We start from the raw sequence: 279,254 nt of genomic DNA, 5'->3' as shown, positions 1-279,254 counted from the left end.
AACAAGCCGTGCTGGATTTGCTTCAGCAGTGCCAGGTTTGCCCAGGCACTCCAAAGTGTTGCACGAGCCCTGCTCAAGCAGTGCCCGGTTTACGCGAGGAGTTCACAAGTGTCCTGTGAGCTGTGTCCAGAATGCACAAGCAGTTCTCAAGCGTCGCACAAGCCCTGCACGAAACATTGTCTCCTCAATGCATGACATTTGCATGAGACATGCCAATTTTGCATGTGCCCTGGCAAAGTTCACACACGTTGCAGTTCACATGCATTGCATGAGCTGTCCCTAGGCTATGCAAGAGCTGCGCAAGCAGCATCTCATTTGCACAAGTAGGTCACAAGCACTGTGAGCCATGCCTGGGCTGCATGAGCCCTGTACAAGCTGTGCCCAGGCTGCATGCAGTGAGCATGGGCAGCATCTGGTTCACACGAGCAGTTCACAAGCGTTGCACAAGCTTTGCAGAAGCTGTTCTACATGTGCACAAGCAGTTCTCAAGTGTGTGAGCCAATGCAAACAGTTGTAATGTGCACATGAAATACAGCTAAAGTCTCCTGAGCGGGTCTTGTGCCAGATAGGTGCAAAATCCCTGTCATTGCTTGGGATCCCCAGGTGCAAAAATCCCCGTACGAGAGGCCAATCAGCCCCGGCGTTACCGGCGCAGCAGGCTGGTACCAACTTGGTGCGTGCATGTGGGCATGTGGCTCCCACCAGCCCGCATGAATATGAGGTTTCTGACAAGTGCTCACACATGGGGAATTCTTGCAGCGCCCGGTGCATGAGGGCTGTTTTGTTCGCAGAGGCCACGTCCATCCCATGCTGTTTGAGGGGGAAGAGCGCCAGGCTGGGACGGGCAGCTCAGCCGGCCTGACTGCTCCGTGGCGGCCAGCATTAGCAGACCCACCACCGCTCGGGCCTTTGCGCCACCGTGGTTTCGGCAGCCGCACAGACACCGCTCTTTTCCTGGGAAGCATTTCCCAGGATAAAAGTTGGATTTCTCACTTTTCAGAGCTTGCCGCGGGGCTTGTTTTTTCGCTCTGTCAAGAGAGACTGTTCCCGGACGCTGTTGCCTCCACGGCTGCTCCGCCAGGCCCCCTTGGGCGCCCGCCGTCGTGAAGCACCAGCGTGCTGGGCAGCCGCGCGGGGCCGGGCCGGGCCGGGCCGGGCCGGGCCGGGCCGCCAGGGCGTGCGCCCAGGGAGGAGCCTGGCCAGCGGCGGGCCGCGCTGCCAAGCCCAGGTCTTTGGACCGAGCTGTTAATCGATAACCGGGTGCGGGACAGGGAGCTGCGCGGCCTGGCGCCCGGCAGGTTCAGGGCTGGTGGGTGAGTGCCGGGGGCCGTGGCGGGCGCGAGGGCACGGGGCAGCAGGGCGCGGGCACGAGGGGACAGCGGGCGTGAAGGCGCAGGGGCCACGACGGCCTGGGGCACGAGGGCACGAGGGGACGGGGGCCCGGCCGGCCAGTGCGATGGCCCGATGGCACAGAGAGGACGTGGGGGGCACCAGGACGCGGCAGGCAGGGGGCCCGGCGGGGGGAGGCGACGTGAGGAGCCTCGGGGAGGAGGGGGCACGGCTGCACCCCCACGCACACCCCCTTCTTATTGGCTGCCTGCCCGCCCAGCCACACCCCCCCGGGGGAGAGCAGCCAATGAGGCTTCACCAAAACAATGGGCAGCTGAAGGGCTTGGCGGGGGCTCGGCCACACGCGCGCGCCGCTTCCCCCCCCTCCCCCCCCCGCGCCTCGCCGGCTGGGGGGGCGGGGCCAGCGGGGGGCCGGGGCTACCTGAGCTATGGGCGGAGCCTTGGGCTGGCAGGGGGGAGGAGGGAGGTCTGGGGGGCTGGGGGGAGGGGGCTGGGCCTTGGGGGGCACCTTGAGCTCCGGGGTGGGCTGGGGGTGACGCAGAGGTCCCTGAGCCCTAGGAGGGGTCATGGGGGTCCCTGAGCCCGAGGGTGTCCTGGGGGGTCGTAGGGGTTCCCTGAGCCCTGGGGAGGGTCCCTGAGCCCTGGGGTGGCCTGAGGTGTTCCCAGAGCCTGGGTGGGGGGGACTCTGGAGGCAGTCCCTGAGCTCTGGGGTTGATCGGGAGGGGGAGGGTCCCTGAGCCCTTGGGTGGCCGGGGGAGCTCTCTGAGCCTGGGGTCCCTGAGGGGAGGTCCTGAGGGGTCCCTGAGCCCCAGGGTGGGCCAGGGAAGGACCCTGGGGCCATGGAGGAGGGGTGGGGCCCTGCATCGGCACCGAGGGAGCCTGTTCTTGCCAAGACGCAAGGGAGGCCTCAGGCACAGAGAAGGACCTTGGAGCGCACCCCAGGTGTCAGCGTGCTTCCCCTTCAGTGGCTTGCGATAGAGCCTTTTCGTCTGTGGACCTATTCGCTTGTTGAGCGCATCACTGCTTTTGGCCTCCTTGACATCCAGTGGCAATCAATTAAATCACACACTCCCCAAAAGCTCCTTGCTTCCACTCGTTTCATTTGGGGCTGGATCATTCCCTTCAATGGACCCTAATTCTTGCATCGTGAGAAACTATGGATAATCTTGCTTTCTTCACCTTCTCTATGCCATCCTTAAATTGTAAACTCTACAACTCCCTTCAGTCATCTCTCTTCCAAAACAAGGACTCCTCTTCTTTTGCCTCCCTCCTCATACAGAAGTACTTCTGCAGGTCGCTTGCTACCTTCTCTGTGTCTTTTCTGCTCTTCACTTGTCATTTTTCAGGTAGACGAACCCAGAAGGTGTCCAAACAGGATTCTTGCAAGGATTTCTGCAGTGGCAAAAGACTGGTTTTTAGCTTTGCTATCTCATCCTTCCTAGTATGACCCTCCCATTTTGATCACTCCTCATGAAAACCACCATTTATTCTTACCCTCATTCAATGCGAAAGGACCATCTTTCTTATCCTACAGTCACTTAGTTATATTAAGAGCTTCAATGAGGGATATGGTCACATTTATTTTTTGCAAAATCCCACAGGACTTTAGCAAGGGGACCCACACTGAGGCATGTGGTCACTGTTGTTCACTTGAAGGAGTGTTGCTGGCTCTCCGCATTGTATCATATTTATTCCCCTAAGTTTAATGCTCATCTGTAAGCCCTTGGAAGCAAGGAAGAGCAAACACCTTCCCGGAGTCAGAGGAGAGCAAGAAAGCCAGCACACTGGCCCCATGACTTGAGGACCCCAGAAGATAGTCCTTCGATTCGCTGGTGCAAGAACCACTCTGAATCTCTGCTACCAAAGGGATCATCCTCTCGGAGTCCCAAACTCAAAAGTCAGGGTCAGACATTCCTCTCTTCTAGAGCTGATCCCAGCTTTCTCTCCCAGCCAGTGTGTTGACCCTTCGCAGTGCCATCTCTCTAACGCATTGAAGCTGCAGCACACCTAAAGATGGAAGATAACCAGATAACCCTGGTCAACCTTGAGAGGGGCTCAGATAACCCAGCTTTCAGCTCCCAGGTAAGGCTTCCCTTCCTCTCTTGTCTGTGTGCAGGAAGCTGCTTAGGGTACTCCGGCTAATGGTGTTTTTCAGGGGGAAGAGAGGCTCCATAAGGAATCTGATGATCCATGTGGTGAGAGCAAGGAGGAGAGGGGAAGAGAAGGGAAAGGCAGATTCTCCTCTTACTGGAGGTAAAATTTCCCCTGGAGATGCATGCAGCACTTTGCATGTACAATATTTTCAGGGGTCATAGCAAGCTCTTGTACCATCAAACCTGGCTTGCAAGTACCTGATTTGGGAGCAGCGTAGGGTCATGCTGTATAGACAAGGTAGGGTATACATTACCTGACAGCTACATATGGTTTTGTAAGGCAGCAGTGGTGAGGTCTCTGTCCCCATAGCAGCATAGCCACCTGGAGCAAGCATCTGCTCGATGTGCCCTGGGCCCTGGGGCGTACAGGGAGGTCTCCCCTGCCATAACTGGCCAGTCTTTTCCTCTCCTCTCTCCTCTGAGGTAGTATAGCTGCTAGAGGCCGAGGCATACCTACACTGCCATATTGCTGCTGCAAATGCTGTCTAGGAGACAAGATCATGATATGGCTCTGGTAGTTTTGGTCATGGAGCCCAGATCCATCTTCTGGGCCTCTCACATCTCTGCTGTGTGAATCTCCCCAGGAAGGCCCTGCACCCGGCATCCAAGGCAAAGCGTTTCTGTAAGGCTCATGCCAAGGCAATGCAGAAGGTCGTCTTGGGGCTCCTTTGTATAGGTGAGGTCTCCTCAGCACTGAGGCCCCATTTCCATAACCCTTGACTGGCCATGCTCCCATACTCCAAAAGCTGGACACCATCATCTGCCTGGAGGTTGTATCTGTTCTCACCAGCCCCGTTGTCTACGTCTTTCTCACCCCATCACTCCTGTCCTATGAGGGCTAGCAGCACCCTACTATCCTCTTCTTCTTTCTCCTCCTACCCCGAGGGTTTGCTTTTCCTCTTCTACTTGCTCCATGTGCCCCCAGACAGCTGAGATGCCACCACCAATGAGCCCCAGAGCCAGGCTGCTGGGCTGGTGCTCCCTAAAGCCTCCCCAAACACAAATGGGAGCCCTAAGGGAGGCCAGGGAAGGAGGTCTGGAGAGAAACAGACCTCAACGTTGGGCCCAGTTAGTATGATGATCCCATGATCCCATAGTCCTGCCATTGCTGATTCCCAGCGTACCTTCTCCAGCCTACCTGTGCTACTTCGCTGCAGCCTGTTGGCTCAACTTCCAGCGAGCCCTTGCCTTGGTTGTTATGACTGCTCTGGTTGTCTTCTTCATGTGCTGGAGTCTCTTCCGGAAGCACTGTGGGGCAAAGATATTGCAGCTCCTCAGGCCCTGTCGGAAATGCTTCCAAAAGTCCTGGCCGTGGCTGAAATGGTGAGTCAGGAAGAGACAGGGCCACATCCCTCCCAGGGCCTGGATCCGCACTCACATGACTTCCCAGCCAGAGCTGGGCTAGCATGACCAACAGCCATTGGTGTTGGGCACTTGCCTTGTGCTGTGCAGGCACCTTGTGATTGATGAGGCATGGCTCTAAAAGCTGTGGCAAAAATGGCTTACTGCCACCCCTCTACCTCAGTAATGATCTCCATTACGGGAAGTTCAGCCAAAGAGCAAGTGTGATGGCAATTCACACCCCTTATTTATGTCTAAGCTCAGGTTTCATTAGATGTGTGATCTGTATGGTGGCATCTCCTGGACAATTAGCTCCTGAGCTTGTCCTTTGTCTGTTCCCCATGGGGACATCCTCTCTGTGACACAGTCTGGGATTTCCTTTACAGGATGCTCTGTGTGGTCCTCCTGGGTGGTCTGACCACCTGGCTGGTTTTGGACACCTCCAGAAATCCAGAGCAGCTCGTCTCATTTGCTGGTCTCTGCTTTTTGGTTCTGTTCCTGTTTGCCTGCTCAAAGCACCACGGCGCAGTAAGCATTTCAGATGTGGCTTAGCTGTTGCTCCCCTTGCTGGATGTAACCACCGGCACTGAAAGCTGAGGAGGAAGTAGGGAATAAGTGCTTCCTGTCTACTGGCATCCCCTGATCACCCATCGCTGGGGCAAGGGAGAAGGAGCCCATGGGCTCCTCAAAGGAAGCACGGGAGCCAGCAGGGCTCCTGGGCAGAGCTAGGAGCTGGCACAGCCTGGGCACCAGAGACCAGGCTGACTGGCTGGAGTCCCAAAGCCATCGCTCTGCTTTCCTTCTCACGGCTTATCTTGGGGCTCCCTCTTTGTACCTCCATCCTGTTTTGCAGCACATCCTTCATCCCAGGACAGACCCAGCACCACACCCTGTCATGAGCTTCAGGCAGGTGGAGGAGCACTCTGAGTGGCTTGGGCAGAAGCAGTTGAAGTGAAGTCCCATTAACTTCCAACTCAACCTGCTTAAATGTTTTGGGCAATCCCTCCACCCCCTTCCTGCAAAGGGTTAATGAAGAGCAAGTTTGCTCTAGGGAATATGTAATACTAGTCAAACCGCCAGAAGTTCTCCGTGCTCTTCTCCTCCTGGGTAGGTCTGGCAGGTTATGTTCCATCAGCCATTTCCTGAGTCCCACCAACTCATTTTCTCCTTCCTGTATCACCAGCTTGTGGGTTTCTATGACACTTTTTTTAGTAGCATTCCCGTGACCATCACTCAGGGCACAGTGTGATGATGTCTGCCATGTGCAATTGTTGACAGAGGCAGGAGGCTGGAGAAGAAAGTCTTTAGGCTCTGCTAACATCTCAGTTCCCGTTCTGCTCTTGGTCCCAGGTGTCCTGGAGAGCTGTTGTCTGGGGCCTTGGCCTGGAGTTTTTACTTGGACTCTTCATCCTCCGAACAACCCCTGGCATCCAAACATTCCAGTGGCTGGGTGACCAGATCCAGGTACTGTCTGCTCACCCCATCTTGTCCTTGTGTGCTCCAACTAGCTCCCCTGGGATCAGCGAGAAGAGCCAAGGGTGGTGTTGGGTTGAGACGCTCACAAAGGTTTTTGTTTGGGAATGGAGAAATGCCAGCTGTTTTCCGGATTTGTACAGCAGCCCAAGCCTTTTGGTACAGTGTCCCTTGTGGGATGGAACAGTGCCCCATGGCTCAGAGACAGCCCACCAGTATCCCGAGCTTAGGTTTCACAGGGTCACTATCTGTCGGGGCAATTAATTGAGCTGAGCGGCTTCGGTGGGGGGACAGTCCCCTCCTGGGTAGAAGTAAGATGTCAAGGAAAGAGTGAAGGGAGGCATCTGTCCTACCATGTAACATCTCCACTTGCAGTTCTTCCTGAGTTACACCACAGCTGGCTCCAGCTTCGTCTTTGGGAATACGCTCATTGAAGAAATCTTTGCCTTTCAGGTCAGCTTGAGGAATGGGATATAGGGAGGGAGAGGAGAGCCTGGTTTTCTTCCAGTCTGGGTGCCTTGAGAGCGTGGAGCTGAATGCAACTCTGGTTGCTGGACCAGATCTCAAACAGCTCCAGCACAGGTCTCCTTCAGCCTTATATCCACCTGTGGATTTCCTCAGTGCCCTGGGAAATTTGCACTGAGAACTGATCCCCAACCCCCCTGTCAGGCATGCCCGGTGCTGAGGGACCCCGAGCGCATGGGCTGGCCCAGATCCTGTGCTGCTATGCAACACCACAGCATGCCCAGCTCATGGAGCAGGGAGCCCTGGTCCCCAAGTGTAGCTAGATGTGCTGCTCAGCTCCCCTTTAATCCTGTGCCCTGGTGCCTTGTCTGCAGACTCTGCCCATCATTGTTTTCTTCAGTTGTGTGATGTCTGTCCTCTACTACCTTGGTGTCATGCAGTGGCTCATTCTCAAGGTAGGGCCTCACACCAGGCTTTGGGATGGTAAGTGGAGAAGAGAAGGACCTGGTGCTTTCTCTAACTACCCTGCTCAGCTGGGGAATGTCCCAGGAAAATTGTAATGATACCAATCTGGGGTGATTTGTCCTGCTAAAATGATAGACGCAAAATCCTTCTTTCTTGCACATCTTTCTGAGCCCTTGGGTTGATGTTGCTTGTGGTCTGTGGACACTTCCCAAGATCACCTCGGTGCAGCTTGGGGAGGGCAGGCTGGAGAGCTGGATGCTGCCCCACTTTGCAGGGGAGAGCAGCAGGGGTGCCAGGAGCCTTTTTGAAGCTGATGGCCTTGTCTTCCCCCAGATCTCCTGGGTGCTTCAGGTCTCAATGGGCACCACTGCCACTGAAACCCTGAGTGTGGCGGGGAACATTTTTGTGGGACAGGTAAGCAACTTGGGGAGGCGATCCAGCTCCTCAGCCCTTGCAACTGAGCCTGCCGCAGAGGAAGGGTCTTCTCCTCCCGTCTCTGGAGACCTACAGCCCTGTGTGGCCCTGCCTTGAGGACATCAGAGGGTTTTCTCTCTTGCAGACTGAATCCCCACTGCTCATCCGCCCATACCTTGCAGACATGACCAATTCAGAAATCCACGCGGTGATGACTGGTGGCTTTTCCACCATAGCGGGCAGTGTGATGGGAGCCTACATTTCTTTTGGGGTGAGTGCATGAGTAGGTGCATGTCACGTGCTCCCTGCTTAGGAGCTCTGGCACACAAGAACTGCCCAGGACTTGCTGGGGAGACCCCCTGCAGGTACCCAGTGGTCCCTTTCAGTGAGCACGCTAAGGGCAGGGGGCAGTCATGCACAGCCTCACCTTTGCTGGCTTGCCAAAAAATGAATTGCCCTACTGGGTCAAATTGCCAAGGAATTGCCAAGGGACCCTCACTGTGTGTCCTTCTACAGAGAACTGCACAAATCTTATAACTGAATCACAGAATAATTTAGCCTGGAAGGACCCTCTGAGGGCTCATCAATGAGCCTCTGAGGGCTCATTGCAGGGCTGATGGCAAAGCCCAAGCAGGGTGGTCAGGGCCTTGTCCAGTTCGGCAGTGAACATCCCCATGGATGGAGATCCCCTCCAGCACTCTGGTGCATCCCACAGCTGCCCCAGTCATGGAGAACATACTTTCCTTATGTCTAACCGGAATTTCCCCGCTGCAGCCTGTACTGTTGCCTCTCCTCCTTTCACAGGGCACCTCTGAGAAGCAGCTGGCTCTGTCTACCCTACAGCCCACTTTTAGGTAGTTGGAAATGCCAATTAGGACCCCCGTCCCCTCAGCCTTCTCTTCTCCCAGCTAAACAAGCCCAGCTCCCTCAGCATCACCTTGGAGGTCCTGTGCCCTGACCATCTTGGGGATCCTTTGCTGGACTCTCTCTAGTTTATCAGTCTCTCAAAACTGGACACAGTATCCCGATGTGGCCTCATCAGTGCTCCATGATGGGGAACAATCCTTCCCCTCAACCTGCTGGCAGGGATCCTGCTAAGTAAACATTAATTAGGCTCTTTAAAGAGAAAGCTAGGGGTGAAAGATCACAGAAATAAGAAATAACCACTCAGCAGGCAGGGGAGGGGTGAGAAGAGACTGTTACTGTAATACACCATTCTGGCTGGAAGCTTGGCTGTTCATCAACAGGTAAAAGTTCGCAATGTTGCACGACCTATTCCTCTGATACTGATAAAAAGGGACAAGGAAGGGACAGGAATCATCAAGATGAAGTCAAACAGCAAAAGAGACTAATGTCTCCAGGGCCATGATTCTCGTGGCTCCAGCAACACCTCCATCCAAGCAAGTTGCCCTAAGTGCTGCGTGTAGCCAAGATGGGGAAAGAGAGAGACCTTTTCCCACCCTGATCAGCCAGCTGAGCAAACAGAGAGCCCTGAACTGCTCCAAGCATTGCTTGCTGATGCTGGCCATGTGCTAGGGGCACCCCAGGATGGTACGTCTTGTGGTGCAGCCTTGCACAGAGATGCCAGGCCTGAGTGCATGGTCTGCGTGTTACAGATAGATGCAGCATCGCTGATTGCAGCCTCCGTGATGGCTGCACCCTGTGCGCTCGCCATGTCCAAGCTCGTCTACCCCGAAGTGGAAGAGTCCAAGTTCAAGGGCAAAGAAAACATCCGCCTTTCCTGTGGGTGAGTGGGGGCAGAGGGATGAAGGAGTGGTGCTACACTTGTGCTTCCAGACCGGGGAAGCTGTGGAGACAATTTAGGGGGAGGTGCAGATGTCACGAGCAACCCAAGGCTGGGAGAACCTGTGTGACGTGCAGACCACGCAGTATGTCCGGGGACCAAGAGCCGATCTTGCATGGGGGATGCCTGGCCATGCGAGCCCTTCAGGCTCTTTTTCCTCACAGGGAGGAGCGGAACATCCTGGAAGCTGCTAGCAATGGGGCTGCCGCCTCTGTGGGGCTCGTGGCTAACATCGCAGTCAATCTCATTGCCTTCTTGGCAGCTCTAGAGTTTATCAATGCTGCATTGCGCTGGTTCGGGGAGATGGTAGACATCGAGGGGCTCTCCTTCCAGGTATCCACCAGCAACCCTGAAGGCAGCCTCACCCTGCCAGATCCCCCATCCACGGTGTCCCCCCATCCCCACTGCTGCCTGCTGCCTCAGTAGACTGCTGGGACCCCCTTCTTGCTCAGCTTTCACCTTACTGGGGGCTTGGCAAATCCTGGCTACAGGTGCCCAAGCTGGGAGCTATGCAGATGGTCAGCTCTGAGTGAATTCCTTCCCGGGATTCTCTTCTCAGGTGATCTGCTCCTACATCCTCATGCCCGTGGCCTTTCTCATGGGGGCAGACTGGGCAGACTCACCACTGGTGGCTGAGCTCTTGGGGATCAAGATCTTCTTGAATGAGTTTGTGGCATACCAGCAGCTGGCCACGTACAAGAAGAACCGGCTATCAGGCCTGGAGGAGTGGGATGGGAGCCGGAAGCAGTGGATATCTGTGAGAGGCACCTGCCACCCTGTCAGGCACAGGGCAGGGATGGAGCCCGGTGAAATGGGTGCAGGCGGATGATGGTGTTAGGGTAGGAGGGCAGCTCTGGCCAGCTAGTCAGCTATGGGTCAGTGAAACAGCCAGTGAAGCCCTCTCCGTTCTTCCTGCTCTCCAGTGGGGCAGCTCATGGTGTTACAGGGTCCTTCCATACCCACTATGTTCTCAGCCCAGCCTCTCCTGCAGGCAGGCAGCCCACCACCTACCTCCTTGCCCCCAAAAAAGTCTAGAGGAGAAAGGGCAGGGTTGGGGGGGGAACTCATCTCCATCCTGCCCAGCTGGGCTGGAAGCTGCAGCCTGGTGCTCAGCTCTGGGTGCTATGGGCCTGGTGGGGCGGTTGCTGTGCCGAGGTGACCATCCCCTCTCGCTGTGCCCTGCAGGAGCGAGCCGAGAGCATCACCACCTTTGCACTCTGTGGATTCGCCAACTTCAGCTCCATCGGGATCATGTTGGGAGGCCTGAGTGAGTACAACCCATGTCCAGGGTCCCTGAGTGCAACCTGTGTCCAGGGTTCCTGAGCACAGGGCAGTGGGATCCCAGGCCCAGGGAGAGCAGGCTCAGCTGGGATAGAGGCACTTGTTGTCTGTGAGCCTCTGTGTCCAATCTCTGCCAGCATACAGATAAGAAATTGGACTTGCATGAGGTGATAAGGCTGATTTTTTGCACCGCACCCAAGGGCAAGGGCCATGGCACAACCCACCAGCACAGGCGCTACCAAGCCACGGGGGAAAAGGGCAGAGCCATCAGTGCCGACAGCACCAGGGGCTCTGATCAAACACCCATGGGTGCAGGATGCACACAGCACTCTGCCAGCACCCATCGCAACTAGCACTGGCAGACAGCATGCCAGTCCCTGGTGGAAGGATCATGATGTCCCCAAGGCACCACATTAGACAAGCGGTCCCCATGACAGGGCATCACATGGCAGAGGGGACCTGGGGACACGTCCCCTTTTGCAGCTGCTCCCAACCCAGGGCAGAGCAAGGACAAGGGTCCAACTCACCTTGCTTTAATTCCACAGCCTCTATGGTACCCCAACGCAAGGGTGACTTTGCCTCCCTTGTGCTGCGAGCCCTGCTCACTGGCATCTGCGTCTCCATGCTCAATGCTTGCCTAGCAGGTAGGTCTCTGCTCACTGCTGTGCAGCCCCAGGGGGCAGCCGAGAATCGAGGAAGGGTCGGGAAGAGGCAGGCAGAGGAGTGAAACCCCTGTAAATGCATGTGACGGGATGGGGAAGGTTGGCCTGCCCTTCCTATGGCTCTGCTAGAGCCTCTAAAACCCCCTGCTCTCCCCACAGCTCTGCCAGGGCTCCCCAGGCACTCCTTTGCTCTCCTGATAGTTCTGCAGTGGCCCCTCACCCTCATAAGGGCTGTGATCAGGGCATTTCAAGGGTGGGTTTGTGGCACTGCAAGGAGCTCCCTAAGGCCGCAGCTGCAGCTGCTTGTGGGGGTGGGGGGGGTGTAGGGGATGTGCAAGCACAGTCCAAGTATGGGACTTGCAAGCATGGTCAAGGCACAGGATTTGCAAAAATGATCCAAGAGCCCCAACCACAAGGTCCTGTCTCCCAGGCCTCCTTTACGTGCCAACAGAGGTGAGCGACTGTGTGACCTTCCTCAGCACCACCAACTTCAGCTCCACCAGCTATGCCACATACACATGCTGCAAGCAGCTCTTTGCCAGGTGAGTGCGTGGCCAGGCTGTGGGAAACATACACTGTATGGTCTGATCTAAGGATCCGTGTCAGGGTCACAGCCACGGCTGGATGGTAGACCTTGCAGCTTGTACAAGTATCGCATGTCCTTCACCCTCAAACCCCACAACTCTGTGCCACAGCACAGCTGGCACCCAAAGACATGGCTCTCCTGCTGGGATATGGGCAGCCCAGCATAAGGATTCGACTCATCAGCTTTTGGGTGGCGGTTACAGAAGGGGGGCAGCTTGCCCTGACTGTGTCTCTCTCCTCTTCCAGCTCAATGCTTGGGGAGAATGGGACCCTTTCCTTCACGGCTCCCTGGGCAGGTGTGGAGGAGAGCGTGCCATGCCTGATCCAGTGCTGTGGACACTACAACCACACGACCTGCGCAGGGTGATCCTGGACTTGCTGTGGCACCCAAAGGTGCAGGCAGCTGCCAGCTCCTGGATCAAGGGCCTCCAAGCACTGGGGTCTACCCACAAAGGCACAAAAATCCCCAACACAGACCCATGCATCTGTATTTCTCCCCTCTGCCCCACTGGTGCCAGGTAGCAGATACCTGCAGACAGGGGGGACAGCTCCCTAATAAACCATGGAAATCTCCCTGCACTTGCCCTGAGCCCTATGTGCTGCTCTCTGGCACCCAATCATGCTGTGGGAGAGGGTGCAGGGTGCTTTGCTTGGGCTGTACTCTGTAACTGGAGCTCCCTGTAGCTGACATTTGCTGCAAACCCTGCAAGCTGAGCCTCTGCCAGGTGTTACAGCCTCAGGAACTTGTCCCAGCCACCCTCTTCTCCCCAAGGGGTGAAGATGGGGTAGAGCCATTACGCGAAGCCCCATCCTTCCCTGAACATGAGCTGTACCACCCCTCCCCCCTTGGGTGCCTTACAGGTCGCCCCAGACCCCCAGCAGGGAGCTGCAGCATCTTTTCCGCAGTGACCACAGCATAGGGAAACAGCCCAGTCCTTCTCACTTTATTGCACTCGAGCACAGCCATTTGCCAACGCGGCTACGTATGTACATCGTTATTTTACAATGACCTGACGGCGAGCACCAGGGCCCTGGAGCATGCTGTGCTCCTGGCCTGACCCATCTCCTCCTCTGCTGGGCTGCAGTAAGCCACATTTGGGATGGGACACCAATGCCCTCGTGACTCTTACGGGGTGGTAACACATGCCCAACCCCATCCTCCAGAGCCCTAGTGAAGGTTAGGCTCTGCAGTGAGACAGGAGCAGGTAGAGCTGGGACAAGAGCTCTTAGCAAGCAGCACTGTAGCAAACACTGCCCGTCAACACGCTCTGCTGGCTACTGCGCAACCTTGAAGAGCTGATGGGTTTGAGGGAGGCTTGATGCAACTCAGGGCACTTCACTTTCCAGTCCAAGCACCACTGCCCATCCATCGCTGCCTCGTGCCACAGCTAGAAGCTGTAAGTCCCAGAGCTGGACAGTCCACCCAGCGCTATCCTTCACAGGCGCACAAGGCAGGCAGGCCGGCAGCAGGGCTGCCGCTTCCGCTGGGGTATGACATGGTACTTTACGGGGGGTGGTGCTAAGCAAGGGTGACTGGGTGGGTGTTACGTGGCTGGACAGGGTTTGCATACGGCAGACAGGCAAGGGATGGCAAGACCCAATGAGCTGAGCAGCCCTCGGCATACAGGAGAGGCTTCCCCCAGCTCCTGGGTACCCTGTGTGAGGTAGAGCAGTCTTACCATGGCATGGCTGGCACCCATAGGCAGCACCACCGGCCTCAGCATCCACCCGGCAAGGGGGTAGGAGGCCCCAGGGACCTTATGATGCTTGCCCAAGGGTGCAGAAGGAGGCTGGGAGCACAGAGGGAGGCAAGCGTGCAAACTCCCATCGCCATGCAGTCACCAGCACCAGTACCAACACCAGTGCCATCCCATGTGACTGGCCCATGTGACAGGTTCTCCAAAGAATAGCAGCAAAGAAGCATGAGAGGTGCACCACTGCTAAAACCATCTGCAGTGAAAGTCTTGCCTTTTTCAGCGCTTCGTCAGGGCAAATGGGAGGAGTCGGGCCCTGTTCAGGTTCACATCCTTGACACGGAACACTAGCAGGATTTGACACGGTGTCTTCAGGGAGGATGCTAAGAGATCCCTCTTAGCACGTGCTGTGGCATGTGTTGGGGGAGCACGAAGGTGCTGGGAGGCAGGAGAACAACCCAGCCTGCCAGTCACCTTGGCAAGCGTTGGGGACACTGCTGGGAAAGGGGCCTTGTAGATCAACATGGCACAGGCCAAGCCCAAGGGAGCAGGGCTGACGGCCCCTGCCTTGAGCGCACCAGGGCCAGGCACCAGCGCCAAGCTTAAGAAAGCTAAACGAACAGAGTCAAGAGAGGAAAGCAAGCCCTACAGCACAGGACTGTGCCGCCCCACAGACTCCACCATTGGCGGTAGCTTATGTTAAAGAGGTAATAAAGATGGCAGCCATGGGCCAGCGCCACAACACCCACAGCTCTGCAGGTCCTGCTGTGAATCCAGCCAGGTCACTCCTCCACTAGCACACCACACACAACACAAACGCTACGAGCCGGGGCAGGAGCTGAAGGAAGGAGACTCGCGGCAGCAGCTGCTGCTGGGGTCTCCCCCTTCCCAACGGGGTGTGCAGGCACACGCACACTCCTGGCTGCTTGGGCTCGGGGCCAGAGTGGAGAGTCCCAGCCAAGGCGGCTCTGGCTACTGTGGGTGGCCGAACTTGCCGCTCTCTCCAGATCTGAGTTTGGAGGCTGCCTGGGCCTCTCCTGATTCTCCTGCTTTCCGGGAGCTCTTTGGGCTCACAGCAGCCTTGCGGGTGCCCTGGGGACTTGCCAGGCCCTTCTTTGGAAGCTGGGGGCTGGACTGGGCAGACTTCCTGCCCGTGGAGGGGCTCTTGGGGCCCTTGGGCTTGGCTGGCTCCAGAGTCTTCAGGCCCAGGATGTTGCAGTAAAGGTTACACTGGTGAGTAGCTGCGAATTGCTCCAGCAGGGATGGGAAGCAGCTTTCCTTCAGCCCCTGGTACCTGTCAATACAGCCACACTCAGCCCCGGCTCATGCAAGGAGACCTCCCGCTCGCCTTGTTCCCCAGTGCCAGTAGCTCTTCCTCCCAGCCCACTGGCTAGGAGAGAGTCGAGGCACTGGGCCTGGCCTTGAAGAGCTCCTGCCCACTGGCTGGTGAAGATGGAGCCCGGCTGTGCTCACCACTGCACTGTTTCTTTGGTCACACAAGCAGCGGAACTGGAGACAGCCTGAGCTGCCCTGAGCTAGCAGCTGGAGGGTCACTCACCCTTTCAGGCTGGTAGCTATCCTCACGTTGGTCATCTTCCATCCCACCCCTGCAATGAAGGAGAGAACAACCAGTGCCAAAGGCAGGCTCATTGCCCCTGGAGCAGGGATGCCCTGCTCAATGTACAGAGACCTAAGCTGGGGCTTTTCTTCCTCCTTTCATAGGTCAGGATGCGGGGAGGAGCCACAGGAATCAGGCAGGAGGTCCCATTACCTTCCATGTCGGTCACAAGGATGTTTCCATTCGTCCACTGGTAGACCCAGTGCTGGAAGGTGCAGCACTTCAGCACAATCTCCGAGGTGCCCCTTGCCACCAGGCTGCCATCTCTCTCAGTGACACAGTACTGCTCGCAGGGGCCCCCAAGGTCTTCCTCCACCGTGGCATAAGGGATGTTGTTAGCCGGTCGGTAAATCAGGTACAGAGGAATTATCCTGCACAGCACCACACAGTTGGGGTCGGCACCAGCTGACAAGCTCTCCCGCCTCAGCAAATGGAAACTCACACCCTCCATCTGCAAACACAGCCTTCTCCTCCACCTCTGCCCCTCTGCTCCCAAAGCCAAATTCCAGAACATCTGCCAGAGTTAGAAATCAGCTTGCCAGTCCCTGGCACAGTTCCCCCCCCTTCACCCCCCCACGCCCAAAATCTCCCTAGGTTCAACTTCTTTAACATGCTTGGGCATTGGGTTCTTCCCTTGGGCTTGATGCCCTGAAGGTGGGAGAACAGCACATGGGGAACCCTCCCCACCGTCCAGCTGCTTTGCCCCTCTGTTAAGCCAACAGAGAGTCACAGTATGCTACTTACTCAGGCACTGCTCCAAAATCGGGGACGGCTCGTGCCTCAGCAGCAAAGATCTTGCAGTACTCTCGGCTGGAATTCTGGATTTTACATTCCTGGAGATTCAAGCAGAAGAGTCAGGGACTTTTCCTGCTTCACGCCAACCAGGCAGCCAGTGCTCAGGCCTCCCCAGGACTCCCCACCTCACAAAGCATCCCTTGCTACCACTGTCAGTCTGTTCCCTGTCCTGGCAGTCAAAGAGAGTGACAGGAATCCTACAAGCAGCTGTGTGGTGCTCAGAGAGAAGGGCTGAAGCCAGGAACAACAAGCACAATGCCAGCCCCGCTGGGACACGGCTCAGCCCCTCCAGAGAATTTGAAAAGTTGAAGGAAATAAAGAAAATGGGAACAGAATTGAGGACTGTGGCTCATTCAGACAGGGAAGCAGTGCAGAAGGCAACTAGAGGGCACCCAGAGCCCCAGGCTGCCCCACAAGGGTGCCAGCCTGCAGTGCCCACCTGGATGGTGATATCGTAGTTCTTCTCGACGAGGCTGTTCTCGTTCTTGGTCCCAAAGACAATGAAATTGTGCACTTTGATGACGCAGGTCCGGCCGGACTCAAAGACAGGCTCTAGGCCGTAGATGGCCCTAGCACGGCAGGCTTTGCGCAGGAAGCCGGCACCCGCTTCCATGTCCTCGCTCACAACACGCCCGAAGAACTTGTCCCCCCAGTAGCCTGAGTCAGCCAAGCCTTTCGCAAACACCATGGGCGTCATCTCGATCTCCTCACCAACTGGTGGAGGGAAGAACTGGTGAGCAGGGACACAGCGGGCATGTCCTACCCCTGCTGCTGAGCTATCTGCATCCACGCAGCAAGAGGCGGTGGCTGGGGCAGCGCTCGCAGCTTGTCAGCGGATCGCCCTTACCTTCAATCTCTTCCCTCAAGATAAATCCTGACAGCACTGGAGGAGATACAAGCAGGAGACCAGTTAGGGCCCTGTCAGAATCCCACCCTGCCCCAAGGCCAATGTACTTTCATTTGAAGGGATCACAAGGAAAACATCCTGAATCACTCATACATTAGTATGGACAAGCCTGTCTCAGCAAGCATCTTCTGCTCTACTAGAGGTCTGGGCTTGCTGCCTCAATGGGACCCCGAAAAGCGAGCACTTCTGAGTCAGAATTAACTGATGGGCAGTTTGCAGAGAACAGCACTGTGGCCCAACTGGACGTCACTCCCTCCTCTGCAGAGCCCAGGCCCTGCACACCCTTGCAGTGCTCTTGCCCAGGCTCAGAGCGTACCCCACAGTCGTTTGGATTGCTCTCTCCCTGATGGCCAGGCTCCCCCAGTCCAAATCTGTGCCCTCTCCCACCTCGCTTGCCCCCACACTGTCCCAAAGACACGTGATCTCAGGGTGGGATTCGCTACTAGGAGGTGGAGGTAGACATGCACCTTGGAGAGGCGGTGTTACGGGGTTCACAGAGCTTCCTCTCCACAACCCAGGACCAAGCCCTTTCCTTGGCTCTCTATGCCACCCCGCTGCACGCCCAGGTAGCCAGGAGAGCCGCCCAGGCTAAGGGCTCCTCACCTTCTGGGCTGAGCAGAAAGTCAGTGGAGTCAGTGCCGTACTCATTGTTTATCACACACTGGTAGACCCCGCAGTCCTTCTGGGATGCCTGCACAATAGCCAAGGCTGCCTGGCCCTCGTCACCAGCACTGCAGAAAATCAAAGCATTATTTCAACCCCGTCACAGGCTACTACACTGCTGTGGGCACTACACAGCCTCTGGAGAATTGGAAAAGGGCTAGAAAGGATGCAAACCCTGCTGAGAAAAGGGATTTCATTTCCCAGTTAGCTCAAGGGCATGCAGGAAGGTAGCAGTGTCCCAGCTGTTCCCCCAGAACGTCATGGCATCAGGAGGTCTGCCCTGCAGTCCGTACTCACGGAGATGCACATCTTTCCAGGAAACCCTGTAACCCCTGGCTGGAGCTGGGCTGCAATCCCACACTGATAGCCAGCAAAGGGACTGGCCTTTGAGCATGGCTGGGATCAGGGCTGTACTCGGACTACTAAACCCCAGTCTGGATAGGACAGAGGTGTCAAGCTTTCTGCTACATTTCAGCCAATTCACAAGCAAGGGCAGATACTACTCTCCATCCTGCAGCCCCTCCCTCTCCAAAGAATTTGTAGAGCATCAGCTCTGTATTAGCAGACTGCTGGTCTTCTCCAGTCTGTAGCACCAAGCTTTGGACTGGCAATTCCCCTTAGCCAAGGTGGCGGCACACCGGGTGGACATATCTCCACAAAAATCAAAGGCCTATTTCTGCCTCACATGGCCAGCATGATCAATAAGGGAATGATGGATCATACAGGGAAGAGATGGGACCCCCAACTTGAGACTCACTGGCTGAGCTGACTGCACTGCCTGTTCAGTCAGAGGGAAACGGCTGCTCCTAGTCCATCTGCCCCAGTTCAAATATCTGCCGTAGGAGATATTTGGGGTTTGTGCCCCAACTGCACCTCTTTCTACTTGCTCACTATAAAGGGAGCTCAGGTGACTTTCAGATACTTTAGGTAAATCCCATCCAATGTGGATGATGCTCCCACACAAGTTATTGCTTGCATACGCTTGAGAATAGAGAGTTTTCCCTATTGCATGCAAAGGAATATCCAGAATACAGTAAGCCACCCAAGCAGTCTGAAAATACTCTCCAAGCACAAGGGCCATGCCAAGGGCAGAGATGGCATGGCCAGAGCTTGCTTTTCTCCATTTACACTTACCAGGGTTGCTTGTATGGATGTGCCTATTTGGGTGCAGTGAGCTGACCCTCCCAGCACTGCCACCACCATCACGTATATCACTAGGGGTCCCAGTTTTGCAGCTCACACCTAGCTCTCAAACTCTGAGCTGGGCACAGTACCTTCCCTGCCCTCCCCAAGGCTCGGGTTCAACCTCTACCCTCTTCAAGGCTCTGCTATTCAAAGCATCAGCCCCCAAATCACAGCCAGACTCTGGATGGAGTACAAACAGGACAAGCAGGGCAGCCACTTCCTGTCCTCGCAATCCCTCCCTCCCAGGGCACTGCAGTCACAGAGTTCACAACGTACCATGCCATGCAGTGAGCTTCCCATGCAGTCTTAATAGAAGGGGCACCTTCACCCCAGTAAATGCGGGGGCCAGAGCTGGATTTAACACATGAACCCAGGGCTATGCACAAAGGCTAAAACAAAGTGGAGCTGGCAGGTTACCTCCTTCGGGCTTCTGCTACAGGGATATCGTCCTTGTACCACACCAGCTTAGAATCGCTCAAAATATTGAAGAACTGGCACCAAAGTTTCAGGTTTCCTGATGCATCAGAGAATTGTTCTGCCCTGATCTTACGAATCACCTGTGGAGCTAAGGACAGGGTGCAAAGAGACCAATGGTGAGATACACAACACTAGTTGCAGCTCTGGGGATAAGCCAGCCAACCCCAGCACTGCTTCTTAGCACTTAGGTGTTAGGTACCAGGCGTACATCGGCACACCCTGGTACAACATTGCCTTCACAAGGAAAGTGTCAGAGCTCTATTTGGATAAATATAATGGGATAAAACTGCTTCATTCAGCAGTGCAGCACAGTACTACCTAGTTGGACTAAGCAAGAGACAATGTAGAAGAAAACTAGGGAATGTAGAAACATTTACTCACTGACGTAGGGAACTTTCGGCTTTCCAACATCCAAAGGCTGATGCTGAAAACCCTGCAAATGCACAAAACACACAGCCCCAGCTGGCTGTCATGGAGGGCTCTGCCCAGAAGACCATGTCGGTTGGCCAGGCTCCCTTTGTAGGCAACAGGGAAACATGCTTCTACAGCACAGTTCATGTGGCTACTTCGGGGTCCAGAGATGGGAATTATCTCTTTTCTTACCTTTAAATGGGTTATTTTCTTTCTTGGACTCTGCCAGTTGTACTTCCGGCTTAGCATCTTCATGAGCTTCATGGTCACTACTGCTGTCACCTGTGGGCTCCTCATACAGCTTAGGGACCTCCAATGTGGCCATCTTTTTCATGAGGGTTGGTGAGCGCTGCTCTGCAGGCGGGGATGGAGCCAGGACAGGGGTTTGCAATAGGGCTGCATTCTTCCTGGATTGCCGTGGTGAAACAGTAGGACTTTTCATATGCCCTTGGCTCTCTGGGGTTGCATCCTCTTCCTCCCCCACCTGCTTGTTTTTTGGCAGGTATATTTTGCGTCGCGCCCCAGAAGCAAGCTCCTCTGGGGTGGCACAAGGCAGCACTGCAAGAGGGTCACCAGGGCTCTCTTTCTCACGGCTTGCTGGATGCAAATCAGAAATATTATTAGGAGGCTGCCCTGCTCCTGCTGCTGGCATGCTGCCCACCACGATAGAGGGCACAGAGAGTTGGGGTGGTCCCTCCACCTCAGGAGCTACCCTGGTACGTCTCTTTGGTGGCACAGGCCTGCAAGCCAGCATCTCCTTGCTGGTAACAAATTCCTCATTGATCATACCCGTAATCCGCCTGGATGTCCTGGGAGTCAGAAGCAAGTTTTCTGCCGTCTGGAAGAGCTGATTGTTTTGTACCTTTTCCAAAACTCTCCTTGAGGTTCGGGGGCTCAGACCTGCAATGCCAATTTCTGGGAGCGCTGTTTCCTCCACAGCATGCTGCTCCTCTTCATTGGCGTCAGTGTCGTCTTTCATGACATCCTTACTGCTATCTGACATTTTTAAAAGCAGCAGTAGATAGTTCTTCAAGGAAGACACAAGGTTCTTGTGCTGTATCTTCTCCTCCAAAGGCATCTCCTGAGGTCTCTCGGGACTCGGCAGAACCAGTGGTACTTGTGGCTGGACCTCAGTGCTTCCTTCAGAAGTGCCTGAAGGTGCTGCTGGCTCCTGGCTTGGAGCTGCAGCTTTTTGCTCTCCTCCTTCCTTTCTTTGAGATCCCACAGGCACCAGTTTGGCACTCTCCTCCCCTGAAGACCTCACTGGAAACTCCTCCTGCAAGGCAGACTCATCTGCCTTTTTGATTTCTATTTCTTTGATCACATCTGGTAGCAGCTGGGCTCCAGATGGGATCCCCCCTGCTGCAGCCTCTTTCCCTACAGTGCTGTGAGCTGCAGTTGGTGCTTCCTGAAGCACCGACGTCCCTGCTGCAGGAGCAGGAAGCGGCTCTTCCTTGGAAGCTCGGACTGAAACAGGAGCTGGCATTTCAGTCTCCTGAAGCACTAAAGGTATCCCTCCAGCCTCCCCGTCTGCAGCCCTGGGAGACGGCTCTGCTGCACAGATCCTTTCTGCCTCTGCATGGGGCTGGCTCCCAGGCAGCTTTGCTCCTGCCTCTTTGCTCTCCCTATGCTTTATTGCTGTCAGATGGGCACTTTGCTCAAGAGGAGTATTATCTCCAGGCTCTGGAGGACTTGATTTGTTTAGCAATGGCTCTTTTTCAACTTGGCTCTTGTTCTCTTCATTTGACAGTCCTTGTTGGGTCTCTCTGCCTTTGAGAGTCTGGGAATGTCCTTCTGCCTGTTTCCAAGAGGGAGGATGCTCCTTGCTGGGCTGTGTGTGGTCAGGAGTAGGTGCTGGCAGCTTCGGTGGTTCCTGAGGCCTAAGCCTAGGGTTTGTCCTTTTTCCAGACCCCCTGGTCTCCTGGCAGTTGGGCATCTCTTTCCTGAACTCTTCGAATTTGTTGGCTTGCTGACCAGTGTCTACCGTTGGAGCAGACACTGGATGTTTTAAGTCACTAGCAGACTGTTCCACTGTTACTGCAACCTAGTAAAAAAATAAAGTAAAAATGGAAAATGAACACTGTTTTACTACTTGTGTCCACTCTGTGGTGCTTATGGTTCCTCTAGAGTACATCACAGTGCTTGACCTCTGTTTGAATCTTAAACCTTAATTATTCTAACCCAGTACCTCCTACATTCACCTAACATTGAGGCCCTCATGGCTTCACCAGCGTCCATGGTAGCGAGTCCCACAGCCTGCTGTCATGTGGCATAAAACAGTTTTTCATTTAATCAGCTCCAATTCTGTTGCCTTTCAACATCTTGGTTGTGCACAACGGGGCAGGCTCATCTACCTCCCTAAAACATTTAACGGCTTTCAATTCTATCCCCTCCAACACAGCTCCTTCCCAAGCTGCAAAACTCCCTGTTTTCACCAGCCACTGCCGAGGCCTTGAATAATTTTCTTGCTCTTTTTTTAAGACTTGGTCTTCCCCTTAGAATGTATCTGCAATCTTCATCTTGAGACGGTGTGATCAGCATGTCACACGGTATCTGGATGAGGCTGCCCAAATGATTTATAGTGAAATTGTGCACTGTAACATTATCTGTGCTATTCAACCATCCTGTTTCTTTGACATTCTGGAAGCTCAAATGTTTCCGACTACAGCTGCACACCAGTAGACATTTCAATGAGCTGTCCACTGTGACGGCTGGGCTTTATCCCGAGGAGATCTGATGAAATCTTCCAGCCAAGGGGCATTATCTATTTTTGTAGGGTAAGGCTCATGGGAGGTAGTAATACTGCTCACACATGCTGTACTCGATGGATGCTCAGCTAGCAACATCGGGACAACTGCACCAGGAGTGGTGCATGCACAGAAAAGGTTCCCTTTCCCCTAAGCAAGAGGGGCTGCAGGCGAACATCCCAGAGGATCTACTGCTAAAGTTTTTCCCCAAAGAATCTCTATCTTAATCTTTAAGCCTCCAAAACAGGGTCCATGGGATAGGCACTTAGTCCTTCTACTTTTCTGGCACATAAGCTTAGCTCGAGTGCTTGGAAAAAACAGGAAAGATTACACTTGGACTCTCAGCAAGCCCTTCCCCAAATATCTGTTATGAGGACAATGTGAATATTAAGGATGGGGGTGGGGAGGATTAGTATTAGGGGGGGCATTCCTACACATAAAATTCAAGTGTGACTCCTTGGCAGACTCCAAGGGATTCCAAAGGCCAAGCAGCTTCTCCACACGCAGGACAAGCACAATAGGGTTCCAGTTCATACGGTTGGATGGGCAGCCCACATCTCCCCATTGCTACTCCCCTGGAGTCACACACCCCATCCTGCCTCGAAGGGCTCAGCGCCACAGCACAGAGTGTCCCAGTGCCCAAGTTTCAAAGGTTTTCTTTAGTGAAGGGATGAGGCAGAAAGATGGGCTTCATGCAGTGAAACCTCCCTGGATTTTATTACAGTATTTGGTCCTCAGTGGCACAGAGAGGGAGGGGAGTGGACACAACCTAACTGCACCTCCAGGCCTCGGCCCCTCTGGCCAGAGAAGAGCAGCATAGCACCAGAGCACCCAAAGAAAGAGGAGATGGAAAAGGCTGGTGGTTCACAGGAATGGTTCAATGCACAGAGCCATCTCTACATGACAGTGCTGCTCAATTAGACTATCTCTTTAGCTGAAGAGGATTTAGGGCTGAAGGCAAATTTGCTTAGCATGGATGCAGGAACTAAAGCTTATTCAGAAAAGGTTGCTGGGGCACAGCCTCTGTCCTAAAGTAACTGTGAAACAGCCAGATCTAGGGGCATACAGAAGAAATAGACTAAAAATATCAATTTCAAAATTGTGCAAGAACTACTGCAAGAGTGATGTTCATCCAAACCCAGTTTCAGCTCTGCCTTTGTAGGTGAGGAAGTTCAGACCTTGGCATTTTGCAGAGACCTTCTGCAATGGATAAACCCAGATCAAAAGAGAAGTCCTGAACACAAGGCCCAACTTGGTACCAAGGCCAGGAAAACACCTACACTATGACCCTTTCTGGTTTAGGAAAAAGACTAAAGAAGAAAAAGCCAAGCAGCCTTTGTACTGAGGGGTGTAAATAGTCTCAAATGCATGTCGAGCCAGCTTGAAAAACCTTTAAAAATTGCTTATTTGGTGATACATAAGCCTGAGTACTTTCCCCAGCATCACCTACAAGCTAAAGCACTCAAATAGGACTGCTTTTGTCTACAACAAGGTATGCTAACTGACAAGTTCACATTTCCCACTGTGAGTGGGTTTTCTAAGAGGAAAATACCTTCACATATGTTCCAGGCTTAGCAATGGCAGCCCTAGCCTGGCTGCTACTATTTACCCTCCTTAAGAGCAAGGGGCATGAAAATGCACGAGAAGGAGAAAAAAAGAATTGCTTCTCCATGGGCTTGCACGCCCAGTAATAATTTACGCAGCAATGCATGATGCTGATGGGTCACGTTAAAGATGGATTCAGAGTGCTACACTGCGATGAGTCCAGGATCTAGACACACTTGGTTCATTGTAAAACACAGAAGATTTCTTAGCAGTAACGGGTGCACCTAGCTATGGCTGTGCACCTACTAAGAAATGTAGAAGGGAAAGAGGAAATTCTTTCACTGGAGTACCCGTTCGTCCCACCTCTCATACAGTAGATGTTTCCGCATCCTCAACTATTGCGTCACCTGCCAAGAGAGCGATCCACAAAAGAGATGTGCTGCGTCCCGAGCGCTCCTCTAATAGCTTTGGTCTTTACTGAAAGTGTGCACCTACCGTTGTTCAAATGCTAAATCCTGACAGCACCTGCAAATCGGACTCGGAGAATCCTTTATCACAGCAGGGGCCATTAATAAAAAGAAAAAGGAAAAAGAAGGGGCAGGAGGAGCGGAAAGACTGATAGCTTCCAGTTTAATATTTTCATGGAAAATGCTTCAGGTTAAGTGACAAAAATAGACATTGATGAAAAGATGCAGTGAGGGTCAGGAACAGGTGCAGTGCTCTGGCTCTGCATCCGCACAATGAGTCTTGCAGCAGCCTGTTTCCAACAGTTGAAGAGCCAAAAAAAAAAAAAAAAAAAGAACCAAGCCCAGATCTACTGTATACATGTTGCACTGTAAACAAAATTCAAAGCCTTGCCTAGCAGTGCTCACGTGGCATATCTGGCATGCTGCGCTCATTTGCATGGGGGGGCTCATTAAATGCATCAGGCTGAAGCTCAGGCTCAAATGCTAAACTGAACAGATATCATCAGTCTCGCTGCGTGTCATATGCATAAGGCATCCACCCCCAGCTATAAATAGCCATTCAGTGCTCCCTGCTTAACTGATTTGGAAACATTTTGCATGAGGTCAGCCTGTCGATTAAACGGGAGAGCTTACAGCACCCCCCAGGCTGCTCAGAGACCAGCTGTTCAGCTGAAGAGCCCTGACGTACATCTCCCCTCACCACCTCGTTTGACATTTATTCAGAGATGGGGTGTTCAGTTGGAAGCTCTGCTGTTCAGACACACACAGCCCAGCAAGCATTTTTATTTGGGGTGCTTTTGCCGGAGAAGACCTCCAAAGTCTCAGCAGCAGCTCCCTTGAAGAGCACATAGCCTCCCAGGGCTGGCAGCACAACGCAAACACGTGGCACAAATATTTTCCTGTAGCAACCCTCTTGTTGGCTACTATCTGTTCTAGTTACCTGTGGATCAGCAGCTTTGTCTCCCTCTGGCTTCAGCTCTTTATGCTGGCCTTTCTGTCCCTCGGAGGAAGCATGTCCTGCCTTTGACACTTTTGAGGGTGATGAAGCGCTCTCTGCCTGTCTGCTGGTGCCCATGGGCTGCAGCGCAACCTCATTTACAGCTTCTTCCGTGGCTCCTGCCTCCTCCTTCCCCACTGCAGATTTCATTTGGTTATTGAAATACATCTCTTTCAAAGAGAAGTGCATGTCACCCTTGGAAGGTGGCAAGCCCTGTTGATATGCATTAGTTTTAGTGTCCTGATTCATAGGTTTTCCAGACTCTTTGATTTTTGGAATATTTTCCAACTCTTGATCATTTGCTACCTTCAAACGTGCGTTCCTGCGCAAAGGGACAGGAGGGGCAAACCTTGGATTTGATGAGCGGTTCACCCTCTCTCTTCCACTTTCTTCTTTCTTTGAAACTTCCTGTTTTGCTGCTGGAGGTTCTACCACCTTCTTTTTCTTTTTAGCAGAGTCTTTGGACGTGGGCTTGGCTTTTAGGTCTTCCACCGTCTCATAGATGTATGCAAGAAAGCTGTTCCCATTCTCCTCCCCACTTTCCAGAGAGATATCTCCATTGGCAGTCACCTCTGCTTTCAAAGGTGTTATCAATTTGTTTGAAAAGCCAGTCATCGCATTCAGAGATGGTTCCTTTGGCGCAGCAATATCCTCATGTAATCTGGACTGAGAATCAGCAACATGTACTTTTGCTGCATCCTCCTTCTCCCATGAGGAGGTTCCTGACCGGAAATTCAGATCCCTAGTCAGCCTCCGCTTTCTCTGGAGCCGATCGGGGCTCATCCTCTGCAACTTTTCCACCTCCACGTTCTCTTTCCCTCGTTTCTTGCCCTGTTCTATCTCTCGCAGTTTTTCCTCAGCCTTTCTCTTAATTTTGGCAAACCACTTCTGATGGATTTTGAACTCCGTCATGGTTCCCACTTCCAGCACACCAGAGCAGGATACAATGCCTTTGTTATTTCTAGCTGAGGCCTGGTAAATGCCAGCATCTTCCTCTCTGCACCTGGAAACCAAAAACTCTGCATGAGACCTACCTTTCCTCCCCAAGGCACTACAGCTGAGCACACACACATGCATGCTCTACCCCTCTTGACTGAGAGGGGCCAGAAGATGAAGGTATTACCCTGAGGTGCCTGCAGTAGATCTGGAGACCTGCGGCTGGGACTGGCCCCCCTCGCAGGCCTCTGCTTGTTCTCAGCACTAATAGATAAGCAAGATGGACGTAAATCAGTGCTCAGTTTCCCCCGGGGCTGTAACATTCACAGCAGAGGGCTGTGATGAAAGAGGAACAGCTAGCACCAGGCTTTCTGACTGTTGTCAGCCACATCCCTCTGCAAGATCTTCTCCTCTCAGCTTTCCACTGCCTAAGTTAGATTCTTACATTTGTGTTTTTACTCCATCCTGCTGCCTTGCCAAAGCCACACAAGCCACACAAGCACATGCACACCACTTCCACCTTCACCCCTTCCAGGACTCCTGGCCCAAGGAGCTCCCTGCTCCTGCAACAGGTCAGCTAGCCACTCACAGAAACCTGCACCATGCCTGGGGTGGCAAAGCCCAAGCTAGAATCGCAAGGATCACAGGACCATCAGCAACATCAATATCATGCACTTTCAGGTAGCGTCATCTCTCTCTGACATCCAAAATCCAGGACGCAAACTGCAACAGGTCTCTGCTTGCTGGGGACACGGTGTGCTTGGTTCCCCAGAAATGCAGCCTTCATTCAAAGTTAAAAGAAGCTGACAGTTTTATCTGAATAATGGAGGCCTTTGATTCTGCCAGTGGAGCACTGAAGCAGCACTTTCCCTCCCCGACCTTATGGTGAAAGCTAGGAAAGGTGCACCTGGGGCGTGGGACAGGTCTGCACCCCTTTCCCCTCTTTCCAATGCTCACAACACTGCTACAGGCTGTTTCTGTCCTTATCTTGCTTGATCTCCTGGATCATTGTCCTGGGTGCAGTCACTGCTTTCCCTTCTCTTGCTCTCACTCAGACCCAGCACTCTCCTCCTGTCTCATCACTGATGACACACGCTGCTACCACCCTTTGGAAGACTGCAGACAGAGGAATTTCTCCTGACCTTCTTCTTGCTTCCAGCATGGTGGCTATCCTTGGATGCAATAACAGATCTCATACTGATGTGATCTGGGAGTCACTGAACCTTGCTGACAGCCAACTTCTCCGAGTGAGGAAAACATGCTCAAAGCTCCCATCGGCAGTCTAACTCTTCAGCTTTTTTACTCACTTATAGAGCTGCAAGGTGTGGCGATTTCCATGACGGAAAATCTCATACTTAGGTAAACCACAGTAGCGGTCCATCTCTTCATCATCCTTATACCAGGTCACTTCTGGCTGCGGGTATCCTGGAGAGGAAATGGTATGTCAGTGCATGGAATACTACAACCAACAGCACAGCACAGGGATAAGGAATCCATAGTCTCACAGGGATAAGGAATCCATAGTACAACGAAACACTCCAGCAGAATAGGATATATGCTATTCTGGGCTCATTCCATTCTTTAAATCACACAGCAAAAAGGTACTGTGAGTAGAAACAAGATGCGCTTATCCAAATCTTCTATCACTACTAGGAATAGGGCTATTTTTGAGGAAAAAATCTCAGCACTTCATTCCTGAACAGAGGACAGTGGATCACACGATCGTCTCCTGTAACACTGGCTGGAAGCAGAAGGTGAGCATGCTGTCACTTTTATATGAAGAGGCATGTTTTGATGAGATTAAGCCTAAGGTTAGAAAACAGGCTTTCACCCCTCCATGGAGCTAACAGCATTTCACTAAGTGTCTCTCTGTAAACTGATCCAAAAGTTTCCATTGAACAGAAACAACCTTGATTGCATCACAGCCAGCTTGGTGTCCTACAAATGTCACTTGACAACAGATGTCACCTGCCTTTTCAGTAGAATGACATCATGACGTGTGTGACTGATTGGCCAGCAAGCCAGGCACACAGCCACATCGCCCCCCCTCCATGGTAGGCAGTGGTGGATCACCGGGATGCCCCACAACTGACCAGAGCTAGCCACAGTCCTCACCTCTCATTGACAGCAGCTCTATCTTGGAATAAACTTGCCTGTTTTTCAGTTGGAAACTGCTTGAGCAAGCAGCCCACTGCTCATTCCTGTATTTCAGATAGGGCTCCCGGCATAGATAAGCTGACCCTAAGGGCATGGGATACAAGTTTCAACGATCATGTCATCCCCCAGCTTAAATAAAAGTGTTCAGCAGTTGCTCAAAGCCCATGGTAGGAACCTGAAGCTTATTTCCTGCACATGTCCCTACTGATTTTATGTGCTGTTGAATAAAGGAGGCTGGCACCTCCAGCATTCAAAGTCTCCCTGCTAGCCCCAGCATTCCTGAAGACAGTGAGAATGGTGGCTGGATCTCATGGGCTGTGCTGGAAATGATCCAGTAATGGCTATCCAGGAGTATCCAAAATGTCCAGACTCAATGGCTCAGAAGTTCAGAGAGGGCAGGGACAGGACACTAACTAATCTGGGTATTTCCTAGTTGCCCATCCACAGATTTCAAGGTTGGCTGGGACCCTTTTAATTTCCATAGCAAAGAGTCTCCTACTTGCACCAGGAGGAGACACTGACAACCTGCAGCAATGCCCAAGTCCAGCTTACAGCTATTCCCATGAAGAAGGCCTTGTAGTAGCAGGAGTGAGAGGACAGGGAGCAAAGACTCATCAGTAAGAATTAGCCCTGATTCAAAATGCCTTTGACCAGAAAGAGCAAAAGCACCACATACCAAACCCCCTCCTCATGTGTCATCTGCTTTTCCCTCCTGTCTGCTCTTCTGGTCCCTGCCTCCTTACGTGCTTGCACTTATCCTGCCGTTAACCAGACAGGGCTGGGGACATAGGCTCAGATAACTCTTCCTATCCTGCTCTTCTCTCAGGCATGGAGGATAGTCATCCCCATAGGCCAGACAAGGTTCTAGATTTGGCTCTACCTTTCCTCACCGAGGTCCCTTACTCTGCATTGCCTCTGACATACACCTTCTCCACCCTTGGACCTCTCATTCACTTCTTCACTGCTGCCATCGGCAGCTCTGGTCTAGATAGCAGTGAGGCTGCTCCACAAACAGCGCTGGTCTTCCTTGTAGTTTTAGAACAAGTGCAAAACCCCCAGACGCTTGTGGCTGAAGCGAATGAGTCCTAAATTGCTAACTGGAGAAAGCCATGAGAGTATCCCAGAGAAAGGATCACTGTGGATTGATCCTGTTGCTTATGTTTTCCTTACACATTACCTACTGACTATACTTGGCAGCACGACTCTAGGCTGAATGAGCCTCTGGCTCTTTTTTTCTGTTCTAGGGACTAGGAACAAAACAATTTCCATGCGCACCTCGCGTTTTCATCCAGAGCAATCCTGCCCTTCCCAAGCGCTGCTCTGCGCACGTGACCTTTAGGAGGCCTCCATGGTCATTAACACAGCTAACTGGTAGGCAGATTTACCTAATATCCTCTGAACAGCCATCACTGCAATTCATTCTAGGAACTGCAAGCGTATCATTTCCAAGAAGCCCTGTGATGTCCCCCCATGGCCTCTGCAGCTGATTGCCATTCCTAGCTGACATCTGCCAGAGAGAACTGTAATTTCTGTAACTGTGCAGTGCCTCGATGAAAGGCTTTTCCTGCTGTTAAGCTTAAACTCTCTATTGCTTGTTGCACTTGTGCCCATGAGGCTACCTGCCTCCTACCATGGGCTAATGCTGCACCAGCTCAGGAACTAGCCCCTGCTGCAAGTTCCAGCTTGCAGCAAAAGGCAGCTCTAGGCAAGCACCAGCTGGAAACCTGCACAAAGAGGGACAGGGAAAGGCTTTCCCCCTCCCGGCGCACAGCCTGGTCAGAGTTTAGAAACAGCAGTTGCCCGGCAGCGTTCCTGTCCCTTCCAACGCCAGCTGCCCCTCCCCAGGCGCTGTAACTGGAGCCAAGCAGGGGCCGGAGAGATGCCTCTGCACAGACGAGACTTGTCGCTGCGCTCCCTGGCATGCCCTGCACCCCAGCGGGGAGGGGAGCCGCTGCTCGCATTGCAGGGTCAGGCATCCATCTGCAGGCCGCCTCGCTAATAAATTCCTCCAGTTTGGGGGCAGACTTAAACCCCTGGATCTACACAGCGCCGCCAGGCCCAGCTAGCAGCTGGAACATCCCCAGCTTAACGGCTGACGTGATCGGCCGCTTTCAAGTAAGTCAGTGGGACCAGGCAGCTGAGCTTAGGGCACAGTCTCCAGGCACTGCCCTGCTACAAGACGCTGGACGCCTGGATGTAACAGAAGCACGTTACAAGCACAGCGGCCATTCATAAATTGGGCGCTCGCCCTTCTGAAATCTGTCACTCCCGCAGACCCCCTGTGCAGCTGGTGCAGAAGGGGATTTGCCGGCAGCTGGTCTACATTCACCAGCAAGTGCCCCACGTTTACAGACAGAGCGGTGCCTTGCATTCCTAGGGAGGAGGGCAGGCTCCGGCCACGTTCCCTATGTGTCTTCAGGTCCAGCAAAAGCTTTTGGGAAGTATGTCTTCCAGAGACATTACTCCAGCCTGAGAGCCAGGCACTGTCCTCTGCTGCACTGCAGGGCCGGGGAGATTTTTCTGAGCAGGGATTTTTTCCTGGAGAAATTGCTGAGTTTAGATCAAATATCTTTCTCCTCAAGCTGTTAAAGTTTGAGAAGCCTTCAAAGTTTTTGCGACCTTAGGGAAAATAAATCTTGCAAAAGCCACCCAAAATCGCCCACAGAAACTGTTTAAAGCAACTTTTTTGATTTTATCAGGCAGGAGGTAGGAGTTGAGCTTTTGAAACTTAGGAAAATGGAAGAAGTTTAGAAACAATCACACAGATTTCCTTGGTTTTCCGTTTCTGCTCTACATAAGCCATGTGGAGCAGAGGCTGAAGGCAGGTTGAGGAGAAAGAGTCACAGTAAGATCTGTTCCTTTTTGGCTTCCAGGATTGAAGTCCCCATTGCCCCTACCACAGACAAGGAAACTTCCAGTAACATGGACGGGAGGACTAGGATTCACCAAGAACAGTCTAATTCTCCATGCCCCGGGCCTGCGGGTGATACTCACTCCCCTTCCTCTCACTCACCCTAAGCCCAGGCACCCTAGGCTCCCACCAGCCAGCTCTCTCCTCTTGAACTCCCCCTTCCCCATTTCCAACCCCCACATTGGCCCATCACATGCATTTTTTCAGACATTCAAGCTTTCACCTGCTTTCACAGGCTACTCGCTTTACCCCCAGCCCTCCTCCTCCAGGCTGAAGGAATTTGTCCAAAAGAAGAAGTGCCATAAGTGATGCAGGATTTGACCAGAAATATTCAAATCAGACGTAGCAGAGACCCCAGTAGCAAGCAGAGAGTGCTGGAGACCTAGACAACAGGAGGAAAGGAGGGCTTCTGTGACCACCCCAAGAGCTTAGGGAGTCTGCCTCACAGACATTTTTTGTCTGCAGTACCCAGCACACATTCTGGAGGCTGGCTCTTCAAACCTTTGCATCTTGCTGCCTTCCTAGGAGGCAACCAGCAAGGTACTAATTCAGAGGTGGGACTGCATGTAACTGTCATTATCGATCAAGAAGCAGAACACATTAAAATGTTCTTGTAGGTCATGTATGTGTATTTGGGGCTTGGGAGTCACAACTGCAGCAGCTGATAGTCTACCCTTTGCCTCCTGTAAGTCTATGAACCAAAGCGTCCTTGGACCCAAGCCACAACACTGAGACACATGCTGGTTCCCCACTGGTCACTGCCTAGGGATGTACTTCCTTCCTCCCTGTAATATCTCCCAGTTGAATGTAAAAATCATGGCAGAGGGGGATAGCTGAACTACCAATTAGATTTTGCAGCTGGAGCAAACTTTCCACCTCATGACCCTCTCTCCCAAAGAAATCCCAAGCTCCTAGGAGAGTCCACAAGACCACATGCAAGAGATTCTCAAACTGATCACAGGGCACAGGTTTTAAGGATATTTCCATCAGAATTCCAGTTCTGTGGGTCTATTTAAAGCACATAAGAACTTCCTCTAGTTCAGTTTACTAGCATAAAATATTGCAACAGGCTGAAAACATTCATCTGACTTTTTCCTTCACCTTAAAAGGTGAGACCAGTATCAGGTCAAGTTTTGCGCTTGATAGAGTAAGAAATCACAGTGTGCCCACTCAGCACCAGCAGATCACACAAAGCTGCAAAAGAACCTCCTGCCTGCCAAGAGCAAGGGGTGGACTGCAGGAAAGGCAACAGACCAGACAAGGACCATATCCATCTCTGAAGCATCAACTCCTAATTTGGTACAAGCAGAGGTGGTTATTCCTTGGCAGCATGTCTCCTGTACAACGTACAGTGAAGAGCTTATCCATCTTTTCCAGGGAGAGGTACTGGTGAGGACACATAAATGGCTTTTACTTCCTACTACCAAGAATGCCTTGTATTTGATACCGAAGTATCTCTCCCATCTCATCTTAAGAGCAAACACAGCATTTTAGAGTTGACTGTGCAAGGCACTTCCTTCCTCATCAGCCACCTTTCAGTCTAACAGTGAACTAGAGCTCATCTGCACGCATGGGCCTCTTGCGCTGACACAGCCCACACAGACCTGATGGTATCATTTGGACTTTGAAAGAGATGGCGTTTGTTAGAACAAACTGTCAACCCCAAGGGGCAGTTCGCAAAGACTTAGGCCAGTGTGAGAAACCAGGACCAGGTGCTTTAAAAGGGGCAATAAATCCTGGAATAGAGAGCAGTGCCATCACATGGCTTTGAGGGAAGCTCTGGGTTTGTGCCACTTCTACACTTTCAGGCAAGGGGAGACAGAACTGTGCCTGCTATTGCCCAGGATTTTCTAACATATTTAAACATCAGTCTTTTTTTGACCTCCGAGACTCTTGGCTTGCATAATACACAGTGCTCGTGAGTTCCATGCTACCGTGTAGCATGTAAAATGCTTTTCCATTTAAATAACTTTAATTGACTGAGCCCTTTTAATGAACAACATGGCTTGGCAGCATCTCCCTAGCCGTTCCCTTTCGCTCTAGGAATCAGGAAGCGGTCTGTTGAAGTTAAGCAGTCAGTGAACTCAAAACACCAGTGGCACCCCTACAAGATCAGAAAGGCAGACCTCTGACAAGTGAGCCTATATGGGAAGAGCCAAGAATTCAAACTTGGCAGCTCCCGCAGAAGGGCTTCAGTCTGATGTTGTTAGTGCGTAACTCATTTACGGCATATTTCCAATGGCATACTAGATTTCCCGAATCATAGGAAAGGCTTTGTACTTGTGGTAAAGAATTTCACTGGAGCTGTCATCCTCCTTCCAAAACTTACCTAACATCTCTCACATAGTAGCCTGCTGGAACAGATATCCTGTGCAACATCAGGAAGGACCCACAGTGTCTTAAACGGATAGATACTACAAAAAAGAGGCTTTAGAGTCTTTATACTTAAAAAAATAAAAGCTCATGGGCAAAGGAGTTGCTTGCCTTCACATCAACGCTGCCATGCCACATCATTACTATGGCTTAGTACGAACCCCCTTCTTCAGCCTCCCCCTTCCCCCTCTTGTCGGCCAGACCTCTTCCTGCTCAAGGTTAGATTTTAGCACACTGGGCGGAAACTGGCTTTTATTTCAGATGTTCAAATATTCGGATCTATCACTGATGCAACCCCAGCTGCACTCTAGCCACTAACAGTCAATGAGAGCCAAAGATGGCTCCAATATGATAGCTTTAGTCTTTGAAACTGCACATTCCCAAGTTTTGGAGTCCATGATTAGAGAAGGAGAGGAGATTAGAGGAGGACAATAAATTGTTACAAGCCCAAGTAGTGATTAGCATTTTCCTTTTTTTTTTTTTTTTTTTTTTGGAGATATTAGGTTATACCTCTGCTTCCTTACTTGCAGGTGTTTCTCCCCCCTCCTTTAAATTAAAGATGAGATCATCATGCAATTGCTGAACCTTTGCTTGGCAGTCTGCCAACAGTGGAATTGTGTGTTGTCTTGTTATCCCTTGCTCTAGAGTTTTATTAGTGCAAGTCCAGCAAGTGAGGCAGGACCAGGTTATTCACTGAAGACAGTTACCTGTCACTATGCACGTGAATTTAGCATCAGAATCCTCGGACACAGAACGGGATTGGATAGTGGTTTCAAATAGTGGCTGGGTTTCCTCCGTCAGCTGAGAAATGATTGCGCAGAAGGTGCTCCTGGAAGATTCAAGAAGTATTTCTTAGAGATGAAGGAACTAGAAAGAAATCAAAGGGTCCCCTTCCTTTCTATCTGGTCTCAGAGACCTGTCTGGGCTGCTCCCCATGGTCAAGCATTCTTGTTTTAAATGCCCTTCTTCCCTCCCACCATCCCAATCTTAGGTTGTTCACAAGTCTGGTGTAGTGTTATGGTACTCAACTGCTTTTTCACTCCTAAAATGACACTGTCAATTTAAAGCATCACATGGGAGACATCCCCTTTGTCTATAATGCTATCAGAAATAACTGTCAAGAGCAATTTAATTCCAGATTACACTTGAGCATTTCTTTAATCAATTTGCAGTCTTAAATCAAGGCACTAACAAAGTCAGATTCGCTTTCACATTCCTAGTACTGCACTTCAAGTGTTGTTCTGTTCACTGGGATTTTATTTGTGAAAAATTTGTATTAGGATTTCAGGCCAAGTGTGAACGAAATATGGCTCCTTAACACATAGCCTTCTTTACAAGCTTTGAATTCAAAATGTCCCCTCCTTTGGGGACAGCTCACTGAAGGATGCTTGGAGCCCGGCTTACACCTTTCTGAGCTCAGGAACTACACGTGAAGCTGACAGCAGTTCACTGCTTACTGTTGCATGGAGGTATTATAGGCCACATGCACCCCAAGTTCATGCACTGACCCTGAAGTTCAGGCCAGGACATCAGCCAGAACTATTCAAGTAGCCAGTACCGTCTAGGAAGTTCATAAAATGGATCTTAGATTTCCCAGTCATTTAAGTACTATTCAAGGATAGCACTAAATCACTGTATCATGCAGCACTGCCAACCCTGATAAACAGAAAAGTGTCACCAAGAGAGGCCCTAGAAGACCATGACTTTATTTGAGAAAGAAAAAAGGATTTCTCTCTCAGTTGGGTCTTTATTTGGATAGTGCTCTGGAGCCCTTGGAAGTGAATCCCTTGGGTTTCTCTCTGCAATTAAAAAGCTACATGTTTATACTAGGACATGAACCCAAGGTCTCAAGTGCTAGGACCTTCAAAGACATAGCAAGAATTGCCAGAGAACTAGTAGCTGGCAGCTCTACTTACACCATTATCAGCAGTGAAAGACATATTCCTTGAACAAATGATCAGCTCCTAGAGACATGCAAGAGATGGAACAAGCCCCCAAACCACTCCTGACACAGCTCCACTACAAGCAAAAGGGCTCCTAGCACAAAGTGAGGGCTCTACAAGGAGGACCCCAGCCTCAAAGCAGTCCCCAACTCACAGGCAGGATGCTGGCACTGCTGCTACTCATGCTGTACCTGCTCAGAAAGCAGACTAGTTGGGGGAGGTGGGGGGAGGGGCAAACAAACCAAAAAAAAAGACAATTCTCGGCATGAATCCAGCCAGGTCAGGTGTCCTGAGAGGCACTGCAGCAGGGACTGAACTGCACACCAGGCTGAAAGGCACCAGGATCGCTCCAGGCACAGCAGCTACTTGTTTCAACCCACCCAGAAGACTTACCTGAAGGATGCAGTGCTATGATTTTCACTCTGGCTTCCTGTTAGCATCAGTTTGCAAGAGATCCAGGGAGATGAATTCCCTGGGTGACAAACAACTAGGACACAGCGTGAGCCTCGCCCAGTTCCTCAGCGCTGTTTTTGTTAGGTAACGATAAGGAAAGGGGATAGCAGCTAGGGCTGTTGCAAACTCGCCTCATCTACTGAGCAAGGGTTATAAACACTATCTAATCCAAACACGCACATGGGACAGAAGGTAAAAAGCAGATGGCACAGCTTAGACATCCTTCTGTGGAAGTCAACAGTCCCCAGGAGGCTGGTCCTGCCAAGCAATTCCCCACACAACCACAGGGCCAGCAGAGGGCTGTGGGAGCCAATAGCTGTTTCTAACCAAAGAAATCTTTCCCTACTCCAAACCTAGGAGGAAAAAAACCTCTCACTTCCAAAGAGCAAGGCATACAATCCGCTGCCAAGGCAGTTACTGGTGAGGTTTTGATGGCCCAGTCGATACAGATTCCCAGCCCCAGACCAGTAAATGCCTTTTAGACCCACATAGTGAAGTTAGAACTTCCCAAGCTTCAGTTAACATTTCATATCCCAGCAAGAGAGTAGCATGATCAGCATCTTATCCAAAAAAACAGTGATGCACACACATAGTTACACTCAGAACTAAGTTTAACCGCAGTACCATGCCACTGATACCAGGAATAAGTCTAGTCTATGCAGTGCAAATCCCAGAGTTGGGTGAAATACAGCAAAGGCTACTGAATGCCTCTGGAAAGCAACGTCACCAAAAGCTGGGGACTCTGCAGGCACAGCAGATGAATCAGGCAAGGCTTGCCCAATATACTCCGTGCACTTGGCAGAAAACCTCGCAAGGTCAATTTAATCTTTCAAAGAAACCATTGTATTAATCACAGGCAGGTTTTAGAGACTGCAGCACTGCATGGTTCCCAGCTGAGTTATTCCAGCAGCAACAAGACTTGTCCAATTCAAATTGCTTTCCATATCAGTAATTCAGAGCATTCAGGAAATCTAATACAAGGTGGCAGCTACTGTTCCTCTGAGCCTTCCTGAAACTGCATCTTTGTTGCAGAAAAAGCCCTCCAGCCTAGGAGGAGGAGGCTGGCAATTCAGTAGCCTTTGTACATTAAAGAGGGATTTCCATACAAAAGTAGTCTTCAGGAGAAGGAGACTTGAGAAGTGTCAGCTTCATCACCATTTTCTCTCCCTTACCTTTTGGTTAACAATTCCAGAACTATAGGAGCATTCTGCAGAGGTCTTTCCCTCCACAGTCAATCCTCTAACCACTATTGCAGCCAATAGTAATGCCAACTGACTTCCAAATATGCTATTTTGCCAGAGGCAAAGTACAACTGCGTAAGTGTGGTTCAATGCAGAGTCCAAATGAAGGAAAACTTCCATGATAAAGCACAGGATGGTGGGGAAAGAAGAAAATTTCTTCTTTGAAAGCATCTTAGCGCAGTCACGTGTTCTAATTTTTAACAAGTCTCTGTATGGAAGTCTCACTTTAATATCAAGAAATAGCTGAACAAACTGTACACCCATCCTTTGGCTAAGAAAGATGAATATTTCTTGCACCTTGACACAGGATTTATGACAAACACACTTCGCTGTCTGCAGTTCAAGCAAGTGTTAGAGACCCAATCATGCAGAATAAGGCTACCTCAGTTCAGTGCTCTCTTTAATTAGTACCAAAGCATTAATCACGTGCAGTCAGATTCAGCACAGTGCTTGCTCAGAGAAGTTTAATGCATTGTAGTTTTACCTTCCTAAACTGGAGAGAGATAATCTGCTGCTTGATAAGCTAAGCAAAAAACAGCATACAAAACCATTAGACAGAAAAGCATGGAAAGGAGCTGAAATAAACAAACCATTATAGAGATGCATTAATGATGAGTCGTTTTGCACAGGTCAGAGTTCCTATTAAAAGAAGGTACAGCTGCCTTACTCAGGCTGACTGCCAGGATGAGCAAGCCGCATTGTAAATGGTAATCAAAGGCTGTAAAAATGAAATGGTCATTAACCACAGAGAATAAATGTAAGGACATTTATACAAGTAGGTTTCCAAGAAGCAGCACCTGAGCCTTCCATGCACCATCCGCAGCTTTGGGCACAAAGCAGGCAACTTCACCCAGGAAACGTTCAGTTAAATGGCACTCGGGAGCGCAGACCGCCGCAAACTCATTTCTCCGCTGGTAAGCAGGCGGCCTGAGCTGGTTGCACTCTGTACTTCAAGTTCAGAGGTATCAGCTTTTTGGAGACGCTGAAAACTCCCCAGTCTTTATACACCGCTCTCCAGCTTGCCAACCAAATAACTAACACCTGGCTTTAAAAAAGTAGGGTTTACAGGAATCTATAGTTTTTGTTCTCTTCGCAGGAGCATGTTACAACATTAACCAATTCAGAGAATAAAAGGAAGTGCCAAGACTTACAGAGACACCCATCAGATGAGCTACTTACCAGTGGCAGCTAATTCTCCCAGAGAACCATCTCCAGGGATGGTTCATGCCCATAGCTAAACAGCCACATTGCCATTTTGTGGCAGCAGCCCTTGGCAGTTTGTAGGAAATAACCTCTCAGCATAGACCTGCAGCAGGCAGGAGCAGTTCGTTAGACTGTGCCTGAGCTCACCTAGAGGGCAATCGGAAGCATAAAGCTAACCAGGTACTAGCTAGCCAGCAGTACCCAAGTTAATGGTTTAATCACGCTGAGATAAACATTAGTTATGTCTACACTGCAGCATGTAGCCTCAGAAGTGGCCACAGCGTAGACATAGCCTTGGGGAATTCTGTGTAAGAAATCAAACGCCTATGTTGGTACGGGCAGATGGATCAAGCCTTCTCAGCCTTGGTCACTTTAGGCCACTATGGAACAACCAAACTTCTTTAGTGGTTTATGACAATACTATAGGAGACAGCATGAAGAAGCAAGAAACGTTCATGTCTTCAGGTCTTCCATCCAAAAGACCAGAACTGTGTGACTGGGACTTGCATAGAGCCCAGAAGTCAGCAGGACTCAAAGTCTTGTCCTAAAAATGACCACAGTCAGTTTCTGAAAACTGATCCTGCCAAATATGCAACACTTCCACTTGTGGAGGCAGTCTCCATGTGACCATAAGAACTAAAAAAGATTAGAAAAAAGTACCAGGCCTTTAAGCTGATTTAAAAAATAATAATAACATACACAGAGACTTTTACCAAAAAAAAACCCCAAAACCTCTGAAGAGCTCTAACTCCTCTCCTTCAGATCAGGGGATGGAAGACAGTTTAGAGAGAGGAATACAGAAGGCTTAGCTGCTCAGAAGTTGCTTTAATCCAACAAATACGAGTGGCACTTGCCCTTTTGGCAGCAGCTTCTCCCTCTCCACCCCCAGGTGCACATTCTTGATCACTCCCCAGTGCCAACACTGGTGTTCACACAGACAGAGGATGAGCAGATCAGGAGCTATCTGGCTGGAAAATAAAACACTAACCTTAACAGACTGACAATCAGCTCCCTGATCCGACTCAGCATGCAATGTACTGGCCCACAGCAGAAGTCAGATTAACATGACAGAGGACCTGCAGCCTTCAACTTTTGAGTTGAGCCCCAATAAATGGGGCATGCCTTTGAGCACCAATAAATGGGGCATGCCTTTGAGCACCAAGCCCCCTCCAGCATTACAAGGCTTTCCTTGCAGTACCTGCCTTACTGATCAGTACGCCACCTTGTCCTCGTTGCTCCCAGCCACCCTAACAGCTTAGGAGAGCTCAAATTGCACTTTCAGCTGCTCTTCTCCCTGCTGTGACCTCTTTCCAAGGGATCTGAGCTTCCCATTCCCCATAATTCTCCCAAGTACAGCCTTCCCAGGTAGCCCTAGGAGATGGTAGCACTGCTGCACCTCGTCCTTCTGAAGTGCCCCTGCATTCCGGACTGCCCCAGGGCAGCTCTAGCTGGCTGCGAACCATGCAGAGATGCGGTGAGTCACATCTCCCAGTTTTTCCAACAAGAAAAGGACTCAAACATTTTGTGTGCCACGGCAAGGGAAACAGCGTGCTTTTGACCTTCAGGAGTACTAAGGACATGGACATCACTCGAGGAGCTAAGAAGGAAGATCCTAAAATGCTTGCTGGAGAATGCTAAAGTAGGCAGACTTTTTTTTTCTCCCCCCCCCCCCCCCACACATATGATGCTTACTTGCATAAGATAAATGGGAAGGAGTCTTTTCTTGGTAGTAAAGTAAATTGCTCAAAAGACAAGAGCCAGAATAAAGGGTGCCTGTATCACAACTCCCTTGTGCCTGTGTATGTGATCATGTAATTAAACACTGTTCAGTGATCATGTAATTAAACACTGTTCAGTACTTTTTCAATTCTCAGTGCTGAGCAGACAACCCAGGCTTTATTCACTGCACATCCTGAAACACAATGCTGAATATTGGACTGATCGTCTCTTGAGGGGCCTTGATATTATCACGCACACAAAAACAGAAACAAAGAGCCCAAGTACTAACTCAAATTTAACCTCAATATTCTAAGGAAACAAGCAGAATTTTTACGGATTACAGATTTACACCCAAAGAGAGGAAGATCAAATTCTAAAAGCTTCAAATAAAACAGGCCTGCCTGCAAGCAGCTGGCGTTTCACCTTGTTTTAATTACGTTTACAGTATCCCCATGTAGGGCTGCACCGACATATCCACATTGTGCTCTGAACCAATATATTAACTTGGATACCTGGGACTTCCAAGCAAGGCATGCCAGATGCCCCAGCAATGGGACAGTTTGGGATACTGACAGTCTAAGCCCAAAGTTCTCCACAGAGATTTAATACTGTACAGAGTGCAGGATTCAGCTAATTAAGTGCAGCATCTGCAGAGGATTTGTCTCCTCTGAGCAAGCTTGGGGCCTGTTATAATAAAAGGATCAAGGTAGCAACTCATCTCATTCTCAGGGTTACAACTAAAGTAGGTAAATCAAGGTCTGAAGGTGCTAGTTTCTTTCCACTGGAGAAAGGGAGCTCTGGCTGGTTAGCTCAGAGAGGTCTGCTCTGAGCATGTCTAAAATCAGCAGTAGGAAACCCACCTTGGCTAGCTAGGCATCTAGGAAGCAAAGCATAGCTTGTTAAGAGCTAGCCATAAAAATACTGATCTGGTTATTAACTGCCGTTTCACTGGACCACAAGAATTATACCCCTTTACTATTTTTCTGGATAGTTCCTACCTCCCCTAATTCTTCTTTAAATTCTGTTTCATCAGACGCTTTCAAACTTCTTCAGACATTCACCATCCTCTTACAGCTTTTATCACTTCAAATCTTCATAATTTTCTTTGGAAATGAGGACAATCTTTCCCCTATTTTTCCATGCAACTGCCAAATTTCAGTCTTGCTGCAAGGGTAGGAGGCAGAACTGTCATGCACACTCACTTTTTAATCACTAAAAATATTGCTCAAGTTGATGGCCTGCACTGGTACATCACCTCACTTATGCTGAAGAGTTAATTGCTTTAAAAAGTATAATTTTAAATCCTGTAGCTTTTCTAAGCCCTCTCATGCAGTCACTGCACGAAATTCTATGTCCTTGTTTCTTTTCCCCTTCAGATAAGTAAATCATTCTCCTTGCAGTTCATGTCCTCACATGGAAGTCAATAGGAGCTTAGAAGACATTAAAACACATTTCATGACGGCTCCCTACTCACATGTGCAAGTACATGCGCTTGACCCGCTTGAGCTGCAGAGACATTAATACATTTCAGAGCTCTTAACGGCATACAAATTTGACTGAGTCACACTAACTGCCAAGTGCAGCAAGTAAATCAGGGAAATGTGTCAATGATGGCAAGACTGAGAACCTCAAATTATGTTTTTATGGAAGCATTGTTGGCCAAAAGCTCCTTAGATGAAGAACCCACCGAGAACAGAGCAGCACTTCCATCTGAAGAGCGGGACAGAGGGCTCACCCGGACAACCCTTTGCAGACTCTCCCTGTTACTGGCATTCTGACCCATGATATTATTGGGCATGCTTTACACATGCAGACTTCTAGGGATAAGATTTCACATGAACTTCTCTGCCTCCAAGGTTAACACTGCTTGAGACAAACACAAGCCACTCCGAATGTTTTCTCAGCTGTCAGTAGCTAACCATTTTCGAATTTAAAAGCCAACAATGAAGCTTTCAGGTACGTGTGGTTATGCCTTAGGCTTCTTTACTGCCATGTGTCCCGCTTCTTATCAAGCACTTCATGCACACACAGAGCAAGTGTGTTTGTATTTCATATACTGTGGCAATAATTATCAGCAATCTTGTGACAGTAGCTATGAGTGCTATGGAGTTGTACAAGACACATTGGTATTCTACAGAGTGGAAAAGGGATGTATTGAGTCTTTACTTGTCAAGGTCACAGAATGAATTGATGTTACAGCTGGAGAAATACGGCATTTTTCTGCAGGTAATTCACTTAGAGCCAAGATGAACATTGACTTGCATATAAACAATTTAGAGCTAGATTTCATTAACAGAGAGGACAGAAGACAATAAATAGATTAGATTATATGTTCCTGTATCAACCTCCAGCACTCTGAAGATGATGCAGATCTGTGCACCTGAACTCTAAGGTATTACTGGTTCTGTGGTCCAAATTTGCCTGGTAGCTAGCTGAAAGAAATCAAGGAATTAGAAAGTATAAAAGGAAGCAAAGGAAACGTTGTTCAATGAGCTGCTCAAATGAACTGACATCTTTCCAGTATCTCACTGAACTCATTGTGCTTAGTGGGTGTGGGTTGGAAAATAAGCAAGGTGAAAAATCTAGTTGTCCCTGTAACAGCTCTTCTGCTTTGCACTTCTTGGATTGGCCTATAAAACGTAAGATAGTCAGTGAGAGGGAACAGCACCCTCATTCATCTAAGACCTCCCTTCTCTAGCTGAGATAGAGCGAGGATAAGAACAGATTTGAATCCTGTCTCCTGGAAATCGCCACTGCTGTGGCACAAGAGATGCCTATTGCACATGAGACCATGCCACTCCCTTCCAAGCAATACGATGAGATCTCAGGCTCTGGAAAACATCTCTATTTATAATGCTTCCAGAGAAGAACAAAATTCACACCTGCAGTATATTTTTACATTTTAAAAGTGCTCACAAAGGGCACTGTTCATCCAATTCCACACCTTGATCTACCAGTCTAACTCAGATCGGTTTGACTTCTTCTAGCAGATACAGTCAGGATGCTTCAGAAAGGGAGCTGATAATGCAGCTCGGGATTGTTATGCACGACATAAAACTGCCAAGGAGTCCCATTCAAACAGGACACCACTCTGCAGGTAGCTATACCAATAGCAAAAAGACAGCTCTACCCTAGAGAGCCTACAGACTAGAGACTGACCCGTTAATACCTTTACTTCTGTCATTTGAGTGAGTACCAGGCATGCCTCCCTTCTTTCAGGGTTTGAGACACTTCAGTTAGACAAGACAGAAATGCTGAATTCCCTCAGATGCCTCAGTTGCTTTCTTATCAGAGACGTATACCTCTTATTGCCAAAAGCAAGGTCCCATATGAAGTTACAGATCTCAAACTGCCAAAGAGGGAACTCCCCTGAATGAGAAGCTAAGAGTGCTTTTCAGGAACTAAGCACTCTTGTGTTTTCAGCTCACTTGATTATAACAACAGATCTTTCACCTTCATTTGATATTAGGAGCAATACAAGAGATACAAGATTAGGAATGGTTCCTAGTCAGAAACTTAGGGAGAAAAAAAAAAACACACATACACACACACTGCAAGGCACTCTCCTGGGCTGAACTGCCACCACAAGTGAAGACAGTTGTCCAAGAATGTCACTATACCCTATAAATATCCTCATAGATGAAGCTACGACAGTAGAATGATATTCAAGCAGGGAGGCAACGGTTTAACAAGACCTCAGGGCAGACATCTGCATTAGATGAGAAGTGCAAATTGTTTCATACCAACAACAATTTGCCTAGGACTCAGATGAAGCTTCTGTCACAAGTCTACATAAAATTGCGTCTCTGAACTAGATGCTCTCTCAACTCAGTTCTTACAGAAAGGATACCAAAAGAGATATCTTGAAATTGTGGGCCGCAAAGGATACCAAAAGAGATCTTGAAATTGTGGGCCGCAAACGCAGCTAACACTGACTCTGAACAGGACTGGCAGCTTTTGCTCTCACATTGAAGTAACTATAGCCGAGTGCTTTGAGACAGAAGAATTAAAAAAAAAGCAAAAACAAAACAACTGCCAACTGCCATGGCAGAGAGCAAGTCACCAAGTCCAGTACCTACCACTCACATTGTCCATTATGAGGTACATTAGAAGACAGAAGAAAGCCAGGAATTTACTGTCATTGAACTATCTGTTTCAAGGCAAAGGTTCTTCTTAAAGAGTCGCTCCCAAGGGCCCAAAAAGTAAACCTCTGAATAGCCTATGTAAGAGGGAATCTTTTGGTCTCCACCGTACCATGGCCAATTTCCACAAGTTAACCAGAACAAAAGCATGCACTGGTTTTCAAGTTAGTATCCTTTCAATTTACACAATACCCTTTTCTTCCTACAGAATTAAGCAGAGTAAGACCATCCAGGCTACTCTTTCTACACAGTTCATTAATGCAACTGTATAGACGAAACTTTCCCATGAGGCTCCTCAGAAATAAGGATCTCTAATCTCAGTTTCTACTCACAAAGGCATTTCCATGCCTTTAAGCACCTCTGCCATGTCACTACTCACTTTCTAGTGCTTTGTTCTGAGACAGAGTGAAGAGAGTAGATATAAAGACTTCAGTTAAACATACTCTATAAATATATATGACAGCAATAGAGAAGCCTGAAAAACACTTTCTTCAGATCAGAATATCTATTTTGCTTTCTAACCACTGCAGCAGCCTCCAATTTCAATTCTGCATCTGCACTTTTGTGTATTCCGCTTCCATTAGCTTCAAACCCGCCAAATCCAAATACATTCTGCATTAAAGAAAACTGCTGAATGCTATCTGTATTTCACTCATCTTGCTTTTCAAATGCTCCCAGGGAAGCTCTCCAGATGTTTCTGCATTTCATTAAACTCAAATGCTTTCTCAAAGTCTTGCTACACAATTCCACTCATTTGCTTTTCAGCGTTGTTAGGATGCATTATTTAATTATATAAAAGCCCCATTTCATTCGATCCCTTACCCTGCATCACTGACAACAATAGTTTACTGTGAGTTTCTGCGGCTCTGCAATTTCTGTGAGTTTCTGGCTCAAGTCTTCAGCACTTGTAGATACACCCAGGGCCATGCAGGAAATAAGACCTTTCTATATTACTCCTACCTTTTTTGTCAGGGAAACCGGAAGCTATGTTATGAATAGAGGAAAAACATCAGTTTTGCTATTTAGAGAATGCCGTTCACTGCTTCTTACAACAGAAAGGGCCAGCCACTGACGTTATCAGGCAAAATGAAATTGCTTTGCCATAGACTTTGATGACCAAGTACATAAACAAGTTGAAAAAGGGATTGGCCAAACTTGTGGAAAACGAATCCACCGCGAATTAAACATGGCAATACACCTGGCAACACACCTTTACTTTGTCTTCAAAAGCATAAGGCTCCCATACTTGGAAATAGGTGTGTACCCACCATACAGTACTAGCACGACAAATTCAAGATATTCAGGACCCAGAGTCTTGCAGACCCAGACTGGATTTATTGCACTTGAGCTGCAGAGTCAACACATCTGGAACAGGTCAGACTCACTGCATGTGAGCTCCACACTGCTCGGCGTTTTCCTCTCACTGCATGTGAGCTCCACACTGCTCGGCGTTTTCCTCAGGGGCCATGAACAAAGTTTCCAGGATTGGAAATTTTCCAGTTTGGAGCACTGGAAATGGTACCTGAAAGAGCGATGAACCCTCCTTTATGAATAAACTGATTAAATCTGCAAGGCAAACCTACTCAGGGTGGGAGGGGAGGTGGGGAAGACAAGCTTGAAGCAACCAAAAGGCCTCAACAGCTTAACAGCTTACTTAAGGACTTTTTGATCTGTAGAAGGAAGGTATTGTGCTCAATTACAGATTTCCTTTTGGCATTAAGTATAGTCTGAGGTCACAGACTGGTTGTGGATACAATATGAGTATTAGCTGGTGCAGAAGATGCCATTGTATGTAACTAGATTGCACAATAGGATACAAGCACAAAGGCTCTGAATTAAGCAACTTAACTTTGGCATCACCACAGCTTGAACATCTGACTTCAGTCAGCACTTTTTGGTGGGGGGGGGGTTCCCTACTTATTTGTTTTCACATATCTCAGACTCTTTGAGGCATAAAGCCTTGACATGCTAGAAACCAGTCACCCATAAAATTTCATTAAGGAAAAGGCACACTCATTTTAAGAGCATTTAAGTTGAGGAATAGCGAATTCTAAGTAGTTTGTAGGCTTTATTTTGGGTGACTAATCAATTAGCAGTGCCTTTGTCTTCACTGGCATGTTTCTTTCTATGTGGTAACCTCAGCCTAAGTTGTCAACCTATTTGTCACACCTTCTCCCATGAGAGAAGAGCCTTATTCCTACCATAGACCTTCTGCCTAAGGCCATTTCTAACCCAGGAATGTAGTTCTCATCACTACTTAGTCCATATCTACATTGTAGAAATACCTTTCTGGCAATAAGATAAGGCACACACACACCAGGCCTCTTGCTTAGAGGCTGGTGTAGATAACACACAAGCAGCTTCACTACAATGAAGCCAGGAAAGTTAGCACAGTGCCCCATACGCAAGTTTAACTTGAGTATACCAAAGTGAGAAGAGACACAGAAGCTAGTGTCCATCAGGGTTTTACAGCAAGATAGTCAACTTTACATACCTGCCCTGTTATAGAAAGATGCACAACAGTGACAATCTCTGCCCCAGCAACAAAAACAAAAATACATCCCCTTTCTTGGAAGCGACAAGCTAGTCCCCCTCTTCCAGGCTACAACAAACAAGCACTAAATTGTTTGTGAAAACCAAGCGCATAACATCAGTATACCCCCCCACTTCTGCTTTTTTAATCTTGGAAAGAGTCTCCAGTGGATTGCAGACACGTCATTTCTAGTCCTATGCGCTGGGACGATTTGCCTTCAGAAAGAAAAGAGGCCTGGATTGTGATACAATTTCAAGTTCAATCACTGTATCAGTTTGTTTTAAACTGCAGTATTGCCTCACAGTTTGGAAAACAAAAAAAAAAAAAAGAAAGAAAGAAAAGAAATCACTGATCACACCAGCTTGCTCTCCTCCCACAGTACAATCAAAAAACATAGCCAATGTTTTCCCACTGCAGTATGAACATGCCTTCAGATTTCAAAGCTTTGGTAGCAGCTCTTCCATTTCACCTTTAAATCATTTTAGAACAGCTCGACTTTATTTCCTATCCCTTATGTCTTTCTTTTTTAACTATTCAAGGCGTTTGGGCTCTCTCCCTTCCTATGAGATTTTGTTCTCAGTCAGTAACTCCTTCCCACAGCCCGAAGCAAGCAAATACCAACGCGGGCACCAGCGCAGCAGCCTCGACCCACGCTCCGCCGCCTCCGCTACCCCCCAGCCACCCCCCACGCTCTCCCAGCTCTCTAGCTGTAGTCTTGTGACTCGAGACTAACAGCTCCCAAGACTGAACGCCGGGGAGGTGAGGGAGTTATTTCTCCCTGCGAGCAATGGGAGGTGTTGTGTCTTTTGCGGGGCGAGAGGGGAGCCCTCCAGAGCCTTCGGCCGCACAGGCAGAGACGAGCCGGCGAGTGCCGTCAGGCTGCGGGGATCGGCCTGCGAGCCCCCGGAGCCCGGACGGCGCGGACCGGACCGCGGCAGAGCGGCGGCCCGGCTCCCACTTCAGGCGCTTCAAGGCCCAGGCGCGGCACAGCCGGCCCCTCCTGTCAGCCGGGCCGGAGCGGGGCTGCCGCCGCCCGCCCCCCGGCAGGGCCCCCGCGGCCGCCCTCACCTGTTCTCGGGCCGGATGCTGAGCAGGTAGCTGCGCCGGTCGGGCCGCGAGGCCCAGGCCGCGCTCTCGGCCTCCTCGGCGTCCTCGACGCTGCCCGGGCGGCCCGGCGAGAGCGGCCCGTTGCCCGCGTAGGACTGGCCGAGGGCCCGGCGCAGCGAGCCCATGGCCGCGGCCGGGCTGCCTCTGCCCCGCTGCCGCCGCCGCCGCCGCCGGCCTGTCAATCACTGCCCGGCATTTATAGCCGCGCCGCACATGCCGCTGTCACTCGGCGGCCGCGGGGCGGGGGCCGTGACGCGCTGGCCCCGGCCCCCCCGGCCCCTGCGGCCGGAGGGGCCCCGCGCTCCCGCGGGCGCTTCCCGCGGCGCCGTGCACCCTGGCACCGCGGCTGGCGGCACCCGGAGGGCCTCTCCTAGGTGGATGCCGGGGGCCAGAGTGGCGCCGTCAGCTACGGCACCACACGCCCCCCTCGCACAGTTCATGGCACCCACAGGGCTCCCCTAGATGAAGGCCATGGCACCGCACTCCCCCTCGCACAGTTCATGGCACCCACAGGGCTCTCCTAGAGGAAGGCCATGGTGCCACACGCCTCCCTCACACAGTTCATGGCACCCACAGGGCTCTCCTAGAGGAAGGCCATGGTGCCACACGCCTCCCTCACACAGTTCATGGCACCCACAGGGCTCTCCTAGAGGAAGGCCATGGCACCGCACTCCCCCTCGCACAGTTCATGGCACCCACAGGGCTCTCCTAGGGGAGGCCAGGGCACCACACACCTCCCTCACACAGCTCACAGCATGGATGGGGCCTATCCGAGACAAAGGGCCACAGTTTGGAGTGGCAACATGGGCCACGGCACCACACACCTCACCTCCTTTGCATGGCTCGCAGCACGGAGACAGTTTCTCCCAAAGGACTGAGCCAACCAGCTGAACAGGAGTTCAACAGAACAAGGGGTGTCTGAAGCTCTAGTCCTTGTGCTGGACCCTTCTGTGTCTCTCCTCCATGTCTCCCAAGACTTTATCAAGCATATATCCAGGCCACGATAACTGCTATTTCTTCCCTTGCTCTTTGGAGTTGAGTTTCTTCCTCCTTCCTAAGGACGTCTCTTAATTTAAATCCTATTTTACTGTTTAAGGCCTGGATTTCCTCTAGCTTTTCTGCAGATCACAGCCTTTTTGACATTTGCAGTATTTTTTTTAATTTTATCTCATAAAAATAGCCACTGTCCATGAATCATTTCAAATTCATCTTTTCCAGCTCAAGTGCATTTTGCAGGGAGAGACCATATAATTTGGCATTCAGAGTGGCTTCTCACCGTTATCTCCCCCGACATACACATTGGTCAGCTTTGGGGTTCTGGTACCTCAAAGATGTCTTGGGATCGGTTATAAAATTCCCCATTATGTTGACGGTGCAATATTTCTGCCTTCACAGGCAGTATTATCCAACATAATCATTGTAGTCACGTCCTCTTGGTAGTCTCAGGAACATTTTATGTCTTGTCTGCCTGCTTTTTTCTCCTGGGCACCCAATGAGAAGTTCTGTGCCGATATTTTTTCTATCTCCCTGAAGAGGACAGCACAAAAGAGGGCTGTAAAAGGTGGCTACATGTCACAGAAGATTCCTGAGACTGATTTAATACCAAATGAAAACACAATCCGTAACAGAATTGAAGTTGCTTTTGCTCCACTTTCATCTTGCTTGTCAAGTTGTTGTATTGTATGCCAAAGGCACATAAGTGTTAAAACCAGATGTCTCCATCACAGCAGTGACTGATAGTGCAAGTCTGGTCCAGGTCAGTCGTCTGCCATGACTGCCCAGCTGAATGTTTCTGTTGAACTAATCAGAGTGATGTGGTATTTATGCTCTCTGGTGTAATGGGTGTCCTGTGCCAGTACATTTTCCCTCTCCTATAGCATCGTGGGGCACCAGCTCCACTGAAGTGTAGGGTGCTTGTGGCTGCCTTGCTTAGGGAAGAGAGCTCATGTTCCCGACATCAGCCTCAGCTTAGGAGATAGAAAGCTCCCTGTCTCCTTTGCACCTTACCACCACCAGAGCATCACGCTACTTCCCCCTCTGCTTCTACAAGGCCCTTTGCAGTACACGTTGTGCTACGACATTCAGGCAGCTTGCTAAGAGTTTTCCAGCAGAAGCTGGCAACAGAAATTAATGCAAATTTCATTTGCCCCAGGAGTACCATTTCCTTTCTACATATTCTAAGGAAGAGTGGGTGCATGTGACAGGTACTACAGAGCTGACCATATTCCTAGAGCTTTCCTGGTACTAAAGAAGCTCAGAGTTGAGGCTAAAGAACTGCCAGCTCCTATTTGGTATACCCTTGAGTAGGAAGAACATAAGAGTGGTAGCAACAAATGTTGCTGTAAATGTGAAAATATCATGGTAGAGAGAGGACTCCACAATGAGAAAACAACCTGTTTTGAACTTATGACTCACTTGGTAAGACACACAAACACATGAAACAGCAAGCGATAGGGGGGAAGATGGTCATGCCGGTCATGCGGAAGTGGGACATCCCTCATTCCTGTTGTCCCCAGCAAACACTGTGATTTGGAAGGTGACCTCTGCTAGAGTTCTAGGACCCAGAGGCCACTTGTCATGTTCCACCAGTACCTCTGCGAGGGACGTCAGTGGACTCGAGGGCCCAGGAAGCGCCTGTTCTGGCCTGGCCCTGGCAGCAGGGGTGGCTGCTGCAGTTTCTGGGTCCCGCAGCAGAGGGCAGAGCGCTGTGCCCATAGGGGCACTCATAGATGGACAGTGTGTGCATGCATGGACACATGGCTGGGACACGGACATGCGTGGACACACATGCAGCACACACGCTGCCCATACATCCCACAGTAAGATTTGTACAATCCTAAAATGCCCCTCCCTGCATCCCCTAATGTGTCCCATATGCCTAGGCAGTAACCCCCCTTGATCTGCGAGGTGCTCCGGAGAGGGGCTCCTGTGACTCGCTGCAACGGGTGTCCCCTCGGCCCATGGGGCCAGTGGCTCTCCTCGGTCAGCTCTGGGGGGCCAGGGCAGGGTCTCCATTTCTCTGCCTGGGTTTTGGGGTTCTCCCACCTGCCGTTTTGCCTCTGGGCTCCTTTATGTGTGTGGAGATGAGCCTTTTATCACATAACCTAACAACTGCCCTTTTGGAGGTACTCAGGCTGTATTTCCAGGTGCTAGTGGAGGTATGGCATTTAATAACAACTGCCACTCAGACGAGTTGCTTTGTTTCACTGAGATGTCCCCATTCCTGCCTCATCTCCCTGTCTCCCCTAGGTTCTGCAGCAACAGAAAAAAGTACTCTTCTGTTGTCCCATGCCACAATTACCATGGACAGCTTATTGCTGTGGAGGCTTGTGATGGAAACACAACACTGATGTGCATGGAGTGTGAAAGTGAGAAGACAACAGGCTGAGACCAGCCATGAAACCCTGGAAAAGAGCATAGAAAAGAGCAAAGGATGGGCACGTGCTGTGACACCAGGCCACAACAGAGATGTGGAGCAACAGCAGTTTGAGATAACTCAGCCGGAACCTAAGCTACCTTTGTCACAGATATATCAGATATATGGTCCAAGTGGAGAGGAAGATTACAATTCAAGCCTGGTCTGAGCGTGGAGCTCATGCCCACGAAGGGAACTGCCAAGTCTAGCAGATGCCCAAACCTATGCATATAGGAGGGCAGTGACATCTTTGGACCAGGGGTTTGGAGAGAAAGGAGTGGAGAGAGATTGTGAACTGGCTATGGGGGATTCAGCAATGCAACCTAGTAGAGCAGAACGTGCAGACAGCATCGGATCCATTGCCAAGCCCTCCAAGTGAATTTTACTCTCAGGTAAAGTTTCTTGGATCCTATTGACCTGTCAGAGTCAGTTTATACTAGGTTAACCATTTGTTTTTTTGTGATTGCAGCAGTTTTGATCTGGTCTTAAGCAAACTAAATCTGGATTTATCCAATCACCTGACTGTGGCCTGACCCAACATGTTCCTGTCTTTTATAAAGACAGCCAGAATTCACTTAACATGCTCAGCAATGTTATTCCCTTTTCACTTGACAAAGTAGCCAATATTTGAGCCTTTCTTGTGCTAGGCGCTCACTCATCCATCAGGATCAAACTTCAAGCTCCCAAATACAGGAAAGACACTGACATCCTGGAGTGAGTCCAGTGAAGGCCACTCAGCGGATTAAGGGAGCTCAGGCACATGACATGTGAGGAGAGGCTGAGAGAGCTGGGTTAGTTAAGTCTTCAGAAGAGAAGGCTAAAGGGAGATCTTAGTGCTGTCTTCAGCTACGTCATGGGAGGGTGTAGACGAGATGGAGCCAGACTCTTCTCTGAAGTGCAGAGTGATCAAATGAGAGGCAACAAACACAAGTTGCAACATGGGAAATTCTGATTCAATGTTAGGGAAAAAATTATTCCTAGGAGGGGGATCAAACAGTACAACAGGAGCCCAGAGAAGTGTGTGATCTCCATCTTAAGAAATAGTCAACTCTGGACTGGACAAGGTGCTGAGCAACTGATCTAAGATGGCCCTGCTTCTGGTGGGGGCCTGGACCAGAGACGTCCAGAGGTCCCTTCCCACCTCAGTTATAGTGTGATTCTGTGATTCACCCTATTAGCTAAGGGAAGCCTGGATGGTGAGCACAGGCTCAAGTTAGCTGAGATGAATCCTGTTCTAGGGATTGATCCCTCATCCAGACACATGGGGATTTTTTTCCTACCCTTTCGAACTCTGAATGATTCTTGTGCCAGTCACACTGCTGAGACAGAGCTTTCTATTACAACATCTGGTCTCTAGTCATTTTGTTTGCAGAGAGTGAGACTGCCCTCTGCTCTGATTTGAAACTCACTTTCTCAACATTTAATGTTTGCAGTATAAAGCAGCCAGTCACAAGGCTTCTGTCCTGCATTTTTGTTAGCAAAGCTTTTGTCCTCTGCCTGCAAATCCAGCACTGATTCACTGTGCTGAGAGACACAGATGTTTTCACATTCCTCTCAGACAATGTATTCCTCCCTTTCCTATCCAGCACAGATGCACATACGTTCCTCCCTTTCTAAAATCACAGACTTGTTCTTGCTCTCCAACAAGCTCTGTCACCACCAGCACACAGACAAAACCATAGAGGGGAGTCTGCCTGTTGTCCTAACTCTGTCTGTAGATAAAGATCATGCTGTATGGCACAGCAATAATGAATCCTTACAGTCACTGCCATCTAGTTTCTCCAAGTACAACCTGCACACAAGTGTAATTCATTTCATTAAGTTGTAACTCCAGAAGGGCTTGAAGGATCTCTCGTTCTGTTATAAAAGACTATTTGAGATAAAAATTAGACAGGCACAAGTGTTCTGTTCCCAGAGGCCTCCTTAAAAATTAACTCCTAAATCGATTGGCTGGTTATTAATGAATCCTCAAACTCATTTCAGTAGCCAAAGAGGGAGACTTCGGGAACCAGGAGAGAGATTTCATACTTTTCCTTTGTACCAAGAAGGTTAAATATGGGCTTTAAGTTAAATCAATATGGGCTTTAAGTACAGAATCAAAGCAATGACACAGGTAGAGCCAGTTTACAAGACAGGCTCTAGAAGTCATAACTTTGGCCTGGAGAGGCTGGGCTTCAGGAAGAGAACAAGCCCCTGGCTCTGATCTGTCCCCTTTCTGCCCACTCCCAGAGGGACTTGTGAACCTCTGGGCTGGCTGGCTCAGCTTCGCTTCCCTTGACGCCCTCGTGGTGCCCCGGCAGGGCTGGCTGGGGATTCTTCGGAGGAAGTGGTCCGGCAGATTTTCACCAGCGCAGGCTGGATCCCTGCTCACGTTCTCTCAAGCTGAGGGAGCAGGCGGCTGCAGCTGGGCTTCAGCATGATGAGCCTTTGGGTGGACATGGGTGAGGGTGGCTGTGAGCACAACAGGGTGGCCATGGGGACAGGGGTGTGGGTGGCGCTGGGAACAATGGTGAGGGTGGCCATGGCGATGAGGGTGAGCGTGGCCGTGGGGATGGTGGTGAGGGTGGCCATAGGGTTGAGGATGAGAATGAGGGGGGGTGTGGAGACAGGGACAAGGGCAGCTGTGGGAACAAGGGTAAGGGTGACTGTGGGGCTGCAGGTGGCTGTGGGGATAGGGTGAGGGTGGCCGTGGGATGGGGGCAAAGGGGACCTGGGGACAGGGGTGAAGGTGGCAGTGGGTGGCGGTGGAGACAGATGGGGATGAGGTCGGCGGTGGGGCAAGGGTGAGGATGAGGGCGAGAGTGGCTGTAGGGACAGTGGTGACGGTGGCCATAGAGATGAGGATGAGGTTGGTTGCGGGGCTGGGGGTGGCTGCGGGGCCGGGGTGAGGGCGTTTGGCGGGGTGGGGACGAAGGCGGCACGGGGAGGGGGATGGGGTTGGCTGTGAGGATGCGGGGGCGGGGGAAGGGGGTGGTCCCGTCGCGGGGGCGGGAGGGAGGGCGGCCGCGGGCCCGGGCCCGGGCCCCGGCGCGGGCGAGGCAGCCCCCGCCGGCAGGCCGTGGCGGGGCGGGGGCAGCCCCGGGCGGTGCCGCCCCGAGGCGGGCCGGGCCGGGCCGGGCCGGGCGGCGCGGCGGCGGTTTCGTTTTCGGGGCGGGGCGGGCCCGGCCCGGCGGCGCGGAAGTGCCGCGCTCTGCGCCGGCAGCGCCTTCCCAGGCGGCGGGGCCGGCGGCAGGTGAGTCCGGGGCTGCTGCCCCCGCTCCGCTGGCAGCAGCGGGGCCGCCTCCCCCGCGGGGAAGGGGGGGCGCGGCCCCTCGAGCGAGCGGGCGCCGCGGCCTGGCCGCGCGGGCCGGCCCGGGCGCTGCCTCTGGCCGCGTCAGCGGCGCGGCCCGAAGGACTCGCTTCCTCAACGCCGCGTGCGCTGGCCCGCTGGGCAGAGGCTGCCGAGCAGCGTGGCCCGCGAGAGCCGCTGAGTCCCTCTGCCCCTCCGGCAGGGCCCATGGAGCGCCCGGCCTAGCGAGGCAGCGCCGGCAGCCCGACCCCGGCGCCGAGACGGGGAGCCTGGCTCTTCCCAGGAGGAGGGGACATCCGCGGCGACCATGGCGGCCCGCAGCCTCGCCCGCGCCGTTCCGCCAGGTGAGAGCCAGGGCGGCCGGGGCGGCGGGTCCCCGGCTCGCCCGGGAGGGAGCCCGGCTGCCGAGCCGGGCGAGGTGCGCGGCGGCTGCCCGCTCTGCAGCTCCGGCTGGCAGGACAGCGGGAACAGCGCACCCAGAGTTGGATGCAGCCCTTCCAGCTCTGCCCCGAGGAGCGCAGAGAGCCTAGGCTGTCCGTTCAAGGCCCAGGAGGTTGAGAGGGGAGTGTGAAGGATGACGTGAATGGCATACAGCCTCCTCTGTTCCTTCTCTGCTTTTTTTTTTTTTTTCCCCCCCTTCCTGGCAGCCAGCTGTGGGAGTGGAGGATGGAGAGAGGGAGTCCTGGGTGGCTGATGTGCCCCATGGGGAACTTGAAGCTGCCTTACCATCTCTGCTCTTTCCTTCCCTTGCCTAGGCAGGTGCTGCTTTTTAGCTGGGAGAAGAGCCAAGTGTGAGACCGACGGCTGTTGAGGCCAGCTGCATGCATGCAGGCTTGGAGGACAAGCTGCTGTTAAAGCAATGCAGAAAGGTGAGCAGCTGCCTGGCCGTGTTCAGGCGTGGAGTCAGCTGGGGAGTTGCAGCTGGTGTCCTGGAGTAGGTGCTGCTAGGCATTGTAAGTTGTCAGTTAAGCAAACTGAGTAGTCCAGATAGGCGATCCACATCAAAGAAATGCCTGTGTTGCGTTTCATCTGGGACAGCACAAAGCATATGCCTTAAAGTGCTGTGGCCTGTTTATTTAAGCTATCAAGAAGACTTTAAAAGCATGGTGGCATCCCTGTGCATCCCCTGGAGGTAGGGCTTCCTAATTTTCCAAAATCCCCTTCCTTCATGGGATAGGCCCCATGTGCTGAGCCCTGAGGGATCCGAGGGGTTTACTGCCTTGCAGAAGAAAGTGCCCAACAGGTCTGGCAGCACTTCCGTGCCCAGCCCCTTTCTGAGAAAGCATCAAACAGAAGTGAGCAGCCTTGGTCTAACCAAAGCAGAGCCTGGGTTGTGCTGGATCGTTCCTCCTCTGAAGGAGGAAGAGTAACTTGTGTGAGTGAGGATCCTGCACACCTGCCCTCTTGTTTCCATCTCCTTGGTTGTGTTACAAACCTGCATCTGTTTCTCTGTAGCCATTGTGATCACCGAGCAGCCGGTCTCTGTCTCTGTCCCTGTTGGATACTCCTTCACTCTGCGATGCAGAGCTGAGGCCTGCACATCTCTGCAGTACCAATGGTTTTGTCAGCACCAGGTAATGCTTTTACATGGAGATAGCCCTGGATCTTGCGGTCACAGGCTGGTGGAGTGGTGCAGCATAATACAGATGTCTCTCTATGGACAAATCTGGTGCTAACCAGGAGGGTAGAAGGGAGCAAAGAACAGTAGGAAATAGGGTATGTCTGTATAATTGTGCTTGCCTAGGGCTTCAGTGAATGCTATGCGGAGCACTAGGCTCCTTCTCTCTGCATCCCTCTGGCTGGAGGAGGAGACAGAACCAGGGACTTTCCACTCTTCCTGCTCTTAGCAAGGTCCTCCTAGTGCCTTCTGCTACCGGTGATGAAAATAGGATATGCTGCTGACTGGCTGTGTTTTCTTTTTAGTCTGCCTGTTGCCAGATTCCTGGTGCAACTGAGCAAGACTTGCTCATCACTGCACAGCAAACCCAACTGTACACCTGCAGAATCAATGACCTCCATAAAAATGCTGTCTTCTCTAACTGGGTGAAAGTGGAGGTACATCAGTGTGTTGCTAGAGGTAAGAGCATGTCTTCTAGCTTTTCTCTATTTTGTGCTTTGCACAGCCATTGCCCACTGATGAAATGTTGCAGCCCCTTGCAACAGTGACCCTTTGCAGTTTCAGGGTCAGTGTGCCCTTCTCGCTTTAAAATCATCATACAGGAGGATCGTTCCAGTGAAATGGGCGTGCAGGTCCAAGCCGGACAGCTGTGTCCCTGCTCTGGATATGTCAGATCCTGTCATGATCCCAGTAACCCAGACTGTTTTTACCTGTTCCTCCTGCTGATAACTCTCCAGAGATTTCCCAAATAGATGTTTTGCTGGGTGTTTGCTAATTTGCGTTTGGCATATGAACTTGAAGAAGCAGTCTGGCTATTTCAAAACTGAGCAAAATAACTCTGGGTGTGTCTGACCTCAGCATGCTAACTGCACCCTTGGCAGGAGATGATGAGCCTCTTCAGGCATCCGGGCACCTTTGGAACGGGAAAGCAAAAGGTTTTGCTTTGGCTTATCAGTGGGTGGTCTTACTATTGTAGATGTTGCTCTAGAGGACTCCCTGTTCCAAGAGCAGAAAGACAGAGGCAAGGCTGGAACAGCAGCCTTAGTGTGCGGTGGTATCTCTGTGTGCAGGTGGAAACAATTCACTTTTCTGGCAGTCTGCACAGACCCCTTTACAGGGAAAAAATTGCCTTTGTTTTCTGTCCTGGCAAAGAGAGGACCAACTCTGTTGCTTCACAGGGCTGCTCCCTCAGCTTTGGCGAGGAGAACCAGTCATCATCCTCAACCCCGCCGAGCAGAAGGTAGAAGTAGGGAAGCCACTACAACTGCGGTGTGCTGCCATGGGGGTCCCAGCCCCAAACTACCAGTGGTACCGTAATGGGAATGTGCTGGAACACCAGAAGAGAAAAAAACTCTGGGTAATGTTGCCCCTGGATGGTTCATAAACTGTGGGTGATGAGAGAAGCTCATTGCTGGGTCACGAGCATGGGGAACCTCAGAAGGCTTGGAAAGACTGCTAAATATTTTACTGTCACCCTGGATATGGCAGGTCACAGTTGTTATGCCTGGCCCTTATCGCATTTAAAGGCGCAGGCATGCTTTGATCTGTGTGAACGGAGATCTAAAAAATGAGGAAAAGTGGGCAACCTGATTATAGTCATGCACTGTCCTCCCAGCGAGGGGGCTTCCAGAGACAGGATATGGCTGTGAAACAGTGCTTCAGGGCTGTTGGAGAAAGAAGGGAGGGCTTTTGGCAGAGGATCCTTGTGCTCTAGAAGCTGAGATCTGCAACAGACAGTGTGTGAACTTACTGAGTTTCTTATGGAAAGAAAAATCATGGAAAAGCTTGTTAGACTGAGCTTTCTCAGGCAAGGAACAGGGTCTTAGCAATCAGCAGCAAAAGAGACGTTGAGTTCCAGGAACAGGGTTGCATTTGGCAGAAACTGTCGGGGCGACGCAAGCATTCACCGTAACTAACGTGATTTAACTTTCAATCTGTCTAGATCAACCATGCAAAGGTCAGCGACTCCGGCACATACCTTTGCTGCGCCTCCAATAGCCATGGAGAGCATTGGACCAACGCGGTGGATATTCACGTGGGTGAGCAGAGCCAACCAACACCTGGTTTGTTCCAAATAATCTTTTAGCGTGAAAAGTGATTATAGGGCAGGAAAGATTTTAGTAATCTTGCCTGGAAAGGCCAGGCTGGTGAACAAGGAGCCCAGTGTAACGATGTTATCCTGGGGCTTACTCTGTGCAAGGGAAGTTGGGCTATGGGCTGTGGGATTAGTTGGACACGTGGCTCTGTGCTTACACCTTTCCCCCATCTCGTACACTGTTAGTAACAAAAAAAAGGCCACTGGTTTTAGATACCGCTTCTCAGCAGAGCCCAGCACAGCACAAAATGCTTCTGAGTGCCTTTTCTTTAGGATGTCGTTAAAAAAAAAATAGCCATATTAGACAATGGCTTATTTACTTTTTGCCTCAGTTCCTGTCTGGAAAAACACATGTGTGTTTATGTGAATGCTACATGCCAGGCCCTGAGCAATAATGTGTTGAGCACTGGAAGGTGAGGGAGGCACTAGGCAGAGGTGGTGTGTAGGGGGCCTTGGATATTGGAGAGGCTCGCTGCTGCTCAACCTAGAAACCCTTTGTAGCCATAGCAACTTGTGAAGAGGCAACGTCGGGCTCTGCAGAGAAATTAGAGAGTCCTGGCACTCCTGTGGCAGCTGTCACTGAAACAGTCTGCAAAGCACAATTTCACACCTTGGATATATTTGAAGCGATGATCTTGGTGGAGCTACACAAGTGAGGACGTGGGTGTCTGTTAGTCCCTGCTGACAGGCCAGAGCAGTGATAAATGGAATTGCTTGATAACAGAGTTCAAAATTAGCGAGGGAAGTGGGGTCTGTAAAAGAAAAAACTCAGTGATCTTCCTGCGTGTCTGTACAGCTGCTTGGCCATGGGGATGCCACTGTATCCTTTGGCATGACTGAAGTTGAAAAGGCTTTTGCATTTTGTGAAGTGTCTTGTGGGACATGGAGCTGCACATGGGATTCAGATAGCGTCTTTCTGATGTCTGGGAGTAGAGAGGAGAATCGGTGACCTGTGTCGGAGCTGTCAGGCTGCCAGGCAGGCAGATTAGCATACACGCAGCTAGACATAGCTGAATCTTGGGTACTTGGCTTCTTGCTCGCCGTCTGCTTCAGTTTTTGGTTGTGTGCATTTGAACACAGCTTTTAAAGAAAACCTGCCGCATTAGACTGCTCTCTGATGCTCACTCAGGTATTCTTGCCCTGCTGAGGTGCTGATTTAATTTGAGGTGACAGCTATTGTAGTGGAGTCCTTTGCTGAAACTAATTTACTGTCTTACTGAGAGAAAGTACTATGTGGTCAGATTCACAGAGCTGGGAAGGACAGTGTTTATTTCAGTAAGGTTAAGGCTGCTCCAGCTAGTAGGCCGGACCTGATTCTGTGCTTGCTGTATGACCTGAGGGATTCTGGGGAGAAGATGGCTCTCCAGGGTCTCGTACATACTCCACCTTCAGTATGACGGCTGCTTTGGCCCTGTGCCTTTGCTAGGCCATGAGACAGGAATGGCACAGGATGACATTACTGGCTCTTTACTCCATCTAGAGATTTTTCTATGCTATAAGTTTCTTACCTGGCCATTTAGGCTGGCTGTAAAATCTCTCTAAAGTGCAAATTGGTCCTGTATGACTAGAAAGCTTTTTCCATTCTTCTTCACTCCTTGCAGCTGGCAAAACAGCATCCAGGATGGACAGGTAGTGGGAAAGGAGTATCAGAGTATATTGGGTTGAAAATGCGTAGTTTTGACATGCAACAGGCCGCTCTGTCAGAAGCGGAAAAGGACAAATGGGCTTGTTCTGATGGCTTTCCAGGCATCCCTGGAGCGTTAGAGGTGCTGTCAGCACTGAGTATTAAGGTCCTAGAAGTCTTCTGAACCCATGAAATTTGTGCAATTAAAAATTGTCCCTTACTCCCTTCATTTAGAGCCTTTAGGATTTCAGGGCTTTCTCCTGGGCTGGATTGGATTTTTTTTTTTTTTTTTTTTTTTTAAATAAAGCTGGAGCTGTCAGGGTAATGATAACTTTAAGAGGCTGCGTGCTGGGAGAGCTCAGGGGATGGGATTCCTGCAATGATGCCTGCTGGGTGTGCTGGCACCAATGAAGTACCATACTGCACTTGTATGCAGGCAGGGAAGCTTATGGAGCTTGTGAAAATGACTCGTGTGGGGTGGCATTTCTGAGCCGGAACTGCTAAAAGGCAGGGAAAGGCAAACCAAGGTGTTGAAATGTGCTGGAAATATTATCAGAATCTAAAGCAAACAGTCTGCTTCCTAAGTGCTGACCGTTCATGGGGAAGTGTTCTTTGTTTTGAAGCTTATGCTAACCAAGTTTCTTCCTTGAGTTCTTCTGATTCCTTTGCTTTCCCTGCAATGAAGGAGTAGACAGGTGATCTTGGGAAGGGCAGCAGCCCAGGCAGAGCTGATATAAGCAGTACAGACTTTCTGACGGGCAGCGCTGTTTCTTCCACACCAGCCCTCCTTCCCCCAGCCTGCCCCTTCTGTGAGCTTTGCTTCATTGGCCTTCCCAGCTGCTCACACACAGGCGCCTTCCTCTTGAACGTGCCCTGGTCTTCATCCTTGACTATTCACTGTTCCCCCTTTGCTGTCCACACGTGAGTTCAGGTACCTCCGGAGGGCTGGTACAGGCAGGCTTCTGAAATCATCAGACTAGTATCTTTAAGGTGAGTAAGTGGGTTGTGAAAAACTTTTCTGAGGAACAGCCTGTGTCACTCGCTCAGCGGCCCTGCTGCATTGTTTGATCTGGCTTTGCATAGCCAGGAGCCATGGGGATAGGTTTGAGACCTGTGGTGAGAGTTGGCATTGGAAAGCCAGGTGCTGGGCACGGGCTTATCGTTTCCCTCTTTCTTTTCCAGGTACATGTCGTTCTGAAAAGTTTTTTGGTGAGTACTGTGAGTACTTTTCCTGAGCGATTATTCCCCTATTCAGAGGTCAAGCTCTAGGGTGGATGTGCGGACAGCACACAGTGTTTTTCCTGCAGAGACCATTTTGAGCCTTTATGCCCACATTGTCATGGGCTCTGCTGGCTCTATTCTTTTGGGATCTAAGTTGCAAGGCATAGAATGAATCCCATCCCCTGCCAAGAACCAGTCGGTCTCAGGAAGTGGAGTGAGAATATTCCTAATGAGTAACCCAATCTCACTCTGTCTGCCAAATGATTTTACAAAGTCTTGTTCGCAGGACACCTTTTTGCCACCTTTGAAAGAGCTCCTTGGACCAAATTGAAGCACTTTTTTCCCATGGCTGCTGAATGCCATATATCTGACTTTCCCACGGTGGAAGCTGTGGGCTAAAATGAAACAAGAACCTGGGACTTCTGTCCTTCATGCCTATGGGAGAAAGGACCTCTTATGTCTGGCTCAATGCTTCTCCTTCCAAGGCACTGCTGGCATGCAAGACTCGGACACAGTAGGGTAGGTGCTGGATAACTCCAGTACAGCAGATCCTCCTGCACTGCTGGGTTTTTGCTTTCCAAGTAAATTTCTCAGGTTTTGCTTTCAATATGATGGTTTGTGTGAGACTATGTTTTGTCAAAATGTTAAAAGACCCAAAATGCCTGAGAATGAAATGAAAATGTTTTCTCCCTTTTGGTTTGTCTGCTGACAGCCCTCCCGCCCCTCAAATCCTTGCTCTGTTTCCAAGCAGACTGGCATAACGTGGAGCTGGTCTATGAGCTGCTAGCTCTCTGGACAACAAGTCAAACAGAGCTTAAACCAGGTTAAAAACTAGATTTGTTCACTGAAATACTGTATCCTGGGACAGACACTCCAGGCTTGTGACAGTGTAGGGAATATATATCTCGACTAAATGTAAGAAAAGATTTAACGTATCCTCAGTCTAACTGAGTGAAGTGATACCTTGATCCCTGCTGAGCACTTACAGCTTTGTCATTTGGTGTTTCTGTTAGCTACAGACAAGATAGCACTTTTAGTGGGCAACAACCATTACCAGCATCATCCAAACCTGATGGCTCCTGTCACAGATGTGTTTGAACTGAGTCTTCTTCTAAAGCAACTGGGGTTCCAAGTTGTCTCTCTTCTGGACCTGAACAAGGCTGAGATGATGACAGCGGTCAGTCGGTTTCTGCAGCTCTTGGGGAAAGGGGTCTACGGTAAGGCAAAGCCAGCCCAGGCATCCACTTACACTAAGGAGGCAATAGCCAATGCAAGCTTAACAGTGGTTGATGCAAGGGAGGAGCAGGGATTCGGAAATAAATTTTCATAACAGTTCTTACATTAAGAGAAAGAAGTTTACCTTCCCCTTTGTGGGAAAGGGGAGCATCAGGCTTGGCAGGAGGCCCCAGGTAAACGCTGCTCAGTTTTGACCAAATTACAGGCAGTCATAGTGGGTGTTTCTCTATTACATGGCTAGCTTTTAACTCGAATAGCATGGTCTTGTGCTGCAGTTTCCAGACTTTGGGGAGCCAGCGCATGGGAGAAGGTATTTTAATTTTTTTTCTTAAAAGACAAAATCTAGGAAATTGTTTTTAAAGTCAATGGTGGTGACCCCACAGAGTTCCTTCATGAGGGTAGGAACTCATTTTGAGTGTTGCAGCAGGCCACAGTTTCCTTGCCTCTCTTTCCTGGTGGTCTAATTTGAGGTACTAGCAGCCTTTTTGTAGAAGTGCAGAGCCACTTCCAGCTGTAGATGGCTTAGGTTGGAGCTGCTGGGCTTTGAGCTTATCACACGCTGTCTTCAGTGGAAAGCATTCCTTAGAAACAAAGTTAAAGAACAGATTTTGTGGATCTTAAAGCAGGCGTTTAGAGTCGTTGGTGGACTTTGGGGACTGTGAGGTCCTCTGAACGTGACAAATACCCTAGCAATGTCTGGCAGATGATTTCTTCTTCCAAACCTGAGTGTGAGGCGCAGCTTGCTTTGTATGATGCTTTTCTTCCCAGCCCTCTGGGCTGAGTGACATACTAAGATATTCAGATAGAAGGCATAAGTGCAGACCAATTCCAGCATGGTGATCAGTGTGAGGTTTGGATGTTGCGCAAAGGATATGGACAAGGCCACAAATGAAATTATAATATGAAGAAATACAGCAAAGCTACCTCCTTCCAGGAGTCTCTGACTCACTCTAGGAGGTTCAACTGGTGTGGAAAGGGAGCACACGATTGTCACTGCTTGGACTGAGTGCATCATCTGATGACAACTTTTTCCTATGATTTCACTTACAAACTTCCTTTTGTGGTTGCTCTCTGAAATCCCCTTCAACCTCAGGCGTTACCTCCTCTCTCCCTCACCAGAGTCCTCTGCTTCTCCTGGGCTCCCCCTGGGGAGGTGTTGTGCTTCTTCTATGGGTCTAGCAGGCTATAAGGAGCTGCAGATCCTGTCCAGCAAGTCTGTATCCATAGCACATGGTGACCAAGCAACTTTTTTTTTTTACACTGAGATTGCCTTATTTTCATAAGCATTGGAGAGAAAAAAGACTTTAAATGACAAACCTTTCATGCTGTCATGCCTTTTTTAAACTTCCAGTGCTTTTCTACATTCTTGGCCATTGATTCTTCATGGCAAAATTGATTTTGTGCACTGGCAAGGAAAATAATAGCAGCTGAGGTACTGAACCTTAATAAGCCCTGAGCATTTGTCAGGCATAGCTTGCTTTGAATAGTGGCTTTTCTTTACAGCTTTCTAAGCTGAGTGGCCTGCTGATGTATTGAGACAGCAAACATCAGGCGAGGCTCAGGACAGTGATCAAGTTGAAGACTCTTGTCAGAATTGGGTGGCATCCAGACTTACAGTGGGGACTTGGGTCAGTCTGTCTGCTGATTGTCCCAGGGTTTCTGGATCAGAACTGCAGTGCTTCTCGCTGTGATGCATCTTCACAGTGTTTCTTCAGATGTTTATCTTGCATAAAATTAAAATAAACTGGTGAGAAGCAAGTCACTGAAATTAGTTTGTGGTGTTGATAGACGTGCGTGTTTAGAAAAGGTCAACAATTCCTTCTAAACTCTGCATATCAGCTTTTCAAGGCACCAGCTCCAGAATAAAGGCCTAGAACCACTTGACAGATTGAGAATTTGGATAGCTCAGATGCAGAGGAAGGTAATGGTGACACAGCAGCTCCAGTGACAATCTAGGTCACCCATTAAAACTATGAAGCTCATGTGCACAGAGGAATGCTTATCCTGTACATCCACGTAAGTGTCTTGGACATCCACCTGCATAAAACAGAGCCATCCCAGTGCCTGCACCTGTTTTTTATTGCTTGGGGAACCCTGCAGTGCCATCACCCGTGTTGCAACCATCAAAGCTGAAGTCACGAGAACTTTGTGTAGTCACATGGAGCTGAGCAGAGAGCTAGGAGGAAGGGGCTAACTCGTGAAAGACTTTCACAAGGCTGAAGTGGGAGATCCTGGTGTAAGACGGACACACCTATCTGCATGCCCTGGGGGCGATGCTGACTGTCTTTTGAAGTTTAACAGCAACAGCAGAAATGTTAGTGCATTCATGCATCTTTCTCCCCGGTACAGATCAGAAGAGAAAATGTAGCTACTTGGGTTAATGTTGAAGCAGGATACTTGTTACTGCTTCAAGGGTTTTTATTTAGCTTCAGGATGTTGCTAATAGCTGAAAAAGAAGTACCTGACCGCCCTACGCCCCTTCTAATGCAGGGGCTGTCTGGTTGGCCAGGCCTCCCTTGTATGTACGTACTGAGCTGTGTGTCTTATGTGGAGGGGGAGAGGGGAAGGAACCTTTGCAGTCCAAATCCCACTCACAGCAGGAAGCAGGACTATCATCAACACAAGATCAGGTTGGTTGTGGCTGTCTTTATCAGGTCTTGAGGACATCCAAGCATGAAGCCCCTCATTTCTCTGCTTGCCTGTCCCAGGGCTGCACCACCCTGCAGGGATAAGCCCTGCCTCCTGTCCAACCTGATCCTCCCAAGGTGTAATCTGTGCCCGTTGCCCCATGTTATATTGCCACTGCTGAGAGGGGTTGAGCTTTGTTGTCTCTGTAACAGCCCCTGCGGGAGTTGTGAAGCCAGGGTCTAACAGAAGCCTACCTTTGCTTTACCAGGCTAACCCTGGGCCCCACTGTTTCAGTAGCCTTTGCTGGCCTTTTTCTAGTTTCTCCATCACCCTCTTGAATTGATGGCCCTAAGACAACGCAGGATCCAAGCGGGGCCTCTCCAGGGCCAAGGAGATGGTGCAACAGCTTCCTTCGCCCTGCTGATCCTGCATCTCCTACTGGAGCCTGTGTGTGTTTTGCCTTAACCCTATTAGAGCCCCAGTGCTGACTCACCTTCAGCGTGGTGGCAGCCATGATCCCGGGTGCTTGTCTCCAGGGCTGCTGCTCAAGCAGTAGCTCCCCAGCCAAAATGATGCCTGGGGTTATCTGCCCGATGCAGGACTTCGCACATTTTATTATTGAACCTCATCTGAGATTTTTCAGGACCTGAGCCAACCCAGGCTTCCTTTTCAGGAATGAAACAAACCAGGGGTGTTGTATGACTGCACGTTCGAAGTGATCTAGCTAGCTAAAGGCTTTTTTAATTCACCTTCCAGAGATGGTGGCTTACCTGTCACCCTACTTTCCCTCCGGATCTCCTCTTAGAAGAGCTGCAGTGGACTTTGAAGGCCCCAAACGCCCCCGAATATGTAACCCTCAGGCAAGCAGGGACTCTCCCTAGATGTTATTTCAACCATCCTAAAAAGTCCCAAGTCAAAAAATAATATCGGAAATGCAATAGAGAAAAAGTTGCAAGAGAAATACTAGGAATATACCGTCATATGTTATTTAAACTGTATGCTGACATTTCCTGTGTTATAACCAGTGCCTGGAACTTCCCCTTTATATTTTGGTACTTGGAAGCTACTCTTGGGTCAGCAGTTTTAACTCACAAAATGTGGGAAGACAGTGAAATTTAACTGAGAATTAAAAAAAAAAAAATCTTCCACTCAAAATGTTGAGGTGCCTGTTTAAAGTGAGAGATTATGTTTAGAACAGGTTTCCAGCAAAGCTGCTCAACCCACGTGAATCCTGGTGTTTCCTGTCTTTTGAACGGAACTAGAGTCGTTTTTGTCTTGTGTTTTATATAGTGCAGGGAGCACTCAGTGGTGTACTCAGGTTGCAAAACGGGCTCCCAGAAGTCAGAAAGTGCTATATTGAGCTGTTTGTGCCGTCTTAACCTGAGCCCTTCTGTAGCTCTGTGTTTAGATGCTGTCTGTTGCAAATACAATTTGCATTGTATTTTTGTAGGCAAGGACCATGCTGCACTCAGGGCAGGTGGCATTTGGCCACTCACTGTGTTATTTTATTATTTAATATTTCTTTCTTTTATATGTTATTTTATTCTTCTCATGTAGAGATGATCCCCGCATGTGATTGACTTTCATCATGGAAACCCTGCAATGACTAGTGATTTAGCCATTCTTTCTGGGCTTTTCTGTAATGTTTTAGTTCTTTCCAAGGGTCAGTGATGCTATCTTAACAGTGCCTTGGTCCAGTAAAGGATCTCATCGTCTTCATTTTACGTACAGAAAACAGCCAGAGAGATGAGAGCCAGAAGTGCTTTACTGCTTCAGAGGCCAAATCTGAAATGCTTGCATCTGATTTTTTCAGAATGCTTCCCATTTGATATTCTTTTATCAAAGCAGGGTTTTGTGGCTTTGATTTGCAAGTTATGAAAGTTTAGAACTTCTGCAAGTCAGAGCCCACTGTTTCTGGCTGGGGATCCACAAGAAGAGGAACCCAAACCTTTCAGGCACCTGTGAAAACAGCTGTTTGAGTGACTTTCACCCCCTGAGAATAGAAACCAAAGATGATTTTAGGTTGTCTCTACTGTGAGGTCATGCTTTCAGTCCTTCAGTTTCTGCTTCATTCGCTACATCTCTTCCAGCATGAGAGATCAAAATGGGTGCCCTGAAAACTACAGGGGCAGGAACAGTGCGGGGAAAAATAGAGGAGGCAGTTATTCAATGAAGCAAGGGCTGTGGCAGCAGATCTGACTTAAGAAGTTCCCCTGCTTTTGCCTCTTAGTTGCTTGTTCCCATTTCTGAACTCTAGTTCTCCACTGTCCCATAATTGCAGCAACGCAACTGTTTGCGTCATCTTATAGAGCAGTTTTCAGCCCCTTTCAGTTCCCTGAGCTGTCTTTGGGCAAAGTCCCACTAACAGTTGTATCAGTGCTGGGAAGGGCTAGAAAGTCACTGTGCAGCTTCCTTTTGGAAGGCTACAGCTCACATGAGGATCCCTACATGTAAGGAAAGCCCTTCTGCAAATGCATATGCAGGGAGCTAAATGGGAGTCGGAGAGAAGCATTACCTTTGGCCTCCTCGATGCTGGGCTTTCCAAGCTGGAGGTTCCCGTATTGCCTTCTCTTGTGAAGGCAGAAACTTTTGTTATGGTTTTCCGTGCTTAAGAGTAAAATTCCAAACCAAAATCCTTGCTGAATGTTGGACTCCAGAGGTCCCTTCCCACCAACACCTCTAAGAGTCTGACCCCTCTCCCACCTTACAGGGCTGGTAGCTGGTTTGAGATCGCTGAAACATGTGGTGCATGTGTTCAGGTCTCTATCTATCTCTTTTTTCACTAGTTCTTAAATATATAAATATAGGCAGATTTTTGAAAGCTGAAGGGTGTTTTCCATCACCTGATGCATTGCCAGTCTCTGCCCCAAAACCAAGAAGCTGTGGAGCTTTGCATTTAAAATATTGTTAATATATTTTTGATCAGGGTAAAATACTTTTTTGTCTGTTATCTCCTTCTTGCTAAGAGCCAAGCTTTTTTTTTTAACCGAAACTTTGTACAAAAATGGAACTCAGCCTTTCAGATACAGAGCCTGGATGTTGCAGCACAGGTGGTTACTGTTCAGCAAATATCTAAACCCAGTGACACTGGGATCTCCTGAAGAACAGTGCTGGAAAGCACAAGTACAGTAGAGCTTCTCAGGGCATCTCTCAAGTCTGCTGAAAGGAGCAGATTCAAAGAAAGTCAAAACTGTGAGGTCAATTCAGTTCCAGTTTCCTGCCTAAAGGTGCTACTGATCTGGGTCTATCCTGTGCCAGTGTCACTTCAAAGTGGGATATGGCACATGGTCATGGGGAGCTAGTTACAGGCCTGCAGGTTTGCATTGTGACTCACCTTCTCCTCTTCACGTTCCCAGCTATATTTTACTATGCCGGGCATGGTTACGAGCATTTGGGAAGGAACTACATGGTCCCCATTGATGCCCCACAGCCTTATGCCCCTGAGAACTGCATCAGCGTGCAGAGGATCCTCCAGAAGATGCAGCAGCGGCAGACAGCCCTGAATCTCATTCTTCTGGACACCTGCAGGAAATGGTAGGGTGCTTTTCCCCTTTCCTCTCCCAGGAAGGGCAGAACGTGGCATTTGGAGGGGTCAGGAAAGCAGCTGCCAGCCTCAGCCCCTGTTAAGCAATGTTACCTACCGTTCAGAGATGTTGCTGTGGATTGCCGGGGGCATGTCCTCTGTCCCTCTGCTGAGCCGAGGCCTTTCTCGCAGGTTATTAGACTGTGTCATAAAATCTCCAAGACTGTTGGATTTTGCAGGTTCTCCTGGGCAGCCCTGTCAGTCACACATTAGATTCAGCCTTGTAAGCATCAGATCGTGCCTGAGATCTGCTGGAGAGAAGGGGCTGGAGGCCTTTCCTTGATTTTCCGTGATGAGGAAGCCTGACAGGCTTAAGGCTATTAGACCAAGTCCTGATGGTCGTCTCAAGTCTGTGCAAGGCTAGCTCTGCCCTAGCATGAAGTGTTTACTGAAACTAAGTGCAAAGACAGTACAGATTTGTCTTTTTATGTAGGAGTCCCATCACAGTGGCCCCATTCTCTGCTTCATCTCCAAGTGATTCCCCCTGCACCCAGCCTGGCAGGCTGTAACAACATCCCTTCACGCCGTTTGGCCCTGCTACTGCAGGAAGGCCACTGAGGCCTGCCGTGCAAGTCCAGCCCTTTCCTGCTCCTCTGCAGGTCTTGTATGGTTGACGTGCCAGCTGGCCTGCTGTGCTTACTTGCTCACTGACCTTGTGCTTTCACTCTACGTGTTGCCTTGCATGCTTAGGCCAGACTGCTTAGCTCATCTCTTTTCTCTTGGCTGTGTTTTTGTTAATGTCTCAGTGAAAAGAGCAACACAGGAAACGTTGGGGAACGTGATGGGGAAAATATTTTAAACTGTGCTACTGGTTTTACTGGCCATTTCCTTTAAGACGTCCAAAGTCTTTATGCCTTGAAGTGGGACTGAAGCTGATGCTGAGGTCGGAGAACAGCTTTTTCCCTCTCTCTGTGGAAAACGCATCTTGCCTTGGCTGATTTTTGGGCTGCAGAAAATTACTATTTGCCCATTTTCAGTAGAGTTAGACTTACCGAGTAAAAGCTATCATCGTTTCATTTATTTGGGGCTCCTGCGGCAGACTTACAGGACAGAAAAGACCTGGAGGGCAAAGGTAGTAAAGTCTCCCTTTTCTTCCTGTGGTCCTGGACTGCGAGCTGGGAAGTCATTGGATAACGGAGATGTTGATACTGCAGGCATCTTAGTTTTCTGCCCTGAAAGAGCCACCAGCCCCTGGAAAGATGTTAAATCTTTGTTGCCTTTTTAGATGCAGTAACAGAGCTTGGAATAGTTGTTTCAGGTAGGTTTACAAGCCGGCACTTATCCTGCCTTTCACAGCTCTAAGTTGCCAATTTTGCTGGAAGTTTCTGTCCCTTGGTACTTTCCCTGAATGCCCCGCAGTGAAGCATCTCCAGTTTTCTGGTCCTCCCTCTTGTTCCCCTCTGCCCTTAGCACACTGCATGCCCCACAGAGAGAGCAGAGCATGTTACATCTCTGCACCGCTGAGTACCTATCTGCCGTCCCGGCACATGTGGCAGCACCTAGCTGCTCTTCCCAGTGTGATGCCAGGCAGGGGACTGCTTGCAGATAAGCAGGAGCACGTGGCTCTAGAGGACACACCAGTAGGGATACACTAGCGTTCCCCTGGTCCACAGATGAAGCAGACTTCCTGCTTGGAAGAATCACATGGGATAGGGTCCTAGAAAGAAGAGGGGTCCAAGAAAGCTGGTTGATATTCAAGGATCACCTCCTCTAAGCTCAAGGACAGTCCATCCCAGTGAGCAAGCAGTTGAGCAAAGGGAGCAGGAGACCTGCACGGTTGAACGAGGTGCTCCTGGCAAAACTCAAACAGAAGAAGGAAGTATACAGAAGGTGAAAGCAGGGACCGATAACCTGGGAGGAATATAGGGACTTTATCCGAGTGTGCAGGGATGAGGCTAGGAAGGCCAGGACCCATCTAGAATTGAATCTGGTGAGGGTTGTCAAGGGCAACAAGAAGAGCTTTCATAAATATGTCGGTAACGAAAGAGTAGGGGAAACGCGAGCCCACTGCTGAATGGGGCAGGGGTCCTGGTGACAAAGGATACAAAAGACAGAGGTAATGAATGCTTTCTTTGCCTCAGTCTTTACTGGTAAGATCAGCTTTCAGGAATTCCCAAGGAGAAGGTCTGGAGAAAAGAAGACTTTCCTTTGGTGGAGGAGGATCAGGTTAGGGGTCACTTAAGCAAACTGGACATACATGAGTCCATGGGGCCTGATGGGATACACCCACGAGTGCTGAGGGAGCTGATTGATGTCATTGCAAAGCCACTCTCAGTCATCTTAGAAAGATCATGGCGATCAGGAGAGGTGACTGAGGACCAGAAGAAAGCCAGTGTCACTCCAGTCTTCAAAAAGGGCAAGAAGGAGGACCCAGGGAACTACAGGCCAGTCAGGCTCACCTCGGTCCCTGGAAAGGTGATGGAGCAACTAATGCTGGACACCATTTCCAAGCACAGGAAGGACAAGAGGGTGATTGGGTGTAGTCAGCATGGATTCACCGAAGGGAAATCATACTTAACCAACCTGATAGCCTTCTATGATAGAATTGACTGGCTGGGTAGATGAGGGCAGAGCAGTAGACGTTGTCTACCTGGACTACCAGGCTTTTGACACTGTCTCCCGTAACATCCTCACAGGCAAGCTCAGGAAGTACAGGCTAGGTGAGCACACCCTTAGGTGGATTGAGAACTGGCTGAACGGGAGAGCTCGTTTATGATCATTGGCGCAAGGTCTAGCTGGAGGCAAGTCTAGCTGGCGGCCAATAACAAGCAGTGTACCCCATGGGTCAATTCTGGGTCCAATCCTGTTCAGCTTATTCATCGATGACATGGATAATGGGACAGAGTTTGCTGATGATACAAAAGTGGGAGGTGTGGCTGACACACCAGAAGACTGTGCTGCCATTCAGAGGGACCTGGACAGGCTCGAGAGATGGGCAGAGAGGAATCTCATGAAGTTCAATAAAGGAGGGAGGAGGAATAACCCCATGCACCAGGACAAGCTGGGGACTGGGGGTTGACCTGCTGGAAAGCAGCTCTGCAGAGAAGGACCTGGGAGTGCTGGTGGACAAGGTAAGCATGAGCCAGCAATGTGCCCTTGTGGCCAAGAAGGCCAATGGTGTATCCTGGGCTGCATGAGAAAGAGCATTGCCAGCTGGTGGAGGGAGGTGATCCTGCCCCTCTCCTCAGCCCTGGTGAGGCCTCACCTGGAGGACTGTGTCCAATTCTGGGCTCCCCAATACAAGAGAGATATGGAGATACTGGGGTGATCCCAGCAAAGGGCCACTAAGATGATTAAGGGACCGGAGCATCTCTCCTCTGAGGAAAGGCTGAGAAAGCAGGGACTGTTCAGCCTGGAGAAGAGAAGACTGAAGGGGGATCTTATCAATGCATACAAATGTCTGAAGGGAAAATGTAAAGAGGATGGGGCCAGAGTCTTTTCGGTTGTGCCCAGCGGTAGGATGAGAAGCAACAGCCACGAACTGAAACACAGGAAGTTCTGTTTGAACATAAGAGAAACTTTTTTACCGTGAGGGTGGCTGGAGCACTGGCACAGGTTGCCCAGAGAGGTTGTTGCATCTCCATCCTTTGAGATATTCAAAAGCTATCTGGAAAGGGTCCTGGGCGACATGCTCTGGGTGACCCTGCAAGAGCAGGGGGGTTGAACTAGATGATCTCTAAAGGTTCCTTCCAACCTCAACCATTCTATAATTCTGTGATTCTGTAATTCTGAGATAGCCTTTGCTGAACGGAGCTGCTGGATCAGCACTGCAGCCCGTGCCAGATCTGGGGGCAGAGGTTAGGCCAGGAATTCACCCAGATGTCAAATGCACTGCCTAAATTTAGCACAGCAACGTGTAGCTTTGCTGTGTGAAGGCTGCAGTGGGATTTCTAACACAAATGACAACGATATATGAAATAGCTTTTGGATTGGTGTTTCCTTTCTTGGCATCGCTAGTAGTTTATGTGCTCAGTGAATTCTTTAGGCACTTTGGGAGAAGGATGTGATGTGAGATCTGCTCTGACATTTCGATGTGGTTACGTGGCTGTTTTTCTCTTTTCCTCACCAATCTGACGCTTCTTTCCTACCCTTTCTCACAGCAAGCACAGCACTTCAGTGCAGTAAGTGTTATCCCTGGGCTCACGATGGATTGCTGTAGAAGGCTCTCTCCTGGGTTTATTTTTCTTGAGCAACAGAAGTCAGTGTTTCAGCTCAGCAAAGCATCTGAATTTCATAGTTGTGCCAGAAACAGCCAGCGCTCATTTTCCCAATGCTCTTTTGATGAGACTGATGTTGAGAATTGCAGACAGTTGCAGTCTTTGACTGTTTGCTCAGCCCCACTTGAATTAGGAGGAGCTGCATGTGTGCTGACAAAGAAGGATCTAACTTGGAGTATCTCTTCACCCCAAGTGTCGCCATCAGAAATGACAAGAAATACATCCTCCTCAGCCAAATGGTAACAGATGTTCAGTGTCAGTGCAGGAGGAACCAGGAACGTGAAGTCTGTGTGTAACCTAGTACATTTACGTGTAGACCAATGCTAATTTTGGGTGGATGCAATTGCCTCTTCCAGGAATCTCAGCACACTGTCTGCCCAGGCACTGATTTATGAGGGTTTCTAGTACATGCCACTTAGGAAGGAAGGAAGACACCATCTCCTATCCGGAATGCAGCTCAGGATTGCATTCACTACAACTCGGTTGCAAGAAATGTGCTGTATAAATGAGACTTTAACGGGGGCTGGTGCAGGAGTGAGCAGTTGTCAGGCCTCTCACTTGCTCGGTCACGGTCTGAAAATGCCACTGCTGAACATATGCAGCCATAGCAATGTGTGCTTGTTGGTACAGTCGTGAAAGGCTTGCACTAACTTGCGTCCGTGCAACCTTGGATGAGAAGCACCCACCATGGGGGCAGCAAGGACCTCTGCTTATTTGGGGATCTGATGTCTTGTCTCTTCAGGCCTGGAATCCTAGCTACCCCCGTTTGTTTAGGAGAAGCTGGGGGTAGATAAATCTCCCCGTTCAATGTTCATATTTAGAAGCATCTCTTTTCCCACATTTCTCTTCTGAGCCTCTTCAGAAAATTTATACAAGCCAGATGAATATTACCATTCAACAGCAACTCCAGACTTCACCACTAGCAGTAGGTGACTTGCTGGCTGCTGACTATATAACAGTCCCTTCTGTTCTCCTCAGCTTTGCCAACTTCAACCCTGGCAAACTACCCTGGGACTGAATAACACCGCCTCTGTTCTCAGCTCTTGTCCCTGTGTGTTTGGGAGCAGCTCCAAACCACTGATGTAAACCTCCAACCCTGGAACAAACCGGTCCCTGTGCTGTCCAATCTGACTCCAGTCAGACAAGCTCCTGGGCAAGGCTTACCCTTGAGTGCTAGCATGACAACTTTTTTGGTGGAAACCAGTCACCCCAGACAGATCTAACTGCTCTTGGAAATAGGTGAACCTGTACATGCTCCGTACTGTGCTGCTGTCTGAATCTGTGGAAAAACTAACCCTGGGAAGATGCAGTTGTACCTGCAGCTCTAGGCCTGCTTGCAGGACAGGGCACAGGCTTGCAGTTCACCAGCACAGATAGGCCAGAGTTGGCCCTATTCACTCGTTGTCCTGTGGTTTGGGTTCTTCATAGGACTCCTAGCTGCTGCTGTCTCTGCTGCTGTCCAAATAAAAGGAGTGGTTACACTTGACGTGAGGGGTGATCCTGCTGCTACCCGTAGGAGGCAGATTTTGTCGAGCACTCTGGCTCTGTCCCCTTCAGGCACAGGGCCGTGCACGCACTGATCGATGGCCTCAGCACTAACTCGAACCTTCATCTCCTCTTCCAGGTACAACCCAGAGTGTCCCCTGTCACAGGTGCAGCCACTGGAGCCTTGGGGCAATACTGTTTATGGCTATGCCACGTAAGTATGCTTTGCCATGCCCGCGCCATGACAAAGGACTCCAGCACAGCCCAAAGCAGGTACCTGCCTATGGTGGCAGGAGCTGGCATAGCTCTGTCCCCTAACATCCCTTCATCCTTGATGGCTTTGGAGGCTTGAGAGGGCCTTTTCAGCTGGAGTTGACCCACCGTTCAGTCTGACCCCTTTTCCAGGGTGTTGTGAATGGAGTCTTTCCCCATAACACAGTATATGCCTCTCCTGAACTGTGGGACTGTAAAGCCAGGCACGCAGCTCATCAGTCCGAAGTTATATGTGAAGGTGGTATCAGCTCCTGTCATCTGTCCTTCTAGGCCTGAGCCTGATTCCCAAAGCACGTGTGCCACGAGTAGGTTAGCTGAAGCTTCCCAAGAGGGGGAGGAGCGTTGCTTACTGCTCTAATGCTAGTTTCACAAGCTTTTGAGCTGCTGTCACCCACCAGGGCTGGCAAAAGAGGTTGTGCTCTCCTCTCTCATCTGTTCCCTTCTGCTTGTTCCCCCCCCAAGCCCCTCCCACCCCCTCTGAGGCTAGTTTCAAGCACTTGTGCAGTTACATGAGGAGCTAACCAAAGCTAGACTTGGCCAACATAGACTGGATGTCAGCAAGCCCTGACGTACCCCAGGGCTTCATGCCAGTCGCAGAAAGGTGAGGACAAGTCATTACCTTTGCAGAAGTGAAGATGCAGAAGCCTATGAGTTGCAGGACGGAGAATTCAGCTCTGGGATCTTCATGAAATATCTGAAGAAACATATTCTGCAGGAGAAAAAAGTTACACACATGTTGGAGGATGTGCTAGAAGGTAAAGGAGTGCTTTTAAGCTAGAAACCACTTATTTCAGTACTGGTGGAGAGAGGAGATACCAGCAGAAAGTGTGATGAGTGCTCAGCATCTCTGCATCCCAGCGAGGGTGAGAATGAAGATCAGCACCCACGCTCCCCAGTCCTAAAAAATAGAAAATGCACGTGTTTGTGATCTGGAAGGCAGGGGGGCTTGGTAGTCAAAGAGGGAGAGCAGAAGTCACAGAGCAGATGCAGTAAGATTGTTAAAGTAGAGGAAGGCCTTTGTCTAAATCATTATTAAGGTTATCCGTTCCTTAGGCACTCTGCATCGTAGGTGAGCCTGGCTCATTCAGCACAAGCAAGGAGAGTCCAGCCAGGCCAGAAGCTCATAGAAGCACGGCAGGACATGCCTTGTGAGAGCTTTTAGTAGCAACACTGCCAGGATGTTCATATAAGGTCTGAAAGTCAGGAAGAGAAAATTAGGGACCTGGATGCCTCTGGGTGCTGCAGTGCCCTTAGTGCCTCTAAAATTTCTCTCTCAGATATTGGCCGGGATCCTTTGGTCACTGGGAAACAGGTGATGGAGATCAAGCACACTCTGAAGGAAGCCCGGGCCCTGACAGACCCTGTCTGCCCCTCAGGAGCAGCTGCAGCGCGCTGGGGACGCAGCTATGGTAAGCATGCAGGTAATGGGGAGAGCTGACAGGCAAGGAAGGAGGAGCACAGAGGGACAAATTCAAAAGTGACATACCAAAAGAGCACAGTGGGGCTGGGAGGACCAGGGACCCTCTGTGTCCCCCAGTGCTGAGGATGAGGAGGGAGTACCGAGGCTGGGGAGGGGGAAAGGTGAGAAGGTACCAAGTGTGAGACTGCCTCACGGTGCTGGCTGCTGGATGAGCGCTCTGTGATGTGTAGGGAAAAACCCCGTTCTCTTCCTTGCTTTGCCTCTGGTTGAGGGTCCCAGCACAGCCAGGCGAGGCAGTGGTACGGCAGTAACGTGAGGGCAGCAGAGGAGTGCTTTGCTTCGAGATGGAGGCCAGGTGCCACGGCAGCTGGGCTGCTGCACACACGCAGCCTCCCTGAGCGCTGGCAGGTGGGAGAGGTCTCACAGCTATTTGGGAAGAGGTTGCACAACATTGGCCTGTGAGGAGCAGCCGGGGCTGATGGTGAGAGGCCTCGAGCAGCTCAGCACTGCATTTGGCGCTCATCCTGCTTGACTTTCTCTTCCAGAGCTGCTTAGCGAAATAGTGACGTTCCCGTGCGGGGCACGGGTAGAGCTCCGCTTCCACCAGGTGTTCTCCAATGTGATATATGTGTGCGCCAAGCTGCAGGCACTGCCGGCCCACATCGCTGATGTCCGCCTCCTGCTGTGCTGGCCAACCGTGAGTCCTTCGCAGGGAGGAGCTGGTCCCCTTTCCCTCATTTTCTCTTTGACTCCTTTCCCTGGGGCAGACGAGGCAGAGGGTTTATGGCCAGTCCAACAGGGAGGTGGGGTGTGTGCTGCAGGGTGAGTCTGGAGGAGGATGTATCCTGGAGAAGGGAAGAAAAGGCCAATGGGTGTAGAATGGGAGATGTGGCATGCATTACATAGGCAGAGGAGCCCTGAGAACTGGGAAAGGCTGAACCCATGTGGAAAGGCAGGCGCTGAGCTAAAAGAGGAACTCGTACACTTATTTATCACTTGCTAGGCTCATTGCTGGTGTGTCTGGCCTAGCTCTCCTCTTCAAAAGTGAGAGTTCTACCAGGCCGGGTTGCTCCTTCCTCAATGAGAGGATCCCAACAGGAGCTGTGGCACCAGCCCTGTGCAATGTCTGGAGGAAAAGAAAAGGGAAGCGATGTCCCGTTGTGTGACAGTCCTCATGCACACTCATGTGCCTGCTCTACCTGCACTAGAGATCACTGTGCTCTTGCTCCCTCCAGCCCAGTACCAGATCTGGACTCCTCTTTCCTCCACACTTCAGACAGAGTGCCTATAGGGGTTGATGGCATGAAGAAAGACATCCCCATTAATCTGAGCTCTCCCTTCAACAACTGCAGGCTCTATGAGCACTTGTGTTCAGTCTTGGCCTCCTCCTCCCAAGACTTCAGTACAACAAGTTCATTTTTGTATCCTGTGCCATAGCTCAGGGTGCTTTTGTCCTCACTTTGACTCTTGACAGAAATATTTCATTTTTATTCTTTCTTGGGATTTCCTGGCATCCCTAGAAATAATATGATGTGCCAAAGAGTATGGCTGCCCTCCCTGGTTTGCCCAGCAGTATCACTTGTGTTCCCAGCTCTATCCCAGGTTGCATCCCCGGGAGCATTGCTGGTTTCTGTCTTTGAGTGTAGCCAGCAGTCTTATCACAGTGTTCCTTATTTTGCTACGATCTACCCAGTAATCCTTATATCTCCTGTAGGCAACAGACCCATCCTTGCTATTTTATTTTTTTTATTTATTTTTATTTTTAGCTTGGGAGACTCCAGCGCCCCAGGGAAGCACAGTACAGGAGGCAATGGCGTCTCTTGCACTTTTGTATGTGCTTTGCTATGTGCACTGATAAAAATAGCTCTGCTAAATAGCAGCAAGTTAATAATGCAGCAGCGCTTTACAGGCTGCAGTCTCAAGCAGAGAAAGACAGTCACGAGGCTAGATGAGAAATAACTAATTCCCTCTTGTAGTAGGAAATTCCTTTTCCCTTTCTTGCTGCCCTCTCTTCTGAGGGCATCTCAGAAAGAGGCAGATGCGGAAGTCTTCAGAGGTTCTTGATGCTTTGCCAGCTGCAGTTCAGTCCCAAAACACAATGTGCTCTTGGCCAGTTTGGTTAATTCACATCTTTGGTGCAGTCCCTTTTTTGGATGTTCTCGACAGATCATCTTGTCTCACACGTGAGACCAGCACACACGTGTCTGCAGGCAGCCTTACATGCAGAAAGTGGTGCCTCACGTTATGGTTATCATGGTACCATGAGGTCAGGGCTCTAGGGGGACTGTCTGAAGGATGGGAGTAATTCCATAAAAGCTCTTCCATTCAAAGCAGCAGAGTTAGCAGCAGGCCTGATGAAGCTCTGTGTTTCCTGAAGGAAGAGATCTACACTGTGATCTCTTGTGATTTTTGTCTGTGCCACCAAAGAAAAAGTTCTGGGTCAAGAACCAAGACCCCAAGGTGCAGCCCCTGCCATAAGTGAACACAGAAAAAAGGAGGTCACTGAAACAAAAGTCTTGCTGGGTCACAAAGCAAACCAGAGTACAATAACCCTACACAGGGGAACATGGAGTTCCCTGGAAGTCAGGGCTGTGAGATGGAGTGGGATCACATGCTTTTGTGCCCCAGTGCCACGTATCATATTTTGAGCATGAGAGGGACATGGACTCTCTAGGCTTGGGGGGTGGATCAGATCTCTCGGAAAGCTCTGGTCACTGTGGTTTAACTTCTTTGCTACCAACAGGAGTGGATCCATTTTGCTTCAAACCTGGAGTCCATTTAACCCAGCAGAGCACAGCCAAAATGACCCAGTCTTGAAAACCCTCTTCCACAGAGGTCAGAGATGAGTTGCCATGTGATTTCCTTTGGTATCTCAGGAGATGAGAACTTAAAGGCCTTTGCCAGCCTAGCCGTGGCCTGGCTGCAGTTGGTCCAGCATGGGAGGAGGCATCTCACCATCTTTTCCTGCTGCTCAAGATTTCGTGTGTCTCTATCACATGCCGCTCACCTTGCTCTTTTCCAGGCTGTAGCGTCTCAGCCTACTTGGTCATACCTCGTTCAAAATCTCTTGCAGAACTTTGATCATCCTAGTCACCTTTCTCTGCACCTTTTCCAGGTCTCTTGTATCCTTGGGACAGGGGGGACCAGAAGAACCCTCAAGTGTGGGTAGCCATGGATTTACACAGAGGTGTAATGGCACTCTCAAGTTTATTCTCTATCCCTTTCCTAGCAATTCTTAACAGAAATTACCGTTTCTGGGTTTTCACGTAACTTGCTATAATAGTCCCTGGTTCAGCGTGAAGATTCCCTTCTCTATTGATGCAAATAATCCATTTGGCCTTTCTGGAAAGGCCTTGTGCTCTTTGAGCGCTCCTTGCATGCATCAGTGTCCCACAGACTGCCTGCCGCATTCCTTGCTCCTAATGCATTGGAAAAAGGATTGAATGCTAGGTTTGATGCCTTTAGCTAGTTACTCCTCAGACTGATTTTTAGTTTGCCTGATTAAATCTTTGCATTTAATCTGCTGGAGTTGATCCTTTCTATGTTCTTTGCTTGGAAACAGTCCTGGCTTTTTGAACAATGCTTTCTTAATATGCTGTGCTAATGTATCTTAACGTAACAATATATCCTAATGTGCTTCACTGTTCAGCCATACCAACTGCCTTGTACACTTTCTCATGCCTCTTGTAACAGGAAGGCACCATGCTCTCAGCAGGGTCTTTTCCAGTGGTCTTCATGCCACCGCTAAGAATTTAATTCTGTTTGCTGCTCCTTTTTGCTAACAACGTTCCTCATTTTCTGTAGCTGCCTTGCTGAGTTGTAGCGTGACTGTGGTGGATTTTTCGGCCCTTGTTGGTCCTGGAAGGATGCTGACCCTAAGTATCTTGTAGTCACTGATGCAGAGCAGTGCATCCAGCAGGAGGTTTGGATCCTGATCCTGCCCGTTACTCAGTACCAAGCCGGAGCATCATTTCCTTTGTGAGCTCCCTAACTATGCATGAAAATTGTTTGTGTGTGTCTATGTCTGTGTGCATGTGTTTGTGTGCATCTGCCCCACATTAGCACTTGTGGGGAAAAGAGGGACTAGCTACTTGCTCCTTCTTCCAGAGCTGGTGCAAGAGGGACTGAGGAGACCAAAAAGGGACCCCAGTACAGCCAGGGCCCTAGGATCCCCCGTCCGGCTCCGTGGCAGAGCTAGCACATACTGACCTCCAGCGGTATTTGCTGACATGACAGCAGATCTTGGCACTAGCGTGCAATTCATCTGCCTCACATTAGACATCTGCAGTGAGGCCACCCACACTGGTGTTTGGGACCAAGCACCCTTGACCACCCACAGAGAGATGCAAGGATGTCTGCAGGAGGGTACCTGGCTGCTTTTGGGATCTGGGCAAGTGGGCTGTGTCCTCGCTGTGCCCACCCTCCTCAGGGATGCTGAGGGGAGCCTGGACGAATGTCTGAGCTGCCCTTGCATTGCTAAGACCTCAGAGCTGGAAGCTGAAGCCAGAAAAACATAGGCATGATGCAAGGTGTGTGGGTTAGTCCCTGGGGAATTAAGTCAGAGACCCATTTGGCCAAGGAAATAGTAGTTTTTCCACAATTTGCCATATTTTACCTATCAAAGTGACCTGAGCAGAGAGTCTGGGCTCACTATAGGATTGCCAGAGATAATTACAATGATTTTTTGTAGCACGGATCGATTTTCTTTCATTATCCGGTGGCAGCATTCTCTCCCATCTCGTGCCTTGCCCGCTTTGCGTTTTTACTGGACAAGGACTGTCTTCAGAGAGAGAGACTATTTTAGGAAATACGCAGAAAAGAATGATGCTGAGAGTTAGACTGTTCCATTTTTGCTATGTGCTATTTAAATGCCCCCCTTTTTTTTTTTTTTAAACTTTTGCCCCTGAAACCCCTTGTTTTCAAGTGAAGTCACTTGATCTGGAGCTGTTTGACCTAATGGCGTCTCCAGTCACCTTTTCCCCAGTTCGTTCACAATACCTGAAACTCTGGGCCAGCCAAAACTCTGGTCTTGCCAATTCCTGAACATCATCTTCATTAAAAAAATACTAAAATCCCCACCATGGGGATTTTACCATAGAAACATCTATTATGAATGGAGTAGAAAAATTAATTTAGATAATCCTTTTCTCCATTTCCTGACTCCTACACAGCGAGAAATGATGAAGGAAATACTAATAGAAGGAAATACTTGCCTGTATCCACTGTAATCAGATTGTGGTAGTCAATGGAACAGGAGACTATTGAGGCTGGGAATTTAGCAGAGTGCATGTACTTGCGAGATTAAAAACCCCTTGGCTGATAGCAGTTTGCTGTTCACACATTTCAGGGCTTTAATTGCTCCCTTGGGATTAGGGATTGACATAAGGACTTGGTGATTTTTTTTTTTTATTTTCCAGTTGACCCAAAATTGACAATAATTGGTGACTCTTTGCTGTGGGTGATAGCAGATGGAGGGACCTGCTGTTGACTGGAGGAGACATCTCAAGAGGTGCTGTCCCCAGGAGCCCAAATGACACCTAAGGGCTGCCAAAGTTTGTTCTGCCAACCAACCAGGATCCCATGCTGAACTCGTGGAAGGCCTAATGGGGCCCCATGGAGCTGTTTATGGAAAGGGGTTACAAGGTCATGGGAATGGGAGTGCAAGGCAGAAAGGACCTGGGTTGGGCAGGAGGAGATGCCTCTCTGCACAGTGAGGTCCTTTTGATTCAGGAAGTGGTGGGAAGAAGATAGAGTATATTTGCAAAGTGGCTTGCTAGATTACTGGGGAAGACTTCAAGCTAGGATCAAGGTGGACAAATGTCAAAACCCTGCAGCATGTAGAAGCAGTGGTGCCATGGGCAGGGGCCTAAAATGAGGGGAATGAGGATATTTACATTAAAGTAGAAAGAGACTGGTGAGCTGGTCTAGTAAGCATCTCAGACATCTGAATGCTAGTGGAAGAAGGATTAAAAATGGCCAGGAGGACCTCCAAGACTAATACACAAGCAAGACTGTGACTGAAGGAGTATGACAGGACCTTGGTGGGAAGTTCAGAAGATGGCAATATTATTATAAAAATATGTTGGTTTCTTTCCTGAAAGACCAGGGCTTGTGATACTGTTTTGTATTTTCATAAATGACCTCAGTAATGCGCTATAGCATTCTCTTATTAAACGTGCAGATGCTGGAACACTTGGCAGCACAAGGTGCTAAAAGACAGGATTAGGTTTCAGAAAGATTTTGATAAACTGGAGATGTAGGGTGCGAGCAAAACTGTTATTCAGCATGGATAGATGCAAGGTGCTACCTGTGGATAGGGGTAAGCGCTAGTGTACACACAGAATGGGGAATGACTGGGGTAACAGTTCTGTCTCGGGTCCATACTGATTGGAGAAATGAAAGCAGGGCAGAAAACTGTGCTGAGGATATAAACAAGAGCTCCAAGATTTGGGTGAAATCCTCTCTGGCTCCCCTTGCTCTTGCTGAGGCTGGAGCACTGGGTCCAGTTTTGGACCCATGTTTCATGAGAAAAGTGTACCAACTAAAACACGTCCAAAGTAATAAAAGGAAAGATTGAAAGAACTGTGATTTAGGCAAGAGAAGCAAAGACTGGCGGAGGGAGGACCCTCAAATATATAAAAGGTTGTTGTGATGATGGAAGAAAGTAATGGTTTAAATTGCACTGAGGAAGATCCAGGTTGGCCACGACTTTTTCATGGTAAAGAGTGTGAAGGTCTGGGAGAGGTTTTGCCTAAAGGTGTCGCAGAGTCACCATCCATGTAAATCTCTGGAAATGCGTCTGTCGGACATGCTGTGTGTCACTGGATCTGCCTCGTAGCAGGATCTGGGCCACGTGATGCCTTTGGTCCCTTCTATCTTAGGGTCCGTATCCCAGTGGTGAGGGCTCTCACCTCTGGAACAAGACGCAGGCTCAACCCCTTGTGTAGAAGCAGACCAGCATTGTGTGGCTGGCTGTTGAATCCAAAATCATTTAATCATGCAGTCGTCTAACCTGTTAATCACCCAGTCCTTGTCAGAGTGGGATCTACTGGATGGCAGATCCTCCCTACATGGATGCTGAAGGGACTTTGGGCTTTTCAGCACAGTGCTGAGCATTTACTGCTTCCAGGAACAGGTGCTCTAGGAATTGTGCCAGGACTGTGGCAGAGAAACAGCGTGTCCAATTTGGGCGTTCAACACTTGGGGCTTGCTTCATCCAGGCGCTGAGAGACGCAGGGTGGTTCACCCCGTCCAAATGTCCTGGTGCTGCCTAACTTTTCATAAGCAGTGTTTTCAGTTGCAATGGAATATTGTATTCACGCTAGTCATGTTTCTAGTATGCTGGGTATTTTTTTAGATAGGTTAAAGAAAAGGGGTGGCCCAGCTGCAATGGGCTTGAAATTGTAGAGCAATAAATAGGCGTTAGGGAGAAGAATTCATTGTAATAGCACAGATATGAGCGCTCCTGCCTTGCTTCTAAAAACTGCACTGTGATGTTAATCATTGAAGATTCATGGTGTCTGCAAGGGTGGTAAAACCACTGCAAATCCAGACACTTAGAAATTATCTAATCCAGACCTCGTACATGCCTGCAAGGATTAAAAAGGGAATATGGCCCAACCCCAGATCCTACAGGCTGATGAATCCCCAGAGGGGAGACAATTAGAGAGGTTGCAAATATGGGGATGTAGCGGGAGAAGGCAGGATTGCAAAAGTCCAAAGAACAACGCTCATGGAAAGAGCAATGGGGAGGCTAAGGAGAAAGTCAGAGGAGGGGCCTCAGCTCTGGCGTGTGTTATGGCGTCAGAGAGCAGATGTGGGCAGGGAGGGGACCAGTGGCAGGGTGACCATGCAGATGACTTCCGACCATGAACTGGATAGATTGTTTTCCTCCTAGCAAGCAGGACATTGTGGTGTTACAAGTCTAGTAAGGTTCAAAATGAAATGGAACAAGTTCATAAGAGTCCAAAGGCTGCTGAAAGCGCTGACACCACCTCTGGCTCTGTAAGTCACCACTTTTCCCATTGCGGGAGAGTGGCAGCATGGGCTCACCCTGGGTGAGGGCATGCTTGTCTTCTCCTGTTCTTCCCTAAGCACGTGCTGCAGTGCAATGTCAGTGATGCTGGGTGAGATGGAGCCGGCTGGACCCAGTACCGCCACCCGCTCCTTAATGCGGTATTCCTGCTGAAGCCCAGTGCGGTATTGGTGGTGTCCAGGCTGATCCGCCCTGTGCCTGGAGAGCATCTCTGTTTGAAATCCAGGTTTAGTTTAACCCAGGCTGCTGGGCTTGGAGGCACTGTGACCATATCAGAGGAGCATATAGGAGATCAGAGCAGATGATCTGCTGCAAAGAGTGGAGGAGAGCCTGGAGAAGGGCCTGCGGAGAGGCTGGCTGAGGTGGGAAGGAGAGAGCAGCAGAGGGCAGTGTGTGTTTGCAGCAAGTGCTCTGCATTGCAATCTGTCTCCTCCCATTTCACAGTTCAGGCCTGCCAACGAAACCAGGATGAGGCCACCCTAAGCAACACAGCAGGAGGATGACTCTATCCCCCTAGGAGCTGTGTCCTCACCTTGCTGGCACAGCTAGTTCCCTTTCTATCAAGTCCATTCACTGCCCAGATCTTTCCTAAAACTCCCTGTGGTTTCTCATTATCTTTCTGGTAACAGGTTGCTGAGTGCAGAGAAGGGATCTGGTTTTGCTTTGTACAGAGATAATGCTATTTCTGCCGCCTGCCTCCAGTGGACCTCCCAAATCAGCAATAGAGGGATAATGTAGTGTTTACTCTTGTTCTACCAGCCTTGCAGGCAGGAGTGACCCCAACACCTGCAGATCCCAGCCAGCATTGGGTCAACCATTTGAGTGTCTACCCCCAACCTTCTCCCTTGTGTCCCAGCCTGGAACAAATTGCTTTGTCCACTTGCACGCAGCAATCGGGAGGTGTGTAAAAGCTAGCGTGAACATCCCCATCATGGACCGCTGTTTACAGCCCCCTTGTGCTGTGAGGGCCCTCAGGGCTTCTATAACCTCTGCATCCCTACAAGGTCCCAGACAGCCTCCTGTGTCAGTGTGCTCAGTGAAGCATCTTGCACCAATGGTGAGAAAGCTTTGCAAGGGTCGGCCCCTCCTTGCACTCTACCAGCTTTACGCAGGACTGCAACGAGCCTGCCTGGGCTGCTCAGCTCCCACAGCCAAAGACAGGCCACTTCATCCTTACGCTGGCCAAGCCAGGCTGGCAGGAGCGGGCTGTAGTAGCTACCGGAGCCGGCTGGCAGAGCCACAATTGTATACGAGGGACTGGTGGAAAATGCTTCCCAGGTTGTCGCCTATCCAAGAGGGCTCAAATCCGAAACAAGGTGCTATTTTGGAAGGCCTCTATTTCCCTCATCCCTGTTTGTCCAAGACATGGTTATTAGTGAAGAGGTTCTCATAGAGACAGAGCTGCTTTGGATAAGATTGAGTATCTGAGCAAGAATTAACAGTTCTCTAGGTGGCGGGGGGATACCTCAGTACCCAGTGCAACTCGGAGCTCCCTCCAGCTATCTCCCTTGGGAAACTCCTTGCTCCCTCCTCGACACACCTCTTGCACTGGAGGTAGTTGTGATGCAGGCTCTTACTCCTATGTACACTGCTGGCGACTCCCATTACACCATGAGTTTCCTAGCTTCAGAGGCTGTCTAGCTAGTCTTTCCCACTGAAATGCACGTGATCAGTGTGTAATATCTCTGTATTTCTGGTTTTGGCTTCTGCTCTGTAGTACCTGTGTTAAGGTATGCAGCATTTCTACCAGCCAGAGAGTCAAAGGCAGAGGCCAACCCCAGACACTGCTGTGCCAAGAAGCAGCCTGTTTGCTGGGCAGTTATGCTTGCCTAGGCTGATGCTGAAAACTTGATGTGTTTCCCCATGTTTTCCTAACCCAGGAGAGGCAAGGTGCGGACATCTTGAAGGACAGCTGCCCAAACCAAGTGGAATCTCTGCTTGCCTCTGTTTGCAAGCAGGAGGAGCAGGACTGTGTGTTCCAGCTCAACGGACTGCAGAAAATTCAGGTAAGAAGCGGCTGCATGGGAATCTCTGCAGTTCTCCCACATCCTCGTATAACTGGTCCTGTCTGTCCCTGCCTGCTCGAGCCTCGTGTGTCCCTCTGTATCCCTGGACTGCATGCAGCAGTTGACCAGTATCTGGGCTGAGACTCTTCTGTATTGCGGGGTAATGCCTAGGCGGATGCTCCAGCAGCCCAGGGATCTCTGAGGCACAAAAGCCTGCCTCTTTCTGCTAGTTCACCCTTCCCTTCCACACTGTCTGGCCAGAGAGGCTGTCCTTTGCCCCTGTGCCTTTTTCAGGCTGGTGCTTTGGTCCTGGCAGAGATCAGAGTAACCCAAACGTTTCAGGTGAAGAAGGATGTCTAACTAGGCTGTGTGCTCCTCGGGGAGCTGGGCTTACGGCCTGGCCAGGGACTCGAGAAGCAGGAGGAATTAGCCCTTGCCTTCAGAGTGTTACTACCAAGCCCTCCTTGCTTGAACCAAGAGGACTTCAAAAGACGCTCGGACTATATTTAAAGACAACAGAAGAGGCAGAACTGCTAGTCCCGTGGCTTGCCTCTTCCAAAGGATCATCTCTCCCCAAGCAGCATTGTGTACCTTGCTTCTCATTTCATTTTTTTTTTTTTTCTGTCTTACGTGGATCTTGCCAGGTGCTTATCTGCACAGGTAAAGCCTCTGCTCCATATGGTCTTGCACTGAATGCAATCAAGTTGCTGTCTGCCTGAAACAAGCTCATTTTGCTGAGTACCTTAAGTACCTCAGTGCGTGGCAGTTCTTCCAGTCCTTGATTGTTCCTGGAGCTCTTTTCTGAACCCTTTCCAGGCATTCAGCATTGCTTTTTAAGTGCAGACTTGAGATCTGGGCCCTGCATTGCCTGCCAGATACAAAGGGAAAATCTCCCTCCTGCTCCATTATCCATCTCCCTGCTTTGCACAGCCAGGTGTCTTCGGCACAGCCCTGTGCTAGGGGTTCACATTCAGGAATTTGGCTGCCATTAATATGTTACTTTCTAATTTCTTCACCGTCTTTATAAAAAGACCTAAAATAGTGCTAGGCTGAGAATGGATCCCTGCAGAGCACTGCTGTTTTAAACTGCCAGCTTTTACCTTGTGATGCATGTTTTATTTAAGTGGTTCATATCCCTCCCCTTGCTTGCCTCTCTCTCGTGTGGTTTGGCCAGGATGGACATCACGGCGCTCCTTGCATGGGCGCATTTTTCCTGGGTACAGTCCTCTCCGCTCCTGCTCTCCTGCAGCAGTATACTGGGGAGGCGATGCTCTCAGTGACAGTGTCCTGACCAGGCACCTTGAGAGTCATGAAATCCAGAAATTGTGTCTCAGACCCACAACCGTCATGAACATATATAAGAGCTCATTTACTCTGGCAGCAGCATTGCTCCAGCACACCACAGTATGGGGCTGTGAGCCTGCAGAACAGCCAGACAAGCCTGTAATTTCTTGACAGTGGTTGTAGAAAAAGCAAAAAAATTCTACTTTAAGTCTTGGGCTCTGATTCACTTTGTGTTCTTTGCTCTCCTCCTCCAGATGGATGTGCTCCTGCAGTTGGATTTGCATTACACTCAGCTAAGCACAAAGCAAAGGACTTGTGAAAGCCTGCAGAAAATCCTCCAGAAATCTCTGGTAGCGCAGTTGTTCAGCCACAGAAATTCTGCCCAGCCAAACTACCAGCAAACTCCAGTATCTGCAGGCAGCCTGTGCCTCAGGAACATGTCCACGCTAAGTGCAGGCCCAAAGGCACAGGCATCTCTGAGGATGGGCTCGGGACATAGTTTGCCGAGCAGCAACCCCTCCAACTCATGCAGTGAGCCAGAAGAGAACGATGAGAGCAACTTGAGTGAGCTCTGCTCAGCACTGCTCCGGGCTGGCCCAGGGCAGGACTGTCCCTGACACCTGCAGACTGTTGTGACCAGCCTGGGAACTACATTTTTGAAAAGGCAACAGTTATTCCAGTGATAAATATGACAGGAATCTTCGGCTGCCTTCAGCCTCAGCAATTGCTCTGGCCAAATCAGGCCGTGTGTGGCTGAGGCTGCTTTTGGAAAGGCCTTTCCCATCCTTGCCCTGCAACATGCAGGGCCTGAAGCCTGCTGGAAATAACCTCTGTCCCACAGAAAATTCAGCGCTGTTTGAGAACACCAAGGAGTAATTGTCATGTCTAGTGGAAGACAGGGCCACCCTACAAGCCATAACATTTCCAGGCAAAACCCAACATTGCTTATGGTCAAGGGCACTGGCTGATGTTTTCTGAGAATCAGGCTCTGCTAAGCAAGTGCCTGAAAGCAAGCATTACAGCAGTAACCATGGTGAGGTAGGACACCCATAAACACTACAGGCCTGTGCTACAGCAGGAACACAGTCTAAAAACCCAAATAAAACTGCTGACTCTCATCACGCTTGTGCAAGTGATGCAAGGAATTGATGAGCGACCCAGATAAAACTGTAGGAAAGTATAAGCTTCCCCCCAGGGTTGCAGCGTGATTTTTTTTCCTTGTAAGTCCTGCCAATGTACTAGCAGATGTTAAATTATGTGTTTATGTATTTCTAAAGAATGCATTTATATTTTATATTGCTAGGAAAAGGAGGTTGAGATGTCCTGTCAAATGCATGTTTACAACAGAGGATGGTTTTCCAACAGTAGTAGCCACAGGTTCATGCTTCCACCTGCCCCTTCTATCATGTTACACCCAAGACACAAAAGGGTGTTAAATCCTGTGTGGTCCTGAGTTCCTCTCAGATGCAGAACCTCTGAAGTGTGGGAGAGGGAGCGGACAGGATGGAGGAGAGAGAACCTCAAATAATTTGTTATTAGTACAAATTTTTTCAAAGTATCTGTCTCTCTCTGTGTTCCTTCACCCTGGGCAACCTCCTTCTACAGTGGGGACTATCTGCTGCAGCATGGAAAAATATGAAATGCTACTTCTAGATAAACCATCCTACAAGTTCTGGAAGGAGAGGCCCCATCTGAGTGAAGGGGCTAGAAAGTCACCTAGGAAAAAGTGCAAAGCTTCCTCCACCCCCACCTTCCAAAATGTAGCTTAAATAAGATGGACTGATAGAGAAAGTAAAGCAGAGGAAAACAATCTAATTGAGGGAAAAACCAAAGGTCAAATCAGCACTGGTAGAAACTTAAGGATAGATCAGTGGGAATTGCTGTGCAGGCAGCTGGGAGGTGCTGGTAGTCCTATTGTTCACTGCTTCTGAGAACTGCATTCAAAAGGAAGGATTATATACACCTCTCTATAGCTGTTGGGGCAAATGCATCTCTGCCTCACATAATCATGGCAAATAGCATCTCATGTGAATGCTGAGCTTACTCAAAGCAAAGCTGTTATTTTTTCTGAATAAAACACTATTGGTGTTTTTGAATGCATAGGGCTTCATGTGGATCTGAGTTAAAGGTCTTTATTTTTGCCTCTGATTGCTAGTGTGCAACTTAATATTGACCTACTACTGTTTTATGCTTTAGACTTTAGCTTCTAAACTCTTCTCTGTGGGGATTACCTCATTTTTTAGGTAACTGTATTTTGAAATTTGGGTTTAGGAGATGGATAAAATGACGTTAGATAAGAGGTACATAAAATAATGTCAGACTTTATTGTGAATTATCCATCTCCTTGGTAAGGTATTGCCATAACGTGGTCGGGCCAGGCTCCGGAGGTCTGTTGACCTGGGAGACTTGGTGCCAGCCACAGGACTTGTCCTTGTCATCGACTCTCCTGCTCCCTCTAGGAGACCCTGCAGCCGAGTCCAGCCCTACCACCACATTTCTGCTCACTTCTGTCACAGCATGTTACAACTGAAAACAAGCACTTGCAAAGCTGAATTGCGAAAGTGGAGGTCAGTCACATCCTGGACCTCTGGCTGTGAGTGACAGTGTGCTGCCCTGCCACCAGCTCCTTCAGATATCAGCCTCTGCAGTCTGGTGGTCCTTCTGATCTGCCCATTTTTGTCTTTACTGTGAGCTGACCCTCTTTGGCCAGTTCATCCCTCTGTCCGGCACTCCAGTGTGCTCACCCTTGAAGTCCTACAACATCTGCTTCACCCTGAGACCAGTGATACGCCTATCCAGTTTGACGGTGACTCACACTTGGGCCTGGATTCATTTTAGGAGTGGGTGAAGCTGTTCCTATGTTCATTCCCCTACCTTAGATGTGAAATCCAAACTCTCCCATGGTGGGTTAGATGTTCAGGCCCAGTAAATTTTCTTTTGAATACCAGCTCTTTCTGTTTCCATCATCCAGCATGGAGGAGGGGCAACTCCTCCGATATTTCTGTACTTTGGCTCTTGCGACCCTAACCAGCAGGTCCGTGTCCTTCCTGATTTACAGCAACAGTCTTTGGACTCTGTCAGCTCCCTGTGGTCACCCTGAAGCGTAGGAAAGAAGAGGTGCCCATCTCTGTGTAGTGTGGTAGCATTTCATATTCTGGTCTCAGCAAGGCAAGTGGCCAAGTAGTCCCGATAGTCTCTTTCCACTCAACCCTTAATTTCTCATGTCATTACTACTATTGTAATCCTCCTTGGCTTTTTATAAATGATAGTGAATGCCGGTGCTCCTGGGACTGTCCTCTGCCTAACCTGATTCTGGCCCAGAGCCCAGGGATGGGGACAACATAGACAGGCTGCTGAGCAGCTTGCTGTCCTCTCCTCCCCACCTCAGCACTGCAGTGACTGATCTCCAAATCAGCCACTTCATCCAACACGATATCCCTCTCCTCCCTGATCTGATTGCCTCTCTCCATAATGTGCAGTAGAGAGGTCGGTTGCCTGGACAAAGCTGTTTTTTTTCCCCTTCTCTCTGAGTCTTTACCGCACCTCTTGTTACCCTATCTCTCTGGCTTGCCCTCCTCTGCCATGGCACTGACCCCATAGTTCGCGCAGCAGACATCCATTCTTCTTATCTGCTTCCCTTTCTCACCTGGCAGCATATATCCCACCCATCTTTCCATGTCTTTTCTAGTTTTCTCTCCATTCCCAACAATTCTGAGTAGATTTCCATGTCTTTTAGTGCATTTTCTGGAGTAAGGGGTGGTATCTCCAGACTTAAAAAGCTGCAAGTTTGGTGTTATCCTATTGCATTTCTTTACAGGGTCATATCCTGGACAGATCCTGTGGCCGGGCAGTACAGGTACACTCACATGTCTGTAGTCTTCTAGCTAGCCTTAGGAAGAAACCAGTCTGTTAGTTTGATTCTCCAAGAAGGAATAGAAGACCCACTGAAGGCTGGGACTCCTTCATCAGATGCACAACCTCAGGCTAGGTGAGACCAAAAAAAAAATCGGCTCCAATTTACATTCCCTCTCTACCTCCATGGCTTCATTGCCATCCTCTTCCCACTCCCTTGGGCCAGTCTGCAGAGAGACTACAACCAGCTAGTGGAGCATTTTGAACCATCTTTTAGGTAATACAGTTGCTTTCCCTTTGCTCGAGGTTGCTGTTTGCTTTGACAGTGATCCTGGGAAATATGCTCTAGAGGTCGCTGCTTGAGCAGGGAGGTTGGACTAGATGATCTCCAGAGGTCCCTTCCAACCTAAACGATTCTGTGATTCTGTGAAAGTAACTGAAACTTTTAAAACATTCATTAATCTCTGATAAAAATAGCCACATCTAAATCTTCAATAATTTTTTTTTTAGAAAGAGCCCCTTGTTTGGTTGGTTGGTTTTTTTCTCTTTGCCAATGCAGATATGTTGAAGGGAAGGACCTTGGTCAACAACCTGGTTGTGCTTTTCTTGTCCTCAGCACAGAGTTTGTTTGGGATGTAGTGCTCAGCATTTTTGCAGATGCTTGGCAGTTCCCAGCAAAACAAGGCAAATGTTTCCAAAAGGAGTGAGAAAAAGGGTCAGCAAAAATCAGGGAATTGCCATTTCTGTCTCTTATTTAGATCCTGGAAAATCACTGGCACAGGCTAGAAGTCTGTTACATATGGCGTACGTACCCGAACCTGGCATGTTCGGGTATGTACCGAATACCATATTCGGTACTTATGTTGGCAGCAGATTCCTGAAGGTTTGTTCTCAGCTAGCTTTTTTGTAGCTGAGGCAATGTAAGAGTAGATATGTCCTGGATCAGCCATGCTACAAACTCAGAGACAGAAAGGTATAAATGGAAGGCAGTCCTTCTGCACCTGAAAAATTGGTAACATGAGTAAACCAGTGAGTTAAGAATGAGCAGGAGCAGCAGGTTCATGTCACAGGGCTAGGCTGGGACACAGCTATGGAGGCAGATGACACTAGCTGGTCTTGCCTGGTGGCACTGGCTGTTGCTACCATGGGTTCACCTCCTGGAGCTGTTGCTGAGAGATATGTAGCTTCACCACCGATCACCAGCTCTCTTCATCCAGATGTACATAGCACGTGCAGTGACTTTGGGCCTTTCATAGTGCCCGCTCTACAAGTGTCCACGTGTCCAGAAGATCGTTCTGGCACGTTTGGGTAGCCGAGACATCACCAAGTCACTGTGGGTGTTTCAGACACCGCTGGGGCATTGCTGCCATGCGCTGCTCCCATGTATCCATGCAGCAGCATGAAAGCAGGGCAGAATATGGGATTTTCTTGGTTCACACAGCCCCTCACCATCCCTGCTGGTTCTGTGCAAGAGCTCTCTCCTGTAAGACTCATAAGAGCTCCAGGTACAGAAGAACTGGGACCTGTTGATGGGTGCCTATGAACATGTCCATCCTCTGTAGTGCATAAACATATTTTCTTCCTTCCCAATCTAGGGTATGCAACAAAGGGACAAAAATGCCTCCACCAGCTCCTGGGTCATCTCTCATCGTAGCCATATTAGTAAGTCCAGAAACAACACAGTTACATCCTAGCCATGTTAGCGCGCCATCTGAGTTCTGCAGGCCAGAACAATGAACAGTGATCTTTAGGTGGCTGGAGACATTGGTTGACCTGCTGGAAAGCAGCTCTGCAGAGAAGGACCTGGGAGTGCTGGTGGACAAGTTAAGCATGAGCCAGCAACGTGGGCTTGTGGCCAAGAAGGCCAATGGGATCCTGGGGTGCATGAGGCAGAGTGTTGCCAGCAGGTGGAGGGAGGCGCTCCTCCCCCTCTCCTCAGCCCTGGGGAGGCCTCACCTGGAGCACTGTGTCCAGTTCTGGGCTCCCCAGTACAAGAGAGGCATGGCCCTACTGGAGAGAGTCCAGCGGAGGGCTACCAAGATGATGAGGGGACTGGAGCATCTCTCCTCTGAAGAAAGGCTGCGAGAGCTGGGCCTGTTCAGCCTGGAGAAGAGAAGACTGAGAGGGGAATCTCATCAATGTGTACAAGTATCTGAAGGGAGGGTGTCAAGAGGATGGGGGTCAGACTCTTCTCCGTGGTGCCCAGTGACAGGACAAGAGGTAACGGGTGCCAAGTGAAACACAGGAAAGTCCATCTGAACATGAGGAAAAAACTACTTTCCTGTGAGGGTGACTGAGCACTGGCACAGGTTGCCCAGAGAGGTAGTGGAGTCTCCTTCGCTGGAGATATTCAAAACCCGGCTGGATGCAATCCTGGGCAATCTGCTCTAGAGGACCCTGCTTGAGCAGGGAGGTTGGACTAGATGATCTCCAGAGGTCCCTGCCAACCTTGGTCATTCTGTGATTCTGTGATTCTGTGACATGCTTATAACTGGCTTAGCCCAGCTGACCCAGATGATCTGCACACTGTGCTATAATTTGGCTAGGATACAGAAAAATAGATGGTACGTATGCTATCAGATAAGAAAGTAAAGATAATAAAGATACCTTATGTAGTTGTATTTGTAAGTGTTGTGCAGATAAGATCATCGAACTGCTGCATCGTTTTACTGAAGTGGCCTCAACATAGTAGAAAATGTTTCCTCCATGCAAAGCAGCTGCTCTTCGTTTGCTTTCTCAGGGTTACACTGCCTGTCAGGTACGTCTGGGTGCTGTCGGGGCACTGAAGGAACAGCACAGAGGTGTTCACAGAATCACAGAATCACAGAGTCGTTTAGGTTGGATGGGACCTCTGGAGATCATCTAGTCCAACCTCCCTGCTCAAGCAGGGTCCTCTAGAGCAGATTGCCCAGGATCACATCCAGCCGGGTTTTGAATATCTCCAGCGAAGGAGACTCCACCACCTCTCTGGGCAACCTGTTCCAATGCTCTGTCACCCTCACAGGGAAGAAGTTTTTTCTCAGGTTCAGATGGAACTTCCTGTGGTTCAGTTTCTGCCCGTTGCCTCTTGTCCTGTTGCTGGGCACCACGGAGAAGAGGCTGGCCTCATCCTCTTGACACTCCCCCTGCAGATACTTGTACACGTTGATGAGATCCCCTCTCAATCTTCTCTTCTCCAGGCTGAACAGGCCCAGCTCTTGCAGTCTTTCTTCAGAGGAGAGATGCTCCAGCCCTCTAATCATCTTGGTAGCCCTCCGCTGGACTCTCTCCAGGAGTGCCGTGTCTCTCTTGTACTGGGGAGCCCAGAACTGGACACAGTACTCCAGGTGAGGCCTCAGCAGGGCTGAGGAGAGGGGCAGGATCACCTGCCTCCACCTGCTGGCAACACTCTGCCTCATGCACCCCAGGAGACCATTGACCTTCTTGGCCACAAGGGCACACTGCTGCCTCATGCTTAACTTGTTGTCCACCAGCACTCCCAGGTCCTTCTCTGCAGAGCTACTTTCCAACAGGTCAACTCCCAGCCTGTCCTGGTGCATGGGATTATTCCTGCCTAGGTGCAGGACCTTGCACTTGCCTTTGCTGAACTTCAGGAGGTTCCTCTCCGCCCACCTCTCCAGCCTGCCCAGGTCCCTCGGAATGGCAGCACAGTCTTCTGGTGTGTTAGCCTCTCCCCCCAGTTTAGTATCATCAGCAAACTTGCTGAGGGTGCGCTCTGTCCCTTCCTCCAGGTCATTGAGGAATATATTGAACAAGACTGGACCCAGGACTGACCCCTGGGGGACACCACTAGCCACAGGCCTCCAACTTGACTCTGCGCCATTCACCACAACCCTCTGAGCTCGGCCATCCAGCCAGTTCTCAAGCCACCTCACCGTCCACTCGTCTAGCCCACACTTCCTGAGCTTACCTAGGAGGATGTGATGGGAGACAGTGTCAAAAGCCTTGCTGAAGTCCAGGAAGGCAACATCCACTGCTCTGCCCTCATCTACCCAGCCAGTCATTCCGTCATAGAAGGCTATCAGATTGGTCAAGCATGATTTCCCTTTGGGGAATCCATGCTGACTACTCCTGATCACCTTCTTGTCCTCCACATGCTTAGTGAGGACCTCCAGGAGGAGCTGTTCCATCCCCTTTCCAGGGATGGAGGGGAGGCTGACAGGCCTGTAGTTTCCTGGCTCCTCCTTCTTGCCCTTTTGGAAGACTGGCGTGACATTGGCTTTCTTCCAGTCCTCAGGCACCTCTCCTGTTCTCCACGACCTCTCCAAGATGATGGAGAGTGGCCTAGCCATAACATCCGCCAGCTCCCTCAGCACTCGTGGGTGCATCCCATCGGGGCCCATGGATTTATGGATGTCAAGTTTGGACAAAAGATCTCTGACCTGATCCTCCTCCACCAAGGGAGAGACTTCCTTTCTCCAGCCTTCCTCTCTTGCCTCCAAGGTCTGGAATTCCTCAGGACTGGCCTTAGCAGTGAAGACTGAAGCAAAGAAGGCATTCAATAACTCTGCCTTCTCTGTATCCTTTGTCACCAGGGCACCTGCCCCATTCAGCAGCGGGCCCACGTTTTCCCTAGTCTTCCTTTTGCTATTGATGTATTTGAAGAAGGCCTTCTTGTTGTCCTTGACATCCCTTGCCAGATTTAATTCCAACTGGGCCTTAGCCCTCCTTGTTCCTTTTCCTTGAGGTAGCTTACAGAGAGGCCCAGGCTGTGTCACCAAATATCCGTGATGCAGCAGTGTGTCAGCACATCTGGAGCACAGAGTAAAACATAATGCGATCTAAAGAGCTGTTTCTAAGAAGGATGTCTAGATGGAGGAATATAGAGCAGTTTCACTTGCCAGATCAGTTATCTGTTTTCAGCTTTTTGGAAAAAATCCTTTTTTATGCAAGAATGAATTTGAATTTACGCTTTTAGAAACTGGTAGGTTCTCTTTATTTTCCACTTGCTAGAGATTTTACTTAACAGTTACCACAGAGCCTGCCAGAACATTTCCTACTTCACATTACAGGGCAGAGTGGTGGTGCTGCCTTCTAGATATGTTTGCTTGCCACCTCCCACTGTAGACAGTATTTGCAGTTGCTTATAACTGTCGAACTGTAAGAGTCTGAACTGAATTTTTCCATGCCATGGGCCAATCTCATGCTGTTTCCTGGCTTTTCCTACCATATGAGCACTTGAATTGCAATCTTGTGAATTTCCTTTCTTTTATTCCAGAGCAGCAGCCTCCTGATACGTGCACAACTTAATCATTTTGGGCCTGGATGTCTCCTTACAGAAGGATGCATGCAGTATAGTGGAATATATGTAGGAGAGAGGAACTGCAAGACTCAGGAATACCTTTTTGGTCCTCTTTCCCTAGTTTTTGGAAGTAGCTTAACATATAGTCAGGAAAGGTCCTGAAGGCATCAACTGGCCATTCCTTCTCAGGGGAGAAAGGAACTTCCCAGTAGGCAGGTTACAATGTTCTGAGCCATCTTTCCTATAGACAAGGATTGAACAAGATGGTCTCTTGAGCTGAGCTAACAGAGGAATTCCTCTTTTTCTAAAATGTAGTCATTAGCTGAGGATCACTTCTGAATATACTGAAATATCATGTAGTGGCAGTCTACTTCCTACAGGCATAATAGGAGCGTGCACAAGATAGTAATCAAAGATACTGGACTCAGGACTAGCAAGGCGCTCTTGGATCATTAAATCCAGGCCATGCTATCAAAAGCTGTGTGTTACAGATAGCCTTCATCCAAAATGCTTTGCACATGCTACACCCATGGATATGCTCTCCTCTCTCCTAGTGCTGGCAATCGTCCTGCTTTGAGGTTGGACTAGGTCCCTTCTAACTGACACTTCCGTGATTCTGCTACCAGATTATATGCCCAAAAAACTACATATTCTGAATGATTCTGAACAGCAAGCAGACAGGGAGATGTAAGACTGTGTTTTCAGTGAAATATTCCTGTTCCCTATCCAAAAAGCAAAGACATTGGTTCAGCTCCACTGGTTCTGAAACTTTTAAAAACAAAAACTTATGGCAGGTCTAGAAAATAAGGGAAAGGTGGTGAAACAGCCCATCTGAAAATGTAAGACAGTTCAGATTCAGTTCTTCCAGGCTTCCCCAACAAGCAGATTGTTCAGTGATGAAGCCAGGAGGATAGCTGTAAATAAAAAGTCATCCACTGTGAAGGCAAAAAACACAAGATTGCTCAAATTAAAAGCGGATGAACCCTGTTGATCTACATTCAGGCCTACTACCTCTCTGCAGCTTGCCGGCTGCCTCTTCACAAAGCAAAGACAGAAGCAGGTTTTGTGTCATGGTGAAGCCTGCAGGCTAATACTGCATTCACGATGAGAAATTATTGATAGTACAGCCTCTCCGTACGGTCCCAGAATTCTACTCGTCTATCAAAGGTTATTTTGATAACTGTTTTGCCATTGTTACTAATCACTTGAAATTAGGTCCATGACATCATGTGGTGGCAAAGAGAAAAGCACATCACCAAACAAATGAGACTTCTTGAAGGGCTTGAAGTTGCGCCTTATCTTCACAGTTTGGATAACCTTTTGCATAATAATCAACAATTTCAAATATATTGGTCATATCACCTCCTCAAAGAGATGAAGACACTCTTTGAAATTACAGACTAGACTTCATAAACATAAGAAGCACTGATGTGGTGTCACACAGTAACGAAGAGCTAATATCTCTTTGATAAAGCTGTCTGCTGAGTTGGATTTTTCTTGCCATGATGTCAGGAATAGCTGATGAGACAGACATGTTATTAAGTGGTAAAAATAAACAGATGGAAGAGGCAAGTGAGAGATTTCAGCTATGACTTTCCAGAATATTTCACAAAGAGTAACCTCCTAATTTCCATTCCCTACTGAAGATGAAAAATATGAAATACTTACCCAGTGTTGCACCCAGTTGTTGTGCACTAGTGGGGCCACATTGCACCCACTGCAGCCCCTCTGCTCCTAGGACAACACTGAGTGAGGGAGACCCTACTGGGTGAGACCCAGATCCAGCTAGCCAACCCCTTGTCACAGGGCCCATGCAATGGGGCAGTTCATGCTCCTATAAAAGGGATGCTCGCCCTGACCCACTGCTACTCTGGGTGCAAAGCCATTGTCGTGAAGAGTGCTGATGAATGTTCACGTGTCTGTTGGCTGCCCAGATTCCCGCTGGGTGTCGCAGTACACTTCTGAGCCCCCAACCCCTATGCCCTTCCCCTTTTCTTACTCACCCTCCCCCATCCTCAACTGTCTCTTCCCTTCAGCCTTCCTTTTCGTCTAGTCCTTCCCATCACAGAAGGACATGGCAGTTCAGTCAGGGCTGTGTTGGCACCCTGCCTGACAAGGGAAAGACAGATGATCACCGGTAGGCTGAGGATGAGTTTCAGCCCCTGGGATTGCGACAGCTCAAGTGTCTGCTCCTGCAGAGATGAGATGCTGAAATAGCTGTTGAGTGGCAATGTTTGTGAGCATGAAGGAACCTGCCTTTGCATCCAGGGTGCTACCACGGTGGGGCCTGAGAGAAAGTCCTTTTCCCTGTAGAGCCCACAGAGAAGGGCTGTTGCACCCAGAGCTGGCTCCTGCCCAGGCCCCTGTATGATATATCATTGGGAAAGTAGAGGACAGCTCCTGCCATGTCACCACAGGGCTGCAACCATCTCCAGACTGCCTGCCTTATTCGTCTGTGTTGCTTAATATCAATTATAAAATATTAAATCAGATAAATACCTTTGGCCTTTCTGGATGATAGAAAAATACATTTTTCTGCCTCCTAAAATGCTGTTGTTTTCACTGGAAATGCTAATGGGATTATATAAAGGTTATTTCAGCCTCCTCTCAAGTCTGGAGACGTGGCAAAACAATTGCAATGCCCTTTGTTCATGCCTTTTTAATGACTATTTTATCACCAGGTATCTGAGGCCTCCGCATCTTCTCAGGTACTCACTTGCAAGGTCCCAGGGCTGTTTACTGGGGAATCCTGCCTGGGAAAGATAGATACATCTGCGCTGTCACATTAGAGAGCTGGAGGAGAGCTGGTGTGGTGGAGAGCCCTGGAACTCTGGCAAGGATTTGACATGCATGTCTAGATACATATGGGTATGCGCCCCTCTGTGTTTTGCAGTGTGAACATATCTGGGAGGGTGCAGATGTGTCCGGCCTGCTCCTGTGGCATGTCTGCACACCAGTGGCTGTGTGTGCACCCCTGAGGCTCACTTTTCTGGTTTCCCTTCTTCAAGGCATCTGTCTGTGAGCCTGTCCCAGGATGCACGCATGAGCGCATGCAGGTCTTGGAATGAACAAGTTGCATGGTGCCGTCCCTGTTTGCAACCTCCAGTCTAGACTGGCCTTCACCGCCCCATGCAGAAGCGACAGGCTGAGTAAGACACATAGTTCACAAGCCAGAGACAGCTACAGAAATAACTGTGGAGCCCCACTTGCCCTGTTCTCTGAAAAGATGCTTCCAAATGCATGTTTTCTTCCAATGGCTGTAGTTCTTCTGCTCAGGTCCCCTGCAGTCAGAGAACTTTAATTTTTACCAAGTTTTTCCTTAGCATCACAAAACAGCCCGAGGCACCCAGTGTGGTGCAGGGGATTGTGACAGCCTGAAAACCTTGTTGCTTTTCAGAGAAAAGCACAAGACCAAGAAACAAGACCATTTCTAACAACAGAAATGTCAGGAAAGAATTGATTTTCACAGCAGGACCCCCACATCCCTGCCTCTGCATGGACTGATAGATTTCTTTAAACTGGCACTGCCACAAGGGTTAGGGTCACAAACATCCTGGCCATCAGGCTCTGAGCAAGTTGAGCTAGCATTGTGAGCAGCCTTGCTTTGAGGAGGTGGTTGGACAAGGGACCTCCGGAGGATCCTTCCACCCTAAGTCCTTCTAGAAGTCTATAAAAATAGCTGTGACTTTTTGTTTAGCGACAATCTCATGCCTTGTTATGCTCTCCTGGGAGTTTATTTCTCTTGAGAAAGAGCTAAAACCAGAAATGCGGCAAACACAAGCACTCTCCTCCCTGCTCACACCAGCTGAAGCTTCACTTTGCTCTGGGTCATTCAAACCATAGGCAGCAGGTATGTTGGAGGCTGCCCAGAGCAGTAGGGAGGGGATTCATGTCTTTCCCCCCAAATTTCTTGTATTAGCTCAACTGGCATAACCGGGGGTGGGGGTTGGTACCGTGGGAACGATTGCACTAAATGTAGCTTGATTGTGTTAATAAATTTAATAAATTGAGAGGAACAAGAGGTGGTTTCTGGAGAGCAGAGGGCCATATCATCTAGGACAGTTGGGATTATGTCTTTAACATCTAACGGACAAAGAGAAATGGAGAAAGTGGTTATTACTGCCTGTTGAACACTAAATGCAAAGAGCATGGGCAGAGAAAGCTGGCACATCTCTGGTGTTCAGTGGAGGTACGAATTGCAATTCCTCTTGCTAAAGGTTGTAATTCCATCTTTTGGAGTTATTTTGTAGGTCTCCCTGGAGGTTCACACCTGAGAAGTCAGAGATGGCAGCTGATGAGCAGCTGTTTTATGAAGCCAGTCCTCTCATGGCTGACCAAGGCTTTTTGTTGCGCATTGGCTATGCAGATTCATTTAGTAGGTTTGGTTTCCTCACCTAGTATCAGTGAGACTGTTTGAAGCCCAGGCTAGAGGATTTCCCGGTGTGGGATGCATGCAGCGGAGTTTGATCGCGCGGTGATGGGCAGCGATCTCTGCTGTGTCTGCAGAGATGCATGGGCAGGATTTGCCTGCGGTGCTCTGGCTTGGCATGCTTCTATGCAACTGCTGCTCCCTAGGAGTTTGTTTTGGACAATCAGTTTGTGGCATTAGAAGAGAAGCAAGGGAAAAGACTTTGGAGACCAGTTCTTTTTCCAATATTTGTGGTATTTGTTTAATGTTTTTCTGGAGAGGTCCCAGTCCCAGTGGTATCGGACAAGCAGCACAGGTTCAACAGGGGAGCTTGTCTCTGCCCTTCCCCAAAAGTATCAGCCGGTCTAATGAAATACATGAGCTCTCTCTACAGCCCTTGCCAAGTTAAATCCTTAGGCCACCACCACTACTATTAAATTCAGATCATCATTCATTATGCTGTTCCCCAAAGTCCTACCGCTGCTGAGTTACTCTGATGCTTTCACTTTCTATATATCTTTCAAAAGAGTTTCCCTGACATCTATGTTAATTAGAGAAAGTCTGAAATTTAATTACTAAAATAATGTGTTCAGTTTTGAGATCACCTTCTCTGGTACACTGCTGGAATAACAGAGCCACTGAATTCACTCACAGTACTGCTGAGACCCACTGCGGTCTCTTGTCGCAGATGAGTGAGGAGTAATGCACTTCACTGGTAAGAGAGAAGCAGCAATATGTTTTATTGAGGTAAGATAGTGATTTAACAAAAGTTCAATCATAAATAAGAGAGTGATTTAACAAGGGTCGATGGCAAGGTTCACTTGGTTATCTACTGCATGGAGGGCAGGGTCAGATGACAGTGTCAAGGAGACCCTCCTGTTGAGTCATGAGGTTCAGAATGGACCCCCCCCTTGCTTTCCAAACTCCTTCTCAGAGGAGTCTGGGTGCGGCTGGATCCAATCTTAGTCCCAGACTTGGTCAGTGGTTTAGGTCTAAAGGATTACGTGCATAATCAATCAGAGAGGTAACTTAGCAAAGTCTACAAAGTTTTAGCATGCTATTAGTCACTTAGCGAGGATCTGTCGCAGGTAAGGAATCGCTCGACCTCGAGGAGTAACCTTGAGAGGCATCCCTACCGAAGGGGAGATTCTGCCGTGCAGCCCACTACCATGCAGGAGAGCTCAACAGGCTCTGGGGGGCTGTCTCCTATTTATGGGGTAAGATGGTGGACTCGTAGTCATATTTGCATACCAGCTGTATTTGGGTGGGAGCATGCTTAATTAGCCCCTGGCTATGTGCCATTTACGGAGAGGTCAGGTTGTGGGGGGGAAGAACAGCAAACTGAAGAGGGAAAGAGCGCACCATCACACTCCACCCCATGACTATAGTCAATCCCTCTTATCCTTCACAGAGTGGTGGTACGGTCACCTCTTGCCTCTGAGCCATAAATAATATGTTGATAATTGATGCGCTTACAGGTCCACAGCAAGTAAACAGTTTTAGTATGAAGTAGTGCTATTAATTATGTACTAACTTACATGTTTGGGGTGGTTGAATATGGGTTATATGTTTCATCATGTACCAGACCTTTATATACAAAACGATTATAAGTGATGGACATAATAGTATTAGAGTTAGTAAAATCACAAGTGGATGAAGCATGAGATTAAAAATTCCCGTTGCTGTTGGTGACCATCCAAGAAGAGTTTACTACCAGTGATGTTCTCCATCTTTTTTTAACCCTTTCCAGAACATGCTGTATCTCTTCTGTATCATGATGAATGGTGATTAGGGGTCTTTGCCCATTGTTTCGGATGCGTTTCAGCAGTTGACACAGGTCATCATGTTGTAGCAGTTTTTCCACCAGTGTAAGCTTCATTCCAGCAGAGGTAGGCAATAAATCTTGATTTAATGTATAATTAGATCGTAACAATTGATGAGACGTAACAGGAGCTGAATAATTAAAGTCACATCCCATAATTTCAGTAAAGTTGCAAACACAAATATTTGAGTGATTGCTTGTATCTACAGTAACATTATCTATAAAATCACGGAGGATTCTCATACAAACACATTCTTTTCCAAGATATACAAGTACAGTTTTAGGGTTTTTATCAGGATGTATTTCAAAATGACAAACATTTTGTTCAGTATCTAGACAAATGTCTTGGGCTTTGATGGTATTGCTCTCACAAATAAATCCTTGCTGTTCCCTTACAACACATGCGTTAACATCAATGGTTTGCCGTTTGTTTCCATTTCGTTGGGCCCACGCTCTATGTTCTAACGGATAGAGTATGGTTCCATCGTGATTTAATCCCCGCACAATGATTGGGTATATAGTGCATACCAAAGCATTACGTATTGTTAAGACAAAAGCTGTGGCCTTATCGTGGATGGGGTCATAAATAAAATTGACTAAATATCACCACTATTGGAATTCCTTTTCAAATTTAGTTGCGTTATCCCAAACTACCTTTCCAATTTCACTGGGTAAGGTGCCCTCTTCACCTTCTCTTACAATTGCTGCTACCATAGATTGCATCCACAGTTGAGCTTGGATACAACTAAGAGCTAGAGAAACATTATCTTGGGCTACACCAAGTGCATCCACAATTAACTGGTGGTCTCTTTCAATAATTCTTTCCCTTTGAGGCAATATATCAGATAAGAGCCATTGGTTACTTCCCAATGCTAATAGAGAAGACTGCAATGAATGTTCTAATTTGTGCGAATCATTTGTTGTTCTGCTTAGTTTATTTACAAGCACTTCAGCATCTATACTTTTTAAGACTCTCAGTCCTGTTCCTATGACACCGGTCACATCTTTCCTTGTTCGTTTTGGAGAGGTGAGGGTTCACCCATGCACCCATGCTGACCATCCTGCATAGGATGTACTCTAGGAAAGGTGAACAGGTTAGTTTGATTGTGGAGATATTAATTTGCATGAATAGTTCTACTCATTTAAGAGACCATGATGGATTAAATAATACTTGTTGTTGGCATGCATATTTGATCGCATACAGTCCAGTGTCAGAAATCCGTGGGGACAGGGTTTTCCCGTCTTTTATAATAGCAGAGACATGGATGTACATGCCCCCAGTGAGCGTCGTACGATTGAACTTCCACGCACATTGTATTCGTTTCTTTGTATTTCTCTTTAACATAACATCCATCGAACAACTACTAGCTTTTTTACAATCTTGCCTCTTTTCATAAAGGTTATTTTGATGACTGAGTAAGGACATAATCTCTTTATGGTTTGGGGGCTGTATTTCACATATTATATTTATACTCCCTTCTGTCAGATTTAGGTGAGGATTTTGAAATCCTGACTGTGCAAAATTATTGCTCTTGGCAGTAATTGTTATTGTAATATATTTAGGCCTGAACTCAGCATCCTTTTTTAAACTCCTCAGTACAACTGGGGGAGTAAGCACAGTAGGTACAAATGTTGTCAATGACGTCTTCAACAGCAGCAAAATAACACATCCTTTCATCTTGTTGGGTGCTGCAAAACAAAAGGGTAGAATAGACCCATCTCGGTGGGGTTGTCCAGACAGGTTACCCCATTAACAAGAAGGAAAAATCCATCATGCACTAATTTGTGTTTTGCGCCACTGCTCTCAGCAGCTTCCCAGGCAAGTGGCCCACGAGGTTTAGTTAGAGTCATAGGCACAATGTCTTTTTGGTCCATTGGGGCCATTTTGGAACAGGTTACAGTAAGCAGCATGCTCGGCGAAACCCTATTTGGCTATAATAGGGTCATGGGTGTGTACAGGTCGTAATGACTGATACGTTTTTAATTCTTCAGTTAGAGTTTTGACTGCCTCGTTGTGTTCTCATTTCCACTCCCAGGGTTTGCCTTTCCATAAGAGTGAACATAATGGACGAGCAATAATAGAAAATCCAGGTACATGCTTCCTCCAATATCCTAAAGTTCTCATTAACTGTTGTAATGCCTTCCTTGATTGGGACATTTGCAGCTCTTAAAGTGTCTGGAGGAATCATTGCACTGCCTGCTATCCACTACATAAATAACAATTTTACTTCTTTACTTGGTCCCTGACATTTTTCAGGTGGAACCTCAACTTCTGCTTTATGTAGTGCTTGCCATACTGCTGCTGCCACTTCTCCCACCTTCATAGGGGAAGTTCTTCCAATCAGAAGATCATCCATATATTGGTACAGTTTCACATCTTGAGGGAGTGAGACTGTAAAAGTGCAGCATGAGCAATCATGAGTGAATGTTTATACCCCTGTGGAAGTCTGTTAAAGGTATATTGTATTCACAGAATGACCAAGGTTGGCAGGGACCTCTGGAGATCATCTAGTCCAACCTCCCTGCTCAAGCAGGGTCCTCTAGAGCAGATTGCCCAGGATTGCATCCAGCCGGGTTTTGAATATCTCCAGCGAAGGAGACGCCACTACCTCTCTGGGCAACCTGTGCCAGTGCTCAGTCACCCTCACAGGAAAGTAGTTTTTTCCTCATGTTCAGATGGACTTTCCTGTGTTTCACTTGGCACCCGTTACCTCTTGTCCTGTTGCTGGGCACCACGGAGAAGAGTCTGACCCCCATCCTCTTGACACCCTCCCTTCAGATACTTGTACACATTGATGAGAGTCCCCTCTCAGTCTTCTCTTCTCCAGGCTGAACAGGCCCAGCTCTCGCAGCCTTTCTTCAGAGGAGAGATGCTCCAGTCCCCTCATCATCTTGGTAGCCCTCCGCTGGACTCTCTCCAGTAGGGCCATGCCTCTCTTGTACTGGGGAGCCCAGAACTGGACACAGTGCTCCAGGTGAGGCCTCCCCAGGGCTGAGGAGAGGGGGAGGAGCGCCTCCCTCCACCTGCTGGCAACACTCTGCCTCATGCACCCCAGGATCCCATTGGCCTTCTTGGCCACAAGCCCACGTTGCTGCCTCATGTTTAACTTGTTGTCCACCAGCACTCCCAGGTCCTTCTCTGCAGAGCTGCTTTCCAGCAGGTCAACCCCCAGCCTGCACTGGTGCCTGGGGTTATTCCTCCCCAGGTGCAGGACCCTCCACTTGCCGTTGCTGAACTTCAGGAGGTACCTCTCCGCCCACCTCTCCAGTCTGTCCAGGTCCCTCTGAATGAATATTCCCTCCCAAGTGAAAGCAAACTTCTCTTTATCCTCCTCCTTCAAGGGAACCCTAAAGAACATATCTTTACATCTAGCACCGCCATGCAGGGGTGTGCAGCTGCTTGCAAAGTAGCTATTAAGTTTGCAGTGTTTGGTACAGCAGCTGTTAGTGGGGCTGTATGAGCATTCAGGCACCGATAATCAACTGTCAAATGCCACCCTCCCATTTGGTTTCCGAACTGGCCAGACAGGTGAGTTAAATGGGGAATGGGTTCTGGAACTAATTGGTCATTTCTCCGAATCAGCTATGGCACCAGAAATTCCATTTCATGCCACAGTAGAAATCGGCTATTGCGGTACATCATTAGTAATTTTTGAATCAGGGAGTGTAGGGGCTGCGCCAAGTACATGCATTGTAACCTCCCTATTTCTCCTGGAGTTTGGATCGATATTTGAGCTGAAGGACCACACACTGCCATTCGACAGGCGCCAGGTTCGTCTGTTTAAAACATCGAAACCTAAAATATTTTCATTGTGATCTTTAACTGCAAAGCAAGTAGTCAACATGCACCTCTTGCCCGGGAGCCATAAATTAACCTTGGCAATTTGGCACACACTTGCTCCATTCACTTCGGTAATTTTAACTCTTTGCTGCCCAGATCGCAAACCCAGCTTCTTGGCATTGTGTTGTGTTAGTATAGAAATTTGTGCTCCCGTATCTATTAAAAACTTCACCAGTTCTCATTGAGGACCAACTGGAATCAAAATATATGGGCCATCATCACTTATCCACTCATAAGCTTCCACTTGCCAGACAGGCAGACCCAATTGCCTTCTGGGCATTACTCGTTTTTTGGCTTCATGCCCTGCAATTCCCCCCTAAGCGGGAGGAAGGGGTTGTCTCCCTCTCTGGGAACTGGCACCGGAGGAGTGGAAATACACTCCCTCCCTTCACCATTATCTTGTTTCTGGAATGCTTCAGACTCAAGATAATGCCAGTGGACTGGCCTTGAATTGCAGCTCTCAAAATGCCTAGGCTAATGCTTTCCTCCATAATTCATTTCTCTGTTCTCAGGATTCTGTTTGCAGGTTTTTAGATTTATTTCCCTTTGATTTAGTTTCTGTTCCCTGTTTCACAGGTCTCACCTTATGATCAGGCTTGGTCATTCAGCTGGTCATTCAGCTGGTGCATCGTCCCAACACGTTTCACAGCTGTAGTTAACAATGCTGTGCATTAATTCTGCCCATGTAGGGAGTTGCCTGCGAGAGTTATTACCTTGTCTTTCATTATATTCTTTGCCTCTTTTGATCTCACCCCGTTTTGCAACTAGATAGGGTTTAAGAATAAAAAATCTAAAAAGTCTGACCTGGGAGAAAAAACAGAAGGAACTGGGTTGTTCAGCCAGAAGAGAAGGTTCTTGAAAGGCATGATGAGATTGATCCCTCAAAGTGGTCTGCATGCTTTGTCTGTCAGGCTCTGAAATACCTCAAGTGATGGGTACTTATCACTTGGTGAGGCAATGCAAGAGCCTGTTTATTACTCTTCCCTTTGACTCAGTCCAGTTAAGCTACCTCATCTCCTTCATCTGGAAATTAGCAAAAGCATCACAAACCTTCAGCATGTCTGCAAACTATGGAGGTTTCCTTAAGGTAGTTTAGATCGCTGGATCAAAAGGTCTATCTCAGCTATGCAAGGTCCCTGTGCAGTCAGCAGACAGAGCGCAGCAGGCGTTCCTGAAGTATCTGTGGGATGTGCATCCCTCTTTGCCAGCCCTGACTCTGCAAGGCCTGGCTCCAAAATCAGGGTCTTAGCCTGGCTGTAGAGCAATGCCTTGCTCCTGCCCCCTGCCCTTGGAAAGGCTGGTGCCTGCTGAAGAGAAACACAGCTAGATCTGAAGAGAGACAACCATCCACTCCAGACCCACAACACTGTTCTCTGAGTACAAGCGTATTTCTGACATGATGCAAGGGAATAGCAGCCTCCTAGCCTGTTCTGCTCCCAGCACAGTACCCCACTCATTCGAGGACCCACTCAAGACTCAGAAGTCCTTGGTGGGACCCCCCCCCCCCACAGTAGAGCTCTACCCTGGGTCCTTGAGCAGGAGGAACTCTCCTTTGGCCCTCTGGTTCTTCCTTGCCTGGTGGCCCAGCTGAGAAAGAAGCTGTTCATCAATACTGGCTAAAAAGCACCTCTAATATTGCCACCAGAGTGCTGGTCATAAACGTGGACTCTATTTGAGCAAACCCTTTGTCTGAGAAGGGCCTTAAAGTTGGGGTATTGTAGGTAGCAATGGTGATAGCAGTGGTGTTAAGACCAATTGTGCTGGTGCTCAGACAGGGCTGCCCAGCTTGGGAGGTGTTGCCCTGAGGAAAAGGGATACAAGAATGGAAGAGATGTTCACCAGAAACCCCCTATAGCCCAAGACCTTACTTCTAGCAATGCGACATGGCAAGCTGCTTCAGAAGAAGACTTCAGAAACCTGCCACCTCCCAAACAAGCAACTTCCTTTATTGCTTGTTTCGCTCCTACCCCAAAACTGCAGGTTCATAATTTTACCCTGTTTAATTGCAACGCCTTGGCTTCCACAATGCTTTAACTAGCTCTGCTCAGTCCTTTCGTTGGAAGAGGGTTTTTAAACCAGCAGTCATTCATTCCTGGCTCCTCTCCACAATTTCCTCTTGCGGGAAACGCTTGTGCTTGCAGGTAGGCTGCAATGTGCTTAGCTCTGCCGTGCTGGCGTGAGTCAATAGGAGTTCAACCTTTGGAAAACTGTTTCTTGAAGGCCAGAGACATTTGTTTGTCCTATACTTAAATGTCTTTCACTGACATGTCAGAGCAACCACAGCCCATCGCTTGGCATCCTGAGTGACAGCACAGTATAACTGATGGCCCAATGAATGTCTAACAGGATAAAAAAGAACATGAAAATACTCTAATGTCCACAGTTAATAGGGTCAAAGGAGACCTATGGTGGAAAACTTCATTTTCGGAAGGCTTTTGACTGTGCTCGTACAGAGCTTTCTTATCATCACAGTCCCTAGTGTTTTTAAGGGATTAAAAATAATTTTCTCCATAACAAATCCTACAATTTTTTTGTCTTCTCTCAAAAACCTGCTAGTCACCACCCCTTATAATTTCCTGCCTTTCTTCATTTTACTCCCAAAACTTGTTCTGAACAAAAAAAACTACTGTCTCATGCTCCTTTTATGAGATGCTGTGTCCCGACTGTCTATGCTATTATTTCTCTTCTCCACGCTCCAATCATCTTTATCAACTAGAAATCGAACAAGATAGTGTCTACCGTTAAACAAAACAAAAAGGAAGCTAATGCCTTTTGGTGGCAGAACCCGCCTATATTTTGCTGACTTCTAGCCCAAGTTTGCCTGAGGTGCAAGCCGGAGAAACCTCTGCTTCCCAGCCCCTTCCCAACATGCCAAAGTTTGGGAGTCAGACAGACACATGCACTGCTGAATGAACTGCAGTTCCTGTGTTAGCACACAGGCTGCAATTGCTTGTTCAGATCCTGACTGTGTGTTCAGACTCTAGCTCTTTTTCTCAGGGAAATATGAGTGCCAAGACAACTTGTTATCGAAGGCAGAGTGGAGAGCAATTCTGCCCAGTCTATCTATTAATGCAGCCAAAGCCTCAGGGAAACATACCACCAGTTGCCTCAGCTAAAGCCAGGTTTGAATTTAAGGATAAAGCAAGGTGAGAGAGAAAGGCAAGATATGGAGTATAAATTCCCAAGGTTCCTCTCTCTCTCTCTCTCTCTCTCTCTCTCTCTCTCTCTCTCTTTCTCTCTCTCTCTCTCTCTCTCTCTCTCTCTCTGTCTCTAGGGATAACAAACCAAAAGGTCTGGAGAAGAACAGAGAGAAATTTATTGGCAAGCAAAGATCAACTTTTAGGAAATAGATGTTTCATCCAAAACTGCTTCTCAGGAGCTGTGGCAATGAGAGGTGTTGCTGAAGGCTGTGACCTCTCCACAGGCATAATTATTGCTGCTTAGTACCTGTTTTCTCCTCCAGCGTTTTCTCAAAAGGCCTGTGAAGTGGCATTGAATTGATGTGCTCCGCGACACAGGTATGGGCTGCCCCGTGCTGAAACGGCTCTGCTGATCCCACAGCTGGGGGCACACAATGCCAAAGGCAATGCAGAAGCCAGAGGAAGGCAGTGTGCCAGGAAGCATAAGCAGAGGTGTGAGGAGGAAGGCAAGAGATGCTGCAGCTGCAGCAACTTGTCTCCGCTTACCCGCCGCTGAATAAATATGGGGTAAATGAGCAGATACGGGGGGGACTCTGCCCTTGCACAGGAAATAATGCGAGACATGCAGATGAAGGCAAGACATTGTTATCTAAATCCAAAATAGATCCGAATATCTACCCGATTTTTCTGAGACATAGATCTTTCCTTAGATTAACAGCCCAGTGGAAGTGAGATACAGCAGAGCTCCTTGAAGCATACCTTCAGGGAGCGCTGACACGGGAGCCAGGAGACACGCATCGGGTCATCACGTAGTCGAAAACCAGCTCGTAATGTAAATGCACAAGTCAAACTGCATTCTGCAATTCCAGGGGACTTTGCAGCCGTTCTGGTGTTGTGAAAGGGTGACACGGAGCTGGCCCATTTCCCAGAAAGCACAGTCAAGCACCAAGTTTTGGCTGCATTACCCTGAGAGTCAGCGTGACTTAGCGGTAAAGTTGTGGGCTTTCCTGGGAGAGCTTAAGTGAGTTAGTTCAGTTGCATGGTGATTTGATGCCTCAAAGCATGACGAAAATTATGGCAATCTAATACTTCATAGTAGAATGAAAATTTGGTCAAGAACACGCTGGCAAAGCAAACAGTCCACTTCGATATGACTGTGAACTTCCATAATGGCACAATAACAAATACTTGGAGACTGACGCTGTGACAAGCAGAATTCATATCTACACTTTTCCAATGTAAAGGTTTAGCTGTGTTTTCCTACTATTATCCTGAAAGAGAAAATAGTAACATACAATTTTAAAAACAAAAATCCACTGAATTTTTAAAACTCAAATGAGTGAAAAGATTTTGCTAATATTTTCCAGGGGAAAAAAAAAAAGGTGAGGGTGAAGACCTATCACAGGGCAGAGAGCAAGCATGGAAGATTTCTGCCTCAGCAGTGGGATTCTTAGGAAATGGCCATGCTTGAAAAGTAAGAAGCAGCTGTGAGTGTTACACAGCACAGTTAAAAATCCTCCTGCTTGGTTTTGTCCCTAGCTATAAAGAAAAGCCTTTGCCCCACAGTGGCTGCAATTTAAAACCCAGTTGTGTTACTCAGCGCAGCCTCAACGTGGGCTGCTCTGCCAAGGGCTGGAACCGCCTAGAGCGCAGTGAAATGGCAGATCAAATCGCTCAGGTGCTGAGTGGTCCCCCAGTGACCTTTCCATGGTGCCCCAGGGAGCATAGACCTCATGAGCATAGGCTCATTTCAACACAAATAAGCATGGGACGTGCGCCCGAGTACATACAGGCAAGGACAGAAATGGCAATTTAAGTGAGGCTGTGCACCTGAACCCCTCATTTCCAAGCTAAACAAACCTAGAATACCAGTTGCTTGCCCCTTATGGATATCGTTTTGTTTTAAAAGAATGTGCCCGCAGGGCCAGAGTGTAGCTGGTTTGGTTTTAGTGCTAGGAGTAGCCTGACTTGAGAAGATTTTTATTCTTGCTGTAACTCTGCAATTAGGTTCTGTACATGATTTTAGTTTTAGCATCTAAATAGGAATACCCTCCAGTTGCTGGATGATGCCAAAAGTGTCAGACTCACAATACTAGGATTATCAACGCATTTGCACAGAAATGAAAAACCCAATGCGTGGTTTGGTGGCTACATTGCACATAATCCTTGTTTGACACCTGGAAACATAAGTCATGCATTCTCCTAAATGCATCTGCTAGGAATGCGAGATAATTTTCATGCAATGTGAGTTTCTTATCTACTCACCTCTTCTTTCTTGCCTGACTTCAAACCCTGCCGTATTCATTGCCCTTTTCATACAAGTGTCCTGTAGGGAAAAAAATTAGAGCTTAGTATAACGGAAGGATATCATAAAATATGGATGCAAGCTGTGCTTCCACAACAGACCCGTTTCTCCAGATATCTCAAGAGGGTAAGGATGGCACGAGAGGGCAAACTACTACAGTTTCTGGGGTATCTCTGTTTGATGTAAATTCTTCACTATCACATTTCATTGGAGAAACTAACTAAAGAAATTTTTTTTTTGCAGCTACCCCAGGCAGGGAGGCAGACCGGGTTGGCCCAGCCTGTCCGCACTGGTCTGCCATGTTGCAGTTTAATGTGTCAGCCAAACTATGGTACTAAATAGTGGCTACTACCAAACAGCTCTTGTTTCTGCTGGCCCACGTACCAGCCAGTCCTGCCTGCAAAACAGACTGACCTTACAGCTACATCACCATCTATTTTTCCATTAACATCCAAAGCAATATCTTGAGATTTCTTGGCAAAGCTTTTCAATGTACTACCGTACGGAAATTGCTGGGATGGTGCAACGGGCAATTTGGGAAAGAGAGCCCTCACAGTGCTAGTCTGCTCACTGTTTTCCCAAGCTTTCTTGGGAACTTCTTGATTAAACTTTCTAGCAACGTTCAGGAAGGTTTCCAGGAGTGACGTGGACTGTGGTTTAGTGACAGGTTGTCGCTTGTATTCCTACCCCAACAGCTCTCCCTCTGGCTGGCTCCCACCTGGGAGCCAGCTACGCTATTCCTTAGTTTTGCCCACACAAGCGCTTGTGGGACCACGTGTGAGCAGATGAGTGAACTGGTGACATTTAATTTCTTCCTCAAGGAGGTTTTTAAAGTCGGGATCAGTTCTCTGGTTCACAGAGCAGTCCCACTGCAGCTGCGCGGTGCAACTGAGGACAAAAAGGCAAGAACAACTTAAGCCAGTATTGTCATCCTGGGAAATGTATGAGGAAACCACAGCGCCCCCAGGCCACCCCAGCCCTGAGGCTGGGCCCCGGGGCTGCAGTCACATGAAATGTTGCTTTAGCAGCAGAACCTGCCTGAGAAGTTCCTCCTGCCGCAGCTGTGAGCCGCAATTCACTCGCCTCCAGCTGTGCCAGAATCCAAAGCATGGAAGTGAGCCCATCTGAAAACAGCTCAACAAGAAAGGGTTCGCTCTTAGCCCTTTTCAGCAGGCCATGGGCAGATGTAGAGCCTCTCAAACAGTTGCATCAGTGCTATTTGGAGGAAATAAAATGTAGCACAGGGCTTTGCACAGCCTTTGCTATTAGTGCAGAGGATTGTGCAATGGATCTTACTTGCCCAGGCCTTAGAGCATGTCCGTACTCCACCAGAGCTGGTACGTTTCTAGCATGCCTGCAATTCTCATGGATGAAAACTGTCTGTCTGGAAGTTATTTCCTCAGTTTTCTAGTCAAGTAGTAAAACGAGTTTGCTATTGCACGAGCAAAAGCTGATGGGGTTGCCATTCTGGTACCCTTTGGTTACAACTTCCCCATCAGACATCAGCCTAATTCATCACGTTCTTGACTCCGATAAACAGGAATCATACGTACAGCAGAGCAAGAAACAGTTCTTCTCTAACAAAGTATTTGCCAAATTAGGGATCTTATTCCTATTCCCACACTGCCAGCTTTGGTCTGTTTGATTGGATGTGGGAATTTAAGGTCAGATCTCCCTCGTCACAAACCCCCAGCTATTAGCTACTTTGGACTTGGATGTGGAATAAGGGCAGTTTTTTCTGTGTTTGTGGTGGATCAATGGTTGTACAGAGGGCTGTTCAGTGAACAGATGGGTCAGTCTAGCCACATATTTGTCAAGAAGCAAAGGGCGAAAAAATCAGCTGGGGGAAATGCAGAGGGCACGCCCTCAGAGTCAGGGAAAACTTCTTGTTTCTAAAACCCAAGTGAAAGGTGTAAATGGTTTTCAATGTATACAGATGACATCTGCATAATTAATTGCACTGATTTAAGTTACACCGATTTTTTTGTGTAGGTAATGCCAAAGGCTATGCTGTTATCTTAGAGGAATGTTTGTGTCTGGAGATTCATTCTCACCCTGCCAATAATAAACCTTCCCTGGAGTTTCTAAAACATTAATTATGATTTTGTAACGCAAAAGTTTTGCAACCAGCTCAAGGTAATTCTCTGTAACACCTCGTTGTGACAGAAACAAATTAATCACAGATTGGAAAACTGACAGTTGCCTAGGCATGAGTGCTCAGGACTTTATTACGTTTGTTATGTATAAATAAAATAAGGCTCACCGTACTTGCCAGCCAGCCTGCCTACATACACATTCACACACACACACTCTCCGATGTAAAAGAATCAATTTCCCCCAGCTAACAAGCAATCGCAAACAACATCAAGCAGGAGGAAAAACTAAAAGTGAAAAATCTCAGACACAACTGGGCATCACTTACTACTGTATTACACATTCAAAAAACTGTGACAGAAGGCTGCTGGACTCGTAGGCCCATCCCAGCCAAGCGGATGTACTGGAAAGCAGTAAAAAACCCAGCCCTAGTTAAGCCCAGCGAGTTGCTTTGTAATCACACCCTCTTTAGAGCCATTCACGACATACCAGGTTAAGTGGTTTATTTTCAATCATGAAACGAGCCTCAGGTGACAAATTTAAATCTCCCAAAGAAAGCATGAAGATTTTTTGTTTCCAAATTTGAACAGTTACCACATAGGACTAAAAATTAAAAAAAAAATGCAATTTTTAGATCATACATAAGAATAAAGATTCCCCTTAGTCCTTGTTGCGTCTCCGCTACCTCCTGGAGGAGAATTCTGCTTCCCAACCTGCCACTCTAGGGCTGCCTTTCCTCCTTGGCCATCTGGGACGGAGCTTCCCTGAATTCACATTTGCATTCTGTTTCTTAAATTCACATTTGCATTCTGTTTCTTGCACATTCCTTCAAATTACGGTGGCTTTCTTGCAAGCCATCACACATTTAGGACTGTGGCAGTTCTTTATAAATTGTGTAAGAAATGTCAGCTCTCTTATTAGATTCAACACCCAACTCAGAAATAGCTTTTCAAGAGACATGCTAAAAAGGTACATAACAGTCATGATATTCAAAGTATTTTCTCTGCGTGACTTCCTTGGCCATTTGTTAGTCTTGAGGGACCAGGTATCATCTCCAAAAGGAGAAAGGCAAAAACAGCAATTCAGCACTGAAGGAAATGAAGCTAAGAGTGTCAAAAAAAAAAAAAAAAAAAGTGCCCACAGGGCTGAGGATAAGGAAAAGGCATTACTTAACTAGATCAGAAACAAATGCCGTACGAACAGTGCTGTAAGTCCACTGCCATGTATAAACGGTAAAACTGTCATGTCACAGGAAAGAAAACTCAGTAAGCAATTCTGTCTTTTATTACCATGGAAGGAGGATGACATATTCATACCTTAACATAAAACGCTTCCCAATCTATTAGTACCTAGGAAAGATATTAAACATAAGCCATTACCGTTAACACCTTTTTAAAAACTGCAGCACTTGATAACATATACCCAGCAGTTTTATCAGCTAAGGAAGCCAGTGAACAATTAACATTGATAGTCAATAAATCCTAACAGCCTCTGCAAGTTCCGTAAGACTGAAAAAAAAATCTAAAGCCGTACTCGCGTTTTAAAAAAGAAAGTGGGAGGACAATTAAGTCCTGGTCAATTAGTCTAATAAAAAGAGTCATAAATAAAATTACATACATGTTGATATGGGACACAATAAGGAAAGAAGTAAAAGACAGTTAATTAGTAAGAATGAATTACCAGACCTGACACCAGCCAGCACGCCTTGCTAGAAATTAGGTCTTGGCAAGCAAAAGTTAAAAACAGATAAATGAGGCATCTCGAAGAGTCCAGAACCACCCAAATGGGATGCATCAAGCAACGTCTCACGAGGATCTATTCTTGACCCGGTGCTGTAGGATTTTTTATCATTTTTAAAAAGAGCCACAGGCTAACGTGTGCTTGAAAAGTACTGCCCAAGGGGCAAATAATGTGGGGCAGGTGTTTTCCAATGCCCAAACTAATTTACTTGCTAAAACAAACTTATGGAGCAAGGGAATTACTCCAGACCAGCTCACGGCCGCACACCCAGCAGGAGAAAGTAAGCCCACGCTCCAAACCCAGGAGCGGCGTTGTAGGATCTGACAGCCAAAACCAATTCAGAGCAACAGCGCGCGCCTGACTCCAGTAATAAACCCAATACTCTGTCCTTAATCGTGCAAAATCACCAAAAAACTGGACAGGATTCAGAAAATGACTCCAAGAAGGCTTCCAAGCGTAGAAAAAGGCACAGCAAGAGACAGAGCCCCGTGGCACAGATGCGGCTGTCGGTCCGGGCTGCGCTTCACGGCAAAACAGGCTCCCGGCCCCCAGGAAAGCTGTCGCTGTCCCCGTCCGGGCCCAGAGCTAGCGCAGAGGGGACGTCGGGGCCGGCAGACGCGGGGCCGCGGAGGGAAGGCGCGAGAGGCCGCTGCCTCAAGCGGCAGCCGTGAGGGAGGCCGGCACAGGCCGCCTGCCCAGGGCGGAGGAGCTGGCCGCCCGCCGAGGCCCGCGAAGCTCCAGCTTCGGCCACCCGGGGCGTGACCTGCCGGGCGAGGGCCGAGCCCTGGCGGGCTTCGCCCTTGGTGCGCGTTCTGCGGTCGGCGGCCCTCCCAGTCCGGCTGCCTTGCAAACCGGGTCTGTTCGCGGATCTTACAAAATCACCCAGGCCGCGCTCGGCGATTAGGTAACTCCGCCGGCGGCCGACCTCGGAGGCGCAGCGCTAGCCCGGCGAGGGCAGCGTGCAAAGGGCGGCCTCCCCGGCGGCCTCCCCGCAAGGCCAGCAGGGGCCCGGCGGGGCCTCGCCCAGACGGCGCGGGGAGGCCGCGCGAGGCCGCGCGAGCGGCGCAGCTACCTGCCGCCGCCGCCATTGCCCCCGCCGAGGCCCGGCCCGACCTCGACGCCTCGGCCCCGCGCTGAGGCGGCTCGCCGCACCGCGGCCCCGCGAAGGGGCGGCCCCGCCGGGGGGCGGCAGCGGGGGCGGCCCCGCGGCCGCCGGGCCCCGGAGCGGCGGGGGAGGCGGGCCGCCGTGCCCCGGCCCGGCCCGGCCCCGCCCCCGGCCCCGCCCGCCGCCGCCGCCGCCATGTTGCGGCCGTTGCTGCCCGGTGCGGGGTGAGGCCTGCGCGGGGCCCTGGCGGCGGCGGGGCCCGCAGAGGAGCCGCCTGCGTGGGTGAGTGCCGCTCAGCCGGGCCCGGATCCGCCCCTCCTGCTCGCCCTCCCTCCCGCCTTCCGCCGTCCCTCCCGGCCGGGCGGCTGCTGCCGCCCCGCGGGCAGGGCGGGCGGCCCCGCCGCCGCCGCCGCCGCCGGCAGCCGGAGCCCTGCGCGCCCGCCCGTGGGCACTGGCTCTTCCGGCCCCGCGGCTCCTGCCGCCGGGGCGCCCGCCACCGCCCTACGCTCCCCGGTCCAGCCCTGCCCGCCTCGCCGGGCCGGCGGCTCCCGCGGCGGCGGGCGAGCCTCGCGGCTGCCGCCGGCCCCGCGCCCCGGGGCGGGCGCGGGGCGGCCCGGCCTAGCGGCGCCGCGCTGCCGCCGCTCCGCCCGCCCGGGACAAACTAACTTCTGCGGGGCTCGCCCACGTGCGGCCGCGGGGAGCGGCCCCGCGCCGTGCCGCGCCGGGCGGGGGGGCCGCGCCGCCGGGCTGACAGCGCGGGGCCGCCGGCGGGAGCCGCGCCCGGGAGCGGCGGCCCCGGTGCGGCGCGGCCCCCCGCGGTCAGGTGCCGTGCCCGGGGGCGGCGGGAGGTGGCCGGGGGAGCCGTGGCCTCGCCATTGTCTCGAGTGGGCTTTCAGGGCGGACGGCACAGTCCTGGGAGGCCCGCACCCATTTGCTGGAGGGAGGGGCAAGGGGGGGGGAAGAAAAATTACGGCGCCTGAGCGGGCCGAGGGGTGGATCAGTTAGGTGCTTGCCCCCTCCTTCCTCCTCGGCCTTTTCGTTCGTGCGTCGCGGGGGGCTGCGGAGCAGGGGCCGCTTTGCAGGCGGGGGGGCTGGGGCAGAGCTGTGCCCCGACACGGCACCTCGGGGGCTCCGGCTTGGTCTTCGGGAGCCGGGCCGCCTCCTCGGCCCCTCGCTCGCACCCTTCGTGTAGCTGCTCTGGAATGTGCTACATTCCTCTACGGCGCTTCTAAAACTTCAACGCGTGTTAAAACATTAGATACAGCCTGCAGTCTAACTTGCATTCGTGAAGCCTCTGATTTGATCCTCCCCCAGTTGGCCAAGTTTTCTGTTCCTTTAACCTCCCCAAACTCTCCCTCCTGACAGTGCCTGGACTGCTGCTTTCCTCAACCAACTCACTTTCTTCTCCCACTGCCAGTTGGCATATGTTCCCTGCGTTTCCTCAGTCAATGCTCCTGCCATCCCAGCCTTCCCAAAGTATTCCACTGGCAAACAGTCCCTGGCTGCCTCCCTCCCACACCCCCTCCAGAAAAAGTCTGACTTCTCTGCACCCAGAAGTCGCACGGAGAGCTGCCATTGGCACATGTTTTTCCATTGTTCCTCACTGTTGTTTTGTGGATTTAGAAATTCTTATTTTTTTAGGATGCCTACCTTGGTATAATTGCATTTTCGCGCTTTAATATGAGGCAGCAGTCTTGAACTTCTTCCTTGAACAGCATGTCACGCGGTGGTTTAAAATCTGCAGAGGAGCTATTGCAGATCTCGGAAAGTCCGCCGGAATAACACTGCCAATAAAAGGTTTGTCTAATGCGCATATGGGAAGCTGGTCTTGTCCTACCTCTGGCTGAACGCACAGTCTTGAAACTTGGCCAGCGCAGAAGGCCCTGAGGCTTATCATACTACCTAGAATGAATTCACAGTTTCTTTGAAAGGGCTGGAGAGTTCTAGGTTCCTTGCCTCCTCTAGAAACATGCCATTTTTGTGTACTTAAATGTATGCATCTTACTCTGTAAGTCCTTGTTCTTTGCTTGTTTTATTGACCTGCCTTTCACCTATTGCTTTGCAAATCTCAACCGCCGTATTTTCGTATGCAAGTAAAGAAAATTGCCTTCATAACTTTGTTTTTAACTAGCTCTAGTGCTAAGGACTTGTGTTATGTAAGGATGGGCACTCTGCTTTCCTCGCAAGCTAGTTAGTAGAAAGTTTTGATAGCATTTCTTTTATATACTTAATTATAACTCTCTCTGTTTGCTGCCTAAGAACAGAAAGAAATGTTTGGTGTTTAGGCAAAATTTTAAATTTACATCACTCGAAAATCTCTTCCATCGACAAGATATTTACTTGGTCTTTTCCAGAACCTGAGGCCAATTTGCTTTAGTTTGAGAAATTGTAGCTTCGTGTACGACAAGTTTAAGAAGTGATTTTATCAAGAAATACTTAAGTAGAGACTTGTGTTCTCTCTTGTAATAGCAAAAAGCATAAACTAGTCTTTTATAGGACTCAGACATACGCGAAACCTTCTGAAGATGTGGGATTTCTTCCAAGAAAAGCTTATTTTGTAATGCTCCAGATACCTCATATATCTTCTGTCTTACATTTTAAAAATACTATAGCACCCAAAGATGTGAATAGGTGTTTGGGGGTGAGAAGGGAAAGGTCAAAAGCTTTTTATAAGTGATTGACAAGCCTATTTTTCTGTATGTAGCACTTGGGCATTCCAAGTTATGGAATGAAATGTCTTCCTTGCCTAAGGATTTGTGTGCCAGAAATTTCAGGAGCTGAATGTGCCAGTTGGGAGCGAGAACTAGGCATCAAGTTTTCCCACCCAAAGGAAAGGGAAGTTTCAGGTCCATACTCTTTGCCAACTGCTATAATCTGGAGCGTTTCTGAACTCGTTATCAATGGCTGGTGATTTGGAGCATATGGATAATCTTCTGAGCTTCCAGGGACTTAACTAAATCTAAAGTTGCCCTGCCTTGCTGAGGGATCTCATTGCAAATTATTGCAGAGCCCTTTGTGGACATTCATATTTGTGGTTTAATGCAAGAACAAGTTGAAGCTACACCACAGTGAGCCACTCTTAAGCCAAGTAAATCTCCAACAAGCGTTTTGCAGGAGATTAACCAAAGCAGCACCTTCAGGGCTTGTCTGTAGGCAAAACTGAACTAAAGCTCAAAGAGCAGCATGTTCTCTTGTTTGGTGCTGAAGTGATTTCTCCAGGCCTAGCTTTGGAAATTGTTCCCTTTACCAGCAATCTGGCAGGAAGGGGTTTGTTTTGTTTTAATGTGATACTTAACAAACTTTTTTTTTTAATTCCCCCCCCACCATCACAAATAATGAAAGCAGTCTTATGTCAGTGGCCCCTGGCTTTTTTGGATGCTGTCAAATAGCTTCTTTCTCCCTGCTCCTCCTTATCCCAAGGTCTTCCTCTCTCCCCTCCACCTGCACTTCTCTTCCCAGTTCCTCTTTCTTTTGGGTACTTGCCACCCCTGCTGTCTCCCTGGCTTGCTGCTGAAGCCAGCAGCACTGATGCAGACCTAGTCAGTAAGCGAGGCAGAATTTATCTTGCCTGTGGGTGCTTCTTGCCAAGTAGGAGCTCTGGTGCTCTGCTTAGTTCAGTCTTTGGGGTTTTTTTTTTCCCCTTTCTCCTTGTGTACCGCAGTTCACATAAATTTGGGGTTTCAATGAAATGTCTTAGGAGTAGCTTATTAAATATAGTATATAACACCAACTTTAAAGTATTTCAATTAAATGGCGGGAGGGGGAACAGAATCCCTTACAGTCGTGAATACAAATGTTCCAGCAATCCTGCGCTGTCAAAGTTTTCATCGTGCATCTCATCAAAGCTTGATTATTGCCTTAGTAGGACTCTGTAGCTAGTGTCTAGGTCTCCACTTCCCTTCTGGAGGGCTTATAAAGAGAACTAACTAGGAATGTCATTTTTGTTATGATTCAGATGCAATCCACCATTCTGTATTTGGGCAGTTTTGCCTGGCGATATCACTAGCTAACTAAGGGTTACAGGACTGACCCTCTGTTTAAAATAAACCCCACTTGGTTTACAGCGCTTTGAGCTGCTGTACTAAAATATTTAGTGAAGACTTCTATTATTTAAAATGCTTTGGGTAGGGAGTCGTCTCACTTTTCAGTGCTTTTTCTCTTGGGCCACCTGTTTAATTCTGGGATTTTTTTGCTTGAAGTAGGACTGAATTCTTCAGATATGACAATCTGTTGAGAAATCAGCTGTGATTGTCACTTAGCTCTTTTTTTTTTTTTTTTTAAAGTGTAGTAATGGACTTCTGAGGCTGTTGAGGCTAATACATCACTGCTCCAAAAGCAGATACTGTAATCTGACAGGTTGGAAACATGCCCCCCCACACATGACACTTAAAAGGCTGTGTTTGAACCAGCCCTGTTGTCAGGGGCACTAGAAGAAGGGGATGCTGTCTCCCACTGCTTCGCTTGCAGCGCCAGAAGCAGCCCTGCTGTGAGCTGAGACCACTGCCGACAACTTAGAGGTGGCAGGTTGTGTTGCTGGACAGGAGGTAAACAGCTCCTTTCACTTGTCACTTGCCCCTAGCAGCCCGGGCAGGATGCGAATCAAGATTTCACTGAGCCTACTGGTGCCTTTAGGGCAGGGAGAGGTTCTTTCCCTGTGCTGTCCTGCAAAACAGCACAGTAGAAGGCGGAGAAGAAAACATGCGAGTTGAGAACCAAAACTCACGAGAGACTGCCGCTCTCAGCCTCAGGTCAGGTGAAAATAGCCTGACAGTGGTTCAGACTGATAGCAGACAAAGTGGGCCTGGAGGAAGGAGTGTGGGGTTCCCCTCCTCTGGAGAGCTTGCTTTGGCCCTGAGACTTTTCTGCCAAGCAGGTGGTGTTGAAAAAGCTGGGCCCTGCAGAGCTAGTATCTCTGTATATGGACAGTCAGTCTCAGAATAGTTAAAAATGGAAGCTGAAGTGACTGTAAGCAGATGTTTCTAGCTTTGATACCCCATTGTATTAGCATTTTGGGTAGTTCTGTTTTTTGTCACATAAGATGTTTATGCAAATGAGTCTTTCAAAAAGCTTGTCTTTGGGGGTAATATACCTGATGAAGTATTTTGCTTTCAATTGTAGCTTTCATCATGGGGGACATGAAAACCCCAGACTTTGATGACCTCTTGGCTGCTTTTGACATCCCTGATCCGACTAGCCTTGATGCCAAGGAGACCATCCCGTCAGCTGGGGAGGAGAATGAGAATCACCTGAAGTCATCAGGAATCTGCATAGATGAGAATGTGTCCTTATCCCACTCTTTGCCTCCCTCTGATGCTCCTGTTGTGAGTGTTATTGTGAAGAACACAAGTCGTCAGGAGTCCTTTGAAGCAGAAAAGGAAGGGAATCATCTCGGGGCTGGTCTGTTACACAATGGATTTCGTGGATCTGATCTGCCATCAGAGGCTCACGCTTTAGTGCATAATTATGGGAAGTTTGAGTCAACTTTTATTAATGGTGATAGCTCAAGAAGTTACTCTGAAAAACTGGACCAGTCCAAGTCAGAGCCTTTACCAACATTTAGTCAGTTTAGCCCTATTTCCAGCCCTGAACCAGAGGATGCATTCAAAGAGAACAGTATTGGTGATAAACCAAAACATGCCCAAACTCCATATTTTCCACCACCGTCAATGTATGCTCCAACAGGAGCTTCAGTACTAGATCATCTTAGGAAGGTACCAGAGCCAGAATTAAGCATGTTTGATCAGTATTGTAAAAAGGAACAAAAGATGGAAATCCACTGCCAGCCAGAAAGTAGGCTGGAAATGAGCAGAAGAGAACAAGACAAAGCGACAGAGAGATTTGTGGAATCAAGCAAGGACTTGGTAGATACCAATAGTTTTCTTGGAGAAGGCTTGGTGTTTGGAGACCTCCCTAACAGTAATTTAGGAGAAAGTAAAGGATCTGTGCCTGAGCTGAACATATACTCATCGGTACCGCCTCGCCAGAGGTTAAAGCCAACTCATTCAAAGTTGTCATCCTGCGTGGCTGCGTTAGTAGCTCTTCAGGCCAAAAAAGTTGCATGTATTCCAAAAGGTGATCAGCTGAGTCTTACAAAAGAACCTTCTGGTCCTTTTAAAGATGGAACAAAGGGAAGTCCGAAAATGCCGAAGTCACCAAAGAGTCCGCGAAGCCCCTTAGAGGTGGTAAGGAAGGCCAGCAAGCAGCCTGAGAGTCCTCGAAGTGTGTGCAGTGATAGCAGTGGGAAAGGCTCTCCTTCCATGGCAGCAGGCTCTCCTCCAGCTATTCCCAAAGTTAGGATAAAGACTATCAAGACATCCTCTGGTGAAATTAAAAGAACTGTAACTAGAATTTTGCCAGAAAATGATGAGTTGGGCAAATCTTCAGAAGAATCACCTGTGGAAACCTCATCTGCTGAAGAGTTTCTCAAGTCTTTACCTTCCCCTGACACTAGCGCAGTAATGGAAAACGAGGCTAGCAAGAATTCAACCAAAAATGGGGCTGCTGTGGCTATCCAGCTGTCAAATGTAGTGAGTCCTTACGCAGATGGTATGAAAACAGATATTACTGCAAATAATGCATCTGCTGTGTCTCTGTCTCCACTGCCAAACTGCAGCAGTGGTGCCATAAAAGTAGGTATTGTGGGTCAGCAGCTGAACAAGCGGCAGCAGCAGGGCATCGTGGTGCAACCATCTAATGCGACCAACTCCAGTCTTCTTCCTAAAGCTGTGCACTTGGCAAATCTCAACTTAGTTCCACATAGTGTTGCTGCTTCCGTTACAGCAAAGTCATCCGCTCAGAGGCGAAGTCAACCTCAGTTGACACAAATGTCTGTGCCACTGGTACATCAAGTAAAGAAAGCTGCTCCTGTAATTGTGGAGGCATTTAATAAAGTACTACACAGTGCCAATCCGGTGCCAATATATACTCCAAACCTTAGCCCTCCACCTGACACCAGTATTAATTTACCTGCTTCTGGGTATTGTTGCCTGGAATGTGGGGATTCGTTTGCCTTAGAGAAAAGCCTAACTCAACACTATAGTAGACGAAGCGTTCATATTGAAGTCATGTGCACTCAGTGTTCAACTATGCTACTTTTTTTTAATAAGTGTAGCTTGCTTAAACATGCGAGAGATCATAAGAGCAAAGGATTTATCATGCAGTGTTCCCAGCTGCTAATGAAACCAATTTCCTTAGACCAAATGTTTTCACCTTCTCCTACGAGCTCTTCGGTGTCTTTGGCTCCTCAGACTTTGCACTTCCCTTCTCCTTCACGTAAACCCAATGCTACTTCAGGAAGTGGCGTAGGAATTTCTTCTAACACTCAACCAGCCTTGCCTCTGTATACGGACCCTTTGAGACTAACTCGTCATGGACTTAAGTGTCTTGAATGTAACAAGCAGGCGCAAGATTACATTGCTTTAGCAGCACATTACCAGAGAACCTCAGAAGATAATGAGAGACTGGTAAGTCGTCATTTTAGTATTACTAGTTAAATCTCTTTGAGTATGGTTTTTAAGAGCTTTGTCCTCTAGGAACAAAGCAAGCATCACAGTAGCTAAGGAGTAACTTTGTCTAGAGGGCTATTTGTGGGGAAGATGTGGGGATACGTGTGCTGAGGCCAGTGAGCCCAAGCATAGTGGTCTCTGCGTGTATCTGAGGAGACCACACTGAATGCTAATCTTCTATTTTGGGCATGCTGGTATTGCTTTCTTACCTTCTTCCTACACTTTGAAAATAAAACGGGGTTGGTGTCTTTAGTTATGGGGATGACAGGTAATGGACAGTAAGAACTACAGAGATGCTCAAGCATCAAAGGAATTTGGTGTTGGAGATCAAGAATCACTTGGATGAGGTGTGCAAGAACACTGTAGAGGAAGAGCAGCAGAGTGGTACCTTAATCAAACAGGTTTTTGTACTCTAGACTTGGTTAGAGAAAATCTGACGTAATGGAATTTCACCTCCTGTAGAACTCGTGCCAAAATCTGCTGTGTAACAGTGGACTTTGGGAGCTACTTTTTCTTTCAGCCTGGTAAAGGAGTGGAATGGGACTGACTGAGAGGCTAGCAGTGTGATATATGTGGTGGTGGTGGTATTCTGACGACAGCACAGACTCCGTAGACCATAGACTTTGGGGGCTTTCTGTTTGACCATACCCTCTTAAAAAAAAAAAAAAAAACCCTTCTAAGTATAAAAGAATCTAAAGCTGAACAGGAGGAGGAATCCTTTCTGCTTATCTCTTCAGAAGAAGTGAAAGCTTTCCACATCCCTCTGGCTGCCAGTAGAGCTGGCAGACTCCTAGTACGATCTCCTCTGTGAGCTCCATGAATAAGGACGTCACGACAATATGAAATGTCCTGGGGACTTGACTGCCAGTCTCTGCAACTACGGAGATGACCAGGGCACACTCCAGAGCATCCCTTTTCTAGTTGAATGGATAACAGGAATGTTGAGGTTACTAACATGGGCACACTTGTGGTCCCATTTAGGTGCTTTGTTATCTTTCTCTTAAAGTCGTCATCAGCAAAAAACTGATTATGCCTGGATGATTTTTATCTGGTGAAAAATGGTAAGGCTAGAAAGGATTGTCATGGCCACATAATCAGGTTTCTTGTGCAAGACAGACATGCAAGCACTGGGCTCTGTCAGCCCCATTACTTGGTTTTGCGCTATGGTGCATTTTTAAGAAAGGTCAGCAGTCTTGAATTAAAACTTTCAGGTGAAAAAAATACAGTGGGTGCTCCTAAGTGAGCTAAAATGCTAATCGGTCACATCAAAAATGTATTTCCTATTTTGGTTGTGCAATTATCAATTCGAGAACTACTTACAGAGAGAACAAATATCTGATAGTATTTTTAGACTGTAATCAAATCATTTATTCTGTAACTTAACTGAAAAAAGAGTTTAAGCCTCTTGCTTTAAATTATATTCTCTAAGTGTCAGATTATTTTTGTGAACATTAAGTGTTGAAGAAGCTGGAAAAGAGTGGACATGAGAGCTCAGAAGACCGTCTCCTCCCTACTTGGTCTTACCATGTATATATGCAAAGGGATGTATTCGTCCTCTTGCTACAGCATTGCACTGGAAGTCCTTTTTCAGTGTGTCTGCTGTCCTCCAGACTGCCTTGTGGTGCTCCATACCATTCCCAGAATATCTGTTTCAACAAAACTGGTAAATTTCCTAAGTATTTGTGCCCATCTGCACTCAGCTGGTGCTTTTCTGTGAAGTAGGCTGCCTTCTCACAGGGGAGCTATAGGTCACTCCTGTTTTTTTACAAAACAAAAGTGCTGTTGTGCTATGATTGTATTGGGATGTGGCACAAGAAGGATGCAGTTAAGACTGTTGGAGTATACATCTTAAGCTCCTGAAATAGGAAGACGTGAACTGGCTGAACTCACTCTGTGACATCACTCTGTGATGCTGTGGACAACCCCGATTCTGCATTAATGAAGACAACTTCTTGGGTTGCTATTTTTATTTAAGTCAGAAAAAGGAATGCTGGTAGGAGCTAGAAATGACTGAGCGTCTAGTTTCACAGACGCTTTCTTAGGTGGCAAAAGCAGTTGAAAATACTCCTCTTCTCCTCTTGCCCTCACCATCTGCTCCTGTCTCCAGAGTTGTGCTAGGTCACTTGTTTTTGGGGCAGTGATATAAATTGTGCTGCTGAGGAAAGCATTCATGTAACAGCTGCATTCAGCAAAACATTTTAGTTTTATCCCCTAGTAGGCGATGTTTTTCTACTGTGTTGAGACCTTGCTTAAGAAGAAAGGCGTTGTGGGGGGGAGGGTAATTATCATCGTTTCCTAAAGCTAGCAAATGACCATCTAGTATTTTGAGTTTTGTATTTTTGAATATTGTGCTCAATCCCAGATTTGAGTCACAAACTCTTCCCCGTGCGTCCGTAAAGTACAGAGCGTCTCGATGTACTTTAAAGTACTCGATGTACTAAAGCTGTGGCTTGCCCTCTACGTTTCGAAGAGCTTCAACAAACAGAAAAAGTCTCTTCAGCTTTGTTTGCAGCAGAGCTGGTCCCCACTGTGTTATGTCCTAAAGCTCATCATCAGTGATTGTTATATCCAGATTACTCTGGTACCAGATTATCCCCCAAAAGTGGGTCCTTGGGAAGGATAGATGGATGTATAGGGAAAGAGTGTCTTTTACTCTTGTTCCCTTATTCAGCCAGAGTAACGTATTTGCAAATGTAACATTAAGTTCTCTGTTGAATGAGAAAACCCTGCGGGGATGAGTACAGCCTGGGAGTTGCATCTCCCGAATTTGTACAGTTCACGTCCTTGGGTGTTCCCACCCCCTCTTCCCTGTTCCAGTGTGTGCAGTTGTGTTCGTTCTCAATTTATCATTATGGCCTTGGCACAGCGCTCGAATGCTCACTGCCAGCTTAATCCAGCTCTACGTTTAGGACTTCCAGGTGGGATCCTGTGGGCTTGCAGGTGGGAGTTGGGCTGTCAGTTGTCTTCTGGTCAGATAATTAGTTTGTTGGTCTGCCTGCTGAATTTTCTTCTTTGCTCTGGGGATCGTGTGTGGTTTGCTATTAGTTGGAGTAAATCCCAGGAAACTGAGGCCTCAGCCTATGTAAAATAAGCTAGAAGTTTTTTGATCTATGCTCTTTGGAGCTCTCCTGTCAAGTGGCACCACATCTGGGTTATTAGCCGTTCCTGCCCTCCTGCAGGAAACATCTAACCTGAAGATAAACTAAGAAACCAAGCAGAGTTTGAAGCTGTGGAGAGTACGGTGCTTTTAGCTCAAAAGAACTTCTTGGCCTTCATGTGGAATGGGAACATCACCTTGTTTAGAAGGGAGGGAAGGCATATTGTCCAACAGAGCTGGTTAAGAATAGAGGTGGAAGGGAGAAGACATTTTTCAACCTGATCATTTCAGTTATCCAGTTCCACATTGCAGTGATGCAACTGAAGGATGAGCGAGCAGCAGTAAGAGGCAGGAATGATTGGACTGGAGAGAGCGCAACAGCTTAAGCTAGCTGTGCTATGCAAGAAAACGTATCCTGTATTGATCCTTAAGAATTCTCACTGTAATTGGGATTTCTTGCCATGACTTTGTGAATTACTTTGGCATCTTCACATTTCCAATACCTGTTTAAAAGGAGAATAAAATGATTGGATTTTCTATTAGTTTGCTCCTTGTGGCAGTTTGGAAAATATTTTGTTTTAACTTTCTGACTAGCCTTAATAAAATTCATGGTAATAGGAATGCTAGAGCTACATGAGTTTCCCAGGTGTGGCCAAAATGAGAATGACAGTGCTGGATCTTGGTTGTTCTGGAGGAAGAAACTAAGATACGGATGTCGTCTGGACAGCAGGGAAAGGAGGAAATTTGGAGAGAGGAGAAGGGAGGGGGATGATGCTGTTAATGAGCAAGTGGAATGGAAAGACCTTTAGAACAATTGTGAGCTTGGCCCTACTATTACATTTTAGATTTGCAGCAGGTATATGACTGCTGATGTTCGAAGTACAGCAGGGAAATCCAACCTGGCTTAGTTTTATACGGTATATGCATAAGATGGAGGCAGATTATTTTGGTTGAATTTAAGATTCCCTTAGGAATGTTTTAAAGATAAACCTTAGTTAATATTCATAGTAAGGACCTTGGCGATGAAAGCATAGATTAAATTTGCTGAGCCAGCAAAGTAAGAGATCATTGTGGAGGGGAAGAATTTGGGGATATTTTTCCGGAGGGCGTAGATGGTCTTGAAGACGGAGTAGGAATGGAATGAAGCAACAGAAAAGCAGGATGTATGTTTGGGCACAAGACTGAATGAGCAAGGTGATATAGTTGTGCAAGGGGTATATGTTAAGCTGCAGTGCACCAACCAGGATCCCATTAATAATTTATATATTTTATAATATGTAATAAACATATTACATAATAATCCCTGTTGCAGCTAGAAAGAACCTGTCTGGAGAAATTTATGTTGTTCTTTTCACCTGAGCTGTACAGAGATGAACTGGAATGAATGAAGAAGGAATGATAAAAGAAATAGAAAGATGGCTTTATGAGGGGAGATTAGAAGACCTTTATTAGTTTAGTTTGGCAAAGACCTGATAAGAGAGGATGGTTCTCCTTTAGTACTCTGCTGGCCAGAATATAAGATGAGGGTTGTGGGTTTTTTCTTTTTTTTCTTCCAGAAATTACATCTGCAAAAATCAAGTGCTTCCTGTATTCTTAGGTTGCACCAAGCTTGGCTCCTTCAAGAGCCCGATTGATGTTTCCCAACTGCCCAACCTGGCTGCCATGGCTACTGGGCTCTGCAAGCTCTTGCAGCAGCTCTCTGAATTGCATGATACTGAGGATGCTAAATGGGGCTGTCAGTCAAGGCTGGAGTACTTCCTGTGCTTTTTCACCCCAGGACTTGCAGGGATCGGACTCCACAGTTAACATCAGGCAACTTTTGTAGACGTTGCAGAACTGGGCTTAAATTACAGGAGAGGAGCAAAAACCATGCAGCTCTCGGTACATTCATTTTTTTTGATTTCTTTCTAAAAGGGCAAAGAGCGTGCAAGGCCACTCTCTGTCCAGCGTGATGTGTATAGAGAAGAGCTTTTTAAGCTTAAGGGCAGCATTAATGCAAGACCAAATTCAAGTAGATCTACCCTGAAAATTAGAAGATGGTATCTAATCATCTGAGGAATGAATTCTGGAAGAGATTTCCAGTAGGAGTAATGAACAAAAGATACAAACTGTTTTTAAGGCAAGCTTATTTGTTCTTTGGCAAGGATGGAATAGTGCAGAATAACATGTGCAAGAATTCAAAGTACTTTCAGACCTTCTTGCGCATAATTGTCCATCCACTGGTAACCAGAGATATTTCATACCGTTTTGTCTCTTTTACTTGACTACGTTCTCTACGTTATTTAAGTCTTAGCTACCTCAGTGGGCTTTGGATAAACTAAGGGCCTCTGAATTTTTTTTTTTCATGTTTGTGCTATTGTTCTTCCCCTTCTTTCTTCTTCTGACTGCTTTTATTTGTCCAATAAGAATTTTTCAAGTAATCATGACATATCCTGTTTATGTACCACCTACATTGGAGTTACTTAAAAGCTATTTTATAGCTGCCTCTTCTTTTTCTTCTTCCTTCCCCCTCTTAAATCAATGCTTTATTATTTATTGGCTAAAACTTGCTGGAAGCTAGGAGGACCACATGCTGCACTGGTAATTTCCCAGCAGCAAAGTAGCAAGCAAGAAAGACAGCAGCCATCTCTCTGCTATTTTTCTCTCTCCCTTTTTTTCTTTTTTTCTTTCCCTCCTATGGGTTCATATTTTACTTTAGAAAGCAAGAGGACTGAAAATCAACAAAAATTCACGTGACCCTGTAAAGTACCACTTTCTCCCTCTCCCAAACCAAGATCACTTAACGCAAGCAAAGACTGATTTTTGTTTTACATAAACTTTTTTCTTCTGAATTTTACAGAAGGAAAGGAGTGGAGGATGTTGTTATGATGAACGTGTTGAGGGAATGAAGCTCAAGGCAGTAACTGCTGGGAGCACAGACAAAAAGAGATGAGTGGCAAGATAGGAGCGTGAGTGGCAAGATAGGAGCGTGAGCCTGCACCCTGAGGCCAAAATAGAGCGTTAGGAGGAGGAGAGGCTGGGGAGGAAGGAGCGTTAGGCTGCAGTTTCATGGTTGGTGTAAATGAGTCTGCAAGCCGCTGCTGCACAATCTCCCCCTCTCCTCCTTCCCCACCTGCACTTGTTCTCTCAACTATAGCTGTCCTGTAGCCCATGGGGGAGTCAGATCTGCTCGGAGGAAGGGGGGAGCAGAGAATGAAGGCAAGCACAAAGAGGTGGCTGAGACATGTGCCTGGGGGCAAGAAGAAAGGGGGGATTGCCCCTTGGGTGGCAGACAGCAGTTAGATCGGTGTAAGCCAGTTGTGAAATCTTGAGGTTGGAGGGGAAACAAGAACCCGCTACTAACGCTGGGGCCTGAGAGAGGCTACTAAGGCTGGGGCCTTCCTCCTGGAAGGGAAAGCGGAGAAGTTTGCCCTATCTCTTCCTTCTAGAGAGAGGAGTGAAATCTTGTAGTCGGGATTAGCGAAGAAGTGATTAGGCAAGTAGAGAGGGAATAGGTGAAAAAGCAGAGTGGGTGAAGATAACAGCAAAAGTGGAATTTGAACTTCTGTGGTTCTGTCTTTGGGATGCAAGGAGCAAGCAAGAAGTGGAAGATGAGAAGAAGCAGAGTTGAGCATCGCCATGATAGATGGGTAGAAAACCATGCTGCAGGGTGGAGGGAAGAGCAGGGGACTTTAATGTTGTCCTCAGAAGAAAGGAGAGGGGACATGTACCGTGTACCCATGACTTCAAAATGGGAGTGTGGAAATTGGGAGGTCTTGACTAAACGTCAGGTCAGGTCAACGGTCATTTTAGCAAGTGGGAGCATTGGTTCAGCTTTCAGTTCCCAATGTGAGAGGCAGAGCAGTGGGTGGTTGGTGGGTGAGAAGAAAGGATGTGGAAACAGAAATTCTTGAAAATGACACCTGGATTCATAAGGAGAGAAGAGCTGCAAACTGAGAAAATTCAGAGTTAAACTTCTTTGATGCAACATTGTCAATATCTGTGATACTAGTGTTTTTCCATTACAATTCCACTTTCAGTTTCCTATAGTTGTCAAGTTTTCAGGTCTACGCTGAAACTTTAACTAGGGATTTTTCTGCATATACAAAAATATATTTTGCAGCTATTGAACAACACTAGCTTTTAGGAAATAAGGTTTCATTTGAATGCCTTATTTCACTGAGGCTTGAACACGTGCCTCAGTGAAACTTGCCTCTCTCTAACACACAATTTAGACATATGTGTGTGGAAGAGTTGGTCTTGGTGAAAGTTTAAGAAGGACATTGGATTTGAGAGCATTGGGCAGTTAACAAGATAAAGAAATACAAGTAGGAGTGAGCTGGGTAAGTGTGAGGAAGCGGAATGCAAAGATAAAGCTGAGGATGAACAGAGGAATGATGGAGAGGAGGAATAAGCTAGTGTTGGCAGGAGAGGAGGTAGCTTGAAGTTTTGGACTGGAGTAGGATTGAAGAGCATCTTCTAATCGTGTCCTATAGACTGAAGCTCAAACGGGCTCCCTCACTGGATCTTAAGACTGACATTTTAAAACATAATCAATGAAATAAAAATCCCTCTGTTGTATTTAGATGTGGCAACGTAAAAATTAGGTGCCTTATAGCAGTTAACTAGGATAAGCTCATCTACATTAGGACCGGGCTTGGCACGTGTTCTGTCATTGAAATTTTGATCAATTAATCAGTCAGTTGGATTCTAGGTTTTCCTTCTTCTAATTAATATTTGGCAGACTTCTCTTGTAGTTCTTTTCACCTATAAATTGAACATACTAATGCAGTGAGACCTATTCATTTAAAGGGAGCCGAGGGGATGCAGTTTGGTTATCGCAAAGGCAGGGGAAGAAATTCTGTGCCTGCCCCTTTTACTTGTGTTGATTAAACTCTTGTGCAGCAATGTTGTAAACTGGATTGTTGCAATAACACAAGTCAAAATAATCCTCCAAGAACGTGGATTATTCGATGATCTTTGGCATGGCCCAGAAAACGGGGGTACCAGCAGGAGATGAAGAAGGCGAGAGGTAGGGAAGGGAAGCTTGGAGGCAGGAGTCGCAGAGCTAATGGCAAGGGCTGGAGCTGCAAACTTCAGGAACCAGCTTTATACTGCTGGAGCCAGCACATGATGTAACTACGCAGTGAAACAACCACTCTGAAGGACGCAGATTTGCTGGCATTTGTCCCAGTGAGGCAGTAAGTGAAAGCTAATGTGAAGTTAAAGGTTAACTTTAAGTAGTAATTCACTGTTAATTTTTTTTTTTTATAGCAGAAACATCCTGCTAATCTCCATCGCGCGTTCCTAACTGCCTGTGATCCCTCGCCTATCAGAAGTATCAACTGCCCCCTGAGCCCTGCCTAAAGTAGAAAAAGAAAAATTTGCAAAAGGCTGGGTTTGGCAAGGACTTGGGGTGGGCAGATTTTTGCTTTGACTATGTAAAGGACAAGTGCTCCTTAAGACATTTGCATTCCAAAAATAATCATGTCTGTTCCCCTCTGTTGTTTCACTCTGAGTCCTTAATATTTTTTTAAGTTGTTAGCCTTATTATGAATTCCTCTTTCATCTTTGTAGCTCAGATCCTATGCTTTAGAGTTAGTATAGCCCTGTGTTTTTGGCTGAAGTTGCATGATAACGTCAAAGGTCCTTGTAGTCTGAGGACATCTCTAAATGGATGTGAACTTCACCGATGCTACTTGCCTCTCTACGTCATTTTTAGACTGGCATTATAGTTATATAAAGTTTCTTTGCTCATACCAAGGCTGATTCCTTTTCTGTCTACATATCAGAAATAAGTGAAAGTGAAGGCTTTTTGTGCCCCAGGTCCTACTTTGAGGTTTCAGTTGCGTGTTAATGAGAATTGTGCCCTAGCCGGTTACGGACTTTATCTGAGCGAGCAAATTAGCCGCAGGAATTTTGTGGTGGTGCCTGTGTGTGAGAAGAAGAGGGGCCTACTCTGACTTTTGGATCCAGAGTGCTTTACACTGCCGGCAGTTGGAAAAAGACACGCTTGTAAATGGATCCTGTTTGCCACCGAGTCACTTAGTCAATTGTTTCAATGAAACAGAAAGGTTAATGGTGCCGTCCTTACTTTTTCAGAGTAGAGCTGTGTGATAACTCTGAAGTGTTTGCAACTCAGGAAATTCAAAGACCACAGGGTTGTGTTTAGTAAAACTAATTTTTTTGGAATGATGTATTTTTTTTTAACATGAACTCTACTTCAGTGATTTTTTTTTCCCTCCCTTCTGAAGACGCTAATAAGTAGAAATGGGAATAAAATTAAGTATTCTGAAATGACTGAGCTTCTGAACGTTTTTTTGTGTGTGCGTGAATGTGACTTCTGGAGGAAAAACTGAAATGAAATGTTACAGGCAAATGGGAAATAATGAAAACTTGTAATAAATAACTCCTGATTAAAGCGTAGGTTAATGGGAGCATATGAAAAAACACAGACATTACACAACTCAATATCCTGGTAACATGCTTTAGAAATAACTGACTAATGAATGTCTCAAATTGCTGCCAGATTTCTTTGAAAAGTCATGGAAAACTTAGAAAAGAGATAAAACTGTGACAGCTGGGAACAAGTTATGATTCCTTACCCAAAGCAGAAGAGTTGCAAAAGAAAAAGCCACTGAGCCTCCACCATGAAGCCTTCTGTATGGGAGGCCAGATGCAGCTGCCCGTTTGCTTCTACAAACACAGGGCAGGAGATCCCACGGACCTCGGAGCTCAAAACGGACCAGTGGGGCCTCTTGCAAGGCCTCTGGGCAATAAGGTGTCAGGATTTCTGGCCCTTGCGTCTTTTGCAGATGTCAGGAAAAAGTTGAGGATGAGCACGAAAACATCAGTCGTCATTTTTCCCTTCCCTGACCCTTTTTCAGCTCCACTACGTGGAGTGGGGGAGGGGACCAGAACTCACAAATCATGGGGATGATGCATAGTAGAGGGATGTTTCCTGTCCTGCCCTGAGCTGAATGGCTTTTGTTTGTTTTTTTTTTTCTTAGTTTTTATTATTCATTCCTGACATCTAATTTAGATTTTTGGATGGCTGCTGAATGTTGTGCTGATGTTTTTTTACTGACCTGTTCTAAGCCCGGTATCTTGCTCCTGAGTGACAGTGGTCAGCCAGAAGACTGTCACTTTACGTGTAAAGTTAGGTTTGCTTTTCCCCATGTGCCTCACTTAAATTTCAATAGATAAGTAGAGCCTGCCAATTTATTGCCCAGTCCCTCAGTCCTCTATAGTCATCTTGCAGTTCTTCATAGCTGGCCCTTATCTGTAATGCCCTGAGTTACCTAAGTATCATCGACCACTTCACTGCTCATTACCTTTCCCAGAGCCATTGTAAAAATTTGGAAGAGCCCAAATCCCAGCAGAACCCCGCTGGGGACCTACCTCCAATCCAAGAAGTGACTGTTTATTCCTCTCGTCTAACTAGTTATCTATCCGTGTAAAAGCCTTCCTCCTTTATGCCATGGCAGCTTAGTTTCCTTAAAAGCCTTTGGTAAAGGGTGTTGTCAAAACCCTTTTGGAAATCCAGGTAGACTGCCTGATCTGTGAGTCAAATCTTCCTTGTGCACATATTTTTTTTGACTCCTTTGGAGAACTCGAATGAGTCTGCGAAGCAGGAATAGAGAATTTGTGTTGATTCTTCCCGAGTACAGGAGTAATACTGATTAAATATGCTAGTTTCCATTATTCTTTACTAATTTACTCTTGTAACTCATTGCTGTTCGTTTTGTCTGTTTGCTCCATGACCTTGTTTCTATGAGACAATCTGAGCTGAGGTTTGGCTTGTTGTTAGCTTTTTTTCTTTTTTCTTTTCTTTTTTTTTTTTTTTTGAACTCTGAGTTTCCCCCCCCAGAGCATGGTGTCGGTATGGGAATCCGTCCAGCTTCTCCCACAGCAGATGCAGACGCAATAAATTCATTTAGCCTTATCCTTGCTAAGCCTGGCTTTTTACTCCCATATCATGTGCATGCACTCTCTGGCAGGCTTCCCACTCGTGTGGAGCCCGAAGAAGATAACTGTTAGTTTTAATGCCTCTTGCTAGTCGTCCTGCAAGCTTCCTTCTGCCCTACCTTAGCGTGTTTTTTAACCCCGCTGAGCCTTTTGCGTAGCTTGGTGGAGCTAGCACAGGTGCGCACGGCAGTGACGATTTGGGTTTTTAGTGTGTGCCAGCTGCCAGAGCACCAAGGGAGCCTTTAGGGGTGTTGGGCACAGTGTGCTAGGGAGGATGAGGTGAGCCCCCAGCCCGTCTATTTTGCTGCCTTAAGACTAAATCAGCTTTGACGAGGCTGTTTTTTGAATCTTCAGAGAAAGCGTTTCTCACTAAGCCGCAAGGGCAGAGGTGCTTTCTGCTTGCGCTTATACCAAGTCTGCTTTAAAAAGTGGGCAAGATCAAAGTGAGAGCAAGTCCTGTCTTAACACAGCAAAAAAAGTAAAAATCCCTGCTGCAGGTTGAAACCCAGTTAGAAAGAAATGTCATAAAAAACAGTAAAACAGCGTAAGACATCCCTGGGCATGAATTTCTTGTAGCTGTTGTTTGGGGGTTTTGAGAGCTTTGGAGAACTGGAGATCCTGCTCGGCAGTGCTCTGCCCCTAAAATCCCTCCTTTCAGAGCAAATCTCTCCTGGCACCACTGGTCCCATTTATATTTAACAGATTCAACCCATGTTTCGGTAGCACTATGGTTTCTCACTGAAATCGGGAGGCTTCTCTAGGATTTGGGGAAGCACTGAAATACTCTTGAGTTTATTTGAAGTGGATTTCTTTGAGGTGTGTGTGTTGGCAGGAGGTGTCATTTGGGTTTCTTCCACCCGTTTATCCCTTTCCTCAAATCTTATTTTGTTTTTAAGCTCCCATTTGTAACGTGTCTCAAGTTGGGTGTCCTTGAGCCTTTGGGCTTGTTTGGCGATTTATTCAGTTTCTTCCTTCTGCGAGTCTTCCTTCCTTCCTTCCTTCCTTCCTTCCTTCCTTCCCATGAATATCTTCAGATTTGTCATGGCTTTGTATTTCAATATAAATGATGCTTTCTACTGCCTGCAGTGTTTTCTGACTGTTCCCTGGTGGGAATTATATAGCGGAGCCTCATAGAGGTGTTACGTGGAGCAGCAACGGTGTAGGAAACTGAACTGGCCCTAGCAGTGTTACATTTTTGTCGGATTTCAGGCCTTCCGGCACAGGTTTCCCCTCCAGTTGCCAGCTGGTGCTTAAGTCTGCCTGATTTAGTTTGGTCTGCCAGGGCTCTGTGGGCGCAGGCTATGTTAAAAGCTTCACTGGGGCTATGCAGACTTACCCTCGGGTACAGTTTCATGCCATCTCTGTAATCAGCCCCGTAGCCTTCTTTAAATGTAGCTGAACAAAGGATTCAGTTAAATTGCCTGATTTGATAATCCATAATGAGCTGTTTGCTGCAGTTCATTCATAACGTAGAGCTAGGAGCAGAGGACTAATTTTGCATGAGTTTATTCATGACGGAAGAGAGTTTCAGCTCCTAGAGGGCTCAAGTCTGGAGGGTAGGTACCTACTGCCACTGGACTGCTGCTTAGGAATTAGGTGACATACATCCCAGAAGCTCACTGACAGCTGCTCCTGGGCTTTGAAGGATTACAGAAGAGTTAAGGTATCTGTGAAAGGGAGCAAAGGTTTGAGAGCCGTTGAAACTGGGACTATGCGTCCACCTAAAAAAACTTTTAGGTATCAAGTAAATGATGCTGCTTCTGCAAAACTGTATTTCCAATAAACGTCGCCCTTCTAATGGCAGGCAAAAAATGGAATTTCGTAGAGGGTGTAGCAACAGAGAAAGAAAGCGTCTTTGCGTTATTTCTAATGTGAGGTTATCAAGAAGTATCTTTAAATGTATTATAGCACATGTGGCATGTAGTCTTCAGAAGTTCATATTCGGTGTGGTCAAAAGAAATTTTTCAGGCGACTCGGATGCATATGTGGTAGGGAAGGCTACCACATCTCAACGCTGCCCTGCACTCAGCGTTAACAGTTTTGAGCTGGGGGGGTAGCTGGGTTTTTCTGGTTTTTTTAGTTGAGCTGCGGGGTGAAGCAACAGCAAGAAAAGTACTTTCCTGCTCAAAGGCTTTACTGCTAAGATGAAAGCAGTGACTAAGCAGAACGTTTTCCCAGCTAAGAGGTGAGGTTTGTTTTCCTTTTTTAGGGGAGAAAAAAAAAAGAATTAAACCGTAGAGGGCACGATTTAAGGATGGATACAGTCATCTGAAATGGCTAGTTATAAAATCTCTTCAGTTTGTTTTGGAAAAAGCTGTCAAGCAGTGTAGCCGCAGAGTTTTGTAGCATTGGGGTGGAAGGTGCTGGGGCTTTCTCTAAACCTTGAAAGCCTTCTAGGACAAATTGTGGGGGGGGAAGCAAGCGCGGAATAACTAACTAACGTGACCTTTCTTTCGTCAGACATGTCAAGTGTGCCAGATGATGCTACCTAACCAGTGCAGTTACTGTGCTCATCAAAGAATCCATGCTCACAAGTCTCCCTACTGCTGCCCGGAGTGCGGAGCAGTGTGCCGGTCCGCCTATTTCCAAACCCACGTCAAGGAAAACTGCCTGCATTACTCCCGCAAAGTTGGATTCAGGTTTGTGCTGCTCCAAAAGGTCTGTGCTGAGAACACAAGGACGAACGGGAAACTAATGTAGATCTTGGGAAGTGTGTGCTCCTTTCGGCAGAAGCTAAAGAGAGGATGCAACGTGGGATGGACATGTTTTTCTGTGTTTGAAACCGGAAAATACTAAATGAGTGTAAGAGGAAATATCTGAGTGCAGAAATGATTTTGAGCTGGCTTTAAGTCAAAAGATGTTTGCCTGTTTGTGTTAACTTCAAGTTGCGGACAATCATCTGAGAGTTGATATTTACAGAAAAAGATTGTAGATCTTAATCCTCTAAATCTCTTTCGGGTTTGAACTTACATTTATGTCAGTCATAATGGACTGAGGGATGTGTGCCTTCACAAATAGGGCATCAATTATTTTCTTGTGTGACCCTAAAAATCTCCAAACACTTGTCAAGATCTGACACGAATGAAAGAAGCCTTCTAAGGTTTTGGACGTGGTGGTGTGTGTGTGCTTGTGTTGTCTTTTCCCCGACTGAATCAATTGTTTTAATATAACACATTATTACATTTTCCTACAAACCTTGCCTGCCTGGTATGTTTAGATCACTACAGGTGCAATACTGCTCTTATTGTAAGGTATAGATGATTTGCCTGGGAGATGAACAGTGGGCTAGGGGACCTTTTAGGAGTCCTTAAAGTCCTGTTATTTTTCTCTGATTAGTATTACCTACTTAACTCTGACATTTAAAGTGAGTAGGGCAATTTCTACTGTTGGACTTGTTCTTGTAGACTGTCTGCAAATTCAAGAAGCCTCCCTTGTGTGGTGTATTCTAAAATCACATTCAAGTTTTCAAGGGCTTTTTCTTTCAACCATGAAGAGGCATATATTCAACTGATTCTGAGTTTAATTATATACAGATTTGGGATTTTTTTATATGGGGTCTGATTGCAGGGGGCATAACCTTCAACAGAATTAAGTCCATTGCAAATTAAATGGCTGTGATACTGATGCTGTTGGAAAATTAATTAATTTGAGAGAAGGAGGAATGCGGAAAAAAGAAAGGTTTTCCCCTAGGTGGAAAAATGGGAATAGGAGTAGCTGTCAAATAACTAAACACAGTGTTGATGCAGGTGTTTGTGCTGCACTGGCACCTCAGAATCCCAATAACAGATGCAGCTTCACTATGCTGAGCGTTGTATAGGTGCCACTTACGCAGCATCCCCATCTCTGAAAACGCCTTAGTTGACATTGTGTCACACTGACCTAAGCTGCATTATACAGGAAGCTCAGTCTTCTAGTGAGATGCAGTATAAGTCCTTTCTCCTGTCTTTCCAGTTGATAGGCTCCCAGTTTACAGCAGAGGTTGGTGCTGATTCTTAAGTGTATGACTTTGCATTTTCTAAAAAGTATTATTAATTCCAGATGTATTACAGTAATATCTTTATGATGGCTTAATCCTTGTCCTCCTTGGTAATGCCAGCTTTGATCCATCTGCAGATGTCATTAGTGCATATCTGCTTTCTGTGCCAAGGTCATTAATGAAGATCTGAAACAACACAGAGCTCAAGAACGATACTTAGGGAATTCTTTAGCTTCTGCTAGCTTCTCCAGGAGTGAAATTCCTTTAACATCGCTCTAATTCTCATCTGTTCAAACTCACCTGTGGAAACTGAATCCACCAGACAGGTGAATGCCTGCATCTGTGCCATCCTTGTTATCCTTCCTGTCTCTGCTGTGAGGTTGGTATCATTGGCAATGTTGAAAACAGATGAAGTATTTCAGTTGTAAAACCGTATCTAGATAATCCATGGCATCTGCTGGGTTGTCACGTAGTGACTTTAGTTCTTTGCTTTTACTTTTGTTATTTGCAGAACTGAAAAGCCTAGGAGTTCTTTTAAATCCTTCCCAGGATCAGCTTGACTTTTCTGCTTCTCACTATATCCCTGTATTTCTTGAATTTCTGAGTTTCGTTTTGTTTTCCTGATTAGTCCATGTTCTGTTTCCTTTTCTGCTAATATCCCAATTCACTCAATTAAATTTGGAGGAGGATTGTTTTAATTTGTTTTAGTCATGGCTAGTGATTACATTGAAGATGAGGAGAAAGGCCTTATTTAGAAATTAAAATGAGCAAGCCTGTTCTAAATGTTCCTTTCCACACAACTCCAAATGTCGACTCCCCACTCTTTTCCGAGCAAGTCCAGCACCTTCCAGCTGTCCCCGCCGACGTGGCGATGCGTGGCATTTGCTTCCCTGCTCGTGCCGTCCAGAGAGTTCACAGGCCAGAATATGACAGTGTAAGAAAGAAATATTTAGAAGGTTAAAACAACATCTTGTAGCTTTATCTTTTCTTGCGGGATTCTTTCCAAGACTTTTACCCTACCCCTCCTTACCCTGAGGCTATCCTAACATCTTCTCATGTGAATTATTCCCCTTTGCTTGGGATATGTTTTCTGGATGATAATCAGAATTTGTTATTTACAGAAATTACATGGCAAGCCTCTAAGATCCTCAATCCGCTTTGCTCCACTAATGAGTTTATTTTATCACAGTTTGTCCTTTTGGCACTGGGGTCCTTGGTTGCGAAGTGGCTTTTGTTTAAACTTCCATTTACTGTAAATTAAATCAAGTTGTGATCATTTGACCCAGAGTTAGGAGGCGTTTCATCACTAATTCTGTAGGAGATCTTTAGTACTTACCAAAGCCAAACATAATGCAGAGCCATCTCTTGTTAAGTCAGTGAGCGTTCGCTGAAGAATCCTATCAGATATTCTTGGATGTAATGGCTGGACCTTATTGTCAGAATCAGTATTTGTTCTTCCATTTATGCTTGGGAATTTAGCCTCCCATAATGACACGGTTCCTGGTGTTACTATAATAAAAATCTCTTTCTGTGGCTCATATGACTGAGGGCCAAGCCTGAAGGCAGAACTATCCAAGCAGAATATTTTCATGCTTTTCTGAAGACAACAGCTGTTGGTGTCACTGATTTTCTTTCTAAATTTAAGAAAATAGCATTTCTGTGTGTATTTAGGGGGAGAGGGCTTGGCTAGCTTGGGCTGACCTCTGCATAACGGTCTTTTGAAGTACAGCTTCAAAGCACAAAGTTGTTTCCTAAACTCTGTCAGAAGGCTCGTTTGGATGGAAGGATAATGTAGTGGCTTGTTTGTTTTTGATACGGGTTTGGAGCTCTTCCAGTTGCTAGATAGCTGGGGTCCCATCTGGGACAGAGCTAGTGGTGTACCGTCTGCCACAGTGCTGCTGAGTGCTCAAACACTAATAGTGCTACTAGTAAAAGGGAAACCTCAGAATTAAGAAAAAATGTATTTTATTTATAAAGCATTTTAACCCCAGGCTGCAGTTTGGCTCACTGGATGAAATTAGTCCTCATTTAGCTCTTGCGTCGTACTAGCGGAAGCACTATCTCCTCACATGGACCAGCCAAGCTCCTTGTGGGAGAGCTCATTCATTGTAACGGTCAATGTGTGCTTCGTTGGCTTAAGCAGAGATGTGTTGTTAGTCGTTTTGATTGAATCTATTAGGAGCAATCACTAAATCTGCTTTGGTCCCCAGGCGGACGAGATGCTCCTGTCTGGCCTGCTCAGGGTGGTAAACTCTTCGGCTGGCATGACCAAAGCCAGGCGAGGCCAGGTGTCTCCGTCCTCATATGCCCTTGTAGTGTTTGCTTGTGGCTTCTTTAATAAGCTAAACAGGTGGATGTTTGGAAGGGATATTGAAGCTAAATATAGTACAGCTGTCACTTGTTGCTGTCTTGGGGAGTATCAGTTGAGGCCTGTCCCAAAAGCGTTTTGAGAGGAGTGGCAGGCTAGGAATGGCTGGATGACCATAGCCGTTCTCCTGGTCCTGAGCCTCTGTTTTTGACTGCAAAGAAGTGTCCTCTGGCTCCATACAAAACCTCTGCAAGCACTTCTTCCTCTCTTTTCTCCAGGAGCACCCCCCCAGCTGCCAGACTAAGCGCTATTCAGGCAAACACATGCATCTTCGTGATTTTAATGAGCTTAATCAATTGTTTGGATGTTTCTGTTGCAGTGTTTAGTACATTTGTTGTTTCTGTCATTATTTCCTGGTGCTTAGCGCAGTACGAGAGGAGCAGTTGTACAGTTTACTGATTGTACAGTTTACTGAAGATTTCCCAGCTGAATATTCTCTGTTGCTCTTTTTGGGTTTGGTTTTGTTTTGTACCGGGCTATAACTGTCATTTGTGCTGCCTATTTACTACCTTGAGAGCTCATCAAGTACTTTTACTTTTTGAGTTCTTCACTTGTACCTGTGACTAAATTGGCTTTCATAGATGCAGGGATTGCGTTTTTGCCAAGGCAGTTTTGCGTTTTGCATCTCCTTTTATTTTTTCCAGGTTGTTTTAAGCTCTGAAGGCTTCTTTTATAGTCCTGTTTGATTGTCGCTAACATTTAGTCGTGAGATATGTCCAGCTTTTGAATTCCTATATCGTATTCCTCCTTGCCTCTTCCACGTTGCTACTGAAGAGACTAAAAGAGGACCCACCGTAACCTGGTGCTTGCCTCCCACTGCGGTGCTTTCCAGTTGTGTGTGTTTGTTGGAAGCAATACTGAATAGGTAATTCAGCTCTTTTTTTCATATGCCTTCCAGGTGCATCCATTGTGGAGTTGTCTTTATGACCCTAGCCATGCTGAAAGTGCACATTCATGAGAAACACTGCGAAGTCTTCCACAAGTGTTCTTTTTGTCCGATGGCCTTCAAGTCAGCTGACAGCACCACTGCTCACATGACTAGCCAGCACCCAAAAGAGCCTCACAAGACTACTCAGTAAGTATTTTGTAATTATCTTATCCTTTGTTGGGTAGCTCCAGAATTCCCCATTTCTGTTCCAATTTTTTTTTTTGTTTTGTTTCTGTCTTTGTGGCAGAGGAGAAGCTACTGCTTTATCTACTGACAGGGGTTCGTTCCTAAGTACAGCCCGTGCTCCTTGATACGAACACAGCCTTTTCAGGGGGAGGAGAGGGGTTCAGGTATGCAAAAGAAGGGGCTTCACCATCGCCTCTTTGTCCAGCAGGAACTAGAGTGGCACCTATTAGTAAACGACTCTAGGGAAACCGTTGCATCTGGCGCTCAAAAGGAAGAGGAGCGTTATGTCATGCGGCATTGCCCCAGAAAATCGCTAGAGAAAACCACCTTTTCTTTCCACTCCATAGCTTTCCCTTCGAAGCCTCGAGCTAGGACTGGAAATGTGCGCCTTAAGGCAGGGACTGTGGAAAGGTCAGACTGAAAGTAATGCGTAGCTAGTGTACTTTGTACTTGGAATCTGCTCCCATCTGTCTGCACTTACCTACACACACGTAGGTAGTTGTGCATATGCATATAAGCAAACTTATTTTTGGAAGGCTGTGGTAGGTGCCTGAGGCATTCTGTTGTTCTTCCCAATGGAGGTAATGGTTCAGTGGTCCATGTGGGTGTGTGTTGACAATACACTGAGAGCGCATAACTTCCTGAAGTTATGTTGCTGAGATAACTTTCCACTGTCGTCTTAAGATAACTAACGAAGAGAGAGTGAGTTTGCTTTTTTTAATTGTTCCAGGGTGATCTACAAATGCTCCTGCGAGACTGTCTTTAACAAGAAGAAACTGCTCCAAGAGCACTTTCAGCAGAATACCAACAAGTTGTTAGTGGGAGTGTTTAAGTGCCCGCAGTGTCAGCTGGTGTATATGCAGAAGCAGCAGTTAATGCAGCACGTTAAGGTAGGTAACTTCCACCAACTTACAGATCTGAGGTCCTGTTTTCTGACTTCTCAGAGAGTTTGCAGCAACTATGTAAGGGAATGGATTGAAGAAGTGGAAAGTTCTAATCAGTGAACGCATTAGTGGAAAAATAGATGACAAAAAACCTCTAGTACTGTGGAAGCATCAGTAGAGAGCATTTTGTATTAGCTGGTAGTAGTACAGGCAGTTACTCTGATCTATATGTAATTTAGCCTAATGAAAAGGGCTAATTTCCGTCAGGTAAATCTTTTTGATTGTTAACTGTTCTATGTTAAACTAAAGGAAGTGATTAAATGTAGGGGGTTGGGGGGAGCTTTATCTTTACTGGATACCAATGCTACCAATGGTCTTACTCAATTTATATAATGAAAGGTTCATTTTCTTAGGGCCCCCTTGTGCCTGCCTCTGAGAGAGGCTGTGCAGCATTTGAAGCCCTGCTTCCCACACTGCTCTGCTTGCCAGCAGAAAGCAGATTGGAAGAGGGGAATGAGAGGAGCGGCAGGAGCAATTGCTGCGGAGGTGCTAGCCTTTGGGAGGCAGGACCTCCTGCCTTGTGCATCCGCACCAGCGCTGGTCCGTGGCAGGCCCAGTGCAGCACAGGGTGCTCCAGACGATGGTTTGAAGAAGAATAGTTATGTGTGGGCCAAAGGACTTGGTGGGACTAGTGGTATGGAAAGCACTCCAGACCTGCCCTTCCTCAATAGTAGCTCATATTCCCAGAAACACTGCAGTAATTTCACTACCATTTGCAGCAACTTTTATACCTAGGAAAAGCTTATTATTTTCCATTTACTGGTGGTTTGTAGTGGGATGCATGTGAGGACTTACAGATTTGATTATACCATGAATGCGTGAGTGCCACGTTTACTCTTGTTTTAGTCAGTATGTTCCCATGTACAATATCCAGCAACACTGCCTTGGAAATCCTCTTGGAAGACTTCCTAGTGGCATTCTGAAGAAAGAACTTGCGAAGTCTTACTTCCCTTTGATTAGAAAGAATAGTGACATAATTTTTTAAATTAGTGATTTTATTTTGTTTATACTTGTGCTTCTATAAGGAAGAGGATCCGTTAGCTCATGCCCAAAGGAGAAAACCATTCAAAACTGCTTCTTTGCTCTCTCACCCCATGCCTTTAACTTGCAAATCTGGAAATGCTTTGCATGCGTTAATGAATTAAAATCTGAAGCCCTCCTGTGAAGCTTGTAATTACTAATCTTCCTGTATTATAGCAGGGAAAATAGAGCTGAGATTAAGGTTAGGACTTTCAAAGAGGAGTTCAAACCCAATGCTAGTAAATGGGTTTGAGATACACAACTTGTTGCAGCTCATCTGCAAATCGCAGCCCCAAAGACTTGCCTACAGCAGTTTGTGCCGAGCACTCTGACATCTAGACTTCTGTCTTTTAACCACGAGGCTGCATTTAGCCAGCATTGGGTCTCTGAGACTGTAATCGAAGAAGGCTTTTTGGTTGTCTCAGGGTAACAGTTGCACTAGCCCATCTCTTTTCCTATCAGATCAGGCTCCTTTATGCAATATAGAGTTCATAATAGGTGCCGTCTGATTTGTGCTCATATAAACGGTAAAGAAACCCTGTGCCTTCATGTCTTATCTGACTTTTGGTTGTTAAAGCGTAAGAGTAGGAGTTAGAAGGTCTGGTTCCCGTTACTGGCTCTGCAGTGAAGTCAGTTCACTTTCCTGTGCTGCTTTTTTTTTTTTTTCCTCCTTCCTGTAGTGTAATAGCAGGAGGAATGGAATAATGGGTATTAATGTATTTTTTGCTCATAAAATACTCTTGGGCTTTGCAGAAGGGGAGAAATGTGAAGTGTTCGTATTACCCTAAATAGCTAGTGATGCTGTGGAACAGCTGTCGTTCCCCTGTGACCGCATGAAACAGCTTCTGCGGACATCGGTTTGATCAGGTGCAACGCACAGTCTTCGCAGATGAGACCTTGTGTTTTGAAGCTTCTGCTTGGTGTCCAACCCAAGGAAAGACTTCCAAAGGCCTGGGGCTTTTGTGTGTTGAAATTTTACCCGTTATTAATTACTGTGCACAATTAAACCTCTAAATTACCCTTGGTGTGGATGAACTGTTGTTGTTCCTAGGAGAGTTTCTTGAGGTTTCATTGGTATGCTGCTATTTTATTTGCTTTTGCTTTCCCACAGCTCTTTGTTTCTGGGTTTTTTTTTTTATGTTCAATTTTCTTTGTTAAAATAACTTTTGGGGGGACTTTGGATTTTGGCCTGTTGCATGACTGAGAAGCCTGAAGACGTATTCCTTATAAGGCTGGTGTCTGGCTTTATACTTGCTTTTATTTGTAAATAACAAAGTTTCTAACTGTGAAAACGTACATAGCAATAGGAGCTGTGGAATTGTAGAAAGCAGGGTTGGAGAAACTGTGAGAGGCTGTCTTTTCTCTTCCCTTGAACAAAGATCAAGCAGCTTTGTAGCCCCCAAGAAAACAGCGAGCATTTCATTTGGAGTTTACCAGAGCAAAGTCTTTTTAGAGTTTAGGCTCTCAAAGTAATGATAATTAACATTTCTCTTTCATTACATCTTCCCTTTTTAACCAGGGTTCTCAGGGCTCATCCAAAATGTTAAACCGACAGCACCAAGGAGCTGCGATTGTCATGCAGGAAACATAAATAAAAGCTTTGTGTTTCTGTGGGAAAATCTCTTGTCAGGCGAAGCTTTATAGCGTGTTTCATGGGGAAATGGGAAGATAATCAGGAGCAAGTCATGAACATGTTGTTGGGGGGGAGGCTTAGATTATTTATTTAAATACTAAATGTTATAATATGCCTCAGTTTGTAAACATATATAAATTACAGGTAAGTGTTATGTTTGATTCAATTATTATTGTTATTATCCAGGGTGTTCATGGAGTCCCCCAAAATCCTGAGGAGCTCTCAAACTTTCGACAGAAGTCTGAGAAAGCATCAAGGAACCAGGTTCACACCTCACCAAAGGAGCTGTCAGCAGCCAATGGGACTTCCCACTCCTCTCTGCCGAGGAAAGACATGAGGGTGGAACACAATCCCGAATCAAAGTCCAGACTGAGAAGAACTGGTTGGACTTGTAAGGAATGTTCACAGTGGATGCCCGATCGGGAAACCTTTGTGTCCCACATGAAGAGAAGTCATGGAAGGGTAAGGACACAAATGAAACACTTCACCTGTGTAACAAGATACTTTTAGTAAAAGAATCTGATTAATCGTTAATATTTTGGGCAAAAAGAAACTGAGAATCTATTTGTCAGCTCAGTGAGGAGTGAGAGGAGGGCCAGAACAAAATAATGAGATAGCATGTTGTAAGCACGCTTTCTGTCCTTGGTAGTATTGTCCAAAAACCTGCGTACCTCATCCTTTTTGCTGTTCCTTCTCCCACTGCATCTAGTGTCAGGCTTCGTCGTCTGCTCATTTGGGTAAGTGGATGGAAAGCTGCGTCTTCTCCAGCTGCTGGTTTAACAGTTGGCAGCACCAAGATTTCTTCTGGGTGTTCTCAAGCTGTATTTACAGTTTTCTTCAGCAGATACTCTTCCCCTAGTGTGGCAGTGTTAGCAATGATACAAACCTACCACGTGAGCCAGTGCAGCATAGCATGGACTGTATTCTGAGTAAAATGTAACTGCAAGTAAGATTGTAGTTATGGTAAAAAAAAAAGGTCTAAACAAACTGAACACAAAATTAAGGAAGGAAATACAATGCCTCTAAACAATGTATTGTTTGCTAAATATCCCAGGACATCTAACTGGGGAAGATTCGTGTAATGGACGCATTAAGTGTGCACAGCTATCATTATAGGAAGTGTAAATCTCAATTTTGTTGGTTTTGTACGGCTCAAGCTTTGTGGCCTTGACCTAGTTCTGTCAAGCTAATCCTTACTCACTGGCAAAACATAGGCCAAGATGTCATTTGCAGCCAGATTTCTTAGTACTTTGGCATCAGGACTTCTCGTTTGATGCACTGAGTCACGCTTGTTTTGAGTCCCATGAGCAGAGGCTGTGGAAATCTGGACCATCATTTGTGATTCCTTCCTTCTAGCTTGAATTGGGGAGCGTGGGATTGTGCACTTGATAAATATCAAGAGGAAAAGATTGGGGCATAGCGAGAGTGCTGGATTTTCCCATTTGACTTCTACAGAAGTAGGAAATTTGCCAAATATTTAAGTTTAATACATACATTCATTCATTACAAAAGTCCAAGAAGTCTTTTGTGGAAGGCATGCAGATTATATGAAGGAGTATAATTTCAGATAGATGTAGGAAAAGGAGGAGGTTAGTTACAGGGCAGAGTTACAAGTGGGACTGTATGATGCTCTTTAACATCCTGCCTTTTTACTGTGCTGGAATATGAGGAAAGCGAAGGGTAAGTGCGCTTGTACTTCACACTGGGGCCCTGCCTTCCTTTGGGGGAGAGGAAGGGACCTTCCACCTGCTCTGAGCAAAGCAGAGATGGTGTCTGATGTTGTCTGCTCCTTTTTCTCTTTTTGGTTCCTGCCAAAAAGACTGGCAGGAACCCAAGGAGCAGAAAGTTTCTCAGAAGATTCTGCGAAAGTTAGGTCTGGAGATAGTTTTGTGGCCGCTGAATTAATTCCGGAGGATCCGATAGTAAAATGAACCCACAGCAGGAGTAACTAATGCAATTCCTATTAAGAAAAAAAAAAAAAAAAAAAAAGAGGCATGTGCTTTAACTTGTCCTGATTTCTAGAAAACCAGTGCTGAGATTAGCCAACTGTTGGGCTGTGTATATGTGAGACCCCAAAATCTTGATGATCACTATCAGTGGAAGAGGGATTTTTTGGCAACTGAGAGGTAAGGTCCAGAGGAACAGCATGGGTATGTTAGAATCCAGTCAGTGTCTTTTATCTCCCTGTTATTAAAACATATTTCTGTTCTTCTGCTAGTCTATGAAGAGATATCCCTGTCGACAGTGTGAACGCTCATTTAATGCCTCTAACAGTCTGCGTAGACACATCCGCAATAATCACGACACAGCAAAGAAAGTTTACACTTGCTGGTAAGTCCTGAATGCTGCTCTTCAAATTTGTTTTCAACAACAGGCTAAACTTTCAAGTTCAGAAGCCCTTTGTAACAGATCGTGTCTGCTCCTATCTACTCCAGGCTATAAATTACTGAGGGAGAGTGAGAAGAATATGTTAAACATGAGAGACTTGCTGGCTAAAATAAGTCCTTGGTTTTGACTGCACAATGCCCTTTGGAATCTTAGGTTAAGATCTGATTTGAGATCTGCAGGTGCAAAATTACAATTGTATTGCACACCCTTGTGAAATGGCCAATAAAATATTGGGCCAGTCTTTCATTGTTTCGTAGTTTGTGTAGTCGTGCATCGCTCTTGTGCCTTGCCCATGAAAAAAATGGTGCAAAAATGGAGCAAAAGGTGCATAAAATGCTAACGAATCAGGGCACTAGATCTTGCCACCAGTGTTTACACAGGCACAGCTGACTGCACAGGCTGCAGTGCAGCATAGTGGAGAATTAAGCCTGCTGGATTTCCTTGGGAAGATGCACCTCAGAGCTGTAAAATGGGTTTGGAGACTTCAAATGAGCCTTGTAAATCAGCAGTGAGCGCAAATCATTGCTGATGAGCTTATTGTAGCTGTGAATGCGGTCTCAGTTCAGGAAAAAGCACGATGCTTAGAAAACTACCTCCACAACTATTGTGTTCTTGTCTATTGTTGTAGAAAAGTCATATACCAAGCAATTACGCAGACCTGATTACTATCTAATTCTGAGAAATCCTCCTGAAAAAGAATTAAAGCACGTTTCTGCTTGGAGGGAAGTTTTTGGTGACATAAGGTGGGGGATTATTTGTTTAACTAAAATTTTGGTTTAATGCAAGTGCTTCTGAGAGCGTATTATCACTTTACGGCACTTAAAATTACTGAAAGCCTATTTTGAAGAGTACATCCCTCATGTACTTTATTTCTCTGGACAGCATAGTGAGCCACAATGGCTTTTGGTAAATGCCGGAAGCACTGGCAACACCATTAGGGCCCGATAGATGTAATTCCCTGTGCGTTTTTGAGCCAGGACTTCTAAGTTTTCCATTTCTTTGTACTGAGTTGTGATTTGAAACCTCTGGAGAAGATGAAACATTGGCTTCCAGTATGTTTTGTTCTGTGTTAAGTTTGTGGGCAATGGTTTATGGAGTTACGTGCACCTGGTTTGTATAAATCTGTTCTCTCTGGATCACTTGTTTTCAAAGTGGAATGTATTGGCATGAACATAATGCCTAGCTGGGAAGAAGGATTTGTACAGAACTGCATAATAACCTGGGACTTGCCAGCCTACCATATGCGTTAGCTTGTACAACATGCAGTTGTGGATGCAAAGCTTCACCCAAGCATCCAAGCTCATACCGTATTCAAAGTAGAGAAGACCCAGTGAAAAGTTCAAGTGAACTGTTGTGGTTGCATTTAATTCTCAAGCTTGTAGTTGCCCCTTCTCAAAATGCGCTGATGAAATCGTACTTGGATAGTGGTTGCGTTCTCTTTAATCATAGCAGTGACGGACTTACTGAGATCAAGGCACCCTTCAGATTAAACCTCTTCCTTGAAAAACTTGTCCCAGCACTTCCAACAGCTTCTTTTTGGGTCTGAGGTCTTCTGTCTGGTCTTCCCTTTGTCAGCTAGTTGACTTTGGTCTGTCTCGATATTCAGCCTCTGTGGTTGTGCTCCTCCCTATTTGCATACCCCAGCTTTGATTGCCCTCAGGGTTGCCTCCAACCATCTTCCTACCTGTGTGAGTTAGAACCGAGGACAGCCTCTACACTGATAGATGGGGATGACTCTTTGTCCACCTGGTCTTTTCCTAAATCCTATTTTCAATCACAGCCCCAGTGTTTCTGAACTGGTTTGATCCCTTTTAGTTTGTCCAGTGTGCTGTTCAAAAAATCACCTTTGTTACTGCCACTCACAGATCCACTCATCTCTCTGATTTTCTCCTCTGGCTCCTTTCCATGCTCTCTAAGGCATTGTATCTCTTTTCTTGGGTTCTGGTATCTGTTTTCCTTCTTCCTGCCAGGCCTTGTATCAGTCTTGCTACTCGCTGTTGTTCCCTTCAGAGTTTTTAGTGCCTTGACTTCATGTCAGCCTCTCTACTCCTGGATTTCCATGTGAAGTATAGAAGTATGAGTAAATTTCTCATTGATCTGAGTATTTCTTGTGACAGCAGCATGCTGTCCTGTAGGCCACGTCCCCCTTGCTTTAACATTTCAAGCTGTGATTTTTTCCCCCCTTCTCCCCCTGCCCTGCTTAGGGCTCTGCCTTCTGTTAACTTTGTAGGGAGAAATTAGTGATGAAGGATTTGCCTGAACACCCTTCTGCCAAGATTGTCACTGAAATAATTAAGTTTAGGAAAGCATCTTGCCCTGCTCCCATGGAACGGATTCCAAATTAGAGCAAATTGCAGAATAACCTGGTGTTTTGTATTTTTTTTTCCATAATTCATTCGGTTATTGTTATCGGAACTTGTTGGTATTTTCCAAGTCTTAAGTACAAACTGTCTAGAACACTTGATTTTAGAAATGTTTATTTTTTATAAATACTACTTAATAGCCTCTCTTACTTATTGCCTCTGTGAGGGAGAAAAATCCCATCATTATTAAATAATTATTAAATTATTAAATATTCAGGTTGATGCGTAGCTGACAGACCCTCCCCACGTCATGCTGGTAGTCAGCAGAAGAGTTTGAAGTCGATCTTTGTTAGAGTCCACTATGTGCTTGACCATGCTGCAGGGATTTTTTTTTATGTGGCTGCAAGACCTGACGCTTATTTCCAGTAAACCTCAGTCGTCACGGAGGGAAGGTTAACAGATGGCACTGCCCATTCACATCTCCTTTTGAAATTTCAGCCATAGTCTTGGGCAGCTGTTGAATCCTACCAAGTGTTAACATGTATGGATACATATGAGCTATGTATTTGCAAATGCTTCTGACTACATTATCGCTAGCAAAGCTGCAAGGTTAGCAGTGTTATAAGAACTTTGCATATTATGACCAACATGGTCTGTGGATGCGATACTGCACCGATGGTTGGGACAGCTGCGTGCAGAACCTGGGTCTCCTGGAAGCCTCCTTCCTCAGTGCTACGCAAGTCGCGAGGTCCTGCTGTGTGTTGATTTCTCAGCTGAGAGTAACTTTTCTCCTGTGCTTTTTCCTTCTTGACTATTTATCTTGTGCTTGTGTAGCATGTATCACAGTGGGCCTGATCTCCGCTAGTCCCTGTATTTATTGGGTAGTGTACTGTAAATAAGTGCCCTACTTTCATTCTCATTCATGCTTACTGTGGTAAACTCTAAACTGTTGTTGATTTCTATCACAGATAATTTTTTAGTATTAAAACAGCAAATTGCTGCCTATCTTGGTAATCTTAATAGTGCATTACTCACCAGCTTCTATCTGCAATGACACTATAGGTTTGACACGTAACAAAGAGCTGTTGGTATGGAAATGCACAGTTGGGCTTCTCTAATATTTTTTCCTCCTTTTGTATTTCCAAGGTACTGCACAGATGAGAACCAGACATTTCCTCAGCCGTTCATGCTGGAGAATCACATCAGCCTCATGCACGGCATCAAAAACCCAGACTTATCGCAGATGGCCAAAGCAAAAGTTCCCGAGAGAGACACAGCAGAAGTAACTGATACATTTTCATTGAAAAATAAATACACCTGGCGAGTAGCTGTTCACTTAGAGTGTTATGTTGAGCTGCAGCCTTGCAGCAGTAAAGCCCTCTCATCCATACGGCAGATTTCCTTCCTCTTCTCTAAACTCCACCCAGTTTGTTTCTTTCTGACAGTGTCATGATCAAAAGTGAAAGTGCAGCTGAGTTGTGGCAGCACCAGGGCAATGTATCTTACGTTTCTCAAGATATTCTTGAACATGTGACCCTTTGTTTTATTGGCCTTTTGTCAGTCTACTCTGTAACCACATCTAATTTAGGTTTGTAGTTACCCTCATTTTCCTCTGCCATTGTATTCTGTTTCCTTGAGGTACATCAGCCTGATGCATTTTTTCCTCTTTTCCCCCTTGTTTTTTTCTGTTACTTTTGTGAAGATTCCTTTTGTGTTTTAAAAGCTTACTAGATCTGCTATATATAAGAACTATGTTTCTCCTAAGTAGGACTGGGTGAATTTATTCAGCAAATGTTACCGTCAACTAATTTTATTTTGGATTGATTTGGGGGAAGAGAGATTGGTTGACTGGATTTCTTTGTTCCATTTACTTTAAAAACAGAAGCAGGTTTCCCATATCATCGCTAGTTATTCACTTGTACTATAGTACTGAGGGATCACAACCGTGACTGACTCCCCACTTTATTTATGCCATATATTTGTACAGTGCTTACAGGCATAGTGACATGGAAACATCTGGGGCAGCTCAAGAATTCCCTTCCAGGAGCTATTAGCTGCTTCCATCCAGCAGAGTTCATGTATTGAGGGCACACCTGGCTAAACTGTGGGCAGACAGTAGCTCCGTGTGTTTCTAAGCGGGTCTGCAAACACAGCCCTAACTGTGCCCTAAACAAAGACGGTAAACCATAGGTAACAAAATCACATGAAATAGCATATGCAAGTGAGCGATCCCCAGGGGAGGAGAAGCACACTGCAGGATTATAAAACAGAGGGAATGAATTAATGGAGACACCACGAGGAAGGAGCCTGGGAGTGGAGGGGGAAATGTCCACAGTTAAATCTAAGCAGCATTGCCTGTGCAAATTACCATCCCAGTGTCCCTCAGCTGTGACCACTCTGTGGGCTTCTGCTTCTGCTCATTACGTTTTTTCTTTTTCTGACTCTCTTTGCCTCCCCCACCAAGTTCAAATTCTCCTTCTTCATCATGTCTCTGTCCAGCCAATCCCTCCCAGGTCTCCCAACTCATGTGTCAGGATAGCAGTTGAGACCTTGCACATTGGGATGAAGATGCAGGTTCTTGGAACAGAGCCCTGAGGTGTTTAGGTACTTGTAGGAAAGGCGATGCAACAGGAGTCCCTAGACGTGGCTTCATTTTAGTTTGTAACAAAATACCTATGTGTATTTCCACTCATATGCCTTTAGATAGATGCATGGAATTTAGCAAGCTAAGGTGCTTACTCTTACATGTGCTAGAACAATAATGTAACTTTTAAATCTTATTTTTAAGGCAAGATCTCCAAAGAGGATGTCAACAGATGAGCTGGGTCAGGCAGAGACCACTGCTGGTTCAGACATGCCGCCAGCCAAAAGACTGAAAGCACATTGGAAATGTGCTAAATGTGGATTTGCAACAGACATCAGTACTGAATTTCAGGAACACATACCTCAGCACAAGACGGACAGCTCTACGTATCAGTGCTTGTTCTGTGGCTTGTGTTACACATCTCATATCTCTCTGAACAGACACCTCTTCATTGTTCATAAAGTAAAAGATGAGGAGGAGGAGGAGGAGGAGGATGAAGAGGAGGAGGAGGAGGATGAAGAGGAGGAGCAAGAGGAGGGGGAAGAAGAGACCGAGAAGTTACAAACAGAGATGAATGAGAATGGACATGAGGGGTATAATGGTGAGATGAACACTACGGTGGAAGAAGAAAATCTGAAATGCAAAGAGTGCAAAACTGACTCAGCTCTTTGTGAACACAGTCAGACGTGTGGTGTGGAGGGTCCTAATAGCACCTCTCAGAACAATCATTCAAAGTCTTTTAAGACTTAAAAAAAAAACCCTTTTAGTTGGTTGGGGTTTTTTGTTTGGGGGAGGGTTTTTACTCAAAATACCAGGTGGGGAATGGGGCAAATCGTTGAAATAGTCTGTTGATTTCTTGGGATGGACGTTGCTTTCCATTAACTTCTGTTTGTAAGGGAAATTTAAAAAAGAAAAAACCCCGCCATTGCATCCTAAGCACTAAATCTCTGCCAGATCAGAGAGGTGAAAAGGGAAAGCAGGGCGAGAATCCTCGCTGGAATTTGTCCATCTCCCGAGGATCAAGGAGCACTTTCTGCAACTGCAGTTTCCTTAAGATGAGCTCTCTTCCTTCGAGTGTGCACTGCCTCAGCCTCTGCCTGGAGCCCCAGCCTTCCCTTCCCTCTCTTGCTTTCTTCCTCCCAGTATTTATGACTAATTTTTCTCTTCCCATCCTGCCTTTGTTTTACTCGTTTTAATTCATAATGCTGTCTCGGCGAAATGTCAGGACTATGCTGGCTGAAACAAGATCTCCTACATTACACAGGACAGGTGCAAGCTGCAAGTTGTACTGAAGCTTCAGACAGTTTTTTCATTGCCCTGGTAACAGTCTTATTTCCCACAAGGTAATTTAATGAAATGTTATGGATTTGAATCCTCCTCAAAGAGAATCTCATAGCTACCGTCCTCTTGTGTGAGCAGAGCTCAAAAGCACGTGTCACAGATTGACAAGGGCCTGGTCCGCCCCAGGGACTTGTCGGTTCTATGTCAATATAGCTGCACTGCTGGAAGCTATATAGAAGGTGGGTATAGCCAGCTGTAGGCTGGGCCTGGCACGCTGTGGCTTATCCCTGCTCGAAGCTCAGGCAGAGCGACGTGGCCGGTGAGTACGGCACCATAAACACTTGTGCCTCTCTGTGCTAGCGAGGAGCACTGGAGATTGAATGTCACGATCCACAGAATAGGAAAACTCTCCCCTCCCCGTCTCGCTATCGGCTGGAATGAAATAGTCCCTGTACTCTTAACTACATCAGCTAGGAGTTCTGCAAGACAGGAGTTCTGCCCCTCATCTGCTTTTATAAAGCTCCTTGCTTAAGAAGCAGATACAAGGATTACAGAGAAGCAAAATCAATCTGGTAACACTCTAGTGTATGGCCTGCTCTGCATGTTATCTAGCTAATCTGGTCTGCAGCAGTCAGCAGCGGCGGCTTTTGGTAGCTGAGGAGGTTCCCTGCATAGTATCAGGCAAGGAGGAGAGTGGTTTCCGGAAAGGGGCTTGTAGGACTGAGAAACCACCATACTGTAATGCTTCAAATACTTTAGCTCCTTTGATAGCTCTTCTCCCAACTTTACTCAGTTTTATGTATTACTTTGGAGACGTTTATTTCCATGTAGTCATATTGACTCTCTGTCCATGCTATTTCCTCACTTGTTCCCCTCAACAAACACATGCTTTGTGTAATATAATTATCTTCTATACCGTTTTTTATGTTGAGCCAGAATCCTGCTCGTTATTGTTTACTATGACAATGTTTAAATAATTTAAGAACTATTTATCTTATTGCATTTGAATTGCTCACTTTCTTGTCTCAATGTGTTTTGATACAAACAGTTTGGACTCTTTGTATTTTTTGATACTGTGTACATTAGCCTAGGGAATGTTTTACAAGGTAGCCTATGTAGAGTAACAATAGCAGGGGGCACTCCCAAGCCATCACATATCTATTTAATCTGCAGTGGCATTTGTGCCTTGCTATAATGTTTACTTCAAAGTATTTCAAATAAAAGCATCCAACAATGCTTGATTGGGCTTGGTTCTTCCTAGGTAATATGGGTAAGCTAGCACAGGAAATAGACCTACTGCCTGCCACCGTTTTCCAAGCATGTCCTGCTACAGTGAAAATGAGGATAATTTTTAAGGACCGCTCATCTGTATTGAGAGTCCTGTGTGGTCTTGATCAGTGCCACGAGCTAGGAAACAGCCCTGGTAATCCAGCAGCTTCAATAAGGCTGTGCACAGCAGTTTTCTGCTTTCCTCCACAGATGGACAGCAGCCTTTCTGCATGTGGCAAACTCCACTTGAAGGTTGTGAAGGATAATTTTCTCCTCTGCTACTTAGGCTATTTAGGACTGAGAGCGGCATGAAGGTGAGGCAGCTGCTGAGAAGGACAACATACACATCCTAGGACTCGAGGCCTCCTGTCATAGGAAAAAGGTGTAGGGTAGCATTGTGGACGCTTCCGCGTTATGGATGCTGTAAAATGTGTTCCCAAAAGGCAAAGCCACCTCTATAAAGCAAAGGACCAGTGTAAGTCCTTATTGGCTTCTGTAGTCTCCTAGTTCAGGTGAAGGGGATGCCATTTATCCACTTATCCCATAGCAGTCCTGAAATAAGGACCTGCAGTTACAGCTACAGTGGATGCAAGTGTGCCATGAATCTGGTTTGCTCTGCTTTTTACTCCTGGTCCAGTTCCTCTGCTTGTCTCTGTTGGTACTTTGCTAGATCTCTCCTGGATCCCTCCCTAAGCAAAAGAATTGCACATTCGGGAGCAGCGGGAGAATTAGACTGCCCCATGAATAGTATGTACAGGCCATGCATGGCTAGCCACGTCCACACTGGTGTGATGCCTTTTCTCTGCAGCACACACAGATCATCCGGCTGCGAAAGCACATATGCACCAGGCTCCTCTAGTCTTCTATGAGGTGCAGTAGAAAGAAACTGAATTTTTTAATCCGTTGTATTTCAGGCCTGAAGGAGGAGCCCTGTGGGCCTAGAGGAGGCCTGAGCCATTGTGGCAGTGTCTAAAGCTAAGCCTGAAGCAGAGGAAGGTTGCAGGAACTACATTGGCAACTGCAAGAATCTCAGGGGCTCCCTAGCGTGCTGGTGGCCAGCGGTATGTGGATATGTCCCTTGTCACCTTCCCTCCCCCTAGAACAGAGGACATCATCCTGCTTTCAAGAATGGCATGGTGCAGAGCAGCAAAACCTCATCCTCTTCATCCAGCCTCAGACTTGACGGGCACAGCCTTACTTTTTACTTTTTCTGCAGGATGCAAGAGCAAAATGGGTGCTGCTTGCTTACTTGCAGAAGGGCAGGCACAGGATCTGGGAATGGGAGCCAGGTGTCAAGGAGCTGGCAGGGTCCACGTTATCGGAGCACCGAAAACCTCTTTCCACCAGAAGGTTAAGAGCACAGAGGCCAGAGGCAGACTGCTGGTGGCTGCAGGCATCTCACGCAGCCCACGCTCTGCTAGTGCACGCAGCGGGCTCGGGCCGTGCTATGCCAGGCTGTTCCGCGATCTGTCTGGGCAGCAGCATGTGGTGAACAAGGTGCGCAGCACCCCTTTTCCTTCCTGGTGTGCAACCCAAAAGGCCTTGTCTGTGCCTGCAAGTGTGGCTCTTAAGATGTCAGGGCTGGGGCTAGGTAAAGGGTCTCCTACTAACCATATTAGCAGGTGGCCAAAGCCATCAATTTGGTGGCCTTTAAATGTTATACAATCTAGGCAATCAGTCCTGTCGAGGCGCAGGTCTGGCTGACCTGAGGGCATGGTCCACCATCATTCTGGTGAGGCCAGGAGCCTCATGGGAACAGGTTTAAGTTGAATGTGCTGTGTAAAAAGACAGCATAACCCTACACAGGTGAGGAATAAGGTGCTGGCCTGGCTCTGTCAGCAAAGGAAATAATTTTTGACACGCTACCATCACATATGTGGCTGGTGTAGCTGATGATGCCATCTATAATTTTCCCTTCCCTGGGCTACAGGGCTTACACGATGACTGGCAAGCCCTTTGCAGTTGATGGCCTGAGTTGGGGAATGGTCTATGAGGATATGAATCCAGTTGGCAGTCCCCACAACAAGCAAATACCCATGTGGCTTCAGATATGTTTTTGACATGGGTGACTCATAATTATATATAGCCTGTGCAGGGACCTCAGAGACCACCACTGTGGCTGTGCCCGCAGAGGACTTACCTATCCCAGTTTGGTTCCCCCCGTCCCAGTCTGGTTACTCCCACGTTGGCATTGGCACGAGGCTGCAGTGACGAGGTTCCTCTGCGCCGGGCGCTCCCTGCAGTCGGCCGTCCTGCCGCAAGGCTGTGCCAGTGCTCGGTGGCAAGTGGCAGCCTTCTGAATGCACTCCTCTCCAGCCCCAGCACACAGCGTGTCATCCACCACCATGGGTAACGCGCCCTCTCTCAGCCCCCAAATCTCTGACTGAGGCAGGGGAGACGGCCACAAGGGACAGGGAGCCAAAGAGATAATGCCGTCTCACTCTTAACATGCCTGTGTCAGCCAGTACCCACTTACGGCATCTCTGTGTTGAAACAGTCTCATCTGAACGGTCTGAAGGACAGTCTGAACAGTTCAACGGTAGAAGGGGGCACAGGCCCTGAAGGCAGCTGGTGCGGGTATGTGTGAGGCCTAAGGATTTTAGGTGGAATAGTGAAAGGTGAAAATCCGATTTAAATGGGATCCCCAGGCTATTGCTAGAATTTGTGTCAGTATGGCATGTCACACAAGGACCTGGCAATTGCACTCATCATTGGTGGGATTAGGAAACGGAAAGTCCAAGCCATGGGTTCAGAGTGGGAGTTGTAGGGAAGACACCCCTTTCCCAGGCAGGAGGAATTCCCGCATCCCTTTGGAGCCCGTGGACAGCCGCGACGTCTGTGAGCACTCAGAGGGCTCACAGATGAAGCACATTCAGGGCAGGAGATAACCCAGCGTGCCGTAGTTTTTGCTCAAGATGACAACCAGCACACTCGGATCCCATCTGTAAATGTCTCTCTCCAACGCTGCAATTTCCCCTCCTACTTTGGCCAATGAGCGGCTTCTGTACTCAACTGGCTGCCATCCACGCCTGGAGGCATGAGGACCGCTAACTGCAAAGAAGGATTTGTCCCCAAGTCTGTGGTATTTTGACCTCTTTGCCTCAAAGAGACTGCAGGCTCTGATCTTGTCCCAGGTGAAACCTGCCCGAGCTCCTGACAGCACCAGGGATTACAGGGCCTGAAGGTAGACAGTGAAGCCCTCCAGCCCTGGACGGCATAAACCGAGAGCCTGCAGCAGTCCCGGTGCAGAAAGGACAGTTGCTTTTCCAGTGTCACCCACTTCATTTGGGAGGCCCATCCTCGCCGCCCTGCCGTTGGTGCCCCCAGTGCTTGGGACTGCTGAGGAATCTCCTGGCTCCTTCTGCAATTTTGGATGGTCACCCATCCTCAGAGCGGTGGGCGACAGGCAGGAACTCGCTGGTGGACGATGTCGGTCACCCTTGCTCCTGAATGCCCCAAGCGCAGCACAGGCCTGTTAACCCCAAGGTGATGAGGGTTATCTTGGCGCACGGGCCTCCCGCTCCGGGGGCAGGGGCCGAGGTGGCCGGGTGCCCCGTGCACCCGCAGGTGCTGCCTTGGCCATGCTGCTGCCCGGGGAGCCACTTTGCAGGGCTCCTCTCACCTCCCTGTCCCCTCCCCACCTCACTGCTCCTGCCACCTCCCTCCCTGCTCCTGTCACCCGTCCTGTCACCTCTCCTGTCAGCACTTCTGCCATCTCCCTGCCACCACTCCTGCCACCTGGCACCTCCACATCACCTCCCTGTTGCCACTGCTGTCACTGCTCCTGTCACCCAGTCTCACCTGTCCTGTCACCATTCCTGCCACCCCTCCTTACCTGTCCTGTCACCACTCCTATCACCTCTGTCACCCGTCACTTCTGCCACCCCTCCTGCCCCCTCCCCGCCCCGCGGCCGGGCGGGGCCGGAAGCGGCGGGAGCGCGGGCGGAAGCGGAAGTGGCCGTCGGGGCCGGGGCCGCCGCCGCCGCCGCCGCCGCGATGCTGTCGCTGGACTTTCTGGACGATGTGCGGCGTATGAACAAGCGGCAGGTGCGCGGGGCCGAGGTGCCGGGGGGGCGGCCCCCCGGGGGCGGCCCGGGCCGGGAAGGCCCCGCCGGCTCCGGGGCGCCGTGCGCGAGGGGCGGCTGCGGCCGCCCCGACCCTCACACCGCCCCTGCCCTTCTTGCAGCTCTACTACCAGGTGCTGAACTTCGGCATGATCGTCTCGTCCGCCCTCATGATCTGGAAGGGGCTCATGGTGGTGACCGGCAGCGAGAGCCCCATCGTGGTGGTGCTGAGGTAAAGCCCTGCTGGCCTCCAGCGCGGCGGGGCCGGCGGGGCCTGGCTGCTCCGTCCCCCCGGCGACAGGGAGCCTCGCCCCCCGCTAAGGACAGGCCCGGCCGGCCGTGCCCGAGCGGTGTTTCAGCAGCCCCGTGCCGAAGGTTGCACCCACCGCCGTCCTGTGCTTTTGGTGTAGGCTCGGTTCTCCCTCTGCGTACAAACCTTTGCTGAGGTGGATCAGAAAATAACGCAGGCAATTTTAAAAAGACCCTCAGGGCGCGCTTAATGATAACATACCGTGGTAAGGGGTATAACCTCCTGGGCCCGTGAATGGGAGAACCTGACTCTCAAAAGTGTGCAGCATGCCAAAAAGTTGAAAAACAGCTGTGAAACACGAACCCTGAGGCGGCGGTGTTCAAGGCTGTTAAGTGCATGTGGAGAACATTTTCTATAGAGATTGGGCAGCAAGGGATTCCTGGCCCTAGTTCTTATTTCCATCTTGTGCTTTACATCCTCAGCTGCCAGGCCCTGACAGGCGAAAGCCTTTCTTTGTGACATAGTATAACACAGAAAAACAGTAAAGGAAGAGAACGTAGGTAGGAAAAATGCGCAGCCTTACATAAAAATAACATCATATTCCTCAGCCGCTGTTAGATGGCTAACTTGTCTGTGATAGAAGGGGAAAGAGAAGAATGGGAAAGACTTGAAAGAAATATGGCAAGTGGAAGAGCTCAGCCCAGGCACTTCTGAATTTTACCAAGTTTCATGGAAAAATGCATGACAGTAGGGGTAAAAGCAGTCATAAAAAATGAGGGCCTTGAAACAGCGGGCCTGGCACAAGAGAGAAATCCATTGCTCGTGTTGGTGGGGGTCATCACTGTAGGAAAGCAATGTTTGTGGTAGAACTGATCTTCTCAAAAGTAGCTAATAGCTCTTCACCATAATAGGACTTTTAGTAGTAGAACATTGAAATGCCCTGTTATCTCCTCTCATGATTGTCTGCCTGTCTTGCTGCTGCTGTGTGAGTAGTTGGAGTGTGCGTTGAATCTTGATTAAAGGAAAAAGAAGTTGAAAACCTTGAGATGGCAGGAAATAAACTCATACAGTCAAGAAGAGATATTTGTAAATGGGAAATGGCTTGCTGAAAGCTCTGTGGAGCATTATTATGTGTTATATTGCATCCTTAAAATGTGTTATTTGCATCTAACTGTTCTTTCATAGTCTCTTGGGTTTCTTCCTGGCCTTCTAGTAAGCTATAGGAATGCACCTATGAATGGTGCCTTTGTGCTCTTGTAGCTCTGCCCTTCTGCACGTGTGACCGAAAATAACGGATATCATTCCACAATTGGATATATTTTCAGATACTGTATGTTGCCTTCACGTAAGTGGAATGCAGTAGGCACCAGAATTGTTGCTTACATCCTCCTATTTATTATGAGAAATTCCTGTTGTTGAAGTTCTCGGGCAGCCATGAAGTGCTGGCACTATCAGACTGTGTGGATATTTCAGAGATCCTGTTTTTTGTAGCTGTGTTGTCCTTCTAGTGTGTTTCCATGTCAGTGTTAATTACTACATACCATTTAAAAAAAACACGTGGAAAATAAAAGCAAGTGGCCTTCCTCTTTCCTCCTGATGGATCCGTGAAGTACAGGTGAGAGATTTCATGCAGCTTCTTCCAGTGAGTAAGAGAGAGGCCATTAGGTCACCGTCCTTCTTTGGTGATGTGATCTTATACTCTGAATAGCAGCTTCTGCAGCGTCTCAAGATAAAACAGGAATATGTGCAGTACTTAAAGTTCATCATTTCCTTTTGTACTGCATTATTTGTTTGAAATTAAGAAGGTTAAGTGTTCTATAACAATTGCCATTTACAAGACAGGAGAAAAATAGTTTGAATAGTGGTGCCTAGAATGAGATAGTTAAGCAAAGCGATGAATCATGATAACAGATTTTTAGCACACCCGCCTGTCTGTTCCAGATGGGAATGCAGGAGCCGTATGCTTTGAGTGCTTTATTCACAAAGATCATCTATCTACCTGTAACAAAGCTTTCAAACACTTTGGAGGAAGAGGACTGCAATATTGCCAGTGTAGCACTATCACTCGAGAGCTCAGGAGAAGAGAAGATACTGCTTGTCATCCGCCTTTCTATTACTAAGAACAGTAGAAACTTTTCCCTATTTGGTACGTGGTTAATGCTAGCTGGTGGCATTTCTCTTTTCATCCGCAAATCTGAACTTGTGCTAGCATAATGGATGAAAATCTGAGTGTAACAGAGGTAAGATACGGGCCCGATCTCCAAATCCATGGGATTTTCTTAGGACCTCTGTACTAAGGTTATTTTCAATTTTTTCTCAAAAGGCTATAAACTTCAAAACCTGATTCTGAGTGTTTAAATGTTGTTCAGTTGCTGCTCTTCCTTTTTTCAGTGGCAGCATGGAGCCTGCATTTCACAGAGGAGATCTCCTGTTCCTAACCAACCGAATTGAAGATCCAATCAGAGTGGGAGAAATCGTGGTCTTTAGGATAGAAGGAAGGGAAATTCCTATAGTTCATCGAGTCCTGAAGATTCATGAGAAGTACGTCTAGAATATGGGGGTGGTATTGCATATGTCTAAATTGTGGTTTTGCTCCTCTCCTTGGGGTAAATGAATGGGTGGGACTTCAGTGACAAAAACCCGGGTGCTGTAGGAAGCGATATAGAAGTTTCAGCCAGATGAAATCTTCCTCTTTTGTTTAGTTATAAAGATCATCTAGCAGGATTCAGGAGCTGGGGAGTCAGCCCCAGTATCCTGATCCCCCAATGTCACCTAATGTTGTCTGTGCCATCATTTCCATCCCAAACTGCTAAGTAATGTTGCTGTGGTGTCTCCCCCAAACAAGACTACATTGGGGTGTGTGAAGTGAATCGTGTCTGTAGCACTAGAACCTTACAGGAAGAAGGTTATTGCGTATACAGCATGCATTATTTTAAAGCTTCTTTTTATGGTCCTTGTTCTTGCTGTCATACAGAGGACAGGGTGTCTCTGTATGAAGTTTTCTCCCCTGCAGGAAGGTTTGAGTTATTGTATTCAGAGTCTCTAGATGTGCTGCACTATATGTTCATTCTCAAAATGTTTAACTGGATGTGTTTCTGAAACTTTGGTCTGCAGGAATGAAATGTGGTCATTCTGGCATGACTGCTGAACAGGGTTTAGCTTTCCAAGTGAGGCTTTCTCCGCAAGCCTTCCTGCTTTCCTAGGAAGATGCAACTGTGACTGCACAAGGCCAGTATGTGGGGATACAGGCCAGCCCTGTGAGGGATTTAAGTGAAAACTAAATCTTGAACTGAATCCATATTTCCTGAAGTCAGCTCTTGAGAAGATGACAGCAGTTGGATGGGGTCCTAGCATCTGTTCCTGCTGAGTAAATGACCTCTCCATTATGAATGAACTGGAGCTATACCAGGACTGAGAGATCAATTCCTAGATTTAGTGACTCACTTGCATCATATGTACAGGTGGCATTTGAGGATTGCTGTAGCCAAATCAGGTTGATAGGATAGAGAGGATCCCTTCCCCCAAGTGTTTGTAGCAGCCACAGCTGTTGAGACATCTAGACCTTTTGCCTGGCCCAACTTCAAGGTCAGCCAGTTTCATGCACGTAAATAGTCCATCTTAAATCCCAGATGTGAGTGACGTATCTTCCAGTAGACAGCCAGATTCTTTGCTGCTCAGATTATTCTATACCAAATTTTTTAACAACCGTTTAGTCAATTTTCAAGGCAAAGCTATTTCTCTTTGATACTGTTAATTTAAAAATAAGGTCAGCATGCGTGGTGAATGTGATATCAGATGGTGCACGTGCACTTTTTGAGATGTCTTGGGAACTGATATAAGTGAATATTACTTTCCTTCTGCCTTATTGCATGCTAATGGCTCAGGTGGCCCCCTCTACTGCTGCTCAGAGCGATTATTGAAGAAGGAAGAAAAGACAGGGTCCTCTCCCTCTGCCTTCAGCCAGTGCAGGGGAAGGAGAGAAGCAGAAGAGTGCACTCTCTGCTGCAGTTTATTTCCAGACGTTCCCCACCCTTCTTTTTTGCTTGGCTCTACCTCAACACTAGGTCTTAAAAAAAAATTAGTTCATTTCTGCAAAGCATAGCAGGAACGTAGTACCAAGCCGAGAATCTGCAAAGTTGGTCCGCTCCCCAATATTTCAGATATCATTAAAAAAAACAAAAGAACTCATCTGTATGATAGTAAAGATAAAGCTGGAAAATTAATGCTGTGAACTGAAGCTGGGTGCTGAAGGCAGGAATGTGAGAGATCAGTCACTCCTTTCACTAGTTAAGGAATATTTATCTGGTGACAATCTGGAATTGAAGAGTGTTGTCTGAATGGCCAGTTGTGCTTTGCAATTTCTTCCTGTAGTTGTGGACTGAAATGAAAACTGTCTGTGAAAAGTCTCTGTGAAAGTTGATGGGAGTGTGAAAATGAAGGAAAGCTGAATGCCGTTTTGTGTGATCATGTGGTAACTGACTCCAACTCACATCAGCATTGTTTCACTGAGAAAATGTTTTCTACCTGCTGGTAGAGTTTCTTCTTTGTTCAGAGCCAAATTGGGTTCATTTTTCGTCACTAAACGTGGAGTCTGCAGTCAAAATTTAGTTAGTGGTTTTAGTGCAGAAGAGCCAGACTGGATTTCATTCACTTTTCAGACAGCAGAGCAACTTGGCTGTGGGCTCCTCATGCTGGCACACAATAGAGCAGTGAAATTGGCTCAATGAGATGTCCAACATCAGTCTTCAGAATTGAAACTACATTATCCGCACCTTTGGGTATCTTCCATCTTTTTCCAAACTACATCTGGAAGCTCCTAGAGCATTTGCAGTTCCAAAACTGTGAGCCAAAGGTGCTTTGAAGAGAGTATGTATTGTGGATTTGTTTTTATTCTCTTCTCCCCCCTGCCAAGCTTTTCATCTTTTCATGTCAAGTAACACACATTGGTATTCAGGCATGATGTAAACAGCACAAGATCTTCTGCATGCCTTCCTGTGTTGTACTCAATCTGTCATTCCATAAGCTGGCAGAACCAAGCAGCAAGAACACTCCTGCTCAGCGTGTGCCTTCAGATGCCATGGGGAGATGACAGCGGCCAGCTGATCCCCAAGTAGTTGCACAAACGGCAGCTTAGAAACAAGCGTTGTTGGGAGTCCCGCAAGCTGAATGGAAATGACTGGGGAAGGCTGAATAATATGGTATATGAAGCTAAGAGCATAACAGCAGCTGTTCCCAGGTCAAAGCAAAGGTTCATCTACTCCAGGATCCTGTTTCTGACTAGCTAACGGTCGCCTAAGGACAAATTAAATGCTAGAGTGTGCAGTGATACTTTTCCCCATCTCCTGCAAGTTATAGTTTTGAGCAAGAAGGGGTAGTTTTGTGTAGCCCCTGCCCAAAAGCTGTGCGTATTTCCCACGGTATCAATATTCTCAATAGTCCTCAAAAGATTTCTTTTTTTCATTTTTACATGGAATATCAGGTCACTTTTTGAACGGGTGGAACTCTTTTGTGTCCAAGGGATCCTGCTGCAGAAGGGCACAGTTGAGTTACGCACCACGTTAGTTAAGCACAGCACCTTCTCTTGCTTGTTTTAACCTGTTACCTCTTAGCTTTTTTTGATGCTCCCTAGGTCTTGTATCAGAAGAGGCAATGAAAAACTGTTTGACTCTTGCTGTGTGTGTCATTTACGACTGTATAGGCTACTGTCATATCTCCCATCAGTTCTGTCTTCCAGGCTGGAAGAGTCCTGGTCTGTTGTTTCTTTTATGGAAGTGGTACCAGCCTTTTGAATGTCTTTGTTATCTGTTTCTGAGCCTTTTCCAGTTCTTCTCTCCATTTCAGAAAAGGATATAGGAGGTTCAGAAGTGCACAAAGCATTCAAGATGTAGGCACATTGTGAGTTCATACACTATCATAATGGGATCCTCTGTTTAGTTCTTTTTGCCTTTCCTAATGATTTCTAAGATTCAGCTTGCTTCAGATCACTACTGAGTAGAGCTATCTGTTTTAACCCAGAAGTCTCTCGGCAGTGCAGAGCACAGCCCAACATTTGTATATAAAGCAAGTGAAACATCAACAGAAGAGAAGTCAAAAGCAAAGAGACATAATAGCTGCACCTTCACTAGATAGGGCTTATCGTGCTGGTTCTGTTCTAAAACTCTGCAGGAAAGCTGCTCTGTGTTGAGCTTGGCTGGGGCCAGAATTCATTCCTTTGTTGGCAGTTTTTTTTCCAAACAATCTGCTTTCCACTGCCTTTAACAGAATGAGTTTCCCTATTTCCTTCTCCTTGAACATCTAGGACATGATTGCTTCTGATGCCTTTGTGTTAGTTTCTATGTGCGTGTTCTAGAACAGCTGTTAAATAAGTCTATTTTCCTCCCCTAACTGGTTCTCATATCTTTGCTAGGCAAAATGGTGACATCAAATTTTTGACAAAGGGAGATAATAACGCTGTTGATGACAGAGGGCTGTACAAACAAGGGCAGCACTGGCTGGAGAAAAAGGATGTAGTAGGAAGAGCAAGAGGGTAAGTGAAGTTGAGAAGGATACAGCTTATTACAGTGCACTCCCCCAACGCTATCTGTTAATGCCCTCTCCTGTTGAACTCTCCCTGCTGGGTTTTATGTGAAATGGGCAAAAGCATTTCAAAAGGTAGTGTGGAGAGTTAAAAAAAAAAAAAAAAGAAAAAAAAAAGTAATTCAGTTCTGAGTTTAGCTTAAGTCTTTGCTTACTAAGCTGTGAGCTGCATTCTGAGATTTTGATACTGAATGAACACCAATGCAAAGGCAGTGCCCACTCAAGACATTAAGGTGTGATCACAATTTTCATCAAAACTCTTTTGCAAATCACAGTCTTTCCAGGCAAGCAAGGTCTGAATATCTAATGTGGAATCCTTTGTGTGCACAATCAGGTGCTGAAATGGTGCATGTTCTCATCAGAGTTAACAAGAACTTAAGAGCCTGCTTGCTAAATAATTCTTTCCTTCCTCTCACAGGAGGAAACTACCACCCATTTTTAATCTCCAAAGCTTGGGCTTTTTTTTTTTTTTTTTAAAGTTGTCCTTTGCCCTGAGGACCTTTCTTCAATTAGATGAAAGAGCTCCACTATCCACGATGCTGACAAAACCCAATCTTCCTAATAATTGCACTAAAAAGTTATAAAAATCTCACCATTAAGCTTTTTTGATACCCCAAATCATGGATAGGCACATAACTTTAATTAAACATCAAGAGCATTTGGATTAAAATAATTGAAAGTAGATAGCTTGACTCTGTTGTGGGGCTGTTTATATTTTGGTCTTTGCTAGAGTGGTTGCTGGGAACCCTACAAGCTAAACTGTTTCTGTGCAGAATCCATCTACCCCAAGGCAGCTCCCCTGTGCTTCTTTTATCTTGAATCAATTCTTTGCAAACCTGACACTGATACCCCTTTCCTCCTCTTCAGATAACAAGCTCGTGCCACACCAATGTTTTATTTTCAACGTTTGCTCCTAGAAACTTGCTGGCACCTGGATGTGGGTTTACCGTGCTAAAAGGAGCTGGGGAAAGTAGGATGAGCAGTCAGTGACAAGCTGCAGGTGGTGACTCTCTAAGCTGGTTGAATTCCTTTGCAGCACACCATATGTAACAAGGAGTAATTTGAATGCCTGTACCTTGTTTGATCCAAAAGAACAGCTTAGGAGAAAGTCCCTTCTCGCCTTTCAGATCTCTGCTCCATTTACAGTGGCCTTAAAGAAAAGCCAGCCTGTTTGAAGATACAAGCAAGGGAGCATTGGGTGAAACGGGTAATGTTTTTCTAGCACTACCTAATTAGGTCTGATTACTCCAAGATGCCATTGAGCCCTTGAGTGCCAAGAATCTAAAAAAGATTGATGCTGACATAGGAAAGAATGGCTAGTTATGTCAATAGAGAGGTAAAGGACTCAAAGCTAGGCAGGGAGGAAAGCAGCCTGCTTCAGAGCCCCTGCCAAAGAAGGCGTAGGTGAAAACACGCACTGGGGATAGGATACCACTCAGCCCCCACTCCCATGTCTTCCCTGCTTGGGAGGGAGAAGTCCTAACCAAGTTGACCATAGTGCTTGGCTAGACAAAGCACGCTTAAATGGCACTTCCTTTGTACAGTCTCAGGGCAGTGCTTGTCCATATTCACCCTTGAATACTGTTTGTTTTAATAAAACTTTTTTCCTTGTAGATTTGTGCCCTATATTGGAATAGTGACTATCTTAATGAATGACTATCCAAAATTTAAGGTAAGAGCTCGTTCATCTTCTTCCTTCGCCCTCCCCAGCTAAAATTACTTTATGAGAACGTTCTGTACGTACCGCCTGAACTGTGTGCCCTGTACGTTTGTTGCTGTTACTGCATCTTTAGATGTGAATGCACACTCTTGACTCTCTTACTTTCTTTTACAGTATGCGGTCCTCTTTTTACTGGGTTTATTTGTGCTGGTCCATCGAGAGTAGCCCATTGCACTGAAGTTGGTAGTGAAGATACCATGTTTTTTGTAGATGAACGTTTGAAGTAGATGATGGTCTGATGTGTGGGGAGGAAGAGGAAAACATACATTTCAAAGCTTCTAACCAGTTTGGGTTTGTTTTGTTTTTTACTGCGTAAGGACGAATGTTATCACAGTATTTCCAATGGTTTGTCACATTTTAGCATTTTTGTACATCAGTGAGTTTTTATATTAAAAGTTTAAGCCAAACTGTTCAGTGTTTGTACTTTGAAGCTGAGCTTCCTCTCAGAGTACCTACAGGACTGTGTCCTCTGAGTCTGTGCCTCCACTGGGCAAGCGTGACCTCTCCCTGTGCCATCTGAACTGTCAAAGGATTATCTGTGGAGGTGGTATTTTTTCCAGTTCAGAACTGGAATAAAGATTTTGCCTTTCGCCCAGTATGAGCCCTGCCACATTCTTCCTTATTCCCCTGCTGAATGCAACTTCTTACTACCCAGCTTCTCTGGGGTGTACGTGGACTTTGCCTTGCGGACTGACTTTTAGAGCCTAGTGAATTAACTTGTCTCCTCTTTACAGAACGGTAGTAGCTACTGCTTTTGCTTCTTGTTGGAGAATAAGCGATCCTTAGCTGTAGTTCAGTTCAATATTTGTATGTTTCTGTAAATCATACCGAAGTAACATGCTTAAGGACCCCAAGGTGTTTTGGGCAGAAGATGGCAAAGGATTACCTTGGGCATTGCTGAAAGAAATGCCGTCCGAGAAAGGCAGTGGCTGCCTTAAGCATTTGGTGCGGCGCTAGGTAACAGAAGAATTTGGATGGGAAATATCCACAGCTTTTGGGCAGAGGATCTTTAGAGAAGTAGGATGTGAAAGTCAAATATTCTTCGGTGTTGGAAATGGGATTTGGGCCCCTAGTGACCCTCACAGTTGGCCATGTCTTACAGCTCACCTGAAAGCTACACTGCCCTGAGATCTGAAAGGAGAAACCCCTTGTCACCACCTGCAACAGCTTTTTTTCTGAGTTTCTCAGTCTGGGAGCAGTCACTGCAGCTTAGTGCCGTTGCTGCCTCCTGCTAAGGCTGCCTGACTCTCTCTCGTGCAGTTGACTCACGCATTTTTTTTTGCCAGGAAGGCTTGCTACTGGCAGCTGGAGCCCATCTCCTCCATGTCTGTTCTTTCCCCAGATTAGCAGTAAGATCAGGTCTTCTTGATCTTGCAGAACCTATGGACAAGTGCAACACTACTGATTGTTACTTTAGATGCAGTTCACTGCATCTTTGTTCCCTGTTCGTGACTGTTCCAAGACTGCACATCAAAAAGGATCGTCAGAGATGTTTAGTGCCGCCATGCATACAGGTTATGTAGGGTAAAAGCAGTCAGGAACAGCAAGGACAAAGCCCAGTGCGGTGTTAATGGTGTACTTACATAGTTTCTTGCCTGTGCATCTTGTGTTTTGCTTCGGGCTTGCTCTGTCTATGGAGGTAGACTGTGCTATTAGTTGTGTCCACAGGGACCACAGCTTGCTCAGCTGACAGCTCTGCTGCTTTATTTAATGCTCAGTGGCTGTGCTGACCACTGGCATCCCAACGTGGATACAGCCAGTTGGTCTAAACCACGTGGTTTGTTCCCTGGGTAGGATGAAGCGAAATTTCATGGTGTGTTTAGGATACTGCAAAGAGCGTGCATGCAGGTCCTGCCTCTAGCACTGAGCCTTGGACCTGTCTCTCTGAGTAATAATAAATCAGTATTAAAAAACAGTAATAAAAATCTCTATCTGCTTCTCCCAATGCTGGATCCCTTGAGAACAGAATTTGGAGACAAAGTTTCTCCAGAATACTTGAGTGATAGATGGGGTGTTTTGTCAAAAGCCAAACCTGAGCAGCAATGAGGGAACACAAAATACCTTCTCGAGGGCTGCTGTGGCCATGGAATCCCTTCTTGAGGACTTTGAGCAACGTTTCTGCGCTTACAGATAGGACTGAGGCTGAGTCTCTGTTCCCCGAGTTTGCACCAACTCTGCTTTGCCTCTAGCTTGAACTGTTTTTGTGCATAAGCAGTTTTATTAACTTGGAATCATATAAAGGACTGAGTTGAGCTCTTCTGAAACCTGCTAATCAACACCTCTCAATGAAAAGTTGCTGAAAGTGCTGCTGTTGCTGTTCTCCGAGTCCTCTCACTTTCACACCTTTTTCAAAAATGTGAGCACAGAGAAGCAGCTGTTAAATTAACTCAGTGACAGTAACACAAAAGCTAAAGTACAAAGGCTTTATGATTGCAGGGGATGCAAGGATTAGCTCTTTAAAGTGCACCTTCTGAACTCCAGCTCTAAGAGAAGAGAAGTGGTCATTTTACATTTTTGGAAATAACGATGCATCTGTCCTGCCGTTGGCATGATCACCCTGCTGGTGTTGCTGGTTGCTGGCAGCAGGTGTCAGCAGTCAAAGTAGCTGAGCACACGCTCAGCACAACTGTGGGTACAAGCCTGTCCCACAGCCACTAATCCCAACATTGCTGGGGGACACGTTCAGGCTAAGTCTTAATCTCTGCTTTCACCACGGTGTGAGCGCCTGCTGGAATAGGACTATGAGCCAGAGGGGTCAAAGCAAAACAGAATGACCAAGTTAACCTGGAAATCTATAAACCTCATCTTCCCAGGAGAACAATGCTGTTTGGGGGGTGGGCAGGGGCATTTGCAGGCAGGTGTAGCTTTCTCAGCTTTGCTCTTCCAGGATTGTATGGGAAGTAGTTGAGCACCGCATTTGGCAAGAAGATTTTTAAAAATGCAGAAGGGTTGGGGTAAAGGATGGGATAAAGCCTGCTACAGCCCAGCCTCGATGTGTTTTGGGGTTTGGTCTTTTGGTTTGGAGACACTTTAAGAACAGAACCGATTGCTCTAAATCAGAGATGTTCAGGGGCCAGGGGCTGTGCGTCAAATCAGGTAGGCCATCTCTATGGCCTGCATCCTGTCTCTTTTCATCTCAGAGTAGTTGAGAACAACGTGGTTCTGTGTTATCTGCAGTTGCAAAATGAAGTGTTGCCTCTAATTAGAGTGAGGATAAATAAGCAGTTAATCCGCTCACAGCTCAAACACCCACTGACTCCTGCACTGCCTCCCCCATCATCTCCTGCATCAATGTAACGCCTTTTCTGCCACAGTAGGAAGGGAGGGTGCAGCCTGCACAAACTGAAAACTCAGAATGTGGGGGCAGGATGACAAAGAGGAGTTGCTGGCTCTGTCCGTGTCTCTACCTTCTGCTTTGCTGAGCAGAAAAGCTATAGAGCATGCAGGATCTCTGGTTCAGCTGGGTGCTAATGCTGAAATGTTTGGCAAGTGCTGCTGCGCTCTTGCAGAGCCAGGGGTTTTGCTGTTAGAACATGTTGTGGTCTTTGGTTTTATTTCATTTTTGGTTTTGGTTTTGTTTTTTTTAAAAAAAAAGGTGAAGACTCTCTGTAAGCTGTCTGGCCATCTCCAGCCAAGCTTCTGAGACTTAAGGTTCACAGGATGGCTTAGGAAAGACAGAGACCTTTGTGTCACAACAGGAACGGGATTTGTTTGTAAAGTATGTAGGTATTAAAAGGTCTGTTTTATAAAGGCAAAGAAAGAAAAAAATCTGTCAGGTTTAAGATTACCTCTGTCTCTGTTGTGGTTACAGCCAAACAGAGCAGGTTTTCTGGTAGGCAATTTCATTGCCTAATTACAGTTCAATCACATCCGCAGTTCAAGGCACAGTTCTGCTAAGCACAGATTCCTTCATGGGAAGGAACTGTTTCAAAAAGCAAGGTAATGTTAGGATATTACTGATCGTTTTTGACTTTTTTTTGCTTTCTGTGGACTTCCTTTTCATATCAAAGATAAATGCATAAACAAAAGCATGATGGATGGGAGGTCAGCTGTGAGGAGTAATGAATAAGCTGTGCCGAAAAATTGAAACTCCTTGAGACAAAGGCTGTCTTCATTTGTGTGTTAATGATGCTTGAATGCACGGTTGTCAGTTAAACAGTAATAAGCACTACATTGTTTCATCCAGATCTGCTGCTGCATATTGCTTAGCAGGGGTTTCTAGGGTTGGAATGTGTAAGATGATCGGTTGCATGCTTTCTTTAATAAGACCGGGTAATTCTCACTCTGCGCTTCCATCGTTTGAATTTCTGAGTCCGTAAACCTCACAAGGGTTTTCCCGCTGTTAAAGTCTGAACAGGTCTGCCATATTTTTTCAAAGGAGAGCCTGTAAGGTGAAATCTTATCCATAGGTGGTTTATACAAAAGTTTGGAAGACCGCTTCCTGCTGGAGAAGTGCATGAATGCAAGTCCTGTGTACGGACCCTGACTGTATAGGAGAAGTGGCTGAGCTGAGATGCCAAGAGAAGGAAAGGAGAGGTAGCTCAGGCAGAGCCTGTCCCTTGGAGATGGCTGTGCTGTAGCAGGGGAAATACAAACCACATCCCTCATGCTTATGGATCACAGGCTGAAGACCCACACAGTGACTCAGTGGCTGAATCAGATAAGGAGTGTCCTGGTTCCAGTCCTCAAACTGCGAGGTACGCTTGGGTAATACCAGAAATGCAAAGCCTTCACAATTCCCATTGATGTCAGCAACTCCTGGCAGTAATGAGGCATAGTAGATGATGGATCAGGCAGTATTAGCTCTGGCAGCTGGGAAAAGAGAAATAGGTGATTCTCAGCACCTCCAATGAGATGTGGTTTGAGCCAGTTTAATAGCTTTCTGCCTCTTTTGCCTTTTCACGGAATGACAGAATCACAGAATAATGGAAGAGACCTCTGCAGATCATCTAGTCTACCCTCCTGCTCAAAGCAGGGTCAGGGGTTGCTCTGGGCAGGTTGCTCAGGGAATTATCCATTTGGGTTGTGAATATCTTCAAAGGTGAAGACTCCACAACTTCTCTGGGCAACCTGTTCCAATGTTTAACCACCCTCACTGTAATAAAGTTTTTCTTACATTTAAGTGGAACTTCTTGTGTGTCAATCTGTGCCTGTTGCCTCTTGTCCTTTCACTGGACAATAAGCTAGAAGAGTCTAGCTCCATTTTTCCTTCCCTTGCAATACTTCCATCCCATAGCAGCCTCTGCACCCAGCCAGCTCAACTTGCTCACCCCTCCAAAAACACCAGGTCTCTGCAGAAATAGTTCACCAAGCAGTCTGATGAGTGCTAAAGTTAATATATGGGAAGGGGTAAGGTGGCTCTCCTGGTGAATATATCTTGTTGAATCTACTTAGCCATAATCAGGAAGTTTCAACACTGGTTGGTGGTCTGCCCATCCATTCATGAGGAGCTGCTCTTCAGAGTAGCACCTTTTCTCCTGCTGTGAGCTTGTCTCTGCTCACCTATCAATTTCAATAACAGACACCAGCCTCCTTCATGCATAGCCCTGCTTCCCTGCAGAGCAGGTCAGGCCTGCATGCTGGGTCCTACTGGTGAGCACATCATGAATGAGATCATGTGTTAAAGGTGGCACCCATTCCTGCTCATGGGGCAATTCATAGAGCTTTTCAATTCTGGTAGGTCCTGTCTTTTGAATGCTTGATCTAGCAACCTCAGCAGTGTTCCCTACACCTCGGGGGAAATCACATATCTCCACAGAGAAGAATAGTCTAATTAAGGGCAGACTAGAAATGCACTCTCTGCAATGGAGGATGGAGCAGACGTGTTCTCTAGGTCTTGCTCTTCGCTCAGCTCTTCATCTCTTGACTCTTCTGTCCATTCAATTTAATAATTCAAAAACACTTGTGGAGCTCTCTCTGCCAAGCATCTAGCTATTGCCTTTCCTTTCCAATCTCTCTCTTCTATAGAAACTAGCCTTGGAGGGTTTAAGGTTCCAGAGAGATAGAAGTAAAAATAATGTGGAGAAAATGAACTTTAATTTAATTTCTCTAGACCTCAATTCCATCAAACTGGGATGTCGGATTTCTGCCCCATAATTCTGGTTGGGAGACTTCCGAGTTAGGCCTGGATTTGCCTGCAAGAAAACAAGATTTTTTTCTCTAAGTCTTCATGCAAAGGAGTTCTCTGTACTATATCCAGTGGGTGTGGAGTAAGTGGGAAACCTCAGGGGAAACCACAACTCATTTACTACTTAAATGAAAATTGAAAAAGAGTTGAAAACATGATGTGCAAGATTTCAAATTTTACTTTATCAACAACAGTTGTTGCCTGTGGAAGAATGACTGTAACAGAGGGATTTAATCTTTGTAAACAAGAGACAAATGCATCAAAACAGACCCTCAGGCATTTGACAAGACTTTAAATTTGACCTGCCTTTGGAGAAGCAGTGAAGAAGAAGCTGAAGCAACTTAACTGCTGCTAAGCGTTTTATTGGCACCAGGAGCTCTGTGAAAGAGAGAAATAGGAGGCTCCAAGGGTTTCACTCTTTGCATCTGTGTTTTATTAGAGCCATCGGTTTTGAACATGCATTTGCCTGCCCAGGTGGATATTTGCAGGGTCTGTGAGCATCTGCAGGGTGTTTCTGGAGTTTTCCAGCTCTGTACGCCTCTGAGGCTAGACTGGCTGCCGCTCTGAAAGGTGCATTAGTCAATGCTAAGGAATTAAAGCATAATTCAATGCCAAAGAGGCAAAATGAACCTTGCTTTAAACCCTATGAACCATGGTGTTTCCAGAGTGGTTAAGCTTGTTTGTTCTTAGCTCGGTGCTAGCAAGGCCTTCTTAGCTGTGCAGTTTTTAGATATATTTATTGTGCACAGTTATGGGAGGGTCTTCTTGCATTCCTTGAAATAATGCTTGGTCTTGACTTACATTTGGAGGATTTGTTAATAGGGCCTTTTTCACAGTTCTCTTGCTCCTCATCTTTCATTAGTACTCTGCAGAGCAGAGTTGCTCTTTGATAAGGAACAGGACTCCCCAGATGTCCTGTGCTGTCATCAGCTCCTGAAAACAATTGGTGGAAGATGCTGCAGAACAAATTGATGATGGAGAGAATAGTAACAGACCCCCGGGCCCGGATGGAGCTACCCACAAGCTGTGAAGGGACTCAAACCTGAAAATGCTGAACTGGTTGGCGTGGTGAGTAACTGTGCTGTTAAAACCACTGTGGCACCAGAGGACAGAAAGGTGGCTAACATGGAGATGCAGGGATCTGTAGGCTATAAACCTGATTTCTGAACTGGAAAGAATGAGGACTTCCTCGAATGAATAGACTTGGAGCTCCTTGAAGGAGTTAGGAAGTGCGTGGGCAAGGTGAGCCTACCAGAATCCTCCACCTGGCTTTCCCAAAGGTATTTGGCAAGGTCCCTCAGCAAAGGCTCCTAAAGAAATGAAGCAGTCCTGAAATAGGAGGGAGGTCCTTACAGGGAGAAATAATTTGCTAAAAGAAAAGGAACAAAAGGTAGGAGGAAACAATCTGTTTCTGTAGCAGAAAATGCCAAGGATCTGTACAAGGACTGTGTTCAGCATATTCAAAAAGGATCTGGAAACGCAGGCAAATACTGAAGTTTGCTGCTGATACAAAGTTACTCAGGGTTGTATGGATGAAGGCCAACTGTGGAAAGAGACAGGGCAATAAAAAGATGAAATTCAAATGCACATAAATATAAAATGGTGCACATGGGAAAAAAAAACAATTTTAACTCTATTTATAAAACAACAGGTTCTGAGTTAAGCGTTACCGGCTGGGCTGGAAAGCTGGGCTTATAACAGCCCATGCCATGAAAATGCCAGTTCAGTGGTCAGTAGCCATCAAGAAAACAGATTGCATGCTAGAATTATCAGGGGAAAAACAGATAGCAAAACAGAGAACATTGCTACTTGTTCTAAGAGAGGAACTGGGAGTATCAAGGGAAACTGGTGCAAGCTAGGGATCCCCAGATCTTTGAGACTCCCTTTGGGGGAGAAGGGACCATTCCCAGAGGGCCTGGATCTGTGCAGGGACTCCAGATAAGTGCCTGAAGGCTGTTCTGGCCCAGCCCTAGAGGGTTACTGTCACCAGGAAAGGGGATATTGAGTTCTGTGCAGATGCGTGCTCTGCCTCACAGACATAACACATCTCTCAGAAGTCCAGCACTTGCTGAGTCACCTTTGTCCTTCCCTAGCTCTGTTGTGAAGTGCCTGCAGGAAGCTGGTGGCTGACGAGTCACTGGCCTCCATCACCTGCAGAAGCCACTGTGGTGACCCTTGCATGCAAAATCCATTTCTAAAATATAATTTGTAATGCCCTTTTAATACACAAGCTAGGAAAATTCCTTTGGTCTCTGGTAACAGCTGGGAAAATGAAGCTATGCTGGGCTGCAGAGAGAGAAAGCAGCGGAGGAGCACTGCAGTGACTATTTCTGCTTGAATGCTGGAGCTCTCAGCAGGCCCATGCCAAAAGCGTCACACGAGCAGACTCCAACCTCCACTGCTATCCTCTGCTGGCTCCCCAGCTACGTTGCAGATGGCATGCTGAGGGGCCCACCTCTGCAGTCCAAAGCTGAAGGAAGGCAGAGGCAAAAAGCGTATCACAGACACTGCCAGGCTGGTGGTCTGGCGCTGAGGTTTGTGTCATTGGCTCTGTAGAGGAGGAGGAGTGGCCCTGCACCCCTCTGAGGCAGGTTCCCTCGTGTATGGATGACAGTTATTTTTCCCAAGTTAGAAGCAACATCACCTCTTTTCAAAGAACATATGGATTAAAAAATCCACAGGAAACTTGGTCTCCGTTTGCAAGCGAAGTCATTTTTGTTGCAGCTACCTTTCAAGCTGGATTTGTTCAGTCACAGGGTGACAGGGCAGGAGGCAACCCTCTTGGCTTCACAGGAATGGAAGAATCTGGCCACAGCATGATCAGCCTGCTCTGGCCTGTACAGCCAAGCTGCAGCTGCCTGTTGTGCTACCTGCAATCCTTATTCCCAGGTGCAGTAAAACATCCTCTGGATGGACCCAGCTTGTCGAGCATCCATGCCTCCCCAGGGACTGTTTAGTACATACACAATATTCATCAGAAAACATACTTGGCTGTGATTACACCACTGAAAAGGGTGAGCTGTGCTGAACCTCCTGCTCAGCATCTGTTGGTTGGGCACCTTTGTGCTGTTGAGGCTAGTTTTTAAACAAGACTACTGTACAGGATGCAATCGATGCTTTTCAAAGGCCTGAGCGGATTATAGCTGCACAGTTACCTTTAGCAACAACCTCATTGCTCAGCAAGCAGTGAACTCAGGTCTCTTTCATGAGTTATTTTCCATAAAACCACACTTGGCTGCCCTGAATCGTGCTCCCACGTCCATCCTCCACTAAGACCCTGAGCAGCTTTTCCACCGCTCTTCTCAGGTTTGAAATCAGGATTATGAGCCCATCTTACTCAACTCTCCCCACATGCCCCATCAGGCCAGATCTTAGTACTCAGCAATTAACTCAGTGTTCCCTCAGTGGGTGGGTATTTGTTACAACACTGGGACAGGGCAGGACTGATTCCCGTCCAGGAACTCCACATTCTTCTTGCCCCAGAGAAGAACCAGTCGTTCCCATGTCTGGCTTGAAATGTTGTGCCTTGCAGTCCCTCATCAGTAGCACTGGGATCAGAAACACTTGCCCCTCCTCTCTCACCCAGACCTGGATAATGCTTGCAGTTTGCAGCTGCCAGCTGAAAAAGAGGAAAGATCTGTGTTGGCTTGGTCACATATCTAGTTAAAATCAGACCAGAATAAAAGCCTTCACCCATCTGAAATCCTGTGTTGGTTCCTGCTGCTTGGAACGTGACAGTCCCTGTCCCCTGGAGCTGCCATCCTCTCTCAGCTAATCTCCAGGAGCATCCTGCTGCACTGAAGGAACAGGATTTAACCCCTGTCATGCTTCGGTAGGTGCGGTAATTGCCCAGGACTCCTTTCTCTGGCCTCTCTGTAATTGGTATCACTTCATCCCTGGCTTCATCCTCTGTAATCCTACAGGTAACCCCTTGTCTTGCTCTTCCCCGCCTTCGGCTCACATGCAGTGACACAGCAAGCATCACAACAGTGAGAGTTTCGACCCTGCCATCAGGGAGCCAGGACGGACAGAGTAAGGAGAGTTTTTTCACCTAACTTCATCTCTTTGATCCCTGTTGTGCAGAGCCTCTCTAGGACTCCCGGTGTGTCAGCTGTCCCTCAGCCAGCCCTGGTCAGCATTTCATCCCAGTGCAGGAAAGGACTGACATAGTGTCAGCCTGCACCCACATTCACAGCCCTGCCTCAGCTCCCTGGGGTAGCAGGGACAGAGGGGGATGCACACTGCAGGTCCACAGGGCTGAGCACAAACTCCCCTCTACCCCCACCCCTGCAGAGACTGCAGCTGCCCAAGTAGAGCCCCGACATTTAGGGGAGGAAAGTAGCTGATAAATCGCCTGTGTGTACAGTAGGAGCCAGCAGCTTCAGAGCACTTACAGAGGAATGTAGCTCGGCTTCCCAGGTATCACCCCTTCCTCAGTGCAAGGAGAAACTAGAACCCATCTCATCTGTTGGTGCCAGTGCAGGGCAGTACCAGGTTCTTCCTGCCCATCCGGCACCCTCTCTAGCCCATTGCACATCCTCTTCCTCCTCCTTCCACACCTATTGCATTGACTACATGCCAAGCTTTCTCCAGATGCCCCAAATTTCCAGCACTTTTGCAACTGTGACTGAATTTAAAACGGTTTTGAAAAAAGGCTTGAAACTGTGTCAGTCTCTTTCAAGGTATGTTTTCGCAGTACATAATGACAGTGCAGTACGATGGAGGAGGGATACAGGCTGCAAGAGGAAATAGATAAAAGAACATGTCTTTGCGTGGCTGGAGCACCAGCTGCAAGCAGCAACTGCCATGCAAATACTCCTGCTGCTCCAGAACATCAGTTTTGGAGCCATATTCCTCAGGAGGTAGTAGCTCGAATGGGGCAATGCAGACAATCTTGCAAGCTCAACCACCTGGAAAAGAGTGAAACAATGCCAGTCAGAGGAGATCTCAGCTCCGTGGCACCTTGTGTGCACTGGCAGGGTGGGATCATGGGTATCATCCCAGGCAGCCTAACTGAACACTGGTGAAACCTTCCAGCAGGACTCATGAGGGGACTGCCAGGTGATACCTGAGCCAAAGTCACAGTCACAGCCACCTAGCACCACCAGGACAGAGGGCTGAGAGCCACAGGGCTTCCTCTCTCGGCTGGCCTGTTGGAGGAAATGAAGCTGTCATGATGTGAGCGAGGGTTGCTGTAAATGCCACATCCACAGCGTGCATTGCATTTATGTATCCCAAAGAGCACACAGGAAGCACCCTAAAGGGCCATCCTCTTGAGAGGTGAGCAGAGGAGCAGCCCCAGCACTGCCCCACTTGGCATTACTCCACCTGAAAGGGAGAGCTGGGAAAGTGCAAAAGAGGGAGTGAGATTCCCCCAAGAGCAAAGCTGGTGCAGCCCAGGGCCTCAAGCACATGGGGGCATGAGGCTAGCGGAGACCTCCCCGGTGGGTGGCAGACCAACTAGTAGGGCATGTCTTGTAGTTGGCCTGCTGGCCCATCAGCATGTCATGCCTCCTGGTCAGACAGAGTACATATGCTGATCGGCTAGCCACCTTCGGGGAAGTCTGCACCTTCTGACTGGCCAGCTGGCTGCCTTTGGGGAAGTCGGCACCATCTGGCTGACCAGCTGGCCACCGAGGGAGAACGTGCACAGTGTGGAAGTATGGACTTGCAAGCGGCAGGAGGGAAAACGTGGCAGGAATACTTTGGTCTGCTTTTAATTTTTTTCCCTCCTTGTAATATTAAGGCTGCTGTTGCAATTAGTAGTCTAACCCCTTGCTGTTAAAAGGCATGAATCTTACCTAGCCCCTTTCTCTTGAAAAGCGGTAAACGCTGAGGACCCTGCTGATAAATCTTCCCCTGTGCTAATTCCCAGGAGAACTGGATCATCTCAGGCATTTCCATGCCCTCCTCGCATAGCCAGCACCCCCCTGCAAAGTCACAGACCTGTAAGTTTGGCAGAAGTTGTCATGGCCCTGAGTGCACTGATAGGCCTTAATGGCCCTGACCAGCCTCACCTGGGACACTCACCCATGCACCCTCTGCTCATGGGCCCAGGAGCTCCATTTAAACTCAGTCCTGGGCCTTTAGTCTCTACCTGAGTTATGTTGTAGGATTATTGGTCTCCAGTTCAGCCATAGCCTTGCCTGGCTATGGACCTCAACCTTCAGTTTACTTGAGCCCTAGACAACCCCGGACATGCACAGTTGCTGTCTGTGCCTCCCACCATCCCTGAGCAGGCATTGCTCTGTCTCTGGGCCTGGCATTTTGGGCATGCATAGCTCCATCCTATTAACAGAAAAGGAAGAGCTGGTTAGGGATGTGATACTCAATGGCAGGTTTGGCTGTAGTGGCCATGAAACATAAGGGGGTGTGAAAAAAGCAAGTAGTGGTATACACACCCTGGGTTTCAGGAGAGCTGGCCAACTTATTCAGGGAGCTGGTAAGTAGAATCCCACGGGAGGCAGCTGTGAAGGGTAAAGGAGCTCAGGGGAGCTGGTGGGTTTTTAAGGACAGCATCCTCCAAGCATGAGAGCAATCCATCTGTTACTCAAGTAAACAAGCAGATGTATCAGGAGGTGAGCTTGGCTAAATAGGAAACTTGGAACTGAGCTCCGACATTCAAAGGCAGTACGCAGGTGGTAGAAGCAGGAACAGGCTACAAAAGAGAAATTTAGAAACATTGCCCAGGCACATAGGAATGATGTTAGGAAAGACAAAGCTCAGCTTGCTGAAATTTGCAAGGGATGTCAGGGTTTCTACTTCTACATTAGTTGAAAAAGGCTGAGCAAGAAAAGATGTGGGACCACTGCTGAACGGGGCAAGGGATTTAGTGATAGAGGTCACATAAAACTGGTACTCCGTGCCTTCTTTGCCTCAGTCCTCACCAGCAAGGTCTCCTGGGTTCTGTACCTAGAGGCAGGATTCAAAGGGAAGAATAACCAGCAGTGGATGAGGATCAAGATAGGTATTACTTGAGAAAACTTGACCCATAAAATTCCATGAGACCAGATAGGCTGCATCCAAGGATGCTGAGACAGCTGAACGTCTGTGTGAGTGGATGTCCTGCAAAGCTATTCTCTATGACTTTTGAAAGTCCCCGTCATTGTGGAGATCGAGGGAGGACCATGATGACGGGAGAAAGACAGATGTCACACCCATCTTCAAAAAAAGCCAGAAGAACAACTTGGGAGCTACTGGCCCGTTGGCCTTACTGTGAATCCTGAGAAAATCATGGAGCGAGTCTTCTTGGACCACGTTTCTGGGCATGTGGAGGAGCAGAAGGTGATGGGGAAGAGTCAGCAAGGGTGGTAAATCCTGCCTGGCCAACCTGACTGCCTTCCACAATAAAATCACTGGAGTTGTGGGTGAGGGAAGAGCAGTGGTGTCATTGACCTCAGCAGTAGCAAGGCTTTTGACACCATCTTCTACAACTTTCTTGCATGGGTATGGTTCTGGGTGGGTGGACAACTAGGTGGATAAAAACGCACTGGATGCTGGGGCTCAGAGGACTGTGGTTAAGAGGTCATGCTCTTGGGTGCAGGGCACAGCTGGGGCACTGCAGGGGTCTATTTTGAGACATTTCCTGTTTAAAATCTTTATCCAGCCCCGGAGGAGGCAAGGGGTGTGCTCTGGTCAGAGCTGCAGGTGGCCCCAAATTGGGGTGAATGCTCGAGGAGCTCACGGGCAGAGCGGCCCTCCGGAGGGACGGGCTGGCAGGAGCCTGAGGACCCCCCCCGGCCCCCCAGGGAAGACGCCCCGGGGAAGGAGGGGGAGCCCTGCTGCCGGGGCAGGGGGCGGTTGGGGGTCGGGCGGAGGGGCGGTGCCGGGCGGCTGTGGCGGCGCGCGGTGCCAAGGGCGGGAAGCCCAACGGCTCGGCTGGGGGCGGGGGCGGGGGTGGGGGGTGGGGGCAGCAGGCGCCGCGCGCCACAGCCCCGCAGCGCGGGCGGGAGCGGCGCGTGCCGCGGCCCCGCCCCCGGCCCCGCCCCCCCGGGCTATAAGTAGGGGCGGCGGCGGCAGGGCGGCGGCAGGCGGGAGCGGGTCCCGCCGAGGCCGGTCATGGCGGCGCTGCCCTGTCTGTTCCTGCTGTTGTGCGGCGCCGCGCTCGGGCCCGCCGTGCACCTCGACTTCGCCGAGCACCGCAGCCAGGCGGCCAAGATCAAGGTCAACCCCCGCGGCAGCCTCTGGGCCACAGGTACCGGCGGGAGCCTGCGGGGGGGGGGGGTGGCTGACCCTGAGACCTGTTGCTTCAGGTGGGGGAGCCTGGCTGGGGGTGAGGGACTGGTGCCCCTTGCTCAGGGAGCCTTGAGACCTGGTGGCAATGCTTCTGCCTGGCTAAGCGCTGCTGAGCTTGCCTCAGAGGTGGGGTGATGGGACAGAATGTGCTAGGGTTGCCTCTGTTGATGGTGGCCCTCCATAGGGCTCCTACTGTGGCTCCCTGGATGATCCCTCTTCTAGGAGAGAGTTGAGGTCATCTTTGCACACACTGTGATCTGAAATGGATGCCAAGGGTTCTGGTCTGGAGGGGTTTCTGGCCACTTGGGGATGTGGCAGGCTGTGGCTAGCCCCCTGCTCCCCCTCCCTGCAAGGTGGAGGGGGGATGCTGGAGGGCTTGCTGAGCCCTGCCCCAGCAGGTTGATGCTGTAGTTGGCAGAGGAAGGTACCCTATCTCCTGTGGTGGCCAGGAGAACCTCAGAGCAGTGATGAGGCAGTCTCAGCTTTATGGAGGAATTCATATCTCATGGTGATGAGTGCAATATTTCTTGATCTCTAGAAATCTTGACAGCAGAAGGAAAGTTCCTGTAAGTCTGATGTGGAACCTGGGATTTCTGAATTATTCCTCGTTAGCTCATGACTTCATTGTTGGCTCTTTCAGGCAGATGTGGGTTTGCTTGGTGCTTCTCATGGAACTGTGTTGCTATGAAGTAGCAGATGATAGCTTAATGTCCTTCTGCTGGAATCCCTGAGTCCCTCTCTAGGTGTTTTCTTGGGTACAGAAATGTGTTGTGTTGCAGGTCACTTCATGGGGAAGAAGAGTGTCTCAGGCTCTCCACACCTGGAGTCACCGGAAGATCCTGCTGTGCCGATGGTTTTTGGTCCCTCTCTTAGAGCCTTGCTGGAGGATATGATGGAACTGCTTACCCGTGAGCTCCTGAAAATCCTCTTGCAAGAAAGACTTTTGGATGAGAACCAAGGGAAATATGATCTCGCTGGCCAGGTGAATATTGACTGATAGGAAGGGAGATGTCCTGAACAGGGAGGTGGTAGAAATGTTAGTCTGCAACAGCCAGCCAGTGAGTCGGGAGATGTGAGCATCTACCCAACTGTTAGGATGTTTTTCCTCTCTCCACCCTCTTCTGCTCCTGCTAATCCTCAAACCACCTCTTAAGAGCAGTCTTAAGGGGACAGAAAAGAGGTATCTCTAGGCTTGTGTCCAGTTGGACAAGTGATTGGGAAGGGCATGAAGATGAGCAGGGAATGTTGCAGTAGAGCTGTGGGAGTGGTGATCTCCAGCCCAGGGACTGTTAACGGGCAGCTGGATGCGGAAGAGAATGGCCACTGAGGCTGTCATGGAAAAATGTCCCCTCACCTTGCCTAACCCATTCACTGCAGGGACCAGGAAATCCTACCTCCCCTCTCTCTAAAGAGAGAAAAAATCAAGAGGGATGCAGCTTCCTACATGCAGAGAAAGGAGCCTGTCTTGCAGAGAGGTCTTGGGCTTCTGATGCCCTCATCCTGGGGTTATGTTGCCTTGGTCAGATCCCTTGTTACTGGGGGGCACTTAATACTGTTAGCTTGGCTTGCAACAGGGAAGTGTGCATTGCTCATGCTGCTGCACAGAGGGGGTCTCAGGGAGCAAGCAGGTGCCCCCTGCAGCAGGAGTGCTCTGGTAGTCCTGCTGCGCATCAGCCTATCCTCAGCTGCCTCTCCTTGGCTCCTAGGTGTAGCTTTTTGCCTTCGTGGTGGAAAATCTCCTACTGGAGACAATGTGCCCACACAGATCCTCACAGGGACGTGGAGGTGAAATTGCTTGATCTGTGTGCCTCAGTCTGACTGCTGCCTCATGCTCCCCTTGCATCTCGCCCTTTCTAGTCACTGCAGGAAATAATTGAGAGCCTAAAAGGGATGAAATCTGCTTAGGTGGGGTCTACACACCCTGTCCTCTGAGCTGCTGTGCTTGAGGAGCTATCCAGTAACACTGCACACAGGTAAAACGGCTTCTGTCATCTGGGGTTTAGGTAGTGCTTGCTGTTTGTCCTTTTGGGAAGGTGTGAGTGGAGCAGAGCTGCACGGATGTAAGCCTGAGTGGCACTGATCTGCTCAAACTAAGTCAGGAAGGTGCTTGAGCAGTCAAGATAAATTGAGGCTCTCCCAGAGAACGGCTCCCATCAAGATGGGAACTCTGTAGTGAAGATACAGCTGGGCATTACTGAAGAAACCAGCCCCCTCTGCTCCCCTTGAGGGAGGTGCTGTGCAGTAGGACCACTGCACTGCTGCAGCTTGTGCTTCTCATATTGAGCTGAAGGGGAGGAGAGGGCTCTGAAGGTCCTAGACCTTCCTCCAGCCTTTCATGGGAGCCTTTGAGGGGAGGGTATTTTGCTGGTACATGAGCTGTCTGGGCTGGTGGGAGGGCTGGTGGATGTGCTGCCTTGCCTTATGCACTAGGATGTTAGTGAGTGTATGATGAGAGTTCAGTTAAAGGGATCCTTGTGGCTCTCCTCTGTGTAGGTAAGTTGCACAGTCACTGCTCTGACTGCAGATGTGCTGGGGTGGAGGCTGTGCTAAGCACTGGTGCTGTGTCTTCGGCAGCCAGCTGGATGTCTATGCCCTGCCAGCCCTATCAGTGCTCATTCCCAGTGCTTGAAGGCAGGTTCTGGCCAGTGTTGAACACCAGCCTTTGGTACATGTGTATGCTGGAGAGTGCTTTGGCTCATAGTCAAGCTGGCACCAGCTGGCTGGTTGCCTTTTTGTCCTGGTGCCTCTGCTGGAGGTGGCATGTCTTGCACCCATGTGGCATTTAAACTTAGGTGCCTGGTGTGCAGCTGGCTCCTGCCTCTTGCCCTTCTCCTCCCAAAGCCCCTCAGCTCTCTAACTTCACCCAGTTTGTGCCCCAGTGTTCTCAGGCTGTTCTCTCTCTGCCTATGTGGAAGTGGAGACTCTGCTCTGTGCAGGGTGTTGCATACAGTTCTGGCCTTTCAGCATCTACAAGCAGCTCACTCAACTCAATTCCTGCCTTCCTGCTCCTTTCTTCACTCCCTCCCTCTCCCCCCACCTTGCAACATTCTTGTCTGAGTTGCTGGTTGATACTACAGAACTGTTTCTCCTTGGTGTCTCTGAGCATTGTCCATGTTATGTTTTCTACTGGGTCCTTGGTATTGCTCTCATGTGAGTGACATGATGCCATTGCCAATTCCTGCCACCTCTTCTGCTTTCTCCATCACTATGGCTGTTGTTGGACACCTGGGGTCAGCAACAAGCCTGAGCTTGAACTGATTTGCCTGCCATCTTCACTGGCTGTCAATCAAGCTGTTCAACATGAGTGAAATTCTCCGTCTCCACTTTGCGCAGGAACTATCACTTTCATCTCTAATTCAGATTAGAAAAGCAAAGATGCTTATACCTTCCCTGGGACCTGCCAGTCTGCAAGGCAGGAATTCTCATGCTCTCTAGATGTTGCTCTGATGCACTCGCCGTTCTATGTGGCAGAGTAAGCATCAGGGGACACGGGCTTTATTTTAAAATAAGATCAAACAAGCTTTTTTCCTTTCTGGGGTTGTCACTGGTGATTGACAAACTGTGGGGCCTCTCTAAGCACCCCAGGACTTAATTTTTTTGCTTGTTCTCCTTTCACATGGGTTAATTCCACTTGCTGCTGTTAGGATTTTGTCTCCTCAAGACATCTCTCCCTTTGCAGAGCAGGAGTCCATGTGCTGCTTTGGGCAGTAGAAGTTGCACAGAGCAAAAGGGGCTTACAAAATTTTCTTAAACTACATGCAGCAGGCAGGTCTTGGCTCTCAACATGTTGGGAAGGAGGGGGTTCACAGTGCCTCCCTATTCTGGGGCATGACAAAGATTTGGCTGGCAGGGGAGGATCATCTCAGTGCTTGGTGGGGGTGGGAAGGGCTGTCATCTCATTGCATATGTGGCAGCATTCCTCCACGAGGCAAACAGCCTGTGTGTATGGGCTGAAATGACTTTAGAGATGTGGGGAAAGCCCTTCTGCATGAGCTGAAATCCTGTTCCACACAGCTCTGGGATTTCTGAGCAGCAAGCAATTCCACAAGATTCCTCTGAGACTTCCCTGCTATGTCTTGTCTTTTGCCTTGCTCCTTGCCGAATCAGAGCCCAAGGCTGCTCTTGATCCTGAAACGTGACCCAGAGGCTGCTGTCTCGTTGCAGCAGGGCTGTATTGCAGTGAAGTTCACCTCTGACATCTTAGAGCTGTTGGAGCAAGGGGTTGGGAGGGGGAATCTGGGCCCCTGGCTCCTTCCTTCCTTGTGTGCTTTCCCTCTGGCCCCTGCTGTCCTGAACTCACCTGTGAAAGCACCTTCTTAGCCCAGCCTGGGGCATCAGTCTGGTCTTCTGACCCTATGCTGTCCAGGCAGGCAGGTGACCTAGGCAGAGGCTGCATGTGAGGCAAGTGGCTCACTGTTGTGCTCTCTCTTGTAGGAGACAGGGCTCTTAACAAAGGTGCTGGAGAAGTATTTTTCAAACTGAAGAAGCGCAGCCACAGAGGATGAGGTCTGCAGGCTTGTCCATGTCCAGCAAATGGAGGAGAGCAACTTCCTTGTGGGTTACTGTAGCAACATCGTTTTTATTTTTTTCTGTAATACTGTTAATAGTGATTGCTTGTATGAAAAGCAGAGCCTCCCTGTACATTTCCTGTATGTCTTCTGCTTCCTTTATGTCTAATGTGCCCCTGTGAATAAAACCACCTCTTTGCACAGACCAGCTCAGCCTTTCCTTTGAGGATAGAAATGAGGGAAGCCCAGAGGTTGTGCTGGGGAGGGTGTAGGGAAGGTGCTGGGATCACCCTCAGCACTGATGTGATTTTGCTCTTTATTGTGAGCAGCTGTGTTTCTCCCTTCTGGGGGCATGTGGTGCTACACAGTAAAGAGCACATCCTGCTCTCAGTGTGTTGTTGCCTCTCACCATACAGTGATGCAACCCTGGGCTTGAGTAAGGCTGTCAGTGCAAGCATGCTGAACTCCAACCTTTTTTTTTTTCCCCCCCCCCTTAGCAGCCGGGAGGGGAGGGGATAGGATTCGTTCCCTGCAGCCTCTGCTCACTGAGGGAGACCTGAACTGCTGTGTAGCAAAACTGCAAGCTTGGATGAGCTGATTGCAGCACTTCCTGCTGGAGCCAAGCCCCTGTGGCATCAGTGCGACCTCCTGGCTGGAGTGATTAGCAGTGGTTTAATGGCCAAACCCTCATGAAAATAAAAGGCACTTTGCTCAGGTTCTGGATGTGGTTTCTGGTCCGAGCGTAGTCTCATGGTCCTAGGCTGCCAGGACCTCAGGGTTTTGTACAAGCATGTGGACCTTGTTCTGCTGTCCTTCATGTGCTGGCTGTGACCACTAGGTGCTTAGCCTGGCTTTGGCCCACTCTGGGATTGTCACCTGGTGCAACCTCACCTCATGCACACAGTTAAATGTTCATGTGTACGGAGGTACAGCTCTCAGATCCCCTGTTGTGCAGGACAGCTGAAAAAGGCAGATATTATTTTAGACCTAATTGAAAATTGCCTCTCCAAAAGAGACTGTACAACCCACAGAAGTGCTCAAGGATGGGAAAGAAGCCTTGCAAAGAGGAATAGAGTGGGATGCTGAACCTGCTCTCCTGTGTCCCAGGTGAGTACCTGCAGCCTGAGCTGGCTCCTGGAGAGCTTTTCAGTGGCCAGGCTCTGGCCTTATTTAAAAGAGGGAAAGGTTGAAGTTTTTTGCAGTTAAGGAAACCCAGTCCCAAGCAGAGATGGGAAGGGAGGGATCTAGAAATTTTCACAGCGTGGAAGAAATGGATCTGGTCCTGCTTGTTGACCTGCTAAAAGGCCTTCTCCATGTTCTTGGTCACGCAGGTGGGGCTGCAGCTGAAGGCCCCAATCTTTTGGGCCTGAGGAGGAGGAACAGGACTTCTGAGAAGCTCTTTGCTACCAGTTAGGGGGAGGGAGTGGGAGTGGGATCACACCATCCTAGAGACTTGTGTGACTGTCACAGGGGTTTGTGGCAGAGCTGTCCCCTTGCTGGGAGGCTTTAACCCAGGAGAAAGATGCACAGGTTGCTTGTCTGTGTGCCTGCCACCAAAGGGCAGATGCTTTTCTGGAGACTTCGTAGAGCTTGCATGGACCTCAGGGTGTACCTCCTGCAGTGAGGTGAAGAAAGGCATGAACAGGGGCCACCCAAAATGGGTAACCAAGCACAGCCCTGTGAACAGGCTCTGATTCAGCACCTTCTAGAGTGCCTCTTGCAGATGAACTGAGAGATCAGTACACGTCAGACGGCCCTGCATGGCCCTGGCACCAAGCCGGCAGCCTCTCCAGCAGGTAGCCCTGGTGTGGGGCTCACCAGCATGGTGGTGCACCTCTGGGGCCCCACACAGTGTGGTGTTGACTCCCATGGCACGGACCAAGACCAGGGATTTTGCTCATCTGCCATGGTGAGACAGGGTCAATTCTGCTTCCTAAGATTAGGTGGGCATTGCCCCACTTTTGCAGCATCCTCCAAGTTGGCCATATCCCTGCTGTTCTCTGCTTGTGGTGCATTGGCCTGTGGTCCTCTATCCTTGGTGCCAAGGGGATGTTTGTGTATGCTGTGGCTGATCTGAGGCAATGGAGGGCTGTCCACATTGCTAATCAAGGAAGCCTACTTGGCCCTCTGTGCCTGTGGCTCACCTTGGCCCTGCAGTTTGCTTCTCTGACATATGGAAAAGCCAGGTGATTCCTTCGGTCAGGAGCTGGGGACCACCGAACCTAGTGCCACTCTGCAAGCTCTTTTGCCTCAAGGAGAGTTTCGCATAAAACACCTCCCTGAACAACTGACAGTGACTCATCTTTCTCAGCTGCCCCCAACATCATTGCAATTTGTCCAGCTACTGCTGTCAGCTCATTTAATCCTGCACATGCAGCACATCTCTCTGCACAGCACTCTCCCTTGGGGTCCTGGGGATATGGGACAGGAGTTGGAAGTCAACCCCCACAGACCACTGCCACCTGGTGCCCTCCAGGGACAGAGCTCCAGCAGATGAGTGGCAATTCATCTCCTGCCTCCACCTAGTCTTTGGCATCTCTATCCAGAGCGCTGATGGGGAAGAAGAAATGGACGGGCTGTCATGCTTCACGATAGAGAGTGTTACTTGCTCTTGGAGGCTAGGGAAAGTTGTAGCAAGAAACCACTCCTGGCCCTGGTTTCATACATGTTAGTATCCATCAGGGAAGGCTGGATACGCATGGCTGGCTACCTACTCTGAGCTTCAGTGTAGTAGTAGGGGACAGCACTAGGGAGGAGGCTCACCCCCAGTCCCCATGGCCACAAATGACACCTGCCTGAAAGAGTCTTGATGGCTTCAGGAACATCTCACCCTGGAGGAGAGAGCTCCCTTCACATGCTTACAGGGGAAAATGCAGGTTACCCACCACGTGGCACTTCACAAACTAATTCAGACAGATAGGAGCTGAGGGTAAGCAAGCTTTAATTTCTCACCCCTTCCCTAGGTGGTCAACACCTTCCTCCCAGCTTTAGTAGGTACCTCCACCACTAGGTGGGCCTGGGTCAGGATCTAGGGTGCAACCTAGCAAATAAACATTTAAATCCCTTGCCTGGGTCCCTGGTTTCCTGGGAAAGCTTATTGCCTCATATAACAACTGTGTGCCCAGCTCTTTGTGCTGGAGATATGGACACTCTGCTTTAGACAGTAGGCTGTTGCAAGGAGCTTTTACTGAGGCTGTGCTCCATCTTCCTGTTTCCCCTTTACACACAGTTTTCCCATTGCTCTGCACCTCACTCTGACTCAGACCCCATCAGAGAATCATAGGCTAATTCAAGCCGGAAAGGACCTCAAGAGGTCTCTAGTCCAACCTCCTGCTCAAAGCAGGGTCAGCTCTGGGATCAGACTGGGTTGCTCAGGGCTTTGTTCAGTCTTGAAAACCTCCAAGGATGGAGACTGCACAGCCTCTCTGGGCAATGTGCTCCACTGCTTGGCCATCCTGATGTAGCTGTTTCCTACGCTGGCAAGCAATCACTCAAGCATGAGCCCCTTCCCCTGCAAGTCTTTCTTCAGTTTAAATCAGAAACTGGGAGGTTGAAGAAAACCACCAGTGACCAGTCTCCTTTGGCTATGCAAGGAGATCAGAGGTGACTAGGTTGTCACGGATTGCCAGGGTGGCCAAAATGCTTGCCTGTTTCCCAGATGGCATCATAGCGTCCCTCACTACCTGCTCACCTGGGAGCTCATCAGGACCCTGCTTCAAGGGCAACAGCAGGAGCTGAGGAGCTGCTTCCTTTGCTTTCCCTTTGCTTTTGGGCTGGGTGTCAGTGGGATGAGGTTTACTGACCTCTCCCTTCTGGGCTGTGAGTGATAAACCGCCAGCCTGCTCAACAGCCAGAAAAGCAGACTCAAAAACGCAGGGTAGGGTGGGAGACTGGGGCCCCAGGGGGTGAAACTATCAGTAAGAGAGTCTCAGACCTGGTTTCACACACACATAGCGTGGCTGGAGCGTGCTTGTGCCCCAACTGCCTTGTCTGAGCCAATCCAGCAGCAACTGCTGCTCTGGGTGCCAGATACACGACTTCCTTGCTTATGCATTAATTCAGGCCTTTTAACATCAGGATCACACCAGACAAGAGGGCTTTACTGCTGAAGGTTTAGTGTGGGCAACAGCCACGCGCCCTCAAGGCCAACCATGTTTGGACTGGACTAATGTTCAAGCGAAGCCTTGTGAGCACCCAGCAGCCTAGGGTGCTGGGGAGGAGAGGGCCAGCCATTTGCCCTGGCTCCGACTCCAGCACATAGCTCTGGAGGTCCAGCGATGCTGCGGGCATAGCTGGGTCCCCTCCTCCACATGTGAGGGCTTGTGACAGAAAACCAGCCTCTGACCTCAAGCCGGGAGTTCAGAGCAGTACCCAGGAGCATTTCTACACCACAGGGGAGCAGGTCAGGAGTATGAAAGGCACCAAGCCATGCAGTCGTCTGCCCTCCAGGAGGATGTGGGTTGGGCTCCACTGGAGAAATGTGCTACAGGTATTCAGCCAGCCTTGCCTTGTTCTTCCTAGTGCTACTGCCTATTTCCCACCCTGTAGAAGTCTCCAGTTGGGACTCAGGGGCTCTGGGCTCGGTTTGAACCTTCATGGGAGTGTGACTAACTCAGAAGGGGGATCAGGGGCTTGGAGCATGGACTCCCACAAGCAATATAGTGGAGGGAGCACTTGTTCCAGCAGGAGGGTACAGGAGGGGAGAAACATCTCATTCTTCGCAGTGATGCTAGGTACCAGCTACACGTGGGTCGGACCCCATCTGACAACTGACAACTGTTGTGGGTTTTAGGCACCACTTTTCAGAATAGACTTATAAACACTTCTTGGGATCAAGGAGCCCCAAAAAGGGCCTGAAGATTATGTGGCTGACGTTTTGCTCTTTTCCACATGTTGACGTGGCAGTGTAATAGCAATAGCTGCATCTTATCAAATATAACCTTAGTACAGCGCCTGATGTCTCCTCCGCTGTTGCTGGGTCAAAGCTATTTTCACTTACCATGCAGCTCTAATGCCAGGGATGCCATGGCAAGGAGAGTGAACAGCTTTCCCTCTTTGCCAGCCTCAGCCTGTCTTGCCCACTTGCTCCCTGTGCTAGTCCTAGGAAGGCCATCTTGTTTGCAGGGTGAGAATAGTTCTGCACACCCAGAAAGGTTCAAAAGCAGTTTCTGAAGTAGCTTCATCCTTTCTGCTACCCTCTCCTTGTGCCACTGACCTTTGATGCAGAGCTGGGTGAGATGGAGCTTGCTGTTGTGGTCCTGCAGCATATAGTGGAAATCCTCTCAAGTCAGCATGTTCTGAGACCCTGAGGCCCGAAGTGTGGGCTCAGCCACTTGCTCCATCTGATCTCTCAACAGGCAGTTGTTAGAAATCTCGATGAAGGACCTGGAGCAAAGAGGGTAGATGGGGGGGTCAGTACGAGACGCTGAACATAGGAAGTGACTGTTCCATGCCACTACTGCACCCTCCTAGCACTTGGCCCAACTCTGCTGTGCCCAACAGGTACCTCTCCCAAGCCGGACACCTTCTGCAGCTACCCCAGTAGCAAAGGGCACATTTGCTTGTTTACCTTCAGTGTCCCAAGATCCCTTTCTCCACCGAGCTATCCATAAATTACCAGCTGGCCTGTGTCTGTCTGCCCATGGCATCTGTGCTGCTGCATAGCCCTCAGATTTATGGGCCCATCACTGACCTGGACCAGACCCTGAACACACTAATGTGACTTTATTGTTAGCTCTGCTCCAAGCAGGAGGTTGGACTGGAGACCTCTGAGATCCCCTCCAGCCTTGAGCCCTGCCCTGCTCCATGATTACTGCTGAAGACCCAAGGCCAATACTGTTGCCTCTGAGGGATCCATAATGTACCTAACTCAGTGCCATCCCCACCCATGTACAAACCCAAGCAAATAAATGTCTGATGACTATTTCCAGGTTCTGGTTCCTCTGTGTCTTTGTCATAGCCTCCTTCAGCAGGTCCTTCTCCCTTATTTCTGATGCTCTGAGTACCAGCCCACTGCCTTCCAAGTAGATGTTCAGCTCTTCAGCAAACACCTTCCACTTTTCCTCACTATTAAAAACCAGCATTTATAGAAGATAGGAATTCCCTAGCCATCCAGGGAGCCTCAGCTCAGCAATCCCTTCATCCCCAGGGGTCGGAAACCTCTGGTATCTCCTGAGGAACCAGTTGCTTTTGAATGCTCTCTTTTGCCTGTTTGCTGGTTACATGGAAGCCCAACCCCTAGTGAGAAAGTACACCCTATGAACAAAGTCACCATATCCCCTTGTCCAGTCCTGGGCCAGGAACTAACAGATCCTGCCATAAATTTCCCTTGCTGTGTTTTCTAAGTGGGTTTCCTTCCTCACCTTCCAATCCTTATACTGCTCCATGAAAATGAATATGAAAGACAAAGCATCCCTGTAACTACCACAACTTAAGGAAATTTAAGGTTTAGAGCGCTAACTGCAGGTGTGCTGCTAGATGCTCACACTGAAGAGCATTGCTGAAGTCCACTCCGCAGTCCCCAGGAACTTAGGATAATATTCACGTTGAGGTAACTTAGCACACTTACAGACTGATCTTCTCCAAGCACCTGGGTGACTTTTGGGGATCACCCATGACTCTTCCATTTCTTGGGTGTTTTGGGAGCACTACCCTAGAAACCTATCCTTAAGCAGCTATTTTAGGACTTTGATAGATATCAGGCCTCCGAGCTTTTGAGAAGCTCCATTTTTCTGTGATCTGCCTGCTCTGCTCTGGGATCTGCCTTTATGACATTTGGCTGCTGCTCCACACCATGCACTGTCTCTCAGCACAAAGCCCCATCACACACTAGGTCATATGCTCTGGGGATCTTCAGGAGCAAATCACAGAATCACAGAATCGTTTAGGTTGGAAGGGACCTCTGGAGATCATCTAGTCCAACCTCCCTGCTCAAGCAGGGTCACCTAGAGCATATTGCCCAGGATCGCATCCAGACGGGTTTTGAATATCTCCAGGGAAGGAGACTCCACTACCTCTGTGGGCCACCTGTTCCAATGCTCTGTCACCCTCACAGCGAAGAAGTTTTTTCTCAGGTTTAGGTGGGATTTCCCGTGGTTCAGTTTCTGCCCGTTGCCTCTTGTCCTGTTGCTGGGCACCACGGAGAAGAGGCTGGCCTCATCCTCTTGACACTCCCCCTTCAGATACTTGTACACGTTGATGAGATCCCCTCTCAATCTTCTCTTCTCCAGGCTGAACAGGCCCAGCTCTTGCAGTCTTTCTTCAGAGGAGAGATGCTCCAGCCCTCTAATCATCTTGGTAGCCCTCCGCTGGACTCTCTCCAGTAGGGCCATGTCTCTCTTGTACTGGGGAGCCCAGAACTGGACACAGTACTCCAGGTGAGGCCTCAGCAGGGCTGAGGAGAGGGGCAGGATCACCTCCCTCCACCTGCTGGCAACACTCTGCCTCATGCACCCCAGGAGACCATTGGCCTTCTTGGCCACAAGGGCACACTGCTGGCTCATACTTAACTTGTTGTCCACCAGCACTCCCAGGTCCTTCTCGGCAGAGCTACTTTCCAGCAGGTCAACCCCCAGCCTGTCCTGGTGCATGGGATTATTCCTGCCTCGGTGCAGGACCTTGCACTTGCCTTTGCTGAACTTCAGGAGGTTCCTCTCCGCCCACCTCTCCAGCCTGTCCAGGTCCCTCTGAATGGCAGCACAGTCTTCTGGTGTGTCAGCCTCTCCCCCCAGTTTAGTATCATCAGCAAACTTGCTGAGGGTGCATTCTGTCCCTTCCTCCAGGTCATTGATGAATATATTGAACAAGACTGGACCCAGGACTGACCCCCTAGCCAGTGGGGCACCACTAGCTACACGCCTCCAACTTGACTCTGCACCATTCACCACAACCCTCCGAGCTCGGCCATCCAGCCAGTTCTCAAGCCACCTCACTGTCCACTCGTCTAGCCCACACTTCCTGAGCTTACCTAGGAGGATGTGATGGGAGACTGTCAAAAGCCTTGCTGAAGTCCAGGGAGACAGCATCCACTGCTCTCCCCTCATCTACCCAGCCGGTCATTCCATCCTAGAAGGCTCTCAGATTGGTCAAGCATGATTTCCCTTTGGTGAATCCATGCTGACTCCTCCTGATCACCTTCTTGTCCTCCACATGCTTAGTGAGGACCTCCAGGAGGAGCTGTTCCATCACCTTTCCCGGGATGGAGGGGAGGCTGACAGGCCTGGAGTTTCCTGGCTCCTCCTTCTTGCCCTTTTGGAAGACTGGCGTGACATTGGCTTTCTTCCAGTCCTCAGGCACCTCTCCTGATCTCCAGGACCTCTCCAAGATGATGGAGAGTGGCCTAGCGATAACATCCGCCAGCTCCCTCAGCACTCGTGGGTGCATCCCATCGGGGCCCATGGATTTATGGATGTCAAGTTTGGACAAAAGATCTCTGACCTGATCCTCCTCCTCCACCGAGGCAGAGTCTTCCTTTCTCCAGCCCTTCCTCTCTTGTCTCCAAGGTCTGGAATTCCTGAGGGCTGGCCTTAGCAGTGAAGACTGAAGCAAAGAAGGCATTCAATAACTCTGCCTTCTCTGTATCCTTCTCTGTATCCAAAGCCTTATTCCTTTTGCTGCTGGGCAGGATCATGTCCACCCACTGCTGGAACTGGAGGTTGATGCTTTGGACCATGGACCGCTTCCTGTCCAGCAATTTGATCTGCATTTTTGACTGGAAGAGCAGCAGAATATGTTGGCTAGGCTCACCAGGGTCCTGCCACTCCAAATCTGTGGAGCAGAGGGAGAGAAGGCAGTGGGACCTCAAGGTCATATTAGATGAAGAAGAGCTTAGAAAAGACATAGTGCTTTCTCCTGTGATAGAGGCTGTTTTACATCCAGGCTAGGGAAACTAGTGAATTGTTCATTTTTTTCCTTCCACACAAAGGAGCTCTGCATTTTTTTCCCATTGCTGCTCTAGACCAAGGCCATCCCTCCATGCCCTGCTTGTACTCCTCCTGCTCTCCAAGCTCAAATGCCTCAATGTTCTCCAGAACCTGCTTGCAGCAGAGCTGGCAGCTTCTGCACAACATGAGCAGGGGTGCACTGAGGTCATTGATTCAATTGAGGATCACTTCCCTGGAGCACACAAGTCATCATGAAGCAGAACTGCAGCAAAAATGCCCAGCAGATGAGAGAGTTCAGAGCATGAATGTCTACAGGGTGATCATAGCATGTCTTCTGGACTTCTTCCACTGCTGTGGCTATGGCATGACTGCAGAGATAGGAGAAAGAAGTGAAACAAGGTAAGAGAAACGGAGACAAACTACCTGCACCACTGACATTTGCTCCTATTTAGTTGTGGGACTGTCTCATGAGGAGGAACTGGCTCAGAGCAATGTGGGTGAAGGTCCACTGCCACCACTTGGTGTCATTGGTGTCCCAGGGTTAGCGACGTGCTCTACGTCATGCTTAGTCACAGGACTGGCTCACATTCTACACCCTCAGCAAACGTCTCTCACCCCATGTTGGCATGCTTCGTCCTCCACAATCTCTTGAGATTTCTCTTCCATGGAAAACCAGTAAACCAGGCAATGAGGAAGCTCATTGTGCCGGAATAGAAAGGGGCAGAAAGGAAATCAGGATGCCATTAGGAAGCAGAACAATCTTAGTCTTGTAGACATCTTTGCCATCCCCATGTTCTTCCAAAGAAAGCCTCTCTCATCCGGATTTGACCCCCAAACCCTGACCTGATCAAGGTAAATACAACTAGTCCTGAGGCAATAGAGGTGGACCATCCCAGCTAGACACCCACAAAGGTTTTTTATAGGCTGTCTTCACAGCGTCTGCTCCTGGTGAACATGAGCTGTCATTCTTCAGTGGATGGAAGTGGTTCTAGAGCAGCAGGGACAAAAATAGCCAGGTTTAGTTACTCTCTGGGGTTTGCAGGTGTGTTCTCAGGCATATGCATTAGCAACCACGGAGCAAGGAGGAGATCTGAGCTTCTGGACTTGCGCAGTCAGGGAGCTCAGAATGACATTTCATTTCAGTTCAACATTTATCCCATTACTCTAATCGTATCTCCAGAAATGTCTAGCATTGTCTTACAGCCTCCTTCAAAAAGTTAATCCTGTTGGAAATAGCCCATGGAGATACTACTTCCTTCATGCTGAGTTCTGCATAATATTCCTGACTTCTGGGCCTCTCCTAAGTGCCACTTCTGAGCATGAGACTGCAGGAGCTGGTGATCCTGGAAGAATAGAGACCATTCCTTGCAGCAAAAGGGAGAAATGTTCTCCAAACCCAAAGCCAAGTGGAGAGACTCTGAGTTTATAACCTTGGCAGGACTCTGGGACAGCCAGGGGTCTTGCAAGCTCAAAACAAGGTTGCACAATCCCTACAAAATCTGTGCTGAGTACAGCTGGATCAAATGATTTGCTGTGCATAAGCTAAGGCAACCCCATCTCTGGTTCCAGGGTGTCATGATTCTATGTATTTTTTAAAAATATTAAACAAGTAGTTTTTTGTACTTTAACTCACACTATTTCTGACCCCACTGTGCAGATGAACCCTGAAGTCCTTCCACTGCTTTTGAGGTAGAAGCATTACGTCACATGCTATTGGCAAGTCTGTCTGGATGGAAGAAACAGATATGCAGATGACCCTCTACCCACAGCCAGAATTCGAGGTGCAGAGGGCTTGTGTATGTTGCAGTCCATGGTGAGGTAGCACTGCTCTGTTTATTAATTTCAAGGCTGGCATGGAAATATCAGATATAGGAGTATCAATGTCGCTTTCATTAGGCCTCTAACAACAACGATTGTGAGAGAAAGTTTGTTCTCTAAATTACAAGCTGGGCTGAAAGTGTTAATTACAGCCCAGTGCATCATTAACAAGCAAAGCTTGGAAGGGCTCAATTTGTTTTTATTTACAGCAGAGTCTCACAGGAGTGGCTGTAAACTGTAATCTGCAGGGACTGGGGCTTCCCCAAGCAGACATGGCAAAATCCCCAACAAGCTGTGTCCCAAAGGCTGATGCACAAGGGCACTGATTTACTGAGTCCCACTCCAAGTTATGGCTGCCTTTGACCCTCAGTGTCCTGCATATTGTGGACTTAGAGCAAGTGCCATGGGGCAGATTGCAGGCTGTTGTAGTTGCTGTAAGGCAGGAGAATGACGGCGGACCAGCTCCTGACCTTTTTCTGTGCGGCACTGAATAGGGAAGGCACTCTGGGCATTCAGGACTTCTGCAACGCTCTTGTCCAGTGGCAGCAGAGTTCTGTCAGATGAGCTGGGTGCTCAGAGATGAGGCTGGACAGATGCTCTGGGAACTGACACCCACACCGTTTTTTAGTAGAGAAGGCAACATCCATACAATATTGCCTGGCTTTATCTAAGCATTCAACTCTGTTAGGACCACTGCCATGAAATGCATCACTCTGGGGAGGATTTTCCAAAATCACAGTGAAATTCCAACTTCTTTTTTCAACCAGTCTGATGTTTCCATCAACACTGGTCAGAAGTGAGGCACGGCTGGTGGGAACCAGGAGCCTGCATGACCCATTCCCTTTCTCTCTCCGTCCTCTCTTCCCTGGGGAAAGTGAGCAGGCAGTGGGCTGCTCCAGGGACCATGACTACCCTCAGACCCAGTGACCCCTCCCATTGCCAACCTGATGCTCGGCTCAGAAGTGGTCTTCTGACATACTTTTAAAGCACCAGGTGTGTTTCACCCTGATAGTATCCAGACATGGTGCCCTCTGGAATTGCAAGCATCTATTTCACCAAGGAAAAGCAAAAGCTGAGGTTCTTGGGACCCCATAAGGCCATCCAGCTGCTCATGTCCTGTGGTGTACCCCAGGAACACACCATGGGCTCCCCAGGTGGATGTGGGGCCCTGTCTTGGCTCTAAAGAGCTCTAGTGGTGGGCAGAGGCCAAACGTGGGAAAGGGGCTGCGCATGCTGAGGGGGCAGAGGATGAAGCCTAGGGTGTTGTGAGTGCTGCGTCCAGAGAGATGGGAAGTGATGGTAGCAGTGGGTGAAGAGGCCTCCAGCTGAGGGAAGAAATCCTGAGGAGTGGAGAGTGAGGGCTCTGCTCTCTACTTGCTGTGCTCTGTGGGTGCACTCACACCAGAGCACCTCATTCCCGGTCTAAACCAGTGGAGGACACTCCCTGTCTCTGCACGCGTCAGAGGAACTGAGAACAAGCCTCCTCTTCTGCCCTGTCCTCCCAGCTGTGCAGGCTCTGGGGTCCCTGAGCGACTACTCAGACCCTCCAGCGCTCCCTCCCGGTACCTCTCTGCTCCAGTAGCTGTTGCAGAGCCACAGCGCTGGGTGCAGGCCAGCCTGGAACCAGAACTTGGGGTCTCTGAAACAGGAGAGAAGGGCTGGACCTGCAGCCTCGTGGCCGGCCAGCTCTGAGGGCTGACCTTGAACTGGGGCCCACCAGGTGCTGCACTGCCCAGGCAAGTGCTGAGCAAACCCAGCAAAGGGCAAGACCCTGGGGAAGGAACAGGGACCGGCCCCAACATGGGTGCCCCTTCCCCAGCGCAGGCACAGCTCTCCCATAGCCCGGCCTGGGAGCACCATGCTTTGCCTAAGAACTTCTGTACTCTGCTAGGTGGAAACTATCCAGAGGGGAACCTCTTTGTCCTTCCTCCTGTCCCTCCCTTCAAGCTGCTCCATCATAGATCATTCAGCCATTTCAAAGGATCCCAGGCACGTAGCTGCATCCCAGCATCTGGTGATATAGTGGGTGATCTTACCCACTGGCACTAGCAGCCTCCTCCTATGTCATCCTCATGGCTCCCTATGGTCTCCAGAAGAGTTATGAGCAAAGGTCAGACAGCCTGACTCCACCAACTTCATGAAGCTTCTGTTTACCCTCACTCCTTTTTCTCTAATGAGTGTTGCCTGGAGTAGAATCAGCCACGCCTTTCCTCCAGCCCACCTCCTCCATGGGAGGAGGCTGCTGCCACTCACTGTCTTCTGGAGTTTGCTAAAAGCTATTGAGCAGTGTGAATGTTTCACAGGAGTTTGCTTAGATGTTGACTCCAGGAAAGGGAAACCTCGGCCAGATTTCTAATCATATGACAAGGAGGGCATGGCAGCTTCCAGCTCCTACTGAACGAGACACCCAGGACCCAGTTGTATTCCTGCGGGAGGGCAGTCCAGAGGGCCAGCGCACTACTAAAATGCTGAGCTGGTGAGCACTGGCTGTGTGGGGCTCCTGCAGTCCTTGGTACATGCCATTGGTGTAGTTTGCTGGCAGGAGATGCAGCAGCCTGGCACTTGGGGCTCCAAAGCAACACATCACACACTAAGCATGCCAAACCCTGCAAGATCTGCACAACTGCTTCCAGTATCCCTGGGGCCAAGCTGCTCCAATCCCTTCCATTACCCAATGCCCCGCAGCGCAACCTGTCCCAGCCCACTTCCCACTGCTCATGCTCAGTGCTCTTTGGTGGGAAGCAATCACGCAGGAAGATCTTGGCACAATGACTGACTTTTGCCAGTGTCAGGTCAGGTACGCAATTTGGTGGCCTGAGAAGCAAAGGTCATGGTAGTTATTGCCTCTTTCATGTTGGCAATATGTGTGCAAGGACACCTCTCTGAGATTTTTAACCTGTCCAGCAGTGTAGCCACGCACAGGAGTGACCACATGTTCCCGTTCCCAGGGTTTTCCACTGGGATGGAGCCTAAAATAGTCCAAACTAACCTGTTTCACGTTTGCCGCTGTGGGCAACCCTGGCTGATGGGTCTGTCTTTGCCAGTAGGGAGGGATCCAAGTTCATCATACTCCTAAATGTCCATGAACATATATGAGTTTAATCACAGAGAAACAGAGCAGTGAAGTAGCCTAGAGCATTTCTCCATTCCTTATGAATGAAGCTACCCAAGCTGCTAGGGCTAGGCTGTAGATGGACCTACCAGGCAGGGGTCAGGAAACAGCATGGTCTTTGCCCAGCACATGGGACTAAAACTATGTTGTTTCCCAAGCCAAGTAGCTCTCATGGCAGCAGCTGACTCCTGAGCCATAGGCTTCAAGTCCATTGGCAATGCACACAGAGCCAGCTGCAGAGCTGCAATCAGATCCTTGGGCTCTGGACTCCACTTATGCCCATGTTCACTGAAAGGTAGCACAAAGACCCTTGTTGCTTTAGTCAATATTTCTTCGCAGGTGGGTGGCCATTCCCCACCTGCTTGCCAACACTCAGCTATGACGTGCTAAGTTAACATACCAGCCATCAAAACCAGATGTTACTCTGAGCACTTGCAACAAGATGACAGATTACCAGCCATGTTGGAGACATGATAGAGGAAGAGGTAGATCTTTGGTCAGACTGGCATGTACCTTCCCATGTCCAGAGGACTGCTCCCCAGAAAGCACTGAACAGATGTGCATACATGAAACATGGGCCTCTATGTGCAACAGGCAACTTGAGGCTGTGCAGAAGGATACATGTTTGAGCTGTGACACAGCAGGAGTGCTCCTAGTCCCCAGGCAGGGGTTGGAGTCTGTGTTGGGATGAAGATGATTCAGACAGAGGCCACGAGTCAAAAGCTGAGACATGCAACAGTCACAGGTATGAGAGCGGACCCAGCCAGTGTGCACCAGCCCGTTCCGCAGTCAGTTGGCCAGTCTTGTTTCACAGGTCTCACATGCTCAAGCTTCTGGTCTTCTCCTCCTGAGGCCAGCTCCTGAAGGGTGTCTGTCATGTTTACCTCTTCCTGACCATACACAGCCTCCTCTGATGCTGGTCGCATGGCTGAGTGCTCCTGCGGGGCCACCCAACACCTGCCAACCTGCTCTGGGGTCACAAACCTCCTTGGACTCTGCTGGCCTCACCAGCTCCACATGGCAGAGCAGGGATGGTGGGGCCAGCCTTCACCACCGTGCACTCTCCCACCCTCCTCCACCACCTCCCACCCTCCACAGCAGTTGTTAGGTGTGTTATGGCCTACCCAGTGAGGCACTCCACAGCAGGGAGCAGTGATCTGCAGGGACACCTCCACAGGCCAGCCAAGATGAGCCTTTCCCTCTGTGCCTGTGGGATGCCATCCAGACCACTGCTCTGGCAGCAATGGGATGCTCAGTGGGTCAGGACCTTAGCCAGCCTTCATCACAGCAGAGACCTCGCCTGACTCTACCTGCTGTCTGAGTCAAGGCACCTTCTGCACAGGACACAGGGAAGACTGAGGGTGACCAGGGAAAGCCATGAAGAGACTCCTGTTGTCTGCCAGCAGGGCAGGATGAACACCACTCATTAACACACTTACCTGGAGCAAAAAGTGGCCTCATGGGACTCCTGTTGAGGCCCAGCATCTCTGAAAGCTATCCTGCTTGCCCAGGCATGTCCCTCTGCCTTCCCCACCTTGGCTCCTGGCTCTTTCATGGTGACTGATCTGACATTGCAATGCTGTTGGTGCAGAAGATGTTCTGTGCTGCTCCCCTCACTTCCCCCCACCCCTCCAGGTGATCCGTATCAAGTGACTCATCTGCAATTGTCCTGTTCATCTCTGGCAACCAAGCAATGCAGAAGCCATTGAATAAAGAGGGCTATCAAAACTGAACGCAGGGAGATTACGGCAGGGAGCAGTGCCCTGAACTTGAGGCTGTGAGCAGCTTGCATCCTCAGCATATGACAGCCAAAGCCAGTCCCAAGACCTGTTCCCCAGAAGGTGCCCAGTGAACTAAAATCCTCTACTGCCTCTAGCTCTTCTGTCCCCAGAAAATAACAGGAGCATCTGCAAAATGACAAAGAGAGAAATAGTAAAAAAAAACAAAAACAAAAACCAAAAAAACCCTAAAACCCAAAACCCAGTTACTAACATAGCTTCAGGCTTCCTGTAGGACCTCTTCATGGATGTAGAGTGCTGGAGAGGGGTAAATCCAGTGATTTTTCCAACACTTGCCTACCCACGAGCACATCAGCTTACACATCTGCACCTGAGGGAAGTTCAGGTTCCCCCACCATCACTGCTGCATTTCTATCAGTGTGTAGGCCTGCAGCAGTACATGGGAGTGGGAAGGTCTGTGTGCAAAGTGGAGAGTCAAGGAAATCCCCTTTGCAGCCGGTGGTGATTTAAGCACCTAACTCTCCTCAGGAGCCTTTCTAAATTTCAGGCTGATTCACCCCTTAGGACCTAATCCCATAACCTTCAGTGTTTTCTGGGCACAGCTAGTGAGAGGAGTGCTGCTATTTTTGGTTTACAGACAGAGGAGTGGGAAACCAGAATAGCCCTGTATGCTGATGCTCTTGCACCCAAATGCACTCACTGTGTTGGTGGACACTTGGTCACCTCCCTTAGAGGAGGAGGGAAACTGGGGTTCCCCTGTGTTTTGTGATGACAGGGCATCTCCCCAAAAGCGACACTTGTGGTGTTGCAAGAGTATGTTCCTCTGAACGGCATGAAATCAGCAACGTCTCAATCTCTTCCTGAGGCAAACCTACCACTTCCCAGGACCCTGCGCTGAGGCAGCCCAGCCAGTTCCTGACTTAGCCTACCTGATTTCTGGAGCAGCCAGCTAAAACCTGGAGCAGTGATGGTGCTGAAGGAAGGCCTGTGAATGATACCTCCGGAGCTCCAGCATCCTGCCACAGAGAGGCACAGCAGAGCCAGGCACCAAGCCTCACCTGCATGGTGAGCACTGCAGCCTTTTTGGAGAAGTGGTGTCTGGTACAACTGAGGAGAGAGACGGGAATGTGTCTGACCCCCCAGCCAGCTCCCTGGCCCTATCAGACCTATCAGCCCAAAGCTGCCACGTGGGTTTGGCTAAGCTGTTGTAAAGTTTGTCCCTTTGCTGCTTCTCCTAGTTCCAGAGAGTGTAATGAGTGATGGTCTAATTCCTAGTGGGAACAGTTCTCACCCCAGACATGCCACCTCAAATGGTTGTATTTTCCCCATCTTAATTAATCTCACCCTGCCAATTACCAGGCATCTCTTCAGTTTTCCCTTCCCCACACTGGGGAGAGAGGTATTTCCACCTTTCCAAGAGGTTCAAAGCCCCACAGACATCCAGCAATCACTTTCCAGGAGCTATACCATTTGCTGTGAACCCCATGTCTCCCTCCGCTTTGTGTTCACAGCTGTTGATGGAACTGATGCTACGACCCTGGCATTGCCTGCATCAGCACACACATCTGCAGCACAGATCTGCACACAGAACGTGTCCCAGCCACGTTGCCCTTTTTTTTTTAAACAGTCCCCAAGGAAGGAGTCAGTGTTCAGACTGGGGAGCATGAATCTGGCACTTAAGGGGAAATGGCAAGGTCTCTGCCCAGAGATGGCTCACTTCGTGATGGGCACGAACATAAGACTTGGATTTTACCTACCTCTAGCTGCTGTTCCAAGGGGTTGGGAAGTACAGCTTTTCATGATGTCCAGATAGCCTATCCGCTGCCATAAAGCATTGGGACTGAGCAAAAAATGCTCATGAGCGTGCTGCATTAGCCCTTCTCAAAGCTCTGACCATTATGAATGGCCCTACCCTGGGGAGGCAGGGAGCTCCCCCTCAGAGATGCTCAGAAAGGAGAGAGCAGTGGCTGTGCCAGCTGTTGAAGGGAACCCCTACATGGAGGTCAGGAGAGGAGATGTTTCTGCCATGCTGGGGCCTCTCTGCATCAATGTAACCTACCTCAACTAACCAAATTGTCAAAAAACAAATGTAAACCTCCAAACCTTGAATTGTTATGTTCTCCATACTTTGGCCATGCTAGTGATCTGAGCTTCCTCTGTGTAACAGGGCTGGGAGCCTCTCTAGGGCTATGCCTAGGGCACCTCTCTGCTGATCCCCTCACCAGCCAGGTATTTTACCCCTTTGATGCCTTCCCCAGCAACCTCTGAGGCTGCCCCTAGCAGGCTCCCAAGGACCTTGGAAGCCCTAATGCCTTTATTCCATAAAAAAATAGTTGTATTTTGTTCTGGTCCACACAAAAATGCAAGGAAAGGGAAAAGCCCCACACACTCCCCAGGCTCATTCATCTCTGCAGCACTGCCAGGGCAAAGTGCCAGCTCCTGCCCATCCTGGGGCTCAGCAGGAGCGCTGGAGGAGGCACGTCAGGTGTGGGTACAGCTGCATGATCCAGGCACCTCTAGAGGCAGACGCTGTAGAAGAAACTGGGAGAAACACAACCTTGGCACACCAAGCTGGCTTCTTGCCCCCGCCCTGGGGAGGTAGCGCAGAGAGGAAGGCAATACTCCTTTCTTCAACGTCCCAGAGCACATTGCACATCTACAGCAGCCAGCCCTCAGGATCGGCAGGTACAGCCGGCAGGGTATCGCTCGTCCAGGCAGACGTGGTGCTCTAAGACACAGCTGCAGACAGAGGTAGGACTGGTATTGGGGGGCGGGGGGGGGGGGGGACACGATTTTTTCTGTAGGTATAGCGCTGCAGCTAGGATGTTCCCCATGCCTGGGGGTGCTGAGCAGGTTTTCCTAGTAGGGCAGTGAATTGGCCAATTGCTATGTCAAAAACATGGCTGCACGCTGGCCTTCCAAGCAACAGCCGTCTGCCTGCCACAGCACAATAGTATCCGCAGCCAGCTCCAAGGAATGAGGGTTGGCAGATAATGACTGGCATCTTGCTGCCTGAGATAGGGTAGTTTCTCGGTCCCCTCTGGATTATTCCCATTTCCTTGGATGGAAAGGAGTTACCTTTTTCTGAGGCTGAGAGAGGAACATCCTGATGGGCTGTTCCTCTCCCCCTGGTTTGTTTGTGCAGTGATTCACTGAGTGCCTTGAGCACATTTGGATATTCAACACCCACAAGAGGAGCCAGGCTTTTTAAACAAAAATCTGGCCTAGAAAAAAGGTCCTGTTCTAAACAGAAGAACAGGGCCTAAGAAGGGGCAGAGAAAGGGAGTGAAAGGCCCAGCGATTTGTATGCGTCTTGCTCTCCCATTTGGGGGCACATCTGAACATTGCAGGCAGGCTCAGTGACTCTGAAACTACTTTGTTCTGGGATGTCTCTCAGGCAGATGAATGGCTTCCTGGTGAGATGCTTGAACATATGCAGACATATGAGATTTGATACTCACAGAGGTGAGTAGGGGGCTCTTCTGGGTGCAAAGACAAAAGAAGGGATTCCTAGAGAGCTAGCTGGTAGGTGAAGCTCACGCCATGCAACCAGATGGGATAGCTGCAGCGCGGAGTGCCCAGCTCCACCCTCAGACCAAGGCATGTTCTGCACTGACGCAGCTTGCTGGGTCCTGCTCTTGGATCTGCCTCAGAGCCAGGCAGTTGGGATGTGCATGCAGCCCCGTCTCCAGGCCTGTCTGGGACTGGCAGTGCTTTGGCAAAAGGATAGAAGACGGCTCTGTGGGGAAGGCTGTGTTGGATGGAAGTGCTGTATAGGAGGAAGCACATGCGGCGAATGCCACCAGCTGTCAGGGAAGTGATTTGTTCCCCTCTCAGCTCTTTCAGTGCTGATTTCCTCCCCTCCTGGCACCAGGATGACTCTGTGGGATGGCTCCTTCCCCTTCTACCCCAACACAAATGCGTGCTTCCCCTTCGACACCTCCCAAGCTGTCATCATCTCTGTCTTCCTCTCTGCGCTGGCCACTTTCATCATTATCCTGCCGGGGATCCGAGGCAGAGGGGTAAGTGGAGGGGCTGGAGGAGCTACGCCTTGTTGTCCATGCCAGCTGCAGCACATGTGCTTCCTCCTTGCCTGCCTGTATAACTGACTTGGGTGGCAAATGTGACCATGGGCCAGGGCTCTGGGAGTTTTCACAATCCCAACCCAGCACGTACCCCATTCTGGGGAGGCCAGACACCACCATCCCCAATGTATAAAGACCAGTGAGCCCAAATCTGGGCTTGGCAAGCTCTTGGTGAGATCAAGTTATGAGCAAGCTGGAATGATTTTACAGGAGAAGAAAAACTGGGTGAGGCACATTGGTCTTGCTCTGCCTTTCTGAATCTCTGAAAAACAAAGGTGTGTGCTGAACATGTCATGACACTATCTGTAAGCTTACGGGGCTCTGTGCCTTCACAGACAGCTCCAGCGCAGTGGCAGGCCAAAAGGGAATGTCTGTTGCTGTCTTGAGACAAACTGATCTGCTCAGCTGTGCCTTGCACAGAGCTCACCACTCACACACAATAAGCCAGCCGGATGCCTGGGTTTACAATGGAGCTGGCGGAGAAACAGCTCCCAGGCTGGGGAACATTACAAACCCTGACAGTTGTTTTTGTCACCAGTTGTGACCAACTATCAACACATTTAAATATGTAAAGCTTGGAAAATCTGCCGAAATCTCAGTTCAGGAATGTTGAAAGGGAGTGTTTCCATCCTTCCAATAGAGAGAATGGTTCAGCTTTCCTATATCTGCTTTTTCAACCCTTTTGCTCTGCCTGGATCCCCCTGTTGCCTCCTGGCAGGTGTAGCTGTGGCTCCTTCCTGCACGCGATTACCCCATGCTCCCTACGCATTGCGGAGAGAATCCCGAGCCATGGGGACTCACCTCCTGCTCTCTTGCAGAGCCTTTTGGATGACTCAGGGGAGGGACAGGCCCATTTTTCACTAGCTGGCATTTCTAAATGCTGTGCTGATTGAGTTCTGCATTGGAAAATCTGACGGAGACCCATGTTCCCTCTGGAAGGTTTTGACTGAGATGAAACTCACTTTTCTGAAGAGTAAACAATATGTTAACTTAGCAGTGCTGGGCTGCAGAGACGTACATTACGCTGCTGATCTGAACTCTTCGCTCCTCCTGTTACGTACCATGTACCTCACTGTGTGAGCAAGGGTCAAGGAGAGAGAGTGGCTGGTCCCAAGCACTGACTCCCTGTTCTCTGCTGACTCCTTACAGCGATTCTTCTGGTTCCTGCGTGGGATAATGGGCCTCTTCGTTGGAGCAGTGGTCCTCAGTGAGTACTGGGGCACCAAGCAGAGGACCTTGAGGAGCTGGGAGGCAGGCAGGGAAGCCCAAAGACACCCAAGATGTGGATGACAAATGAGAGAGGTGGAGGGAGGAACAGCAGCTGAGTCCAGCACTCAGGACTAGCTCACAGAGAAGACCAGTCCTTTTCTTCGCCCAGGACCTGGTCCAGCAGGGTAATCAGCAAGCAGGGGGAAGTGCAGGCACCTGGCCCTAATGTATTTGTGACAAACAGTCAGCAATCTCCTTCCCAAAGGTTGGTCAGATGCAAAGATCACCTCTAGGACACTCGCTGCTATCCTCCAGGTGACCTGAATAAAATAGCTGCTGTTTGGAGCAGGACTAGTGCCTGGGAGGCACCTGCAGGCCACTCTCATTGCCTCTATCACCTGGGGCTGAGCTGGGGAGGAACTGTCCTGACTGCTCTCTCTGGGTCACAGCTCAGGGTTGGTGCTGAGGAGGGACATACAAGAACTGTGGTTTCTGCCATACCTGACAGGTCTTTAGGGCTCACAACCCAGGCCTAGCCCTTGGGATGGGATGGTTGAAGTTCAAGCCATGACAGTCACAGCAGGTGCTTCCAGTACACCTATGTTGTCACTAGATGTCTTGCCACCAGGCCATAACTAACCCTTGCAGTCTTCACAGTGACACAGTTCACCAGGGATTGGGAGAGCGGCTGGGTGACAGCAAACACTTCCTACAAGTCCTTCAGCCGCGCCATGGTGAATGCAGACATTGGGTTGCACATCGGCCTGGCAGGGGTGAACATCACACTTATTGGTGAGTGCATGTTGCAACAGGAGGTGATGAGGGACAAGCTTAGCAGCAGTGTCCCCCAAATCCTCACAGTGGGGGATTTCAGAGCTGCCTCCAAGGCTAAGGGAGGACATCAGTCGTCTTCTTCCGTCAGGAAACCCAGTGAATCAGGTCAATGAGACCATCAACTACAATGAGCACTTTGCCTGGAGCTTCGATGCAGACTATGACCACAGCTACAGTGAAGGCCTGGAGAAGGGGCTGCCCAGCCCCATCCTCTACGTGGCAGAGAAGTTCACCACGCAAAGTCCCTGTGGTGTGCACAACCAGTATCGCATCTCTGGCCACTACGCATCCCTCACACTGTGGTAAGGTAGAGCAAGGAGTCTCTGGCTGCTTGGGGGAGTGAGGTAGAAAAGGTGGAGTAGAGCAGAGAGTGGCTGGGGAAGCCACTGTCTTCCCGGTAAGACCATGCCAAAATCTTGGCCAGTGTTGAGGACCTACCCTTTTGCAGAACTAGGTTTACTGCTCAGCCTGACCTGGCCATCTGCCCTGGAATCATTATCTATGTTCTGCACCCCAATGCATAAAATTGCAGTTGGACAGAAGATTCTTTTTCATTTAAAGGAAAATAGATGCATTGTCTGGGTCTTATGATTCAAGGTCCTCTCCCAAGCCATCTTGCTGAAGGTGCAGAGCCCTGCTAAGACTACCAGGGGGGCTTCGTCTGGCATGTGTGGCACGTAGTGGTGGAGAGCAGGATGGACCATTAAGAGGATGCTCAGAGGCTGCCTTATGGTATAAAGCAGAGTCTCAGAGTATCCCCATGTGTCTGAGAGTTCATGAGAAAGGCACTGCCTGGAAGAATGAATCTTGCGACTGATTCCTCCTATGAGCATAAAGTTCAGTTTCCTGCTAAAATCTCTAGCCATTCCCAGGAAAAATAACTGGCCGTGTGCAACCCTTCCTGTTATGGAGATGGGAGTTTTTCAAAGCAGGAATACTCAGCAGAGTTACGGTAAAATTCATGTAATCATTCTTAGAATTCAGAACCATTCGTTAGACTCACCTCATTAATGAACTAAGCTTAAATTCTACGTACAGGGAAGGGTTGGCAGTTGGGTTCGCTCCAGATACTGAATCAGATGTGAACACAGCTCACTAGGAGGGTCTCCATGGAAAGGTATTCATTGTTGCTGTTCTCCCTTTAAACAGGTGGAACCATGGCCCAGGTGGCAGGTTGTGGAGGGTCGTAGACTCAGAGAAAGATTTAATTTGGAAGGGACTTCTGGAGGTCTCTAGTCCAGTCCCCTACCCAGAGCAGAGCTGACCTCAAAGCCAGATCACAGTGCTCAGGGTCTTGTGCAGTTCAGTGCAAGGGTGGAGATTCCCCCCTCCACCTCTGCAGGCTAAGTCCCAGGACTCCACCAGGCTCATGGGGAAGAATTTTTTTCTAAAGTCCACCTAGAATTTCCCTATTGCAGCTTGCACTGTTGCCTCTTGTCCTTTCACTGTTTGTCTCTGAGAAGAGTCTGACTCCATCTTCTCCACAACACCCCTTCAGGTTTGGGGAGGCTGGATGGGGTATACACATCTCCATTAGGATTTGGAGAGGAGATCTGAGAATAGGCTCTAAGCATGACACTTTCTGCTCAGTATTGGTTTGTTTGTTTGGTTGTTTTTTTGCAGGATGGCCTTTTGTACATGGATCCTTTCCATCTTGCTCTTCTCCATGCCCATCCTGCTCTACGGTGGCTACATGCTCCTGCTCACTGCAGCACTGATGCTCTTCTCATTGCTCTTCCTCTTCACTGCGAGGAACACTCCAAAGTGTCCCATCCAGTTTGGCCCAACTTCCCTGAAAACAGTCTATGGCAGATCCTTTTGGCTGACTTTAGCAACAGGTTAGTGTTCAGCTTGGTCTTGGGTTTTTTTTTTTTTCTCCTTCCTTACAGCAGTGCTGCACAGCTAAGGTGAAGAGTCCCAATAGCACCTCTTCCCCCCTCCACAGTTGGTCACAGAAACTGATGATGTTCAAGGCTTATCCATACTCCTGATGAGAAAAGTCACCCAGTTCACCTAGGAGAATGGCCCTATCCCTTAGCAAAAATCCCTTCCTGGCCCCAGGGTCAGTATATTCCCATAAGGACCAGGAGGTCCCTAGGTTGGAAAAAGGAGCAGTAGTGCCAGTGACTGACAGTGATTAAAGTCAGCTTGGGTAAATAGGGTTTTCTGATCAGACAGAAGATACAGAGTTGCTCAGAAGCAAATAATCCTGCATGTTATTAGCACACGACCAGAAGAGGTAACATGATGGAAATTCAGACCCATGAGTAATGGTGTGCTACCCCATACAGTTGAGTGACTACAAAGCTGAGCATCTTCAGAGGTAGCCAGCTGTGGCAGTTCACCTAGGACTGACAGGAAGAGAGAGATGAGCACTCAGATGGCTATGTTTTGAAACAGCATAAAAGACAGAATTTTCCAGACTGGGGGAAAAGAACTGGTCAGCCAGGAGACTTGAATGGCCAAAGTTATGTGTGTGGAGGCGTGCCAAAAGGAAGGACGTTCAGGGGGTCCCTCATCAAGCCCTTGCCTGGAGCAGGGTAAACTTCAAAGACACATCAGCCTATCTGAGACTGAACATCCCCATGGCTGGAGACCCCCTCTACTTTTCAAGATGTGTCCCATGGCTGCCCCACTCACAGGAGCAATTTTTTCCTTAAAACAAACTGGAATTTCCTGTGTTACAAGTTGTACTGTTGCCTTTCATATTTTCACTGCACTTCTGAGAAGAGACTGGCTCTTTTCTAGTAGCAGAAGGTGGCAATTACCTCCTCCAAAGCCTCCTTTTTTTCCAGGCTAAACAAGCCTGGCTCCTCTCTACACACAACACGCTCCAGCCCTAACCATCTTGGCCCTCTGCCCCAGTTTATTGACTTCTCTTCTGTACTGCAGAGCCCAAAGTAGCCGCAGTGCCCAGATGTGGCCTCACAAGCACGAAGCGGAGGGGAATAACCCCTTCCCTTGACCTCTGTTCTGATGCCACTTGCCTCCTGGCCTCCAGGCTGCAGATCCTGGTCTGGGTGATGCTGGGACACCCCGGGAAGGATGTGCAGAGTGAGGGGCACCCAGTAATGTGCATCTCCACATTGTGTTACAGGGCTGCTGTGCCTCCTGCTGGGGCTGGGTGTCATCGTCCTGAGTTCTGTGCAGCCAGAGAAGCTGAAGCTTTTCTTTAACCTGGATGACAGGGAGGGAAAGGGAGAAGCAGCAGAAGGGTGGGAGAAGTCCTTCCTGCCAGCCATCTCCGGCACCTCTGAGCAGGACATGCTGATGGTCCCTCTAAGCGAACTTTGCGAAGTGACAACCACCAAACTGTAAGGACCTGGGGTGGGAGGGCACTGAAGGGAGGGTGAAGCCCAAGGACTCCCCACTTTTCTTCTACACAGTCAGCCGCAGCACAGGGGCAGGGCAGGGTCCCAGCTTGTCCCTGGCCTGCCCCTGATGCAGCTCAGAGCCAAGTGCCCCCACCACAGAAGGTCCCATTGAGCCACCCAGGGTGGGATCAGTGTTTCTTCCCTCTTGCTTGTGCTCCTTTAGTCACTGGGTGTGTCTGAAAAGCTCTGCAGAACTGGTCCAGAGACTGGGTTTAAAATCAGATGCTCTGCTTGCCCTTGTGGCTTGCTGCTTTCAGGGCTATCTCAAGTGGCTCACGGCCTCACCGGGGCAGGAGACCACCCTGAGCAGCACCCACATGAGCCATGTTGGCACTCTGAGGGCAGCCACCTCCACCAGCCCCTCTGCCTGTGGATGTGGCCTGCCCTGGGCAGATGAGGTGAGCTAGGGTCCTTCCCCCGGCACAGCCTGACGCAAGGCAGGGACAGCTGGGATTGGCAGGAGGCCAATTCAAGCACCAGCCCAAAACCCCCCAAGAGTTCAAATAGAAAGAGACACATGAAGGACTGGGTGATGAGATTTTCCAAGCCTGGAAAGGTCTCGAAAATAACAGTTTGCCCCCATTTTGCTGTTGCTATTCAATTCACCAGCAGCTGGGTGAGCTTTTGCGGTGAGGAATCCTTGTCATGTTCCTGGCTGTCCAGGTACAACCACGGGGCTACTGCTCTTCCCCTCACTCCATCCCCAATGAACACTGAGAGTCCTCCCTAAGATGCAGAGACTAAAACAAAAGAAACTGGAGAAAAGCATAAAAATGTACCAAATGAGCCCCTTGAGAGCACCCCAACCCCAAAGGCCTCTGACTAGCCAGGGGACTGCCCAGAGATCTATTCCCATCAACAGGCAGGACGAGTGAACAGAGCTGGGCCTTTGGCTACGAGGATGCCCCATGTGCAGCGCTTCCTCTTGGTGTGTGGTGAAGGACAGGTTGGCAAGGAAGGCCATGACTTAGTGGAATGTTGAAGGTACCAAATCTTGGAGGAATCTTGGATTTCAGACCATCCTAGAATCCCACAGCTTAGGTTCAACATGGGCGGCAGGTCTGAAGTGCATTGGGCTGTACATTGGGCTGGAAAAAGCACAGTCAAGGAGCTGAGTTTTGGTCTCTGCTTCTTACAATGCTTAAAAACATCCAGAAACCATAGAGACAACCTAGGAGCAGCCTAGGAATGTGCATGGCCAGACCTCAGAGGAGCATCAAACAGTCCACTCACCCTGCAAAGGGCCAGGAGTGGAAGAACAGCCACCTTCCTGCCCTGCTCCCTTCTCAGGGCTCCATGCAAGGCTCCGGATGCAGTTTGACACACCACATATCAAAGACCATCAGCATCAACAGTCACGAACTATGACTAGTGCAAGTCATCAGTGTTCTTGCAACCCTCTGAAAGGAAGACAGAATGTTTCAGCAAGAAGGAACAAGAGTAGGAGGTGCTTGGGTGCCCCAGAGAGTACCTGTAATTAATTAGTAAGAGGTGGACATCATACCGTGTCTGGAAGGCTTGATTTCATCCTGCTTAACTGTGAAAATACACATGTTGTGAGGCACGCAGTGCTGAAATACTGCACATGCAGGTTGGAGGCAGCCACCCACTCCAGGCTGCCAGCTGCTAGGATGCATCTTGGCCATTTATGCGGAGGGAAGGAGGGAACTGAGCATATTTCAGGTTTGCACTCCTTTAACTCTGAGCAGACCTTGCAAAATCTTTTTTCTGTTTTGTAGTTACATATTTTCCCCTCTATCTCAGTGAAATAAATTGGTCCTGGTTTTTCTCTTGTCTGGCAGTGAAGGTGGCCTTCTGAGACCTGCCTGGGACACTTCCTTCCTTTGGTCTGGCAGCATTAGGAAAGGGGGAAAAAAAAAACAAAAATCACTGGCAGAGCCCTTTTGTGGCCAGGCATGGTGCATTTGACTAAGGCAGGGCAATAGGAACAAGACAACACATGGTAAACAGGGTATTGAAGCATTCCCAGGTGAGCAAGCAGGCTGAGCATGGGGGGAATTAGCTCCTTGGGTGACCCTGAGCATGAGGACACTTTGATGGGAGCAGCATCCAGCTCAGCAGGGAGGTTTGCAGGGGGATTATGATATGGCAGGTCCTCTGTGGAGAAGTGCTTAGGCATGGCAGCCTGCTCCATCCCACTCCAGATGGGAGAGCCTTCAAAGATGACCTCGCTCTCACTGACAGTCATTTAAAAACGGATCTGAACAACTTGGATGGATCTGAACAACTTGGGCTTGGGAGACCTCAGCCATGATACTCCCAGCAGTGTGTACCAAGAGAAGCTTCATCCTCAGTCAGCAGATGAATCAGACTCCAGACACTAACAAAACCTTTTTATTTCTCTACTTCTTTTATTTTCAATGTGGAAAACTGAAATTATGCCAATCTAAACATCTCCCTTTCCCAAGCACGTTCCTCCTTGCAGCCCAGCTTGGGGGCAGGGGAGAGGGCAGCTTTGGTGCCTGCTAAATGGCACGGTGGCCACATGCCCCAGGGTGCCAAGTGCCTCCAGGCATGGGGACCATGACCCTCATCAAGCCCCAGTCTGCTCTCTCAGACACTAACAGTGCTTCCTCCGCTTACTGGCACGGGCGCCCTGGTTAGATGCCAGATTCTCTCCAGAAGACATGTCCGATCTGGGCAGTGTGGGGCCAGAAGCAGCCTGGGCTGAGAGCCAGGGCTTTATTGGCTATTATTTTATGTCTTGTTGTCCAAAACAGTTCAGTCCAGCCAGGAAACTGAGCTGGGAATCTGTGATGGATGGAGGAGGTAGGTCCTACAGCAGCACTGCCTAAGGTCCAGATAACCACAACTGTTATAGTGCGTGTTAATAAGCTGCTATAATAACACACAATGAGGTAAAATAATCACCCCTGAGCAAAAAAGAAAGTTGCTCAACTATGTATCCCCCAGGGAAAGTCTCTGGCCCACCAAGCCCCTGTCTCTGCAGCCCCAAACTGCCTGCACAGCAGTTCCCATAAGCACTGTAGGACAAATGGTGGCAGCTGGAGGGGTGCTGAGCTCCTTGGAAAGGCTGCCAAACCTTGCCCCCCCCAGTGCTGGGGGAAAAGTTGGCAGGTAGCCACCATCACTTGCCAGCTTTCCTATCCACCTCAGTGGCCTTCCCTAGCAGCCGACCCCAAGCAGAGACCTGGGGAGATAGGCACGCTCCTGCCAGGTCATGGATAGCAGACTCTGATCTCCCCACACACCTGTGAAGCAAACTGAGCAGGTTCCTAGCCTCATGGCTTTGATGTTCACTGCTGGAGATGGGGTGTTGGGCCCTTCTTAGCAGTCGCCCCCTTCTTCATTGCCAGTGCTTCCCCCACTGTCAGGCTGAGAAAGAAACGTCCACATGCAATGGGCCTCGTGAAAGTACATCCCTCAGCACACGTGGCCACCTTCAAAATGGGTCCTTGAGATGTCTTGGGGTGGTGGCGCTGGATAGTACGGAAGGAGCACAAGTGGCAGGATGGGGAAAGTCTTGGCCTGGAAAAGGAGGTGGCACTGCTCTAGTTAGCACCTCAGCTGGCTGAGCTCTCCCAGAGCAGCTGGAGGCCTCCCACTGCTGCGCTTCAGTTAATTTTTCAGTGCTCTCCCAGGGGAACGAATAAAAATACACAGAGGGATGTGGGCATGTCCCAAATCATACACTCCGAGATGAGCTTGAGGGTGTGGAGAAGGTTAAGCATAGGCGTTGCTGGGAAATGAGGTTGAACAACTGCCATGGTGAAGCTGGGAACCCAGTGCCAAGATCCTGAGAGCGCTGCAGGAGCTGGCAACGCAGCCCAGCCTCTCAGAAACATGCTGTGGCTGCCTGCCCAACCCAGGAGCAAGCCTACAGTGGGGCAGACAGAAACGCACCAGCCAGCAAGGGTGTTAAGATGCTCCAGGTGGCAAGGGAAGAAGTCCTCTGCCCAGATATGCTGTAAATTTCCTCTCTGGGGGCCACTCCCCATAATGTTTCTGCACCCAGGACAGCCAGCCCCCATTATTCTGACCTCGCTGGGCTGTCACTGAAAAAATACATATCTCCATGAGAGATACAATGTGTGAAAGGATCTCTGCATTCCCCCACGGTGTCCTTGCAGCTGTTCACCTGGCCCCATGCATGTCCAGCTGCAGAAATCCCTTCATGTGTTTGTTGGCAAACCAGCCAGGCACGCAGAGAGCTGGCCCTGGTAATAGTGACTCAGTGCTTTAGATCAATCCAATTTTATGTATTTTTTTTGTTTATTTGGATTCATGCCTCTGTATGTCAGGTGTAACAGGCCAAAGCTTTTCTTCCGCTAAGGATGCTATCAGTTCCTGGGGGGGGAAATCATTCCTAATAGCAAGAGATGAGGCTGGAGAGGACTAGAGTGCCAGATGTGGAGGCAGAAAGAATAGGAAATACCCCAGCTTCCTATAATTTCAGGGCATAGGATCTGTCCAATACAAGTTCTAACAGCCTGTATTTGTTGTAGCACCTTCCAGCAAGGCCTCCAGGCCTGACCTGTGATGGCTCAGGGAAGGATCTTCCCTTTCCCAAGGGAGACAACCCACTGCAAGGTCTCTTACTTTAACCTTACAGCTTTTGTCCTGCTCCTTGGACAAGTTTAAGTGCACTTTTGGCACTTCTTTTTTCAGGATCTTCCACATTACTGTGGTGTGCTGCTTCCAATGGCAAAGATCGTTCAAGGGCCTATCTTGATAAATGCCGATAAATCTAGTCCCTTCGTGGGGGCATCTCTGTCAGGGCAGCATCACCCAAGAGAAAGATGCTCCTGCTCAGAGCTCACAAGTGGCAGACAAGCCTCTAGACCTCCATTTGAGGAACTATTCCAGACAAAACTCAAAGTATTTCAGAGATGTGGTTTCGAAAAAATTTATTAAAAATAATTATTCTTGATTATAACAAATCAAACTAATGCAATATAAATATAATGTGAAAGAAATAAGTAGTTCAATTTAACCGCAAGAGTTTTTTCTCAGAAAGAAAATAAAAAATACTGAAATTATGTCCCTGACAATTAATTGGACTAAAGCAGCCCAGGTATCAAACATTCAGCTATGACAACCTCCTTGTACCTGCTGGAGACATCATAGTGTCAGTAAGTCTGGTCCCAGAGCCCATCTTTTATTTGTAATAAAGTGTCTTGATGCACTTCATTTCTTACCTTGGCTGGATCTAACTTTTGGCCTCAGGCTTGCACTTTGTGGTAAGCCCAGCGAGCACAGTTTATTTCAGCTGTGAGGTGTAAGCTCATTCTTCCTTTTTCTACCTTTCCCATGGCATCTTTTTGGCCTATGGTAGGCTACTATTATGCAATAAAGCCTAACTTTGGAAAGCATTTTATGAAAGTCATCGCATCACTGAGGTCCCCTTGGCAACCTTCATCATACATTTACTCAGTCCTTATTTTTGGAGTTTTTTTACTCTACGTAGAGCACACAGTTTAACAGAGTTTGGGTCTGTGAGCCAAACATGTTTGGCTTTCCTAGGTACACCTAAAGATTTACACTAAACATCACTGCTTGAGAAAGAAAGCTTGGGCAGGTTTAATCACTAGCTTTTGGAGTCTCCTGCATGCTCCCCAGGAGAAGTCTCACCAGTGAGCTCGATTTCTAGTATGGGAACCAGCCCCGGGAGACTCCTGCGGCTGCACCAAGTTGTGGCATGGTGAGGAGCAGGAACAGACGTTTATTCTGGGGACAGAGATCCCCAGGCTCAGCTCAAAAGGCTGCAGAGCCATGAGCTGCTCCATCTACAGACTGCTGGCTCTCTACAAAGGCTGCCCTTTCCCAGACAGCATGAACAGGAAGATGCAGCTTTCAGAGATATTTCTCAGCAAGTCCCCATCCCAACAGAATATATGGGCACATTTTGGTGGCAGCTGGATGGGGAGATAGGTCTCTGTGGGGACACAAAGAAGGGTTCATGCTCTGCTCTCCTGGGCCCACTCTCAGGGAAGAAGTGGGAAAAACCTTCTTCTAGATACTCTTAGGGCTGAGTTCGGAGGGCTGAGGAGGAGACAGCGCATTATTCATGAACTGAGGGTTGACGTACACTTCAGCCATCTCTTGGCACTCCTCCACTTCATCCACATGGAGATCAAAGACAGTTTTCAGCAGGTCCAAGTTGAAGAAGTGCAGTGCAACAACAGTGACCCCAACCACAAAACAGAGCAAGCCTGGAAAACAGCGTGCTCTCAGAGAGCATGCCTGTGAACACCAGCACGTTCCCCATCCCATATCCCTCCTCTGATGGGCCCCCCACCAAGGTACAGTACCTTCCCTCATAGAAGATGGCCTTCCACCATATGAGGTGGTTTCAACTGCTGCACTGAGCATCTTAAAACCCACAGGCATGTGTTCCCCACTTGCTTGCATCGTTACACCTTAGGAATACAGGGACTAAAAATCCCTCCACCACCCCTGAGATGTGAAGGTGTTCCACATTCTGGTAGCCCTCTCCACATCTCCACCAGGATCTGCTTTGCCAAGGCACTGGCTGGGGCTCTGATTCCTGCAGAGCACAGAGGGCTGCACTCTCTGAGCTATCTCACCTTCATTTCTGGGAGAGAAAGTGCTGGGACTCTTACACACCCAGAGGGGCACGGTGGCATGCCCTGATGTAGCTTGCTGTGCTTACCAACCGCCAGTGTGAGCCAGAAAGATCCCCCATAGCCTGTGTGAAGGGATGCAGGCCCAAATTGGATCTCACACATCGGGGAGTTCTTCACAGTGGAAAAGGAGAGCAATGAAAAGATCATGAAAGCCCCTGTGACCAGGAGCATGTAGCCTCCATAGACTAGGGCAGGCATGGAGAAGAGCATGTTGGAGATGAGCCAAGTGCAAAAGGCCACCCTGGGGACAAGAGAAGACCAAGGGATGAAGTGCACAAGGGCCATAGACTAGGTTGCTCTAGGTAAGGATTTCCCTGTGGAAGGAGGAATCTGGGGTCCTGGTTGCACTATGTGATGCCTCTACAGGCCTCCAAGGACAGCAACTCCAACTCCCTTCCACGGGCATGGATCCCTGCCACCATCACTACATCATGGCAGGGCTCCGTACCATGTTCCAGTCTCTCCTGTGTCCTACCCAACCCCAGTGGGGTTCACCTGCAGAGAGGACCAAGACCATCCCTCCCATCTGCTCACCCCAAGGAGGTTTGACAGCAAACCTCACAGACGCTCCTCCACTCCTATGGTTTTCCTCCTAGCAGTGTGCAACTACCACCCATCGCTCACTAATTCTGGAGTCTTAGGGACAAGGTAGCAGGGCCCTTCCCACATCCTTGCATCTCCCCTGCCCGCACCAGAAGAGCGAGGCTCACCAGAGAGCGGCTGATGCATAGTGGCCAGAGATGCGATACTGGTTGTGCACACCACAGGGACTTTGCGTGGTGAACTTCTCTGCCACGTAGAGGATGGGGCTGGGCAGCCCCTTCTCTAGGCCTTCACTGTAGCTGTGGTCATAGTCTGCATCGAAGCTCCAGGTAAAGTGCTCATTGTAGTTGATGGTCTCATTGACCTGATTCACTGGGTTTCCTGACGGAGGAGGAAAATTAAGGTCCTGCTGTGTCCCTGTAGTCTGAGTGTTGCCACTGGGGAGCACGGGCACTCAAATGGCAACAGGGAGCCAGGAGCAAGGCCAGTAAGACAAAGGCAGTCCACAAAGTGCATGGAGACCTCCCAAGGCCATGGCCACCCCACAGCCCCAGACAGGGACATCAGACTCACCCACAAGCGTGACATTCACCCCTGCCAGGCCGATGTGCAGCCCGATGTCCGCATTCACCAGGGCATGGCTGAAGGACTTGTAGGAAGTGTTTGCTGTCACCCAGCCGCTCTCCCAGTCCCCTGTGTACTGGACAGCTGCCAGGAAAAGTAAGTTGGGGCTGAAGAGGGGCTGGTCTTAGACCTTGCTCTGCTCTAAGGGCATTTTGGGCAAGTACAGACCGCAGTTTTCCCACTGTGGGACTTCAAGGGAGTGAAAGGAGGGCAGGAGAATTGACTCAGCTGCAAGAACATGTCTCAGCTAGCTCCCCAAGCTCTGGCAGAGCTCATGTCCTCCTCTTGCAGAGCATCTAACCCCTTGTTCCCAGAGAAAGCTCAGATCCCCAGGGATGAGCCCCACAACCAGATTCCTCCTTGGGAATCCTCTTCAGGACTTCCTCGTAGCCTCCACACCACACCTCGCACCATGGGCCCTGGAGGACAGGGCTCAGAAATGAGCCCACTCCTCAGACTTGGAACTAGGGATAAGTTTTGTTGCTGAATATTAAGCTCATTAGTGAGTAATATCTCTGTCAAATGGAGCTTAGTGAGGGGTGGCAAGTGCTATCACAGTTCTGCTGGTTATTCCAGCTAGGCCAAAAAAAAAGAAGAAACATTTCTCATTTATGTTTTCATAACAAAAGTGCCCTTTTCTGAAACACATTCACTTTGCAGGGGACTTAATTTTCCAGCACTGAAATGAGCTGAAAATGAAGGTGATCTCAGGTTGATCTCAGGTTGAAAGAGACCTTTTAGGCCTGCCTGAAAATGAATTCAGCTGTGGAATCAGTTTCCCCCATGCTTGTGAGAGCACTGATCCAGCAGCAGTTCTGGAGGAATACTTTCTACAGAGTCAAGTGGGCCCTGCTGCTGCCAGACAAAAATCTTGATGTTACCTTTAAAACAATTCCTCCTGTGTACCCAAGCAGCACCTGACTGCATCCTTGTAATGAAGGTGGTGCCGGATGGCTTTCCAGGGCTGAGCAAGGGCTGAAGGGGTTGAGGCTGTGGAGCATAGCTGTGACCTCCACCCTTTCATCAGCCGGACCCTGGCACCATGTTCCCCAGCAGCTCTGGTGGCAACCCCCAGCACCTGGACACCCCCAGATGGAGGGTGACCGCTACATGTCAGACTGGGCCCTGTAACCCACATGTCAGTCAGTAGTATCACACATTCGGTCACAGCCTGGCTTTCTACTGTTATTGTCCTGTCAAATTGGGATTTGAGTCGTTTAAGCTGTGCTTCATCGTTCCTCTCTAAATGGTCTTGTCATCTGCCATATCTTTTCTTCAAAGCTATAGAGTTTTGATGACTTCAGGTTAGGGTTGGTTGTTCTCCTTACCCGCTATCTTCCTTCCCCTTGCTCCATCTTTCACTTAGACTCCCTGCAGCCTTGTGCGTCTTTGAAATGCCCAGCCTGGTCCTTGCTGGTTTCCCCATCAGTCCCATTTACTCCAAAACATTTCCTGGTTTCTGGTAAACCAAATCCTCTCCCTCACCATCTCCTCCTGTCTCACTCCCTGGAAAGTCTTTTCCCTCCCTCCAACCTTCCTGTATTTTGCTTAGACCTGCTCTCCTCACATCACTGCAAACTGGCTGCAGTCCGAGCTATTCAGCCGTGCTCCCTCAGCACCAGGCAGCTCAGAAGGAGTTGCACAGCTGAGAGAATACGAGGCTGTGCAGCTTACCTAAGCAGGGGCAGTTTGGCCTCCTTGGAGCAGTTGGTGTGAGCAAAGTGCCCTCTCGAATCAGAGTTGGGCACGGGCACCTCCAAGTGCTCTTAGCTCCGGCTTTGTGTTGCAGGGGTAGGGCAGACTCTGCAACCAGCCTCTGCCAGGTCGTGGCTGTGATCACCAGCTGATATTTCCCAGGCACAAACCCTGCCCAGCATTTAATCCTTCACATGGGCCCACCCTCGGAGAGTTGCGCAACACTTACCAACGATCACCACCCCGACAACAAGGCTGAGGAGAACCCGGACCAGCCAGTACAGCCTCTGCAGGGAGAGAGGTGGGACATCAGGCATGGGGGAATAGCCACAGCTGTCCTCCCACCTTATCCCCAGCCAGTGAAATGCCAGCTGGGAGCACCCTGGTGTGCGGAGGACCTGCAGCTCTTTCTCAACTCTCCAAAACATGAGGACTAGATGCTTTTTCCCCAGGGAGAGGGGTCACGCACCACTCGTCCACGGATGCCTGGGATGATGATGAGGAAGCTACAAGCAAGCGTTAGGAAGACGATGATCACTATGATGGTGCTGACGTCGAACACAAAGCTCTTTCTCTGCTGCGGGTAGAAGACGTAAATGCCATCAAAGAGAGTCATCTTGCACCTCCAAGAGCCTGTGAGAAAGAGGTGGTCGTAGGAGAGGCCCAGCTTGCCTCTTTCGCTACCCTGCCAGGCTGCCTCGAGCCTCGGGGGGGTCTCCAACCCCAGTCACCTCAACCCCATCTCAGCTCTGGAACAACCAGCTGCAGGAAGTTTGTCATGCAGCTTCCCAGAGGGACAAGGAAATATAATACTTCAAGGAAATCAGCATGATGAAATACTGCACAGCAGAGAAACATGCCTCTCAAAGCCCTCAGGAGGGGAGAGGAGATGCCTGGGGCAGGGCTCAGACAGGCTGAAGGGCTTGTGGCAACCGGGGGGAACCGCAAGCTGCTCTTCTGCTGTGGCTTGAGGAGCAGCCCAGGCCCAGAAACCTGTCGAGCAGCTCCTCCCTGGACAGAGCTGGGCCTTTCCCTCCAGCAGATGCAAGCAGGGCTTTCCGTTTTGCAGTGAACCCTTAGAGGAAGCCTCAAGCCAGCAACCACCACTCCTCCAAGCTGGCACATGCAGCCTTTCTCCAGAACAACAATGAGCCACTGAGAACACTGACTTCACGGCAGCAAAATTATGCCAGCCCCAGGCCATTATCATGCAGAACAAAGCCTGCTACCTGCATCCTCTCCCCTTTCTCAAAGGAGGCTTCCCCCCTGGCACTGCAAAGCATGATTTTGGGAGGAGGGAGTGGACTGTTTCTGCGCTTGGTCCAGAGGGGACAGAAGCAACCCACGAGAGCAGGGACATGGGCCCAAGGATGCAAAGCTCCTCGGCAGCATATGAGCATCAGGAGCAAATCCCAAAGCCATCGGAGACTGAGTTACATAAGATCAGATGGCAGACTCAAGTGTGTGATTCGCAGATTGCTTCGACCTCCCATCACTTAAGTTGTAGTAATTACAAAACTGCCCCATTTCGGGGTTAGATCTTTTCTGCCAGAACTGATTGCATGTTAAGTCTTTTTGTTTTGCTTATTTAATAGCATCTCTGCATGAGATTACCCTGGGAAGTCTTTAAAAGTCAGAGGATGCCAGAGCTAATATGACTCATGACCAGATATAATTTCATAATTTCCTGACATAAAGGAATTAGTTTTATTCTCATTTTCTGCAAACAATAACAATAGTATTTTAGGTAAGATCCATTCCAAAACAACTCAAGCACAAAAGAGAAAGCCCAAAAGGCTTAGAAGTGGGTGGAGATTATAATAAGTACCATAAAATAATTGGACCTGTACAGCTGAACTCACTCTCCAACTCATAAAGTGACATTTGGTTTCAGAAGAGTTCTGTTGAGAGCTCAATCATTACAGCAAACTGTTTAACAGAAGACTGGACTTTTAGAGGGAAATGGTCTAACTCACTACTGATCTAAATCTAACCTTATCTAGACCCTTTGCTCAAGTAACAGAGCTATTATGTACTTGCAAATCTTGTTTTGTGTTATTCCGCTACAGCTATTCTGGGCTACTTCACTGGATAACCAAGCCCAAAGAATGACAGCCTTCAAGCACCATTTTTACTAGGATTACCTGAAAAGTAGGAGCCGTAATTGAGTCCCAATAAAAAAATATCAGCCCAAAGTCCAGTTCCAGGGTCTCCAGCCCAGCAAACGTGCTTGCAAACAATCAGATCTGGTGAAAGAAAAGGGATAAACAAACATGTTAGCCTGGGACAAGTTTTAATTACTTCAATTCCACTGGCTTCATTATTTCTTTGCCTAAATTTCATGTGAGATGTAATGGAGGGAGGAAGGATTACCAAGTTGGTAGTCCCCCAAATTTAACTCTCTGTAAATGAAAGCAAATAAGAGTACATAGGAACTGGAAAATCTGAACATGGCATAGAAAATTTTCTTCTTTTTCTTCCAAGTTGAATTTTTCAAACAATATTAAGGAACATCTGCATTTCTTCCACTTTGTGCAACTTCTGGGAACCACTGCTCAGGGTACTCCCAGGGAAACAGTTCAGCCCCAAACTTTGTCACTGTCCACCCACCAGCTGCCCCCTGAAGCTCATGGCAGGAGAAACTGGAGTTGGTGCACCTTAGAAAGCATCCTCCAGGCAGAGCTACAGCTCTAGCCCTACAGCCCCCATCACAGTCTATGGAGAGGGAACACCTAGAGATACCTCCAAGGAAGGGATCAGTGGCTTAGTAGAGTGGGGCAATACCTTCTGCTTGAAATATTCCAGACTGAGGGAAAAGGAGGCAGAAGGTCTGCCAAAACGCCGGGAGTTTCTGCTCACACAAACCCTGTGTCCCCACCACAGCAGGCAGCCAGTGACCAGCGCGGCAGCCCCGGGGCAGGGGCTCCCGATGCCCCTGGAAGAATCTCAGCTCGAGGCAGGGAGAAGCGCCGGCTCCGGGTTCGCTCGTGCCCCCATCCCTCTCCGCCGCGGAGCCGGGGCCCGCGGAGCGCCCGGGGGCGGCGGCCCTTACCTGCGGGCGGCGGCGGCGCGGCTCGGGCGGCACCGGCCGCGCCGCGCTCTTATAGGCGGTGGCGGGCGCTGAGCCCTATGTAAATGCCGCCGCGGCCCGCCCCGCCACACTGCGCCCGCCGCGCCGCCGCGCAGGTGAGTGCCCGCCGCACCGCGATCGCCACCGGGGCCCCGCCTGCGGGGGACCCCGCGCGTGCCTGCCTGGGGGGCCGGGGCCACGCGCGGCCCCGCCGGCTGGGTCGGGGGGGGGCTGAGGCCACGCGTGACCCCGATTGCGTGGGGGTCCCGGGGCCTCGCGTGGCCGCACCTGCGCGGGGGGCACGGACGGGCGGGGCCCACACGTGGCGCTGCCTGCATGGGGGTCCAGGGTGTACCTGCCTGCATTGGAGGACCAGGGGGCTGCATTCACACGTGTCCCCACCTGCATGGGGGACAAGGGATAAGGTGGGGTGGGGCTGCACAGGTTCCCACATGCATGGGGGGACCAGGGAGTTGGGGCCACGTGTGTCCCCTGCCTACACAGTGGACAGGGGACTGGGTGGGATGGGGTGATGCATGTCCTTGCCTGCGTGGGGGACCAGAATCGTGCATGCGTCCACTTGTGCAGAGGACAGGGAGGGATGGGCTCATGCACGCCTCCACCTATGTGGGGACAGGGTGGGATGGAGCCGTGCAATTCCCTGTCTACATGAAGATGGAGACCCTAGTGTGGTTTGGGGATAGTGTGCCCCTGCTTGCCATGGGCACAGGGGCTGGGCAGTTGGGGCTATGCAGGTCTGTGTCCTGCCATGGGTATGGGGCCAGGGGCAGGGTGGGGGGGAACAGGGTGTCAGGACATGCATGTTCCTGCCTGTGTGGGCTCAGGGATGTGGGCACAGGGGGCTAGTAGGACAGGGCCACATGTTCCTGTCTCATATGGGCACAGGAGCCTGGTGTCCCTGCCTGTGTGGGCACAGGGGACCACAGGAATTGGTCAGGGCCACTTGTTTCCCATGAGGGAGGGAGCCCCTGCTGGACACCATGGTGGCCCTGGGGCACTATCTGTTCCCAAATCCCAGGGCTGGCTGGCTGGTGGGGACAGGTAACAGTCCCACCAGCAGGGGGGTGAGCCAGAAATAAACTAAGATGTGACCAAGAGGGACCGTAGGGATCAGGCTCGAGGGTTGTCAGAAGCTGAGAGACTGCTGTCCTCCATCTGCACGGTCACGCTCAGCTCTGCCATGGGGCTGCTGCTCTCCCACGATACATTACTGTGGGCCAGGGAGCTGTTTTGCACCTGATGGGCCCCACAGTCCTGGCTGATGCACGGCTCTGAGACAAACTCCAGAGATATCTGGATGATGAAGCCAAACCTGCTGCGATCAGGTGGAGCTGGAGGTCTTGGCTCTGGGGCAGGCCATGTATTCATGCTCTTTTCAGCAGGGCTTCAGCATATACCAAGAGGTGGAAACTCTGGGCTTAAGACAGGGCATAGGGATCCTCTCTGGGGGAAGAGAGGGCTGGGGAACCTGGGGCTTTGATTTCACTGGGCACAAAGGGAGGCAGTGACTTTCCCAAGGTGGCGTAGGGAATCTGTTGAATGGCAGAGCTTGGAAGGCTCATGAGATCTTGCAAACTTCCCAGGCAACTTGACAGGCATGTGTAACTAATCCAAACTTGCAAATCTTTCCCTCAGCAAGCTGTATCGTGGACTTCTGGGATTGGTTCTGTTTCATTATGTCAAGGAGCCCCGGGGTGGTTTGTGAGGTTTGGGCAATGGCTGGGAGAGCAGGGGGCTTCTTCTGGAGAAGCTCAGCAACTGGGCCCTCAACAAATGGAGAGTACGGTGGGGAGAGCAAAGATGGAGCTCTCAACTGTGGTATGGGGAAGGAGCTCATGGGACAGTGACTGTTGTCATGCAGTCCAGCCTGTAAGGAAGCACCCAGTGGCTGGAGAAGGTCTGAGATAGAGGAGACATGGTGCCAGTGCCTCCCCATGCCTGCATAGCTTGAGCTCTGCCCTGGACAGATGCTCCAGCGGAAGAGAAACGGCATGTGAGTTTTGGTTGGGAGACACGCTGCTGATATACCAAATAACTCCTGGGAGGACATAGAACTGTGAAGGCAAGTGAAAGGCATAGAAGTTCCCATGTCAGATCTCAGAAGTGTTGGTGGGAAAGGACTTCAGGAGTCATAAGGAAAAACTCCTTTACTGTAAGGGTGACAAGGTTGTGGAGTCTCCTTCCCTGGAGATATTCAAAAGCCATCTGGACACCATCCTGGGCAAGATGCTCTAGGTGACCCTGCTTGAGCAGGGGAGTTGGACTCCAGAGGCCCCTTCCAACCTCAACCATTCTGTGATTCCGTGAGTCTCTAGTCCAACTTACTACTTGAAGCAGGACCACCATGCAAAGCCTCCAAGGACTCCCCAGAGTCTGGGACTGACCAGGTAATAAGTGGATTTTTGGTGCCAGGCAAGGTGAGGAGCACAAAAGAACTTGCATGTAATCTCACGACTTCTTGGCTTGAGAGTAATTCCTGTATCTGATGAAATGGGAGCTTTGGTCAGTAACAGGGAATTTTAAAACCCTTTTTCTGCTGGAGCTCTGCAAGAAGAACCAAGGGAAAGAGGGTCAGGTGCTATGCTCTGACTATGGTTCTGTGCTTTGAGCTTAGCACCACGTTTCCTGAGTGACTTTCGTTAATCTTCTGCAGTACCTTCAGGCCCAGCTTTAGATGGGGGTTGTAACACCATATATCTTACGGGGACAGAAGATAGACACAGTTGGATTTGTGGGGATTCCCTTCCTACGTCATGGGAAGTCGCATAGACCTCTGCGTGGAAGGAAACCACAACTGCTACAATTTGCTCAGGGTGTCTCCAGCTACCTAGCCTTTCACATTGATATGAGAAGGGAGCAGGTTGTTTGAATGGAGAGCGCTTTCTGGCAAGAGGGTCCCACATGGTGATGGCAACTGGTTCTGCCACTCCTAGCAGAGGTCTCAAGCACCTCAACACTTCACCCATTGGTCAAATGTTCATGTTCCTCCTATGGGGTGGGACTTACCAAGCCTCTGGGTCCCACCAGCTGCACAACGCTGATCTTGTGGCCGCAAGACCACGCTCAGCAGACAGCTGAGGGATGGGAGAGCTCCAGGGCCCCTTGCATAGGGAGGTGCTCCAGGAGGATGAGGATGGCACTGGGGGTCCAGGGCCACTGCCTGATGTTGCCCTCAGCAGCTCTGAGGTTTCCAGCAGCCCCCAGTGCAGCACAGACCCCGTGGCACAGTCGAGGATGGAGACTACGCCCAAACTGTTTGCAAGGCCTGTGCTGCTGAGGAGCTGCAGGACAGCCCTGGGGCCCTGGGGCCATACAGCTCTCTGCCAGCTCTGCTGGCACTTTATACTGCTTTGAGACTGCAGGTTTTGCTAGTGAGAAAGAGCCGCCTGGGGGCAGGCAGCTCTTCGCAGGAGTCCAATGTCCCTGCAGAGCCAGGCGTGGGCTGAGCATTGCTTAGGTAGGTGTGCGGAGGGGAAGCCAGATCTGAAAATCCAGTTGGCATGGCCCTGTTCAGAAATCCCATTGCCAGCTGATGGGAAAGTGTATTTGTAGCTCTGTGCCTGCGTTGCAACCTCTGTCCCGACTGTTACCTACCGGCCCTTCAAACAGGTATTTCAATACCAATTTAATTTTAAAGCGAGTTGCAGAGAGCTAATAAAGCAGTTTGCCTGTGACGTGTTGAGTGCAGGCAAGCTGTTGTGAAGTAGAAGGAACATGGAAATGTTACTTCTTGAGAAATAGCTTGTTTTCTAATACGAAAGAACAAACCTAGAGAAATCTTTGACTGAAGCGGGTTTTGCTGGTAATATACTATGCTCACAACCTGACAATGAGTGTCCTATTTTACAAACACAATTAACTGTGAGCACAAATAATGACATTTAAATGTCAAGCCACTTTGTTTGGTAAGTGGACAGTGTATTTAGTGGCTTGTATGTTATAATTTGCACCACTGACAATTATAACTGAAAAATCCCTACTGTGGTTCCTAGTAAATCTAAAATGAAACCTACAGAACTGTTGGCAAAACATAAGCTTTCTGAAACCACCATTGGTTTAAAGTTTGATTAAAACAAGGAAAAAGACTGAAAGGATCACTTTAGCTTGCAACGGTACAATGTAGAAGCTGAGACGTTTGACATATAGAACAGAAACCCGTACATCGCTGTCCTCTGGGAAAGGCAGCTCACATGAAATGATGGTAATCTTTGGATACACATTCACAGTGCTGTTACATACCCGTAGTGTTGGGACAAGGGACAAAGAGCCATATTTAGTAGAAAACCCTATTCTGGAGTTAAATTCAGGTTTTGCTCTCTTTTACCAAACTGTTGGAAACCCAGTGGCAGCATTATAGCATCTTCTCTGTCTTTGAGACCAAGAAAAACATAGCTTTTGCTATATATGTCTGGGAATCCCTCTCTTCAATTAGGAGTTGGCTGGGGATTTACAGGCTCAAGTCTCACTGATGACATTTGTTCTGGATCCAGGGTCTTTGTGGAAATTCAGATGGGAAAGCTTCATGAGAAAGGCCATCTTGAGAGTGTTTTGCTAGGCATTTGCAAGGAGCTAGTTCAGAGCTGATGTAGTAATCTTCAACTGTAGTATTAGTATGCTTTTGGGTGCTTGACTGCATGCTGAGGACGTTCCCGTCTCATGTTGCCAGCTGAATGTTTGAATGGAACAATGTGCATTAAACATACCTGTTTCTGTAATGAGAAATGGATTTCCATAACTGAGCTAGCCCAGCCTAGTGAATCTCTCTGTGGATGATGAACCTGAGCCTAGAGCTGGTGGTACCCCGAGGCAGGGGTACTGGGCCTCCTCTGGCAGAAGGATTCCCGTCTCAGGCCACCCGTTGTTACCTACTGACAGACCTTTGCCAGGGCGATGGGGTCTCATATGCCTCTGCTGCCTTCGCACAGCCGGAACATATTGCCGTATTGCCAATAGACCATAGCAATGGGTTTTATTAGGCTATAGAAACCACAAGAGGGAGCTGAGAATATTGTCTGCAGGTGTTCCCAGCCTCCTGGAGCAGCCTAGTTCCAGCTCCCTCCTCCTTCTCTCTGTTTACAGCACTCTCCTTCCACAGACCCAGTGGCTGCTGCATCCCACAGAGAAGATGCTGAATTTGGCCCTGGTTCTGCTGCTGATGTGGTCCTTGGGAGGTAAGTAGTTTCTGGGAAGGGCATCCAAAACGGATGTTCCTGGATAGTTTCTGCCCTCAGAGGAACTTCCTCTAACTTATGGGGCATTGTATAAGAGTGGGGCATAATTCACTTTGTGAGGAGATAAGAAAGAAACGGAGCAAAATGCTGCACTGTAGGGCCTGAAGGTCAGGAGACTTTACTACCGCTATGTGTGTGTACACACAGCTTGTAACCAGGAACTAGACTTTCTTGCTATTATTATAATAAAAGCAATACAAATTGATACACAGGAAATAGGGCATATACTTATTGTTCTTTTTCTGCTGATCACAGTGCAACGGATAAGAGTATCACCCCAATGCCAAGGCTTTTGTCTGACACACATGGATAATGGGTCACGTGGGTCAGAAGTAAGGGGAAAACCTGCCCTGACACAACAAGAGAACAGGAGAAAATTAGGATCCCCTGGGAGTAGACTGATGGTAGCCAGACATCAGATATCATATTGATTTAGGGACTTCAGGATCACAGGCCTGAATTTGTTTTATACCTTACTTTTCCTTCAAAAAGAGCACAGAAGTTCTCAAAATATTGTTTATAAGGAAGGAATCAGAAAAAGTAGGGGAAAAATACAACAATATAATATAATTCGGTAACAGAGACATGTCATGCTTTTTTTTCCCCCCTGCTTAACAAGTGGGCCTCAGTATCCCATGCCTGCAGGGCTGAGCCCCAGCCTATCTCCTTGTAACAAAAGCCACAGGATCACCACAGCGCTGGTTAGCAGAGACACCAGGGAGCTCTAGTCCAAGCTCATGCTTGGAGTGGGACTGCTGCCAGCACTGCATCAGGTTGCCTCTACACCAGTACCGGTCTCGCTCTGACTGTCTCAACTGAGTCAGGGTCTGGTCTCTTCCAGGAGCCCAGGAGAACATCTTCTGGGAGGTCCAGCGCTATGATGGCTGGTACAACAACCTGCTGCACCACAGCCGCGGCTCAGTGGGTAAGTGCCAGGCCTCGAGGTGGTGGGCTGGGGGCAGGCTCACACTTTCTGTGGCATCTGACCTGTCCCAAGGCTGAGGGAGAAACCCTTTCTGACTTGAGCCTGAACCGGGGAGGTGACCAGGCAAGGCCAACTCCCACAGAAGAGATTGTTGTTGGCTCTTACATTGTCAACTCAGGGTAGATCCACAGATGCACCTGAACAGCCCCATTGGAGCAGGCTGGAGGGGGCCAAGTAGTTCAGCTTTCTCCTCCATGTACCGACACCATTTTTACCGTGCCTGATGCTCAGGCAACATCCGTGGGCGAGGCTGGCATTGGGTCAGGCCCAGAAAAGAGCTGTGCCTCTGGGAGTGCGTTCAAAATAGCCAAGCGAGGGAAGACCTAGCTGTTCCCAGTAGGCATTTCAGTGATGGTCAGGGATGCCAGAGCTGAAAAAAGGCATCCTTGGCCAAAATCAGCATGCAATTTAGGCAGCATTCAATGCAAGGTCAGAGATAGAAGGGTTTGTGGCCCAGGCGTTGCTGCCCCACTCCGTCTCTGCTCCACACAGGGCAGACACTGTGCATGTACCGGAGGCAGAGGGGCTGTGATGCAATGTGTACTGGCCTGTGCTGGGACAGGCGTGCGGGATTCCTGTATGCCAGATAAGGGAATGGAGCTGCTTTCTTACACCCTACAGTCCATGCAGCCCACCTCCAGGAGACATCACTGAGCTGGGGACCAGAGCAGATCAGGCATGATCCAATCTGAACTATTAAAGATTATGAATGCTCCTATTTCCTGCAGCCTAGACCTGTCACCTACATGGTGACACAAGTTACAGCGGCAATTGTACAGCTTCTTTTGAGTCTGAATAGCTCTCCAGCATGACATGTCTGTCACCACCCATCACATCAAAGCTTGTCAGAGAGATGACAGCGGGCGCATGGCAGACAAGATCTCTCTCTATCCAAGCAGAGACACCAGCCCTTAATGTATGGAAATAAGCCTACAGAAAATAAGCCCACTGCCCCTCTGTAGTCAGCCAGTATTTCAGATTTCCCTCATCTCTAGGGAACGCCAGCAGGCGAAGCCCACCATACCCTGGTAAACAGCCTTTCAAAATGTGTTTGCTCATCAGTGAGAAATGACCTCCTGCCTCCTGGCTTTTCAGCTATGGGATGGACAGTGGATATGAAGTTCAGGGTGATTCTTTCATCTTTTACTTTGTGTGTCTCCTGCTATTCCCTCTCCTGTTTCCTCTGGTATTGGCAAAAGGCTGATCCCCATGTTTGTGCAGAATTGCACAGACTACGCAGGCAGCTCAATATCACCCTGGTTACCATGTGAGCTCCCCAGACCCTCCCAAAGGCAAAGGGGATGCACAAGTGTGATGGGATTTGCTATCAGTGCCAAAACCTATATGTTCTCAGCCCCTATAAGTGTCTATATCATTCTAACACTCTCTTCTGGGACCCTCACGCCCATCGTTGTACCTTGCTATTACCCTGGCTGCCATTCGTCCGGCGCTGCTGGACCCACACCCTGTTGCTCTTGCGCCCCAGGTGCCAGCCTGCTGCGTCTCCTGCCAGCAAACTACGCTGATGGCGTTTACCAGGCACTGCAGGAGCCCCACGTGCCCAATGCTCGCGAGCTCAGCATTGCAGTGGCCCAGGGGCCCTCCGGGCTGCCCTCCCGCAGGAACATAACCGTCCTTGGTGTTTTCTTCGGTAAGAGTGGGGGTTTGGCATGCACCAGGCACAGACTGGGGACTGCTTTTCACACCTGGAATGACCCCTGTCACTCCTAATCCACTGTTTCAGAGCAGATCCACACCTGAAAGCCTTGACTATTGCCATCCCAAAGTACTGCCTAAGCAAGGGAATTTGCATGAATTTTCAGTGACCTTTGATGATTGCCCCAAATACTGATACCAGTTTTTTTGAAACTTCCTCATTTGTTTTAACAGTAGGGTTATCTTATTGTAAAACATTTGAGAGATCTGATAACAGCTGTATAGTGAGAGATTGCTGGGCAGCATTGCTACAAGTTGGAGCAGTTTCTGCTCTCGTTCAGGAGCTCAGCGGAGCCTTGGGTCTCGGAGCCTGGGGATCTCATGTCTCTGGGAAATATCCTCAGCTCATTGAGGAAACAGGTTGAACTTGTCAAAGAAGTGGAGATGAATTAGCTCCAAGTATAGCCCAAAGTTCACACATGGCCCCCAACACCAGCTCCGGGCACTTGTCTCCAAGGCAGATGAGCCACTGAACTCTTCAAACCCACAGCTACTGGAGGAGCAGACACTAATGTGGTACCACTCAGCTTCTGCCTGGAGGCAGTTTTTCCCATCACACCAGAGCTCAGATGGGCTACCAACAATGGCCGCCACAGGGCTCAGCAGCAGCCCTGGGCCCTGAAGGCTACCAGTGAGCAGGAGCTCGGGAAAATGATGGCTGCATGAGGAGCCTTGTTCCCAGTGAAGCAGTGGTCAGCAGATGGTCCAGCTGCCAGGGGTCTCTGGACCTCCACTGGCTGAGTTTCTCTGTCTGAGTTTCCACCCTGGTTCCTCAATGTCATTGCCCTACTCAGGAGCCCTGGCCAGGGACACATGGAATCCCAGCTCGGATGGGGTGGAGCCAGGCACATTGGTCCCTCTGGCCCTCATTTTCATTTGAGAGCCTCAGGGCACCACAGCAGGGGTTGACAGCCCTGCTTTACAGATGGGAAAGTAAGGCCTGGAGTGACTTATTCAAGGTCACGGAGCGAACTAGTAGTGAAAGCAGGAAGGAAACCTGCTTGTCCCACTCCACATGCTGGTGACAGCCCCTCCAGCTGCCACCCCTACTCGGTTCTCTGGCAGGTTTCCATGTGCTCTCTGAGATCCTGGAAGCAGAGAAACCCGGCTGCCCCGCTGAATTCCTGAATATTCGCATCCCCATCGGAGACCCTGTGTTTGACCCTGCAAGCACTGGAGACGTGATCCTGCCCTTCCAGCGCATCCAGTGGGCGCTGGAAACAGGGCAGAGCCCCAACAATCCCCGGGAGCAGGTAAGGACATCGTGCTTCCTTTGCTCTTCCCCTTCTGGCTAACTTCCTCTGCACCTGACAGTTGGGTCTGTAGGAACACTTTTTGACTTTTGGAAAAACTGGAGAGTGCTTCTGTCTTCTTAAAAATATACCACTCTCGAGAGTATGACGCAAGTGCAAATATCCCAAAGCACACATCCAAGGTACTAATTTACATAGAGCAACATTTGTGGTTGCTGAAGATCAATGCTTTTCTTTTTCTCTCTCTTTCTCTCCTCTCTCTCTCTCTCTCTCTCTCTCTCTCCAAAAGAAAACCTGATGGTTACTCCAGACCTGCCTGTGCCACCTATTTTAATGAAAATCTGAGTATCTTGCAAGGTTTAGGGAGAAATGTGTAAAGCAGGAACCATTCGCCAAACTTTTTATGATGTCAGTCAAAATAAGAAAGATAGATAGCACCAAATAAGAACAGCCTCTGGCTGTTAAAACAAGTGATAACCAGGGCCATTTTAGGATAAGTGTAAAGAACTTAAATAGGAGATCTTTTTATATTTGTGCCACTCTAGAAGATTAGCAATTAAGAGAGATATTTTAGGCAATATCTCATCTTGCAAAATGTTTCATGAAACCAAGCTGGTACTGTCACCCTGTCTGAAGTGCTCCCGTGGGGTCAAGGTTGCACTGTGTCGCGGAGTGCGTGGTATGTGAAATCAGCTCATATGGCTTGCTATCTGGCTCCTAGCAATGCAACTGTCACTGATAAACACCAGGCAGAGCAACCTCAACAAATCCATATGGATTTCACACTTCCCCCCCCTCCCCGACAATTTTCAAAGTGATATTTGTTGTAAAACTTCTCTGGATTTCAGTCATTTTTGAAAATCCAGATTTCCCCACCTCTCTCTATATTTTGCTGCATTGAGGCTGGATGAGTTCCAGAATTGGTGTGTTTTTTTTCTTTAGTTCTGGAAAGTTTCCCAATCAAAATAGCCAAAGCAAAAAACCTCAACACTGTTCATGTGACAAACCTCGATAAGACCAGATTAGCAGGTTACTTTTTTTTTTAGCAGTGTTTCAAACCTTAGAAGAACAACCTATAGCACGTTTTCAAATGAAAAAAAGGATGATTTCATGAAAATACTGGCAGAGGAGATTTTCCGACATGTTGTTAGGGCAGCAGAACAATTTGCTGCGAGGAGAGGGCCCTCCAGGGAGGGTCTCATGGTGGGACAGCTACAGAAAAAAGAAAGCTCCAGTGTTTCCCACACTCACCCCCATACACAGTTTCCCCAGGGATGGGTTTTACCCCCTCCCAGCTCGACCTTGCCTACATATGGATTCAGGGCCTTCTGCTTGTGGGCACAGCTGAAAATAATAATTAAAAAGAAAAAAAAATCATATTTTTGAAAAATCTGCACCTGTTTTTTTCCAAGCCAGACAAGGAGCCTGTGGAAATTAGTCCAGTAGTTTGCACAGCCACCGGCAGTGTTAAGATATGCATCTTGGTAGTTCTTGTTAAAATAGGGGCTGGGGTGGCTGCCTTATGGCGAGAGACCAAACAGACTGGCTTGAGACTCTTCAGTGTGCATGACGTTTTAAACCTTTCTGCCGAGCCCTCAGAGGCCACCCCCTGTTAACACCCATTCTCCACGTCTCCCCTCAGACCAACGAAGTGACAGGCTGGCTCGATGGGAGCTCCATCTATGGCCCATCGCACTCCTGGAGCGATGCCCTGAGGAGCTTCTCGGGTGGGAAGCTGGCTTCTGGGCCTGACAAGCGCTTCCCGAGGGAGACAGATGGGAGGATCCCCATGTGGAAGGCTCTGGATCCATCCACGGGGAAGGGTGGTCCCCAGGGGATTTATGGTAAGGAAGAACCTGGGGTTTCCTTTCCTTGTGGGCCAATTCTCCTTGGCGATTTTCCCTGTTTTGCTCCATCTCTGACCCAGCAAGGCTCCAAGCTGAGTTCAGAGCTCCCCACTGATTAGCGGCACAGGGCAACTGCAGGAGGCTTTGCTCATCCATCCCCCATATGAGAAAAGTTGGCTGACAAATGCTGGTCCTGGTTTGCATCCTCCTTTTCCCTCCCCATTCCCTGAGCAAACTCCTTCACAAAGGAGAGATGATTATTTCTGAGCAGAGCATGGCCAGGACAAGGAATGCCATGCAGAGCCGCAGGCTCAGGGTGGCTGGTGTGCTAAGCCTAAAGGGCAGAGAGAGACCCCAGGATAGGGCAGGGGGATCATGGAGGGGGCTCAGGGCAGCTAAGCCCCTTCCTGAGTGGCTGTGAAAGTGCGGTGAGCAGTACCACGGGGTGTAGAGCTGCCAGAAGCCTTGCAGGAGAGAAGGCAAGTTCCCAGCCCGAGGAGGAAGATGCATGTCCTGGAGAAGGCAAGGCTGCACAGCACAGATATGCCGTGAACTTAAGTCACCGTGTCCCTGGGAGGCAGTGGGTCAGCTCCCAGCCAACGCATAGATACTGACAGGCTCTCGTCCCTCTAATCCAGGGAGATCTCCCCTTGGGAAAGGGGCTACTGATAAAAACCTGCTCAGCTTGCTTTGAATTCCTTACCTGCTCGACCTTTGATCTGTGCTCGGGGCCCAGAGCTGCTCCCCCTCCACCTGCTTCTACCCTGTGCTGCCACAGCACTGGGGGTGTTTCTCTGTTTGTAGCCACAGCTAACCCCATGTCCTGGATGGGGAGCAGGGGCGGGTGACAGGCAGGGGCACCCCATGGCTGGATCTGCCTCTCACAGCCCTGGTGGCTCTTGTAGACCTGGGGAGCGCCTGGGGGAACGAGAACCCTTTCCTGCAGGCCGAGAGCGTGGTCTGGTTTCGCTACCACAACCACTGGGCCACAGTGCTGGCTCAGGCACACCCCACCTGGTCTGACGAGGACATCTTCCAACACGCTCGCAAGCGGGTCATCGCCACCTTCCAGGTGAGGGTCGGGCTCCCCTGCTGGAGCAGCCTGGCTCTGCCAGGGCCACGATGCCCTCCCTGGGGCTGGCCCTGACCTGCTCCTCTGTCCCCTAGAGCATCGTGCTGTACGAGTGGCTGCCAGCCCTGCTGGGGAGACCCGTCTCAGCATACGCAGGTGAGGGGTGCCATGGGAGGGGACCGCCCATGGGCAAAGGAGCCATGGAATGTGCAGGGGCCCTAGATCAGGGAGAAGGGATGAGGGGCTGCAAGGAGGACCGGCAGGCCAAGGGAGCTGGGGCAGCAGAGAGGGCTTGGTGCCTTGGTCCTTCCGCTCCCGGGTGCCAGATGCAGCCATGGCTGTTACCCCTGCAGGTTACCAGCAGCACATGGACCCCAGCCTCTCGCCGGAGTTCATGGCAGCTGCATCACTTTTCCTTGCCACCATGGTACCGCCAGGCATCTACAGCAGGTAGGAGCAGCCAGGCCAGGTTGTGGGAGAGCTGTGCCTGTGCCGGGGAAGAGGATGCCCAAGGTGGGGCTGATCCCTTTTCCTTCGCCAATGTTCTGCCTGTCATGTGGGGAGTGCAGGGCCTGCTGAGCCTCATCTTGGGGCAGCCCTCAAAGCCAGCTGGCCGCAGGGCTGCAGGTCCAGCCCTTCTCTCCTGTTTCAGAAACCCCAAGTGCCAGTTCCAGGCTGGCCTGTACCCAGCGCTGCGGCTCTGCAACAACTACTGGAGCAGAGAGGTACAGGGAGGGAGCACTGGGGGAGGGGGGGGCGGGGAGGCAGAGCATGTAGTTAAAGCTCCATTTCTCCCCAAATTGCTTCTCCCCTTGAAAGATCCCTTTGAGGAATGAGATGCTTCCCGCAGAGCTGCCTGTTATGCCCTCAGCTGGCATGGCTGGGGATGGGGGAAAGAAATCTCTATGCTATATGCAGAAACAAAGCACTCCACAAAGCAGTTAGTGCTGCTGGGAAGAGCTGGACTGGGAAGCAGCTCTGCCTCCTATCCACCTCCTTAGGGCTATTTTCTAGCTTGGTCCAAGTCAAACCCCACTTGGCTCCTTTGCCAGCTACGGTAGCAGCACTGCTCTTTTGTGCTATCAGGCCCATGTAGAGTGGCTCACACTTGCTGCCCACGTGGCCCAATCCAGTCATGTCCCCAGGTTCTGTTGGGAAACATGTTTGCGCCATGGCCAGAAGAGTCCAACGGTCACTTCAGACTAGCTTTGGGTACCAGTTTGGGGTGGGGGGGCTTCCCCATGTCCTTGGTTCTGTGAGGATTCACCTGCCCTCTCCATCTCCCTTCAGAGCAGCAGGCTGCAGCGTGCAGAGGACATGGATGATCTCCTGTTGGGGATGAGCTCACAGATTGCGGAGCAGGAAGACAATATTGTGGTGGAAGATCTCCAAGGTTTGTACTAATCCACAGTGCAGCTGGCAGATTGCGGGGGGAACCTTCTCTCCCGGGGCTCTGCAGAGGCTGAGATGGGGAGGCAGGTCCCATTGCCACCACTGCTGGCACCTGAGCGCATGCTCTGACCGGTTTCAGCCTGGTTAATGAAGGTGCAGAGAAGCTGCAGGACATGTTAAGCGTGTCGGACCTTGTCAGTGAGGGTATGGAGGTGTTCTATATGTTCAGCATAGCCCATGGAGGACATAGTTGACAGAGGGATGAGGCAGCCCAGCATCCCCGGCAGGTGAGGTTGCTCCTTGGGGTCTGCCTTACTGTTGCCACATCTTCAATTCCACCCACAGATTACTGGTATGGGCCTCTGAAGTACACCCGCACTGACTACGTGGCCAGTTGGCTCCAGCGTGGACGAGACCTTGGCCTACCCACCTATAACCAGGCCCGGGAGCGATTTGGCTTGAAGCCTCTACAGACTTGGACAGACCTTGCGCCGCACCTGGGACAACAGGTAATAGGAGACTGGTCTGGGCTCAGAAAGCATGCAGGTCAAAGGACCTCAAGACAGTCAAAGAAGTATCTGCTTTCTCCAACATAGGCAGAAGTACACCAGTGCACATTCTGGTCTAGTGAGGTCTATTTTCATGTCTGTGTGGCTGTTGTTTAGGAGTAACTGTGTAATTACGCGATGTGAATAAGTATATCCTGCCCCCTTGCAGAGCTCCCGTGCTGCTGTGTGTTCTACTCCTTCTGGAGCTCAGTTGCTCTGAGAGCGATGTTTGATTGCTCAAGCCCAAGCCCAAGCCCAAGCTCAAGGCTATGTGGGTCTGATCATCTGCCCAGCTGATGGACGTGGGATGCCTGGGAAATGCATGCTCCCCAATCCTCCTGAGGCTTCCCAAAACTTTTTGATGCCCTGGCAAAATTCTCTCTGCTCAGGCTGTGTTTGTGTGTGGTGGGGGTTTCTGTCCAGGTCCTGGAGCGAATTGCTGCCCTGTACGCCAACGACACGGCCAGGCTAGAGTTGCTCCCTGGAGGCATGCTGGAGACTCATGGCTCCCTCTTCAGTGCCATTATCCTGGACCAGTTTGTGCGCCTGCGTGATGGCGACAGGTTTTGGTTTGAAAACACCAAGAACGGGTAAATGCTTTTCCCCATCTGGCACACAGAGCAGGTTGCCCACTGCTCTGTCAGCCATGTCTAGAGAGCCATGGACGCTTCACCCCTGTAGCCCAGTTAGCCACAGCAACTGGGGCTGGAGGAAAGAGCCATCCTTCAGCTTCCTCGGTTCCTAAAATGGTGCAGGGAGTGAATCCCTCCTGCCACTAGCTGACTTTCTGGGCCAAGCTCTGTCACCCCAGTCACCATTTGACTCTGTCTTTTTTCTCAGTTTATTCACAGAGGAAGAAACCAGGGAGATTCGCAACACCACGTTCCACGACGTCCTCATTGCAGTCACCTACGCAAACTTGACGGAAATCCAGCGCGAGGTGTTTGTCTGGCATGAGGGTGAGGGCTCTGTGCAGTGCCAGGATGTAGGGAGCAAACAGCACAAGTGAGTTAGGGAGAAAACAGCTCCACTGGCCTTGGACACAGACCAGTCTTGGTGACACAGCCAGTGATTCAGTGACACAGGGAAAGCAACCAGCTGGCAAACTGGCAAGCTTGATGCTTGCTATGCCCGTAAGTGAGCCAAATGTATACAAAATTCAAGGATAGCCTGCAAGCAAAGCAGGCAGAGCAGATGTTGAAAGTGAACTAAAGTCCAGGCATGTGCATTGCATGAGTCCTGGAAGGATCCCTGGGTACAAAAATGCCACAGGCAAATGATGCCCTGGAAAGTCCTGCAGGGGCTAAGACTTGGCCTCTGGCTGCCCCAAGCTGTATCATGCTCATCACTGACATATTCTCTAGTTGCTTTTATACATGTACACACACAGGTCTGCAGGTTAAACTGGTGAGTGACCTGAAACTCTGTGAAGTTTGCAGAGGAATTAAGCTTTGCGTACTACATTTATGCTTATCTGCATCAAACTCTGAATATTCCCTGGGTGCTGCTCTGCAATGCCTACTCCTGCCCAGCTGCTCTGCCAGTGGGGCTGTTGGTTAACCACGGCTGCTCAAAAAGCTGGCTGGGCTTTCCTGAGGTTGTGGTGCAACCCTCGCAGAGTTCAAGTGAAGAGATGTGCGTGATGAATTGTGCCAGCCAGAGTTCAACCCAGAATTGTTCAAGGATTGTGTCCCAGAACATTTTTGATTTCCAGCAGGCTAGAAGCGACATTAAATGCCCAAGTCCCGCACTGAAGGCTGATGTGGACCCCTTGCCCCAGCAGCCTTCTATGCCATCCTTGAAATGAGTTTTTCTGTCCCCGCTGCTGTGACCCAAAGGGCCCACATTATTCTCAGGGTGGCCAAAAATAGCAGCATGCCGTTCCCTCTTTGGATTTTGCCAACCCTTCCTGTTCAACAAAAGTATTTTTCTGCTGCCTGTTCCAGCCCTTGCAATGTATTTTGATTCCCTAGATGTACACACCAGTCAATTGTACCAGGAGGGCTGACTGGATTTATAGTACCCAGCTGACAAGCAGAGATGCTGAGCCCTGACTTGGCATTGCCCAGGGTGCCTCTCACTCAGTCCATCCTAGTGGGAGATGTGCTCAGCAGAGGCTCCTCAGAGCACTTGGGCCCAGTTCTGTGCTTGGTTTGGTGTGGTAAGCAAAGGTTCAGCCTGAAAACAAAGGCTGTCTCCTAAAATCTGGAGTTTAACTTGAACATCATGCCAGTGATGAGCATGAGACAGTTTTGCAGTGCTCCCTGGGTCACTAAGCAACAAACCTCAGCAGTGTCTTAACTCTAGAGGTTCCCAGGGATGAAGGAGGTGAGAGGGATAAAAGGCCCATGACACTCACAGCCTCTCTCGTCCCATGCAGGGGACCCATGCCCTCAGCCCCAGCAGCTGACAACTCAACACCTGGCCAACTGCACACCCATGACTGTTCTGGACTACTTTGAAGGCAGTGGTGCAGGCTTTGGGATCATCATCATTGTTCTCTGCTGTCTGCCTTTAGGTTTGCCGTTACTTTTTTTTTTTTTTTTAACTCATCTCCTCCTTTACTGGAGGATGGAGATTAGTGCCCAGGGGCCAAACATCTCCCAGCAGAAGCTGCTGAGTCTTGGCCACTCTTGAGGTCCTTGCGGTGGCAGGTCCTCGGGTGCTTGGGATGGAGTAGGGCTTTCATGGACTGGTGTTGGTGCAGCCCTGAGTTAAATAAAACTGTGCAAGGTTAAACTGGGGATGATGGGGAAGAAATAAACCCCTGTCTGTCCCAGTCATGCAGGAGGCACTGCCAGAGCAGGAAAGAACTTGGTGATATCTCATGACTCCTTCTCCAATGTGTCCTCAGTAAGTCTATTTGTGGCCTGGATCGTTGCTGTTCTCCGCCAGAGAGACTTCAAGAAGCTTCAGAAGAAGCAGGACCCCAGCGTGCGGAGAGAGGTGACCAGTGAGGCGGCACATGGTGAGGTGGCACTATTAATCTTGTGATGGAGGTCTGGTGATGCTGCTGAAGTCAGGGCAAGGCTGGAGAACAGAGCTTGGAGAGCTCCTGGAGAGGTTATGCAATCTCCATCTTATTCAAGACCCAACAGGATAAAGCCTTGATCAACCTGGCCTGTCCTATAGATGGCCCTGCTTTGGGCAGGAAGTTGAACTAGAGACTGCCTGAGGTCCTTTCCAACCTCAGCCACCCCATGACCTAGGGTATTACCTAGGTAATGCTCTCCAGATGACACCTTTCCTGAGGGAAATAGATGCAGAGCAGTTGCACCAGTGGCTCCAGGACAGGAACTGTATCTCCTTGCTCTGAACGCCGGGAAAATCTTGCTGTCCTGCTCCATGGTCTACGCTCCTCCCATGTGCATACACTTGAGCTCTGCTCTGTTACGGGCAGTCAGGAGAGCATCATTTTTTCCCTTAACATGTAATTGGTCTCGTGGCAGACATGTAGCCAGTGGTTAGTCAATAGCACTGAGCCCACATAAAACTGCAAGTCTAAAATTTTAGAAATGGGGTGGGAAGGTTTAACTCTGACACAACTAAGACAGTCAGAACTGTAGAGTTGTACCAAAGATGGCACAGTTATTGCAACAAAGTCAGACTATGTGATAGCAAAGTCTAGCTCTCCCTCCCCAGCAACCCACGTGACCTGCCAGGTATTTTCTGTACAGACTCTGTACTGTGCAGCTTTAGCAGGGAAGGAGCAATGGATTACCATCCCTTATAATCAGCCCCATGCAGTTACTCCCAAGCTGCCTCTCAGTGAAGGAAGGTTGGGCATAAATGGGAGCACAGGTGTGCCTTTCCACAGCTGAGTCCTGTTCTCTCTCCCATCAGCCATGGAGTGGCATGGTCCCAAGATAGACAGTTCTCCAGTCTACATTCAGATCCAACCTGACAAAGTGCTCAAAGTGCTGGATAGCAGGTGGTCTTTGCTCCGGAACATTAGTCTGAAAACCCAGCAAAGGGTGGAGGTGATTCTCTCCAACAACAAAGGCAACAGAGCTCTGCTCCTGAAGAGCCCCAAGGAGTACGACCTGGTGAGTACTGTGATGCCTGAGTAGTGTCCCCCGGACCCCTCCAGCGTCCTTTGCCACTAGTCACATATATGCTGCACCACTCAGTCCTGGGTGCTGGGCTCTCAGGGAAGCATGGGCCCCTGAAGGGTGGCCGCAGCCTCCTGAGAACCACTAGGTCCACTTCATACCATGAAGTGGTGAGCAGCAGCAGTGCTTCATACTGAGCTGCAGACCTCCAGACCAGTGAGCTTTAGCAAATCAGGTCTCAGTCGGTACCCATGGACACAGAAATGGTGTGTGCGGGGTGAATCTGATAGGGAGAGGTCAGACCAGTTTGAAAAGAGCAGCCAGCAACTGCTGAGGAAAGCTTAGACTTTTAGCTTGTTGGATGTGATGTCCAAACTCAGCCTGACTGAGAGTCTCTGCCACTCACAGCTGTCTGGTGCCTTTCGCAGGTGCTGTTTTTCGATGAAGAGGCAGAGAGGAGCAACTTCATTGGGAAGCTACGAGACTGCTTGAAAAAGAGCAATCTTGATCTGCATGTGTCTGAGATGAAGGAACAGAGTCTGCTGAAACAGGCAGTCACCCAGGAGCAGAGGAAAAAGATTCTGGAGACTTTCTTTAGGCACCTATTTGCTCAGGTATGTACAGGTTTGGCAGGCTCTGATGAATGGAAGAAGGTATTTCTGTATTGACTAAGTAATGAATACTGCTGCCGTTGCTCTCCGTAAGAGTTGGTAAGCCACGCACAAGGAAGAAGCCGCTGATACTTTTAGAATTATGGAAAATTTTCAGTTGCAGAAGACAAAGGTAGCTCTGCTGTTGTGATGCAAGTGTTTAATGTTAGAAAGAGACTTTTGCATGTGCTGTGGTATTCTCAGTAAGTGACTGAGGTATCCGCAATGGTCAGTGGTGTTTACTGTAGAAGGCGCATTGTGTAGGAGAAATACAGGACATTCCTATGGTATCTGTCATGAATTCTGTGCTGGGAGAGCTACCACTCTTTGTGCAATAGGCTGGACAAGCCAACAATAGCCTCCTGCTCTGCCAGCACTCAAAGGATTTCTTTTGTGGGACACAACCTGCAGGTGCTGGACATTGACCGGTCTGATGCTGGAGAGCTCAGCTTTGAATCTTCACAGAAGGCAAAGGAGTCTCTGACATGTGAGCTAAGCAGGGCTGAGTTTGCTGAGTCCTTAGGGCTCAAAGCCCACTCCATGTTTGTGGAGTCCATGTTCTCGCTGGCAGACAAAGATGGCAATGGGTACATCTCCTTCCGAGAGTTCCTGGACATCTTGGTGATCTTCATGAAAGGTGGGACCTGGTGTTGGTTAGTGTCTTCGTCTGTTGCCTTAAGTCCTGTTCCTAGGCTCTGGCAACGATGTCACCAGCAGAGTGAAGGACAAGATCCATCCAGCAGGTCAATCTGTAGACAGTTCTATAGATTAAAGTTCTCTTCATTAGGACAGCTTGAACTTGAGTTACAAGGCAGTAACGATGTAATTATGCTGACTGTACATGAGGAGAGTTATCTCAGAACAGTGATTTTTTGATCTATCTCCTCTCACACACAAGTCCACTCTCTGTCTCCTGAATGGACCATACTTCCTGTCCTTGACAGATATCAACCATATCTGATATCATGCTTGATCTTCCCTAACTGACCACTGGCAAGGAAAATGAGTAGGTGGAGGGGATGAATACCAGATTTAATCAAACTAGCTCCCACAAAATCAGTGCTGTGCAAAACTTTTACATTTTCAGCTTGTAAAATAATGCACAACAATGTCTTTACCCATTTTTTCACCTTTCATTTGAGAAAGTTAAGCAGAAATGAGGCATGAGAGTGAAGGAAAACTCTGTTGCTATTCAAACTGCCATCAGCAGTTTGCCCTCACAGTCTTTTCGGAGATGGGTAAGACTGTTGCCACAGGTCCAGGCTTTCCAAGGCAATCTTTGAAAGCACCTTTGCTGGTAAAAATAGGATCTTGTTCTTATTCCACCTCTCTCCCTTCCTACCAGGGTCTCCAGAAGAGAAGTCTAAGGTGATGTTCAGGATGTATGACATTGATGAGAATGGGTTCCTCTCCAAGAAGGAGTTTCTGCGGATGCTCAGGTACTTCTCTTTATCTCTCTAGACAGAACCAGGAATCTTGGTAGTTGTCCTCACAATGTCCACAACTGTAGATGTCTTCACAAGCAATTCCCGATCTCTGTGCTTCAGTCCCCAAGAGGGCTACGTGAGACCTAATGAAACTGGTCTGGGGCTCTGCCCTGTGTTATTTCAAGGACTCAAGCTGTAGTACTCTAATATTCCCATCTCCCCTCCTTGCTCCAGGTCCTTCATTGAAATCTCCAACAACTGCCTGTCAAGAGATCAGGCGGAGCAGGTGACCGAGTCCATGTTTCAGGCCTCAGGGTTTCAGGACAAGGATGAACTGACATGGGAGGATTTCCACTACATGCTGCGGGATCATGACAGCGAGCTCCGTCTCACCCAGCTCTGCATCAAAGGTCAGTGGGAGCACGTGCAGGAGTGCTGGGTCACACCTGGGCCTGCAGGTCTGCATGAGTTGAACAGCACCTAGTATGTAGCTTCAAAATCATGTCCCATCTGTCTCTCCAACCCCTAATTGCCCCATTCTCCATGGGCAGTAATCTGACATTAGCTGTTGCTCCATGTACAACGCATGGAAGCAGTTTTGTTCAGCATAGAGCCTCTCCCCACTGTACCCCTGCCCAGGAAAGATGTCTAAACCCTGTTGACTGAATCTTACACAATGTAAATAACTGTCTGCCCTTTTGGATCCTGAAAGGTGTGCCTGATGTATTCAAGAAAAACGTACAGAACCGTGTCTCCTTCATAAAAAAGAATGAGCCCAAAGGGTGAGCTCTCTTCTCAGTCCTGTTGCTGCTGTTTCTTTCCCTCTTTCTGCCCTCATGCATATCTATCCTTTACCTCAACCGCTCCAACAAATTCTCCTACTGGGCCTTCCCAACCCCAGCACTGGAGAGAGAAGGGGGATAACTACACTGGGGCATGTCCATGAGCAGGCAGCACTCTGTGGTTTGGATGCTGCCCTCTCCCCTCCCCTAGTACTCTGAGTATAGGGAGAAACTGCCTCCTGGAGAGCCCACACTGCACATGTTATGTGACTGAGTTGTCTCACCACTGGGAGGGGAGCCCTGCATTGCTTTTCAGGGCGATGGGTTATCTTGGAGTGAATTCGACCCACATATCCTGCAGTAAAGAATGCAGCAGGCTGGCAGGAAAAATCAAGGCCCCTTCTAGGCTGAACCTGAGATGGAAAGCATCTCTGGGGCAGCAATGGAGAAGACCCACTTCTGACTAACCCACAGCCCTTTCTGCAAATACAGCTTTTGACTAGACAAGCTCTCTTTTTGGCAGAACCATCTCAGACAGGGAGGAAGGCCCACATCTGGAAACTGTGGCCCAGTATGTGGAGCAAGAAGGGCAAGAACTGAGGAAGAGACTGGGCAGAAAGTGAGTATGCCCCCTCCTTGTTTTCTGCACTTTTGGACTCTGGTTCAGCCAGGCTGCTCTTTCCTATTTCTCATGTCTCTATGTCCCAGTAGGACTTAAGTCAAATAACTGCGGTGAAGAACCCAGCATGAAGGTGGCAGGATGGAAGGACAGGATGCAACACCCTCCCTGCCAGGAGATAACCCTGCTTAGGCAGACACACCGTCCTTTTTCAAGCTGGAGCATGATGTCTGCCCTGGGAATAGGCCCATTTCAGTGGCACAGCGGAGGGTTTGCTGCTCACTACTGTAGCTGGCTCTGGTTGACTTGTCTTTGAAAAAACATGAAGCAGCCAACTCCAGAGCCTCAGACAGTGGGTTGTAGAGTGTATGCCCTACTTGCAGAGAGGGGTACTGTATGGCAAGTCCTACCTGCGCTGCCAGCCCTCCTCTGCCCACTGGGACTCTGCTGCTTCAGCTCTGCAATGCCTGCCACTACAGCAGGAGAGACTCAAGTCCTCACTGCTGTGGCAATGGCATATACTTCTCCAAAGAAGCAGTTAAGTTGTTATTATTCCTAGGCAGAAATACTGCGTCATTCAGAATACAGCTAACCCTGGGAGGTTTCACTGTCATTATAAAAATCATCTTTTATGGTCCTTCCTTATAGCCTATTTCATCAGGCATTATCTGCATAATTGTTATCAGCTTTCATTACTGTGTCAGCTGGATCATATCCAGAAATTAAACTCTGATACCATCTTCTTTAGGTCCCTGCGGTCATTTGCAGAGGGTTGTTCCGGTGTGCTAGGTGCTATACAGTCCCTGAGCCATACCCGACATCAGGTAAATCTTGAACTGACACAAGTTCTCCTGTTTTTCCAGGGTGAACCAGTACCAGCTACATGTATACACCAAAGCACAAAGGAAAAAATACCAGCGGAATAAAGTTCAGCAGAAGATCCAGGAGTTCAAGCGTTTCATTGAGAATTACCGGCGCCACATTATCTGCGTGGTCCTGTTCTCTGCCATCACCACCGGCCTGTTTGTGGAGAGAGCATACTGTGAGGGTCCCTCCAGTTCTGCCACTACAGATGCTGGGGAGTGCATAGGGTTGGCTCCTGAAAACGACACACTGCATGGGCCACACTGGGGTGGGGAAGGTCCTGGCACAGCTTTGGCCAGCAGTGTTCGTCCTCCCTTTAAATAATCAAAGAATTATTGAGGTCAGAAGGGACCACTGGAGGTCGCTGGTCCAACTCCCTGCTCAAAGAAAGGCCAATGTCAAAGCTGAATCAAGTGGCTGAAGGCCTTGTCTAGAGAAAGTTTGAAGAGCTCCAAGGATGGAGATCCATTCTCAACACTAGGCCCATCTCAGTGTTTGCCCATCCCCCGGCGAAGAGTGTTTTTTGAAATTTAATTCAAATTTCCCTTAGTGAAATTTTTCCCATTGCCTCTGATCCTGTCACTGTGCAACACCGGAAAGAGTTTGGCTCCATTCTCTCTGCAATGCCCGTTACATGGTTGTAAATAGCAGTAGGGTCTCCCCTGAGCCTTGTTTCCTCCAGGCTGAGCAAGCCCATTTCCCTCAGCCTTCTCATACACCATGTGCTCCAGCTCCCAGTCATCCTCGTGGCCTCCCCTGGACTCGTTCGTTTGCTGTTCCCTCTCTTGTACTAGAAATCCCAACTCTGGACATAGTCTTGAGATGCAGTTTCACAGTGCTATAAAGACGAGACTAATCCCCTCCCTCAGCCTCCAACGAGATCCTGTCTCCCAGCAGCAGAGACCAGTGCAGATCCTGGGTCTGACATAGCAGCGTAGTGTGTCCCTGTCCCCACGCAGCCCCATCCTAGGTGGCTGCTTCTTGGCAGAGCCACTCTGGTTGCAGGAAGGGACAGTGTGCTTGGTGTGTGAGGCCCTACTCTGCTCTCTCTCCCCAGACTATGCCTTTGCATCCCCCCTCACTGGAATTGCACAGACCACCTTTGTTGGGATCATCATCTCTCGGGGGTCAGCTGCCTGCATCTCCTTCATGTACTCCTACATCCTGCTCACCATGTGCCGAAACCTCATCACCATCCTGCGGGAGACTTTCCTCAATCGCTACATCCCCTTCGATGCCGCCGTGGACTTCCATCGCTGGATTGCCATGGCAGCCCTGATTTTCTCAGGTAGGTGGTCTGCCGGGGAAGCCCGGGGGAGATGTCACCCAGGAATCACAGTTAAACCAGGAGATCAGCTCTTCAGGAGGGACCAGCCCATCATGATACAGCTAGAGAAGGCAGAAGCATGCCACTGTATACGGAACCTGGCGAGACTAGATGCTTTGCACCACAGAACAGGAGTAATCGCCAGGCTGCTGAGCATATCAGCAGGGTCTGCCATGTGTCCACGTACCATGGTGATGATGCTCTTCTCTCCCGGTTTCCATCTTCTACAGTGCTCCACACTGCAGGTCATGTAGTGAACGTCTACATCTTCTCAGTCATCCCTCTCAGTGTGTTGTCCTGCCTCTTCTCCAGTGTCTTTATGGATGATGGGTAGGTGCAGTTTGAAGCACAGTCCAGGCAGAACATCCTGGGCATAGATGGCAAAGAAAGTGAAAACGTTTTTCAAACAAGTGTTAGACTTATCCCTGTTCTGGCCAGTCCATGATCCATGGTGCAATTTCTTGTCCCTCTCTAGGTCACAGTTCCCTCAGAAATATTACTGGTGGTTCTTCCAGACTGTTCCAGGTAAGAAGGCCTAGTAGACAGGCTGTGTACCCTGCGCCCTGTGCTTGCTGGTGTGCCAGAGCTGGGCAGCCTCTGCCCAGCTGAGATGCAGCCCCCATGGGGCAGGTCTGATCCACTCTCTATCTCCCTTCTCTTGCAGGCATGACAGGAGTACTGCTGCTCGTGATTCTTGCTGTGATGTACGTGTTTGCCACCCACCACTTCCGGCGCGTCAGCTTTCAGGGCTTCTGGATCACTCACCATCTCTACGTGCTGCTCTATGTCCTGGTAATGCAGGTCTCACCCCAGCCCAGCTGTTAGGCAGGGAGGGAATAGGTGGTGCCGATGCACTGCAAGCCCAAGGCTCAGCCCAGCGGATGAGGAGCAGGCAGGGGAAATTAGGCAGGGAGGGAATAGGTGGTGCCGATGCACTGCAAGCCCAAGGCTCAGCCCAGCGGATGAGGAGCAGGCAGGGGAAATAGCCAGGCAGGTCCCAGAGGGCCCAGTACTCAAAAGAACCTGGTGGCCTGGATCCTTGCTCCTTCCACCATCTTTGGACCCTCCCATCTCCCTGCTACCAATGAGCTGTCACTGAATTAACCACAGGGAGATGGTTCACTGGAGCGAGTGCCACACTGATGGGGGCTGTTCCTTCCCTGCTCCTCCCCAGATCATCATCCACGGCAGCTATGCTCTGATCCAACAGCCCCGCTTCCACATCTATTTCATTATCCCGGCTCTCATCTACGGTGCAGACAAGCTGCTCAGCCTGAGCAGGAAGAAGGTGGAGATTGGCGTGGTGAAAGCTGAGCTCCTGCCCTCAGGTACCACATCCACACAGCCCCTTCCCCCCCCCCACCCCCACCAGGTCAGGCTGTTCACAAGAGCATCAGGGGGCTGCAGAGGAAGAGGAAACCCAGCTCCTCAGGGACTGAGTTTTCCAGTCCTGCTGGTGTTGAGAGGTGCAGGTGCCCCATGGCAGCAATCCCCAACCCAAATGGCAAGCAGGTCATTCTGGCCCGGAAAAATATCTTGCTGGCTGTCACATGAACTGACAGCTCAGACTGACACCACTGAGGGAGGCAGCCTTGTTCCAGAATACATGTTCCCTACTGCCTTCACAGCCCCCCTGCAGGGCAAGGGTCTTCTGGTGGCCCTCCACAAGTAGGGAAACTGAGGTACAGAGCTTCGCCAACACACTGGCTTTACCTCCCTGAGTAGGCATCAGTTATTTACCTAACAAGAACCACTTGGTCCCTGTGTTGTGCCCCAGAACAGCTTCTCTGGGCATCCTGTGTCCAGGCCTGGCTCCACAACTTGTCCTTAAGCGCTCCCCCCCCCCCCCCCCCCAATAGCACAGGTCAAATGCACCAACTTTCCTTGAGGCCACTGATCTCTCCTAGCCTTTTCCCTCCACTGCTCAATGTCTCAAACAACAACCTTAATGAAGGAGCTAGTAAAAAGTCCTCTGTTACCGCCCCCCCCCCCACCACCACCAGGTGTTACCCATCTCCAGTTCCAGAGGCCGCAGGACTTTGACTACAAGTCAGGGCAATGGGTACGCATCGCCTGTGTGGCCCTGGGCACCACCGAGTACCACCCATTCACCCTGACCTCAGCGCCGCACGAGGACACGCTGAGCCTGCACATCCGGGCTGTGGGACCTTGGACCACCCGCCTGCGGGAGCTCTACTCCCTGGAGAGCCTGGCCCTCATCGGCAAGCTGCCCAAGGTGAGCTCGACACTCCGCACTAGGAGCTGCAGCTCCAGAGACGGGGAGCCTCTGAGGGCAGGCAGTTCTCAGGTCCAAAGCAACTTGGCACTGAGTTGTGCCCAAGCCCAAGGCACTTGTCCAGCTTTGAAAGTGGCCAAGTCCTGGGTGAGTGGAGGAGAGAGATGCTTTGCTAAGAGCCAGCTCCTTTCCAGCTCTACCTGGACGGACCTTTTGGGGAGGGCCACCAGGAGTGGAACAAGTTCGAGGTGTCAGTGCTGGTGGGAGGAGGCATCGGGGTGACGCCCTTTGCATCCATCCTCAAGGACCTGGTCTTCAAGTCATCCTTCAGCTCCAAGCTGCTGTGTAAGAAGGTAAGAGGAAGCAGCCAGCGGACAAGAGCCCTCCCCAAGACACCTTGTGCTGCTTCTGGCCTCTTTGGGGGTGAAATTCCCCAAGTCCTGGCCAAGAAAGATCGGGCACCCTGGCGTGCATCGGGCATCCTGGCCCCATACTGAGTCTCATCCCTGCATGCCACAGATATATTTCATCTGGGTGACACGCACGCAGCGGCAGTTCGAGTGGCTGGCCGACATCATCCGTGAGGTGGAGGAGGCCGACCGGAACAACCTGGTCTCTGTGCACATCTACATCACACAGCTGGCCGAGAAGTTTGACCTGCGCACCACCATGCTGGTGAGCCCTGCGCCAGGGCTGCCCACCAGGGAGGCTGCCGGCCCAGGGCCTCAGCTGTGCTGGTCTGACATGCCCTGCTCTCTCTTTCAGTATATCTGCGAGCGGCAGTTCCAGAAGGTGCTGAACCGGAGCCTCTTCACAGGACTGCGCTCCATCACGCATTTCGGGCGGCCCCCATTCATGCCCTTCTTCACCTCACTGCAGGAGGTGCACCCTGAGGTCTGTGCTGCCCTGTCTGGGCCTTGGGGACCTGCATGGGGGCAGGAAGGGGGCATCCACTGGCCAGTGCAGGGAACAATGACATCCCTGGTCCCAGCCCATCCTTGAGGCTGTGCAGAGCTTGGTGGTGCCTGCACAAAGGGGAAGGCAGAAGGGGCATAAACCCTCCCTACCCCCCGCCCCCACCCCGGCCCCACACACCCTCTGGAGACAGGATGGGCCATTGCAGGGGGAGATCACATTTGCCCTGGTCCAGCCAAATACCACCCCCCAACCTCACCCTGTGATGAGATTCTGGGTGCAGCCAGTACTCAGAGCTGGCAAAAGTTGTGAGGAGCCTTTGAAAGGCCCCCATTCCCTCCTCCATGGCCGCAGTGGCTCCACGGGAAGTCCCTGGAAGCCTCCTCAGGCAGGAATGGCCGGTAGCCATGCCTGATGCTGCCAGAGGATGAGGTGCCCGAGGGTTGGTGTGAGAGAGCCAGGGGTGGCTGAGCTGGGCGGGAGAGTTTGTGCCATCAGATTAGACATCCCTTTGGCCTCCCTGTTTCCACAGGTGCAGAAGATCGGGGTGTTCAGCTGTGGCCCACCCGGGATGACAAAGAGTGTGGAAAAGGCCTGTCAGCAAGTTAACAAAAAGGACCAGACCTACTTTGTACATCACTACGAGAACTTCTGACCCTACCCCGTGCCGTTCCCTTCTCCCTCACCCCGGCTGCTTGCAGTGGAGAGCTGGGTTTGGACATGGCCTTGCCCTCGCCTGCCCTCTGGCCAGAAGCCAGGGGCCAAGATCCTTTAGCAGGCATAGGTCAGTCTGCAGATCATCTGCCATTCAGAACCAGGTACCACAGTGGACCCATCCTCTCGGGCCCTCTCCCGGCATGCTCCTGCTCTGGCCTCGCAAAGCAATACCAAGGCATCTTGATTGGAAACGCACGTGTTCAACCCTCCACAGCGTCACACTGGGAATGGCTCTGAACAGCTTTTGGAAGCAGCCTGAACTCAGGGCACTTTGCCCTGAGACCTCTGCACGGTGTATGGAGCCTGCGAGCTCTCCACCATCCCTCTCCTGGAAATGGCCTCAGCCTCCCTATTGTACTCAATTATCTCTGTTCATTAGCATGCTGCTCCTCCACTCAGTTTGCTCAGGGCCTTCCTTGTGTTTGCATTGGCCTCTTCCAGCAGTGCCTCTTCCTTTGATCAGGGATCGTTAACGCTTGTTTAACTAATGCCTGACTTGCTGTCACTGGACTGCCAATCTCATGGGCTATGATTGAGCGATATCATTTCTCCTCGCATAAATAAAGCAGACTGAAGTTTTAAATCATTTTCTTGTCTCCTGTAGTTGCAGCTCTGTTGCCTGGCAAGTCGCAATGCTTGTGGCACAGTGCTTAGCTTGCTACTATTACAGAGCATTTGTGCCATCCTGCTGGGAAACATTCAGGTTAAGTAGGAGGAGTGAGTTTCCTGCATTGGTTGCATGGGATGAGAAGGGGGGGTGGGGTGGGGTTCAGACTTAAAACTGCCTTGATTTTAGTTTGTTACTTAATTTTGTTTGAGCATTTTGATGTGGCTGGGGGCTTGGATGGGGGCGGGGGGAATACAGACTTGAGACCAGGCACAGCCTCTGCAGCAATTTACCTGCAGCAATACCCCTGCAGAGGCCCCCAGCAAGCCCTGGCGTGGGGGAACTTACTGCCAAGGGGCCCAAGAAGAAGTGCTAGGCACCGCTGCGGAAATTGCTTCAACCCACAGTCAGCGCTTGGGGTGTTAATCAGCCCCCTGAGACAACAGGAAGCAGCTCTGCAGTTACCAGTAATAACATGGCCCACAACAGCCAGTGGTCCCCCAGCCACGTCATTGGGGCTGGAGAGCCTGTGCCTTAGCCAGAAGCTCGTGCTCACGCTCCCCTTGTGGTATGTGCTCATGCTCACACCAGCAGCCTTCCCCTTCCCGGCTTTCGCACACCCATTTACAGGGTGTCTTTTTAGTAATTCTTGCATGGGCTTTGCTAACACTACTATGTATGATTAAGGGCACAGGCTATCAGTAGGTTTTACCTGCTTACAGTGACTGAGTCAGCCTGAAACATTAACTACTCAGTTTACTCTGAACAGTACTTTGACCATCTCTCCTTCTGACTACAGGAAACCTAGCTGGGTTGTGTCTCTGTAGTAGTGTGGCCTTGAAGGCTTCTACCTGTGCCAAAATTAACTTTGCAACATCTGCAATTCTATAAATATATATAATTATATATATATCTAAATATATATCTCTAAATATATATATATTTATATATATATATATATATATATATATATATCTCCTTTGATTCAAGTATAATAGGCTAGCATAAATCATCAGAGATGGCCATTCCAAATTTCTCAGGGGTTCATCAAAAAGGGAGAGCCTCTTTCAGCCACAGTGAGCCCCTCTGAATGAATCAAGGTGTAGAAAGTCAGTGCTGAAAGGTGTATGAGAGACAGCTCTCAGGCAGGAGAATCAATGCCAAAAGTGGCTGGGTTGTCACCTAAGATTGCAGGGTCCTGCCAGCTGTGAGCTCTCCCGCTGCTCGCTGTGGCTGGGCAGTGCACCAGCCGGGGGATCTGCAGGAGATGGGTGCCTCCACTGAGCTGCACCCTGGGAATGGGGCAGCCTCCTTCTTCCACAGCCCACCTTTCCCTGCAAACCAGTTTTTTTTCCAAAACAGCTGCCAGTTGGCTGCCAATCATTCCCGCTGTGGCTGATGTTAACCAGCAGACCTCATTTCTCCAGAATGCTTTTGCATCAGGAGACCCAAACAAAGGGGGGGTGAAATTGGGCCTTGCCGAGTTTCCATCAGAAACCCAGCACAGCCATGTCACCCCAAAGTCTTTCACAGCTTCTGGGTACAGCTGGAGGTGGTGTGTACGTTGGCAGTGGACACCTCCCAACCATTGAGCTGAGCACAGTACAGGACATGCAGAGGGTTTTCTCAAACATGAGCCTCCCCAGCTCTCCCTGCTGAACCATACAAGACCATGTGCTGCAATGAGAGCAAGGTCCCCAAGCCACAAAGTCACAGACCCCTCCAAACTGACCACCCAAAGCTTCAAGGGACGTACAACTGTCAGGTAGGAAGCATTTATTGGGTAAAGTTCAGTACCGGCCCAAGAGAGGGGTCTTGGATTGATCTCCTAGTATTACAGAATCACATTATTATTGGAATTAACACAATTGCAATCTACAATTACATTTTGTTATCCGCAACCTGCCGCCACACTAGTACCTCATTCATGGCTCACAAACTCAGCAGGAAGCTCTGATATCGAGCTGCAATTCCTTCACAGTGATAAAAACCTCTGAGTGATGCCATCCCCTCACCTCTTTCCTGTACATCCCTCCATGCCAAAATAAATCCGTGCCCCCACCAGCAGCCCCTTCTCAGGGGCCACAGCCACCTGCATCTGCGGGTCACCCAAGTTAGGACCGGGCTCTCTGCACTCCCAGCTGGAGACAGGGCAGTATTCCTGCAAATGCACTTCAGCCAGCTCTGCAACAGTCCTTTCTGCCCCATTGGGAGCTGCTGTGGGGGGATTACATGGCACAATTACTATTACAGCCCCAGCCAGCCTCCAGACGAGCTCCTCCAAAAAAGCACTGGGGTCTACGCTTCGGGCCTGCAGTTTGTTCCAGAGCTATTTGCAAAGAGCATGGAGGGAATTATTTGAATGTAAGGATGCTTTCCATGGAGACAGGCTGGCCAGACTTTGTTCCACAGGCTATTAAAATCCTTGAGCATCCCCAAGGAAATGTGTGACTGGAAGGCAGAATATTCAAGTACAGCTGTCCTGTGCCCAGGGATTTGTACACGGGAAGAGCTGTGGCAAGCACACCTTCAGGGCAGTGCTGGGGCGGGAAGGTGTAGCACCAACATTTCAGTCCTCTCATCCGTCTTTGCCACAGGTGATGTCCTCCCACCATCTGTCCACAGCAACAAACCCACAGGGCCATATGGGCACCTCTTGGAGCACACACATGGGAGCACTCTGCTTAACACACGTAGAGAAACCCAGGCTCTTCAAGAGCTATGCTGGAGAAGAGCCAACTGTGTGAATCAAGGTCTCTAATCAAAAAGCAGCATTTTGCCTCAGACTGTTTCCTACTGGTTCTTCATTTGTAGTTAGCTGCAAATATCCTAATCACATATCCCTCAGTGCCCTTAACCCTCATGATAATTTGATTTTATAGCTCTATTACAAAGCAGTGCCTGCATAAGGTGACTGTGAGAACATGCGACAGTCATACATCAGCCTCCTGTGGCCTCATCTGTCACGTCACATGCAGGTGGTGTAACAGGGGAGAGGGCCGGGCACCACCACATCTCAGGGGCTGTGGTCAGTGGGGTCGCACTTCAGCATGACTTTTATTCCCTCGCCCCTCTTAGTGGTCTCGAATGCTTCAAGAGCCTTTTCCAGTGGGAAGCGGTGTGTAACCAAGGGCTTGACATTTATGCGCTTGGACGCGAGAAGAGCAATTGCCATGGGCCACCTGGAAGGGAAAGACAGAGCAGGACATGAGAGCAGTTGCTGGCTTGGATCCGGGAGGTCTGTGTGAAGGTCTGCGCCCTCCAAAAGCCCCAAGGAAAGAGCAGGGAAGAACCAGACTTTGCTATAGTAATTTTCTCAGCCCAGAAAAAGCAAGGGGAATTTTGCCTGCTCTGGCTTTCACATCAAGCCAGTCCACTTGCAGACAAGTCCGTCTCCAGCAAAATTTCCCCCGGTACCTGGCCTTCCTTCTCTACAGGGCACAGGAGTTGAAGGCACAAATGTCATTTATATACTTTTTTCCATTTTGGCTTGCTTGCAGCAGCAGAAGGGTTTGGAGGGACTCTTGGCACCGTCTGCTGTTTGAAATGGAACATTGGGCTGGAGGTCCCATCAGCTGATCGACTGGCCTGCTTTACTGTGATCACGTTTGCAGGGAAGGATTGTTCCAGTAATCGAGGCATAAAGTGCAAGGCAAATCAGCCAGGCTGTTGCCCTGCGGTGCCGGTATTTCAGAGTGACATGAGGTTTAACTGATTGTAAGGAAAACCAGGCTTTTCCACTTCCTCTCTCCTTGTGGAAAGCAAGAATTTCTTAAGGATATTGAGGATGAGACACTCTGAGACACTTCAGCCCACCCAGCCCCGCACAAGACTCACGTATTGCAGTAGCGGAATATCCCCTTGATATCCACCTCCCGCACGGCAGCATTAACGATGGGTACAGTGACCATTTCAGGCCCCAGTCCTACCAGCACCAAGGTCCCGCCAGAACGAGTGGCCTGAAGAACACACACAAAAATATGTTACATTTTGCTAAACAAAGTTAGTCACCACAGCCAAAGCCTTTGCAGCAGACCGTAAAAAAAATAAAATCATTCTTTGTGGCTGTAACACATTGCTTGGAGCACAATGGAGAAGCCAGAGGAGAGGCAAGATGCTGCCAGGAGTCCATAAGTGTGAAATGTGTTAAACAACACTCAGGAAACAATTTTCTGAAAATCTCTGAAGGATTTTGGTATCTAAATCCCATTCTGAAAAATGACTGGCACTTTGGAGTACAAAAAGCTTTTTTGGATTTCAATGGGAGAGATTTAAAATGTCTAAGAGCCTGATATTCCATGTTTTTACCCGCCTAAAATGCAGCTGAGCCACAAAGAAGCTTTAAAAAGCACATAACCACCCAGCTACGGTGCAAGTTAGAAATGACTTCGCTGATTTACAGGTAGCTACACCACTATGGGGCTTTAGAAAGTTTTTGAAACTACTAAGCCCCTCTCCCTGACCATCCTTCATACATGGAAGCATCCTACTCTCCTCCATTTCTAATCCTGAAGTCGAAGCTGAGACCACAGGCAGCAGGAAAATCCTCATCAGGAGAAGCCCACAGGAAATGTATGGCCAGAGGAAGAGTGAGTCCACCTGTACCCCACTGGCAGAAACCACCATGTGCTGCCTGGTATACTGACATTGTTACGCCACATAGCCAAGGCACAGCAGACAAGCTGAGGAAATCAGTATTCACATTACAGTAACACCCAAAAGCTTTTGCTGCAATTGAGACCTCATAAAGTCCATGCTCCAGAGGGAAGGCAGCTGAGGAACTGGATCAGATTTGCCTGGTCCAAAGCCAGCCAGCAAACTACTACTAAAATCGGGAGCAGAATCCAGGTCTCCTGAGCCTCACCGAGGGAATCGCTCATCATTCAAAACACAAGTCACTCCAAACACCATATCCTAGGTTCCTAGGTCCTATGAGAAATGCTACACTAAGGCCTGCTACAGACTTAAAATTAAATGACAGGCCTGCAGAATCCCCTCTGCGTTCCTAGAACTCTCCTTAAAATAACATTAACTTTTGAGTGTAAAAAAATCCCTATATTCTTCTTATTTCTATTTTCATCCTGATAATTACTAACAGCAAATACTTCGTATCACTGTATTGCCTGAATTTTCCATGGTGTATCTATGCTGTGTTGTTAAAATTTACAACTACAATTCAATCATTCCTTTGAGATGGTCTCTTGAACTCTCCTGGACGTCAGATAATGCCCGGGGAATTGCCACCACTGCCCTGCTATCAAAGAGTTGGAAGATTAAGAGGGCTGGTAAAAGCAGCGGGGTGTTTTTTAAGAGTTACAAGATTGGAGGGGAGATTGGCATGACCCCACTGCAAAGGGGATCTGGGCAGTTCACCTTGCAGTCATTGCCTGAAGTCAGCTGAGCCCAGAACAGGAGGCCGCACCAGAAGACAGGGCTTGAGCTGCCTCAGGCACACCCATCCCCTACCCTACCCTACTCTTTCTCAGTGAATGGCTTCATATAGATTTGCTAAAACTAATCCTCTCTGCCACAGTAGAACCAAGAGAGGCCAAAGGCCTTTCAGACTCCTTTCAGACTCTTCTGCTGAGGCTTCATAGTGAGACAGACTCCGAAGCTCACCTTCTGAGGAAGGATTCCAGTGTGGGAGCCTCACTAAGGATGAACACAGATACCCAGAGTAAAAAGTATTTTTCTGTGACTTTATCTCCTGCTGCTTTTACCCCTAGGTTGTTTACCAGTTTCATGGACTTCCCAATGTGCTTTGCAAAAGGTAAAGTTTTCTCGTAGTTTTTAATGCCTTTTACAAGTTGCTCTTGAAACTCTTTTTTCAACCACCTTTGTTTGATTTTGCAATATAGTGAGTCTAAGAAAAATGTGGGTTGGGAGGGAACTCTGGAGGTGTCTCGTCCAACATCCTACTGAAAGCCGGGCCAATTTCAAAGTTAGATCCACCCTCAAAGTCAGATCAGGCTGCTCAGAGTCACATCCTTCCAAGTGCTGAACATCTCCAAGGATGGAGACTTCCATCACCTCTCTCATGCCTCCCAGGGCTGCACTCCTGCTTTTATACAACTGCAATTTCCCTTTTTGCAACTTGTCCTTTTTGTCTCTTGTCCTTTGACTTTGAATCTTTGAGAAGAGGCTGCACTATCTTTTCCAGAACCTCCCCTCAGGCAGCTGAGGACAGCAAAAACTCCCCTCTTTAACTGCCTTCTTCACCTACCAGAACTTACACTCTTTATTATTCTCCCCATTTGGACATAATTTCTACTTTATGAAAGATCTCCTCTTACTTGTTCCAGCTCCCTGACACTGCTGTTTAGCTATGCTCAGGTTTCAGAGTTTTACTGTAGTCTCTTTGATAAGTGCTAATGTATCTGAGCATCAAATCAGACAATTGTCCCCATGATGTCTGCAAACACAAAACTCTGCTTAGCTGTCTCGTTTAGTTTGTTCTCTAACAAGCATCTTCTCTTTCCCATACCAAGGCCCCAGAGACTAAGCACTATGAGAGCAGAATAACGTCACTCACAGCTGCGTCCCAGAAAGAGGAAAGCAAATGCCAGTACTGCTCCACCCTGGGAACATGTGATACTCACATAAATGCCAGCCTGGATGCAGGCTTGTACTCCCGTACACTCCACAGTTATTTCGGGCATGCAGCCAAGCAAACTTTCCACTTTGGAAGCCACCTCCTGCGCAGTCTCATTCTTTACCTGGATGGTGAAATCTGCCCCTATCTCCTTGGCTTTCTGCAGGCGAGAGGCAGATAAATCTAGGGAAAGATGAAACAAGTCAACAACTGGAGCATTAAATGAAGCAGAGGCATAGCCAGAACCTGAGCTTGCAAACCACTTTCTACCACTATCTGATGTCTCAACAGTGGTGACAGGGCCACCATGTTGGGTGACCAGCTGTCATCTGTCTCAGGAAAGAAACCAGCATTTGTTTTGTGGTAGGACAAGATGGGAATCTACAGCCCGTTAGTACTTTCTCAAAATTTATGTAGCCCATGCAAACCAAAGTGCCTCCCACCCTTAAAGTATATAGGAGGCCACCCTGAAGAAGCCCTGATGCAGGCACTTTTCTCTGGAGCCTGAACATGCGCTCGTAGAGCAGCGCACAACCAGGCAAGGAAAGCATCTAAATTTCCTCCCTCAAATTCACACAGCTGTCAGCGAGGAGATATGGAGGAGATCTGATCATTTTTCTAGGCAGGCAGAGAAGGATGAGCAATGAGGACAACTTAAGACCCAGGAGATGCCAAAGATTTTCCCGCTGCAGGGGTAGGTATGTTTCAAAGAGGTAAAGCACAAATTCTCCAAACTCAGAGACAAAAGGACATCATCTGAAGCAATGATCAAGTGAAGGATCAGCTGCAACCGCTGGACTCGAGGGCTGTTTTCTGAGCACGTCAGTTCATAGGTCTCCACATTTTCCTTCAGTACTGCAGGACCACCAAGAGGCCACAGCGCTACACTGCCAAGACAGATCAGAAGGCCATGCTTAAGTCTGAAGAGCATGCACATTGATACTACAAGCAGCTATGTGACTGCAACGTGAACAGCTGTGGCCAAGTGCTGGTACATAAATACTAGCCATGTTCCTGTGGCTGTGCTGCTACCGGGCACATGCCTGCCCTGGGCTAATGCATGCTGCAGTCCCAACACTCACTGCAGGGCAGAGGAACCTTAGCACAGGAAAAGGTAAAAGGCAGCAGAAGGACAGGAGAGATGGGGGAGCACTAAGCTACACTTGACCTGCTTGAAAAGTGCAGTTATGTCTTACCAAAGCTGCCACTGACTAATCCTGTATTGCCCAGTGCCTCTCTGGCAATGACTCTTTCCTGAAGCAGCTTCACTAATTCAGCAGGGACCTTAATCCACTAGTGGAACAGGACTGTAAGAAAAACACAATATACACAAGCTCAGCAAGTTAACCTAGGCAGGAGCCTACAATTAGGCAAATCCCACCTCTTCATTTCTTTTGCATTTTCCTTCCTTGGCTCCCAAGACAAGGTGCTTTGCTATTGCTCATGTTCTCTCCTCAAGAAGGTCCTGGGCACTTGCAGGCAGAGGCACGGTCACTCTGACCTTGCTCCCTTATGGCTGGAAATCCCATGGCTATGGACAGCAGAGCATCAAGAAGTCTTCCTGACAGGAGACATCACCTTGGGCTCAAAGGATCACTAATGTAGCTGTTCCACTTCTAACAGTACCAGATGAGAGCAGATCAGGAGCTCTCTGAGGGCTTCCTCAATGAACCATCAACAGATGCTTTCAGCTGACCGAGCTGCAGGAATGCATTAGATGGCAACACTAAGTGCGTCCCTGCTGTTACAGACATCTCCCATCCTCTCACCCTCCTTACAACAGGGCCAGAGGCTGCTGAGCACCTCTCAGGGTAGTTTCTGCCACAGATGAATTGGAAGGCAAGCATGTAAGAGAAAGGGAGCACAATATGGCAACAGGCTGGGCCTAGGACAGCCCATTAACACAGAGAAACAAAGCAAGTAAAGATAAATGTCTGTGAGGGCAGGGCTGTACTATGGTACTCTGTCCAGAGGAATCTTTACAGCTCCATAAATATGCTTTAAAGACCTAAAACATCTAAAATAGCCCATAACCAATGGCATCAAGGAGTTATCCCTCTTGCCCATCTCTGGGCATGGAGCAGTTGCCGTCACAATACAGTGGGTCTTCCAGAGCAGGCAAAGGCAAGGAAACAACTTCCTCCAGCACGTGGCCAGCACCAGTAAGGTTCAGCCTTAGCCAAGGGGCCCTCACACTGGGCATGAGTAAAGCAGCACACTGTGACTGGCCAATCTGGGCAGGAGCACACCAGGAGACCAGGACCACCATGGACATAGCAACAATTCACACCAGAACAGGCATCTCTTGGACTTGGAGCTTGGCAAAAGGGTTACTGATTCAAGAAAAGTGAACTGTATTCAAGGAGACCTCACCTTGAGAGCCCCAAGAAAGAGCTCACCTCAGCAAAGCTGAGAACATTCACCTAACCTGTCCTGACATGCCTACGACAGACAAATTCTTCTTGTGGCCACTCAAGTTGAAGATGAAGCCCTGTCCTGTACAATGGAGCAAGCTGCTCTGGGTAGCCACGTTGTTTGTCTCTTCTCTTCCATGTCCCCTGGAAGGAACCCATCCATCCCTCTCCAGACTCTACTAGGGCCAGGACATCTCTGGAGATGAGGAGGTAGACAGTGGAAAAGAACAGTGGCGCCTCTGAGGCAGAATCTACCTCTTTGTCGTGCACTTAAGCAGTGATCCAAAGAGCTCAGGAACTGAGCTTCTATGTCTTTGCACTGGAAGAGAAGCCTGGATCAAAGGTGGAAACTTAACTGTAATACCCAAGGCTTCCCAAACCCAGGGCTGCTGGGGTGGGCAAGTCTCTTCAGTCAGTGGTCCTAGGCTGAAACTCAGAAAATCATAGCTTTCCCAAGAGTATGATCTTCTCTCCAAGATACACAGCAAGTCCACCACAAAAAACATACCCCTGCCACGAGGGCACAGCTTCTTTTCTGGCTTCAGAGAAGTCAGAGATGGGGGTGGGGGGAAAATAACGAGGGAAAAGAAAAGGAGAATGAAAGATAGAGAGACGGCTATAACCCTGGCAAGGCCACTGCTCTAACGTGAGCCACTCTTGACTCAGCCCCCATGCTGGGAGGAAGCAAGGTCAGAGGATCTGCCCTGCCCCTCATGCGGTGAATGTGACGTTACTGGAAGGGCAGGCCATAGACATGCCCCTACTAGCAGCAAGAAGGCTCAGAAAGCCAGGTGCAGGCACACCCACCAAGATGAGCATCCAGGAGACCTGTGGAGGGTGTTTCAAGAAGGGAGAACAAAGGGTAATAAAATTCAAATGAAGCAGGAAAACTCAAGGCTGAAAAATGAGCGTAACATCACCCTGGAAGCCCTGGCTTGAGCTCTCTATCCTGTGGCTGAAGGAGGCATTAGTCATGTCTGTCCTTCCCAAGCCCTGAGCACTGGGCCTCAGGCCACATGTACAGTCATGCTCGACACTCTGCTAGATGAGCAGCGCTCAGAGACCTCCCAAGGAGCAAGAGTTGCTCTTTTCAAGGCACTTGAAGAGTCAAGAAGCACTTCTGCCTGGCACGGCTGGTGTCTCCCACATGCTAGTGCATGGGAAAGAGACCACAGTGGCTCAGCCACACTCCCAGCAATGGGTCAAACACCCCACATATTACCCTGTTTGGAACACCAGCATGCAGCAGACACAGCTGGATTCAGCCACTTGTCCTATCTGGTCATTTGCTAGTATATTTTATACTGTCCCTTTGACAGAAACATATCCAGAGGCAGTGCCCCAGGGGGCAGCCTTCCATAGGAGGAACAGGAACACTTCTGGAGAGAAAGACCATTCTGTCAACCAGTGCACCTCAAAGCGGCCACAACAGTAGCTGATAGGCAGCAAAATTAACAGAATACTCCACACTTCGCCTATAGCTGTCCTCCAGTTTGCTGATCTGCTCGGGAAGGAAGTCCTCGTGTAGGATAGGTATATGGATCACCCCAGCAGTACTATCAGACTCAATCAGGACTGTGATAACACTCAGTCAGGACTGTGATAACATCTTTGTGTACCTGGCATAAGTGAATCATTGTTAAGCGTTTTAACTGAGGCTGACAGATCTGCAAGTCTCATAAAATGAGAAGGTTACCATATTAGCTAGAGCTCAGACATTTGTGAGTTTAAACTTGGCTGAACCCAACCCAACCCAACTCTTGGGAAACTGATCAATTATACAATTACAGAGCTGCATATTGCTTCTAGTCAGAATTTTGTTTTCACTTCCGGCCACTGCAGCTAAATACATTTTTGTCTGACAGGCTAAAAGTAGTCCATTCTCGTAACTCTGCTCCCACGGAAGTGATCAAATTACACTTAAGCTTCTTGTGATGGTTAACCAATAGATCCAATTTAACAGGCTAATATCCTTGAAACTTTCCACTTTCTACGTTGATAATCCTTCAGATAGAACTTGAATTCTGTCCCATTATTCATCTTCCCCGACCAGACTTCCAGGGTTTCTGGAGCACAGGGCAGCAGCACCAGGGACTTCAGACTTAGATGGTACAAGTGGAATGATTCCTCTTATGTGGGAATTACTAAGTGTCCCTTTAGTGACAGGCCGTGCAAGGCCTAACGCTGTCACAGGAATATCCAAATTGTCACTGCACTTGCTGGGGAATAAGGCTGCTCTTTTAGATCCCTTTAAGTAGAAAAGCAGCTTTTCAGAGCAACAGCAATGTCCACAGCAAAGCAGAAGGACAGGAGAAGCTTTCCCATCAATACCAATCACAGCCCTTCAGGGGCAGAGCACAGAAAGCTTTAGACCATAGAGAAGATGAAGAGCCATGAAACACATCAACCAACCCCTTCTGCGCCCAACTGCACGCAGTTAAATACATCAAAACCCCCCAAATGGGAAAACACTAGTCTTGCCAGGAAGAAATCACTTCTGGGAAAGGAGCAAAGGTTATCAGAAGCACTAATATCTTTTATCAGGCAAGCTGCCATAGCCAGGAAGAGAGCCAAACTCTGGTGTGCGCAAGCCTTTGGGAAGGGTAGGACTGAATGTGAGCCTCCAGCTACGATGCCAATATCTCTCCAGGAACGACAGAGAAGGGACTCGATCCCGCCGAGAGAAATGTAACTTTCCAAAATTTGCTGGCTCCAGCTATGCCACAGAAAACCACTGCTGAAGCCACAGAAGGTGAGTTCTCCCCGGGTCTCTAGACTCTTCTAGATTTCTAAATTTGCATGCAGCTTCTCCAAACAAACACAAATACTTAATGCAATGAGTTTTAAATGTGCTGTGCAGGCAAAGCTTTTCACACCGTAACAACTCCAGGCAATTAACTGAAATAATCTGGTAGCAAAATACAAGAGGGCCTTTGTGAGCAGACAGTCAGCTCACAGGTGTTGGCTCCTAAAGCCAACAGAAAAAGCAGTTCCTTGAGAAGGGCAGCAAAATCCCCTCGGGCAAAGAGTCAAAAAAAAAAAAAATCATTCCTCCACCCGTGTCATGCACAAAATATCTGACTAGGAAGAGCACTTGCACGGGCGTCTCTTAGCCACTTATCCGAACACCTGTCATGCAGGTGATGTAAAGATGTCTACAGGTCAGGATCACTAGTCACAGCTTAAAGATAAGGAGGAGTTAATTTTATGTAGCCAAACTTCCTGACCCTACAAACCAGGTACCAAGAACCTCCTATGGCCGTATGGAGCCATACGGCATACGCTGATCCAGGAGCAGCTCACAGACAGAAAAAACAGCAGCTCCCTGGCTACAGGGAAGAATACAACCAGGCAGGACTGGGCTCGAGGCAGCAGGACAGGGGATGGGGTAGCAAAGTGACCCAGCAGCATCAGCCCCACCAACTCCTGCTGGCTCATCAACCCCTTCCACGCCCAAGGACTGGGCGACCAACAGGCCTTGCACCAGCTCAGCTCTGCATCAAGGTTCCTCACACATGATTCAAGAACCAGAGTTGTTCTTCCTGCTATAGCAACTATCACCCTCAAAACACAACACTTAGCAAAATATATGGCCAGCACTGATTATATCCACCAAGCATATCCCTGCAGAGCGGGGCCAGCAGAGCAAGAAATGCCCCAGACTAGGCAGTAAGAGGACTTAGGGAGGAGAAAGCAATAATCTGCCTTGGATTTTCACACAAGCTACTATTGAAATATGTTTCTGCAATGACAAGAGGGTGGAACCTTAATTTTATGTGTCAACCTGAAGACTGAAACACAGGAACTGAGAGGCCAAGAATACTCCTAGCCCTAAGCGGGGAGGTGGAGTAACAGCCTTTTAAAAGCTCCAGATGGGGCTTTGGCCCAGGAACGCTGCAATGATTTGTGCTCATTTTCTAGCTGTATCTGTAAGTGTTCCTCCTGGCCACCAGCACTCAGAAGGATCAAAGAGAGTAGCAGCAGCAGTTGGAAACAACACTTCCAGGCCTTGTTCAAATACCTGGTGGAAATTTCAACCAGGGAACCTCAAGAGATTGCTCCAGCTGGCACTACTGTGTTAATTCCTCTGGACAAACTATGTGAAGGGGAGGTGGTGGGAGCTGGGCTGGGTTAGTATCCAGGGTTACTGGGTTAGAGATCCAGTCGCAGTCTGCAACAACCGGAAGGGCAGTTACAGAGAAGGATGGAGAAACTCATTTCAGTAGCTGCAGACAATACCAGGAGAAATAGCCACAAATTCCAGTTTGGGAGGTTCAGATTGGACCCCAGGAAAAAAATTCTTTATTAGGAGGCTGTGCAGTCCTGGACTAGATACCAAGAGGTGTGAATCTCCATTCTCAGAGGTTTTCCACACTCAGCTAGACAAAACCACGCCTGACCTGATCCACTGCTGGTGACAGTCCTGCTGCAAACAGCAGTCGGACTAGAAACATCCAGGAAAACCTTCACATCATGTTTTCTCATAGGAATAGCCAGGAGGCTGGACTAGACGATCTCTAGAGGTCCCTTCCAACCTCAGCTCTCAGTGATCCTGTGAACATCGAACAGGAGCACCCATGTGATGTCCCAGCGCCAGTTCTAGTTGGCCAAGAGACTGCGAGTCAAATACTGCACTGTGAGCATGATATGAGCCTGACTGAACCTATATGTTCATCAGAAGAATAGGCTAACCAAATATAAGACCGTATACAAATCCCAGGACACAGTCAGGCAAGGACGGCCTATTTCTGAAAGGCAGGGACTCTGAAAAGGCCTTTTAGGTCATTATGCATAACCAGCTGAAAATGAACCCTCCAGCAGGAGAGCAGCAAGAAGGGCATCAAAAGAGGACTGAAGAGGAACAGTGTGACTGAACACAAAAAGGACTGGGGAAACACTGTGTGCAGGCCATCACCTATCACTACAAGAGGAATATGAAAAAAACGCTCAGCGTGAAGCTCCAAGAATAGCTCCAAGAGAGGTATAAAATACATGTGCTGCCTTGACTGCCTGCCTTATCAGTGCAAAGACTAAGCAGGAAATATAATGAAGGTCTATAAGCCCTACAGGGAAGAGGAAATTTGACACTCAGGGCACCTTGATCTAGGAGCCAAATGTGTAACACAAACCAGTAGCGGAAAGCTGAGGTCAGAACAGCTCAAAATGGAAATAAAAAGAAAACAGTTAGTGACGAGAGGCATCAGGAGCAAAGGGAGCTTCTGTAACTCAGAGTCTTGACATAAGGATGCAGTTTCTCTTCCCCAAGACCTGCTCAAAGTCCACCAGAAGTCTCTGGGCTTGATCCAAGGACTGCTCAATAGCCTGTGGTTTATGCACCTGCACAACCTGTCTCTGCTAGGAAGCAGAGGTAATTTGCTGGGGCCGCTAACGTCACAGAGAAGCAGCAGTCATAACCTGCATCTTCTTATAGGTGCCAATCAGTGTGAAGATCAAGGTCTCCTGAAAAATGAGGTGCTTATTAGGATTCCCTCCAGACAGGAATGCTATACTAGTGCATTCAGGAACAGACCTTCCATTTTGCTTGGACTGCAGTCCCCAGCAGTTACCTTCACGGAACAATTAGGAACCAGTCAAAGTGTTAAACCATAGGAAAAAGGCACTCCTACAGGTTGAAAGGACTTACCTGTAACTACCACAGCTGCTGCACCCATCATCTTAGCAACAAGCACGTTAACAAGGCCAATTGGTCCTGAGTACAAAGGGGAGAAAGAGAAAATATACAACTGCCAGACAGCACCACCCACAAGCACAGAAAATGCCAGAAGCTCCACTCCTGGGCTAAAAGAGGCTCCGACAGTGTTTCCAGGTGGGTAGTTCTGGGATCACAGCATCACCATTTCCCCAGAGTAGGGAGACTGGATGCTGACAGGGCAGATGTTGATACCTGAAGGATTCAGCAAGGAAAGCACTGCCTGCTCCTGTGCTCCCTCGAGCTGCTAAGTTCAGTACGTCCAGACACTGCCCTTTGGAGTAGGGCTGCTCAAAATGTGGTGCTATAGTGCCGTATGGGCAAGGAGAGCCTCAAGGGCCCCCTGAGCATCTGGGCAGCTCTGCCATGACCCATGCTTACAGCTGAGCCTAGAAGCACAGCTCGCACGCTGTCCTTCACCCTCCATCCCGCAGAGCTGCAGCAGGAAGCGAACCCAAGGCCTGAATATGTTCTACTATACCAGAGCCAGACACGAAGACTTTGCTTCCTAGAGTGACTCCAGCTCTTCGGCAGGCATGGATTCCCACAGAAAGGGGCTCAATAAGGGCCCCTTCTTCAAAGGTGACGTTATCTGGAAGCCTGAAGGAACCAGACAGAAACAATATTCACCAAAGAGCTTTATCAGGCTGATGGAAGAAAGCCATGATACTCAGAGACCAAACATGGGTCTAAATCACAATGGCAAAATATGCTCTCATCCTTGGACAGAGAAATGCAGGGCTGGAAGAGATTTCAAGAGCTTATACTGCCTCTTCTCCTGCTCTGAAGCAGCATTCAGTGAGTCAACCCTAACACCCAGCCTCAGTCTCCCTTGCTGCTCTTTCTCTTTGGAACAAAACCCACAGCTGCATACGCATCCCACCCTGTGGCTGGGACCCATCAGTGAATTCCCATACTCCTCATCCGGCAGGAGTCATTCAGATCCAAGCTTTCGAAAACACCTTCCTGCCTAACGCAAGCCAATGATGATGCCGCATAAAGCAAAGACAGCTCCGTGGCGGCTGCAGAAGGACAGACAATACCTGCCCAAACATCTGAGAGCCCACTGAGTTCAGCCATCAACCTTTTTGAACAAATCTGTGCTGGTAGAGTGACTTCATGCCAGGGAACCTGCTCTGCATCAGGTGGCTGAAGACTCTCATCAGAAGTAAAAGCATCCATGTACTTCCTTCAGATTCATTTGATCCTGAACGCTAACTCCACAGGTACCAAAGATCAATCCTGGGCTGCTCTCCCCTGCCTGTTCATGGAAGTACCTGCTCCACAATGACAGAGTGGAATTAAGCTCCAGAGACAGAGCAGTCTCATAGGGCCACTACCTTAGACTGCGCTTAACTCCTTGTGTAACAGCACTTACATGGGTATAATGTTGCAGAGGTTTATGTGGATTTCTAGTGGCCTGATTCGCCAGAGTACTGAAGCACACACTTCCTGCTAAGCACATGTGTAAGTCCTGCCAGTTAAGAACATGTTCAAGTTCACTGAACCGGATATGAAACACCTATACTCCCGGCAGTTCAGCTGGGCTGCTCAACACCACACAAAAGGTGGCTCAGCAAGGATGCTGGTCTCTGCTCCTGTTCTGCTTTAACTAGGAAGACTTTGTTTCAAATGATAGAGCAGGGTGTCAGAAGTGATGTGGTGCTTTCTAAAAAGCAGCAATAAAGCTAGCTCAGCTCAAAGAATCAGGCAAAGACCTCTAGGCACAGTCATGAGAAGGCAAGGACACAGTAAGACAACAGAAAAGAAACCCAAAGCAAATGGGAGCAAATGGGAAAAGGAAAACAATTAAAGTTTAAAACAATGGTGACAACCCAGGAAACATGCAAGAACTATTTGTTTATGTCTGGCACCAGAGGGGATAACTACACCTGCCTGACAAACCCTTTGCGATGTGGCTTCCATCCAAGCCTCATATACATTATTCACAGATCAGAAAGTGATAGAACCTGTTGCGCTCTAGTAAAGAGCTCTCACTGCGACACTCAAAAGGGCCAAGAGGAGATTGCTTCAGCTAACTTCTCCCCAAGGAACACACATATCTCTGCAAAAGGAGCAGCAACTGACTTGTAGCAGAAGCTGGCACTGTGTTTGTAGTAGCGGCACAAGTTCCCATCATCAGGAGGCGTTGCACAGAAGAAGATGGTTGGAGAGAGGTTGTAGCGTCCAAGTTTGCAGAACTCATCTATTTCCCTTGGGACACCGGGCTCAATGGCCACTCGATCACCTGCCAGGGTGAAAGCAGACTGCGTTACCTGGGGAGAAGGTAGGCATGTAAGTATGGGTACTTCAGAACGGCCAAGGAAGAGAGCATGAAAACCCAGCACAGGAGAAGCATAAGGGCACTTACTGAGAAAGATCACGCTGCATGCACCAGGAAAGTTCCTAACACTTTCTTCAAAGGGGTCTCATCACCAGGATCTTCGCAGCTTCATGAAAAGAGCTGGTGTTTCAGAGACATAGATACAGACCAGATGGAGGCTTAGGCACACAAAAACCTCTCTCCAGCTGCCTTGCAATGAACCTTAGCAGATCTCCCCTTTCCACTGAAGAGGCAGCCCTCACTCTTGGCAATCCCACAGCCACACATGATCAGATTTTTTTCAGAAACTCTAGTAACTGGAATAGCAAATAATCAGGACAAAGCAGGTGAGCTCTGCTGGCCACCAGGATGCCAGCTCTAAAGAGCTGTTCCTTGGGAAGAAAGCTAAAGTAAGGTGCAGAAGCACACCCAGGAGTCAGGCAGGATTTGTCGGGGAACAGAAACTCCTTGATGCTACGATGGAGTAGTGTGGGCTGCTGGAAGGGCGCACGCTGCAGGACAAGGAGCAACTGTTTACCCAAAATCATGGACTAAAGAAAACAACCGTGGTATCAAAGTACAATTGCAAATACAAAATGTGCACAAAAGAACCCTTTTTATTTGGCATAGGAAATAATCAGTAACAAATCTAATGGTGAAGCTCTCCAATAAAAGGCTCTCACGTGACACAGTGGCAATACAGGAAAGGGAGGATGGACTGAAGTAAAGATCTCTCTAGCCCAGTACACCCTTGGCTCTGATATGGCCACCAGGAGATGTCTGAGCGAGAGAGGAGCAGGACAAGCACATACAATTATTTCACTCAGTGCTCTCCAAGCCTCCAATTATATTCAACTCAGGGACCTCCTAAGCTAGACGTGATTTCTCTGTATTTAGTAACCCATAATAGATTTCTTTTCCACCTTCCACTATGTAAACTTTTAGCGTCCACACCATCCTTTGTCAAGGAGCAGCACCTGGCTCCCACTACCCCTTGCTCTTGTACTGGAGGAGACAGAGAACAGATGATCTTTATGCGCCCTCTCTCTGCCCTCCATGAGTCTTTAGATCTTTGTCACATGTCCTTGAGTTGCCTCTTTAGGGCTTGAGTTCCTAGCTTAGTCGCTCATCATATAGAAGCTGCTCCACATCTTCAGTTCATCCTGTTGTCCTCCTCGGACCCTTCTTCACTTCTCTTATACCCCTTGGGAAATGAGAAGACCTGAACTGCATGCAGAGCTCCAGAAGTGCATCAGTAGGGATACACACAGAGATATAAGAACATTCTCTGATTTAGTCTCTCTCCCTTTCCTGACACTGATTTGCATTTTTCACCATTACTGAGCACTGAGCCAATGTTTCCATGCACTGTGACAGAGCCCAACGTCTCACTTTCAGCTGTGATGGTCAGCACACTGTTTTAGACGTGAAGCTGGTCTTGTTTCTCCTGCCATGGACACCACTGCACTCTTGCCTGCACTGAATTTCACCTGCATCTTATCGCCCAGACATCTATAAGGTGTCTCTGCAACTCCTGCTAGCTCTCCCTTGTCCTCTCCACCTTCCCTAACTGGCCACTGTCAGCAAACTTTGCCAACTTCGCTGCTCAGCCCGTTTTCTAGGACATTCATGAGCACAGTGAATAGCAAAGGTCACAGCACAGGGTCTGGTGGAGTTGCACCAGTGACTTCTCTCCACTGCAGGAGGCCTTTTGCTCCTTCAGGAACGCAGCAAAGAAACACTAACAGCAGGTTACTAGCAAGAGCAATGTACACGGTTTCTGAAGCTTTTTCTAACTTCTTCAAAAAGCACCTTGTACCGCCATACATTTGGTTCTGCCTTAAAGTAAACTCAGACAGCTCAAGACATCACAGGACAAAGCATACCTAAGAAATACCATAAACCACGGTGGCCAAGTTAGGTGATGAATAGTGCAGTGATACTCTTTGAAGGAGGTGGTCACACTGTGCTCCTCACAGCTCAGAACATCAGATAAATAAACATAACACAGAAGCACTGCTTGTTAGCGATTCCTTCTCAAGAACTGATCAACAGGAAAACACACACAAAAAAAAGATTTGATTCCAATCACCTGGTTTCAAATGAGTTACTCCTGATCCCACCTTGATGACGGTCCCAGAAGCCTCATGCCCCAATACCATGGGGTCCTTTACAATAAAATCCCCGATTCGACCGTGCTGCCAGTAGTGAACGTCAGACCCACAGATCCCCACAGAATGCATCCGCAGGAGGACTTCTGCCAGAAAGAGAAGAAAGATTCCTTGTAGGAAAAGCTTACCTGTTCAGGCATTGGGACAATTACAAGTTTGCTGTCCCAGTGCCCCACAGCCAAGACCAAGCAAGCATAGAAACATTCAAATTTACTAGCGTTAAATATATGTACTGCTCATGCACACTTTTGGACAGATGACCTATTCATGAGATGCCTACTGAAATACAAAACTATATAAGGATTTACAACTGAGGAAAGCTTAAAAGGCACTAAAACCCCTAGCAATGAAAGCTAATGAAATCTAAGAGGGGGATGGCTACTACGTTACTTGAGCAAGAGCAGAAGAGTAGCTGCGCTTAATTCCTCCTCCCTAAGGTAGGACTTCAGCCCTGGAGAGAGTTAGTGAATCCAACTCCTATCAGCCCATACTCCATTCCTATTTAGTCCTCATATAGGATTGTCTGACCCGTCCCAAGAGCTGGGCAAAGTGAAATCGATATAACGTGTAATGTATAACCAACAAAACAGGCAGCAAAAAGAACCAGATAACGGGATATATCTTTGATTGCTCCAGCTCTTCTTTTCAAGCACACAGAGCGTGACCTATTTCAGCTGCGTGTTCTCTTCTGGACTATTTTATATTTCCTGAGAAAGATTTTATCTGTTTTATAGTATCACAGAGTGCCAGAAGAGAATGGGAGATTAGTAAATAACACTGCAAGACAGAAGCAGTCTCTAGGCTTACCATTAGGACCCGGTTCTGGGATTGGCCGGTTTTCCTATGAGGAAACAAACAAAAAAAGGGTTCAGCCGGTGCAAAGCTACGGGAATGCCTTGCAGGAAGTCAGTCTAGGTTACTCCAGGTAAATATGTAGTCTAGGTTACTCCAGGTAAATATGCAAACAGATCGAATTTGCAGTTCTGTCTGCTCACAGAAGTTGCTGTGCAATAAGGCAGGATATAAATGTACATCACCTCATTCTGCTTACACAGCGGAGTAACGTGGGCATCCATTACCAGTGACCACACAGGCAGCTCGTAAATCGATGCTCTAACTTACTGTGCAGTAACTTCTCCATGCAAACAAGATCCATGAACTGAACTTCCCTGCCCTGGAACAGCCTCAAGTTTCAGCTGAATCCCTCATCCTGCACTCTGAAAACAAATTTGTCTTCTGTAACCAGGGCAGATTTTGAACCACATATTTATATGAAGCTTTACTATTTCAACACTTACAATATTACTGTAAATAATACAAATGATTGTTACTATATAATAATTACTAAATGTCTAAATACATTATAAATAATACTGTAAATGACATTTAAAGTCACACCCTCTGCTTGTAATTGGCACAACACCTGCTCATGACATGAACATTAAGGAAAAGGAAAGGAAGGAAACTGGGAACAGAGACCAGTTCAGGTTAACCGTACACACCCAGTAGTCACAGAGGGTTGGTTATAGCCCCAAGTCACCTGCCCACCTAACAGGTCCTCACAGAATTCCCTCAGCTACTTTGAAAGACAAAGGAATAATTTTATTGGGTTGTGCAAGATAAAGACAGTGCACAGCCATGCTGGACTGTGACACATGCTTTCAAACACCTCTAAAATTGGGGGTCAAGCAACTACTGCACAACAAAGACAGCATGTGAATGTCCAAGCTTTAAACAGGCTCAGCCACACATGTCTTCCTAACTCTAAGTTTAATTTTTTTCAAATCAATAAGAAACCCATCTCTAAGGTCGTGTCTTTAAGAAAGTCTCCGCAGAGCTAACAAAGTGGTTAGTGCTAACAACGAACCCTTCATAATCCATTTGCTGCTCAAATTTAAATGCATCTTAGATCCCTTTACCCACAGCCCAGAAGTGGGCAGACAACCTTGGGGCAGACCTCCTCTACACAGAGTCCCTGTTTAAAACCTACAGCTACGAAAAATAATTTGGTGCACATTACAGAAGAGTGAGCCCACGGTTGGTTGTCTCACCTTGCAGTGTCTAACTCTGGCTCTATCTTTTTGCAAGAGCATCTTCACTATCTACTTAGCAAGAACATTTATCTTTGGATTTGAGATGAAAGATCACTTTTTAACAGTCCTCTGTGTATTAGCTGCACCAGTTGGAAGTTGCTACACAACAATAAACATGAGATTTTTCCGCTTCCCTCCATTGTGGAGAGGGCAGGGAATCCCACCCTGTTTTTGTGGAAAGCTGTGCTGTGTTTTAACTAATTAAATACATTCTCAGTCCCAGCAGTACTTCTCAACTCGTACTTTGTACTTCTAAACACCACAGAAAGTAAAATTCTGGAAACAACATCAGATTTAATGAGTGCAGAAACACACACAGCTTATTTGTACCAAAACCTCAACCCTGCAGGCTGATTATGCTTGGGACTGTAGCATAATCGAGAACTGGGGGAAGCAAAGTGATGAGCAAGGTGAAGGGAAGGTGGACAAATGCTGACCCATGCAAGTGTCTCTCCGAAGTACTGCTCTTCCTTCATGGTTAAACTATCTGCTGAACCGTCAGTGCTGTGTCAGCAGGATGCGCCAAATCCTGTTGGCTGCAGCGTCAGTCAGAGTACAATTCAATCGTAGTTAAATTTTCACTGCTCAGAACTGCACCTACGTTTTCGCTATACGAGTCGCTTTGTCCCACTACGGATACAGCCCAGAGCGAGAGTTTTTGAAAGCTGTTGATCTAAGTGTATCCCCTTATGTAGAAAATATCTAAGCGTGTAACCTGGTAACACATCGGGTGCAGGTACAGCCAGCCTCAGCTGTTTCAAAGGGACTGAACAGAACAGTCGACAGCTAGAGATAAAAGCCGACTTTCAGCTGAAGATGTTGTGTATGTGACGTTCCTCAATCCCCACGAACACTTGCTTAGCCTTGGCACACGTTGCTTGAGCTGTGCGGGAATGATAAAAATCAACTGCGTCCTTGACAATCATCTCGCAAGTGGGCTGCTACAGGTGTCCAAAGTCTGTGTATTTGTTAAGGGCTATCCTACCAGAACTGTTTGTTCCGAAAACTGTCTGTCAATGTTTGCCCACGTCAGTCTTTCTTCTCTGATTTGGCACCCACCAAACTGGCAAGTATAAACCTTTAGCGGTGCCACAAATGTCTCATCACCCGAGTACAGCTGATCATTTGCAGCCAGAGAAGCAGAACTGATTCGCAGCACTGATTAAAAAAAAATAAAATGTCCCGCTCTCTGCAAGGCAGTCTGACACAAGCACACGCGTGATCAGTTTGGCTGCTCTGTTTGAAACCTCCTTCCTACTCCTCGCTTGGGCTCACATGAGCTGGACTAATCAACGCATCATTTTTTTTTTCTTCTTACTTCCCGGGAACGCCTTTTCCTGGGAGTATCTACCGAGCAGCAGAGGCTGTCTCAACCCCCTCTTCCCAGCCAGCGCTCGGCGGAGAGGGCCTCGGCGGCAGCGCCGCGGGCTCGCGTCCCGCGCGTTGGGCGGCCCAGGCTTCCACGGGGGCCGCGCGGAGGCGGGAAGGCTGCGGGGCGCTGCGGCAGAGCGCTCCGGGGCCCGGGGGCACCGCCAGCCGCGGGCGAGCCGCCGGGGCGGCCGCCTCCTCTCCGCTCCCACCCGCCGCGGCCGGTTCAGCTCACAGAGCCGGCACAAGGCCGCCCCGAGCCAGGCCGCGCGTCCCGGGGGCGCAAGGCCCACCGCTCAGCGGCGCCGCAGCGCCTCAGCCCCGCCGCGGCCGCCGGAGCCCCCCCGCCGCCGCGCCGAGGAGCCGGCCCGGCTGCCGCAGGCCGCTGCGGGTCCCCCGCCCTCGGGCCGCCCGGCGCGGCTCCGGGCGGCGCTGAGGGCCGCGGCCTCCCCGCCGCGCCCGGGGCAGCGCCGCGGGCCCAGCCGCCCCCGCAGCCCGCCGGGGGCGGCGGAGCGCGGCCGCCCTCTCCCGGCCCCCGGGGCCGGGCCGAGCCGCGGCGGGGCCCGCAGCTGCCCGCTCCCCTCGGCGCGGCGCGGCGCGGCCCCGTACCAGGCGGAGGTCCCCGGCTCGGTGCACCACCACGGCCAGGTTCTGCGCGGGCGCCGCCATGGCTGGGCCCGGCGCGGCTCGGCGGCGCGCCCGGGTCCAAGGGCCGGCGGCGGCGCCTCCCGCGGCGGGGCCGCCCTCTGCCCCGGCGCCGCCCCGCGGCACGGAGCGGGCAGGCCCGGCCTCACCCCCCCCCCGCCCCCAGCGGGGAAGGGCTCAGGCCGGGGGCGCCCCGGCGGGACCCCCTCGGGCCGCCCCACGCCGCTGCCGGGGAGAAGCCTCCGCCTGGTGACGCGCTGGAGGCTCCCTGCTGCCGCTCGGCCCTTGGCCAGCCCTGCTGAGGAGCGCCTGGCTCCGTCTTCCCTCCCCACCCCAGCCCCGTATGTTTAAATCACTGAGGAGATTAAATTTGTGAATTAATACATGCAGGGTGCAGGGGCAGTGGCTGGCGAGTCAACGCCTGCCAGAACTACGGCTGCCTACGCGCTGCCTTGGGCTCCCTCGCGCGCCTCGGGGCAGGCCCCGGCTCCTTGGCCAGAGACGTGTCGTCGTGCGTTCTCGTCCCCTCGGGCCTCGCTCTGAGCGTGGGTTCTCTCCCCAGCGCGCCGCAGGTGTCCGCGGACGGGGCACTGCGCCCAGCTCAAGGGGACGTGGTGCCGCATCGGTCAGGCCGGAGGTGCTTTATAAAACGCTGTGATGCAGCACAGACTCGCTGGTTCCGTTCTTTCAGACTTCAGCTTCGTACTGCTAGGTCCTGTCCTGTTTCAAGTATCGTCTACCCATGCTCCTTTTACTTTCATGTTAGATGGAGTAATCTGTTTTGTCCTGCTGCCAGTGTAAAGCCAGTATAAACATAGTATCATGTACTTTGGCTAACATTCAACGAAACGCGGGCTTGTGGCCTTGCCTCAACCAAATCAAACACACGAAGGTGGTTCATCTGGAACTGCATATAGTTTTAACGGTTGTGGAAGCAGTTTTATTGACTGGGAACGTGCTGGGGGCACAGTAGCATCATTTGAACATGGAGATCTCAATTGTGAGAGCTGCAAAAAGCCCAAGAATTCTGTAGTACTAGGTTTCAGGAGTAAGAAGATATTTTCAGTTCAAGACCCTTGAAAAACAGAGCTGGCCAAGATCTCAAGAGGTTATCTGCTCCGGTTTCCCCTAGTTTGAAGCTTAAAGCTTTTCAAAATTAAGTTTCTTGCAAAAATAAGAAAGCTACAGGACATGTCACACAAAGTTGCCAGAACCAGCTAAAAAATGTTATTATCTCCACCTGATGTATTTTCTTGCTTGCATGAATGGGGATATCTGTGTACTCCCTTTCCTTCTTGCGATCATAGTTTAGACTACCTTCCAGGCTCACAAGGACTGATGCAATTTCTTTCCTCCACATCAGGGTCAGCTGTATCTATCACTCTCATAATGTTTATTTGAGCAGTAGTCAACATCAAATTAGTGGCTATGCGCTGTCTCTGGGGTTGCTCTGAGGGCAGGGGAAAGAGTCTGTGTATACAAGGGAAGCTATGATGAAACACATTGCTCAGTATTTGCACAGCAATACAATTCCTGCTCCATACACTACTTAAGTGGATGAAGCAGGAATATTTAAATTTCCACAAATTATGGAAAGACAGGAAGCAGCCATCTCCTCCTGAAGGCACTCGTTTTCTTGAGGCACCGGTTCATGGCTCTCCTTGTGACGTGTTTGCAATTAGCCTCCAAACTAGACTTGCTGGGCAAGTTTTCTGCTTTGTTCTGCCTGGCTCTCAGCTTGTAAGTCACTGAAATCTCACAGCCCTACCGGTAGCATGCGGTCTGGCCCTCTGGATCCCTAGATCTGAAGAAATCCTGGAGGAATCAGTTACTGAGGCCTGCAAGCTTCCTTCCAAACCCCTCGAGGTCCCCACATCTTCTAGATTTAACCCTTTTCATGATTTCTTGGCAGAAACTCAAGCTGTTTCTCTGTTGAGAACTTGGCGAGTTTGATACAAT

General features: G+C 49.0%; 10 protein-coding genes and 2 long non-coding RNA genes across 36 annotated transcripts; 7 read left to right on the top strand and 5 right to left on the bottom strand.

Moving 5' to 3' along the window:
- Positions 1-1,247: 1,247 nt before the first annotated feature.
- LOC104139043 (sodium/nucleoside cotransporter 2) lies at positions 1,248-12,577 on the top strand. 7 transcript variants are annotated; one of them, XM_068958457.1, is made up of 18 exons: positions 1,248-1,313; positions 3,301-3,432; positions 3,506-3,603; positions 4,088-4,179; positions 4,637-4,826; positions 5,231-5,372; positions 6,195-6,308; positions 6,693-6,770; positions 7,157-7,237; positions 7,581-7,661; positions 7,807-7,932; positions 9,278-9,408; positions 9,630-9,798; positions 10,025-10,222; positions 10,651-10,732; positions 11,292-11,390; positions 11,839-11,950; positions 12,240-12,571. In XM_068958457.1, the coding sequence occupies exons 2-18, from the start codon at positions 3,364-3,366 to the stop codon at positions 12,358-12,360; spliced, it is 1,983 nt and encodes a 660-aa protein (XP_068814558.1). In that variant the 5' UTR covers positions 1,248-1,313; positions 3,301-3,363; the 3' UTR covers positions 12,361-12,571. The 7 variants fall into 7 exon arrangements, with proteins under 7 accessions (XP_068814558.1, XP_068814561.1, XP_068814562.1 ...); XM_068958459.1 differs by having other exon boundaries at positions 1,263-1,313; positions 3,305-3,432; XM_068958458.1 differs by having other exon boundaries at positions 1,286-1,309.
- Positions 12,578-12,910: 333 nt separating this feature from the next.
- On the bottom strand, positions 12,911-48,383 carry ALPK3 (alpha kinase 3). Of its 2 annotated transcripts, XM_068958455.1 has the most exons (13): positions 48,179-48,383; positions 34,584-34,705; positions 27,743-27,860; positions 25,443-26,502; positions 19,936-21,787; positions 19,273-19,420; positions 17,611-17,738; positions 16,948-16,983; positions 16,540-16,814; positions 16,050-16,138; positions 15,459-15,676; positions 15,246-15,294; positions 12,911-14,981 (listed from the first exon to the last, which is right to left on the bottom strand). In XM_068958455.1, the coding sequence occupies exons 1-13, from the start codon at positions 48,340-48,342 to the stop codon at positions 14,660-14,662; spliced, it is 4,581 nt and encodes a 1,526-aa protein (XP_068814556.1). In that variant the 5' UTR covers positions 48,343-48,383; the 3' UTR covers positions 12,911-14,659. The 2 variants fall into 2 exon arrangements, with proteins under 2 accessions (XP_068814556.1, XP_068814557.1); XM_068958456.1 differs by lacking the exons at positions 27,743-27,860; positions 34,584-34,705; positions 48,179-48,383 and adding an exon at positions 27,578-27,682.
- A 5,667-nt stretch (positions 48,384-54,050) lies between these two features.
- On the top strand, positions 54,051-196,544 carry LOC104139042 (mucosa-associated lymphoid tissue lymphoma translocation protein 1-like). Of its 11 annotated transcripts, none has more exons than XM_068958574.1 (16): positions 54,051-54,073; positions 55,124-55,265; positions 55,677-55,790; positions 56,377-56,495; positions 56,845-56,998; positions 57,718-57,896; positions 58,482-58,602; positions 61,441-61,467; positions 62,493-62,696; positions 68,700-68,877; positions 74,768-74,842; positions 75,529-75,656; positions 76,179-76,310; positions 76,867-77,018; positions 86,237-86,362; positions 87,901-89,746. In XM_068958574.1, the coding sequence occupies exons 3-16, from the start codon at positions 55,781-55,783 to the stop codon at positions 88,261-88,263; spliced, it is 1,968 nt and encodes a 655-aa protein (XP_068814675.1). In that variant the 5' UTR covers positions 54,051-54,073; positions 55,124-55,265; positions 55,677-55,780; the 3' UTR covers positions 88,264-89,746. The 11 variants fall into 11 exon arrangements, with proteins under 11 accessions (XP_068814675.1, XP_068814678.1, XP_068814676.1 ...); XM_068958577.1 differs by lacking the exon at positions 54,051-54,073 and adding an exon at positions 54,739-54,864 and having other exon boundaries at positions 55,681-55,790; positions 58,482-58,578; XM_068958575.1 differs by lacking the exon at positions 54,051-54,073 and adding an exon at positions 54,739-54,864 and having other exon boundaries at positions 55,681-55,790.
- LOC138068896 (uncharacterized) lies at positions 110,106-117,246 on the bottom strand. 2 transcript variants are annotated; one of them, XR_011143746.1, is made up of 4 exons: positions 117,163-117,246; positions 115,667-115,699; positions 112,217-112,277; positions 110,106-111,222 (listed from the first exon to the last, which is right to left on the bottom strand). It is a non-coding gene; the product is annotated as an uncharacterized lncRNA (long non-coding RNA). The 2 variants fall into 2 exon arrangements; XR_011143745.1 differs by lacking the exon at positions 117,163-117,246 and having other exon boundaries at positions 115,667-117,080.
- On the top strand, positions 117,372-155,792 carry ZNF592 (zinc finger protein 592). 3 transcript variants are annotated; one of them, XM_068958568.1, is made up of 11 exons: positions 117,372-117,477; positions 118,837-118,992; positions 121,479-121,739; positions 122,314-124,658; positions 138,205-138,383; positions 142,987-143,163; positions 143,933-144,092; positions 146,986-147,261; positions 149,018-149,130; positions 152,637-152,772; positions 154,279-155,792. In XM_068958568.1, the coding sequence occupies exons 4-11, from the start codon at positions 122,322-122,324 to the stop codon at positions 154,822-154,824; spliced, it is 3,924 nt and encodes a 1,307-aa protein (XP_068814669.1). In that variant the 5' UTR covers positions 117,372-117,477; positions 118,837-118,992; positions 121,479-121,739; positions 122,314-122,321; the 3' UTR covers positions 154,825-155,792. The 3 variants fall into 3 exon arrangements, with proteins under 3 accessions (XP_068814669.1, XP_068814668.1, XP_068814672.1); XM_068958567.1 differs by lacking the exon at positions 121,479-121,739; XM_068958571.1 differs by lacking the exons at positions 118,837-118,992; positions 121,479-121,739 and having other exon boundaries at positions 117,381-117,477.
- LOC138068897 (uncharacterized) lies at positions 124,665-160,545 on the bottom strand. 2 transcript variants are annotated; one of them, XR_011143748.1, is made up of 3 exons: positions 160,460-160,545; positions 158,765-160,096; positions 124,665-128,300 (listed from the first exon to the last, which is right to left on the bottom strand). It is a non-coding gene; the product is annotated as an uncharacterized lncRNA (long non-coding RNA). The 2 variants fall into 2 exon arrangements; XR_011143747.1 differs by lacking the exon at positions 124,665-128,300 and adding an exon at positions 147,268-148,759.
- On the top strand, positions 160,535-169,641 carry SEC11A (SEC11 homolog A, signal peptidase complex subunit). Of its 3 annotated transcripts, XR_011143744.1 has the most exons (7): positions 160,552-160,671; positions 160,811-160,920; positions 163,330-163,479; positions 167,345-167,464; positions 168,551-168,721; positions 169,129-169,186; positions 169,349-169,641. XR_011143744.1 is itself a non-coding variant. In XM_068958584.1 (6 exons), the coding sequence occupies exons 1-6, from the start codon at positions 160,621-160,623 to the stop codon at positions 169,397-169,399; spliced, it is 540 nt and encodes a 179-aa protein (XP_068814685.1). In that variant the 5' UTR covers positions 160,535-160,620; the 3' UTR covers positions 169,400-169,641. The 3 variants fall into 3 exon arrangements, 2 of the variants coding, with proteins under 2 accessions (XP_068814685.1, XP_068814686.1); XM_068958584.1 differs by lacking the exon at positions 168,551-168,721 and having other exon boundaries at positions 160,535-160,671; XM_068958585.1 differs by lacking the exons at positions 168,551-168,721; positions 169,129-169,186; positions 169,349-169,641 and adding an exon at positions 168,382-168,544.
- On the top strand, positions 183,346-188,310 carry NMB (neuromedin B). Of its 2 annotated transcripts, XR_011143770.1 has the most exons (4): positions 183,358-183,555; positions 184,376-184,578; positions 185,454-185,569; positions 188,031-188,310. XR_011143770.1 is itself a non-coding variant. In XM_068958735.1 (3 exons), exons 1-3 carry the CDS (start codon positions 183,420-183,422, stop codon positions 188,076-188,078), a joined length of 387 nt encoding a protein of 128 aa, XP_068814836.1. In that variant the 5' UTR covers positions 183,346-183,419; the 3' UTR covers positions 188,079-188,310. The 2 variants fall into 2 exon arrangements, 1 of the variants encoding a protein (XP_068814836.1); XM_068958735.1 differs by lacking the exon at positions 185,454-185,569 and having other exon boundaries at positions 183,346-183,555.
- Positions 196,545-207,530: 10,986 nt separating the features above from the next.
- On the top strand, positions 207,531-213,101 carry DUOXA1 (dual oxidase maturation factor 1). The gene is made up of 6 exons (XM_009667003.2): positions 207,531-207,677; positions 208,890-208,947; positions 209,607-209,741; positions 209,872-210,085; positions 211,407-211,621; positions 212,881-213,101. Exons 1-6 carry the CDS (start codon positions 207,531-207,533, stop codon positions 213,099-213,101), a joined length of 990 nt encoding a protein of 329 aa, XP_009665298.2.
- Positions 213,102-219,032: 5,931 nt separating this feature from the next.
- On the bottom strand, positions 219,033-225,511 carry DUOXA2 (dual oxidase maturation factor 2). The gene is made up of 8 exons (XM_009667029.2): positions 225,433-225,511; positions 224,793-224,894; positions 223,118-223,281; positions 222,878-222,935; positions 220,903-221,037; positions 220,497-220,710; positions 219,813-220,027; positions 219,033-219,351 (listed from the first exon to the last, which is right to left on the bottom strand). The coding sequence occupies exons 3-8, from the start codon at positions 223,262-223,264 to the stop codon at positions 219,152-219,154; spliced, it is 969 nt and encodes a 322-aa protein (XP_009665324.2). The 5' UTR covers positions 223,265-223,281; positions 224,793-224,894; positions 225,433-225,511; the 3' UTR covers positions 219,033-219,151.
- Positions 225,512-230,826: 5,315 nt separating this feature from the next.
- Positions 230,827-253,958, top strand: DUOX2 (dual oxidase 2). The gene is made up of 33 exons (XM_068957898.1): positions 230,827-230,910; positions 231,812-231,895; positions 233,442-233,606; positions 234,737-234,924; positions 236,567-236,768; positions 237,677-237,843; positions 237,939-237,999; positions 238,197-238,293; positions 238,496-238,568; positions 239,134-239,236; positions 239,581-239,744; positions 240,207-240,373; positions 240,624-240,742; positions 242,164-242,301; positions 242,638-242,751; positions 243,627-243,829; positions 244,264-244,449; positions 244,897-245,122; positions 245,831-245,924; positions 246,147-246,322; positions 246,625-246,694; positions 247,218-247,313; positions 248,177-248,355; positions 249,235-249,465; positions 249,735-249,834; positions 249,980-250,029; positions 250,169-250,296; positions 250,679-250,832; positions 251,508-251,740; positions 251,935-252,093; positions 252,260-252,415; positions 252,506-252,634; positions 253,188-253,958. The coding sequence occupies exons 1-33, from the start codon at positions 230,865-230,867 to the stop codon at positions 253,308-253,310; spliced, it is 4,581 nt and encodes a 1,526-aa protein (XP_068813999.1). The 5' UTR covers positions 230,827-230,864; the 3' UTR covers positions 253,311-253,958.
- A 1,782-nt stretch (positions 253,959-255,740) lies between these two features.
- On the bottom strand, positions 255,741-277,397 carry SORD (sorbitol dehydrogenase). The gene is made up of 9 exons (XM_068957899.1): positions 277,260-277,397; positions 273,997-274,030; positions 273,111-273,275; positions 270,784-270,943; positions 269,177-269,295; positions 268,630-268,695; positions 260,579-260,754; positions 257,817-257,938; positions 255,741-257,161 (listed from the first exon to the last, which is right to left on the bottom strand). The coding sequence occupies exons 1-9, from the start codon at positions 277,317-277,319 to the stop codon at positions 256,996-256,998; spliced, it is 1,068 nt and encodes a 355-aa protein (XP_068814000.1). The 5' UTR covers positions 277,320-277,397; the 3' UTR covers positions 255,741-256,995.
- Between the last annotated feature and the right edge of the window lie 1,857 nt (positions 277,398-279,254).

This window comes from Struthio camelus, chromosome 12 (genome assembly GCF_040807025.1).
Source record: "Struthio camelus isolate bStrCam1 chromosome 12, bStrCam1.hap1, whole genome shotgun sequence".
In the NCBI taxonomy this organism is placed as follows: Eukaryota; Metazoa; Chordata; class Aves; order Struthioniformes; family Struthionidae; genus Struthio; species Struthio camelus.
This window is presented reverse-complemented; position numbering and strand designations above follow the sequence as displayed.

Bases quoted from the DNA above. Each gene is read 5' to 3' on its own strand.
- LOC104139043 (XM_068958457.1), top strand. From the start codon at position 3,364: ATGGAAGATAACCAGATAACCCTGGTCAACCTTGAGAGGGGCTCAGAT. The intron at 6,309-6,692 runs GTACTGTCTGCT...CTCCACTTGCAG, and splicing joins GGCTGGGTGACCAGATCCAG to TTCTTCCTGAGTTACACCAC. The intron at 9,409-9,629 runs GTGAGTGGGGGC...TTTTCCTCACAG, and splicing joins AACATCCGCCTTTCCTGTGG to GGAGGAGCGGAACATCCTGG.
- ALPK3 (XM_068958455.1), bottom strand. From the start codon at position 48,342: ATGGGCTCGCTGCGCCGGGCCCTCGGCCAGTCCTACGCGGGCAACGGG. The intron at 27,861-34,583 runs GTAACTGTCTTC...TTTCCTCTCCAG, and splicing joins ATTCACGTGCATAGTGACAG to GATACCCGCAGCCAGAAGTG. The intron at 26,503-27,742 runs GTGAGTAAAAAA...TTTGGTTTCCAG, and splicing joins CACACCTTGCAGCTCTATAA to GTGCAGAGAGGAAGATGCTG.
- LOC104139042 (XM_068958574.1), top strand. The intron at 76,311-76,866 runs GTAAGCATGCAG...TTTCTCTTCCAG, and splicing joins GCGCTGGGGACGCAGCTATG to AGCTGCTTAGCGAAATAGTG. The intron at 86,363-87,900 runs GTAAGAAGCGGC...CTCCTCCTCCAG, and splicing joins ACGGACTGCAGAAAATTCAG to ATGGATGTGCTCCTGCAGTT.
- ZNF592 (XM_068958567.1), top strand. From the start codon at position 122,322: ATGGGGGACATGAAAACCCCAGACTTTGATGACCTCTTGGCTGCTTTT. The intron at 144,093-146,985 runs GTAGGTAACTTC...GTTATTATCCAG, and splicing joins AGTTAATGCAGCACGTTAAG to GGTGTTCATGGAGTCCCCCA. The intron at 152,773-154,278 runs GTAACTGATACA...CTTATTTTTAAG, and splicing joins CCGAGAGAGACACAGCAGAA to GCAAGATCTCCAAAGAGGAT.
- SEC11A (XM_068958584.1), top strand. From the start codon at position 160,621: ATGCTGTCGCTGGACTTTCTGGACGATGTGCGGCGTATGAACAAGCGG. The intron at 163,480-167,344 runs GTACGTCTAGAA...TATCTTTGCTAG, and splicing joins GTCCTGAAGATTCATGAGAA to GCAAAATGGTGACATCAAAT. The intron at 167,465-169,128 runs GTAAGTGAAGTT...TTTTCCTTGTAG, and splicing joins GTAGTAGGAAGAGCAAGAGG to ATTTGTGCCCTATATTGGAA.
- NMB (XM_068958735.1), top strand. From the start codon at position 183,420: ATGGCGGCGCTGCCCTGTCTGTTCCTGCTGTTGTGCGGCGCCGCGCTC. The intron at 183,556-184,375 runs GTACCGGCGGGA...GTTGTGTTGCAG, and splicing joins CGGCAGCCTCTGGGCCACAG to GTCACTTCATGGGGAAGAAG. The intron at 184,579-188,030 runs GTGAATATTGAC...TCTCTCTTGTAG, and splicing joins AATATGATCTCGCTGGCCAG to GAGACAGGGCTCTTAACAAA.
- DUOXA1 (XM_009667003.2), top strand. From the start codon at position 207,531: ATGACTCTGTGGGATGGCTCCTTCCCCTTCTACCCCAACACAAATGCG. The intron at 208,948-209,606 runs GTGAGTACTGGG...CAGTCTTCACAG, and splicing joins CGTTGGAGCAGTGGTCCTCA to TGACACAGTTCACCAGGGAT. The intron at 210,086-211,406 runs GTAAGGTAGAGC...GTTTTTTTGCAG, and splicing joins TACGCATCCCTCACACTGTG to GATGGCCTTTTGTACATGGA.
- DUOXA2 (XM_009667029.2), bottom strand. From the start codon at position 223,264: ATGACTCTCTTTGATGGCATTTACGTCTTCTACCCGCAGCAGAGAAAG. The intron at 220,028-220,496 runs GTGAGCCTCGCT...TCTTGTCCCCAG, and splicing joins TATGCATCAGCCGCTCTCTG to GGTGGCCTTTTGCACTTGGC. The intron at 219,352-219,812 runs GTAAGCACAGCA...GCTGTTTTCCAG, and splicing joins CTGGCTCACACTGGCGGTTG to GCTTGCTCTGTTTTGTGGTT.
- DUOX2 (XM_068957898.1), top strand. From the start codon at position 230,865: ATGCTGAATTTGGCCCTGGTTCTGCTGCTGATGTGGTCCTTGGGAG. The intron at 245,925-246,146 runs GTACTTCTCTTT...TCCTTGCTCCAG, and splicing joins GAGTTTCTGCGGATGCTCAG to GTCCTTCATTGAAATCTCCA. The intron at 248,356-249,234 runs GTGAGGGTCCCT...CTCTCTCCCCAG, and splicing joins GTTTGTGGAGAGAGCATACT to ACTATGCCTTTGCATCCCCC.
- SORD (XM_068957899.1), bottom strand. From the start codon at position 277,319: ATGGCGGCGCCCGCGCAGAACCTGGCCGTGGTGGTGCACCGAGCCGGG. The intron at 260,755-268,629 runs GTAAGTCCTTTC...ATCTTTCCCTAG, and splicing joins AGCAGCTGTGGTAGTTACAG to ATTTATCTGCCTCTCGCCTG. The intron at 257,162-257,816 runs GTGAGTCTTGTG...TTTCCCTTCCAG, and splicing joins ATATTCCGCTACTGCAATAC to GTGGCCCATGGCAATTGCTC.